The 288,358-nt window shown below is 33.1% G+C and overlaps 18 protein-coding genes and 1 long non-coding RNA gene across 30 annotated transcripts in view; 8 read left to right on the top strand and 11 right to left on the bottom strand.

Annotated features, from left to right (window-relative positions):
* The window catches only part of LOC132702996 (RUS family member 1), a 13,304-nt gene extending 3,663 nt beyond the window's left edge, over positions 1–9,641 (bottom strand). The window contains exons 1-6 of the mRNA XM_060671980.1: positions 9,384–9,641; positions 9,015–9,330; positions 7,506–7,649; positions 4,240–4,404; positions 1,877–2,076; positions 177–430 (exon numbers count right to left, since the gene is read on the bottom strand). Coding sequence (XP_060527963.1) covers positions 177–430; positions 1,877–2,076; positions 4,240–4,404; positions 7,506–7,649; positions 9,015–9,330; positions 9,384–9,447 — 1,143 coding nt within the window. The 5' untranslated portion in view covers positions 9,448–9,641. The remainder of the gene's footprint in view (positions 1–176; positions 431–1,876; positions 2,077–4,239; positions 4,405–7,505; positions 7,650–9,014; positions 9,331–9,383) is intronic.
* A 539-nt stretch (positions 9,642–10,180) lies between these two features.
* On the top strand, positions 10,181–45,561 carry LOC132704058 (calmodulin-lysine N-methyltransferase-like). 2 transcript variants are annotated; one of them, XM_060673710.1, is made up of 7 exons: positions 10,181–10,302; positions 30,667–30,739; positions 38,805–38,909; positions 38,986–39,193; positions 39,255–39,381; positions 41,665–41,829; positions 43,185–45,561. In XM_060673710.1, coding segments are annotated over exons 1-7 (876 nt in total). In that variant the 5' UTR covers positions 10,181–10,300; the 3' UTR covers positions 43,381–45,561. The 2 variants fall into 2 exon arrangements, with proteins under 2 accessions (XP_060529693.1, XP_060529692.1); XM_060673709.1 differs by lacking the exons at positions 30,667–30,739; positions 38,805–38,909; positions 38,986–39,193; ... (1 more) ...; positions 41,665–41,829; positions 43,185–45,561 and adding exons at positions 13,410–13,575; positions 19,821–26,537 and having other exon boundaries at positions 10,192–10,302.
* On the bottom strand, positions 12,369–13,403 carry LOC132704060 (uncharacterized). Its single transcript, XR_009619215.1, has 3 exons — positions 13,135–13,403; positions 12,672–12,841; positions 12,369–12,573 (listed from the first exon to the last, which is right to left on the bottom strand). It is a non-coding gene; the product is annotated as an uncharacterized LOC132704060 (long non-coding RNA).
* A 520-nt stretch (positions 45,562–46,081) lies between the features above and the next one.
* LOC132704059 (eukaryotic translation initiation factor 4E1-like) lies at positions 46,082–47,186 on the bottom strand. Its single transcript, XM_060673711.1, has one exon. It carries the CDS (start codon positions 46,966–46,968, stop codon positions 46,345–46,347), a length of 624 nt encoding a protein of 207 aa, XP_060529694.1. The 5' UTR covers positions 46,969–47,186; the 3' UTR covers positions 46,082–46,344.
* A 5,496-nt stretch (positions 47,187–52,682) lies between these two features.
* LOC132704057 (high affinity cationic amino acid transporter 1) lies at positions 52,683–92,202 on the top strand. 4 transcript variants are annotated; one of them, XM_060673704.1, is made up of 12 exons: positions 52,683–52,893; positions 64,269–64,494; positions 72,898–73,026; positions 74,630–74,785; positions 76,600–76,704; positions 77,026–77,300; positions 79,276–79,513; positions 81,692–81,794; positions 81,859–82,016; positions 84,953–85,116; positions 87,497–87,605; positions 87,820–92,202. In XM_060673704.1, exons 1-12 carry the CDS (start codon positions 52,873–52,875, stop codon positions 87,945–87,947), a joined length of 1,812 nt encoding a protein of 603 aa, XP_060529687.1. In that variant the 5' UTR covers positions 52,683–52,872; the 3' UTR covers positions 87,948–92,202. The 4 variants fall into 4 exon arrangements, with proteins under 4 accessions (XP_060529687.1, XP_060529689.1, XP_060529691.1 ...); XM_060673706.1 differs by lacking the exon at positions 52,683–52,893 and adding an exon at positions 56,936–57,059; XM_060673708.1 differs by lacking the exon at positions 52,683–52,893 and adding an exon at positions 57,096–57,342.
* Positions 92,203–93,501: 1,299 nt separating this feature from the next.
* Positions 93,502–101,078, top strand: LOC132703790 (protein FAM117B-like). 2 transcript variants are annotated; one of them, XM_060673263.1, is made up of 6 exons: positions 93,502–93,842; positions 93,995–94,137; positions 95,384–95,543; positions 95,600–95,753; positions 97,416–97,543; positions 99,314–101,078. In XM_060673263.1, exons 1-6 carry the CDS (start codon positions 93,641–93,643, stop codon positions 99,577–99,579), a joined length of 1,053 nt encoding a protein of 350 aa, XP_060529246.1. In that variant the 5' UTR covers positions 93,502–93,640; the 3' UTR covers positions 99,580–101,078. The 2 variants fall into 2 exon arrangements, with proteins under 2 accessions (XP_060529246.1, XP_060529245.1); XM_060673262.1 differs by having other exon boundaries at positions 99,311–101,066.
* A 346-nt stretch (positions 101,079–101,424) lies between these two features.
* Positions 101,425–102,330, bottom strand: LOC132703313 (large ribosomal subunit protein eL27). The gene is made up of 3 exons (XM_060672485.1): positions 102,267–102,330; positions 101,811–102,035; positions 101,425–101,672 (listed from the first exon to the last, which is right to left on the bottom strand). Exons 2-3 carry the CDS (start codon positions 102,027–102,029, stop codon positions 101,484–101,486), a joined length of 408 nt encoding a protein of 135 aa, XP_060528468.1. The 5' UTR covers positions 102,030–102,035; positions 102,267–102,330; the 3' UTR covers positions 101,425–101,483.
* A 2,662-nt stretch (positions 102,331–104,992) lies between these two features.
* On the bottom strand, positions 104,993–112,204 carry LOC132703254 (uncharacterized). Its single transcript, XM_060672401.1, has 3 exons — positions 112,058–112,204; positions 109,281–109,437; positions 104,993–105,466 (listed from the first exon to the last, which is right to left on the bottom strand). Exons 2-3 carry the CDS (start codon positions 109,422–109,424, stop codon positions 105,323–105,325), a joined length of 288 nt encoding a protein of 95 aa, XP_060528384.1. The 5' UTR covers positions 109,425–109,437; positions 112,058–112,204; the 3' UTR covers positions 104,993–105,322.
* Positions 112,205–116,713: 4,509 nt separating this feature from the next.
* LOC132703403 (protein rhomboid) lies at positions 116,714–132,106 on the top strand. Its single transcript, XM_060672644.1, has 5 exons — positions 116,714–116,846; positions 117,046–117,229; positions 118,847–119,023; positions 122,295–122,438; positions 131,771–132,106. Exons 2-5 carry the CDS (start codon positions 117,059–117,061, stop codon positions 132,104–132,106), a joined length of 828 nt encoding a protein of 275 aa, XP_060528627.1. The 5' UTR covers positions 116,714–116,846; positions 117,046–117,058.
* Positions 122,404–131,521, bottom strand: LOC132703402 (uncharacterized). Of its 2 annotated transcripts, none has more exons than XR_009619073.1 (2): positions 123,233–131,521; positions 122,404–122,511 (listed from the first exon to the last, which is right to left on the bottom strand). XR_009619073.1 is itself a non-coding variant. In XM_060672643.1 (2 exons), exons 1-2 carry the CDS (start codon positions 128,811–128,813, stop codon positions 124,659–124,661), a joined length of 4,098 nt encoding a protein of 1,365 aa, XP_060528626.1. In that variant the 5' UTR covers positions 128,814–131,521; the 3' UTR covers positions 122,523–124,658. The 2 variants fall into 2 exon arrangements, 1 of the variants encoding a protein (XP_060528626.1); XM_060672643.1 differs by lacking the exon at positions 122,404–122,511 and having other exon boundaries at positions 122,523–125,063; positions 125,121–131,521.
* An 8,638-nt stretch (positions 132,107–140,744) lies between the features above and the next one.
* On the top strand, positions 140,745–141,851 carry LOC132704209 (venom serine carboxypeptidase-like). Its single transcript, XM_060674098.1, has 3 exons — positions 140,745–140,909; positions 140,988–141,124; positions 141,182–141,851. Exons 1-3 carry the CDS (start codon positions 140,745–140,747, stop codon positions 141,849–141,851), a joined length of 972 nt encoding a protein of 323 aa, XP_060530081.1.
* Positions 141,852–145,625: 3,774 nt separating this feature from the next.
* LOC132703565 (venom serine carboxypeptidase-like) lies at positions 145,626–151,006 on the top strand. Its single transcript, XM_060672899.1, has 3 exons — positions 145,626–145,703; positions 145,880–146,051; positions 149,509–151,006. The coding sequence occupies exons 2-3, from the start codon at positions 145,992–145,994 to the stop codon at positions 150,847–150,849; spliced, it is 1,401 nt and encodes a 466-aa protein (XP_060528882.1). The 5' UTR covers positions 145,626–145,703; positions 145,880–145,991; the 3' UTR covers positions 150,850–151,006.
* A 5,502-nt stretch (positions 151,007–156,508) lies between these two features.
* On the top strand, positions 156,509–157,590 carry LOC132703736 (uncharacterized). The gene has a single exon (XM_060673175.1). The coding sequence runs from the start codon at positions 156,530–156,532 to the stop codon at positions 157,406–157,408; it is 879 nt and encodes a 292-aa protein (XP_060529158.1). The 5' UTR covers positions 156,509–156,529; the 3' UTR covers positions 157,409–157,590.
* Positions 157,591–158,848: 1,258 nt separating this feature from the next.
* Positions 158,849–172,592, bottom strand: LOC132703838 (facilitated trehalose transporter Tret1-like). Of its 3 annotated transcripts, none has more exons than XR_009619169.1 (5): positions 171,807–172,035; positions 169,092–169,374; positions 162,763–163,205; positions 161,120–161,814; positions 158,849–158,985 (listed from the first exon to the last, which is right to left on the bottom strand). XR_009619169.1 is itself a non-coding variant. In XM_060673342.1 (5 exons), the coding sequence occupies exons 2-5, from the start codon at positions 171,868–171,870 to the stop codon at positions 161,177–161,179; spliced, it is 1,428 nt and encodes a 475-aa protein (XP_060529325.1). In that variant the 5' UTR covers positions 171,871–171,920; positions 172,548–172,592; the 3' UTR covers positions 160,633–161,176. The 3 variants fall into 3 exon arrangements, 1 of the variants encoding a protein (XP_060529325.1); XR_009619170.1 differs by lacking the exon at positions 158,849–158,985 and adding an exon at positions 160,471–160,545; XM_060673342.1 differs by lacking the exon at positions 158,849–158,985 and adding an exon at positions 172,548–172,592 and having other exon boundaries at positions 160,633–161,814; positions 171,807–171,920.
* A 2,622-nt stretch (positions 172,593–175,214) lies between these two features.
* On the bottom strand, positions 175,215–187,229 carry LOC132703075 (ADP-ribosylation factor-binding protein GGA1). Of its 2 annotated transcripts, none has more exons than XM_060672129.1 (7): positions 186,904–187,229; positions 186,283–186,851; positions 183,632–183,854; positions 181,181–181,492; positions 181,009–181,126; positions 179,609–180,116; positions 175,215–176,673 (listed from the first exon to the last, which is right to left on the bottom strand). In XM_060672129.1, exons 1-7 carry the CDS (start codon positions 186,956–186,958, stop codon positions 176,464–176,466), a joined length of 1,995 nt encoding a protein of 664 aa, XP_060528112.1. In that variant the 5' UTR covers positions 186,959–187,229; the 3' UTR covers positions 175,215–176,463. The 2 variants fall into 2 exon arrangements, with proteins under 2 accessions (XP_060528112.1, XP_060528113.1); XM_060672130.1 differs by having other exon boundaries at positions 186,403–186,851.
* A 1,822-nt stretch (positions 187,230–189,051) lies between these two features.
* Positions 189,052–196,343, bottom strand: LOC132703076 (DNA helicase MCM9-like). 2 transcript variants are annotated; one of them, XM_060672131.1, is made up of 9 exons: positions 195,909–196,343; positions 195,472–195,734; positions 194,994–195,327; positions 194,596–194,812; positions 191,911–192,150; positions 191,706–191,852; positions 191,028–191,279; positions 190,561–190,706; positions 189,052–190,482 (listed from the first exon to the last, which is right to left on the bottom strand). In XM_060672131.1, exons 1-9 carry the CDS (start codon positions 196,007–196,009, stop codon positions 190,425–190,427), a joined length of 1,758 nt encoding a protein of 585 aa, XP_060528114.1. In that variant the 5' UTR covers positions 196,010–196,343; the 3' UTR covers positions 189,052–190,424. The 2 variants fall into 2 exon arrangements, with proteins under 2 accessions (XP_060528114.1, XP_060528115.1); XM_060672132.1 differs by having other exon boundaries at positions 189,052–190,468; positions 195,909–196,342.
* A 1,234-nt stretch (positions 196,344–197,577) lies between these two features.
* LOC132704208 (uncharacterized) lies at positions 197,578–222,913 on the bottom strand. The gene is made up of 11 exons (XM_060674097.1): positions 222,813–222,913; positions 220,676–220,866; positions 219,539–219,670; positions 218,623–218,865; positions 217,763–217,945; positions 217,670–217,688; positions 201,442–201,507; positions 201,111–201,385; positions 200,199–200,361; positions 198,522–198,658; positions 197,578–198,442 (listed from the first exon to the last, which is right to left on the bottom strand). The coding sequence occupies exons 1-11, from the start codon at positions 222,871–222,873 to the stop codon at positions 198,170–198,172; spliced, it is 1,743 nt and encodes a 580-aa protein (XP_060530080.1). The 5' UTR covers positions 222,874–222,913; the 3' UTR covers positions 197,578–198,169.
* Positions 222,914–229,679: 6,766 nt separating this feature from the next.
* On the top strand, positions 229,680–231,663 carry LOC132703701 (intraflagellar transport protein 20 homolog). The gene is made up of 3 exons (XM_060673115.1): positions 229,680–229,849; positions 231,088–231,242; positions 231,464–231,663. The coding sequence occupies exons 1-3, from the start codon at positions 229,726–229,728 to the stop codon at positions 231,572–231,574; spliced, it is 390 nt and encodes a 129-aa protein (XP_060529098.1). The 5' UTR covers positions 229,680–229,725; the 3' UTR covers positions 231,575–231,663.
* A 5,672-nt stretch (positions 231,664–237,335) lies between these two features.
* On the bottom strand, positions 237,336–287,103 carry LOC132703286 (elongation of very long chain fatty acids protein 7-like). 2 transcript variants are annotated; one of them, XR_009619049.1, is made up of 8 exons: positions 286,882–287,103; positions 267,111–267,172; positions 256,001–256,191; positions 252,160–252,240; positions 250,693–250,855; positions 244,742–244,878; positions 237,863–238,612; positions 237,336–237,829 (listed from the first exon to the last, which is right to left on the bottom strand). XR_009619049.1 is itself a non-coding variant. In XM_060672441.1 (7 exons), exons 2-7 carry the CDS (start codon positions 267,157–267,159, stop codon positions 238,313–238,315), a joined length of 921 nt encoding a protein of 306 aa, XP_060528424.1. In that variant the 5' UTR covers positions 267,160–267,172; positions 286,882–287,103; the 3' UTR covers positions 237,336–238,312. The 2 variants fall into 2 exon arrangements, 1 of the variants encoding a protein (XP_060528424.1); XM_060672441.1 differs by having other exon boundaries at positions 237,336–238,612.
* Between the last annotated feature and the right edge of the window lie 1,255 nt (positions 287,104–288,358).

The raw sequence follows: 288,358 nt of genomic DNA, 5'->3' as shown, positions 1-288,358 counted from the left end.
AATAACGGCAACGCTGTGCTGGTAGGGTTTGAGGTATACAGACTAATCATATACAATTCCGCAGATATCCTAACCCCCATTCCTTTCTCTCTTTCTTCGCCGGGGTTTCACTCTCTACTAGCCTTCTAGGACTATTAATTCTATGTAACTACCACTTATCAATTGTTTCCACTTACCAAACTCGTAGAATTGTAAATACTCGTCGCTATCGCTAATAGTACTGCGTGAAAATAAGCGGCAATTACGTCCCTGGCATTTTCTCCGTGTTCAAACGACACGTAAATTTTCCTCTTCTCGGAATGCACCAGAAGAAGGTATTTCTCTTGTTCGTAAACTGATAATATTTGTTTCAGCTCGGCGACAGTGTAAAGTTTCAGTGGTTTACTTATAGACTCACCGAGTATTATCTCGAAACCACAAATGCGTTTAACTAAAACACATTTCGATGTATTTTAACAGAAATATTTTTCTTTAGGGTGAAATATGCGAGTGTGGCATTTACTCAGTGTTCTTTGGTGGCGTTAAAATCGCAATACCGGATTATTTTTCTTTCACACAAAGCTTTATACTCTCTTTATTTTTTTTATAATAATTCTTTTTTTTAAAGCAACTTCCACAAGCTCTTTACTGTAATACAAATCTTCTGGAATCTTCCTGCCAATCATCCTGTTGGCTTCTTCAGAGCTTAACTGAAACTGGTTTGCAAAGACCTGAGTTTGGTTTCATGTTCTTTGGGAAATTGTGGTGAAGTGGATTGTGTAGTGATGCAAAAGAAGAGCAGATGTTAGGTGTTTTAATTCTGGGTTCAGTGATTCAGGTTGAGATAGTTTTACTGCTCTGTAAACAAACAAGACAAGCAATGATTTTTGACCCTGATGGTGATGCATTAATGGGTAGTTCTCTGTAAATTGAATGACCCAATGTGAGGTCTGATTTTCAATCAATAACAATATCTAAAAATGAGGGATTATTATTAGTTTCTAATTCAATGGTTAAACGTATGTTAGAGTGTATAGAGTTTAAAAGATTAAGAAAATTTCATAGGAATCATTATAGTTGTTGATTGATTTCTTCTCAAAAGCTTCCATATATTTGCTACAAGTAATAATACAGAACTATACAGAATATTTGTTCATAAATTTGACCATTATTTTTCAGTTAAGGTGAGAAAACTTTGTTCCAGAATTTCGGATTTAAATATACCTGAAATAATGTTGAGAGTTTCAGGAATAAGGATTTTAGAAATGAGAGATTCTAAGTCGAGACTAACTAATATAATGGTTTTTAATTGCTCAATAAAGTGAAATAATTAAAGGATTTTTAAAAGCTAGTTATTTTTCCAGAGAATAGGTTGAATATCCAATTTATAGCTTTTATAGCTTTAATTTCGATTTTTAATCTTTTTTAATTTATTATTTTACCCAACCTGTTTCTGCGTCAACTGTGTCAACTGCATGTATGTATGTCTGCATTTACGTTTAAATTTTAATTATTAGCAATTTTAAATTACTTAAGTATCTATATATTATAATATTAATGTATTAAGATTGTGAATCTTAGGGAGTCCTTAGAAACGAGGAATTTTACAGTCAACTAAGCTAAAAGAACATGAAAGAGTATATTTAGACTACGACAAATAAACTCATTAACAACCAAGCAATCTTAACCGCATCTTTACCTTTCACCAATATGGAAATCACGGCACACAAAGAATCCAGAAGGTTTGTAAATAGTGCTACTGTAGCCTGTAGAAATTCATTAAAAAAAAAAGTAAAATTGGATCTGGCAGCTTTGCAAAAATAAAATGTATGTCATTCTAAAACCTAGATAAACAAATCTCAGTTTACAGAGTGTATTACTAAAAACCAGTCCTTACCTGTTTGGTCGAACCCGTGCAAAATAGCTTCGTTGCTGTTCACTTTACTCGGACTCGGTACAGTTCCGACTGTCAGAAAAGTTTTCAAAACTATCGCTATCCTCTGGTTGTTGAAATTTTTGAAAACAAGCGACTTTACCGCCATGTAGTTTGTATACAAATGCAATATAATTAGCGACAATATCAACAACCATTCAGACCTGAAAAGGTGTTTCGCTCTTAGAGATCTTGTGCCTTTTTCTTTTTTTTACTAATGTAATATATACCCTATATTCGGTAATTGATAAATCAGTGAATTTCGAACCACCCTGGACTCTAATTCTTTTTTTTGTCTTGAACCTGTGTTTAGTTAATAGAAGAAATCTAAAAAATGCACTATGCTCTGTTTCTGAATGCAAAAGAGTTATAAATAATTATTGAACTATGGGCAGTGTTAAAAATAGAGGGACATAGTAAAGAACAAGAAAAGATAGAACCGGCACTCTTTCTCAGAAGAAATCGTAAAAAATGCTTTAAGCAATGAAGCAAAAGAGATCATCAAATAGAAAAAAGAATGTGGGAAGCTGATTTTTTCAACATTTAATGAATGAATTACTGATTATATATTTGTAATATCTATATATTTTTGATGTAATATATACAACGATATTTCGAACTTTTTGTCAATTGAAAACAATATCCTTTTATGAAAATATTTAAAATTTGTCGCAACTGTCATAAAAAACAATAAACAAAAGACGTGGCGTTGACTTGAAGATTTTATTTTTTGTTAATTCTGGCATTAATGTAAAAATACAACTTTGAATACCACGCTTGTTTGGCACACCTTGCATATAAATAGGTATGTAATATTAAATCTTCACATCATGCATTTTGCAATAAACTATTTTTTCTAAAATGTAAAATAAAAAAGTTAGATTGTGGTAACATTTATAATAGATAATCTCTTAGCTTAGTAATTAAAAGGTTTTGTTTTGGATTACGCACTGAAATTTTTTCTTAAAATAGACGAAACACAAAACAATTTAACCGTCTTTGTGCCTCTGTCTAAGCGTTACTAACAGGCAGCTACAGTAGGTCAATTTGGGCACCATATATTCTTTTTGACTGAAGTATCAATAGCACTCATACTCATTAATATCTCTAATAATACTTTAATTTAAATGACAAAATTTGTGTTTCTTCCTTTAATTAAGCTACAATCTAACTACAAACTTCATGTTCTTTACAGAAAATGGGGGCCAAAGGAATAATCTTTTTTTGATTACTTCTTTGAGTTTTTTGGATTGTGTTTAGATGTGATATTACCAAATTTCCAAAAGATATCAAAATATATCGGAGATATTGATAAATATGCATTTAAAAAGGTTCAACATTTTTGCCATTTGTCTCTTGAACTTGAGGGTCACTCGGTGAACTATAAAAGAGCATTTTGATAACGCTTTAAATATCCTTTCTTTAACAAATTTTCACCGGTAGTATACAATTTAATATATATATATATATATATATATATATATATATATATATATATATATATATATATATATATATATATATATATATATATATATATATATATATATATATATATATATATATTCTCACGTATTGATTCACGGATGGAAAAATGTGATGACACTATATTCCGGGATATCATCCGTTCGCTCGTTGAACTCCGACTGGAATCCTGCATCCGACTGGAATCCTGCAAATCTTGCATCCGACTGGAATCCTGCAGACGTTTCGCCAAAATCTCACTTGGCATCTTCAATGCTCGCGTTCCGAAAACACTTCGAACACTGAGTGTTCGAAGTGTTTTCGGAACGCGAGCATTGAAGATGCCAAGTGAGATTTTGGCGAAACGTCTGCAGGATTCCAGTCGGATGCAAGATTTGCAGGATTCCAGTCGGATGCAGGATTCCAGTCGGAGTTCAACGAGCGAACGGATGATATCCCGGAATATAGTGTCATCATATATATATATATATATATATATATATATATATATATATATATATATATATATATATATATATATATATATATATATATATATATATATATATATATATATATATATATATATATATATATATATATATATATATATATATAATATAATATATTCTATTGAAAAAGTTTAGTTTATATATCAACATTTGTTAGTTTTAGAAAAAACTACGCTACTGGATACTACGTCAAAAACTCTATGTACACCAGTTTTCACCTTTTCGAAAAGCTAGCTCATAACCAAACTACAAAGCGTGTTTAGCTTTATTAATATGAATTTCTGTTGACCTACTTTTTGAAACACTATATATAAGTAAAAAGGGTGTGTCAAATTTTACTTATTCACTCACGTGGAATCCGTGAAATAGTTTAGCAGAAATATACTGGCGAAACTGCCGATTAAATTCACAACCGTTTCTTGACTGCCGTCTTTAGCCGATATATCGGCCACATTGTCTTTGATCGCCTGGTGATATGTTATTGAAGCTCTGGTGGCTCCGCCGGCAATCCCCACATAAAAAAGAAAATTATTATTATTATTATTTTAAAGAATCGGTAAAAAAGAAGGTCCCACATTAGCAACACATATTCACAAATTTTCTGGATGCCTCCTGCATCGGTTGTCAATCAATAAAACTTTCTGACGCTTCTTCAGAGCTTAACTGAAACTGGTATGAATTCTACCCTGTACCTGCTTATATTATACTGTTTAAGCGAGGCGGAGCTAAAAGAGCGACATCAACATTGTCTCCGATGAAAGGTTCCCATATTGATAAAAGGTGAAGAGAGTGGCGGTTAAGATTGTTTGATTTTATTGAATTCTATGGATTTTCTTTAGTAAAAGAATTGTCTGCATGTAATAATTTTGGTTTAGTAGAATAAGATTTGATGTCCGGTTTCATGATTGTCATCGGCAAATGCTGATTAGTTTATTTGTCGTAGTCTTAAGGCTCTTTCATATTCTTTTAGCCTAGTTGATATTGTTCGTCCTGTCTCTTCAATGTTTTCCTTGCCACATATACACGGAGTGCTGTAAACTCCTAGTGTATCAAACTGAATTTTGTTATTGATGAATCGAACATATTGAGAGATGTTTGGTTTTAACATTATATTTCCTAAGAACTTTTGATATGTGGTCCACATGAAGTTGCTTTCCTTTACAAAATACATTGAACCACAACCTTCCACTGTGTTCCTGCCTTACATTCAAAACATCACAAACGATATATCAAGGGTTTTTAAGAAACATAATGTTAAAACCACTTCTACAAAAATCTGTCAATATTTTCGATCCATCAAAGACAAAATTCCGTTTGAGACACCAGGAGTTTACAGCATTTCATACAAATGAGACAAACAATAACATTGGAGAGACAGGACGAACATTTTCGAAAATAAATGTTCAGAGTGGCTGGACGCATTTTGTCGAACTTGAAAAGGGCTTTTCTTAGGCCATCAACACAGCTCCGGAGGTTGGCATTTATTTTCTCAAAAAAAATAATTGCGACGATGTCACTTTTGTTTGCCACAAAAGATAGCCAACTAAGGGTCTATCACGCTAGTGAAATCTCATTGCTATATCTCTTTTCAAATTTATAATATCAGTAAAAGAAATAAAAACAAAATAATATCGAGATCTTTGGGATTCAGGGTACCAACGATTATTAAATACTACAATTTATTGTTTAAATGAAAACATTATATTTAAAATGTCAACAACAATACAGATAAAACAGCAAGATCTTTGCAAAACAGTTGCATTTTCAATGTTTTTGAAAGAAACACAAAACATATTATAAGAACTTCTACATATGGAAAAGCCTTTTTTATACAAATAAGACCACCAATACATATTAAAAATATCTGTAATCTTAATATGATCACCATTTTCAAAAATTCGAATTTCGTAAAAACAGATAGGCAATATTCAATCATATTAATTAATATTGATATTTTAATATAATATAATTATAAAATTCTTTTATTTTAACTGTAAATTTATAGATACATTTTGCTAGAAGAAGGAAAATTAGGATTTAACAAGGTATACCGAAAATATTCCTAAAAATGCGATATTATTGCGAGTTTCTATTTCTTTTACTGATAGTATAGGTATAAGAGATATAAGATATATCGAAATGCGGTTTTCACTACCGTTTTAGACTCTTTTTGGGCTATCATTTATTGGAAAATAAATGTTATTTATAGTGATGTCTCCAAACGCTTTCTAGATGCCAAATACGCGCTATGTGGATCAATGTGCTCAGACAGAAGCTTAAAAAGACCCCTTTTCAACAACTCCGAGTTTGACAAAATGCTTTCAGCCATTCTGAAACCTACCACCACATACGCTTAATGACAGAGCAAAAACCATTTATCGAAAAAGTATCTAATTTATGTATATTATGCAATAAATGTGGGCATTTGAGTCATGAGTTTATTTGGCACGAGCGGAGCGAGTGCTTAATAAACGAGCGACAAAAAAAAGTTTTCTACTCCCTCCTGTAAAATACCTAATTTTACACCGAACTAGAGTGCGGGAAGCGTCACTTTACCACGTGAGAGTCTTGTCCCACGGCCTGAACCACTTCGGACATTTCCGGGATATTACCGCACGGTTTGAATTTTGACGGTCATGTCAGTGAATGTATTCGAGTTGTTTTGCAAAAATGTACCCAAAAACTAAGGGTTGTAGAAAAAATATAGTATGCAACACGTTTGGTAAACTTTTTAAGTTATTCGCTCCGCTCATGCCAAATAAACTTGTGACTCAAGTGCCGTTTACCACACTTGTTGCAGAATATACTATTACCAAACCTGTTGCAATTTTTCTACGGCCGTTGGTTACAACACAAATACATTAAGTGACATCGGAATTGACAAACGTCAAAATTCAAGCCGTGTAAAATTATCTCCTAAAACACCCGATTGCTCCCGAGCCCGTGCGGTAATATCCAAGCCGTAGGAAACGAAACTAATATGGAAAAATGTCACTTTCGGCATGCTAGATCGGTAAATAATTAGGTATTTTACAGAAGTTAGCGGCAAATAGTATATTATGCAACAAGTGTGGTAAAAGGCATTTGAGTAAGGAGTTTATTTAGCACGAGCGGAGCGGGTGTTGAATAAACGACCGACTTAAAAAGTTTACCAAACGTGTTGGTGTTGGTTACTGACCGTTGGTTTTTGAGTACATTTTTGCAAAACAACACAAATCCATTCAATGGCAAGACGTCAAACATCAAAATTCGTGCCGTGCGGTAAAATCTCCGAAAACATCCGATTCATCCCAAACCCGGTAATATGTCGGAAATGTTCGAAGTGGCTCGGATCCCTGGGGCAAGTAGTAGTAGTGAGTAGAAAAAGATATTAAATACATATAAACCGACCTGAATGGGATCCTTGAGGGTGTTAATGTTTATTTCTACAATAATGAGATATAGCACTAGCAATGTTAGAGGGATAGATATCATATCAGAGACTTTTAATATGCCACTGACTTTGAGCCAGTCCATATAGTAACCACTCTTGTACTTAAATGTTCATAATTCAAATAAATTTGGTATAAAAATTGAAAAATTATAGGTAAATATTATTGAATACAAACTAACTTACTATAGATTTCATAACTGAAGTTACGCAAAGCACTTCAGTAGAATACTGTTGAAACTGTGGCAAGCATAGTTCGATTAGCATAGCGGCATCATTCAAGATGTCCGCGAAAAATCTCCATTTTTTGCAATTATGGTCGAGCTCGCTTCTGAAATGGTTGAAATGAATGAAAATAATATAGCAACAAAAAAGAAGTCTATTGTAAAAGTAACAAATTAACGTGTAAAGCTTTTTTTGTAAGATTTGTGCGGGAAATTGCGAGAATATAAGAAATCCGCAGCCAAAAAGCCAGCTGCCGAATCACTCTTTTGATGACCGAATGTGTTTTATGTGTGTTCAGTATGATGTAAGACCCCATCATAATTTATTGAGATAATAAAAAAAATAATTTATGAACATAGATAAATTTGAAACCTACTTTATTTAAAATGATGGTAATTCAGTATGCTGATAATAAAGTGTGTGTATTTTTGAATGTTGCAATGAAATTTGTGAATTTTCTTGGAATTCTTAAATAGCAAAATGATTATCACGAGCTACTTGAATTATAAGGTGTTTTTTATCATTTAAAATTAATTATTAAAAAAAAAATGTTTAAATCAGTAATAGTACAATATTATATATTTCTTGATTATACCTGTCATTGAGATGTACGCTTGTCTAATGTTTAATGTGAAGTACTAAGTTTTTTAATGTAATTTATCTTATCTTTAATGTAATTTATCTAAACTCTTAGCAAATGTGTAAGAGAAAACTGCTCCCTATCTGATTCCTAACTGAAAATTTCTTTTAATATGATGGATTTACAAGAGATGAGTTTATACCATGAGATTAATACTACGACTTGCAAAAAAATGAATTATTTACATTGCAGAAAAATGAAAGCAGCAATGTTTATTTTTTGTGAGATACTTTCTATGCCAAAGATAGAAAAATATTTTTTAGGTTACGCGTAAAATTTGAATTTACATTGTAATTAAAAAACTAACAAAATATAATATATAAAAAATAGAATTAAAACCTTTTTTCAGAACGTTGGAGAGTATTAGTGATTTTAAAATTTAATGAGACCTCTGGGATTGGGATTCATTGCATCGTTTTCATATGAGATCCATGTTTGAGTTGCAATTTTATTGTTGATATTGTTTACAAAAAAGTTCGGGATTAAGTGCCTTTATGGACTCATCTGAAAGTTCGACATTCAAGAAAAAGCTTAACGATTCCAGTTCCAATATAAAATAAATTTGTCCGTTGATGGATATAATTCAAGAAATAGCAAATGACAATTATTCTTTTTTTTGTACAAAAATTTGTCTTATAACTTATTGGTTCCTACAGCAAACCCAATTAAAATTATATGTTTTGCTTTTAATAACTCTTCGCCTTCTATAAAACTTCGACTTTCACATTACACTTCTCTTAATTGTTTCAAAATTATGGACAAAAATGTATTCAGTTTTATATAGGTCATCTAAAATTGTTTGAAGAATGTAAATTTTAGCTTGGAGGTTACCCTTTCCACCATGCAAAAACAATTCTTCCTATCATTCCTGCACCTTCTTTCATGATCCACGTTAAGGCCGCTGATAAGGCAGTAGCTTTACTATCACCAACACCAACACCCCTTAACACAGCCCTCATGGTAAACGACCCCGTTATTGTACTACATAATGCTTGTAATGTGTCCCAGGTTTGATATTCTAAATAGTCATCACTCACTGATTGAGGATATCCATATGGGAGAAGAATTTCTCGAAAAAATGTAGTAAAAGAGAAAATGCACTTAAAGAAGTTCTTTTGAGGCTTTACCTCAACAATTTCATTTCCATCTGAAAAGATTTTAAAATGTATTATATAGAACCCCGTAGAAAAAATATCTCACGTTGAGTAAAAGATATTATATCTTGGGTTGAACCATATTGCTCCGTTAGTATTAAATCTACCATCACGAAATATTATTTAAATTACTAAAACTTGTTAAAATCTCATGTCATTTTCTTAGGTTAAGGAAACCATAGCATATTCACATTTAGAATATATGAATAATTACAATGTGATTGATTATTTTTTTTTTGTATAATTGATCAGATTGGCATTAAACTCAAAATTGTGTTTTAGACACAAAAGAGTTTCATTTAAAAGTGTGAAAAAAAAAATAATTCTCAGTTTACCTCGCTATTCTGTGGTTAGGGCAAATCTTCTTCTTTCCTCTTTACAAACAGTTAAGCAAGTCTACTATGGCCATTCACCCATTACCGACATCCGTCGAAGAATTTCTTCTTAAAAAGTTAATATAAAAGCTACTTCCAACATTTATTCTCAGCTTCCAATATAGGACTTTGGCCGATAACAAAAAAAAACGGCCTCCTCCGCGGACCATCCGGACCCATCCGGCCACCACACAGGCGTGAACAGGAAAAACCGAGTGGCCGACGACGATTAAACCTTAAAACACTCACTAGACACTAAAAACACTAAATCCACCCAGTGGAAACCGCTTCCATAATTTTTGGGAACGATTACAAAGGATTCTGTCGGGAGCGAACGGAGGTTACACCGCCGCGTGCAATGCTCAACTGTGGTTAGGGCATTTGATCTTAACAAATTTGGCCACGATTGGATAATTTTTTCTCATGTCATTCTTTGACCAGACACTTCTGGTAACGTTTCTATGGCTAAGTATGAAGTATTGTTGATATTGTACTGTTGATTTTTAAGATAAGTTATTATTTCTTAGTAAAATTTTAGATTTTGTGCAGTTATAAGTTCTCTAGTGGATACGAATCATAAGCTCGTAAAATGTAAGTAAAATGTACTGATATATAGAGTTGCAGTTACAGTTTTTCTTTTCAAAACATTGCTTTGTACTAATGATAAGAGCATCCCATCGTTAACTTCCGTTAATGCGGATTATAGTAAATCCTTAAAAATAATACTTAACATTTACTTAAACTGATAGGTCGAAGTTTATTTTGGTGCTGACAATTTTACAAATTGTAGGTTTTCCAATTGGTTATACAAGTAGACAATATATTATGCAATTTTCATTCATTATTTTTATTTTGTGCAAGTATATGGAACAATATGTGCTATACCCTAGTAACTGGCTTGAAGTTTTTATATCCTGACCATGTATTGCTGGTTTCTAAGCATTTTATCAATTTGTATGGTATGATAATTGTAGTGATAGTTCTATATTGGTTTTTTGTTGCATTCTATATGATCTATAATTTGAATATTGGGTATTCGATCCTTGCAACACTATCATTTATTTATTGCAGGCTATTACTAAAATTGAACCACTCAGACGCTTGCTAGCTTATCCCATGTAATAAAAAACAATTCTTCCGATAATGGTTTCCAACCTCGGTTTATGAATTCTGGCTCCTAACTCTTGATTTTTCGAGACGTATACCGTATTATCTCTGCCCTTATTGGAAGGCTGTGGCTCAGTGGTCAATGGTAGGGATTTGTGCGCTGTAATGTTTGGCAAGAAAATCTTCAAAAAGAAAAACATTTTTTGTCCCAGATATTTCATAAACATGGATGAATGCTAAGGTTAATTGATAATTTTTGTTCAATAAAAATGATCTGTATCTGTTTTTCAAAGAACTGAATACCAGGCTAAGAAGCTTACTGACGTTTTCGCAAACGTAATGCTGGATTTTTCAGTGGACTCCGTCTTATTTAACTTGTTCGATACAACATAACATTAAATCTGTCATCAAAGACTCCCACGTTCCTTGACTCTATGGTCTTCCCAAAATTCACAATATAACGCTACCCTTTCTAACTATCGTTAAGACATGGTGCTTCAAGACTTTTTTGTTTCCTCCCATATACAGGGTGGCCCGAAATTAATGGACCAAACTATAACAACATATTTTAGGTCAAAAATAAGCCCTACTTTTCTATATAAAGATATCTCGAGAAACGCCCCCTAAGGGAGTCACTGTGCCTAAAAGTAATGGGCCAGAAAATCGTTTTTATTATTATTTCCGAAATAGGTTGAGACAACTCTGAAATATTAGCGTTTTAGTCATGGCATGCTGAATCTGATTCTATAATTATAAATGTCAAATTTTTGTTGAAGGTGTAACTTTTGAGGAGCACAGGTAACAAAAACTGCAATAACTTTTTTGTGGGTTTACTTTTAGACTTTTTTACTCTACATTATTTGTTAATTTTTATTTGAAGGCTCAATAGCAGATTATTATTATGAAGAATAAAATAAGAATAACTAGTAAGTTTAATGCATAATTCCGTTTTGAACCGCTAACAATGAAAAATCACTAATTTACATGAAGTTTTCGAACATTTATTCGCCTTAGTCTTCTGGAATATCTACTTCTGTGGCTTAAAGAGAATTATACAGCTTTCTTCACAGATAATAATCTAGTGAGTTTTAATCAGGCGACCGAGCTGGCCAATTTACTAGGCCACCTCGACTTGTTCACTTGTCCACATTATCCTAAAATTCGGCCAAATCATTTGTAAATAAAGGAAATAAAAGGTCCTATTTACGTATTACCTATGATAACTGCGCAAACATTGATAGAAAACCTATGTTGAACAACCCTCGGATTCTCATTACTCCATAAGTACGCGTTCTGAGTGTTAAGAGCTTTATCTCTTGAATTTCTTGCCTCGCCAGGCCATAAAATTTTATCTAAAACATCTTGGTGGTTGAGAATCCACTGGCAAAAACAAACAAAAAACAATTCGAAAAATCTTCGGGTCTTATATTCTGTACTTTTAGATAATGGTAAGGATGTAGTAAGGATTTTCTTCAATTCTATTTAGCGCTACCTACGTAAATAAAATGAAAAAAAAAACTGTTTCAAGGTTTATTTTTCAATTTCTCATGAGTAAATAAGATGCTTAACAATGTATTTTCGAAATCCATGTATCGAAGCTGCTGTGGGAGCTCGAAGTACTTGAGGCACGAATAGAAGGTTTAGTTTTATATGGAGGCTTTTTCTTTTCTGATACTTTTAACGGCGAAAAGTCTTCATTATTTGAGGAACCAGAAGTATTGCGTTTCGCTAATTTAGTATCCAGGTTTTCAAAATCTGGAAGAATAATTATTATCACTAATCTAATTATAAAGAAATAAATATCCACAATGGTGTACTATTAGTCAAACATTTTGTTTATTTTGGCTCCATACCTGAACTTGTGTTCATCGTGGATATAATATCCATTGCTTCTGGAAGGTTGCCTTCCACTCATTCCACTAACTTAGGATCCTAGCAAAATGCAAAATGTTGCTCTTGGACTCTTGATTTTCCCTTTCATCATTGTTTAGCTATATCTCGAGTATGGTTTTAGAAGAATAATCTTCAAATAAATAACAAAATTACGTTATAAAAAACAAAAATCCGTAATTGTTTTTGAGGCTACTAAAATGTAATAAAAATGGGTACGACAATTTTTTTTTTATGGAAATTATATGAAACAGGTATTATAATAACAAAGCCATAAGTGTATTTAAGGCTACAGAATTGAAAATACACAGTCTCAAGTGTTTGGACGTCCTTATTTCTCCAAATGTGTGCTCATAAAATAGGCATAAATATGACTTTGTCTCTCCAAAAGCAAAAGTAAAGAAACTGCATATTTATCTTACTTACGATTTTAATGTCCCTGCAGACAACCACTTTACTCGCGCGCGACACGGCAAGTGACTTCGAATTTTTGTCTTTCCGAAGGTGCGATATACTTTTTTGATATTTTTTATACATTATCATCTCATAATAAACGCGCCACCCCGTACATCTGTGTCTGTGTCAATAATTAATTTGTTATTGATTTAGTGCAGCCCCACTTTTACGTTGTCGTGTTTATTTTAAACGCAGAAAACAAGAACGCGTAAAGTACGTTAACCCAATGTTACTTCGACTTGCAGGCATTGACGCAAAATAATGCGTACTACCTTTTCTATGGACCAATTAGAATTAGATTTGAGTTATGGAATTGAGTTTGGCGGAATCCGACTGTTCGACAGTTCCGCGACGCGTGATAAAAAAAATGTTGCCAGAAGACGTTGGGCGATCTTAGCGAACGCGTTGAAGGTATCCCTTAACAGTTCGTGTCTTAGTTTCCTAGATTAGGGTCGTTTTCCTCTGTACTTTGGAATGCATCGTTATGTTTTGCTCCCACTCGCTCTTCACTGTTCTGGTTTTTAATTTTATTTTAAATATTTTACCTAACGTTTGTTTTATGATATTATTATTGGGATGATGGGGATGGGGTGTATTTTGCTTTGCATGTTTATTGTTAGTTTGGCTTTCTAGATATTTGGAAATGTCTGTTACGTCTACAATTTACCAAAAAAGTTATTTTTGTACGGAAACTTAAAACACTGGAGTGACTGGACTTTTTTTTGCTATTTTAGCAAGGTGTAGAGTAATAAAAAGTCATTAGGTATCCAAAGGGGCCGCAGAGTGACCCGAGTATTGTTGTTTGGTATTGGTTTCATTGCAAAATAGTGTGCGAACGGCGTCCCGGTAGGATACTCACAAGAAGGAGAGAATATTATTTTAATAGAATAAAAATTAAGCATTCCATTGGTAGAATTAGAAGTACCCTTATTTTTTATTAAACATCGGGCAAAAAGTACATTCTGCAAAAATTAAATCATAAAAAATCCTAATTCTTCGTCATCTGAGGTACTCCTCTTAACCTCATAATTAACAGGTCGACGCGAAGGCGTCCATGTTTTAATGTTGGAGAGGGGACCAAATATTTTTTATCAGGTCTGATTTTTAGAAAAGCAAAATGTATTATGTCGTTTTTACAAAGGTTTAAAATTAACTATTTTAAATACGATAAAACTGTGTTACAAATATTAAGAAAATTTCAGTTTTTTTATGGCCCAAGCTACGGTAGTTTTTTACTTTTACTTTTTTAATCTAATTCGTTCTTTGTTAATGAATTTTGGGCTAAACTTTTTTTTTACTTAAAATGTTTTCTAATCTTTTTATGGGTCTCCCATTAAAGGCAACAAAAGACGATATTAAAAATTTGAAATAAAATTATGAAGTAAATCGGCCAGACAAAATGCTGAAAGTTACTGGCTGTTTTTTGCTCTGCAAGGCAAGTGATAAGGGCTGGTATTCGAATATTTAAAAAAATATCCATATCTCCAATCGTGTTATGGGTAACACGATTCTGATTGACCTTGCAACCAGGTAGTTTTTTGACGTAATCGCAAAAAAAAAATTGTGAACATTATATTTCTACGTTTTGACATGCTTAATTGGATTTGCCAACTAACCAAAAGTTTTTTAGGTTCGTAACGCGTCGATTTCTTCTACCCACTGAATGACAATGAGTTTGAATAAGGTGTTTTTAGTGCAACAAAAATTTCAGCTAATTAAACTAATTAAAACGGTATTCAGATAAAGATAAAATTTATTTTCATTTTGATGATAAAAGATGTTATGTTACATGTTACAATGCTTTTTACAAAACTTCTGGATTCGTCCTGCGTCGGATTTTGCTTAGTGGAAATTGCTGACGTTCCGCCAATCATCCTGTTGGCTTCTTCAGAGCTTGACTGAAACTGGCTCGTATTTTACTCTGTACCTACTTATATATTGCTTGAGGGGGGGAGGGCGCTAATGAGGGGTAGAAACACCGTCTCGGATGACTGATTCCCGAATTGGTGACAGGTAAAGACCTGGGTCGCGATTAAGATTGTTAAATAAAATAATAAATAAAAAAAATAAAATTTTATGTTCGGTTTCATGAGTGTGTTCGGCAACAGCTGATGAGTTTATTTGTCTTAGTCGTAAGGCTCTTTCGTGTTCTTTGAGCCTTGTTGATATTTTTCGCCCGGTCTCTCCAATGTATTCTTTGCCACATATGCATGGAATGCTGTAAACTCCTGGCGTCTCAAATGGAATTTTGTCTTTGACGGACCGCAGATGTGGAGAGATTTTTGGACAAGTGGTAAATCTGGTTTTGACGTTATACTGCTTCAGAACTTTTGATATATGGTCAGTGATTTTTTGCATGTAAGGAAGAATCACAGTGGCAAGTGTAGGATTGCTTTCGGCCTCATTGCTATTGGAATGTTGTGGTGAAGTGTATTTTTTGATGGAACGTTTAATATCTTTAATGTGGAAATTATTAGAGAGAAGAGCAGAGGTAAGGTGTTTAAATTCTGTTTTCAGTGACTCGGGCTGAGATAGTTTTACGGCTCTGTAAACAGAGTTGATAACCGATGATTTTTTGACCGGATGATGATGTGACCATGCATTAAGGTATCGGTCTGTGTGCGTAGGTTTTCTGTAAACACAATGACACAATGTTAGGTCTGATTTTCTATTGATAAGAATATCTAAGAAAGGCAGGTTATTATTAGCTTCCAACTCAATGGTAAAACGTATGTTACTTTGTATCGAGTTTAAATGTCAAAGAAAATCTACTTGACCATGAAGCCAAATAACATATCATCGACGTAGCGTCTCCATAATTTTGGTTTTAGATGAAAGGTGTCGAGAGCTTTCTTCTCAAAGGCTTCCATATATATATTCGCGATGACTGGTGAAAGTGAAGAACCCATAGCTCTTCCCGACGTTTGTTCAAAAATTTGACCGCTATAAGAAAAATATGTTCCCGGTAAGCATTTTTCAGTTAAGGTGAAAAGGTTTGGTTCCAGAATCTCGGATTTTAATATATCTGAAATGATGTCGAGAGTTTCAGGAATAGGAACTTTGGTAGAGAGGGAAACTAGTTAGAATATCTTGCTTATCTAATGTAATGCTTTTTAATTGTTCAATGAAGTGAAAGGAATTAAGTACGAAACTGTCAGTTTTCCCTGTAAGAGGTTTTAATAAGGAAGCTTGATATTTAGCTTTAGAATATGTTGGAGAACGGTGCTGACAATAGGTCGAAGGGGTAATCCTGGTTTGTGAATCTTTGGAAGTCCGTAGAGACGAGGAATTTTAGAGTCATGAGGGGTAACAGATTTTTTTCACGGAGTTTGATACAGAAACTCTAGTAGATTTTCTTAGACATTTAAACTCGATACACCCTAACATACATAACATACGTTAGAAAATCAGACCTAACATTGTGTGATTGTGTTTACAGAAAACCTACGCACACAGACCAATACCTTAATGCATGGTCACATCACCATCCGGTCCAAAAACCAGATTTACCACTTGTCCAAAAATCTCTCAACATCTATGTCAAAGACAAAATTCCATTTGAGACGCCAGGAGTTTACAGCATTCTATGCATATGCGGCAAAGAATACATTGGAGAGACCGGACGAAAAATATCAACTAGACTCAAAGAACACTAAAGAGCCTTACAACTAAGACAAATAAACTCATCAGCTGTTGCCGAACACACTCATGAAACCGGGCATAAAATTTTATTTGATAAAACTAAAATTCTTGCATGTAATCAGTTCTTCTACCAACGAAAAATCCGGGAGTCTATAGAAATCTATAAACAACCTAACAATCTTAATCGCGACTCAGGTTTTTACCTGTCACCAATTTGGGAATCAGTCATCCGAGATTTTTTATACCCCTCATTAGCCCCCACCCCCCTCAAGAAATAAATAAGCAGGTACAGAGTAAAATACGAGCCAGTTTCAGTCAAGCTCTGAAGAAGTCAACAGGATGATTGGCGAAACGTCAGCAATTTCGACTAGCAAAAACCGACGCAGGAGGAATCCAGAAGTTTTGTAAAAAGTATTACAGTAGCCTATGGAAGTTTCTTTGAAAAATTTACATGTTACAATGTTTGCATATTTTAGATGGGTTTATGGAGAGCTTAGAATCCTTAGGATTTTGCTTTTGTATGCTGGACGGGATTTCCAAGTTTATTACTCTATACTTTTCCGAAATGGCTCTCAAAGTTTATGGAAAAAATCGGTTTCTAATCAATTACTCAAAATCATTTCGCTGATTTTAATAAAAGGCTCTTTATTTTATGCATATAAAAAAAAGTTCTTGTTCTTTTGTTTAAACTTTGACACTCTGTATCTCCAAAATTAAACAAATTTGACCGCTTGTGTATATAAAAAGTCAAACTTGTTTTTGTATCGCATTTTGAAACACTCTTTATTTAGCTGTGCACTCAAATTCTTTTTATTTTTAATTTTTCTTGTACGAACATTTTAAAAATGTCATAATTGATTACATTAAAATAATTATATTTTAATGTCAATGAACATTGACATTATCAAAAATCATAAAAAAAAACTAAGACAACGAAAAATACACTGGCAGGTTTTTTTTCCGGAAAAATGTCTATTTTTGTCCACCGTTTCGATGCCGTTTTCAAAATAGAAATTTTAACCGGAAGTAAAAGTTATTTTAAATCACCGAATGCTTCTTTGACGTGGTCAGTGTTACCGACGTCACACCCATGTCTTCAACGCTTAGTTTAAATTGAATGAAACATTCACGGTCTTAGTAAAAAGCCAAAACGAACATATAAAATGACAAATCGTCGTGGTCAAATCAATATGGCGTATCTCAAAAAGTTGGTTGACAAAATTACCCGGTAGAGGGTGTTAGTAATCATACAGAATTTATTATATTAATAATTTTAATAATATTTTTAACTTTAATTTAAACATAATTTCTATTTCGAATTTTCAAAATTATGCTTGATTACATATTGCATAACAAATAAGGAAGTAAATAAAATTACACATATTTTTTTAGACGATTTTGTATTAGATTATTAGAACTGTTTCCAGTTTGCCTATTCGACTTTCTTATATATATGAGGAATTTCAATCTTTACTCGGGCCGAAAACATAATGTCTTTGATTCATGTAAATACGTTTTTAAGCAACCATATAATCAGATCAGATTTTGTTCGGACACAAACCGCGAGGTGACACTTTTGCACGATTTGCGTCATTTTATCACCTATGTTTTGTCTGTGTTTATCAAATTATGTTTGTGATATATATTTTGTGAAAATTTGTTTCTTATTTTTCGTTTTTTCTATATATATTCATTAAAAACATAGCTTGAATAAATGATGTTTCTCTGTTCAATAATCAAAATCAAAATCCGATAACAAAAACGAAGAACGAATATATAAATATACCAAATTTTTCAAACTACCGGCCTATTAGAAGTATACAGGGTGATGTAAGAAGGAGGTACTGTAAAATATTTTCAAGTATGCAGTGTTGCCGCGTCTATATAAAGGTGGCAACATCTTGCTTATTACTTGCTTAAAAGATAATTTCGTATATTAATTAAATAATTAATTAAATTTTAATTATACAGAAAAAACAAATTTTCCTGGCAGTTTTTGGATGAGCGCAGGTATCCTTTCCTGGCGTAGTATTTCATACAGGGCGTCATAATATGTTTTGTCCGATAGTTTTAGAAACATGGTTGATTGAGTTTTTTTTTAAATAGCACACCCTATATGTTCTCCGACTTTCGACATCTAGTTTCCCTCTAACTATCTCTTAACGACATTTTTATGTTATTTTTGTTTCTTTTCAAATTTAATAATCAATCAATCAATCAAGACAAGCAAAGCCATATGTATACTTTTATATATTTTACAATACATTTTCTGATGTCCAATTTACCTATAATCCTCTTCAAGAAATATCCGCTAGCGGTTCGGGGAATCCCATTAAAAATAGCGACTATATTTGGTTCCCAGAACGACGCAACGGCGACGTAACGCAAAATATAAATAAATAAATATAAATTTCATAGTATTTTTAAAATTCAATTCCGCAACCCTTAAGTATTATAATTAAAGCGGATGCCGAAAAAGGGCAAAATAGTTGGAAAGATACTAAATAATGGGGAACTAAGCAGGATGTTGCAATGTTTATATAGAAACGGCAACACTGCATACTTAAAAGTATTTTAGAGCCAGGAGAGCACTTTCTCTTAGATCACCCTGTATAATTTAAAACAAACTTGTTTGTCCGTTGATCTAAACGGCCATTCAGTGTGCGGTATATATTTATGTGGAAGTAAATAGTGTATAAAAACGCACCTATAATATATGTATTAAATAAATTTAATTTCGTAAGTACCATTTTTTATAGCATCTATCATGTATCATATTATCATAAAATAGTTAAAGAAAATTTTGTTTGGGCATTCTTATTCTCTTCGTCTAACACTTTCTAAATAGGTCTTAAGTTGCGACAGCATCCGTTGTAAGGCGCTAGCGCTTTAAACGAACTGTAGTGTGTCCCATTTATTTTTGTAGTATGTGGTTAAGATGAAGTCGCTGATTTAATTTCGCCTTGATGCTTCCCCTCACAAATCGTTTTTTTTTCTCTCTCTATTCTCCATAGAAGTCCACGGACGAGACGTCGGTCAGACGCATATCTTCTTTCGCGCTTTTAAGCACTCGACAGCTCACGGCGCCTCAGTACGACAAAGCGCAGGTCTCCAAACGCACCTGGTTCGAATACTCGTTGAAAGTTAACGGACGCGCTTACTCACTTCACGTAGCTCATCGCGACCGCGCTTTCTCCGCCGAAGACCTCATGGGCTTCAACAACACAGGTAACGTGTGCATCTGGCCTTCGGAGGAGGCGCTCAGCTACTACGCTTGCTCCAACCTGAACCTGTTCGACAGTAGACGCGTGTTAGAGTTAGGCGGCGGTCTTTCATGTCTCGCCGGTTTGTACATCGCCAAATATGGCAACCCGAAGGGCGTCCTCGTCACCGACGGTAACAAAACGTCGATAGAAAACGTGCGGGTCATTCTCCAGCATAACGAGTTCGTCTGTCCAACCGACTGCGCCGTTTTAAAATGGGGCGAGCCGCCGTCTCACGCGCACGAACAATACGACATCATCATATCGGCCGATTGTCTGTTTTTCGACGAGGCCAGAGCAGATTTCGTGAATTGTCTGAACGCGTACTTGGCCAGGGACGGGTTGGCTCTAGTGATGGCCCCCCAGAGGGGCTCGACGTTGAATAACTTTATCCGGCAATCGGAGGCAACCGGTTTGCTATGCGACAAGATCGTTAATTATAACCAGGCGATTTGGGACAAGCGCGCGGCACTGATGGAAAACCGAGACTATGTAGACGACGTCCATTACCCGATCTTGATACAAGTGACCAAAGCTTGAAGCTGCCTTAGAGTATTTCGAACGGTAATTTGGACGGTGTCGCGAGATTTTTGGAGTGTATGCGACCGATGGCCCCCGGAGTCGTCTTGGGGTGATTCGCGTGGGACTGTACATATTTATTTTGTAGTGGGTAGTCCGTTTATTGTAGAATGACCTTTACCTCAGAGTCGGTAAAAATATCAAGAATATTTATTGTTTATATTCACTTATACTTTTAAAGTATCACATCGTTATATATATTATATATGTAATCTGTTCTCGCTCAGTTAAAATTGGATAAATGGTTGATTATCCCATCTTCTTTCTCCACACTACGTGCAGTTTGAAAAGAGAACGGATGCGAAAGTTTAAAACAGTTGACAGTAAAAAAAACATAGAAAATGGTCTGGAACCTAGTCTAAAGTAGTCTAAAGAAATAATAAAAATAAGTATTAAAAATCGAAAAAAACATCATATTTCTATATACGAATTGGAAGTCGCACATCTAAAATGTATTATTTTAAATTTGATTTATTGAAATAGTTGAGTGAGTATAGGTTGAACTTACATCCCTCAGATAAAAGATTTGATTTGCATCTAGTTGCTTAATCATGTTTATGTATCTATATATGCCAATAACTGTCAGAAAACTATTTTTGACAAAACCAGGTTTTCAACTATCGCGATAACCCATTCCAAAGATACTGCGTATATAACTTTTTGTAGAAGCAAAATCAGACGAATTACCCTAAGATAAATGTTCATCTCTAGATCTAGATTGAATGAATGCATGGTAAGACATCAGTGTAGTTACTGCTCACATTTTTAACAATTAGTGCATAGCAGTATTTTGCTAAGCTTGCTACCACACTTGGATACGGGGCTTTCATATATTTTAAGTCTAAGAAAGGAAATATACTCTGTTGTATTAATTTTATGCGATTATGTGGAAATGTTAGTCTATACTGTGCAGCTTCCAAACACAACGCATTGTGGTGTTGGCATATTTAAAAAAGCCCATGACTGGAAAGGTACCGATCGAGAATATCAAAAGCCTGTTTTGCATTTACCTATATTTTATCTGCGTCCTCTTCACTATATCATCTGCATACATTACACTACGTTCACCAGTTATGCTACACTTCATTTGTGCACATAATATACAACAGAAGGCCCGGAATAGAACACTGAAATATCTTACGATTTAGACTGTCAAAAACTTTTCTCGAGACACATGGAAAGAGTTTACTTTTTGTCATTAACTGACTGTCGTATGCGGACAAAAGCTTGTTGGCTTCAATTTTAGATTTATCCTTTCCCAACCCATTCTAATTATTCGTAAGCACCGATCGTCATCAAAAATCAAAAATTCTTGTATACTACTTTTATTAAAGCATTCTTTAAAAAATCTTGAAAAATGCCAGGTGCAAATCATTAAAAAGGCTCAGATTTTTTTACTTTTTAAGCACTTTATTACTGTAAACACTTCCTGTGGACATGTTGGTTTTAGATAGACTGGTGCATCACCTAAGAACACTTTTGACGTTAAAAAAGTATAAGTGAATCCAAACAATTTTAGTCAATGTTTTTTTTTTTGATATTTTTACGCGTGATAAGGTGTCAGTTTTGTTTTTTTTTATTACGGGGAATCATACAATTTGAAGGATGTTTGGAAAAAATGAATAATGATTAGATATTTTTTGCCCATTATTGAAAAAATGCCTACCTACTTACAGAGTCCAGCACCAATAGATATGAATTACGCAGAAAATAGCATATGAAAATAAACATATTATTATTAAAATTTTCAAAATTTTCATTTGGTGGATAATGTCAAAACCACTTTGTTCGATAAACCACATACAATTCGGATGGAAGGTTTTTTAAAATTTTTATTAATAGGCATAATCTCAAACTGTCGAATGTCCTTTTTTTTTCGATAGGGGAAAACCGGGTAAGATGACGAGGTTAAGAAAAAACGTATATATTATTGGTTGTTTATTATAAATTCTCACAAAACTTTCTCATAACAAAATCTTAGGAACTCCCTTATCAAAAATTAACAGTATCGTAACATCCAGTAAGCTCAAAATATTTAAAATGTATAGTTTAAAAGAAAAATGCAAATTCGTCTTTCCCAATATGTCGGATAAGTTGGCGAATGAATGAGGATAAGATGACGAATTAACAGAAGTCACAGACAAAGCAATTTATTCCATCAAAATTGGCCACTACGTCTGAATCCATTGATGGCATTACCATGCCTTTTCGTATGAGCGGCGAAATAAGTCAGCAATATCTTTGTCAGTAATTGTTTGCCCTGGATGGTTTATCATGAAACAGTCGCACTCCTGACTAAAACAAGTTTTTAAGGGACCAAAAAATGACACATCGATAGGTTGTAGTTGACGGGTTGTATGTGGGGGAAATCCGACCATTATAATGCCAGATTCCCTTGCAAAATCGATGGATTGAAGAGTAACGTGGCTATGATGATTGTCCACAAAAAGTAAAATGGATGCCTCCGGAGAGCATTTCGCGTGTTGCTTGAAGTGTTTCAGGTATTTTAGAAATATCTCCGAATCCATCCATCTGTTTTTCTGCGCGCGTCCTGATGACCCTGCAGGTGCTCCATGAAGAAGTTCGTTTTTCATGCGGACTCTGCCGAAAACAAAAAAAAGGTGGCGCAGACCGCTTTTGCCACTCTTCTATGTCCATGTGGACTGAAGACTTTGGGAATTTTGGTGGGCACCGTAGAAGCACTAGTTTCATCTGCATTATAAATGCTTTCGGGTTTGAAGTGGTATTTTGTATATAGTTCACTAACGATATCGAAGAAGATGCCGACTGATTAAATCCCATTAATCTTGCCAACAACGTAGATTCTGGTTTTCGCAAGCTTAATTTCCATTTTTTGGTAAATCCAGCAGTCCAATCTTTTCCGGCCATCCCTTTTTCAGTCTTAAAACGATATTTCTCTCAGTTGAAGAAATATAAGTCCAAAGGAACGTTCATTTACAATTTTTATGTAATTATAAAGTTCTCTAGATTGTTCTTCCGAAAAGCTGTCTCTGAATCTTCCACCATGAACAGGTAAATCTTATTTCTTATTGAAATTGAAAACCGTTCCGCTACACTGTTGACAGATTTGCCTTCTAAGACCTCATTGATGACTGCCTCTATATTAACAGACAGAACCAATTACTGTACAAAATTCGTTCATAAAAATACGTTGTAGGTAAGATGACGAATTCGTTGCGCCATCTTACCCGCCACCATCACATAGAATCAAAAAGGTCAAAACTAATTCAAAATCTATTATTTTTGGCAAACAACAAGACAATATTTTGCCTTAAACCTTATGTTCGCTATACAGATTAATTAATATTCAAATACTTACATTGTGATATCATAAAACACTATTTTTAAGGGCACAAAAATTATAACCTGAACTGTTCAAACGGAAAATGTCAAACAACTCGATCTGCAGACTGCAGTGCCAAGGCAAGTATAAAATTTAGTTCTGAAACTTATTCCTAGATGTCCGTATAAGTTTCATGAAGAATTATTTACATTTTAGAATTTATAACGAAAGTCGCTTCGTCATCTTACCCGGTTTTCCCCTACGTTAAAATTTCAACCTTTCGTTGATACGGAATGGATTTTGAATAGGACAGTCGCGGTAAAAGTTTGATATTATTTAGTGTGTCAAATTGTTATGATCATTCTAACCTAGAACGAGTGACGCTTATTGCTCGTTTTTTGAAAAGTGGTTACAATAATTTACAGGTATCATTAATGTTTTTGGTTTTGAAGCTGTTAAAATTAATGCGATATACACAGTGGTTCAAAATGTTATCAACGATTTTCAATGCGCAGGTCAGTTTTTTGGTTGCGAACCGATTTATGTAAATTCACTGGAATGGTTGACAAATAAATTAGCATTTTTGGGGGTTGATGGTTTTCATAATAGGAAGAATACGTTAGTCGGGTATCGATTGTTCTTTATTATTTCCGGCGTTTTTTGTATTTTCAAGTTAATTTGAAAGATTGTACTTGATCAGTGTGTACAGTGCTATAAGTACCCCGACATATTGTTTGCTTAATACTTTGTACAATTTTAGCCAATTCGATACAAAAATACGTAAAGACTGAATGTTAATTACCGATATTTGGTATATAAAAATGAGAAGGGTAGATTTTGCGTTTAAAAGCGAAGACAAACGTCAGTAACTGATATTTTCCTGAAAAAGGCAACAATACATATTTTAAATATTTGCGGTTTTAATCGTTAAAACTATAAATGTCCTACCATTCCTAAATTATTAATAAATTCACTCGAAATAGATGAACAGAAATTGTGAATTATTTTATATTTTTATGCAGAGCAGGTAGAAATGCATAGTTCAGCTGTATAACTCTGTTAAATAATTTTTGTCCGCGTATTTTACTTATATTTATAAAATGTAAGTACTAAAAGCAAAAAACCAGCTGATTTTGGCTTTTCCCAAAAACTTGACAATTTGACTACACGTCTTCAGTGGGACTGTTGTCGAATATTCATTGCAAAAATGATATGCAGAGTTAGAGTCGATAATTTATGAAATACAAGTTTCAAGCCGGTTTTTCCATTAACGGAAAGAATAATTTCAGTATATTTCAGACAGGTATAGAGTAATTGATTACCTAAAAAGAGGCTCTTTCAACATTTTCAATTTTGATAAAATGCATTCAACTCTTCAAAAGTTATTCACATTGATTTCCGAAAACGGTTCAATACTCCTACCACTTTCCCTTAAGTGATGGAGCAAAAACTATTTAAAAAAGAATCGAATTTATCCCAGCTTTACAACGGTGTCTATTGTATTTTTTTTAGTTGAAATGTAAGATTATTTCTAAAAAAGCGGGATTTAAAATTCAAGAATGCGAATATGCCGCCTGTCGGTCATTCTAGATACAGCATTTTCTCTTGTTCGATTTAGTTATAACCGAATAATCTCGATCGTGTCCTTAATTGACCAGCCAGTACATGGTAATAGGCGTTATATTTTTTATTAAATATTATACAAAAAATACACGAAATAGAAATCATAATATTCTTTCTTCGTCGTCTCAGGAACTATCATTTCCTCTTGAGGATCGATCAAGTAATCAAAATTGAATCTCACGTATAGCTAACAGTTAAGCAGAACAGGACTGAATTTCCCATATTATTACTCTATACTTTTCTGACTTAGCTTATAGATGTTCTATTGCGCATTTGCAGTGTTGCCAGTTTCTTAATTTGCCACAAGTTTATAAAAAAATTTATTTAAGCAAATCAAATTGTTGTAATAGTTTCTTAATGAAATTTATTTATGGCTTTTGTCAGATTTGAAAAAATCAAACTTGCTGAATAAATTATTGAAATATGTGCAGAATACAGTTGGCGATGGCTAATTTGAAATTTACTCGCTTAAAGGCGAGAACAGGAAACAAATGCTATACGATTGGGAAAAGTTGTTTCCCTCGTCAAACTAGAAAATTAGTTAATACTAACAATTGCCGAGCAAGTTATCTATGGCCAAAGGTATTTTTATAGTATTTTTTTTAATTTTATTATAATTGTGACTTATAGTTTCCCAATCAAATGTTTATATTGAGCTGTTTTTATAAAACGCGATCGTCATTTTTAAGAATACCATGATATAGCTCTTGATACATAATTTGGCTTTTTTTAGAGCAAGTCGTTTTGTGAATTAGTTTTAAGTTCGAACCCTTATGCACGTCTAGTCTGAATAACCTTATCTGTGATACTCAATACCAATTTTCCCTTATCAAATTAGAAAACCCCTTAGTTGTATACACCCGTAGCAATGTATCTATTATACTCGCTGAAAGATAACAAAAAAAAGTGTTTTTTATCTAAATTATAGTGAGTATGTTGCTACAATTTAAATAAATGTTCAATCCCAGTACAAAATATTTTTTATTTAGCTTTTGGTCCATAATGGAGTGGAATAAAGTTTAATTTTGAAATAATAATGTACAATATTTGAACCTAAAACCACTACCTAACAACAGCAACATCAAAAAGATCTCCTGCATTTCATCTCATTACGTACTCATTAAGTATGTACGACAGAGTGGGTTTGTAGAAGAGAGATACACTGTGATTAATCTGTATGTCTACAATAATTACACAAGAGAAACTATGAACAAGGGTTATGAGGTTCACTCCGGTGTGTATCGATTTCTGCGCGGCATTTGATTGGAGAAATTTGTACAGTTTGGGGTTACTTGTTCCTTGTTCTTGATTCTCCTATTGCTAGTTGGATTACATTGTCTCGTTTGTACTTTTGTTTACTGCAGCGTCTGGTGCTCCCAAAGTTATTTTTGCTGCTTGTAAATGATATAGGGAATAACTTAGATTAGGATTTGGGTCTGTTAAATTACACCCAAATAGGTCTGAATTAATATATTTTGGGCCCGCTAAGTATTGGGCCGCCCAAAACTTGAATATATTTATAAATGGGGTCAAAATTCCAGCTGTTGACGAAGGTAAAACCTTGGGTATCATCTTTGATAATGAACTCAGATTTCGTACACAGCTTTACAAAATTTGCCAAAAGGCTTATATTAATCTCCGCTAGATCTATAAAAGTAAAGATATTCTAAACTCTAGATTTAAAAAATCTCTTTGAAGCACTGGTTTTGAGTCATCTAAATTACTGCAAGTTTGTCTATGGACTGTGCTTGGATGTTTTGACAAAATATAAAATATAAATGACAGACAGTACAGAATTCTTGTATTCGGGTTATTTATAACCTTAAACGAAGTGTAAGTCATAAACTTCACTATTTAAAATGATTAAATATGTCGAGCCGAGAATAATTACATTTTGCTCGATTTCTTCACAAACTACTTAAAACTGGATGCCCCTCATATTTGTTGGAAAAACTGACTGGAAATCCCATTCATTTCCGTGGAACCAGCTTCAATTGTCACTATGAAGTAGAATATTTAATAAAAATTCTCAGATTAGCCAATCACAGAATATACCTCGTTGCGCTTTTAAATTTCTTTTAAAAAAATATCTCTTACGGAAACTACCTTACTTACTTATCATTTTGCTTTTTTGATTTATTGCTTGATTCATATTACCACTGGTCAATAAGTGTCCAGAGGTAGCTTGGTTCACTAAAACTTTTAAGTCCTTTTAAGTCTAAATTGAAGTCTGTGATCTTCAACTAGTCGTAGTCGTAGTCATTGTATATTTAACTGTGTACGTCAAACGTTCTTGGAAGCTTACACAGGGTATTCCGAAGTTAGTGGAACAAACTCTTAACACGTTCAAAATAAGCTCTAGTTGTCTATATAAACATATGTCGAGAAACCTCCCCTAATAGAGCCACAGACCGTAAAAGGAATGGACCTGACAATGATTTTTGATTTATATTTCCGAAAAAGACTAGGAGAAAGTTTTCAAATGAAAATTATTAATGTTTAAATTTGGTCAGGATCGTCACTTTTGAGGGGTATAGGTACCTTTTTGTAGGTTGGCTTTTAGACTTTTGTCTTATAAAATCCGAAAAGGTGTGTTCTGCTGCAAGAAAAAGGTGCAATTGATTAATATCGCTAAAATGGATTGTTTTCGAGGAAAATGGATTTCAAAAATTCACTCTTTAGCATGCCCTTCTTATTTATTCATAAAAAATTGAAAAGTAGGCCTTGAAACCGGATTAATAGGTTTGTTAATTGTGAATTACCATTTGATGACTGACTAGCAGGCTATTTTAAAGATAAATAAAACCATATTGTCCGGTAAGTTCTCAGACATATTTTCATGACGACGAATAAATTACAGTTATATTTTAATTAACACAACTTTTTGCTTCTTGCTTTATCTCTGCATGAAAAGTGGTGGGGATGTTAGAATATTTTCTTAAATAAATGTCCATATCTCCAAAAGTTCTTTACGCATTTTAATATGCTTGGAGGTGTTAAAAAGGGCGTTTCCTAGGCTATCAATAGCGGTGAGTGACGCGATTGTGATTGCCTATTTTGCCAAAAGGTGAATTTTTCTTCTAAATAAATTTTACGGTAAAAAAAGTTAAAATAAAAAAATTCCACTTCGCAAAGTGTTATTACTGTTTTTATCTCGAATTTACCAACTAAAACTCTAATTTTATTATTTCTGTTTATTACTTTTTTTTACGATTCCTTCGAAAAGCATTAAATTACCCCGCAGTAGATGTTATGTTTAGACACGCTTAGTTTTTCACATCTCGTTTGGTAGAAATTATTTATTTATAATGATCAAGGTTGCCATGAACAAACATTTTGTTTTTATCGGATTAAAGGCGTTTATTGCACTATACTTTTTGCACGACCGTTAGTTTTTGGGTACATTTTTGCAAAATAACACGAATACATTTACTGACATGACTGTCAAAATGGACAAATGTCAAAATTTAAGCCGTGCGGTAAAATATCGGAAAACATTCGATTGCTCACTAACCCGTGCGGTAATATAACGAAAATGTCCCAAGTGGCTCGCATTCGTGGGAAACGAACCTGCACTTTCCACATGTTTGATCGGTGTATAATTAGATATTTTACAGAAGGGAGTAGAGAATAGTATATTATGCAACAAGTGCGGTAAACGAGTGACTAAAAAAGTTTACCAAACGTGTTGCGTACTATACTTTTTCTACGACCGTAAGTTTTTGAATACATTTTTGCCAAACAAAACGAATAAGTTCACTGACATAACAATTAGAATTGACAAACGTCAAAATTGAAGCCATGCGGTAATATCAAATGTCAAAATTTAAGCCGTGCGGTAAAATATCGGAAAACATTCGATTGCTCACTAACCCGTGCGGTAATATAACGAAAATGTCCCAAGTGGCTCGCATTCGTGGGAAACGAACCTGCACTTTCCACATGTTTGATCGGTGTATAATTAGATATTTTACAGAAGGGAGTAGAGAATAGTATATTATGCAACAAGTGCGGTAAACGAGTGACTAAAAAAGTTTACCAAACGTGTTGCGTACTATACTTTTTTACGACCGTAAGTTTTTGAATACATTTTTGCCAAACAAAACGAATAAGTTCACTGACATAACAATTAGAATTGACAAACGTCAAAATTGAAGCCATGCGGTAATATCTCCGAAAATGTCCGAAGTGGCTCGGATCCGTGGAACAAGAAACTCACGTGGTAAAGTAACGCTTCCTGCACACTAGATCGGTGAATAATTAGGTATTTTCCAAAATGGAGTAGATTTTTTTTTCGGATTATGTCAGAAAACTCCACTCGGTAACAAGGGAAGCAATCATAATTGCTTCACTTTTAGCATGATTTATAGTCTAGGTAAAGCCTATTTTAACGGTTCAAAAAGTTCATTAAAATGCATTAAACCTTTTTGGAGATATGGACATTTATTTAAAAAAACGGGTACTAACTTTCGTTGCAAAGATAGAACATTCAACATTAAACAAATATCATTTGAAATCGTCTCAGCTTTATAACAGTACTTTAACCATGATTAATATAAGAAATTTTTGTTGAAATCAAATTTTACGGTTCAAGGTAACAAATACGCCCCTTGGTGGTCGTCTCACGAAATTTAAAATAATTTTCAGCACTACTTGGCCGATTTACTTAATTTTTTACCTCGTTGCCTTACTGAGTACATATTTATTTTGTAAATTTAATTTATATTATTATTATTATGAGTATAGTTGATTGCTATTATTATTATAACTGTGGCACTATTAAAATTAAGTATGTAATTTTCCCAGGAATCAAAAATTGAAATAATATACCGGGTGTTCCAGTAAAAATCGAGAAGCTAATTAAACCGGAAGTGAGTAAGACCTAGGAAATGTTTTTGTATAATCTCGGAGAATTCTAAGCTTTTTCTTATATGAAAAACTTTGAACGTACTACCGTGGGAAGTCCCATATACGAAAAAAGCTTAAAAAAATTATTTGCCATTAAAAGGTTTTATGTAGCAATAACCGCGTTAACTTTTGGACTTGTTGATAGTCTTCTGGCGTTGTTCGTTATTTTAGTTTGTTTTCTAGGGCCGATTATTGGAAATCTCAAGAACGGAAATACTGCGACTTTTGCAAATGTTGGATCGCCGATAACAAACCGGTAAGTGTGTAAATATTGCAATTTGCAATTTACAGTTTCCACAAATTAAAAAAAAAACTGTCATATATATATAGCTACCAGACAAAATTGAGAAGGTCCATTCAATATGCGTATATTGCAATTTGTCAAATCGAGGCTCATAGACGGCCATAAAATTGGACCATTGTGGGCCTACCATCTATTTCCAAATTTGTGATCGAGCCACTCTTTGACATCTGCTGCGTCATGCCGAAAATGAACATTTTGGCGATAGTTTTTGAAAGTATTGACTGTGGTTCGGTAATCTAGGCTTTGGATTTCTTGGATTTTTTGGAAATTCCTCTGATACGTGTTCCCCACACATCTCTTCTTAAAATAAAAAAAAAGGAACCACTCTCTACGCCTCTTGGGGGTTTCTTCTGCACATCTTTTCTCATTTGAATATATTTACCTGCATCTTTTGTGAATCGTGCTTTGCATCCTGAAGGTGAAGGTGAGATTTTAAAAGCATTCAACTGAGATGCAAATATTTTGCTTTATTGCCAAACATCTCCTCAGTTTCAATAATATTAGGCTCCTCCTACTGCAGGCAGTTCTTCGATTCCATTTCAGTCAGGGGTAAGTTTTCTTCTTTTTCTTTTTGTCGAACTTTGACCAGTGTTTCAGCAGTAACAGCAAGCAAGTTCCTCTAAATAATATGCACGATCATGTGTGTGCCGGTAAATAGATCTGGGGATCTAGGTGGCCATTTGATTTTTCCCTGTAAGTAATGAAAATTCTTCGGTGATTAAAAAATATTTGAGAAAAAATCCTCATTTTAGGTTAGTTCGTTCAAGAATTTCTTCACAGAATACCATGCGTTTCTCATGATTTGCTGGTAAAATATGCTGCGTGGTCTGTAATTTATAACACTTGTACCCATTTCTCTTTTAAGTAGTCTGCACTGTTCTTGGTTCTATCTCAAGTTCCCGGCAATTTTTAATTTGTTAAAGCACAAACTTTCAACTCTCGACGTTCCCTTTGCTCATTTAAAGGACGTAAAATTGTGCGGGAATTTTGACCCATTTTCAAACAAAAATTCCATTAATTTCTCGGGGCGAACTACCCGAGAAATTTTTGGCAACACGCGGAGGTGGGAGGTGAGACCCAAACAGGTTTTTATTTAATCTCGCGGTACCAGTCTTCATTTCTTGTCACTCTCTAACATTCCATTCTCGGTGTATCTCTGTCACACTTGCCATAAGGCTATAACTGAATATTTTTCGTGACCGGTATGTCAATCAACGCAGAATTTTGAACAAAATAACATCCTCCGTCCGGCACACTGTCGTCCAGCGCTTTTTTGGCTACCAAACATTAAGCTTACCACCTAGAATGGTGCAAACTCAGATTACACGTATTTAGGACCAAATAATTGCTCAAGACATATCAATTTAGTTGGCTTATTACTCCACCATCTCATGTGGATTTTTTTTTTTACTTTAACATCATTTTACCATTAACGCATTTTTATTTTTTAAAAAACGTCACAATTATGAGAGGCGAAATCAATTGAAATATGTGGTAATGGGACAATATTCCGGTTTCAAATTGAAATTTTAATCCTGACGGGCATGTACCCTAAAGTTATCAGTCGTAGAAAAAGTATAGTATGCAACATGTTTGGTAAACTTTTTATTTTTTTAATTTTATTTTATTTATGCTCTGCTCGTGCCCAATAAACTCGTGCTTCAAATGCCTTTTACTGCACTTGTTGCATAGTGCACTATTTCTGTTTTTTTTTTCGTACCCTGTGCAAAAAAACAAACGTCAGGCACTGCGAACCTTAATATGCGAAACCTTTTATAAAGACTGACTTTTTTCTGTATGTCTCACTGTTTAGTCAATTTGTCCTTATGTCTGTGTTTTAAAGAACGTGCGCCAACGACGCCATTAAAAAAAAGTTTCGAGGTAACAGAGTGTTTAACATTTTTAAAAAGTACGGATTTATAAAAATATACTAAATGTTTTTTATGAACATTTATTTGATGATGAAAAAGATCACCATTCTTCTGCATCGCAACCATGTAACCCATTGACAACTCTTGCATTTCTGGACCCAAAAATAATTTCTTCAGCAGTTTTTGAAATACCGACATGAAAACTTTTGGTATTAAAGTGGGGCGCCCCCGCAGGCTTCCAAGCACTTAGGCCACCAGATGAGCCCGTTGCGCCCCCAGACCGTGCTAGAGGGCGTCCAGAATGCCGCCCCTCCTATGGAAGGTCAGCAACTCCTTTAGCCCAATACCATGCACTGAGTCAATCAGGGCCGTTCCGAAGACTCCAAATCTTGCCCATTTCAAAGCAGGGCACTGGGTGAGCAGATGTTACGGGGTCTCCTCCCCTTCCATGCACCACCTGCACTACTCCGGGTCGTCTCCAATGCCTAGCAAGCAAAGATGCATCCTAAGCCGGTGTAGGCCCCTGTTAGTGCTCTGCACTCCCTTCTGGTCAGTCCAAGCAGCTCCCTGGTCCGAGGGAGGGCGGGCCCATTCATCATAAGCCTCGGCTGCCTCATTCCTGGAGCAACCCTCCAGCCCACTATGGCCCGTTCTCTCACCTAGCAGAGCAACGTGACATTCCTCGCCTCGGCCACATTCTTCAGTACGCCTTTGCACTTCTTTATAAACAGGGAGCGAGAAGCGAGAATACTCTCCTGCTTCCGTGGTTGAGCCGAAGCACCTCTCGGGCGGCCATCAATATAGCGAAAATTTCCGCCTGAAACACGGTGCAGTGACCCAGAGGGACCGACAAACTCGATCCCGTTGTCTCGCAGTACCCTCCAGCTCCGGCCAAATCTCCCATTCTGGACACGTCCGTGTACCAGACAAGTCCATCCCTGGAGCCAACTCTGCCCTCTCTCCACTCTTCCTTTGATGGGAAGAGAAAGGTCCATTTGTCAAAGAAGGTCATCTCAGGGATCATGACGTCACTCGGCATGACCATAACACCACAATCCCCGGTCCAGCCCTGTAAAATATCGTACGGAATCCGCTTGAAGGTTCCCTCTCTTCAGAGCTCGCAGCTCGCTAGCCTGTCTAGTCGTCCTGGCCGCCTCCATCGGCACCCAATCCGCAGACCCTCCAGAGCCTCTAGGGTCCTTGTGGGTGCCGTCCTCATGGTGCCCGTTAGGCAGAGGCAAGCCAATCTCTGCAATTTATCAAGAACTAGCCTTGCTCTTGCTCTTTTGGTCCCCCGCCACCGTGCCACTGCCCCATGCGTGAGCATAGGCACCACCATGGTACGGTAGATCCAATGCCCCAGGCCCCAAGTACCCCCTACCGCTCTCCGGCACGCCCACAGAGCTCCAAAGGTCGGCCAGGTCCTTGATGTTATGTGTTCCTGTAAGGTCAACTTGGAGTCCAATCATACCCCCAAGTACTTGACGCTTCCGCTTGCAGAAAGAGGCACCCCATCCATCGAAATGTTGAGGTTACGCTCCACCTTCCTTTTCCTGGTGAAGTGACCATCTCCACCTTGTCAGGATTGAGAGTTAACTTGCTGTCCGGGCACCATTGTGAGAGTCTTGCCAATGCCCCGTTCAGGACCTGTCATTAACACAAGGTCATATGCTTGGGCATAGACCCCGTGTTCTTCCCTCAGAATATGCAATATCTCGTTCACCACTAGGCACCACAGGAAGGGGGACAAAACCTCTCCCTGTGGACAGCCCCGTGATGAGCCGATGGAGACCTGCTCCCCACCCAGTCTTGCCTCAACCCTTCGGTCGGTTAGCAAGGAGCGGATCCATTTTACAATGACCGTCTCCCCTCCAGTATCCTCCACCGCCATGCACATCGAGTACAGGGCCATATTATTGAAGGCCCCTTCGATATCAGGAAACACGCACACCGACAGCCGTTCCGAGCCCAAACCCTCCTCCAACCTGGAAGTCAGATGGTGAAGAGCTGAGCTCACAGACCCGCCGCTTCGGTACGCATGCTGAGGCAAACGAGCCGGTATGACTTCTGGTCCGTGTAGTCGTTCTTCCCTACTTTGGGGATGAACACTACCCTGCTGTGTCTCACAGCTCGGGAACGTATCCCCTCGCAATGGAGGCTCTGAACAGGTCCATCAGCGGGCTGGTTAGGAGACCTCCGTCCCTTTGCAGCAGAGCAGGGAAATACTCAATCTCCGCCCGCTGACTTGAAGGGGCCAAAGATGTCAATAGCTCACTTCAGCCTACTATGGGAAGTGCGTGGTCAGCAACTGTTGTAGTGTGTCCGCTGGTCCCGCTCCACCGCCGGTACTGCGGACCACTCCCAGTCTTCCCGCCGGGTCACTTTTGATTACCCTAAGGAGCCGAGTCGCGTCCGGGGTATTCATTACTTCGTCGCAGTAGCCTCTCCAGGCCCTTCTTTGTGATGCTCGTAGTTCTTTTTTGTACTGTCTACGGACCTCTCTATAGAGATCCCAGTCCGCACCTAGGTCGCTGCTCTTCGCTGTATTGAACAGCATCCTCACCCTCCTCCTGAAACGCTCCAGGGAAGAGCTCCACCAAAGAGTTCCTCTGTATCCGGGCAACTATTCTCGAAAGCCCGTATCGTCGCGGAGCTGACGCGGTCGGCGGCCTCGTCAATCTCCTCCGATGTCCGGTGTTTTCTCGGTATACCCCCTAGGCGCCAAGAGAGCTCCTCCCTATAGAGTCCCCAGTTTGTTGCCCGGGGGTTCCTAAATCTAATGGGTTCCCGCACACCCATTTCCAACACCCTGGTACAGAGTGTCAAGTCTGTAACCGAGCTCCGACCTGTCGCAAAAAACGTGTGTCCTGCCCCTCTGTTGGCTACCTGCAGCCCTGCTGAGGTCCACTAGGTCTGCCCCCCTTCGATTGGTCGCCGCGCTGCCCCACAGAACGTGGTGAGCATTGCTATCGCCAATCAAAAGAAAAAGTTCACCTCCTCACAGTAGGAGGCTAAGCCAATGATCTCCTCCGGAGGACAGCTGCGGTCGCTTGGAAAATACGCAGAGGCGACTACTACTTCCGTCATGCCGTCCCGAGTGGGGAATCTGACCAGAATTATAACCAGGTCCCTGGAAGCCTTGTCCCTTAGGAAAAAGGCCTCCAGGCCCTGGTAACGCCCCCTCAGGAGTCGACACTATGCAGCGTCGATCCTCCCAGAGATAAACCCCTTGGTTTTACAATCCAGGGCTCTTGAATCAGTCCCGCCCTCCGAAATTTTCCTGCATAAGTGAGCCGTTGCGGCCCTGCTGTGTTGCAGGTTAATTTGTACTATCCCCATGAAGGTATTGCTACAGGAATACCATGTGAAAGTCTCGATGCTAGCCTCAGCCCGAATCCGAGCCAAAGGTAGCACTTCCCTCCGCTTCCTGACTGGTGGACCCTGATGGGATCCCCCGGTCCACCTCCTTCCGAGATTCCTCCTCGGTTCTCCCTTCCTCGGCCCTCTGGAGGTTTCCTCCACAGAAACCTCGAGCGCTGCTTTCAGGCCAGGCCCATTAAACTCCTTGGACGAGCCCTCTTCGTGTAAACCTCCCGCGGCTACCTCATCCCCCTGCGGCCTCGGCGCCGCCATATTCATTTTAATCTGGGTCGCCAGGCAGAAGAGAAGTGAGCCCTCACGGGATGGCGTTTGCCGATTTCTCGTCCATGCCCACCACCAACCTTGTGCCCCTTGCGTCCTCCGTCCTCTGGCAGACCCTCCATGCACGGCAATCTAGGCCATTGTGAGCTGCCAGGCAGCGGACTAGTGCCTGGTTCGAGACACCCGCCCCCAGGCCCGGAACCCAGACAGCCGCCCTTCTAAGCCTCAATCCTTCTGGATTGACTTCAACCAGGTTTTCAAGATATACATTCTTCGCGGAGGTTAAGAGACCCTATGAACCGCAGTAGGTCCTCGGAAGACAGTTCCTGCCCTCTGAGACCCACCACCGGTTCAGGTTCCCCCGCCGCCAATTGCGCATAAGACCGAACCCCCCTGTCAGAGCCACCCGTCTTTCCCGGACCCAGCTTTTGCCGGGCCGCGTGTCGTCCGCCGACCCCCGGCAGGTGCCCCAACCTGGGTGGTCTCTCCCATCTTTCTCTTCCGCTTCCCGCCTGCCGTTTCCGGTGTGCCCTCCATTGACGGCACGGCGGGATTCCTGGGCGCCGGAAAAAAAACCCGTCCACGGTTCCGGAACCGTCACCGCGAGTCTCTTCTTCTTCGTCCTCCTTTTTTCTGCCCTACTCCTGTGCCCACCCGCGAGGCGGCACCCGACGCATGGTTTATCAACTGACTAAAAGACAGTTGGCACTGTTATACCCTGTGTAAGCCCTTAGCCACGATACGGCAGCTGGACAGGGTGAGTTGTTCCACGACTGGTTATTTGTTAGCCCTATTGGATTTTTACCTCCACATGCCTCCTTATTCCCAGCCACCCAGGCCGGTGGGAGCCTGGGCTCATCTATCCGGCACCTGAAGACGCGCCTTATGGATAGCTGAACCACAGAGGTTCAGGGCGCTAGCTAGCTACTTTTTTAGTTCAGCAAATGTTATACCACATTTCTGTAGATAAAACATACCATTTTCGAGATAATTGCATTGTAATATTTTATTTCAAATACACACAGTTAATTGAGAATGAGTTAGAGAAGATATGAGAGAGAAGGTTGATATTCATTGATTTAAATATAAGATCTTTTACAATTATTTTAAAACGGAATAAAAAATCATTCAAGTCAACAAATAATAAAAATATGCGTTAGTAAAATATCGCTTATTGTTGCACCTAGTGTACGCCCAAAACAAATTCTGAAAATAAAGGTGACTTTGTATAAGGTTGTCTATTCCGGCAATTTATAGTTTCCACATTTTAACATTTCTCTGTTACAATAATGCTATAATACGGCTCTCAGGCGTTGTTATTAGTCAGTCAAAACGGCCAAACGTTCTAATCTTTTCTTTTTTTTTTTTTTCATTAAAACCCAGAATGTACTCAAAAAATAAAAGATTAGATCTTCATAATAGTTACATTGAAAACAACTCGTTAACCTGGAGAGAATATCCCAGAAAATATCCACAAATAAGAATTCCTGACAATTTTTTTTTTTTTTAAAGGAATCGAAAGTGAATTGAAATATTTTAAAGTATTAGAAGAGGGATTACATTTAAAAGATCCTAACATGTGTAACTATCACATAAGTTTAAAAATAAATAAATAAAATTCATCTCATCTCATACAAGTTGTATATCCCACATTGATTTAGAAGTTGAATTTCGTTAGTAATTCTATTTTTTAGAGCTTCAGCATCATAACCAACTAATAAGAAAGCTTAAGAGCCGTTTTATAGTTTCATTACAATCGAAAAATATTAAATTGTTAAAAATTTTCGAAACTATAAAGTTCCGAAGTAGACATAATACAAACCTACTTAAATTTTTAATGACAAATCGGATAAAATTTTAATATTAGGGTGTTTCCCTTTAAAGATGTTAACTTTTTACGTGTTTTATAATTTAATTTTTTTTGCTTTATTATTGCTCCCCAATATTAGTTTAACAACCAACCAAAATTAAATAATTAAATTTCCCTTATAGAAAAAATTGTTAACTGTTTTAGGTCCTGCAAATGTCATTTTTAGGTATCCATGAAATATATCTAGAATATTCTGAAAAATACCTAAACGCGATGATATACATAATATAGATTTAACATAAGAAAGTTGGTATTTACCTCAGATGGACGTATACAGGGTCTTTTCTAATTGAATGTCAATAATAAGGGGGCTATTGTTGGGTACATTTTAAAAAGAAAACTTTATATGAACATATGTCCTAAAATTTTGAGATACAGGGTGGTAAAGTTTTCAAAAGTAAATATGTTTATATCTGTAATACCACTTTTATTTTTTATTTTAATTTTAATTCAATTTCTTGATTTTTTTAAATCCGATGTACGTTTTTTAAAAAATAAAATCTCTTTGCATGGTTATAACAATATCGTTAATATGACAGTATGCAGAGAATTATTGTCATTATTATATTTTATTGCCATTATTATTTCTCATCTTGCACACCCTTATATTATGTGAAATGTTTTGATTTCGCAGAGTAGAGATTTTCACGAAAACGGTAGAAGGCACAAAGAGAATGTCAAAAAACGCCTCAAGAACATATCGAAAAACAGTGCCAAAGCCCAAAGGGAACTCGACAAGGTACGACAATAACGATTCATTTCAAAAATATATAAGTATTATATTCGAGTGTCTAATTATAAAACAATTTATCCAGCTGGATACCACCCTGAAGACAATGGAAGCCGCCGCACTGGAAGCTTATCGAAAAGATGTCGAGAACAATGCCGACTTAACATCCCTGTCGATTAACAAGAGATTAGAGGAGCAAAATTTGGCAATCGCTAGCACTAGCGCTAGGAAGCAGTGGCAGGAAGCGGTCTCAAAGGACGGACGGTCGTACTATTGGAATGTCATGACAAATGGTATACGAGTTTTAGATCTATATATTTTTCTTGTTTATTTTATTTTCGTTTTTATTTATAGAAACCGTTTGGGAGGCACCCCCCGAGGGATACCTAACTTTGAGGGAACAAAGGGAACAGCAGGATAAACAAACCGCTCTTCAGCTAAAAGCGGTTGATAAACACCAACGGCAAAAAGCACTTTTAAGGTAAACTATAAAATTGCATTTTATTTTCGTCTAATATTTTATTCTAACCACATATAATTTGGATCTTAACAGTAGAGTGATCTATATAACATATATATAAACATGCGCGGCTCCATTTAAATGCTCATATCTATATTTTTATACTTAAAACTTTAATTTCAATTCAATTTAATCATTATTTTTTTTAGGAAGTGTCCGAATTAGTAAATTATATATAAGAAAAAAAAATAAATATTTTTAAACCACTTTATTATGTAATAACATGAAAAGAATCAAATCAAAAAAATCATGAAATAATAATAGACTTTAACGTTAATTAGCAAATAATATATTGCAAGGAATACAAACGGCATATGCAAAATAAATAAGGCACAGCAAATGCAATGATTGATTGATGAATTATAATGTATTTTTTTAAAATTACATTAACTCATTACATCGCATAAAATTCATTATCGCGATTGAACAGCATAACTCTATTAAGTTTTTAGACTTAACTATTACGAAAGCGCAAAACAAATTAGATTTTTCAATATCATAAACCTTCACACACGGACACAGTCATACATAACAGCTCAAATCACCCTTATACACACAAAATGGCTGCATTTAACTCTTTTATACACAGACTTCTTAATACGCCACTCTCAACAGAAATTTACAACCAAGAACTTTAAATATCATTAAAGAAGTTGCACTGAACAACGGCTACAATCCGTCCATTATAGATAAAATTATAAATAAAAAACAAATACAGACAACAGTAAACTCTATTTATCCGAAACCTAATACAGAACACGAACAATCTAAAACAATTACATACATAGGAGAATCTAGTGAAAATGTTTCAAAACATTTGTCAAAATGTGGTTTCAAAATAGCTTTCAAACAACACCATACGAAAATATTTAAAAAACAATAATACGAAATGTCCAAAATTCCAAAAATCAGTGTCTACAGGTTGAAATGGGGATCTTGTCCTAAAATTTATATTGGACAAACAGGTAGATCCTTCAGGAAACGCATTAACGAAAATAAAAGAGGGTTTAAAAACAATGGTCTAGATTCTAATTATGCTACCCACTTAAACACAGAAAAACACGTTTTTGACGACAATTTTGATATTTTGCATACAGCCACAAAAGGTAGAAAATTAAATTTGTTAGAAGCCATGGAGATTAACAAAATGAGACATTCAAATGTATTACTTAACGTTCAATTAGATTTAAATACCTTTCCTTTATTGAACTTAAATTCTCACAACAACAACAGCAGGTAGTTTGTAAATATTATATTTGATAAAGACACGGTGTTGTCCAAACAATTGTCATGTCAAAATATATAATTTCGTGAAAATCTGAACTTTTAGTTCTTATTTATTTTGATAAACCTCACCTCAGTTCAAAAAATTGGGTATTGTTTACTATAAAACCCCACTAAAAAATTGTGTTACATATCTTTTGATGTACTTTTTTTTTTCTTAAAATTTAACATTTTTAGTTAGTTTTCACTTTCACTTTCACTTTGTGTAGTAATTTTACTAACAAAAATAAAAAAAATAAATTAATAACGCAATGAAGTAACCATTTCCATATGTAAATCTGCGATCGATCAAGTAGTCAAAATTCCACATTTTCTATTTTTTAATGACGTAGCTTAAGGTCTTTTATTTTAAATGTCCTGTTGTCGTAAACCTTTTCACTTGCGCCCAACACAGTTACATTTTGTTTTTTTTTTCTATATCTTCTACGGCGTATTTTAAAATTTTTTTTTGGTTAGGCAGTGAAAGCTTGGCAAGCACTAGCACTGTATTGCCACATTTTTGGTACTATATAACTTTGATTAAGATAAAAGATTTTCTTTTGCTCTTTATACATCTCAAGGGGGGTGGGTACATTTGGCATTACTTCGTCATAAAGGAATAATGATGGGCAATATAATAGGTATGATGGTAAGTACTCAAAAATGATAATAGGGTTTTTATGGCTATGCCTATGAGGGACACTGAAGTTTTATTGCTCCACACACATTAGTATATATATTATTGGTCCATAGTCTTGATTTCTGCTGGTGGCATTAAACACAAACATTTAATATGTTTATTTTTCAACACTTGTACAGTGTAGTGTAATTTTCTAAAAATACATTCTCTTTGTTTTCAAGTCACAACTTAAAAATACTGGGCTGCTTCTACTCATTTTACGTAGACGATACAGAAGCTGCATTTAATTTAACGCGAACCTTCCGACTCATAATTTTACATGTTTTGATTTTAATTGGTAGAATGCAAGAAGAAAAGCGCGAAGAGGAAGAAGAGAGGGCGAGGTTGGCCAGAGAAAAGCTGAAGGAAAGAAGAGTGGCGGAGGATTTACCGGAACCGGTGTATGGACCTATCCTAGATCCTGGGAAAAACGATCCCTACGGAAAGTGGCAAACAATCACGCAAAGGTATGCCATCTCAATGCCAAAAATGTCAGTCACACTTGTGTTTTGCTGTTTTTGATTTGATGTCTATGTTGCGGATGTCTGAAGTCCTGATTTGATGTGCCACATATACCGATTATGTCTTTTGACAGGGTCAATCATAATTCACTTGCGTAAATGTGAGAGTCTGAGCCTCGGTAGTAATCTTTTTAATCTGCCAAAATCATATTCGCTGGATCGTTGTTTCTATTCCCTACTAGCTAATTATTCTTGAATTTGACTTGGGCCCTTATTCTTGACTTCAATGGAATAGAAAACCCAAGAGAAAGTAAGCGTGTTTCTACTGGGAGGGAGGAATTCTTATTCTTGAATGTTATTGTATTGAAAACCAGTAGAATTTTATTCCCTGAAAGTTTTCCTACGTTATTTTCAAAGAAGGAACCAATGGACTCAGTCTTTGCTCGTAGAATGTGCATTTTAGAAAGGATAATTATAATTTCTTATTATGGGAGGAAGAATTATCAGCATAAATATATTGTGATATTAAATCTATAATTAAATTATCCATTATTTCCTATGCCGTGTCCCCTCTTGTGTTCTGGTAACTTGGTCTTCATATTAATTTTCAAATTCACCCATACTATTTACAAACCTTATGGATTCCTTCTGAGTCGATTCGTGTTAAATCAAACTTGGTGACGTTTCGCCGATCATCCTCTCCGCTTTTTCAGAGCTTAACTGAAACTGATTTACATTCTACTCTGTACCTTATATACTGATTGGGGATAACTCATTCCCACATTGGTGAAAACTAAAGACCAGAGCCGTGGTTAATAGTATATTATGCAACAACTGCGGTAAACGTCATTTGTATTATTGAGTTTATTTGACACGAGCGGAGCGAGTTTTTAATAAACGAGTGAGTTAAAAAGTTTACCGAACGTGTTGCATACTATACTTTTTCTACGACCGTTAGTTTTTGGTTACATTTTCGCAAAACAACACGAATACATTCACTGACATGACCGTCAGAATTGACAAACATCAAAATTCAAAGCTTGGGAAATATCACCGTAAACATCCGATTGCTCCCAAATCCGTGCGGTAAAGTTCCGAAAATGTCCGAAGTCTCTCGGATTCATGGGAAACGAAACTGGCGTGGTAAAGTGACGCTTCCCGCACGCTAGATCGGTGGGTAATTAGGTATTTTACAGGCGGGAGTAGAAAAAATTGTTTGCTTGTTTAGATATATCTAAAGATTCTCGAATTTTTCTTTGGTAGATATAAGAATTTTAATTTGATGAGTATATTTGTCGTAGTTTTACGGATTATTCATGTTCTTTTAGCCTAGTTGATATTTGTCGTCTTCTTTGTTTCAGTGAACCCGTAGATTTTCAGTTACCGCCCCCTCAAGAGTTCATCGAAATTCCGATAGTTACTGAACCTGAGCCGGTGATACACGAGTTCAAACAAAAGACGATCGAAAGGTTAACGCATGGTGAAACTGTTTTTAAGAAAAGGAAAGTACCGACAGGTGCCAAAAAGAACACGAGACAGAAATTGGACGATGACTAAATCCTTTAAAATATTAACGTAATTAATTTTAAAGAAAGCCAGCGGTGATATTAATTAAACGGTTTGGAGATTCAGAGATTCCATAGTTTTCAATTTAGACAAATATCGCCCTAAGCGTCAAAATAACCCAGGAATTAAGGGTGTTAACGTTTCTGGAATACTAGCATAAAGGAAAATCAACCGTCTGTAACGGGACTTGTAGGAAATCTATAACTCCAGTGTCGATGGAAATGTAAAGGGAGCAGTGAATTTCGCGCTCATCGCGATTCTGGAAAATAGAAAATATTTTATCCAAAACAGTGTTCCACTAAAACTTTTGGATAGGAAAAGGCTTGTTCTTAATTACATTGTCACGCCCCATACTCTGACTTTCTGATTCATTCTGAATATAGAGAAAAAGTTGTTACTTCATGTCCCAACACTTTTATTCAATGAATCCCCAAGAAAGGCTGACATATTAAAAAAAAATTGAGTTACTATAAATAAAATCCGCATCTCTTCGAGTGTTTTGTACTTATTTTTTTCCTTCTTTTTAACAATAATTAGAAAATAAAACCTCAGAAATTTCGAATAACAAAAAAAGCTTTTGAAAAATCAAAACGGAGTATAGTATAAGTTACTTGCCACTATTTTAAACAGTCTATTATTATTATTATTTCACTTTGTAGTAGTTGTGAAATATCATTTATTTAAATTGGTTAGGATATAAAATTAGGCTAGGAAAAAGTAGCGCAAAATAAAAAAAATTTGATTTTTTTTCAAAAGATTTGGGTTTGCTAGCTATGATTTTGTAATGCAAACCTTGGCAATATGGTCAGAATAACAGCTATTGTTCAAGACCTCCGAACAGTTTTCCCAACTATATTCACTGGTATCAAGCTGCTATAAAGTTTGTTTAGTTTGTTGATAATATGCCAACTTCTATTCACAAAATTTTTTTTTACAGCTCTGAATTTTTTTAATGGTAATTGAAAATTGCTGTTTCTATTATAGTTCGAAATGTTAAAAGGTTGGCTGAATTTTTGATAATATTCTTAAGAGAACGGGTTATGGTCATGTGGGGCTGGTGGGGGGAGCGAGGCGCCATGTCGTTAACGGTCAAATGTCAAAACCCGGAAAATAATTATTGCCAGCTGTAATACCAACCCAATTAAGTAAATTTGCCAAAAGTACCACTTCAATTAAAATTGGGAATTAAAAAAAGTCACTCTCACTGCTACTAGTATAAAAATAGGGATTTTAGTCTAGTGAGGATTAAGGAGGTAAAAATACTGCAAGAACCACCCACATCCTTTCTCGTATGGACACTCATCCCACATTAATCTAACGCATCTCTAAGAACTTTATCAGAAATAGCTGTTAGAAAACTCTAAATTCATAATGTTTCCAACTTCTTTTTTGTCTTTAGATTTAAATATGTACTTGTAATAACTTCTGAAAGCTAGGTTAATTAAAAAAATATTATTGGACGTTGACTAAGTAGATGCTATTTTTGTGTTCTTCACCTCGACAAACTAACAGGCTTCTTAAAATTACGCAATACATTTTTTCTTTTTTTTTTTAATTAATCTAGTTCATAGTAATTCACAATTAGTATTTGGCACATTCTAGGATCTTTTACTGGGTAAGTTTGTCACAATCAGAATTTTTAGTTCCATCTAGGTTATTAGATATTTCAATATCAATTTCACTTTTAGTATCACATTCGGAAGTTATATAGGAGTTTGAACTTTCACTTAAATAGATAGTTTATTAAACACTTGCTCCACTCGTACCAAATAAACTCGTGATTCAAATGCCATTTACCACAGTTGTTCTATAACATACTATTTTATTTATTTCTTGCATACTATTTTCTACTCCCTTTTGTAAAATATCTAATCATACACTGCTCTAGTTTGCGGGAAGCGTCACTTTATCTCGCGAGTTTTTTGTCCCACGGATCCGAGCCACTTCGGACATTTACGGGATATAACCGTACGGGTTTAATACAATCTCTTACTGAAGCTGCAGGATCCTCTGTTTTACCTGGTTGCCTGAATTATTAATTTAAGCCCGAATGTAATTACAGAGAAAAACATTAATGTTTTAAAATACGCATACACCACCTCTATTTATTTCTAGACCATGTTAACCTATTCTGCTGTATTTTCAACGTTAAAATAATATAAGTAAATTAAACCGTGTTATTTTATCCCCTTCACTTTATCCTATAAGGATTTTTAGTAACTATCATGGCCGCTTACAGTTCGTCAGTTCCACAGGTCCCAGTTTAGATGTTGGGCAGTATTTTTTCAATAATGCCGAAATTTAACTTTTTTAACACAATTACACTTACAATTAAAATTAAATTTTCCACTTTTACGAAACTAACTAGATTTATATTTTTGCACTGAAACATATACGAAATAATTCGGATTCTCTGAGAGTATAAAATATCAGTAGCAGCTTTGAATGCATATGAAACAAGACTGAAAATCCAACTAAATATACACTTCACGCCGTTTTTGTATCTAGGTAATTTCAATTCTGAGACTGATGCAATGGATCTTGGGAATTTCAGTTTTCCAAAAAACATGAATTAAAAATAACAAAACACAATTAATAGCTGCCAAGAGGTACATAAATATTTATACCTGCCTAGAGGTAGAAAAATATTTAAGATTGACCTGAAAAAAATTAAACACTTATACTTTGCAATTCATTTAATTTGCCTTTAATGGTATGAAAAATGACAACCAATTTACAAATATTATAAAAAGCGTTTTAAATGCTGAAAATGTAATATCGCAAATTAAATTTAAGACATTGTCTAGATATGAAAGATATTTAAACCTAGTGACCTGGACCATAAAACAATTTAAGTTACACATAAAAATATGTGCAATATGAGTCCTACACTATTGAGTATCAATTAATTTTAACTACCGCAGTAAAATAATAAATATAATGACATGTACAACATCAACAGGAATAAGAAATTTTTGAATTTGAACCCGTCTTATCTTTTGTATCTTTATGAGCTTCATAAAAAATTGTATGCAATGTTATGTGCAACCTTTCTTTCAATTTTCTTCCTATTTCAAGGACTGCGGTGCTATTAGCCGCATCGGCGGTCCAAATTCCTATTTTATCTGTTTTGTATCTAATATTCACAACTGCACCACAAATTTCATCGGAATTGTCAAATGCTTCACCAATCAAACAAAGTATGACATCCAACCAATATTTGTCCAGTTCATTGGCTCTCTGCCGTCGATCCAAGCTGATCAACCATCGGCCCCCTTTTTGATTAGCCTCATCTTCCCACATAGGGGTAATCCCTTTTTTAAAAAGTGAATAATCTGTGCCTTGTTTCAATTCGCTGGCTGGTTTTATATGATTGTATAAGCTCCAGAAATCTTCTACCGTTTGAAATGAAGCTATTTCACGTTGATTTAACTCCCACCTTATGGTTTTATCATTTTCAAAGTACCATAAAGTCCAACAGCTGTGCAACGGATGCTTAGGAAAATCCAGCGTTTCTACTTCACCCTCGTTTTTGTAATCAACTTTCTCGTTTTCGGAACTGATTGAATTCGTGGTCATTTTAAAAAAATGGTACAATATTGAACCGCCTTTCTTGTCTATTAATTGAGTGCCAGAATTTATGCCCAACAGCAATATATATAACTCAGTTTACTACACTTTAAATTATTTCTTTTCAATATTATCCAAATGTGATTGTTTAATATTTGTAATTTGTTTCCATATATCGCTTACAGATTGTCACATTTCAAACGGAAAAACCATTTGGCATTTGACAATTTTATCATCCGCATAGTAACGATAGCCGTTTCTTCTTCTTTACATTTTACACGGAAAGTGGGGCACATAGTCCAGATACACACGTCCATTGCAATTAGATTTTATTAGGTTAAGGACCAACTCCATACCCTATCACATTTTATACAACATAATGTTTATTCAAATGTTTAATTGTAATCAAAAAAATAAATACGACTTTCGCATTTTATGTAGCAATCATAGTAGCTTATTGTCTTTAACTAATGCCCATATTAATTTATGATCTGTAAACATAATATATAACCTGATGGTCCTCCTCATGTCGGTCGCCTCAATGACCATCGACCGACGTCACTTGGCGACCCAGTTTCCTAAGCGCCTTAATAGGGTCTTATTTCAACTGTTTGTTATACATAAGGCGTTATTATTGTCTGTTGTCTTGTTGAAATTCTGGTATATACAAGAGAAATATAACTAAATGGATATCTTATATAGAAGATTTAGTTGAAGTTCTTTAACTGTAGACAAAAAAAAGATAGTTAATACTTCAACAGAGAAGATAATAGAAGCCATCAAGAACACAAAAACAGGCAAGTCACCAGGGCGACACCAAATACCCTCAGAATTATTGCTAGATCTTTTTGTAATAACATATATAAAACCGTGCTTTCGCTGTTTGGGAACTTCGATCGAGTAACGCGTGGTGCCTTTAGATCGATGCAAGATATTTTATGCTCTAACCAACTACACATTAAAAATACAAAGCTACTCAGATACTATGTTTTCTTGGTATTGTTTTATGAGGCAGCGACGTGCACTCTGCTGAAGAAGCACTGAGAAGAGTGCATCAGAGGCATTCGAGATGTGGACGTACCCCCAAATGTGTCTCATCTGCTGAGTGGACACATTTAACAACATACAAGAAACTCTGAATTATGTAATTGTAAACTCTTCGGATAGGTTTTGAGGTCACAATTGCCGTCTGTGTTAAATGGGATAATGCCTAGTGTCGAACAAAATCATAACTCTTATTGCAAAACTGCCTAAGAGTTTTTACATATTGCTATACAATAACAATATTTATTAACTCCGGAAATTAGAAACACTTGATATTTAGAAGGTCATGTTTTTTATAACTGCTTGAGAGCCTTGCCTTTTTAGAATACAATTAAAATTACATTTTCCGTATTATTTATTTACGAAACTAACTAGATTTATATTTTTGTACCAAAACATAAACGAAATAATTACGGATTCTTTGAGAGTTTAAAATATCAGTGGTGATATTTTAATTCATATTAAATATGACTGAGAATCCAACTAAATATACACTTCGCGACTTTTTTTTTATCTAGGCAATTTAAATTCCGAGACTAATACAATGGATCTTGCGATGAATTTGCAATTGATTCTTTGATCAAGTTTCGGGTTTGTCATTTAGCCCAATAAAGGATCGAGTTGGGCCGCTGTCGTTTTTAGAGTTTCTCCTCATTTTAGATTTTTTTTTTTGCATTGACTTCTACTGCAAATAGTTTTTTTTTTTGTTGGCTTTCATAACTCATTAAGTTATGGAAGCATCCACAACATACTATATTGGTATTTTATCTGTATTGCGTCTCTATCTTTTATGGCCAGGGCGTTGCATTAAAACTTTTCGATCCATTATGCCCACGCGTCTTTACCAACTCCGAAAGAAGCGCACTGTACCTTTGAGGAGGAGTACAGTACCCATTTTATGAGAAGTTTAGATATTTCCTCTGGCTCAATGAATTGAGCTCCTAGTACTCTTAAATGGTTAAATTAATTACAGTTTCCTCCTCTTCTAAACATGGCCTGCATGTACTGTCATCGTCCATAGATAGAAAGCCTACTTTTGGTCCTGCGAGCTAGAGTCCCAGAATTAGAACCCAAACTAATTAAAACATACCCCGCCAATTAATCTTTAAATTATTAATTTAAATGCATTTTTTTGACTCCAACTGAAAGGACGCCTGATTGCGTTTCAAAAGATAGTTTAAATTGTATATACAAGGTGGCCCAAGGGAAACATGTATTCAAACTGAAACAATTTACTTTTCAAATGAAGTGGGTGCCAATATCAAAACGTAATCTTAATATGTCACACGTATTAACGTTCGCCAACGGCCATCTTCTCGTCTTCTGCTGCTGGCCCCCTCTTGTTACTTTTTGGTACCCTGTCGCTCACTCTAGCGGGACCGTACATATCTACTTCAATGAGGCGCTCTGGTCGACGACTAATACCGTGTGTGCCGCATCTATTGACGCTTGTACAATTTAATTAGTTAGAACTGGCTCGAACAAATTAGCCACGATTCAACGAAATATGGTGCCTTTGAAGGAGATCCGCTGTTTGCTTGTGTTTACTTTAACCAATTAGTTTCGTCGTTTAGAGAGAGAAATTAGTTACAACGTTTAGCAACAGATGGCAGTTGCTTAAACAAATTAGATGCGTGGTATATCAAGAGATGACGCTCCAGAGAAATCAACCAGGAGATTTAAAAGTTTTAATATAGTAAAGAATGCAATAATATATGTCTTGCTTGAGGTGCAAGTCGGCGACGGGACCAGTATTCCAGGCATAGTCCTAGACCTTCCATACAAGGCCCAACTGAACACAGCAATGAGTACAGTTCCAGCTAACGCCCAGGAGAAAAAAGTGAAACCACAACATCATCGTACAAAACACACAACTTACGGGCAGGTACGATAATAATCGGAGTCCTGCATACCACCCGCTGACATACTTATGGACTAGAATTAGAGTTTTTAATAAGATAATGGCATAAAAGCAATTGTTATTTTTGGTTTCTTATTTCTGAAAATTGCATTGGCAGTCGACGTGTAAAAAGCTCGTGGACAGACAGATTAGGTACGAACCGCGAGTGGATGTTTTTCCAGTGAATGTGATTCTTCTCTATTGTATTTTAACTAATACACCGGTGCAACAAAATCAACCTCGTATTTTACTACACCTCTGTTCAGCATTTTTTATCTCGACTATTTCAACTAATTTGAATATACAGATGACCATTCGGGGATGTTCTGTATTTTTTTTTCTTTTTTTAAAACTAATTTTTATCGTTCTTTTGGATCATGTAATTTTTGCTCTTGAAACTTATTGACGATCTGTCAGCGGCCTTGTTGGTTGTTGAATGTCGCAAGTGATTGGTTCAAAACGAGATTTTAAATCTCGCGCATACGCAATTTTTTTTTTTCATAATTGCTTTATATGTTAATGCATTATTGGTATAGGCAGGTCCTCTATGTCTCTAGCAGCTATATGGTTGAATTAAAAACTGCTGTATTATCGGCAGGCAGGGCCTCTCTATCTCTATTATACTTATTTAAAATTTTTCTGTTTTTCTTTAGATCTCCTTTTTTATTTGGATAATAGGGGGCCGTAAAATTAATATTTTCTTTAAATTTTAATTCATTTAATTTTTCATAGTTTCGTAGAGGCAATACCCAAGCTCCATTAGGTGCAGAATCTAACAACCTTAGCAGACGCTAACACCTATCTATCATCATTATCTACAATCGCCGGTCTGAGAGGAAGTCGTAAATTCATGTACGAGTAGCTATTGAAGATCATTTATCGATATCGCAAAATTTTGTATACTTAACATAAACCTCGCGTCTCAAATAAAACAAAAACAAAAAATCTGTGCCTTTAATTATTCTTGACGATGCATTACACACAATTGCTTCTTGATTATATTAAATAATTTCGTAGCATACAAGAGAAATTAAATTCGCCAAAAACTATGGATCCCAAAGTAAACCAAATCTTTCTTAAAGACAAAGACACCATAAGGTCTTGTTTGTCGATTTTTAGGAACATTTTTTATCGTCAATAACACTGCAATGAACAAAGGAATATGAGAGTCATAATACTGAGATACTGATATTTTAAAATTGAAATCACAAATACCCCAACAAACAACATACATTACAGGCTCGTTTGATTTTAATCTTTTTAATTTTAATTTTAAACCAAAACGTTCTAAAAAGGTCATGCTCGGATGTAATTCCGGTTGATCAAAAGTGCCGCCGTTATATTCTACAGGGTGTTCCAAATTTCGGGAAAAAAACTTAGTCTCATTGTTGCACCCCGAATATGCTCAAATTCAAATCTGAATAAAAATTTCCGATAGCATTGGTACTGCGGAATTAAAAAAAAAAAACATGAAAATCAAACTAGACGTCCACGACGAAGCCAACTTTGAAATTGAATTTAGTTTTTAGTTGCCGGTGATTGAATAAGTTATTAAGCATCTTGAAATGCAAATAGGTGAATGCAGGGCTGTCTTAACAATATTAATATTCACATATTGATCTAATTCTACTTTAAATGCTCTTTCTTCTATGTAATTATCACTGCTTTCGTTTAAAATGCTAGGGAGTAATAAAATGTAAACTTGCAAAGACAGGGATCATTAAATAGGGTGGGCAATTGGGTCACATTAAATTGCATACAGAGAGATGAGTTTTGTTAATGAAAGTAATGAGACAGCGGCGTTTAGCTTAATTTATTAGAATATTAAATGTAAAAGTAATTAAACATGATTATAATTATCGAGATAGGCAGATATATACAATATTATTTTTTCAAAGAAACTTCCACAGGTTACTGCAATACTTTTTGTAAAACTTCTGGATTCCTCCTGCGTCGGTTTTTGCTGAATCGAACTTGCTGATGTTTCGCCGATCATCCTGTTGGCATCTCCAAAGCTTGATTGAAAATTGCTCGCATTTTACTCTGTACCTGCTTATATATTATTTGAGGGTGGCGGAGCTAAATGAGGGGCATAAACACCGTCTCGAATGACAGATTCCCATATTGCTGACAGGTAGAGACCTGAGTCGCGGTTAAGATTGTTAGGTCGTTTATAGATTTCTATAGACTCTCAGATTTTTCGTTGGTAGAAGAATTGATTACATACAAGAAAAAATAAAATGTTATGTCCGGTTTGGTGATTGTGTTCGGCAACAGCGGATGAGTTTATTTGTCTTTTCGTATTCTTTGACCCTAGTTGATATTTTTATAGAGTACAGAGTAAAATGCGGGCCAGTTTCAGTCAAGCTGTGAAGAAGCCAACAGGATGATTGGCAAAAGGTCAATCAAGTTCACTCAGTCCGACGCAGTAGGAATCCAGAAGTTTTGTAAAAAGTAAGAAGTATTTAACTCAGATGAACACCCTGTATACACATAAAACCTAAAGGAAACTCTGCAACCTTTCTATTTCACTTTTTTTTCCTATCGTTTGTAGTTTCAGAGAAAAAATGTTATCCCATAATAAATGGGCATCCTCTGGACAGACCGCCTCGCAATCCAGTACTGAAATTTACAACGCGTGACAAGCAGCTTTATCCTTCCACCGGATTTTTGCACGTTACCTAATAACCAGTACAAACAATATTCAATGTCAAAAAAGGCGGTCAATCACCAAAAGAGGGGGATCCCAATATCTGCTTTTGAAACCAATAATTTAATTATTGTTAGCTACGGTATAGGTTTTGCAGAAAGACCACTCGATTCATTAAACCGTCATTAAATTCCGTAACGACATTTAATAATAATAATTAACGTTCTCTGCATTACTGCGAAGGATTTGAAAAATCTACGCGGTCTTATTGATATGTGAAAGTGTGGTGTTTCTAAGGAATTGAACGCTCGCTTGCAAAATGTTGTTTGGAATTTTACAGGTATCTATACTTGACTTAACGGTATAACCGTCAGATTATACCACGTAGATTATTGAGATTATTGCGAATTTGGTGGCATCTATAAACTAAAAAGATATTTGGACAAGGATTTCTGAAGATGAAGGTTTGTCTTGTTCGCCACGGTTTCGCTTTTGCTTGTGTTTACTAAATTGTATAGTATACCTTATTGTCAACAATAATTTAATCATGGGTTAAATACAAGACAGGGGCTAGTCAGGTAGATGTCGACCAGGTGTCAGTTATCGGCGGTAGTGTTTAATAACCTGTTTTACCCTGCGTTTCGAAAAACGTTCTTACGAGTGTATCAGTAATTTTGCCCTTATGTAGCGTCGAAATCACTTGTCACTGATTACGAAACAAATGATGAAAAATAAAAAAAAAAAGAAGGAAAAACTAGCAACTCTCAGTCTTGCCGTTTGGACAATATTGAACAACAGATGAAAAGAGAGAAAATATTCCTTTTAATTTATTCACCTCTGTTATTACCCATTCTTACAATTGTACGTACCTTCCAAATTTAAAACAAAAATTTTTAGTGAAGGACCCTGTTTTGATGTAGTGCCGCACCTACATGAAACCCAAAATGTCCTTCCTTTCTTTCTTGCTAAATATATAAACTTTCATCAACCCATACAACATTTTAAAAGAAATTGGGGCTCTGATTAATCTGTTGCGTTTTTACTAAGAGAAAGTAGTGGGGAGAGTTCAGAAATTTTTGGATCATTGAATAATAACTTCAGAAACTTGTAGTAGTTGAAATAGGGCTCTTTTTAACTTATCAACGCTACGCCGAGATTGATTTAGATTGCTTATATCACATCATTATAAATAAAATTTATTTTCTCAAAAAAATTAAATGCTACCATATCACCTTTATTGCAACAAAAAGTAGTATCAGTAAAAAAAATAAAAACTCCCGATAATGCCGTTTTTTTCAGTAGATATACCTGTCACTATTAAATTCAAAATTTCGTTCTCTTAACAAAATATATGTAAATTTTACTGTTAAAATACAAAAATTATATTTAAAATGTCAATTATAATTAACACTCATTCAATATGATTGAATATTGCCCAGCTGCTTACACCGAATTCAAAATTTTTAAAATCCGAGTGTGTTTCGGAAAACAACATCGAAAAAAAAAAAATAACGGTCTCGTTTAAGGGTCAATCATATTAAGATTAAGACTTTATAAAATTTATTTTGGTCGTTTTATTTGTAAAAAATGCCTTTCCACCTGCAGAAGTGTTTGTTATGTTTCATGTTTATTTCCAAAACAAAGCAACTGTTTCTGGTAGAATCTATGCAGTGGAATATACTACATTAAAATGCATCTGTGTAATTGTTTTTCATTATTGTAATAATATTGAATTGCAATATTCAATCATATGATTATTAATTAGTAGATTTATATACATTTTGCTATCATTATTGAGTTTTTTAATTGTTGTTTCAGGTTACGATTGTTTTCAACTATATTTTTAATATACTGATTATAAAATAAGGAATAATGTTTCCATCTAACCAATTTTTCGAGATTGTTCCATATCCCTATAACACCAATGAAAAGAAAACACACTACATGATTTCTTAAAATACGGTTATCTCAATTTTCAGAGAAGCAAAAGATGCCGCAAACAGAATTTTTATAGCCCTTTTGATATTTGAGTTTTTGGAAGCTTTGTATTTTGAGAAATCCCTCGTATCTCAGCTATTCTAGACCTTATTAGAGAAGTAAAAAATGGGTTTGTTGCTGTATTTTAAGCAGAATTCTTAATTTGTTTTTTTAATGAATCGCCTTGTATAATACGCCTTTTTGAATAATACCATTGTTAAGAGCATCTCAAAAATATAAAACCAACTATGGCTGTTTTTAATATTATGCCTAATATTTAAGTTATAAAAAATATATATTCTTTTCTAAGTTGGCCAGGGCAGGTTATAAATATTTAATTTGGTAATTTTTATTTTATGCCTCTAATATAATAAAACTAATCATTATTGACAGAAAAAAACTTCGTTTTAATTATACAAAAGAAAAATCTTAAAATGATGGCTTATAGAACTGGATCATAAGTATTACTCAAATTGTTCCTCATTATGCCTTATTAAGTTTCACACATGTTTCTTATGAGTCTTCTTGGATTTAAAAGAAAAAATAGCGCTGCTCGTAGCTCTCTAAGGGCTATTTCAATGGCATTTCTCAAATGTGTTATTGTGTGGTACCGCATGGTACATATTTTATTTTATACGTCCATTTGTTCCAATCCAGTGGCTAGGAAAATTAATATTAAAATAAGCATTTCAGATGAAATTTATATGGCTTGAATTTGATTTTTTAAGATCGTTTTTAACTTGTGATTTGGATTGAATGAAGTCAACACATTAATTTTTCAATCTCATTCTTTTCTTTGTTGTAATTGTTAGGCCGGGGTTTACAAGATGATCCGTGCTGAATTAAATTAGATTTTAATCTGAAAAGAATTCTTTTATCCGGCTGTCTTTGTATATCTATAAGTAATAGATCATTATAAATAGTTTTGGTTAGTTACAATAGACTTCTAAAGTTTCATCCCCATTTTCGTTACACTGAATATAAGAAACTACCATGCCGTATTTTTCAAAATTTTCAAATTTAACATTACCTGTTATACCTGCCTTTGACTTTTTAATTGAAATTAAAAATTAAAAAAACGTAAACGGCAGTTTTCAGAAATGCAAAAATCTCTGAATATGACAGGACTGTGTTATTTTGTTTTTAAAATAACCCATCATAGCCAACTAACAAAAACGAATAATTTTTACCAAAACTTGAATATTAGGATTAATATCAAAAATAATCATAAAGTTTTACATATTTCTCAGATGTCCTTGACAAACTCAATCGTATTATCCGAAAATATACAGGGTGACCCATTTATAAAATATAAGTTTGGTTTATTTCTCGAAAAGGATTGAGGATAGAAACATATTGAGTATGGCACTGAATTCTGTTAAAACCGCCAAAAACCCCACTTTTTACTTTTCCAAAAACACCCTGGATCTCAAAAATGAAAAGGGCTTTGCAAAGTCTAAACACACCAGTAATTCGAAGAAAAGTTAACTTTTTTTTATTTCAAAAAAGAAACAGAACCATGCCGCATCTTATAGAAAAGAGAATGGCAACAAATATACGTATCTAGGTGTAGATTTAGAAAAGATCTATGACAGTGTTGCCATGCCAAAATTTATCGAAATATTGAGAGTTTACTAAATTCAGCATAGGTTAGATGTATTTCTACTATTTACAAATAAAAAACGGTATGCTATATATCATATGCTTAAGACACACACACACATGTAAAATGTGTAATGACATGGATATTGAAATAGATAACGATTACCTCTTTCACTTGCGTCTTAGTGGTTGACCAGGTGATTATTGCAAATTATGCAGACGATTTTTCATACATGTTAAGAGAAGAACTGGAGAAGGACAAAAAATGAATTCTAAAAATTAATCTCAGGAAGGAATGTTTTAGCTAACTAATGAATTTAAATATCTCTTCTCGTACTTCACACGGGGCGGAAAACGTGACAGATCCTATCTTGCCAATCGTTATCTGTAAGACCCCTTTTTTCCATTGTGTTTTGGGGTTCCTGTTTCAGTGGTCTTTGTATCTTTCTTTAGCATAAAAAAATATGTTTTGCTACTTACTAGGATCGCACAAAATGTCAATGAAATATGCAACACTGGTTTGACAATAATGATGTTTTTCTTTGTTAGAATTTCAATATCCTGTAGAGCGACGTAGAATGTGCCATAAAGAATGAATTTTGGAACACTCCGAATTATTCGTCTGATATCAGTTTCGCGACAAAAAAGAACTTTTCGCATGTTTTGGTCGATCAGACTGTTTCAGTTTTTCCGCACAATTGTGTGATAATTATTGTGATAGCAGAATGGAATTGCTAGTTAACATAAGTCACCTAACGATAAGCTTTCGGGCATGTCTAAACAGAATTAAATGCGTGTCCGACACACGTTTTGCCACTCCATAAGCGAGCACTCAGCCGCGACATTCCAAACTTTTCGTTACTGCAGATTTCCGAACAAACATGATATTTTTGTTTTCAAAGAATTGTAAAGCATGAACGACCACAGGTTAGTACGTTTTACAATTTTTTTACATCGTCGTCGTCTAAGCATTTTGTGGCTGCGAATTGCTCTACTATAATAAAACTCTAGATACACCGGGTGACACAAGGAAGTTTGAATACTATAACTTTTAAACGGCTCGACGCAGCGCTTTGAAATTTATGTGCCTTAATATAGAACAAACCAACAATTTTTCACAAAGCAGTTTCAGTCAAGCTCTCAAGTAGTGAACAGGATAATTAGGGAATGTCAGCAAGTTCGATTCATCAACAACCGACGCAGGAGGGAGGTAAAAAGTAATATTAAACATCTTAGAAACGTTTATAAATCTTATGTAGGTGTCTTATGGCAATTATTGCTCTTACAATAAAACGTAAGTAGATTTTGCAATACTTATAATTTTATAAGTTTAAAGTATTACAAATTTCAAATTTCAATTATGCATTGATAATTCCACTTTCAATTGTTTATTTATTTGTGCTTGAAAGAAGTGTACTCAGTTAATCTATATCTGGATAATGTTTAGAATTAAACAAATCACGCCTTTTCAAATTGTTGGGTAAACAGCACCGTCTTCGACCGAAATTCTAAGCCCCCAATTTCGCAATAGCTGTAAAATATTTATTATGGATTTTACGGAGTAAGATATAAAGCCGCAAGAGGAAACATTTTAGATGCAATATTATAAAATTTAAAGTGGTTTTTCAAAAATTCGGTTTCAAAATGTTGCAAAGAAATTGGACGATTTTGAAAACTATCTGAGCCTCACTAGGGTGCTATTTGTTTTGCGAAAAATTTGTTAGTGCAAACATTAATGCTATATTTTATAAAAAAACTAAGAAAATTTTCGTTTCGAATTTTTCTCATTGCGCTTCCAATAGGCGAGATCAAGCGAACTTATCTGTCAGTGAAGTTCAATCTAAACTTTACGATCTGCATTTTCTGAATATTTGGAGGAGGATACACAATATTTAAAGGAACCAAATTTGATTAGTTTTAGTACATAGGGAAGGGAAGAAAGCGGAAAATAATGTTTTCACTTTTTATCTTACAAGTATTGCCATTATTAAAACACACTTTCTTCATTTTTGAATTCATTCAATTGAATTACACTACCCCTATCATGATTGCTAACTTAATTTAATGAAAAATGGGATAAAATATATATTTTTTTATTTAGAAACTTTTTGTCTCTTACATTTTTTTAATAATACCGTTTCGAAATAAAAAATAATTAAATTAAAAGTAAAAAAACAGTAGCGGGCTACTCACATTTCTTAAGACGTTTCTTATTATTGTTTTATTTGATATTGCTCAATTAGCTTGAATAGAAAATACCACTAATAAAACAATTGTTATTTAATAATTAATTTTTTCCGGCGTGCAAACCGAAATTCTTTGGAAATTTGCCGTCTTTATACGCATGCGTATCCTGAAAGTAGATTTTTTTTATCACAGCTTGTTTACCAGGCTTCAACACTGCCTGAATGAATATGGAATTTTTGAAAAAAGCAGTTTTGAAATCGAAGAATTTGTGTTAAATATTATTGAAGAGCAATCGGAGACAAGTATCAGACAAATGGCCGCAGAATTAAATACTTCGAATTAATATTAAAGGTTCTACGCATAACGCTAGAGCGATCATTACGAATTTAGGATGATTTTTTCTCAGTGGTTTCGCCCATATGGTGACCCTATTACTGTAAAAATTGATATGCCGCAGGCGACATTGATATTTTTTTAGAGAAGGTAATGACTTTCCGCGCATGTCTCTACATTTCACGCACTAACTAACACTTTGCGATTATGATTTATGATTTCCACACCCTTAACTTCGTTTTTCCAGAATCTTTAACTTATTTTAAGCAAATACTGCATACAAACTTATTCACTTATTCGCAAGGTCATCGGTGAAAAAAAAAACATTTTGAAATCTCGCGCATGCGCATGTCGAATGGACCTACTCAAAACTGCTTTTATAGTTGCCTTATAACTTTCTGTATTATAGTCATAGGCAGGCGCTCTATATCTCTAGTATCTACATGTATGGTTTTGCCCAAGATATTTGGTTTGAGCAGCATATTTATCAAATTCAATCCTCCAAAACAATTATTTCTACGTTTTTTTTGGCATATCTATTCGGTTAATAATACCATACTGCATTATTAAATATTTGCAAGAAAAAAAAATCATAATGCTAAACGAGATACATTGAGATGGTCGGTATTAAGAATTAGGTAGGTATTTAGTTTTGAATCATCTCATTATACCTCCAATAGATGATTTAATCTTTACTGATGCTAATTACAACGTCAAATTAAAAAATGAGTTTGCTCAACACTTTGCTTATTTTAACCTACAGTGTGCAATATCGTTCCTGCTTGACCTCTTGCCTTGGCTAAAATTTTAAAAAAATGAGCCGAATTAATTAATATACAGGGTGGTTTAGAACTGATTTTATAAAATTGTTGAGAGTTACATTTATTTAAAAAGACACCGAAAAAGGTTATGAAAAAAACTGTAGAGTACTGCATTAAAACAAATTCAACTAAAGTTGAATTGCTAATTTGAATTTTGAATTAATATTAAACAATTAAAATATATAATGGGCATACATATAGATGGTATTTAATTTTTTTTAGATTTAATTAGAAGACATGCTTCTCCATTAGATTTCATAAAGAGCTATGCCGACATTTCTGGGCAATAAGACCTTTTATTTAAAAAAACATTGCGCCTTGTATATAGAAGTAAACTCATCAATAAGGTAATAACCACCATAAACCGTATATAGGTAAATAGGTTATTTACCCAAATAGCTCTCTTAAAAAAAAATCTGTGTTAGATATTTTATGATATAATTTGTTTCTTTAATTTTACCAATTTTGGAATTTCCGACTTTTACCCTGTATGATATCGGCAAAAAAAATAGAAAGAAACTTTTTTAAAACGAAATGTAACACTATAATCTTTATTACGAGAAAATAACTTTTTTTTTGTCTAATGCACAGCGTAGCAGATAGAGCGACAAGTGGATAGAAAAATCTTGGGTACTTTAAAGACTGTGCTTTCCATTTAGAGTAGAATGAAGATATTTACTTGTAGTGAAATAGGGAAATGAGAATGCAGAGAAATGTAAAATTTAAGTAAATTGTCTGAAAGGAAACACCGCCAGGTATTTTCTTTTTTCATTTTTTTTTTATAAAAGGTATACTCAACTTGCAGACGTACCATTAAACGAGACGTTTGCTGAAACTTTGGAAAAATCGGTAGCTGTATTTCTAACTTTTTGACACTCACCCGTTTCGGAAAATTTTCATTTATTTGTAACGGCCTATAATATTCAGTCAAACCGCGTCAAACTCAGTTGAATCAAATCAAATTGCCGTTATCACCTTTCAAATCTCGATCCAAATAAATTTATATCACCGCAATTTAGCGATACACGTCAGGTATACATATCTATAAAACAATTGTTTGGAGCGTTTCTCACGTTTTAATCTTTTTTTTTGAACGATTTCGTTTGTCAGCGAAGTGAAACAAATTTTTTACGTTATGTTCTGATGGTTGCCGGCCGCTTTCGCGTATTTCAGTGATCCTGTGACCGTAAAACATTTCCTTTATTAAGTACGAAAGTAAGTCTCTCGTTATATTATTAAATTTTATACTATTATGTGGATTTTTCTTATATAAATGTCACCTTAGGATACGGAAAAATCTGTTAACTGCTTAAATCTACCAAAATTGGTGGCTTTTGCTAAGAGAGATTTTACGTACAATGATTTAAATTATTTAAAATTAATAATTTCGGTAAAAATACGCCCGGATTTTTGAAACAAAATCTTTATTTAACTAATATGTTCTCTAAACGATAAATTTAATCTCCACGTTTCGAATGCGCGCACAACCGTCTTCAGGGTACACCGACGGTTCCGAAATTCGCCCTTTTCGATTATCGAAGGAAATATGGTGGCGCTTGAACTTGGCACATAAAATAACAAGTCGCAAAAATAGTTATCAACTTTTACCACCGTCGTTCGGCATTATCTCTTATCGTAAAGGCCGATATTATAAAGGATTTTTTGAACGCGCTTATCCTTCCAATGTATTAAACTTTGCATTATATATATATATATATATATATATATATATATATATATATATATATATATATATATATATATATATATATATATATATATATATATATATATATATATATATATATATATATATATATATATACTTAAGAAATGGTTCTTGGGTTTTTTTGGTCCTTTTTTAGTGAAATTAAAATAAGTTTCCGTTACTTGTGAAACATTTTATTTTTTGTGACGTTTCGGCCTTCAAGACCTTCTTCAGACATTTAATTTTAACCTACAAAAATGTGTTTTTAAATAAAATTATTTATAGCATTGTTTTCCTGGTCATAATTAAAACATAGATAAAAATTTGTATAGGGGTCAGCATTGAAATGATTAAAAATTACTAGTGCAAGTCAATAGAACAAACAAAGTGATTAAAAATTGTATAAAAATAGATGCACAACAATAAAACATACATAATTTTTTATATTACGATTACATACATACCTTAAGCCAAAAATCAACGGTTCACTATAGTTGTTTGGTAATTTACAGTTTTACAACATTCACAACAGACATATTGAATATGTAAATCGACAAGCCACATTGATAAGACGACGAACCAAAACAATAATGCGAAGCCTGGATGTACGTTTGTTCACAGTAGGACAACGGAGTTTTTTTTTCTAAAGCTTTTTTTTTTGTTTGTGTGAGATTCACGGGTTAATGTGTCTCTTTATTTAATTAAGTTGTGATAAATTTTGCTGAGATTTTTAGATCTTAGAGTTTATGGCGTTTGGATTTTTTTGGATCTCAATCATTTCATAAAATTCCCGTCTTTTTGTGTGCCTTTCTGAGCGTAAAATTTTCACACTTTGAAAGTCAAACGAGTGCTGATTCTCCCTGGAATGGCTCGAAAGAGCAGTGTTATTTTTTTTGTCATATTTATGGCTGTTTAAGCGACTTTTTAAGTATTGACTATATATATATATATATATATATATATATATATATATATATATATATATATATACATACAGATTCTCTCCTCGCCACTTCTCTTGGCGACGCAGCTGGATTTACGTTGACGTATCCCACAACATTTCTTCATTTATAATAAAATTATCCAGTTTTCTAAAGAAAGAATGTGCAGGAAGCCGACGTCCCGGATAGAGGGCTGCATATAATGCACGGCCCTGTCGAGAGTTTTCTTGTGCATTTCCCGTATATCTCCATTTGTAAATTATTGATTATTGTTTTCCATGATAATCTAAATCGATCGTCCTGTGAGCTTATTTTTTAACGGATTTTAAATATTTGCAAAAACAGTACCGGTTTTAAAAGTTTTTGTTCCCACTAGAGTGTTCTTTGAAAAAACTAGGTTATCCTAAAAAATAATTGTTCATTACATTAAATGCTATTTCCCGTTAGACAAGTAAAGAAATGAAAAATATCAAAGTAAAAAGTATTTATGATGGTCACAGCCTCCTAGATACAATTTTCAAAAAATAAATAAAAATTTAAAAAAAAAAAACAAAAAAAAATCAATAGATCAAGTAAATAAAAACTTATCGAAGTAAACAACAAAAACAAACAAAACATGAGAACAGATAAATTTAATAAAAAAATCTGCTATTTTCATTTGTAAAATTTAGTCAACATGTGTTTTTAAGCATGTTATCAGCTTTCCACATTTGCAATATATTTGAATCCTATATTCGACAGATAAATAAAAAATAAACAATTAAATAAAGTAAATAAAAATTTATCGACAAGTAAGAATAATATGGAAGTAGATAAATTGTATTAAATATTATCATTTAAGTAAATCTACTATTAACAATACAGCTTCATTTGTGAACTTCAGACTTCATGTTCCGAGCAGTCAGATGAACTATAGTGATTGGAGTTCAGATAAATTCTACAGTTCTACATTTTTTTTAGCATGTTATCAGCTTCCCACATTCTTCTATTTCTTCTATTCCAATCACGTATTAGGCGCACGTACTTCATTTTTCACAATTCACTGGCTTTATTCCCTTCACTTTTAGAGTGGTGTTATGATTTGTGCACTGTGAATTTCGTTTTAGAACGATTTCGTCTACAACAAATTTCCTATAAAATTTATCATCTACAGTAGCAGCATAACTTTCTGCAATTGCTTCTTACTTAAAGTCAGACAATAAATGATGTCACGTGGGCGCTTTTTCAGATTTTATTAAGTATTAGCTGGCATTATCCGTAATTATAAAACACCCAGTAGGAATAAGACCCAGCATTTGTTGGAAGTATATTTCAGAAACATTACCATTCACCTTTTTATGATTTTCTCCAGTCAGTTTTGATTAAAGTGATAAGTCGTCACTCATAAATCCATTTTTACTACCAATGTCAGTCAGTTATTAATCTTTGAATTTTCCTGAGGGTGCTTTTATGCCATGCGTTATGGCGTATATCCTTCATTTACCCAAATTTTCCTGTTTCTTTTCGAAAACTATCTAACTGGTCTTCAATATCGTCATCGCCAGCAGATAATTTCGTCTCTCTCTATTAAAAACGATTTTCTGTTTGAATTTTTTGGTAACGAAAATTCATTTCCTTCAAAGTTTCCTCCAATTTATTTTTGCCCATTTTTTGTAGCTTTTCATCTTCATTTATTACATTTTCTTTACTTCCCGTACTTCTCTTTATGTATTGTATATTGTTCTCCAGTGATTCCAGTCATATTCGAACATATGTCAACTATTTTTGCAATTCCGAATGTTGAGTTGCGCAGTTTTATCAATCCGTTTCTCAGCAACAAATTCATAAACACTAGCTATTTTCAAAAACGTACTTTGCCAGCAATTGCCAGAAACTAACTAATGTTCAAGACTAAGCCACAGGTGGGTCAATTACCGTCCGGTAGGTCCATCGATCTGCCACTTTTGGGCCCACGACAATCACCGTGGGTACAATATTTCTCCTACGGTTAAGGTCACAAAGGTTATTTTTTGCCATGAACGTTATTAATATTTAGTAACGTGGTTAATATTCTTGGGGCCTTGGGCTTAGTTACCCTTGAATGGTTTACAGAGAAATTTTTATCCAAGAGATGATATTTAATACTTACTTATACTCTATTTTGCAGATGGGCAGGAACATATTCAAAGTCCTTACGAGACGAAAAACCGATTCAGATGAATCTACCAGCGAGATGGCGCGATGTTTAAATCTCGTAGATCTCGTCGGTCTGGGTGTGGGTTCTACTTTGGGATTAGGAGTGTACGTTTTGGCTGGATCGGTGGCGAAGACGGTCGCAGGCCCCGCAGTGTGCTTGTCGTTCTTGGTTGCGGCTGTCGCCTCAGCAGTTGCAGGTAAAGACAGACTAAAGGAAAAAATCTGGCTAGTGCGTAGAGAATGCCTGTTTAATGTTTTAGAAAAATATAGTATATCAAATCCTGATACGACCGAAATCAATTTTCAAGATTTACCGCATACAAAAAAGGATTTTTTTATCTGAAAATCTTTTAGCATATCTTGTAAATTCATATTATTCCTATTAATTAACAGAAAAAGCCATACTTAACGAATCAACCTCTAGCCAGGGCTGTTAACAAGGGAGTACCCCAATATAATATTTTAGCTCCAATTTTACACACATTATTACAGTTTTGGGTATTTTCCACGTTTATACCCGTGCCACTCAACTGTATTCTTCTTTTTCTGAGAAATGCCTTAACGAAGCAAGCAACAGTATTAATTCTGATTTGAATAGATTTTACAATTCTGAATATAGCAACGGAAAAAACAAAATACTTGATTCAAATAAGTTAAGCTCAATTTGAGCATAAGTAAGCTTTGCATATATTCCAGACTATGTCGGCTTCAAATAAAAATATAAATTGAATATATTGATTGAATTTAAATGAGCATAATTTTATATTGAATTTTTGCTAGTTTTAAATTAGTTAGATGTATACTTTTGCTTTAAATCAAACATTATGTCAATTGCATCCAACAATTTATAACTGTTCTGCTTGATCTTATTCCAGTTTTATATTGAGATGGTGGCAATTTTACCATAAAAATCGAGATATTTTTAAAGATCATTTTTCTATAATTTTGTTTAGACCATTCTACCAATTAAAAACTTTAATTCTGGGAGATAGGCATGCAAAAAATATAAATAGCTTTTCGGCATATCTTTTTACTAAAACGTGATATTTATTGATCAATGATTTTTGATAAGATAGTTAAGAAATACTTTTAACAATGTGTTTTTTTAGAGGTGTTGCTAAAGATACATTAATAATTATGACAAAAATTAAATTCTACCATTGTTAAAGACCAGTGATAAATAACACATTTCATTATTTCTATTACTATATACAGGAAAATTTTGTGATTCAGAATGCAGATTTAATCTATTTTAAAACCACTTCTGGACGAATACAAAAAATTATTTACCAACTTTTTCTTTTAATCTGGAAAATCGAAGGAGGGTAGGCTTTAGAAAAGATTTTTAGGACCTTGCAATTTGTATAGGCAATTTTTCATATTTTAAATCTTCTGCTTGTATTTGGTTTTCTGCTTCTCCTTATAGTAAATCTTACAAGAAAAGGATAATGAAGTTTAACCCTTAAGCTGAACAAATGTTTAAGAAGCACATGAACATGTTAATTGCACTTAATCTAAACAAAGTTATTGCACAGATTCTTTCCTAGCCTTGAATTTATTAAAAGTATAAACAAAAGCAACTATTTGAATTGTGTGTCATGACATTTTTTGGTCTGTATCTAGTTTTGTAAAAATAGGAGGGATTTTGGTACTGTATCCAAAAACCCATATACATTTCAAACAAATAATATTTTAAAAGCATTTTCAGATTGAGGATGTCAAACTTATTATTATTTATATTTTCTAACAACTATATTCTCAAATTGACAGTATGTTACGTTTTGTCTTTATTATTTAAATAATAGGTTTTTTCCTAAAATTATATATCATATATCAGCATCAACAGGAAACACTTTCCAAATAAAGAGACTATTTACTACAATGAAAAATGTATCTTAAAAAAATCATATCAATATACAAATAATCTACAATTAAGAATTCCTATTTTTTATGTGGTGATACTTGCAAATGACAATCAAATTGATAATTAAAAATGATAAATTTCTCTATGAAGAATTCCATTTTGACTTTTTATAGCTGTTACAAACGTTAGGTCTTCCCCTAGATTCTTGGCTAAAATCTAGAGAGCACGTTACAATCAAGTGAAAGGTTGCATACAGACATCTAAAATTAATTTATGGAAGTCCTCACTGTCTCTCACAAGATACTAAACTGCTTCTTTGCGAGACTCCAATGCCGTCACAGTTTAATCATTGTAACAGCATATTCATACCTTGCCTAGATAATATAGAGAAGTATCGTTTTCAAAAAGATCAAAACTCCTGTCTTGGTGTGGTATGTGGATATAGACGGAGAACTCATATTTCGCCAGGGCTGAGTAAGGCTGGTTAGTTTAACTCTGTACAACAAAATTATATTTTACAAATTGAATCTGCGTCTGCTTAATAAATTTAATGAGCAAAACGCATGCTAAGATTTCATTTTACTTTTTACCTAATTAAATCCATACTTTCTTGCCCCTAATTCTCTAGCACCCCCACTCTAAGCTGTGTTTGTTCCTCTGAATGTCGGGCTGTGACAAAACCTGCCTGTGCCAGATGTCTTTCTTGGCCTTTCCCTACCAAATTTAATACGGGAAACAATTTTGAAAATATTATTCTTAAAATTGGTCAAAGCAATAATATAATAATAATAATTTATTATAATTATTATTAGCATTAGTTAATAAAAACTATTCAATTGATGAAGACTAACCAATTTTATTAATTATTAAATTATTTAAGTAGTAAATAAATAATAAAATAATAAGAATTTTTTCTCGTTGCTAACAGGTTGACTTTTAGGCACGCTATGATGGCGGTACAGGGTATTCAAAAGAACATTTTTAATTTAATAAAACAAGAAAATATACATATTGTGAAAAAAAAAGATTAAAAAGTGTTTTTCACGAATGACACGATTTTTCATCAACTTTGTGCATACTTTTGATCTAAACTCGTTTACGTTAGAACTTCTGTGAATTGATCTCTAAATATGCCTAAATATGGTATATCTCTTACTGGAGTACTTAATAACTGTACTTAAAGTGCTACACCTAAACGAAATATGATCTATTTGCAATAAGTTTTAAGTGACGTCAGGGATACTAATTTAAATTTCCAAGATGAGGCCGTCTGGATTTCTGCAAAATCAGACGGCTTCATGTCATTTTTCTCTCCTTCTTTTCGGCAATTACAATCGTTGATGCCACTTTAAACTTATCGCATATCTAAAAAATGCTATGCAGTGTGGCAATAACAACAACGATAACAATTAACTGGGTCTAGGACTACTCAACGCATTCTATTAGGCAATTCCAATTGCATCCAGCCCATATCTATATATAAATATGTTTTTTTACTCCCGCCTGTAAAATACCTAATTACACACCGATCTAGCGTGCGGAAAGCGTTGCTTTACACGACAGTTTCGTTTCCCACGGATCCGAGCCACTTCGGACATTTCCGCGATTTTACCGCACGGGTTTGGAAGCAATCGGATGTTTTCGGAGATATTTTCCACGCCTTGAATTTTGACGTTTGTCAATTCAGACGGCCATGCCAGTAAATGTTCATTTTCTAGAACTCAATTTATTACGATCAAAAGATCCAAGAAATCAATTCAAGAATCAATTGGAGACCTCCCGGGACAGCACGAGATTTCACAATTTTAATTTAGTTAAAGCAAAATCAGCCTCCGTGCTCTCAACAAAACCATGTAACCTATTGTAAAAGAATGTTTTTTTTTAATATTTAAAACTTTGTATACTGACTATATTAATATTTCTAAACGAGTTAAGGGTCGAAGGGTTGCTTACTCTTGAAAATTAGAATTATAGCTAGTTTTCGGCAGTTACTAAAGTTCGTTCCTGGAACTGGCAAGTGTTTCAAAATTTGTTGCTAAAAAACGGATTAGAAAAACTGCATTTTCTAAAAACAAGAAAAACTCAACATTTGGAGTTACAAAAATAGTTGTACTGATTCAAATATGACTGAAGTTGGACAGCTCAGAATATACTGACTTGTATACAAGAATAAACGCGGCCCCATCGGGTCGCCAAATAGACTACCAACAATAATAAACTCGTTTTACTTTAAAAAAAAATTCCAAACTTGCACAAAATGATGTCTGAAACTGATACATTGAAAAAAGGAGCAAGTGCGTCGAACACGGGATTGAAATAGAAAAAAGGATATGAGAAACTGATAAAACATGCTAAAAAACACTAAAATTGAAATTAATAGTAATTTTTAAAAAATAATAATACTTAATACAATTTATTTACTTTCATATTAATCTTACTTCTCTCTTATTTAATTAATTTAATTGATATCGCAATGATCGGCAAATTAAGCAAAGTAATTGGGATTGAAATAGAAACAATGTAGAGCTTCTACTTCGTCGAGATTCGACTATAGCTCCACTATGTTGATGAAAATGAAATGACAATGAAAGCAGCAGACATTTTTAACATAATAAGATTTATTACAATATTTTTTTCATATTTTGCTTACTTCTATATAAGTTTTTATTTGCTGGATCTATAGATATGTATTTATGATTCCAAAAAAACTACCCGTTGTAACGCCCCTGTTGCATTAGTTGCATTCACCAAACTCGTCCTTATATAGTATCAATATTAGTGTGACCCTAATTTAGGAACAATTCGAGGTCTTAAGAACTGAAATACGGAAATTTTAAAAATTATGTTTGCAATTAACTGAACTTTACGATATAACCTTTAAGTTGTCCACCTTTTTTGATATTCCCTATTATAGTACATTTATATTTTATTATCCTCTGGCATGAAGAAACGAAATATAGGACCTTGTCTACCCCGTTCGAACGACAGAAATGGGATCTCAAGTTTGATGTTTCGTTCCAGATGTTTCATGTTTTCGTTCTTGATCCCGACTTTCCGAGAATTTATATAGATCCTTTTTTGATAAGCTGGTTATTCACGTGATAAAATTTTTAATCCTTGTCAGAATACCATTAAGATAATAATATGACTACAAGTGCTTCAGTGGTGCAATCTATGATAAGTCTATAACTTGTAACAAAGGTTCCGTTTAAGATTAAAATTTTACTTAGGAGAAAAAAATTCGTAGATGTTATGTATCTTTAGAGTAGTGGAAAAGCCTATAAGTTCTTCATTGGTTATGGAGGTCTCATATCTCAAAATTTAACGTTCAGATTTAATTTTTCCGCTAACCAGATCAGATTCGAATAGATACGGGCCTGATCCAGACCTGTTCAGACGTAATCGAACTTGATCGAGGCCTGATCGAGGTCTATTCAAACTCGACCAAGATCTGTTCGTACATGTTCCTACGATGTGTACATTCAGCACACTCATAGCAACTTGTTTCGACGTTACATTAATTAAATAACAAAAAAAAAGGAAGAGAAAGGAAATATTTGTGAAGCACCTACATCTAGAGAAAAAGCAAATTGTAAACAATGACATCTCTAAAAATAAGCTGCAGAGTAATAGATTACACCACATACTGCAGCAAAGTCAGCAACAAGAGGGAAAAATCCGATCGAATCCTGTTCAAATTTGATCGTCACCTGTTCCGAATCTGTTCGAGCCAGTTCTATGCTTAGCGCAAAATTGAAATCTGAACGTTAGATCATGAGATTTCAAACCTCCGCTTTCAGAGGGCTTTCCCACTACTCAGGCCCTGTGATGCTATTTTGAAGCTCTTCACGTAAGTACGAAGAAAACCAACAAAACATTATATTGATCGTTTTCCGGAGATCACTTAATTTTTAAATTCTACTAAAAAATGTTCAGGTTTCTCGGTGCCTACTTTTCTGTTACTTTGCAACAAAGGCTACCCGCTTTCTGCTAATTTTCTTTTTAAGTTTTTTCGTGGAATTGTTTAGACTTTCCTTTAAAGATGAAGCATAAACTTTTGAAGTTATGGACAGATGATTTAATTTTCTTAATGGCCCACCCGGCAATATTTGCTTTAGTGCCTCTAATGTCATTTTGAATTTAAATATATTGCAATTTTTTTTAATAAAATAATTTAATTTAAAATTTGAAAGTAAGAAAACTATACATTGCGAAACATAACAGTCAAATGTTGGGGATTTGTTATTGCCAAACCAGAAAGATTTTTTTTGAACAGGGGATGAGCTATACGGAGTATAGAAAAGATGATAAGTATTATTAACAAAGGCGGACATACCATAAAGTTCAGACAAATTGCAAATTACGCATACGAGAAGGACGAGTTTGGTAGTTTATTAGTATAATAAATATAATAATAATCATACATTAATTGAGGTATTAATTATTGTAAGATCAAGTAAATAACAACTTATATTAGAAGTAAGAATAATGAAGATTTATATAAATTATTATTATTATTATTATTTAAAAAATCTACTTTAAAATACAACATTTGTAAATTTTAGTCATCGTGTCCCCAGTCGACGAACTATAGTTGTTGGAGTCCAAAGAATTGCTAAGGGACTCTACAGTGTTTTCTAGCATGCTATCAGCTTCCAACATTCTGTATTCTCCTTCAACCACATGTTCGAAGCACTTGCAACGCTCATTTTAAAATTTCTGGTGTCTCTTTTCTTTCTATATTAAGTGATATTTCTGTTTTGAGTTTTTTCCCAACGATAATTCATTTCATTTAAAGTTTTCGACAACTTCTTACCCATGGGTAGAATGAAATCATATGTCATTTCAGACATTATTTCGTCCATGGTATGTATAAGGTTGTTCGGAAAGTCATTTCGTTTTTTCCCGTCAGAGGACTTAATTACGTTTATTCGAAACCAACTTCACACTTAAGCCGCATAACCATTATATGTCTTGAGATCTGATATTGCAAGGCTTGTGTGTGAAAAAGTTCTATTAATTCTACGCAGTAGTTTTTGGTTGGTGCCCTTTTAAATATGGAGAGCAATAAGCAGCATTTTCGTCATATTTTACTTTTTTACTTCAGAAAAGGTAAAAATGCTGTCCAAGCGAGAAAAAAATTGACGGATGTGTATCGAGAAGGCGTGTTAACAGTACGCCAGTGCCAGAACTGGTTTGCAAAATTTCGATCCGGCAATTTTGATGTCGAAGATGCACCACGGTCTGGAAGGCCGGTCGAAGCTGACAAAGATGCGATAAAGGCATTAGTTGATGCAAATCGGCGAATAACCACACGAGAGATCGGTGAGAGATTAAATTTGCCGAATTCGACTGTCTATGGCCATTTGAAAGGCGTGGGCTTAACCTCGAAGCTCGGGTGGGATGTGTGGGTGCCCCCTGTCCTTACGGAGCGAAATTTGTGTCGTCGCGTTGACGTGTGTGATTCGCTCCTCAAACGTCAAGAAAATGATCCATTTTTGAAGCGGATTATTACTGGGGACGAAAAATGGGTTGTATTAAACGCAAGAGGTCATGGAGCAGAAAAGATGAACCGGCTCAAAGCGTGTCAAAAGCCAACATTCACCAAAAAAAGGTGATGCTCTCCGTTTGGTGGGATGTCAAAGGAATCGTTTTTGTTTGAGCTTTTGCCGGACAATACAACGATCAATTCAGAAGTCTATTGTCATCAACTGGACAAATTGAATGATTCACTTAAAGAGAAGAGGCCCGAATTAATCAACAGGAAGGGTGTAGTGTTCCACCAGGATAATGCGAGACCTCACACAAGTTTGGTCACTCGCCAAAAACTTTTACAGCTTGAATGGGACGTACTGCAACGTCCACCATATTCTCCAGATCTGGCGCCTTCCGACTACTATTTGTTCCGGTCCCTGCAAAATTTTTTGGATGGCAAAACCTTTACCTCAAATGAAGATGTCAAAAACCACCTGAACCAGTTTTTTGCCAGCAAGGACCAAAACTTTTATGAGAGGGGAATTATGTTACTGCCAGAAAGATGGCAAAAGGTGTTGGACCAGAATGGCCAATATATAATTTAATAAAATATTTATTCATTATACGAAAACTGTCTTTCATGTTCCCCAAAAAAAACGAAATGACTTTCCGAACAACCCAATATTTCTTTTTTTTACGAATCCGTTTCTCTGCAACAAATTCAGACACACTAGCCATTTTTATGAACGAACTTTACCAACAACTTGCCCAGGTACGTCTAGATGCCCATGATAATTATATATCGTAAATTTTACAGTTCAATAATTATTTACACCTCTTTCGCATTAGGAAATAGAGCATTGGTTCAGATAGAAAAACGGAACCCCTTGCCCATTCTAGAACCAAATGGAAACTGTTTGGGTTTTTTCAAACGCGGTTCTCCCACGAGTAGTATTAATTAAAAAGTGTTTTAATATAAAATAAATAATAAAATTTCATGTTCTTTCTTAAAGTTGATTACAATATAACACCGTATGACAAGTCCATTTTTAAGTTTTGAGGAATTTCACATCTTTTATAACTAATGTGAGCTGTTTTTTTTCTTCATTTATGATTTATGATTTCGATCAATTAGTTCATATGATGTCATTATATAAAATTCTTGTTTTTCTAAAGAACGGATCCCTTCCTTAAGAGAATTTGCCCTTTTTATTAGATAAATCTTCTAACATCAAGACGTTATTTTTTTTTGTTGCTGCAGGATTATGTTACGCAGAATTTGCATCCAGAGTTCCGAAAGCAGGATCGGCTTATGTTTATAGTTACGTAACTGTAGGAGAATTCGCTGCTTTTGTCATAGGATGGAACCTTATCTTGGAATACGTGATAGGTGAGTTTTATTTCGCTTTCAAACCATGTTCTTCGAGCGTGCGCTACAAGAATGTAACATTATAATATACTGGGTGAGAAAAATATAGGTGTTCCAAGGCCAATGGACATTTATTTAAAATTTAGTAATTTGCTCCGTCGATGTCACTTATGCAAGGTGATTCATAAAAGAGGTAAGTCTCTAACTTGGAGATACTAAACAAATAAAAATATAATGCATCATACAAATGTCTCACGTTCAATTAATACAAAATCAGACCTAACAGAATTAAAACACTTTGTTCTGCTCTTTTGTAATGTACACATTAGAGATATTAAGTGTTCCATCACCAAAATTCCGTTTGAGGCACCAGGAGTTTATGGCATTCCATGCATATGCGGCAAAAAATACATTGGAGAACCGACGAAGACAACTAGGATGAAAGAACGTGAAAGAGCCTTAAGGCTACGACAAATGAACTCATCAGCAGTTGCCGAACACAATCATGATATTGGACAACAAATCTTATTCGACCAAACTAACTCACACAACCAAATAATTAAAACCAAAAGTCACCGCGGGTCAGGTCCTTTACCTTTCATCCATATGTGAAACAATCATCCGAGCAAAGCTCCAACCCCGTGAATCAGTATATAGCAACCAGTACCAGTTTCAGTTAAGCTCATGATGCTAACAGGATAATTGGCGAAACGTCAGAAAGTTCGATCTAGCAGCAACCGACGCAGGAAGAATCCGGAATATTTGTAAATGGTAGAGTGTATTGTAGAATATATTGAGGTAGGTGGTGGACAATTCCAACATTTGATTTGAAGTTCTTTATCGCTATTACCGAAATTGTTATTGTTAAAAACATTTTTTTCGTTGCTCCCCATACTTTTTCATTTTTTATGTATCAATAAAAATCAGAAGAAATAGCATGTCATGTCAAAAAACCTAAAACTGCCAATTTTTATTATTATCATTTAAAATTTTTCTGAATTAGTGATTAAAATTATTAATGGCTTTGCATCTCCAACACCAGCGACGTTAAGCTCAATCATAAAACTTTGGTTTCTAGTATCTCCAGTTTAGGGATTACCCATTCTGTATTAATCACTCTGTATACGCATTTCGCCTTTACTTTTGCATATTTGAATATTATTTAATATGTTAAAAATGCCAAAAACTAGTTTTTGTAATATGGAATACGGGAATATTACAAAGTGATAAGCAAGAAAAAATATAGATTTTTTTTTGGGTCCTTTCGTTTTCTTGTGGTTAGAAGTAAATAGGTGTTCAAAAATTAAAAATTAAAAAAGGTTTGGGACAAATTTATCTAAACCATTCTTCTTAAGGAACAACATCTTATCCTTAAACACCCTGTTTTTCTTGGCTTAAAATAAATATTAGTAGCTGTCTTTCGCCGAAGCTAGAATCTGTACCATTTTCGATGCTTCATAAAAAAAGTTGTAAGTTTCATTTACAATTAAATAAAATAATTTCGGTAAACTGCCATTTTATTCGCAAAATAACTGCTTGTAACAACACACAGTTGTTGGGACTCATAATTAGTTCTTTTGTTACAGGACATAACAGTTTAAATATTATATTATTTTGGTTTTAGGTACCGCCAGCGTTGCCAGAGGATTAAGTAATTACATCGATGCCCTGGCCGGTAACCATATTAGACTAGGGTTGCGCGATTTTGCACCGATGGACATAAATTTCTTGTCTCAATATCCAGACTTTTTAGCCTTTGCATTTGTGATATTAATTACCGGTAAGAAAATCGTTAAATATTCTGTTGTTTGTACTGTTCGAAGTCGACGTAAAAGAGTTTCGAAAGTAACGCCATAAAAATAATGCAATGTGTGAATTGGCAAACAGCACTTTCCAAACTAAATTTATGTATCTGAGGTAAAAAGAGCAGTCGTTTTAAGCGGAATTTAAATTTATGCAAATAACTATTTAATTTATGCCAAAAATAAAATATAAATATTCAATAATGTATAATTAACACAAAAAAATTCGTATATGCCTTAGGTAGGTAGGTAACATGGAACTTTTAGTTTTGGAACTTTTTGAGACGCGGATATGCAGGGTGGGTCTAAAAGGTGGGTCAATGACAGATTCTTTGTGTGTTACTTTTGTTTAACAATATTTAATTTTCGCGTCCGGTTTCTGTAATACATGACGACATCGGACTTTAATTAAAAAATAAAATTTTCATTTAAAAATCTCCCAGTTGTTCACATATTTTGCTGACACTAGCAATGGCATAATAGCGGATGTCCTGTACCCTATTACCTCCACAAATTTTCATGGTCTTAGAACTTATTTTTAAATTTGATAACAATTGTAACAAGTGTAGTTATAAAGCATAGAAAGGTTATTTCAAAACAAATGCGAAAAATTTAAAATAAAGCCTAGTTTATTATTTTGACGTTCAGACTATAAATATGGCGAAAAAATAATAGATAGAACAATAAAAATATTGCGGAACTATTACTGTTATAAAATCCAATATTCCCCAATCATTCTTCTTAACTACTTATGCAATGACATAAATTTTTATTTTATTTTATGTTTTATGTCGAAACTTTTGTATCCTGCATTTTTTTCATAATACGTATAACGCATAACTAAAAAAATTATTATTTAAAAAAACCTAGTGGGCAGCGCTCTTTTTAAGGCGTTTCTTATTGCTTTATTTGACATTACTCAGTTAGATTTAATTAATTTAATTAATTTAATTTAATCTTCTAATCATTTAATTGTACAATAATAATAGGTTTAATTCAATAATAGTGAAGTCCACTAATGCAGAAATAGTAGATTTGCATTTTATATACGATCGTGCAAAGCGAAAAAGTTTTGATAGTCTTTATACTTTCCGAAATGTTGATATATTATTTTTAAAATTTAATTGTAAAGAAGATAATTGATAAATATTGGTACAAAAAACGACTGTTCCGTAGCACTTAACTAAATTATTTTTCTAAAATGGGTAGTTTTGAAACACAAATCGAACAAATCGATAGATATGTTTAGATATGCAAATACAGCTTTTGACTTAAAAGTGAAAATATGCTAGGAACGGCATGAAATATGTTTACAATTTCAAAAAATGTATTATTATACACGGTATTCTATTAAAAATGGATAAATTGTTGTTTGTCCGACAAGGGAATAAGTGAAACAAGTTTTATCTTTAGATTTTTTTGCCATTGTTTATATGTTTTGAAATAAGGTGTCATCTCAACATAAACGGCACACCAAGAGTACAATATCTCAAAAACAATTCTCATCAAAAATTTTCTGCTGGTATGCCGATTTTATTAACAAAATGAACATAAAAGGTCTAACCTAACAAGATAATTATACGTAGCAACCATAACAACCATAAAAAACTGTGAAATTTTTAAAAATGAAAAAAAAAATTCTGTACTTTAGAAGCCAGGCTATTATACCCTTACACACTACACACAACACACAAACACTAATACAAACGTCTGCAAACCAGACAATTAATTTCATTTAATGTCTTCAAGATAGGTGATTTTAACTAAAAATAACTTCTGTATCTTGTTTCAGCTTTACTGTCATTTGGCGTAAAGGAGTCGTCACTATTGAACAATATATTTACTGTGCTTAACTTGTTGACCGTCTGCATAGTACTGGTATCAGGATCGATTAAAGGTAAGTTGTTTATAAATGTCTTACTAATGTTTTTGTTATTTAAATCACAAATTAATTAAAATGGCTGCTATATTTAAAAAGCGTAGGGTAGGGTTCTGTCACTCCTGATTTTATTGCTTTTTATATACATGATCTACAGCTTCAGCTACAAGTTCAGATAACGAAGACCTCTATATCGGCCGAAATCTAATTTTGTTGTACAGATATGGTGGTATCGCAATAGAATATCAGGATAAAACATTATCAAAGCTAATGAAAAACTGACTACAATCAGAATTAGGGGGGACAACGGGAGGTTATATTGAATTTGTTTTGTCGCAGCTACTACCAAATATTGGAACATACCGTCAAGTAAGGTTCCAATAGGATACGGAACAGGCGGCTTCTTCCCTTATGGCATAAGCGGTGTGATGGCGGGGGCAGCGAAATGCTTTTACGGTTTTGTCGGCTTCGACGCGGTCGCTACGACCGGTGAAGAGGCGAAGAACCCGCAAAGAAACATACCGCTAGCGATTATGATCTCGTTATTGATCATTTTCGCCGCATATTTCGGCGTTTCGACGGTTTTGACCATGATGTCGCCGTATTTCGATCAGGTAATAATATTATTTAATAAATTAGTGCTACATGAAAAGCCCTATCCAGAGTAATGTTCACCATTTCGATAAGCTAACGCATAATCGAGCTACCAAACGGTGTCTGAAAATTTCGAAAATCACCGTGTACCTAAAACTCTGGTTATTCCCGGTGTCCCAGTAAGGACAATATAGAAAAAACGAGTTTCTGAAATGGCGAACCACGGGACGTAATTGTTATCTGCAACTTTAAAATACGGTTTCTACTAATATTAACCACGGTTATTATAAAGCTAAGATACATCATAACTTAACCTAAAATATGAATAAAAGAACTTGAGGCCCAAAAAAAAGTCCCGAATTTACCAAACAAAAACTGCATAATGAGTTGGAGCATTTGATATTTGGCGTTTCGTCCGAAATAATTTAATTTCCTTCTTTTGACGTTGTACGTGATCTCAATTATTTTGCTTAGTCGATTTAAAACTTAGTTTCGGACTCTAATCATTTAGTTCCAATTATCAAAATTGCCTGAAGACAAATTTGGTTTTTATCTGATCAAACTGGATTCATCTTCCATGTCGTTATTTAATGCTTGTCAACCTCTCTCGATTGGTTTCAGTTTTAATTACTTAAAGTTTGTAAAAATATTTATTGCCTTAAAAATGACTTGCTTAGAGTCGCTGTAATCCAGTGCTTAAAAGAAATCAAAGTGTTACGAACGAACAAAAATACTAATTATTTCAATACACATTTTACAATTTAAGTAATTCAATAATTAAAAAAACTGTTTAGTATTTGACAATGTATTAGTTTCGGTTATTTCACTAAATCTAATTATTAATGAGAAAATTGTTGATAATAACAAATTAATTCAAAATGGGTAAATCAAAACGTAGTAATGCCAGGGTACTGTATTTTGTGGGAACCAAAGGTATTGTAAGAAAGTTATATTTAAAATATTGTAAGTTGTCATTTTGATAGGTTTTAACCTCATTTATATTTCTATTCTATAATTGCCAAAAGTTAATAGATAAAATCCCGGCACCTTTGTATCTAACTCTTCATTTTTACCCGGTTATTAATTTTGTGCTATTGATTTGTATTGTCATAGTAAATAAACAATTTTTGAAATGGAGGAAAAATTGATATGCTGCTGATATACGGCGCATGTAGAAGTTTCTAACCAGCTCATATAGAGGATAGAAAAAAACACACTTTTTTTTTTATTCACGGGAGAACTGTTGAAAATGTTTTATTATGGTAAACAATACCTCTTAATGTATCGTAATTTTTTGAAATAGCACCATCGTCAGATCAAACGCTTCTTAAATCAATCACTTAACGATTTGAAAATCTAATAATAAATAAAAATAATAATAATAACTTAAAAAAAATAAGGGACATATATAAACACCCCATATAATGCGTAAGAAAAAATTTCAAGGCCGTATCTGACTTCTCTCCATTAAAAATAAACGCAACATGTTTCCAATTCTACTTGAAGAAGAATTGAAAGTCTCTGCGGTCTATTAAGCGAAATATCATTCTCAGGATTCTAGAAATACACTTAAACATCTAAGTGACATATATAAACACCCTATAATAAAAATGCACCATGTTTCTGGTAATGTCTCTATGGTTTATCAATTTTCTCTTTGTTAAGGGGAACTATTATAATATATATAAACACCCCGTATAATGCATAAGAGAAACATCGAAAGCAATATCTGACATCTCTCCATTAAACATAAATGCAACATGTTTTGAATACCATTATAAGAAGAACCTGAAATTTTTATGGTCTATTAAGAGAAACATAATCTCCAGGATTCTAGAAATACGCTTAGACATTTAAGTGGCGTATATAAACAGCCAGTATAATGCGCAAGACAAAAATTCTTAAGCCATTGAAAATAAATGCAACATGTTTCGAATACCATTTGAAGAAGAATTTAAAATCTATATGACCTATTAAGAGAAATCATATTTTCAGGACTCAGATGCACCCTTTCCCTATGTATTCGACAAGGTAGGATGGCCAATAATCAAGTGGATAGTAACCAGCGGCGCCGTATTCGCACTTTGTACGAGTATGCTGGGCGCCATGTTTCCGTTGCCACGAGTCATTTACGCCATGGCCCAGGATGGGATCATTTTCAAACCTTTGGCTAAAGTTAACGCGGGCACCAAAACCCCCATAATCGCCACCACATTATCCGGACTTCTTTCAGGTAATTTTAGAGATCTCATTTAAAACTAATACAATACATGTTATACATTTGAGTTAATGGAAACTCTTCTGTGCTTATTACGGGATATTTTTAGGATAATTTATTTTTTATTTTTTAAATAACCTATGGCCATTTCTTCGTTTAAAATAAAAGTTTTCTTTTCTAATTTGATTACCCCACTGAATTAGAAAACAAAAGCAACCAAAGATTCATTAAATAAATAAGCAGAAAAAAATATGAAAATATATATAGTTCTGGAAACAAGTTAAATACAGGGTGTTATCTGAGACTGGTACACATAATTATGCACGATATTATGATAATACATAAACAGGAAAATGCCTAGGTGGTTTTAAAATCATTCATAATGGAACTATGGAAATGCTACGTTGATATTACTTTTGTTACTTGGTGATCATCCCATTGAGATTTTCTTAATCATTCAAACTCTATACGCCTTACCCTTAAATTAGAAAGCAATACTAATATCCCATTCTTAGATATTCTTATTAATAGAAAATCAGATCTATCATTGGGTCATTCAGTTTATAAAAAACCTATGCACACAGACCCTAATGCATTGTAACATCGCTATCCATCTCAAAAATCATCTATTATCAACTCCCTTGTTTACGGAGCAGTGAAACTATCTCAACCCTAATCTCTGAACCTATAATTAAAACACCTAACGTCAGCTCTTACCTCAAATAATTTCCATATTAGAGCTATAAAGCGTTCCATTACAAAATACACTTCACCAGAATCTCCCTGTCAGTTCGAACTGAACAGTCCGCCTGGAGACCAGTCGCCTGAACGTGTATATATTCTTTTTACCCAAAGCAACTACTAAGCCGAAAAGTGCAAACGCGTCGTAGTCGGTAGAGGCCACGATGATGATTGAGACTAATATATCATATTCGCCTGAACGTGAGGAGAGTGGTCAGTCCATCAGGCCGCCGGTCTGCAGGCGGACTGTTCAGTTCGAATTGACAGGCCCGCCGGATCGGCTTAAGTAAATGAGTCCAAAAGCAACCCCACACCTGCCAATATGGTCCTCACATTCAAAACCTTTCTATATAGGAATATACTGTTAAGATAAGATTTATCATCTGTGCAAAAATCTCTTAACATCTTCGATCTGTCAAATACAAAATTGGAGACACCAGGAATTTACGACATATGCGGTAAAGAATACATTGAAGAAACAAACCGACAAATATTAACTAAAAGAACAGGAGCCTTAAACAAATAAACTAATCGGCATTTGCCGAATATAATCTGAACCGCGAGTCAGGTGTTTATCTTTCACCTTCAAACCCTCAAACAGTATATAAGTAACTGCAGAGTAGAATGCAAACCAGTTTCAGTTAATCTCCGAAGAAACCAAGAGTAAGAAGCAGGAGGAAGCCAGAATATTTGTAAACAGTATTATGGTTGCATGTCGAAGTTTCTTCGAGAAATTAACAAGCTCGTTTTCTCTATATTTTTTGAACGGTTTCTGTTTTTTTTTCTCGAAAAGAAAAATAGAAAAATATACAATGCTACCTTTTCTAGGCCTAATATGAAAAATTGTGAATTATGTAAAAATTAATATACCATAGCTTTATCTATAGCGACAACCGCGAAATTCAAAAAATTTTTTTTTGTTAATAATAATAATAATAATAATAATAATAATGACCGCAAACATGTAAATGTTTGCGGTCTAATTTTGAACCTTCTGAATGAAAGTAGACAACAACAATAACAAAAACGTGAATTTAATCCTCATTGTTAATATTTTGCCAAATATGAGGATCAATCAAAGAAGAGAAATCACAAAAATATGTATGGTCAAAGTTAGTTAAGCCGAAGATGCAATGCAATGCAATGTATAGGTATAGGTTCATTATAAACCAAGATTTTCACACAGAATCTCAAAATGTAATAATATAAGGGGTATGCCATTCGAAAAAAATTTTTTTTAAAAGTATACTTGATATTTGCCTTGACCACAAAAATTGAAAAGCTTTTCTAAATTACATTCAATAAACTTTTAATGAACGGGATGAACGGGTTGGTTGAGAATATACAGACTGATCTAAAATCATTGGTAACTTTGTTATGACGACTTTATATCTCTGCTCATGTTAAAAATGATGTAAGTGTTCTAATGTGAGCTGCTTTTTTCGAATGTAGGATTTATGGCACTGATTTTTGATTTGGACCAATTAATCGACATGATGTCAATCGGCACCCTCATGGCTTATACCATTGTAGCGATAAGCGTTATAATATTAAGGTAAGACATTTTATCATTTTAACTAGTGCTTGGCATTGAGTGTTTCGTGGAACTTCACTTTTAGATACCAAGTGGACGAAGATAAGCCCCATTTACAGCAACACGAATCCTCCAAACATTCCAACGTCTACAATGGCTTCATAGAGATATTCAATCTGAACAACAACAAAGAAGCTAGTACGAGGACATCAAGAATAACAAATTGGAGTATAATTATCTACAGTAAGTGTACGGGTGGTTCATTGTAAGTTGACCCACGACCCCATCTCATAAACGGAGAGCCACAAGAGCTACAAAAAAAATGTTTAACGCTAAAGTTCGATCTTATTTTAAATGCCACAACATCGGTTCGGTTTCGGTTTTCGGTGAATAAATTTCCCGGCACGAAATACAGGGAAAAATGGCTTTTAGTTATTATGCTATATAATTAGTAATTTGTGTCTAGTTTCTGGGATACTGGTCGCCAAAGTTTGAAAAAAAACCTTAACTGATAACTAAGAACTGATATTATTATTATTATTATTACAAAGAATAAAGTGCAGAGGAGAACCTATTATGCACATTGATAGTTAGTAACATAATACATGTAATAAATATTTAGTTATTGCTGTGAAGCAATACACTGTCCAAGCTACGTTTAAATACAGACAAGTTCGGCGCACACACAACATCTGGGGGTAAACTGTTCCAATAATCGAAAGTCCTGTTACTTATAAAATGCATGCGATGTGAAGCCCTGAATTGTTCCTCTCTTATATTAAATGGATGACTACGTAGGCGTTCATCATTGCTTAAAACCACAAGGGGCACGTCAGATGGAAATTGGTCATGCGCAAACCTATACATTTGAATGAGATCCCCTCGCAGCCGAAGCTGAGTTAATGTTGGCAGACCAAGTATTTTAAGACGATCATCGTAAGGTGTATGTCCAAGCTGAAGTGGCCAGAGCGTAGCGGCTCATTGCACTCTTTCCAGAACATCACAGTCACGCAATAGCCATGGGTTCCAGACTGGGGAAGCAAATTCCAGGATGGGGCGAATGTAAGTGGTGAAAAGCCTGCAAGCGATGCGAGGACTAGGATTTTTAAGTCTTTTTTAACAAAAATAACGCGCAGTTTGCTTTCTTTGCAATATTTGATACATGTATAGACCGCGCAAGATCATTAGTTACTGTCACACCTAGGTCCATTTGAAAATCCACACTTGACACAAAGTTTCCATTGATATAATAATTCAAACCGGGATTGTTCTTGCCAACATGCAGCACAGAACACTTTTGAGCATTCAGCGGCAATAGCCAAGTTGAACACCACTTGGAACTAGTATTCAAGTCTCTCTGAAATACGTCCGCATGTGTTAAAGGATTTTCAAATAATTTAGTGTCATCAGTATAAGCCCACATGAGAATAAATGCGGGTCCCAGCACCGATCCGTGGGGAACACCACGAGGCACGTTTTGTGGCAGTTACCAATTCGAACTTTGAACGACCGATGGCTTAAGAACGCCGCTATCTACTCTAGCAGTTTACCTCTCACTCCAACCTTTTCAAGTTTGAATAACAAGCGTCGATGTGGCACTTTGTCGAGGTAAATAATATCCACCGGATCACCTGAGTCAAGAGATGATATCCAGTGATTCAAGCATGTCAATGTATTTGATATGACAGATCTGCCGGGAACAAAACCATGCTCCGATGTAGGTATAATATCGCAGTCGATCAAAAACGGTAACAGCTGATTTACTATAAGGCGTTCCAGAACCTTACATATAATACACATTAGGCTGGTAGGGTGGTAATTTGAAACATCGAGCTTATCACCCTTCTATAAATCGGTGTTACATTTGCGGATAACCAGTGGGTTGGGAGTGTGGCAGACTCCAAATATTTTCTCAAAATAATATAAATAGGCTATGCAAGCATAGGGGCCCACGCTTTTAAGATTTTACTGGAAATTCCATGAGGTCCGGGAGCGGAATATTCTTTTAACTCAGAAAGAGTTTTTTTCACGTCCTCTTCGTCAAAAGTCTTCTAATAAATCTGAATTTATAGGACCCTCATAGTGAGACGGTAGATTAGCTGGCTCATCAGCAAAGACACTAGCAAAATATGAAGCAAATTCATTTGAAATGAAGTCCTGACAGAGACGATACGTGTTGTCTGACATAAGAATAAAACGCTTTGGGCCGATTGAGGAGGTCATTTTCGAATGCTGACTTCGCCTCTCTAATCTCCAAGGATAAACTATTAGAAACTCTTCTGTGCAAAGCATAATCGGAAGTAGAGCCAGAAGCCTTAAATCTACGCCACAGAGGTCTCTTATGTTTTATTTGTTTGAACAGATGTCCAGTTAACCAAGCTTTCTCAGAATTGAACTTAACAAAATGAGTTTTGCAGCTTGTGCCTATGTAATAATCCATACTAGACAGAAAATATGTCCACGCATCATTAACGTCGCTATCGGGAAAGTTCCATGTATGGTGGGAAAGGTCTGCAGCTAATCTTGCATAATTTGTCTTGTATAACATTTTGCGATTATTGACCTGCTTGGGATAACATAAGGCTTGAATACAAAACTCAATCACGACATGATCAGATTTGCCAATTGGGGAATCAATATATCCAGTATAACCACGAAAAATTGAGCGTGACCCATGTACAACAGTCCACCATCCGATCAAACAAATGGAAAGGGCTACAAAAAATATTTAATACAAGACCGTTCTGATATTTACTTTTTATATATCCAGTTCAATAATTTTTGAAATCTGAATGGCATTTTTTTATAATAGTAAAGTATTAAAATATTTCTGTTTTGTTTTTTATAGCCTCTAAAAGATGGAAACATTTTGTTCAAATAGCGCACTGATACAAGACGATTCAGTAGTAATTAAGTTGAATAGAAAAAAATATATACATTTGCCAAAGTGTTTTTCGTTTTCGATAATGACTGGTGATCAAAAAATTGAACATTTTTTCGACAATTTTAATCTTGTGGTTTGATAGAATAGAACCGAGATGATGCATTTAAAATGTGAAAAATAGTACTTCCTTTTCTAGCACCGAAAAATGTTGCAACAATTAAATAATAAAACATGGTAAAACAACGTTGCATCAGGTAGTTGAGTGAATTATGAACTATTTTTAATTTGATTACAGGTATTTTCACGGCGTTATTGGCCGCTATCATCATAAATGCGACCGAACCAATTTTTACGGAACCGTTCTATTTCGTGGGATTCGTTGTCAGTTTAGGTGCTTTGTTCATACTATTAGCCGTTATTGCGAGACAACCTGCAGTCGACCCCCAGCTATCATTTAAGGTAAGTTTTTATCAACTGTCTCAATTTTTCACCGTGTATTGTTTAGGATGACAGTTTAGGACAATAATTGTCAATGCTAACTCGTCAATTTAACTTTAGGATTATTACTACTGAAGAACACATTGGATATGATATATACACAGGGTGGCCACTTTTCAACCATTAAAAATACCGCGTAGGCTAAATTGAATAATTAGGAATGAATTAAAAAGAATTATTGTTGGGTTCAAAATGAGTTTTTTTTGGAATTCACTTGTCTTGTCCACAGGTTATACGAATTTTGAACGACTACTATAAAAAATAACATTACAACGTGTACTTTTAGAATTGTTATAAAAAATTAAGCTAATTCTATAATTAGTTCTCCTAGTCTCAAAAACAACTAATAATAGGACGAGATAGGCATTACACGGTCCTAGGAATTTGAAAGAAAAAATTATTGAGTAAATAGACCAAGAGGAGATACTGGAATTTTTTTTTTGAATTTCTGAAATTATTTTCGAGTTTATGAAATGGCCATCAGGGGCGTAATTGCTATCTGGAATTTTAAAACTCGGTTTCTAAAAAAAATGTTAATCATGTTTATTGTTGTTTCCTGTATCCATGCTATAACAGTTTCAGAGGGTATTTTAATATTTTCTTAATCTAAATTACCAATAAATGAACTTAATGCTAACAAAGTTGCATTTTGGTAAAAATTTACACTGGACGGGTTGTTATTAATATTTAATTATCTCGAAAAAAATGGTATTATTTATATTTAACTTTTTTGGCAATGCCTTCGACATCAAATTACTCCGCGGCTGACATTTTTATGCATGAGTATGCTTAACTGTTTTCAAATATTGAGTATTACCACTTATTTTTCCATTAAAAAGATTTAAGTAGTAAAATGTGGGAAACCATTTAAAAAATGGATAACATACCTTGTTGGACAGAAATGATTCATCCGTAATTATCAAGATGAAAATAAATTTTGCTTTTATCTGACCAAACGCTACGCATCTTTCATGTCGTTATTATTTTAGTTTAAATTTGTTAAATATTTATTGTATTAAAATTATTATTTAAATTCATCATAATCTAGACCCTAGAAGAAATCGACGGATCAAAAACGAAGAAAAATATGGATTTCAATTCACATTTTACTAATTAAATAATTCAATTTAATAAAAATTTCTTAGTCTTCAAGAATTAATTGGTTTTGGTTAGACGACGGTTAAACCCAATTATTCAAATCGTAGAAATGTCAGATCCAGAGTAATTTAATGTCTTTCGACTGTTTTGCAGAAAAGTTATTATATAATAACATTTTATTTTGGTAAATTAGTGACAATTAGACATCGATAATAATCTGTGAAGTGGAAAATTTTCCCAAAATCCAATTTTTTTGCGTGTTAGTAAACTTCATTTGACTCATGGGTTTATTTGACATGAGCGGTGCGAGTTTTTAATAAAGGACTGAGTTAAAAAGTTTACCGAACGTCTTGCGTACTATACTTTTTCTACGACCGTTAGTTTTTGGGTATATTTTCGCAAAACAACACCAATACATTCACTGACATGACCGTAAGAATTGACAAACGTCAAAATTCAAAGCATGGATATATTATCTCCGAAAACATCCGATTGCTCCCAAATCCGTGCGGTAAAATCCCGGAAATGCCCGAAGTGGCCCGGATGAAACTGACATGTAAAGTGACGCTTCCCGCACGCTAGATCGGTGTGTATTGTATCGGTGTAGGTATTTTACAGACGAGAGTAGAAAAATTCTTTTATTCATATTTTATGGATAAAAATATTGTGATTCGATTTTCACTGGGTTGTTGGGCCCTTGTTTGACTATCTAATGACAAAAACTCATATAGTTAGATTTACTCTTTTTTCAGAAAATTATTTTTTGCGTCATTATATCAGAAAACTGCACTGATGCAAGGTAAGTTAAGCCAACCACAATCGCGTCACTCACTAGGAAAAGCCCTTTTTACCAACTCTAAGTCGACTAAAATGCATTAAACTTTTTTGGGAGATATGGAAATTTATTTAAGAATATGTTCAACCACCACCACTTTCCTTGCAGAGATAGAGCAAACATCACTAAATAAAAAAATATATTTTTTTCAGCTTTTACAGCAGAACCCGAGTTTTAAAATTCAAAATAACAATGACACCCCCTGCTGATTATTTCAGCAACCCGAAAATAATTTCCAGCATTTTTTCGGGTCCGATTTACTTAATAAAATTTTTTGTAATATATGAGAAAAAACGATTAAGGGTTATTTATTAAGTTTGTTATGAAGTGGCTCAAATTCGGCCACTTAATAATATTTGGTATAGAAACCCATAGAATGTTTATTTTAAAGTTTTAATTATTTTTTAGGTTCCCCTGGTTCCACTCATTCCCTGTTTAAGTGTGTTTTTCAATTTATATCTCATGTTAGAATTGGACTTGCATACCTGGATAAGGTTCATCGCGTGGCTAGTGATAGGTAAGAATATTAATAAATTAACGACTATGAAAATTTTGTTTAAACAACTTAAAGGTATAATATTATTTTATTAACCCCCTCTTTTTCCGAAACAAAGGAGTGATAGGTTTATCGTTTTTTATAAAACCCGAAAAATATTAGACTTTTTAAGGCTTTCGGACTTTTTGGTCACTGTTTCACAACTGACGACAAACTAACTTCACTTAAATTCCAGGACTGCTCATCTATTTCTTCTATGGAATACAAAATAGCGAAGAAGGAAAAAAACTTCGTCAACCGAACAAATTGCAGAGCTTGGACCCGGAAAAAGCTGCAATGCGAAAGGAAGACACTAAACTCTAAAAAACGTATACATAATCCTATGCATATATTTTTTTTTACTACCTAAATATCGATTTCTATAGTTTCATTTCACCAATTTTTTTATTGCAACCATATGCCTCTAGTTTATTCGATTATTGAAAATATTGTTTTAATCTCGCTTTTACTAACCTTACGATATTGTCCACTCTTAAGCGTCGCCCTGGTGATGGATGTTTTGCCTGTTCACATCGCCACTCTTTGGTACCTCGTAATTATCGTTTTATCTGAAAATTTTTGTATTTAACAAATTGAACTCCAAACAATACAACGTCAGTAATTGCGATTATTGTGAAATAATAATTTAACACACTTTTCAAAACAAGAATTAGGAAAGGATCGCGGCCGCCAGACTCTCGCTCGCGAGGTAGATCTCTGTGGATTTCACATACCTGGTGTCCCAGTAAGAACGACTAGATACGGTATTATAGGGCTATACACATGCAGGCAAGTCCGTGCGCAAGTGCGAAACCAATTGCGGCCACACACTATTCAGGTAAACCTCGAGGTTCACCAGTTGGTGGGGCCTGCTGCTGTGCGAAAAATGAAGTTGGCCTTCGCAGTTGCTCTAAAAATTAGACACAATCTGATTCGCTTCGAGCCGCGCTTGGAACTGAACGCGCCGTGAATTTTGACACATACACATTCGCACTTACTCGCGTGTCTCGACCTGTACAGGCAAGTCTTAACACTTGCCTGCATGTGTATAGGCCGCTTTAGGGAAACGGAAGATCCTAAAAGTTTGGACAACAAAATAATATTTACAAATGTACTGGATTCATTCTACGTCGGTTGTTCATAAACTGAACTCGCTTTGCATTCTACTGTATACCTGCTTATGTATATGTTACGGCTAATACGAGAAATTAGTACCAATGCAGCTGGTTCGTAACTTATCCCGTTAGAACGCGAATTATACAATTTGGTTAGTTTTCGTTAGTTAGTTTCATTTGCATTTTTCGCGATTTAGCTGGATAATTTACGAGTATATTAAGCAAGCAATTTCACATTCATCATAGTCGTGCATACTCATAATATACAAAAATTTAAAACCACCAAATAATACTCAAACATTTATGTACAAACAGCCTATGTACCAACAAATTCCATTTTTTGTAAACAAAATAACAAAACTGCAAATAACGTAAAACTGAGGCAATTTGAAATCCAAAGAACTTAATAAAAAATGTGAAATATCACTAACTAGGTATACTTCCTAATTAATGAATGAAAACATGCAGAACACAAATTATTATTAGGCTGGAAAGGCACTTAGAATTACATAATAGATCTTTGCCTTTTTTTTGTTTGACGTTTGACATTTTTTTGTAAAAAATTGAGTTTTGCAATTAGGTTTTTGATATCTCTGTTCCCCCCAAACTGACTGCTTTTTGGCAATTTCTCTTAATGATTTTTTTTCACACGTATTTTTTACCAATAGTGCCGTTTTCATTACCTAAGTCATAATATCCATTGTCATTATCAGCGTGTACAACCGTCATTAATGCATTATTAAAGTCACACGGACCTCTATCTAAATCTGGAATAGACACTCTGACAGGATCATTTACGTAGCGAGATGGGAATTTTTCATTTGATATATGCTTGATCTTTTCTGATTGTTTTTCAAAACATTTTTTAGCTACTTGTTTATTTTCCAAAATACTGAACTGCTTTATACAAATATCACAATTCTTACTATCTAAAGTCTGATGAAGGCACACACGATGTCAAAAAACTCGCTTGTAGCATTTCCATCTTCCCTTACTTCAACGTTTTCTTCAGCAGTACCAGTATTATTCTGCACGTTCTTTCCTTCGTGAACTTCAATTACTTGTATATTTTTATTTGTCTGGATCGTTTCGCTAATATCTTAAGAGTTTTCCTTCAGTATAATTTCAACTTTATTCTTCTCATCAATGTCCATTTCTTCAACATGAGCTGTTATATTTTTATTTAGTTCAATGTTATTTCAATGCAAGGTATTTTGTTTGCTAGTGTCTTTTACTATATCCAACAGCTCTTCTTCGGTAATAATTCCTTCAATAGGCTCTTTAGGCAGTTTGGAATCTTTAAATCTACACCAAACATTGCTTTATATGGTCAACGCTTTATCCCGTCATGATACGCACGATTTTTCATCACCTGAACAAATTTTAGACCATTTGACCAGTTATTTGTATTATTATCTTGCAACCATGTCCCAAGATTTTTTTCCATATCTTGGTTGCACCTTTCTACGCTTCCCTGTGACTGATGACTGTGACGCGATTACAAAACTCACGTCCATTGGCAGAATGAAGGATCATCATTGCTGCGTCTACTTCATCGGCTGTTTTTCCCCTTTACCATAGATTCTTGTTTCATAAGGCATGACGTGAATAAACTAGGATAAATTGACACAGTTTTTTGGGTAATATTTTTGTACGTTTTTTTTTAAGTTCCTGAATCACTCTATTACAAACAGCATGTCCAATAGCTAAGTGAGTTTCATGAATAATATTAAAAAAAAAATCTTCATTTGCCACAAAATATTTAAAGTCTTGTTCGTTTGGTTTTTATTGGGGTAATTAATTTATCAATATGCAGTATTAGCACTTTTTGTAACTGCAATTTAAAAAAAATGATTAAAACGCGTTGTAAAGTTGTTTACTCTATCAGTATTAACAGTCATGTTGACAGAGGATGCAGTGCTAAAACAATAAACATTCTATATGGTCGCTATTGGATAATTCGCGTGTTATCGCTGGATAATACGCGAAATCAAGCCAGAATCGGGCTTTAACGTTGGCATCTGACAAATGCGCGTTTTAGTCAGATAATTCGCGAATTCACTGCTTTCTCGTATTAGCCGTAACATATATACTGTTTGAGGAGGCAAAGTTAAAGGAGGTACTTGAACAATGTCTCTGAAGACTGATTCCCATACTGGCGAAAGATAAAGACCTGAGTCGCGGTTAAGATTGGTTATTTAATGGTTGCTATAGATTCTGGGATTTTTCTTTGGTAGAAGAATTCAAGAAAGATTAATTTTTTAACTGTTCTGGGTAGGTTTTTTACGTAGCATTCAGCGAAGTAGTCAGTTTTGTTCTGAAAATTGCAAATTTTGACATTTAAACTAAAATTGCGTTTTTATAATGGAACACCCTGTATACCATTTAATAATTTTATTAGGCTTATTATTAACTTCTCAAAAATTTGAAATTTAATTTCAATTCTCCAGCATATATTTTTAAATTGATCTTCTCTTATGAATAGGCCATGAAAAATACAGATATTCTTTAAATATATTACATTTACATTTATTACAAAAAGTCTTACAAAACAAACTTTCAAACTAGTGTCTGTAGATAATAAGTCCTTGCTATATCAAATCCCTTATAATTGTCACATTTTGGGTTAATATAAGCTATATGGCAGGAGCGAAAGATGACAGAAATTAAAATAATAAATAGGAAATTATATTAGGAACACAGACACCGTCCTTTTCATGACCTACTCATAAAATGGCCTAAGAAAATCATTAAAAACATACGTGTTTCGTTTAAAAAAACAAAAGTTTAGTTTATATATCAAAATTCGGGAGTTTAAGAAGAAAACTGACTACGCCACTGGATCATAGGTAAAACAATCCTATTCAGACCAGTTTCCACCTTTTCAATAAGTTAACGCATAACCGAACGACAAATGGTGTCTAAAAATCACCCTGTATCAGTTCATTCATTATTTATTGATAAAGGAAATACGCCGTAATGCTAAATGTGACATACTGTACAAAGGAATACATCAGAGCATTCATAAGATAATGATAACATTTAACAAAAACTAATACCCTAAAACCGTTTAAAAAATAAGAAATAAAAAGGATAATTTGTATTTCCGGCAACTAATTATTTATTCGTAATAGTTACTAATTCATTGGGTTATGGAAAGCGAGTTGCAAAATTACTGCTTGTATTTAGAACGTTCGTGAATCCAGTGTTGTAATTTGTAAAAAAAATTAACAAACTTTTTCTTTTTTTTTTGAAGAAGTAAATACCTAAATAAAAAATGTTTGATGGTTCAGTTTCTCAAGAAGAGAAGGTTAAACACAATATATGAGATCTATTCCGCGAAAGTGATTATTCGGTCACCGTATGGCATTTACTAATAATATGGTACTTGAAAATTCTTTTCCTAGTTTTATTGAAACTGGTAATCTGTGATAATATGTGTTAAATAAAATATTTTTATACAATGTTTGGTTTTTATTGAAATAACAATATACGATACGCATTCGGTGAATTAAGCTGATAGTATAGTAAGATGATAATAAGAATTAGTTTTTCTTTGATTTTTTTACCAAGCATGCCTCTAATTTTACACACTAACCTGCACTCTGAGTAGTTTTTTTATCTAAACACACACTAAACTAGTTTTTCCAAAACATTTAACGAGATCTGGGTATATTTTGGGAAAATACTGCCGTAAAAATGGTTTATATGTTGATTGAGAAAACAAGTTTTCAAATAACCGCGCATGTCTAAATGGAGCGGCCTCGATATTTTTTCAACGCCGCTTCAAAAATTCCAGCATAGCCAGGACCTCTGGTATATCTGCCTTTATACAAAAAACCTGTGAAATAACTTTGTTAAATGCTTCTTAAACATTGTTTTCTGAAACTTGTGATATCCTAATAAAATAATATGACCTTGTCCATGTGACAGAAAGAAAGAAGATTGCACACCACTTTACAAATCGATAAAGCAACACAGGTATACACTAGTAATATACTCTAAATATATGTAGCGGTGGCAAATTAAGAACACTGCCCTTTTTCGAAAAATAGTTCTCATTAAAAAACTTACAACTGAAGCGGCGAAGAGAAAATGCTAGAAATTATTATTAAGGTTCCTATTTGCATTCTTGAATTTTCAATCTCATTTTTTGAGAAATCTTATGCTTACATGTTATATCATTTTTACTCTACCTTTTAAGGGAAAGTGGTGAATTAAGCTGAAAGTATAGTAATACGAATTAATTTTTGTTTTTTTTACCCAGCGTGCTTCTAAATTTCACACACTAATCTGTACTCTGATTCGTTTTCTTTCTAAACGGCAATCTCAACACCCACTAAACCAGTTTTTCCAAAATTTTTAAAGAGATCCGTCCATATTTACGAAAAATACTGCCGTATAAATGTTATATCTGTCGAACTGAACCGTCAGCGGCCATTTTGATTATAGAATGCCGCTAGATCTTATTGGTTGATTGAGAAAACAAGTTTTCAAATAACCGCACATGCGTAAATTCAGCGGCCTCGATATTTTTCAACGTCGCTTCAAAAGTTCCAGCATAGCCAGGACCTCTGGCATATCTGGCTTTATACAAAAACCTGTCAAATAATTTTGGTAAATGCTTCTTAAACATGGTTTTCTGAAACTTTTTATCGCCTAACAAAATAATATGACATTGTTCATGTGACAGAATAAACGAAGATTAAGCCCATCTTTCATAGTCCGTGATTTTTTATTTCTAATTCTTGAACAATACGCGGACTGATCTGTGCCTAATTGTTTATTGTATGATTTACGTAAAGAATCCGGATTTAAAAAATAAATACTTATTTTAGACTTCTATAAAATGTGTAGAAATATTAAAAATGCGTGAGTGTAATTTTATGAAAAACCGCAAAAATGTCTACACAGCACACTTACAAAACACCGAATAAACATGGTCCCATGAAAGCTATTATTCCTATTACGGACGTCTTAAAACCGAGTAGTGGATTCAAAGATGGAATAAGTTGTACCAATTCGCCCCCTTTGCCGTGGAAAGCAGGACCATCGTCCTACAATGCTTCAGGACAAAGAAGTCCCGGATCAGCTTGTTACAAAGGTATCATTGTTTTATGTTATATAGCTGGATGCTTTTGGATTCTTGCATTCTCTTTTATTTAGAAATATTACACAATAATGTTCTTTTTGCAGACGCCACGTTATCACATCTCCGTAAAAGCCTATTGTAGGAAATTCTTTTATGTATTTTAGGTAAATCGAAATGCTATGATAATGGTTTAAGTGACTCTATAAGAAGGACTGCATCTTTAGACACCATATATTTAAAAGGTCAGTGGCCTAGGGACAACTTCTATTGGCACACTGGCACTTTACAAATTGATAAAGCAACACAGGTATATACTAATAATATATTCTAAATATATGTAGTGGTGGCCAATTAAAATGCTAGAAATTATTATTAAGGTTCTGAAATAGTGGTGGCCTCATGCCATGCAAAGCTGGGTAAATTTCTTTTTTTTTTGTTATATCATTTTTGCTCTATCTTTTAAGGGAAAGTGGTGGGAGGGTTCAAACATTTTCAGATAGAAATGTCAATAACTTGAGAATTTCTGGGCACTTTTTTTTAAACTTGGAGTTATTAAAAAAGTTCTTTTTAGACTATCAACCCTGCCCTGAGCAAATTGATTTAGGTATCTTGTATGACCACCACCACCACCACCATTAAATGAAACAATATCACTCACTTATTGCAACAAAATATAGCCAAATAAGAGTCACACACGCTAGTGAAAACAGTATTTCAATATTTTTTTCCTAACTTATAATACTGGAAAGGAAATAAAATCTCATCTTTAATCTTAAAATCTTAATTTTCATTTCTTTAACAAAATATTTATAAATTTACTATTCAAATATAAAAATTATATTTGAAATGCCGATATTAACTATTACTCATTCAATATTATTGAATATTGCCCATCTTTCAAAATGCTTTTGCTTTGGAAAACAAAATAGCAAAAATTATAATAGCGGTGTTTGAGTGTCAATCATAGGAAGATCGCAGTTATTTATTTTTATATTTTGATGGTCCTGTTTGTAAAAAAGTGCCTTTGCTACTTGTTGAAGTGATATGTTTCTTTTTTATTTTCAAAAAATTGAAAACCTAACTGTCTCTGTTAGAATTTGTGCATTCTGCATTAAAACACAAAGATCTTACTGTTTTATCTGTACTATTGTTTATCGCTTTGTAATATATTCTATTGCAATATTTCAATCATATCAGAATTAATTATTATTTATATTTTAAATATAATGTTGGCGTTTTAACTCTATATCTATATATATTTAACGAAAGGAACGAATATTAGTATTTAATAATGGTAGGTACTCTGAGAATATCCCTAATGATGGTGACATTATTTTGTTTTTATAGCGGCTTTTATTATAGGTTAGGAGAAAATATCCAAATGAAGTTTTCACTGGTGTGTTAGCATTGTCCCTTGGCCTCTTTAGAAATAAATTTCTTCACACTAAGCCTGTAAGACAATTACTTTTCAAAATAGGGCCTAGTGCCATTTTTAATTGGGCACCCATGTATGTACAGTAATATCTAATACAATGGGAATTTATTTGTTTAAGACTGACGAAAATGAATGGTCCGATAAAAGGAAAGTGCATAACATATCGGACTTGGAGGCCAAAATTCATGTCAGGTCGAAAATATGGGGAAACAAAGAAACCAATAGACATATCTCTCCTAGCGAAAACATGTTACACTCCAGTTCCCAAACTCTAACTTGTAGGTGCAACTCCTCTTTTGATGCTTTTTTACATTAAATTAACATTTTACTCCAGCTTGTATTTTGTCACCTACACCAGAAGGAAGTTCAGTATTATTACCATTAAGACCTTTACCGAAATCCTCAATACGTAACTCGGTTGAAGGTTTAAATCAGGAAATTGAAAGGATAGTTTTAAAGACTGGCTGTGGATCACATCAGGACGACAGGCAAGTACCATGTTATTATTATGACATTTTATTGTCCACTACTGCAATAATATGGTAAACAGAAGAATGTATATATATTTTTTTATAAATATGTCAAATAATTTGTCAACTTCAAGTCTAAATACATTGTTATTGAAGAAACTTAAGTTAATTTTAGGGACATCGAAATCGCAATACTTTTAAAGGTCACACCATAATATACAAATAGCATGTTTTGTTTGTCTTGCCAATTACTTAGACTATTTACTTTAAATATTTCCAAAAGTCTTTTGTGAGATCATTATATCGCGCAACAAATATGACGCAAAAATAGTGTTTATTTTTTATCTTAAAAACGAAAATAGAAAGAACAATAAGGTATTACAGAAGTATTAATTACTACAATAATAATAAAATTTCCTGTCTTACAAATTCAGATTCATTTACACACCTATAAACTATAACTATTCGACTATATTTTCTTCAGTGAATTAATAGTAAAAGCACATAATACAATATATTCACTGTAAGAAAATAGTTAAACTGGTTATCTGTGAGCAACTAAGACAAAAAAACGTCAAGATCATTACAAAAGCGAATAAATACTTTCATTAACTGATCGACAGGACCTTTGATTAAAAAAATGTTTTTTTGGGGTTACTAGATGAAATACAGGGGTTGTCGTTACAGTCCTTGAAGGTACACGAAAATTCATTAGACTCAGCAACGCAGGGCAGTCCCCTAGTGGGCTGCATAGTTTGTGCAAAAACTGAAATGAAAGGTACCTCCTACCTTATAAAAACACACTTTCTGATTTTTTTTAAATAACCTAATTAAATTAGACCATCCCTATTACTTGACTAAATTAACTAAATTTAAGGCAAAACTTAGGCAATAATATTGCAGGCATTTTTAACACTATAAAATTGTATTTTTTTTTGCCTTTGATGTCTTACTTATTATTTGTGTTTGTATTTGAGTTACTCTTAAATAATATGTTTTTTAAGAAGGTTTAGTTTCAGAAATGTTTATTATTAAGGTGTTTTAAAATGTAATTCTTTAGAACTTTTGATAGCCACCAACTAAAATATTTTTTTTTCGACGCGCAATGCTTTATATCTTATTTTTTTATTTGGAAGCCGCCTATTGAAATTTAACTTTTCTCATGTCATTGCATAATTTTTTCCTAAAATTTAATTAAAAAGAATGATTGAGGTCGTCTAATTCTATCCCCTCTACTAATTTTTATAACATTAGAAAATATGCAGTGTGTTTTTATAATATCAATACTACGTAATATTTTATTTTCTATATATTTTCGGGTGTACAAATCGTAAAAATCTTTTTCATGCCTTTTTGATCAAGGCAATACAATTCAGTGTCGAACAAGGGTTTCTATGCTAAAGCTTTTTGAATTTCTTATTAAGAAGCCAAGGGACTTGTATGCTTTACTCGCGGTATTAATAAAGTGTTTTTTTAAATTCATGTTTGATTCGAAATATACACCCAAATCCATTTATAAATAAAAGAGTTGTTGACTTTCACATTTTCTGTTTGAACTTCCTAAAGTCTCAGAATCAAGTAAAGTGGCTTGATTGTATATCGCCCCTTTGATAAAGTAAAATAATGTGTTTTCTACAATCGAGTGAAATACGGATTTGTATTTATCCCCTAAAATGATAGGTTTGATATAAGGCAGGCAACACCCGAAGGCCATAAAGCACCATTGTCAGAGTTGTTGAGGAGTAACAGAACTCATTCGGTAAACACACAAACTCCGCAGGGACTGGGAAGTTCCAGTAACTCTTCAGGTAAGAAGCGGTCGTTGGAAGCGTCTATACTAAGTACATTTTGGTGAATCTTACATTTTAAATGCTTAGCATATGTTTCAATTCTGTCTTGCTGACTTTTTTAAAAGAAGAATTAGTGAAATACGTTGTTTTTATTGTTTTGTGAAAAGAGAAAATATGTATTTAATGATTGTATGTGGTGACATCAGTTTAGGGTTGGAAATGCAGATTCATGCAATTTTCAGGAAAAAAAATTTCTCACGTAATAATTTTCACAAAACATTAAAATCCATCACATTAAAAAATTCAAGAAATGTTAAACCATTTATTTATCTAACAATTCCTAACTTAAAAATATTTGTGTGTGTGCGGGCGGGCGCGTGTAATTGTAATCTTGAATTTTACAACTAAAAAATTTCATAGTTAAAGCTAGAAAGGAAAGGAAAAAGATAGTGGTGTTAAAACTTTTTTGAAAGATAAATGTCAATAACTTCAGAATGGCCGAACAAAGTTGAAGTCGTTGAAAAGGGCTACCCTCGCTGTCCTAAGCAGATGGATTTTTATTGCTTTTATGGTCGCTAGAGGGCGTTTTGCAACATCACTACAAATAAAATTTATTTTCCCAGGAAAAAGCAACGATATCACTTTTATTGCCACATAAACGTAGCCAAATATGTAATATTTAAAATCAAAATAAAATGTTATCTGTATTAATTACTTTTTTTACAATATCTTCCAAGGGCAACAAATTATTCCCATACTTGACATTTTGACATAGTCAGCCGTTTTTAAATGTTTAGTATTAGCACTTTTCGTTAAAAATTTTGTTTCATCACTAACTCGGTCTCTAATTAATTATTAACTATTGACGCATTTCAGTAGTAACATTTGGAAACCATTTAATAGATAAATTAATTAATTAATTAATAAAAGATCTCTTGATCGAAATAATTCATTTGATATTAATAAGATCGCGATGAATATTCTTGAATATTGTTATCTGATCAAACACTACTCATCATTCATGTCATTAGTCGATGCTTGGCAAAATTTCTTGATTGCTTACCGTGCATTAAAATTGTCTTATTTAGACTTATCTTAATTCAGTGCCTAGAAGAAATCGACGCGTTAGGAATGAAGAATAATACTGATTATTTCAATACACATTTTACTACTTAAATCAATCATTAAAATTGGTTAGTCTTCAACAATTTATTAGTTTTGGTTAGTTGACTGAATCTAACCATTAATGAAAAAAACTAGTGATAAATTAATTGACAACGGGCAAGGATATCAAAACGTGTCCTTCAAAGGTATTTAAAAAAAAAGATAAAAAAAATCTTTTGATTTTAAATATCACTTGGTATCCTAAATAATAAATTAGCGTTTAATTTGGCAATTTCGGGAAAATTAGTCATAAATAACAACCCGTAAAGTGGTAATTTTTCTCAAAATCCAACTTTTTTGAGGGTTAAGTACTTTTAATAATATCGGTTAGGATAAATGATTTAAAGTCATCGTTGCATTTTTTTTTCAGAAATGTTTTTTTGCAATTATTCCAGAAAGTTCCGCGTGCATCACGTATCACACATAGTAAAGTCTGCAAGTTTATTAAAACGTGTTTGGAGAAACATAGTTTTAAAATTTAAGATAACAGTTGCGCCCCCTGGCAACCATTTAAAAAACTTGAAAATAATTTCCAGCATTTTATCTTGCCTGATTTACTTTTTCTCTAATATTTGTCACCAAAAAAATAGCTTTTGTCATTATAGCTAATGATGTTTTCAGAAGGAAGTCAAGGATCTAGCCCGGACGGTGAGACAACCAGATTCGGCACGTCTCCACAGATTAATAAATTTTTAGCGCGCGAGCCACCCGACGGTTGTGAAAAGGTTCTTCTTAAGTCCGTCGAAGGGAAAAAGTGTATTCAGTTAGCGCTCACCCCTCCCCCGAGCACTTTTAAACTTAGACCCAGTTTAGGATCAGCTTTTCACACACTCAAGCCCAAATTAAGTCCTGGACTAGAACAGGCGTCTCCCGAAGAAGATTGCGACTGAAATCCTGTGTTGCCGTATCTTTTATTTGTAATTACAAATGTTTGATGAAATTTTCCTACCGACTTTATTTGGTTACTTATTACTTTATACATTACTACTTATACATGTGGCTCAAAAACATTTTGTTTGGTTTTAACTTTGTCCTGCTATACATTTTTAGTGGAGAAAACTAAAACAAAATAACTTTTGCAATGGTAGAAAATATAGGAACCAAGACATTTATAAAAAAGTTTATGAAGAAATGTTTAAAAACGTAAAAAACACAATAGTGGACCACCAGATAAAAACAAATGAAAAATTGTATAAGCATTTATGTACAACGCTCTTATGGGCTCCAGATTGGTTCCCCACAACTCAATATGAAGCAATTTGTAAATGGCAGTTTTCTTTTCCACTGGCGTGGGTTCAACTACTCAGTTTTCATTCCAATATTTTCAAACCAATTTTCATCTGTGTACTCAGTATTCCTTGGTTTTACCCAATATCTTTTCTTTTTTTCTACCTTGTTTTCTGCATTCTATAGGCCTAGCATAGATAACACAGTTTTATGCAATTTTATTTGCCCATCAGAAGCATATGAGTGACATGTATACGTAGTAAATGTTTCGGTGATGGTTGACGGTATTAACGTTCAAGATTTGATGCAATAATAACTAAAAACGATTGTTATGTACATTTTTGTACGTCGCGAAGAAAAAAGTGCCTTTATTATCAACAAATGTCTTTGGACTAGAGAAATTGTGTTTGGTGTAAAGCAAATATACATTACCTAAAGGTATACTCGAAATTTATTAATAAATAACCGGCGGAATAGTGTCATATATTTCTACGTTTCTGATCCACTTATTTACTTATTTGGATCTTTCTATCTCGAACACTAACTCTGGTAAAGACTTAGGGTCTATAACTAAAGTGGCAAAGAGAAATTGCAGGAAATTAAGTTTGTCTGATGTCCACTAGGGGCGCGATTGCATTCTTGAATTCTAAACCCAGTTTTTCGAGAAATAATCCTTTATTGCAGATAACTATGGACGAGATAAATTCGGTTCTTTTTTGTGGAATGGTTTTTGCTCTACCTCTCGAGGGAAAGTGGTTGGAGGTGTCCCAGAGCATTTTTAACAGATAAAAATGCGTATTTTTAAGAGGTACAGTGTGCAACGTTTTTAAAAAAAATTTTGGTATGTAAAATTGGCACTCTATATCTCGAAAACGAAACAATTTAGGAAACGCGCTTATGTGCAAAAAGATACTGGATAATAAATATACACTCAAAATCTTTATACTGGAGTTGTTGGTTCTCTCGAAGGCGGACACAGTTTTGAAGATTTTCCATTACAATTTCAAAAGACTAAAAGTTCTGCAACTAAAATTGTGTTAGAATTCAGGTTCAACATTTTACAAAATATATTAGTATTAGCAGTAGCTGTATTAATTACATCTTACAATAAAAAGAAATAGCTTACCACAAAATTTAATACATATGTTATCTATAATTTAATTTTTCTTAGAGTTTGGTTACTTTATCGTTGTTTTGATTTGATGTTTTGTTTAAAATACTAGATATAAAGTACAATACGAAGAAATTTAAATTTTTAATTACTTACCTTCCTTGTACAAACTTGCAGAGTTGTCACATAAAATTAAAATTCCAAAAATTTGGAAGTCTCTACAATCATTCCATTCACACTTTACTGGTCAGGGAAGTGAAATTGTGGTTAAATCTTAATCCCACGTCCGATTCAAAAATGTCAGATATAAATTAATTTGACATGTTCATTCAAAAAATGGTATACACGGCCATTCTAGGCAAACCCAGATAATTTGGCGCATAAAAAACATAACGAATAGCAGTTCCAAGTTTATTAAATTAAACAAAAATATCTCTTAGCCCAGCAAAACTTAACTCAAAACCTTAATTTTTGGAAGAACCATTTGTTCTTACCCTGCTTGTACCTTTCTTCAAATTTAACGCGGGTCTGGAAGCGGATCTTTTTCCGTTTCATGGGATCTTTGAGATCTTTTGGAGCCGCTTTTAGGTCTGTCAGGTCAGTCACTGAATAACGGGTGGGCATAAGATGATTGTAATTAAGGGTCTGAAAATAAAATGCATTAGAGGAAAGATCATTTGCAGCATGAATTTGAGAAAAATCTAAAACTTAGAAAGTGTGACTGTTAGTTCAACAAATACTTCTTTAATATGTTGTGACAAGGGGCAAAATTAAAATGCTTACTTTGACAAAAGGCTTGATTTTTGATCTCTTATGCATTTTGGCCTTTCCCATACGCTTATGGATTTTTCTGGGATACCTATCGATGCCTGCCACTAAGGCATGCCCATAGGGTTTGTCTCCTGTGCCTTCGTCATAGGTTTTTACTACTATGGCCTTTCTTCCCGCGTATCTGCCCCCAAGGACTAATACGACTTTACCTGGTTTCATAATTTTACCCATGTTGTGCTAAAATGATTAACGGAACGGTACTGAATTTCTAAATTAACAAAATTGTTTTCTCCTAAACATAACCCCAAATTAAATCGAAATAGCAGGTTAACTCTCTAGAATAACGAAGTTTGGGGAAAATATTTGTCCTAAATTTAGCAAAATTATTTATTACAAAAATACAAAAAGTATATTGTGAAAAAAGATTAATATTTTCCAGGATGATTAAAGATTTGAAAATAAACATACTTCCTTTACGTTTCCCACTAAAAAGAGATATCGAATAATTTTAAATGTTTGTTCATAGAGGGCTCTCTGGCCATAGTTAAATAATTAAGTTTTATTTCTTTAATCCATGCCAAAGACTAACCACAGATGAATTCAGTTCCGAATTTGTTTTCGAGCAGGGAATTTATCAGGAAAATCTGGAGTACTTGCAGTTTTTGGGGACGGAAAAATCTGTCGGTGCCGGTGTCGGTTCATTATTAACAATAAGTAAGATTGCCTTAGGCCTCAACTATTGGATGCATAAGACGCATAGCGACAACAAATGAACTTTTGTTAGGAAATAAAAACACTTAGTGTTTTTACATTCATTTAATTCCATAAAAAAATTATTTGGTTAGTGTTTGTTATAGAATTGGTATTGTGCATTCTCAATATTAGGCCGCCAATAGTCGTTATTAATACTAATATGTGTCTTAACTGCTATCAACAGCAAAGTGCCAATTCCAACCTTAAAATTAGAAATAGGTTAAGAATTACTTACAAAACTGCAATTAATAGTTTAAGCTGAAAGCCCCAGTCTAAATTTATTTGATCGTTGGGCAACCACCCGTACATATTATTCAGTTATATTCTGTGATGGGGGACTGAGCATGGCTCGGTTGGTAAGGTCTTAGAGCTGCCAACTGGAGTGGCTGAAGATCGTGGGTTCGATTCCAACTATACCAATTAGTTGATTAACGCAATAAATAAATACAAAAATGTCTGGGATATTTGCTAATTCTTAAAAGCACAAGCACAATCAACTAAAAAGGTTTACCGTGACCTCACGTATCCTCATCGAAACAAATTTCATGCGATGTTTGTAATGCATTAAATTTTCCTTAAATGGTAAATCTCTATTACGGAACAATGTAACTGATATATCAAATCTTTGGATTGAGATAAATAATACAATGTTGGACAGTCGCTAACGAAGTTTTAAAATAAAAAAGACCGTTATATAGTGAAGTAATTTCTTCATTAGTTATTTCGGTTCTCAATAATAGATTCAAGTATTTTTAGGGGAGACACTCTGAATATATTGGCCTGATTTTGTCGTGTCGAAACATATTTTTAATTTGAAAAGATGTATCTATGTTGCTTACATATAAAATTAGGGTTAATAGGTTATGATGAAACCATATTTAAACAGCATAAACCCATTGTTTATTGAGTAAAGGAAAACGACAATATGGATATTAATACTCGCGTAACTGATATCTTCTTCACCGGTACGCTTTAGACTGCTCTGGACTAAGTTGGAGACAAAAAATATTTTTTAGAAAATTCTGCAAAGAACTTCTATTGTGAAAATAATTATCTCCCTTTCTAAAAGTATCATACATACCTGTTTTGAACCGTTTTGGGGTTAAAAGAAAGAAACTAGAATAATACAATTTAAGCAAATATCACTATTTAGTAGAAAGCCATGGCGATATGTTTTGACGAATGAATTGGAAGTATTTATTAAGGAATTTGATGGTAATTGGATGTGGCGAATTCATATTCCAACAACGATTTATTAATATAACAAACCAAGTGGGGGTTTCTGTAAAATAAAAGTGCGAGTTGCTTGTTCTTGTAATCTTATTGCACTTCAACTTGAATATAAAAAAAGTTAATACATTTTTGTTTGAATATGAATTCGCCTTTTCAAAATAACATATATTAGTGAAATAAATTCTTTGATAAATACTGTGTAGTTGAACGACCGAACTAAATCGTCATGCCTTACTACTAAAAATTGCATTATTCTACTTTTTTGCTTTTACCTGCAAAACGATTCAAAACCAGCATGGTATGTTATACTTTTAGATCAAGAATAAATCGTTCTTTTTAGTGCACCTATAAAAAACGGTAAAAGTCACGCTCAATTTACACTGTGCATAATTTACCGAAAATGTTTGAAATATAGTTTATTTCCATCTGTGCTTTTCCAAGAAATTGGCTGTAAAGGCTGTATAATATGTTGAAAGTCTAAGTCAAACAAACAATTCTTGTCTATAAGATTATTGACATTTTTGACAGGTTTTTTAATAAGGTGTCGCCCCATAATAGACGAGTCACCCGGTCCAGGCAGTAAATACCTGCAGTGAAAAAACTTTCTAGAATAGCCACCACAGGGGACGTAATCGGATTCTAGAATTTTCGTATTCGGGTATTCGTTGAAGAGTGTTATTGGTAAATTGGGCATCACAAACGCATAATAATTTATTGTAAAATACATATTATTATTAAATAATGATCAAGTTTCAGAGCAGCGTTGGTGACTTAAAAAGAGATACAGCAAAAACCATGTATCTAAAAACACTCGAAATTAAAGTTTAAAAAGGTATTCATTCTAGTGATTCGTAATATAAGAATATTTCTCAAAAAAATGAATTTACAATGACTTTTTGTCTTGGCCGCTTTAGTCAGAAGTTTTTCCGACCCAAATCTTTACAATTACTTTCCGAGATAGGGCCAAGTGGCCACCCGGTACGTCTTATAACGGAAAACCTTAATCGCAAAGAAAGCGAAAGCCGAAGATTTTGCAACCTTGACATGTTTTCTTTTATACATATATGTTTAAGTCGGTTTTAGGTTTGTCAACTTTCACTATACATTGTACCCGAATATGGCGGATTCGTGCGAAAAGAAATGTCGTAGTCGTGACCAAAATATATGTAACCGCTTTCATTTTAATTCGCGGAAACAAGGTTTGCCCTTAAATAACGACAAGTAATTTTTACGTTTCATTTATTTATTGTCACGGCAAGAGGTACAAAAATATAAACATTGTATTTTACAATAATCTGAGTTTGGCACTCTTTCCGGGAAGAACTTCTACAGCGCAGAAAAAAGCGATACAGGCATCGTAAAATGCAAAAGAAAGTATAATACAGCATAGAATAGACGACTAAGCAGCTAAACGCGATACCAGAGACGCGCAACAATTAAAAATTACATCACTATATGTCAAAGACAATCGATTATCTTCGGAAGACTAGAAAACTTTGCGCAGAGAATCGCTCGATCGTGAAACGCGAGAGACGGTCCTAATTTTTGCCGACTTGGTCGATTTGACCTTGCAAATTGTTGACCACCTCCGGTGGAAATTGGTCTCCCAAAATTTCGAAAAGGTTGATTTTTTGGTCGCCCGGTATGCTTTCGTAGGCTCCAATTTCGATGCCCTCTTGAACCTGCAAAAGACATCATAAATCAAGCTTTTGGGGCGATATAGTTGTCAAGAACGCAGATCTACTGTGAGACATCTTATAAATTTAAAACTAAAATCAATAGAATCAAAACTAAGTCAATTATCCTTATCTAAGGACTAGTCGATCTAACTGCGGTCTTACCATTTTAAAAAATATATAAATTGAATTAAGTTACTGTTAAATCAGTTACTACATGACCTCAAGAATTCAATTGGATACGAATAGAAATCTTGGATTCTTAATTAAAAATGCAAAAAAAAAAATCTGGAAGAACTCACAAAATTCTTTAATTAAATATAAGTAAATGATTGGAACATTTCAAAAGAAATGCCTTAAATTTGCCAACTATATTCTAAAAGGAGAATCTGCTTTATCGATAACTTAGAACGTTACTCAGTTATTGACATTAAGTTCGATATACCTTAAGTGACCCAAAGTAAACATATTATGAAGGCTACAGGACGTTTACCGCCAAAAGCACACCTAGAACTATCCAGTTGAAATCCCCAGTCCTGACAATGGTTACATAATACTTACTTAGCAATAACATAATATATTTGAAATACACTATAGATTAAAATTATAAAAACCAGTGCCGTCCCGGGAGGAACCTGAACGAACAGTCAGAGAAATGTATGCCACTGACATTTTTTACGTCTTTTTGACTCTTGAGTTGGTTTCGTATTTGCTAATCATGACAATTAATTTTCCGTGAAATTTTAGCTGTTGAATTTACATCCGTAATTTGAAAATAAAATATTCTTAGATTTTAAGTTCTTCCGTAAGAACTTTTTGACAAATTTGATTCGCAACGGTACTATTGAGCAATAAACAGAGCGATTCATGTCATGCGCCCAGTAATAAGTTTCAAAGAACTAAAAAAGAAGAGTTCTTTCAAATTTATTGCAAAATTATTACACAATTTATTCTGGAACGGTACCGTTAATTGAAAGATTTTCTGCATCTCTTTCTGAAGGAGTAACTTGTTAGGCGTATTGCAAGCAGTTGTAGTTAGATTTTAAGTTAGTTTTTAATTTGAACTAGTAAATAAAGGACTCTTTTGGTGATTGTGTAGTAGTTACAGATAATATAGACTATCATTCACGACCCATAGAGACTCCAATTTCATATTGGAGATAATAAAAAATTATATAGTAATGTATACAAAATTTATCATTGCAAACTAAGTCTAATAATAATAATAATAATAATAATAATAATCTTGTTGAATTTATACTTCTTCACTTAATCCACAATTGCGGTACATTAATTATATGTTGTGTTAGGAGGTAATAACTTAGTAAGAGTTAACAGTTAAGTCTCTAAAATATACAAGCTAAAAAGGAAAGAAATTGTTACGGTAAGATTTAAAAAAGTTTAAATTTTCACGCCTTATACCGTAAAATTTAAGTTGGTATATAAGAAACGTATGGCCAACATAATCACAAGTTTTTCAAAAGTACAACAAGGTCACAGAGGAAATAACTTTAATATCACTAGCTTCCAAAATCGCGACAGTTACTTTCAACCTACAAAACTTTATGTTTATCAAAACATGATACAATTCTTTACTTTACCAAAGCCTGAAAGTTTTTGCAAAATACAATTAGGACAGTAATAGGTCGAAGATTGTCTGCAGAATGGGAGTTATTTTCGCAGATGTTATTACAAATAAGATATCAGAAGACCGAGAAAAAGATATTATAACAGTAGTGCCTAAAACCTGAAGTAAATGTATTGCGGTTGTAGACCCCACTTCGGTTTAGCTGAAATCAGTTTTCTTTTCTGGGAAATTTATTTTTCGAGACTTAAAATTGACTAGTATAAGTCTCTATGGAAATTTTTGCTAAGTTATGGGATCACTTACGTAACATATTTACGCAAATATAAATAGCCTAGATCTGGCGATCGTAGTGTTTAAGCTGAAAAGGAAATCTCTATTATTACGTTAAATTTATTGCACGTATTAAATTCTATTGTTTTCAGCTCGCTGCTTTAATATTACATAAATACAGTGAGTCAAAGTGAAACTCATACACCAGTAAATAAACAAAACCGTTATATATTTTTTTATTGAGTAGGTAGTACAAAAGTTGATTTAAATGTTTTGATTCGCATAAACATAATTAAGAAAACAATATTGTTAATAAAAAATAAATCGCATTCTAAAATAGATATTTTATATTTTCATATCTTTTTAATACTTCTTTGACTTTTAAGACGCATTTCAGTGTTAATGTAAGTAAGTATAACTTTCTTTAGATTGACGATGTTGGATATTGCGCATTCCGATAGCTTTTTCCAAATATTTTCAATAGCATTGATATCGAGCGACTGGAATGGTGTTTTCATTGTTTCTGGATATAGATAAAGAAGCCGTAACATGTGCCTTGTGCCTCAGGTATGTTAGTAAAGTAGTTTTAAGTTCTGCTTTAATATGTTCAGGTACATTTCTTAGTTTCACAATCTGGTGTCCAATAGACCAAATTTACCGTCAACCAGATTTTAAACATTACAGTTTTCATACTCTGATTTTGATATTTCTGCTCAAATGGTAAATAGTTCATGTTATTAGATCCAATCTACCTTATAAGTTGTGTTTTTCTTTTTCATATTGTTCTAGTCTTCCCATATTTTATGCTTTTTTTATTAAATTCGATTTTTTTACCTTTTAAAAAAATCAATCAAAAAAAAAATCAGAAATTATGAAAAAAAATTGCCGTGTGCTGCAAGTAAGAAAGTAATGTTAATTTTTAGTTGCAGATGGGCAAATAGTCGATTTCTGAAAAAATGTTGACTCTAACTAATGTACACTTAGGTTAGGAGATAAGGAAACTGATAATATTTATCGATGGACCTTCGTCAACCCTGTACTGTACATCGATTAAGTTTTTGTTCAAAAAGGAAAATCCAGATCTTTTTCGTAGTACATAAAAAGAAATAAATGAAAAAATTAAAAACTTGCTCCCCATAAAAACATAAACTAAAGAAGGATACATGTGTCCAATTCGAGTTGAAATGAATGAAATGGAAGCGAAAGAAATTCAACAAAGTGTGGAGTCACACCCAAAGAAACGAACACATCAGCGGGTAAGTTAAAAGGTTCTAAGTGAATTATAGTAGATACCTAGTGTATTTGTTATTCGTAATTGGAAATTAAATTACTTGAAACTTTTCCTAGCGTTTTTTTGTATTTATCTTGATCCGACTAATTAGTACTTTAAAACTCCACAAAAAATATTTAACTCGAAGAATTTTAAATAGTCAACTAGTGATTGTGATTAAAGCGATATTTTTGTTATTTTCAATATAATAATTCTATAGATGCAATGTTTCGTTTTCAGAATACACTCTGGGTTTTAATGGAAAAAATTAAATATTAAATCAACGACCTAGAACTCGTGTTAAACTGACATGTAAATATATTATTACGTGTTTTATAATTTAATATTTGTACTTTATTTTTTGCTAATGAAAACTCGTTTATGGGAAAAATTATGAGTTATTTTAGGGCTTGCAAACATCATTTTTGAGAAAAAATTAAAGATTTGTCGGAAACGATTAGGCTTAGGTATATGACATTATACTCTTCAATTTAAAATGAGGCTGGTATTTACCCCAGATGAATGGAACGCCCTGTATATATGAAAATTAAAAAGTGAAAACCGAAATGTATCTAAGCAACTTCGATTTTAATTTCTGAGTTAGGGGGGTAGGTAACCTTATCTCGACGCCCTGTTACTTGAGAATTTCATGAAATAAAATTGAAGTATATTATTTGTATTCGGATACATACCTTTTGGATTTGCGCATCCTTGGGAATCAAGAAAGTGTTCTGAGCTTGCCTAATTGCCTCGTTCGTATAAGCTCCGCCTTCTTTCTGAGGAAACGCCGCTGCCACTGCGATAACCGTCAACGTTGTAAATATTGCCCACTTCATTCTTATTGTGCACCTATATTCAAAACAGGCACGAATTAATTATACAGTCACTTTCCCGTCAAATTATTTTAACACGATGCGATTATGCAACGCATAATATTTAGTCAATTCTCACAATTAGTTTGCCTACAAAGCAGTTGAAAATTTAAGCGGATAAATTAAAAAACTTAATTTTAACCTAATCAAGCAGTATGGTAGTTCATAAAGTAGTATGGTAGTCATAATACGTCGCGGGTGCTGATCCTTAAGGGTGTGGTTCCTTAGATGATTTTAACATCAGCAAAATTTTTTAAAAAACTATAAATGATCGACTTGCATTATGCATGGTAATTGGAAAATCGTAGTTAAGACAGATTCTTATTATTATATTATTATCTATATTAGGCACACAAATGAACTCTGTAGTATAACTTGAATGTACTGATAAAACACAGGCTTTTGATGCTCTCGATCTGTACTTATGTCTGTACAATGCCTTGTGTTTGGCAACCGTATAGTCCAGTCCCTAATATTTTCATATAATGGCATAGAAATGAACACTTAATTTGTACTTAATATATCCGAAAAGTGGTGGTCGGCTTAGCTAAATATTGCTATGCATTGAATGTGAGCAGCAGCGCTTAGACTTAAATATGGAATTCTCTTTTGGGGCACTTCTTCTGATTTTGGCAAAATTTTGCTTCTACAAAAAAGTGTAATATCTTTGAAATCAGCTATCGCGATAGATGTAGGACTGCTTTTATGGAAAATAATTATCTGATACTTGTTAACATGTATATGTACTGAATTCTTTTTGTATTTAAGCAGAGAGGTCTGTTTATTGACTCATAAACATAAACATGACTATACAATCTATAATAGTTTTGCAGAAATTGTTCACACGATTGAGAAAGAAGCGAAAAGCACACCTATATTTTGCAAAAGGCATTTCATTCAATGAATGAAAAAATCTTTAGCGATAACAGTAAATAAAAATTAACATGTTTCATGTATTGCTTCTAATATATAAGTACGTATGTGTATATGTATTTGTATATACAGATGACCATTTGGAGATGTTTTACATTTTTTTATTTTTTAAAGATTTATTTCTATTGTTAGTTTAGACTACTTTAGACTATGTTCTATGTCACTGGGCTGTGTTTTTGTTTTGTTAACTGTCATTATTTGGAGGAAATGAACTATTATCTATCTATCTATCTATCTATCAATGTAGGTGCGCTATAGCTTTGGTAGAGACCCACAATGCATAGAAACAATATTCACATGGGTAAATTAATGTTAAATTACGATTTCAAAATACCTAAATGAGGAAACATCTTTGTTTTATGTATATAAAAAATAAAGCGATTGAGGACCCACATTAATATAACTTTTTTCTTAAAATTGTTTAAGAAATCACACGCTTATATATAAATTTTTTAAAAAGTTAATTAATTTTGCTTAATAACTTTCTCTCTAGTCTGCGGATTAACTGTAAATTTAGCTCATTATCGTTGTTATTTTGTATTATACAAATCAGAAACTTCTCCGTTCAGGTTCTTACGTTGCAAGCAATTTCAACTACTGTGATATGATATATTGCCATATCCACAGAAAGTACAGAAATCCTATCCTCGTTCTGCTTATCGGATTAAAAAACACCAAATTATATCTTATTCTCAGAAAAGGATTACTATAGAGCAAAGAAGGCAATTTCACTTTATAATGTTCTTTCGCACGCATAACAACCAATTGTCCACCGCATTTAGCAAATAAAATAATCTACAGCACTGACATTCATAACGTATGTATGTTTCAGGGAAGTTTCACCTGCTGAATGTATCGCCTATATAAAAACATCCCTCTTTAGTACAACACGTTTAAATTAAGTGAGTTTAGAAACTTCTTTCTAATGAAATGCTGTTCAGTGGTTCCGGATTCATCAATAAGAGTTGGGTTATCCTTGCTTTGACTGATTCCAATATTGTATTGTAATTATATATTACTTATTAAAGAAAATTCATTAAAAAATTGTTTTTGATAATTTTATTTTATTTTTGATTAAAAAAAAAACATATGAACTAGAATCAGCTCTTAAATTTTTTGCTTATCGCTTCCGGACACCCTCTATAGTTAATTCGTGAAACATTCCATAAGTCTACAACGTTGTTTTAATGAATTTTTCAATCCTATTCATTTCAATAATTGAAAAACTCAAAACTCATAATAAGCTGTTTATTACTACACAAATTAATAAATGCTATATTAAGAGCTTTAGGTAACGCGTCTAGCTATATCCAACCCCCCCTGTTTAAATAATCAATTATGAATGCTCTTTTGTATATCTTCGTTATTTGTGTTTATTTTAAATTATATTTAAAATTGGGATACAAGTTCAGCGAAAGACTACATCGATATAATATTATTTTTCTAATATTATTATCATATTTAAAAAAAAAATGTTTTTGATTTTTCGTATTATACATTTGCACAGTGTCGTTTTGTTATTACTCTTACTATATCATTATTATTCGGTCACCAAATTACAAAGCGTTTGTTTGCTGATATTTAGAGTGCCCATAATTACCACAAAGAAGATGATGCGCGTTGTCGACGGGTCGCTTTCACTATTAACTACAAAAAAAACTTACCTTCAACGAGGCCAATAAAACAAAGACACAACACGAAGCAATTCCGCCAGTGAATTTCAATCTGCATCTTATATAAGATCGGTTACATCTCCTACTCAAGCGTCGGTCAACTTTCCCCCTAGTTTTTCACAGAAACCCATCTCGAAACGTGGACCCATGTGACCTGAATGCGCGGATCTTCAGTTTTAAATACTTTTAAAAACAATTTTTTCGCGATAGGAGTAAAATGCAACACTCGCGTCATAACATGTCCGTCCGCAAATTTGTTACAACTGGTAATATAATAATAAATCCGTTTCTCAGAGACGCTAGCCATTTTAAGAACGAACTTTGCCAACAATTGCCGGAAAGTCACTATAATTCTAATTTCAACGTACGTCAATCTGCCACTCTCGAGACCATCATCATGGGTACAATACTACGCCTATGGAACACGGTTAATACCATTCAATTTTACAGTTCAATAATGATTTATAACCATATAGCATTAAGAAACAGCATAGGCGTTTCGCTCCTGGCTCTCTTTTCCCTCTTGCCGCCATGTAGACGGAATTTTGGGCAAAGGCAAAAACTGCTTCAAACGCTATTTAAAAAAAATGTTCTTTAGATATAACTAACTTTTTGTTGATACTTTGAGTTAATAAACGTCTTCTTCTTCTTATTATTATTATTAATTAACAGAGCTGTCGTTACATGTTATATTTTTTTTTGTGCGGGAGGGAAATTACTTTGATTTAACTGCACACAAAGGAAAACATTGTTAGACAAAAATTGTTTTAAGTTATTTTTTGGATTTTTTGATAGGCAGATATTAACTTCTCTGGGTGATTGTTTAAAATATTTATGATTATGTAAATTTTTGCTATCGAAAGGTAACATTCAGATACTTTAAGAAATGTCTAATATCAAATTTCAACTCAAATCTTTTATTCGTACCGATAAATACGTTGTTAATAAATTTAGTATTAGAAAGTTACGTTTATCATAATTATTATAAAACCTTAAAATAGAGTAGTAGTGGTGGACTGCGATATAAAGCTTTATTCTCAACAATGTCATCGACTTCGACATGCTTTCGTCTGAGATTCGGCTATTTTGATTGAAATCATTACTATGTGAAGGGAAGGTAATGTCGATTTAGACGCATTCGTCATTCGAAAAGAAGAGAATGAAGAGCTACGGCGGAAATATTTAAATAATTATTTAAAGTGAAATGGTTGTTTTACAGTCAAAGGCAAATGCAAGTCGGTATGGTGTGTCTCAAAGTATATTGTCTTGGGTTTTGACGGACCGTCCGCCAAAAACTAATTACGACCTTCATACCTATTTTTAAATATAAAATGAAACATATCTAAAGCAATACATAACGGCATTTGATTAATTTGAAATCGCTCAGTTAGTTTGATTACAAAATACGATGGATTTATTCAAGAAAATTATTACCTAATAATTCCATTCTTCAATAATAAGAGATTTAATTCATGTACGCATTTTATGTACGAGCGTACAAACCGAAATTCGTAGATCTCCTCATCGCAGCTTGTTTATCAGGCTTCCTCAGGGGCGATACGAATCTGGAAGTTTCGAAAAAAGGCTTACATGGTGAAGTTCGAACACCCGGAGACAAGTACCAGAAAAATTGAAGCAGAATTAAATACGGATGCATCAAGGAATGTAGGATATTAAAAAAACAACAGTTATATATATATATATATATATATATATATATATATATATATATATATATATATATATATATATATATATATATATATATATATATATATATATATATATATATATATATATAGTGCCTTGTAATGTTATAAGAAATAATCCAGGAATATTCCAGCGTATTGGGGACTCAATGATGTGGAGATATAGTATGTCGCCAGCCAGTCATTTCCAAAACTTACAATAAAATCTGTATTTTTGTTTTTTCTGAGGGTGTTGTTTATTTGTTGTGTTTATATTTGGGTTCAATCAATATTTCTTTTCAGTTTCAGAAATGTTAATAATTAAATTATTTTTTAAATATTAATTAATAAGGTAATTGATAAATGTCGGTATAAAATACAACTATTTGACAGGACCCAGTGAAATTATATTTAATTTTTTTATTTGGAAATTGTACGTTTAATGGAAAAATTGCTGGAAACAAAAAAGTTTCTAATAAATCTGTCTATTAAAATATTTTATTTTCACTGTCATTTAATTTTTAATTAATTAAAGTAAGTGTGTTTTTATAATAGTAATACTTCCCTAATATTTTATTGTTCTATCTATTTTCGTGTTTAAGATTCAATTTAAGTATGAATCTTTAAAATCAACAGTGTATAAGAAAAAAAACACAAAATTAATGTTTTAGAAGGGTTTTTAAACCGAAGAGCATATTGTCAAGAAATTAATGTTGGGTATTTTCAACATCTAATACAATAATTTCTTTGACAAGTCCTGTTTCTATAAATTTTCTATCAATTTTACTCGCTGCGGATCTTGTAATGGGTCTTTCTGGATATTTTGCGTTAAACAAATTACAAACTCTTCTTAAGTTCTCGTTTTGTCTTTATATGCGCCATATACACTTTCTTTACTGAATTGATGGAAATGTAGTGGTGACAATTTAAGAACTTTACTTGTTTATTTCAAAATTTGTGCATTTTATTCTTTTGCTTGCTTGACGAAGAATTCGAAAATGGAGTTAAAAAATGGTGCTTTATTTAAAAAAAAAGGAAATTGGTGTGGCCATCAACTTTTTGATATTTTATATTTACTACAAGAATGCACAAGAAAAAAATATGATGGACATGACTATTCGTCTTATCCACCTATTGTTTTGGTCTACCTTTTTTTTCTTTTTGTTGGCAATGTTGGCATCCACTTCATTATTTGTTTGGGAATCCGTTCTTTGATCATTCTTTCAACGTGCTGATTTTAGCTGTCGTTCTTGTATTTGTTCTAAACTTACTTAGAAAGTTAATAACTCTAATGTAAGCGTTTTCATAATTTTTGGGAAAAACTAAGAGCAAGCGTCTTCTTTAGTATAAACAACTCAGAAATTATACAAAACACGCCATAATACGAGAAAAATTAGCTTATTTTAATTACATTTTAAATAAAAAAGATAACGAATTTTGGAAAAGTGCCAGTCATCTTAACTTAATTAAAAACAAGACTAAAAAATTGGCAGAAAATTTGTTAAACGCTCATCAACTTAATAAATATTACCGACTCAGTCTAGCAAGAGAGTATCCAGTATTACAATTACAATTAGAATTACAGTCAGAAAAGATGCCGGAGTTTAATTTTTGACTCTGTGACATAAGTGATGTAAAAAAATATATTAACGAAATTAAAACTAATGATATGGGTGATAATTAAATCTCTGTACGAGATTTGAAGTTATTCTTGCCATTTAATATAGATCATTTGATGAATATAGGAAATAGCTGCGTTTCCCAATATTGGGAATTGGTCTATAATTAAGCCATTGGCAAAGTTTCAGATTCAAAGAAGGATATCAGACCAATTAGTATTCTCCTTGCGTTTTAGAAAATTGTCGAAAAACATATGTTCGACCAAATTTACCATCTTGTTACTTCAAACAACAAATTTCAAAGTAATCAATCTCGCTTTCGTCGATGTTATAGCGCATCTACACATTTAAAAAAAATCAAGCATAACCGCGATACAAATGACAATACACTTCTCGTCCTCCTGGACTTTAGCAAAGCGTTAGTCGTGCGCCATCCTTTACTGCTAGTCAAACTTTAGATTTTCATCTAGTGTAATCAAAATTTATGAGAATCACATACAATATCGCGGCTAATAAAATTGAGAGGTCAAATTACATTAGAGTGCCCGCGGGTATAAATCAAGGCTCTATTCTAGGTCCCTTATTATTTTCAATTTACATCCCACATATGAGTGAATGCATTCAGACAGCTCAATGAAAGCAATACGCTGGCCACTACCCACTTCTCATGTCATTCAATATTGGCACTCTCCATATTTCGCAAAATCACAAGTTTTGTTTGTTGAGGACAAAAACTAATGAGGTGTTCATCAAGACCAATTTAAACATAAAAATTCAAAATATGCTTGTTCAACAAACAGCAAAGTGTTATGGCGTAAAATAAATGTATCGTTCTTTTGATATATTGAACTTACAAGTGTCTTCTTCAGAACAACTGGAAAAATTGCCTCCCTGAAGACATTAAAAATGCCACAATCGGTGTTTGCAAATCCATAACGTTATTTTAATATGTCTAATGTGGTAATTATTTGAGAGAGGAGCAGGTGTTGGACGTTTTATTTCTGGGTACAGGGATTCGGGTTGAGCTGGTTTTAGGGCTTTGTAAACAACAGAGTTCATAACGATGACTTTTGGGTCGGTTTATTATCTGAACTGAATGACTCAATCTTATGTCTTTCCAACATTCGGCAACATTTTAGATCTCTTAAATCTTAAAAAAGAATCATGTTTATCCCACAAAACGCACATCCCATAAACATTACGCTAAACTGGGTATATTACGGTCTTGTGCCAATTATTTCTATTCTCTAATGGCGTGTTAATTTTATCACTCACACACGGCTCAATGAATGTAGGAGTATCAATTATTGTAACGGGACACGGATGTAGTTTTTAGTCGTCAGCCGATAGCGTTTCAAAAAATACGTTTCCATAGTTTGGTGACGGTGCTATATGCACGTAGATGCTTTCTCTATTTTAGTTGGAGCAAGAACATTAAGTACAATACGACCACATTTAGTTTTGTTTGTTTGTGTTAGTTTATTATTATTAATTTTAAATAGTACCTACGTAATGAGATAACTTATCAGAAATCACAAAATAATTTCGTCCAAGAACTTCCAAAATGAATAATATTCCTTTTCATATTATGACTGATAAGTTTTTATTCTTTTTTTAACCGAATTCGTATATGTAAGTTTAAAAATACTCAATTAAATTTTTGTAATTATAGTTTAACTTGTAACATGAACAAAGAAGTACTATTGAATTGTGAATATAGTTTGAACACGACCCAAATATTTGGTGCTCTGTGTTCCAAAAAGTGTTTGACGAAAAGGTCTGCAGAGAAAAAAACTACAAAATGGTACAACCTTGAAAACATTCCACTAGCAATTGTAAACGTTAGTATTATTCAGGTAAGCTCATAGTATAAGAATAAAAATAAATATATAATATAATCCTTTTTGTCGTATTTCTCACTCTTATAAAGGACATGATCTATTGTGGGACGGCTCATATATTTGTATTGGTTTCATATCGTTTTGGTTAGTTTTAATCTTCTAAATAGGCTATGTTGTCATTTATGATCGCTGACCATCTTACCTGATATACAGGCTGTTACCTAACTTCTCTGACAAAAGGACATTCCAAAAAATTTTAAACCACATTTAAGTTTAAAAATTAGTTGAGAATTCTCCTTCTTCCTTTGGTCTCATTCCTTTATAAGAGGGAAAAAGAACATAGTTATAGTAGCATATAGTAAGTATATTTTAGCCAGGAAGAGGAGTTTGCCAACCTTTCAGTTGTGCCATAGGGAGATCTCCGTGACTACATGAATTCGGATGATTCTGAAGGCTAACTTGATGATAATGAATCAAATGATAAAATATTTTTCGGTAGATTCAGTAGTGGTTGTGGTTAACGCAAGCTATCATTCACGATGACTTCAACTTCATCTTAGAGAAAACAAGAAACCATAGACTGGTTTAAAATGATCTCGTCTTTATGACGTATTCTAACTTGTCAATTCAAATATTCATGAAATAGACGAACCATTCTTTTGAATTCTTTATTATCCCTATCAGTTCGTGTTGTATGCTGGGTTGAGTTTGAACCCTATCAATAAAAGTGAATCTCATCAAGAAATCTTAGCATAGATTAGAACCTCAGAAATTTTGTAAAAATATTCAATAACAGCCATATTTAAATTATCGAATGAACGAAATGTTGATTCGTTGAACGCTGCTTATTTCTGGGATAAATAATTCTAAATAATAAATAATAATAATTTATTAAAAATAATGGCAGTTTGATTAATGTGAAATGAACGCGAAAACGTCTCCTTGTAAAAAGGATCCAAAAATTTTTCATTATTTCTGAAATGGTTTAAAACATTTAAATGAAATTTAGACCACAAATATAGTCGATTGAAAGTTACTCCTGATAAAATGTACAGTATTTTACGTAATTTTCCCATAGTTGTTTCTCAAACAAATCATTATTCCCTGTGATAGTTCGATTTTCACATATGAAAATTACTTAAATAACTGTAAAACCAGTTTTTTTTTACTTTGAACAAAATGCTAACTAACTAACTGAACTAAAAATATCCCAATTGGTATTGCTATTAAAGAGGGCGCCCCCGCGGGCGTCCATGCACTTAGGCCACCCGATGGGCCGGTTGTGCCCCCAGATCGCTCTAGAGGGCGTCCAGAATGCCGCCCCTCCAATAGAAGCTCAGAAACTCCTTTAGCCCAATACCGTGCATTGAGTGCGGAGTGTGGATCAGGCCCGTTCCGAAGAGAAAATATAGTTTTGTCCACAAAACTAAAAATATCCTCATTAAAAAGTTTGTGAGCGAAATAAGTGGCACTTCTTTAGCGATTCTCGTCTACTTCTTACTATTTTAATTAGCCTAAAAATTATTTGAGCGTTTTTTGAAACGCCCTGTCTATGTAACACCTATATACATATTAGTGCTTATACAAATATCTCTTATTTTCGTGCGTAAAACAGGTCTAACCTCATTGCAGATATTTTTTCACGTTTATTCGACGAAGAAAATTACCAAAGTCTTAATATATGATCCCAACCGCCCCTACGAAGCATGGAGATTTATGACGTACATGCTCATCCACGATGATTGGTCACACCTCACCTTAAATATCGTCATCCAGTGCATATTTGCAAGTTTACTGGAAAAACGGCAAGTAAGTCATATTCGTGGACATATATTTTTTTAATTTACAATATACGGTCTTACAATAAACCAAAATACAAACGGAATAGTGTTACAGTTGCTATACATAGTATCTGTTTTACCTAACATATAAAAGGAAATTTTAATATATAATGTATTAGGGTGGCCCGTTTAAAAGGGGCCTATACCTTATCTCGAAACCTACGGGGGTTACAAAGAAAATTTTAATACAAAAGTAATCAATATGATCTTTTTTTTAAATTACCTAATCACTTTTTTATATACAGGATGGTAACACAACACATTACATTTTATTGCATTTTTGGATAATCCTATCAAAGAAAAATTCAACGATATATATGAGTATAGACCTGTGATGCACCGTTTCGAACTTATTAGCGATCATCTTCAGAATTCGGGTTGCTTATTAACTTTTTCAACTTTTTTCCATCTATTATTTTTACGAAAATAATGCTTTTCTTTAGGCAATGAACAAATTTAAAATATTTTCTTAAAATTCGCAGTGTTCCCACGTTTCGCTAAATAATACTTTTCTCAGTTTATTTTAATAAGACACCCTGTATATTATTGCATTGGAAATTAAAAACGGGGTATAAGATTTAAATTATTAAGATCTGAATATGGGAATTAGCTCCTTATCAACTTGTTCACAACCGCTTTAGAGCATTGTTAAGAAGTCATATTAAAAACAGAATATTAAGCTTTTCACAATGTTGCCAAATTTCGCAAATTACTTATTTCTAAGTTTAAATGTCTACTAACTACTAATGTATTTTACTTACAAGTAAAATTAATTAAATTAGTTTTACAATATGTCCACCGTTTTGAAGATTTTGAAGAATACAAGTAATATATGCTATTTCTAAATGGTATGTGGCATTTGAGACGTAATTCGTTTTATTCAGATAGTGTATTGCCGCGCAAACTCGTTGCTGCACTTTCAAAACTGTTGACGGTTTATCTTTGTAAAGCAAATATTTCAATGTGCTCCACAAGAAAAGCTCCATCGGGGTCAAATCTGGGACTCCTCATTGGCCAGAAGATTTGAAATTGAAATTTTCGTTTATAAAACGAATGATTGCAGCACTTCGATGGTAAAGAGCGCCATCTTGCTGTCAAATTAAAATTGGATGCTCTTTTTGGTGAATATTATTATGTATAAGTTGCCGAATTTCATTGTTTAATAAGTTTAAGTATCGTACGGATGTTGAATTTTGTTGGTTAAACATGGGTCCTAAAATCCTAAATCTCCAGATTGCTCACCAGACTTTCATGGATCTTCGCCCCTGCTTGTTTAGTTCACAACACATTTTTTATTTTCTGAACTCCAATAATGCGTATTTTTTCTATTAAATAACTTCTAAATAAATAAAACTAAATTCATCGGTCTAAATTATATTTTGAAATATGTTATCTAAAAAATTGCTATCTGTTAATTTTTAAGCATGTTTGAAGTGTGGTTCGTCTTATATCTACATCTGTGGCGGCAAGGATGGTGGAGGTCTTTGGAGTATTTTCAAAATACAGAAAGAATATCTAGCTGCATATTTTCATCCAAAACCGTTCGGCTCCTACTTTTTTTCATTAAAACCCTGGCATTTGTTCGAAACTGCTGATATATTTTGGCAAATATTTTGGCTCTATATTGTCTGAGAGCAATAGCCGAGACTGTTGTTATAATAGGTCACCTTTTTCCTCCTTCGTATACATTATACAAAATAAACTCAACAAAAATCCAACTTAATAAAATAAACCACAACAGAGAACTACTATTGTTTTCAAAGCTACTGCGATGATTATGTCAAAGAGGTCAAAATTAATATCATCAATTTTGTGTTTACGTCTTTCAACAGGCAGGTTTCTAAATATTTTTTAAAGACCTGTGGTCTATATTATTAAGAATATTAATTTTTTTTTTAAGTTTTTTTCCCCGAATTCTGAAGATTATCGTTAATAAATTCGAAACGGTGCATCACAGATCCATACTCATATATATCGTTGAATTTATCTTTGAAAGGACTATCCAAAAATACAATAAAATATAGGGTGTTCTATTTAAAAAAATGTAACTTTGTTAAGTAAAGGTTATTTTAATAAAAACAACTTTTGAATTTAAATTTTTTTTGTAGCCCCCGTAGGTTTGAGATCAACACTTAATACATTTTTGCTACAAGGTGTATGGCTTCTTCTAGAGTGTCACTCTGTTTGAGTCTAATGTCTGTCTCAATGTCTTCTTTCCATATTCTAGACCACTAGAACACCGTAGCACGAGAACCAATACAAACTGCCCATAAGCAGGTTACGCTTCTACACTAATTGTCTGAACCAACCAATTGTTATTAAATCACATTTAATTTCATAAAAGTTAGTTCATCAAAATTATCGAACAAACATGTTTTGAGGTATGAGCGGTATAAATGACGTGATAGAGAAAAAATATGGCGCTTTTTGGAAAGAGGGCCCCCAAAAAATATACAAATAAGCAAACAGCTTTCAAACATCAAAATCACTGCAGACCTGTGTTATTAATATTTTATTTAAAAATATCTTTTTTTAAATTTGTATTTAGTGTTTATGCTAGCTTATAAAAAAATTGTTTTATATATATTTCTAAATAATAAACAATGGTATATCTGTATATCTGATCCAACTTTTTTTATCGTGAATTTATTTTCTCAACAAACAGTTCATTTTATAACGAATGACTTGGTCGTAAAATGAATAATACAGATTTGTTTTGCCCTAGGGGATCCCGTTCGCAGACACACTGTATGTATACATCTACAAAATGTCTGGAATGAAGCATAAAAAAATACAGGAAAATATAGTACTAAGTACCCAAAAGGTCTAAACAAATTCGTGCTAACACGCTTTACATGGGTACTATATTAATATTGAAGAGATTGTTGCATATGTTAAGTGTAATGCAAAGTCTTGAATGACATTTCGAAGGAAGAGTGTTTGCGGTACGATTTCGCCGACATTGTGAAAAAAATTGAGGTTACTGTTAAAGCTAAGAACTTGTAACTTTGAAAATGGTCAAATAAACTACAGTTTATTTTCCTAGACGAGCTCATCTATCGCTTTCAGCTAATCGGGCACGTGAGAAATATCAATTCGCTAGAAAAAAATACCGAATTTATTGTCACAAACTACTTAGTTTATAACGCTTATCTCTAAAAAATTAAAAATATTATTGTTAAAACACTATTTTATTTTACGAATTAAGTGAACAGACTTTAATTTCGAATATGTTCTAGGGGGCAGTACGGATACTTGCTTTGTACATTTTGGGAGGTATCACAGGTGTTCTAGGAGCAGCGTGTCTTCATCCCCATTTGGTTATCGGGGCGTCAGCTGGAGGGTATTCGTTATTGTGTTCAAATTTGGCTGACATTATGTTGGTAAGAGTGGTATAACATATACCAGATGTCACACTAAGGGGAACGAGGTACGATATTAGGGACATGGGCGGTCCTACAAATTTGAAAAAAAAAAGTCAATCGGCAAAGAGAAAAGGCTAGAAATTATTTTCGAGTTTTTGAGAAAACAACACTTTAAACTTTAAAGCTCCGGTTCTACAAAAAATTCTAACGTTAACCATAGTTGCAGTGAGTAAGCAAGGTGAGAAAAATTAAAATAGTTTTTATCCAATCCTCTTTAATCTATTTCTGTAAGCACAGTGGTGAGGGCGTAATTATTATCTTGAAGATAAATTTCGGTTTCTACAAAAATTTCTAATGTTAACCATACTTACAGAGTGCTATTTTAAAGATGCACTGTTTGAAAGGACAGCTTTGGGGGGGGGGTTAGAACATTTTCTTAAATAAATGTCTATACCTCTAAAAAGGATTAACGCATTTTAGTAAACTTTTAGTCGTTAAAAAGTTTTTAATGTAGCTTTAAGAAACGTGATTGCGTTCGTTTACCTTCTCAGAAGTGGGGCTTTTTGGCACACTCACAAAAAAAAATTGTCAAATAAGATTCCAATAACCCAAAATATGAATAAAAGAATTTACACTCACAAAAAATGGATTTTGGCAGTGTAAGAGACTCAATGTTTCCTAGACTTCCTTTTAGAAGCCACGTGTGGAATAATAGTATACAAGTTCATCGAAATAAATTCTTAATTTAAAATTTGATCACAAACAAAACAAAACTACGGATAAACCCTCGAATTATAAAATAAACGGCCTACCTTATGTGCACTCTAGTGTAAGACCCCCGAGGCCTCTCGGATTTTCTTTTTCCACACCATGTCCATTGCAGCAATGTAGTGGGGGTTACCAATCGCAAACACGCGAAAACTATGCGCGGTAATTCGGCCAAACAAAACCCGAGGGCTCATATTATCGCGGTGAAATGACACGCGTTTTTTACCATAAAGTATATAAAAAATTAAATTAAAATAAAAATTGATAAATGTATTCGATTAACCCCGAATCATAAAGAAATCAATATAGAAAACCCAGGTAATGAATTAATATTTAGTGTCAGTATACAAAATAAATAACCAAAACTGAACATACCGCCCACCAAATACAACGGTATTTCAAAAAACAACAAAAAAAAGAAAATAAGCAAAATATGCTAATATTAAAGTTTATCAATTGTGATTAATTGGCCGGCAGAGGACATACCTTAATAACCGGTCGTTTGATTAAACCGTTTTGGGTTCTGACAGTGACTACTCGTGGAACACCGTCAGCACCAGGGTGAATGGAATCAATCCGTCCCAGTCTCCACTGGAGGGGAGGTAAATTATCCTCCTTCAGTACAACTAGAGTACCCGGCGTGATAAGAGTGGTATCTTTATCCCATTTAGCTCTCTGTTGTAAAGAATGAAGATATTCCATATGCCATCTTTTCCAAAATGATTGATGCATTTTGGTCAGTAACTGCCACCTATCAAGTCTATTCATAGGAACACAAGTGAGGTCGTGATCGGGAATAGCTTATAAAGGAGCTAAGGAGAGAAAATGACCTGGTGTTAAACTGGATAGATCGTTGGGATCACTACTCATAGCGCAAAGTGGTCTAGAGTTGAGTACGGCCTCAACTTGAGTGAGAAATGTGTAAAATTCTTCATAGGTAAGTAATTGTTCCCCTATGATTTTAGTAATGTGGGTTTTGACGCTTTTAATGCCAGCTTCGTGTAACCCACCAAAGTGAGGCGCTGAAGGAGGGAAAAATTGCCACTCGATCAATTCATCAGCGGCTGCTTTAGCCATGCAATCTGCTAAGTATCGAGCTGCACCAACGTAGTTGGTACCGTTATCACTGTGCAGTTTGGAGCATCTACCACGTCGACTGATGAAGCGACGCAATGACGCAAGAAAGGCAGAAGTGGATAGGTCTGATACCAGTTCCAAATGCAGGCACTTTGTAGAACAACACACAAAGAGAGATAGATAAGCCTTTTGAGTACGGCAACCTCTATGTCTTGACATCAGTATCTGAAAAGGGCCACCGAAATCCAAAGAAGTACATTGAAAGGGCTTGGCTTGGGTAATGCGGAAACTAGGCAAATCGCCCATTTTTGGTTCTATTACCTGAGGATGTGTTCGAAAGCAGCGGAAACACTTATGGACAATACGTTTTATAGCTCCTTTAGCACCCAAAATTCAAAACCGTTGAGATATAAAATAGCGCAAGGCCTGCTGTCCACAGTGAAGGTATCTTTTATGAAAATCCTCTATTATAAGATCAGTCAACCTATGTTTGTTGGGAAGCAAAACGGGATGCTTCTGATCGTAATCAAGTTGAGAGTGAGTAAGGCGTCCGCCTACCCTGAGAAGTCCTTGTTCATCGATGAAAGGAGCAAGCTTTCTTAACGGCTTGGAACAAACACTCTTGTTCGAAAGATTGGAAATGTCTTCATAAAAGGCTTCTGCTTGTACTTGCTTCACAATGCGGAGAAGACTCTGAAATAACTCGTACTCCGTGAAAGGACCCTTTTTAACCACTGAAACCACTTTAAAACGAATGCCAAGAAAACGACGCCAATAAGTAATAAGGCGAAGTATTTTCTGTAAGCATGAATACCTATTCAAAATATCACCAACAGGATTATAGCCTTTTATTACCGTGAGAATGGTCGCTCTTTCTTCTGGTAGTGGTTCGTCCAATTCACCAAGTTCGTGTTTGGGCCACTCTTCGGAGGGACGCGACAACCAAGCTGGTCCCGCCCACCATAAGGGACAGTCAACTAAATCAGACGGAAGGACAGGGCGACTCGCAAGGTCAGCTGGATTGTCTTCTGATTTGATGTGAAACCAACGTTCAGGTGCTACATTGTCTTGAATCTGACTCACCCTGTTTGAGACGAAAGTGCGCCAACGACAGGGCGGTGACCTTATCCAACCTAGGACTATAGTCGAGTCAGACCAAGCATAAATATTTTGTACGTCGGGAATGTTGTAGACATTTAAGGCATATTTAAGCAATTTGGAAGCCATTAATGCAGCACTTAATTCCAATTTAGGAAGACTCAATCTCTTCAATGGAGATACTTTACTCTTAGCATAGAGGAGATAAGTAGAAATTTGGCCATCTGGAGACACGAGGCGAGAATAGATACAACTTCCATAACCTAGCTCTGAAGCATCCCCAAAAGCATGGAATTCTAAATTAACATACTTTGAAATAAAACAATAACGGGGTATGTGTAATGCTGACAGACTTGGCAATTCATTTTTGTAGTCGGTCCACCTTTGGGCAATATCTGCGGGCACTTCACTGTCCCAGTCGATACCTCTCGCCCATAAAGATTGCATTAGCTGCTTAACTAATAGAGTTATGGGACAAAGTAATCCAATTGGATCAAAAATTCTGGAGATTTCAGAAAGTATAGATCTCTTAGTACATGCCGAGTTGAGAAATTGTATGTCGTATGAGAAGATATCCTTCTCTGGAGACCATCTGAGACCCAAAACCTTCAAGTAAGGATCGGATTTAGTGTCCAGTGCGAGAGGTTTCTGTAGAATATCTGAAGGTATAGTAGCTAAGAAATCAACACAATTGCTAGACCATTTTCTAAGGAAAAAACAACCCTCATCCAATAGAGCAATAAGTTGTTGTTTGATATCCACAGCATCCTCTAAAGATTTACAAGATACACATATATCATCAACATACACTTGGGACGCTAAAATTGCTGCGGCCCTAGGAAATCTATCTCTACCCTCGGTGGCTAATTGTAAAAGACATCTCAGAGCAAGGAAAGGAGCTGAATTTAATCCGTAGGTTACGGTTTTTAGGCGAAAATCTTGAACAGGTTCTCGAGGGGAGAATCTCCATAAAATACGTTGGTAGTCTTGGTGGCTGTCATTAACAAGTATTTGTCGATACATCATTTTGATATCGGCAGTAAATGCTACAGGAAACCTTCGAAAACTTAACAGAATACTTACAATTTCATTTTGTAGTTTGGGACCAATCAACAAAGTGTCATTCAACGATCGATCCCGCGGATTGCAAGATGCGTCAAAGACTACGCGCAATGCAGTAGTCGTACTATTCGAATTAGTAACCCCATGGTGAGGGATGTAGAAGTGGCGCTGGGCAACGTCAGAGACAGGAGCAGACACGGGTTCCATATGATCCAGCTCTAAGTATTCCTTCATAAATTTGGAATATATCTCAAATAATGGAGGATCCTTAAGAAGACGGCGCTCTAAGCTATAAAACCTTTTTAGGGCTATGGAGCGTGAGTCAGAAAATAATGGCTCACCACTGGAAAACGGTAGAGTAACGATAAAACGTCCTTCAGGAGTTCGAGAATGAGTCTCGTTAAAAGAAATTTCAGCGGGATCGTCAAGGGTTAATGAAGACTTGCTACTTGGAACTTCCTCCATTTCCCAAAACATTTGAATAGTTTTATTAATATCCCGGTTTTCTTCCAATAATGTGCAACAGGAATATGAGGACTTGCTTTTTATACGATCAATTTTACCCATCATTACCCAGCCAAATAATGTATTGAATGCGACAGGTTCCAACTCTTTACCGCACACCTTCTCAGGCAACAAAATTAAAGGGAATAACTCGCACCCGATGAGAGCATCTATAGGTCCAGGAGTATTGTAGGTGTCATCAGAAACGACTAAATTCTCCAAATGTGACCAGTTCTCGCGACTGAAAGATACAGAAGGCATGTATGAGCAAATCTGCGGTAAAACGATACATTCTATGGGAAAAGAAGGTGTGTTCTTACCCACCGGGCGGACCGTACAACAAGTAACACCATTCGACGATACAGATGTCATATTACCTAACCCATTAATTGGAATGTTCAAACGAGAGCGGGAAAGTCCTAATTTCTTAAAGCATCTTTCGGATATAAAATTGCCTTGGCTTCCACTGTCCAGTAGTACTCTAACTGTGTGGGAATAACCTTGGCTGTCCAGAAAGTCCACTTTTGCAGTCGCAAGGAGTGTAAATGCACTATTAGAATTTATGGAAGTGGTGCCACAATGTGGTTGATCTACGGAAGAGTCATTAACACTGGGCAAAACATCGTCATTAGGTGGACTACGTTCATTACCATGTGCCGACTCGAAATGTAGTAAAGAATGATGGCGTTTCGTACAAGAAGAACAGGTCTTATTAGAACTGCATTTCGAAAATTTGTGAAACGAACTCAAACAATTCACACACAAACGGTTGCGTTTAACTAGTAAATAGCGCTCATGAGGAGTCTTACTTAAAAAGACGGAGCAGCTTATAATGGAATGCTGGGTCCTACAGATACCACAATTCAATGTAGGAACGTTATTAGAAGGAGTATTAGTAAAAAATGCTTTGGAGTGATCACCATTATTCCTAGAACCTGACTTATGTTGACGGTTACTGGCAAAAGACTTACTATTATAAATGGTTCCGGCAATTTTTGATTTATTTTCTTCCTGAGTATAGGTCAACGTATCTAAAACCTTACACCTGTTATTCAGAAATAATTTCAACTGCGCAAAAGTGGGTATATCAAATTTTGCGTGCTCCATTTCAAATCGCTGTAAGGTATCAGAATCGATTTTCATTAAGAGTAAATTAAAAAGCAAAAAATCCCATTCCGCAGTAGGAAAGTTCAATAATTTTAATGCCTCCACATTTTCACAAAACTTATCCACAACATTACGCAGTGCTTGATTCGATGGATTTGAAATTTTGGAAATGTTCATTATTTCATTGAAGTAATGAGTCGATAAAATCCGTTTATTGTCGTATCTTTTTATTAAAGTATCGTAGGCTACTGCGTAATTGTCATCAGTTATAGGAATATTTCTCAATAAACTGAGCGGTTCTCCGGTTACGAGAGAAGCGGAAAAGTTCATATTATGCACCGAACTCCTGTATAAATCAAAAAATGTCGGCCACTGTTTTAAATTGCCTGAGAAAACAGGTATATCTAAACGGGGAAGATTAAAATTTAGGTAAGGCGGCAAATTATGGCTCTGGCCTGGTGGCGAAGGTGGTACCATCATGGATATTTCAGATTTTATACAAAGTTCACTATAAATGCTTTTAATTGAAAAGTATTGATCATCAACTTCCGCTCGAATTAGCTCCTGCTGCTCAAGCATTACATCCGTTACTCTTTTATCAGAAATTATGTCCAAATGCAACCTATCAAACTCATTATATGTTGATTCTAACGCCGAATATCGTATTTTAAAATCATTAATTTTAGCTGGGTTCTGTGTAGCAGCAGTAGCTAAATCGTAGATTTCTTTCAATCTTCGTATAAAAACGCTTCTTCTATTTACTTTTGAATCTGCCATGGTTTAAAAATATTTTTAGAAATTTTCTATATCATAAAAAAATGGCAAGAAAGAAGAAATTAAATTCAATTATATTAAAATATGCGAACAACCTCGTAAAATCCACCAAAACCACGATTGATAACAAAAAACAATCAAAATATCGTACACAAAATCAAGACCGCAAAAAACTCTAAACGATTTAAATTCTTTACCTGTTTTCCGATACTTCGTCAAATTTATTCAAGGTCGTCTTATTTAAACGCCTTTATAGTGAATGAAATCAAAATTATTTTTACCAATTTAGTATTAGAAAATGAATTTAGAAAAGACAAAATAATTTTATTTTTGAATTACTGATTCTTTAAAAATCCGGGCTCGAAGACCATATGTAAGAAACTCAATGTTTCCTAGACTTCCTTTTAGAAGCCGCGTGTGGAATAATAGTATACAAGTTCATCGAAATAAATTCTTAATTTAAAATTTGATCACAAACAAAACAAAACTACGGATAAACCCTCGAATTATAAAATAAACGGCCTACCTTATGTGCACTCTAGTGTAAGACCCCCGAGGCCTCTCGGATTTTCTTTTTCCAGACCATGTCCATTGCAGCAATGTAGTGGGGGTTACCAATCGCAAACACGCGAAAACTATGCGCGGTAATTCGGCCAAACAAAACCCGAGGGCTCATATTATCGCGGTGAAATGACACGCGTTTTTTACCATAAAGTATATAAAAAATTAAATTAAAATAAAAATTGATAAATGTATTCGATTAACCCCGAATCATAAAGAAATCAATATAGAAAACCCAGGTAATGAATTAATATTTAGTGTCAGTATACAAAATAAATAACCAAAACTGAACAGGCAGGACTGTCCACTTTATGGGTTGTTTATTAATGTCGAATTTTATAGAATTTACCAAATAAAATGCTAATTCATTATTTAAGGTACCAAATGATATTTAATATCTAAATAAAATATTTTTATTTATGCTTATCAGTTTCTTTCCAATGCTTACGAAGGGCACGAAATTACACCATAGCCGACATTTTTATATTTTGATTTGCTTAGCTGATTTAAAATAGTAGTATCCCTTATTTTTCTATTAAAAATTACGTTTAATTACTAACTAATTAATTTTTGGAGACTAACTAACTTTAATAACTATTGACGTATTTAAGTAGTAAAATGTGGAAAACCATTTAAAAAATGAAGTATATCTTTTAACAGAACTAATGCATATCTTAGTATCAATACTGCCACGAAAACAAATTTTGTTTTTATCCAATCAAACGCTTCAATCATGTCGTTATTGAATAAAGCTAATAATTAATGATTCAATAAATGATAATACTAAATATTTGAAAACGGATAAGAATGTCGAAATATAGAACCAGTAACTTGATGCCCTTCGATATTGTAAAAAAAGTAAATAAGGGTGAATAACATTTCCTTTCTATTTTAAATATCAATGGGCATCCTAAATTATCAATGAGCATTTTATTTGGTAAATCTGGATAGATTGATATTAATAACAACATTTTTAATGAGCGTCAAGTTCTTTTATTCCAATTTTAGGTTTTTTATATATTTTTTAGATTATGAAAGAAAACTGCACCTCGTATCAATATAAGCAATCGCCATCGCGACACTCAGACCACATTAATAGGCTAGGAAGCGCCCTTTAATGATTTAAATTTTATTAAAACACGTTAAGCCTTTCTCAACACTTATTTATGAAAATTTTCCAACAGCCCCCACCACTTTCCTTGCTGAGATAGCTTACTTGCTCAGGTTTAAAATATTACTCAGTTAAAGTATAGTTAATATTAGAAATATTTGTAAAAATCGAATTCTAAAATTCAAGATTACAATTACTACCCCCGGTGAACATTTCAGGATCTCTTTTCTTGAGCTTTTTTTATTAGCCGATTTACTTTACCTCGTTGCCCTTACTGAGACAGCCGGTATATTCTTAGATTTGTCTTTTTATAAATCACTTGACAAATTTGAAAAATATTTCGATAAGAATATATTTTCGGTATTATATATGTATACGACATAGATACTATAAATCATAATCTGAAAACTGATTTTATAAAATAATGTTAGTGATTACAGATCGAATTTTTTAGCACCGCAAAGTTGGTTAGTCAGAACTAATACTAAATTTAGATTTTTCGCTCTTAAAAAACACTATTTGCGTTGAATTATTTTGGTTTACAGTATCACCTGAGCTTATAGCTTATGGTAAGTTATGGGACTACCCGCATGAATCAATTTTATCAGTTTATAACCGAGTAGTCAATTCAAACTTCAAAAGCGATTTCTTCTTTGGTTCTTTTAAGGTACTTATCTTCAAACGCTGACGATCTGTAACTTTCCATAGCCACATTTAATAGTATAACGCAACAAGTTTGATAAACTCCACATTAGTCTTAGCATGGGCGAAGGAACTATTTAATGAACGATTAACTGAAAAAGTGTATCAACGTGTTGCACACTATACTTTTTCTACTGCCACTTGCAGGCAGGGAATACATTTATCTTCTTGGGCTAGAAAAAGACATAGAAATAGACTTTTTTAAATCAGAATTCGACGCAAAAATACCAACTCGGCATCTGAGTGGAATTCAGAATTCCATCGTCAAATTATTTGATGTCATTTCAGTAACAGTCTGTATACTTCCAAACACAATTTTATCCTCAATGAAACTTCCACAGGCTACTGTAAAGCTTTTTACAAAACTTCTGGATTCCTCCTGCGTCGGTTTTTGTTTGATCGAAATTGCTGACGTTTCGCCAATCATCCTGTTGGCTTCTTTAGAGCTTGAAACTGACAGTTTCAGTCAAGCTCTGAAGAAGTCAACAGGATGATTGGCGAAACGTCAACAATTTCGACTAAGCAAAAACCGACGCAGGAGGAATCCAGAAGTTTTGTAAAAAGCAATTTTATCCTCCTTTTTTAGAATTACGAGACAATCAGTTACAAATACCATCAGGTCGTTTCCGTAGCAACTATATTAATTTTTGATGTCATTTACGACGTGGTCCACGCATGTTTCAGAAGAGAACCCCAAGTGTCTTGGCAGGCCCATTTTGTTGGGGGATTAGCGGGGATATTTTTGGGATTCGTTTTCTTCAAATGTCATACTAACAATTCGCTTACGATACATAAACATCTGTTCTGGACTAGCATACTTTTGTATTGTGCGATGGTAATATCGTTTATTGTGATAACTATACACATTGGCAAATGTACTCCGACCAACGTTATAAGGTCTAAATATATTTATTTTTGTTAAAAAGATTGTTTTATTTCAAATAAACTTCCCATCAAAGTTATTACACCACTGAAAACTGAATACATATTTTTTTAATCTATTTAAATTTAAGTTTTAGTCACGTGGAAAGTGTTAAAAGAAAAACCAGTTTTATACTCAATATTTGTCACATTCAGTGGGAATTCCCGTCAACATTCATAGGTGTCTGTCATAGTCATATGCATAAGCTATCATTACTTAGATTTTTTTTTTATTAACGCCTTTATATGGCAGGCCGTTTTACTTTTTAATAGAAACAAAAATTATACAACATAATAATTGAACCTTTTTAATGTTACTGTTTAGCATGTTATGATAAATAGCATTTTTAATTTGATTTGTTTTGATGAAACATATTGGGCAATGTTTATTATACAAATCGGATATATATTTTCATAGCTGGATATGCATGATTCTTGAACTTCTGGGGAAAGTTGCATCTAAACGTCTGAAGAAAATGAGTGAAGAATACTAATGTTTACAAAGATTTTAAATACAGCACATAACATATTTCTTTATGAATAATGTTTTACTGCTTAATACAAAAATTTTGTGCCACAATTAATATAAAAAAATATCTCATTAAAGTTAACTGGATTTATTGTTTAATTGATACATAATTTGTGGGACAGAATTATTTGTGACAATGAAATATTAAAACTAACCAAAACTTCTGCATCTTGGAAGAAAAAATTAACATTTCATTAAACAATCAAATTTATGGAACATTTTAATTCTTGAAACATAAAATAAATAAGCAAATTAATTGATCATCTTAAATATCTGCAACATCATTCATTCATTCATTCATTTTAATTGTCAAATAACAAAAATGGATTGCAAGATATTTTCGATAATAAATGTTTGTTAAACATTTCCATAACTAAACTTAAAGAATTGTCATTTGTATTATTGATAAATTAAAATGTTTGAATTTAAATTTATCAATAAACATTTTAATTGGGCGCTTCATATTACGGCGGTTTATCAAAATTATGTGAAAGTAACGATTCCACCGCTGTTTGGAACTCGTCTTCGTTTTTTGGCAGCTCCTTGTTGGCATACATCTGATAAATTACACAGGTCTACAGTGAAAGCTGTTTGCTTATTTGTATATTTTTGGGGGCCCTTTTTCCAAAAAACGCCATATTTTTGCTTATAATGTAATTTTTTATAGCGCTCTATATCTTAAAAATGTTATTTTAATTATATAAATACCTATGACATGAATATGTTTGTATATTAGTTTTCTCTGCAAAGCAACAGAGTTGGCGCAGAAGCGTCAATACAGCGGTGTAACCTGCTTATGCGCTGTTTGGTTGTTTTGATCGTCGTGCTACTGTGTTCGCGGTTGTTGTCTTCGAAGTTGCGAATATCTAGTGTTCTAGAACTTATACACACACAAAGAAGACACTGTGTGAACAATCCAAATAACTTTTGTTGTCTGTGGTAGTTATGACGTAGTAAAATAAAGGCAAGCTATAACTTCTTTTGTGAAAAATGTGTACTTGGTGTAAAAATTGGCGACGAAGACAAGTCCTGGGCTTCGTAAACCATTTGTTCCATTTGCGTTGAAGCATTAAGAAACTGGTAAAAAGGTAGGAAGAAATGTTTAAGCTTTGGTGTTTCTATAGTATGGCGAGAGCCTAGGAACCACAGTAATGATTGTTATTTTTGTTCGTGTAATGTTCAAGGATTCAACAAAAAAATAAGAAACAAAATGTGTATTCCAATCTTGACTCTGTTATTCGACCAGTTCCTCACGGACCAGATGTACCGATACCTACCGCCCCAGAGAACTAGAAAACGTCATATCGTCAGAATCAGAGGAATCAATTCGGACCCAGATGTCTCAAATTTCACACCAAATTTCAGAAACCCCGAAGTGTTTAACCAGAGCCAATTAAATGATTCAATTGGAGATTTGCACCTTCCATGTGCATCATATCAAATTAACCAAAACACAATGACCAACATCGAGAAAAAAATATGTTACAACGCATTCATCGTCTATGTTGTAATATGAGTTTGAAAGTGCGTTTACCGTTTTCGCACATGAACCATTTTCCTGAAACTCTTGGAGCAGTTAGTGGGGAACAGGGAGAGAGGTTTCACCAGGACATTAAGGAAATGGAACGGCGATACTAAGGCAGGTGGAGCATAACCATGATGGCGGGCAACTACATACTAAATACACAGCCGAATGTCCCGACAACGCAGCTTTCTGACAAAAATTTCACTGAAAAAAGTCTGAGTAAGGTTTTTTTACTTTTTTTGAAACTGGGATTCCACCTTGTTACTGAATCAAAAATAAATTATTTTAGAACTATCGTTTTTCCTTTAATGTTTGGAAAAAACCTTACGTGATACAAATAATTGCGTAGAATTTTTGAAACCAGCTTACCAAAATTATATGAAATCAGTTTTCAAAATAAACACATCTTTCAAAAAGTTTAATTTTTTAGATTTGTGTTATTTTTACCTCCAAGTAAGTGTTGATACCCTAAATAATTTTGCTAGTTCTGTAAGTTAGTGAAATAGTTATTGCATACAATCTGTGAGAATTTAAGGTAAATATAAACAAATCTTTGACTTACGAAAAGGTTTATTTACTGTTTTAAGATATGTCATTTAGTCGTCAGCGCTAGTTACTTTCATTAGCAGCGACTTTCGAGGATGACAATGATTCTACAAGGAAAATAAAGGCCCAATGTCATTATTTAACTTCAATGGGTCTTGTTAGAGCAGCTACCTTAGCTTAAATACTGCGTCATTAGATTGTCAACACTAAATCAGAGGATATTCAACTAAACCAACAGGCTCTTGTTTACATTAAAATATCGGATATAATATTTGAGGAGCAACCAATATACAGCGCCCAATTCAAATGTTCACTGATGAATGAATTATAATTCAAACATTTAATGCATAAAACATAGTAATAACAATGATTGACAAACCCTTTCATTTGAAAAATATCATTGATAAAAATTTTTGTTATTTCACTAATAAAATAAGTTAAAATATGTTACAAATATTTAAGTTGGTCAATTAAATTGTTTCACGAAATAAAATGTTTCGCGAGTCCCGTCGGCGTTCCATATCCTTACCTGAGTTATAAAATGAAATTCGAAATTTAATGTAACGTCGATCAAGCACAAGTTAGATGTCTGGATTAAAGTATGGGTCGTCGATGTCAGTCGGTTATAAGGAGTATTTGAGCAAACAACCGACAATTCAAATTAGTGATTAATTCGGACTGATCGAACATTGCGAAAATTTAACACCGCAGATGTAAGAAAATTATTGTGATAACAAAAATAAATCGATGAATTTGGCATTGGTAGGACACGTAAGATTTAAAGAATCTCAAGTAGATGCTGTTGCGTGATGGATCTCTTATCTTCACTCACTTCATATGTAGTTAGTCAACACGAGGCTGGCTTGATTTTGGAGGTTGACCGAACCGAGCAAACGAAAAATTGTAATTTTAAATATTATTGTTATTGATAAATAAACGCAAGATCGCAATAAGGCAATTTGTGATAGCGGTATGCAGAAACTTAATCGAATGTTTCCTAATTCTTCATAAATAAACAATTACCCGACAAAAAAATTAGACGTTGTGGGACCGGTTACATTGGGTTTTAGCTCTCCTCTATCAATCTGACAGCTGGGTCCCAAATTAAAAATAAATAACGATCTCATACTTTTTTGATCTGAGCCCGTACATTTATTCCGAAAATAGAATTGAATTCTGCATTTGCTGCAATCTGTTTCCATTCAGCAGCTAGCAAGTCACCACTGATAAATCCATTTTTGCTACCCTTGTGAGTAATTATTAATCTTTTACCTTCTCCTTTTCTTCCAGTGAACCATCCTTCCATGAAGCTTTGCTGCACGCGCTTCACATTTTTATCCTGCCATGTCTTACCAACCTTCATTTACCCAAATTTCGTCCAGTTAATAAATTAATAAATTTCTGTTTTCCCTTTGCCAGTATTTTTTTTTTATTAAAAACACTTTACTGTTTTGAGTTTTTTCATAACATAAATGATTTCCTTCAAAGTTCTCCATAATTTCTTGTTACTCAAGGTGGAATGTAAGCATTTCTTTATTTAAGTAAGTAAGTAAGAGTGAATTTTATCTTCATTCATTACAATTTTTTTCGGTGATCCAATGGGGCCGCGTTTATCTTCGGTGACAAGTCGGTATATTGTTGACTCCATATTTTTGAAATCCAGTCATATTCGAATATATTTCCATCACTAAGTTTAAACAGTTTAATAATAATTTATAGCTCCCTCGCATTAAGGTATAGTTTAGAAATTATAGATAATGGCACAAAGATTACTATGACTTTCGCTATTGGAAGGTGCCTGGGTAAACAATATGGCCCTATTTTTAAAAGAAACCTCTATAGGCTACTGTAATACTTTTCACAAAACTTCTGGATTCCTCCTGCATTGGTTTTTGCTGAATCAAACTTGCTGACGTTTCGCCAATCATCCTGTTGGCTTCTTCGGACCTTAACTGAAGCAATTTCAGTCTGAACAAGCTAACAAGATGATTGACGAAACGACAGGTAGAGACCTGAGTCGCGGTTAACATTAGGTTGTTTATAGATTTCTATGGGCTCTCGGATTTTTCGTTGGTAGAAGAATTGATTGCATTCAAGAATTTTAGTTTTATCGAATAAAATTTTATGTCCCGTTGCGTGATTGTGTTCGGCAACACCTGATGAGTTTATTTGTCTTAGTCTTAAGGCTCTTTCATGTTTCAATGTAAAAGCAGGTACAGGGTAAAATGCGAGCAAGATTCAATCAAGCTCTGAAGAAGCCAAATGTTGATATTTTTCGCCCGGTCTCTTCAATGTATTGCCGCATATGCATTGAATGTTGTAAACTCCTGCCATCTCAAATGGAATTTTGTCTTTGGCATATCGAAGATGTTGAGGGATTTTTGGACAAGTGGTAAATTTGCTTTTGACGTTATATTTCCTTAGAACTTTTGATATGAGGTCAGTGGTGTTTTGAATGTAAGGAAGGACAACAGTGTGGAATTGCTTTCGGATGGTTGTGGTGAAGGGTATTTTGTGATGTAATACTTAATATCTTTAATGTGGAAATTATTAGAGAGAAGAGCAGAGCTACGGTCTTTTAATTTTTTAATTCTGGATTCAGTGACTCGGGCTCGACCTATTGTCAGCACCATTAGTTCTCCAACAGATTCTCTAGCAAAATATCTAGCTGCTTTATTAAAACCCTTTACAAGGAAAACTCATAGTTTCGTACTTAATTCGGTTCACTTCATTGAACAATTAACAAGCATTACATTAGATACACAAGATATTATGGTTAGTTTCGGCGTAGAATCCCTCTCTACGAACGTCCCTATTCCAGAAATTCTCAACATCATTTCAGATATATTAAACTCTGAGAATTTGGAAACAAACGTTCTCACCTTAATTGAAAAATGTTTGTCTGGAACATATTTTTCTCAGCCAACAGGATGATTGACGAAACGTTGCCAAGTTTGATTCGACAAAAACCGACGTAGGAGAAATCCAGAAGTTTTGTGAAAAATATGGCCCTATGGCGGGAAAGTTTGGACGCCCCCGCTTTGATTCATGCCGATTTTGCAATATTGTACCTTGTATTTAGCGAGGGGCTTTTAACTTTCATTTAGAAGCTGCAACACTGTACGCTAGCCTGGGTCACTCTCGAAAATATTATTTTAGAGCGATAAGGCACCACAGTTGGCAGTGTATAATTTAAAGTATAAATGGTTCGTCCGACATTTCTAATAGGACGTCGAACACACGATATATCAAGTAAAATCAACTTTTACCGAATTCCTAAGGTTTATCAATGAGACAAATTATTTTACATCGGAGAAGGAAGAAAGACGCTAAGTTTTCCATCTTTTATTAGTTAGAAAAGGGACCAAAATGGAATTCGGAACTTATAGAATGTACACGTTTATGTCAACGTGATACAGTTTTTCTCTAATTCTCATTCTCAAAGATTTGCCTCTTTTAATTATTTGTTCTATAAGGCTTGAAACTTCAACTTGACAAATTGCATTCAATAACAGTTTTTCAGTTCATTCTGCCTAGAGGTTATATTCCAAATTCACAAATAACTACAAATTATCAATTCATATAATAAAATCAAAACATCCGGATCTCAATGCTTCTTTCGATAATACAAGTATTTCAGTATACTTGCCTGAATTGTAGAGTAGGGATTTATCTGTAGTGTTGAAAACAAACAATACACTGAAACAATTTCTTTTCTAGATCTGGTGATCCTCGTGTGAGCGAACCCCCGTAACATTTTGTAAATAATTATTTTTAGAAACCTTGACTCCGGAATGTGTTGCATCTCCAGAATTTTATGAAACTAGAGATTATATTTTTGTCTTGCCATATTTTTAGGAAAATATAACCTTTATTAATCCACCTCTGATCAAGATAAAATATTTTCTTCTGCTCTATTCGATACTGCTTTATATTTCTCAATCATTTTAGGATTCAGGAAACAATTTTATCGGTTTCCAGTAAAATTGCTTTACTTTACTTTACTTTTCCCAGGCAATATTTTTTTTTACCCGACTACGTGCAAACTTGGTATTTCCATCTGAATGAAAAAAAGCAACAATTTATACTGTCACTGATCCAATTCCTTCTAATCTTAGCACAATTAGTATTCTACCAACTATATCAAAAATACTTGACAATAGAGATATACAGCTTCAACGTGGGGCACAAAACTGCATTCTATCATAGCACAATCGGGATTTAGAGTAGCGCACAGTTGCAACGTTTTGCAATGTGTTAACTGTCGGAGATAGAGGCAGAATTACTGAATTGTTGGAATACAGTAAGACTTTTGAAACGATCAATCACGAAATGTTAATTTCCATTTTAAATTTTGTTGACCTGGAGCACATAAACTTTGTGCTATGGTTACCTTAGGAAGAGATCGCTGTTACTTACGATGAAAGAATTTGGGGATTTTTAAAAATAACGATTAGATGCACTTTTATAACAATACTTAAGTCAAAAACGTCAGTATACCTATGTGATAAAATAACTTTCCTTTCCTTATGCTCACTCTCCGTTAAACGCAGCTGTTCGAGGGATATTTGTAATAATAATAAATATAATCTAAAATAAAATAAATATAATCTAAAGTTAGTAAGCTTAAATACAAAAGCATTGTCCGAGTGGCCAACTAAGAAAGACACCCGGGCCTATCTCCAAAAGTAATTGTTCTTAAAGTCTAGGTGTGAAAAAACTAATGACTTCTTAAATCTTCTTCTTCCGTTTTAAAGTTGGGATAAATTCGATTCTTGTGAGATGTATCCAAACAATTTCGAGAGTGTTGATTACTTCAGAAGGCTGAACGAAACTTTAAATTATCAATAAAAGACAGAACAGAGCAAACATACTTGTAAAGCCGTTAAAGCTAGTATGTGTAAATTACTCTGCGATTAAAGTGGCATTCATTCCCTTTTTCTCCACCACAAAGAATAATGACGGGCACTACATCAGATAAGATGGTACGCAGTGAAAAATGACGATTTGGTAGTTTTAGGCAATATTTTTTCCCGAATTTATTAAGGTTTTTTGTGATAATCACTAGACAGTACTACTATAATTGTATAATTAGATAAATAAACCATGTTTTATGGCTTCGTAGTAAATAAGGAACAGGCATAATGTTTTTTTAAACTACTGCAAATTCTCTAGATACTAGAGAATAACTAACTGTAATACTGTAATAAATTATTTGATGGAATATGGATTGAATTTAGTTTGACTTAAAATTTAAATCGCAACTATCTCAAAAATTATTCTAAATTGGAATTTTGTTTTAGTTTTATTTTCCAGTGTACTTTTGGTAAAAGCGAAAATTTGTTTTTTTACTTTTATGAAATGATTTTAAATAAAAAATAATCTATTTGACAATTTTTGATTAAAACATGCTATTTTCTTATTTAAATTGACTGAGGAAAAATTATATATGAATATAATGAAATTTTTGAACGCTATTATCTACAAAACTATTAGCGTTGTCAAAAAACGAGAGAGAGATTTCGTTTTTATATGACCAAATATTGAATTTATTTTTTTACAGACTTTGACTAGAAATTTCATTGACATCGGATATATAGTATATTCCATTTTCCATTCATTGCATTCATTTTTTTCGTTTGAGCCGTTACCAAAATATGATATAGGTATGTTCTCAATTTACTTGGCAGACTTTTTTTAAGGGCATTGTATTTTGGCAGTGCCAGTACCTATAAGTTGAAAATCTCTTTCAAAAATTCATCGGCTATACTCTTATTTTAGACGTTTTTAGACATAACATTGTTCAAAAATTCTTTCTCAATATAATAAGTCTGTACTTCAACTCTAACTTGTATCTCTAGAACACGTGGCATGAATGTGTGGTATTTAATATAATAGTTTGCCTACACTTCTTTATTTTCAACTCGGATGTTAATTTAACTGGCTTTTATATACTGGGCGATCCCCTGATATATATTTCATAGTCATAGTACTCCGCATTTTCGAATCGTATTTTGCTTTCCCAGGACTGCGAGAGGCATGGTCAATTACGTACTATTCGGGCTGTTGATAGTTGTCCCACGGACGGTGTGTGACGCCTCTGACCGCTTTCCTTTTAACTCCCATGATAAAAACAACCAAACTGAAGAGGCTCGCGCTGCTGCCGTGATATCACACGCATGGTTCCAAAACGTCACCAGCTACGTGGGATACTTCACCCTCGACGAGATATCCACTTCCATTTTGTATTCCTGATATTTCCCGCCGGAACGGAACGTGCAGCCCTTATCGTCAGACACGCGTCCCTTGATCCTGTACCTTCAAGGTGGTCCCGGAGTTCCTTCGGTAAGGAGCGCGTTCCAAGAAAACGGACCGTTCATCGAAGACGAAGACTTGAATATGTCGTTGAGGAAATTCAGGTTGACTAGGAATCACTAGGTGCTGTACATCGACAATCCTGTAGGCGTCGGATACAGTTTTACCAACGGCGAGTACGCGCAGAACCAAACTATCATCGCCCAACACGTCTATGAGGCTCTCACGCAGTGCTTTGATCTGTTTTCCGAGCTCGAGGACAGAGCATTCTACGTGGCGGGCGTCTCCTACGGAGGAAAATACACCGTATCTCTCGCGAGTTACATCGACGAGCAGAACAAGATCGCCGCGCGGAAAATTAACCTGCATGCCCTGATCGTAGAGAGCGGCTTCGTGGACCCGGTGCACCAGGTCAATTATCGTGACTACCATTACCAACTGGGTTTAGTGGAAAAGCAAACGAGAGAGATGCTCAAAAAGATCGAGACCGCAATCATAACGGACATAAATAATGGCGACTATCAGCACGCAATGGACAACTACGCAAGACTGATAGTGCCTTACAAAGGTCCAAGGCTGTTCGAAAACCTCACAGGTTTCGATAACGACCTCGACTATCTTGAAGCAGTGGCACCCAGACCGCATTACAGAGACCTCGTGACGCAAGTTGACTTCCGGTCGGCGATGCACGTAGGCAACACGACATTCAACGCGGTTGCTATCGACGTATTTATGAACTTGTTACTGGATTATTCGCAAAACGTTGCACCCCAAATAGCGAAGCTTTTGGATAAGTACAGTGTTTTTCATTGGACAGAACGATGGTGGTAACTTCCTGACAGAATTGAATTTCACACAGGCTCCAACTCACAAAATTGATTTTGCTAATCCTGCAGTTTGCCGCACAGTGTTGCCAAAAAATTATACAAATCAGCAAAGTTGTGGTTATATAAAACTATTAGTTACTGTACTCTGGCAATTTTTTATTTAATAATTTACCGTAAGTACATCAGGAAAAGGGTAGCAGGCTATCAGCAGAAATTCTACTGCGACACACAAAAAGGAAGCTGAATTCACATAATAATGAATGCCATTGGGACCTAACCATGTGTGCTATAAAGTTTTGGGGAGAATTAATACTCCACAGTCCGTTAAGTCGGACCTCTTTATGAAATACATCTCATTGTTTTCGGCACACAATTGTCGCTTTCCTTTTTAGCTAGAGCACCATTTTTCAAGTGTGTATCTGTGATTTGAAAATTTTCTTTTCTTAAATTGAACTGAGGTGGCTTTTACTTGATGAAAATCCATTTAACCAAATAAATAATAACTAAGAGTTCAGATTTTCACGAAATTATATATTTTCACATGACAATTGTTTCGACAACACCTTGTTTTTATCAAATGTAATATTTACAAACTACCTGCTACTATATATACCGAAAAATGACAATAAAACCTTAATTAATGTTGTGAGAATTTAAGTTCAATAAAGGAGAGGTATTTAAATCTAATTGATCATTAAGCAATACATTTGCATGTCTCATTTTGTTAATCTCCATGGGTCCCAATAAATTTAATTTTCTACTTTTTGTGGCTGTATGTAAAATATCAAAATTGTCGTCAAAAATGTATTTTTCTGTGTGTAGCATAATTAGAATCTATCTGTTTTTAAACGCTCTTATATGTTCGTTCTTAAAGGATCTACCTGTTTGTCCAATATAAATTTTAGGACAAGATCCGCATTTCAACTTGTAGACACCTGATTTTTGAGATTTTGGACATTGCGTTTTATTGCTTTTTAAAAAAATTTCTATTGTGTTTTAGTTCTGAAAGCTATTTTTAAACCACATTTTGATAAATGTTTTAAAACTTTTTCACTGGGTTCTCCTATGTATGTAACTGTTTTAAATTGTTCGTGTTCTGTATTAGGTTATAATTCTATTTATAATTCTATTTAGAAAGATAAACTCAAACCATACTTTTTTTGCTCAGCTGAGTATCAAATTCATCAAATGGGATAAATTTGCGATTGGCGGAGATGCTGACGACAAATTTGGTAAAATGGAGTCTTTTCTTCCAGTTATTGGTTTCCAGAGAAATTTTTGGAGAAAATAAATCTTAAAAGCTCACCGGGGAGTACAATTTTTTCTTTTTCAATATCACAGGATCCAGATATCTATGCCAGTCATCTTTGCACCGAGTGGCGTTATGTATCTGGGTCTCAGAGAATCAATAAATTTTAATGCATTTTAAAGAGAGTAATTTTCACGATGGATATTGAAAAGAAGGAGTAAATCTCTTATTTGAACCTGCACATCGTCCAAGTGAACGATATGAGTTAACGTACTTTTTTTTTATTCCTCGATTTTTTTAAAAATTATTTCTTACAAGTTGATTTTATTAAACATGCTGGTTGGTTTTATCGTTTGTTTGTTGTATGTTCTAATTCGCTGCAAAAGTTTCAATATCTATCACACGAATAAGTCTATCAATAGTCAAAATGGTAAACATGAAAATAATTACGTATAAGTGCTTTCATTTGGTATTATTTAATCACTACAATAACCGTTGAAAAGATTAAATATGGCAAAGACGAAATGTAAGGTTTTTTCTGTCTAAACAGAAACTTAACACATTTTTTATTTAATTTAATTCCATATATGCAGTATATGCAGGGCCTTTATAGACCTACCAGCTACAAATATGGGTTTGTTGTAGAAAATCTCAAGTGGCCTTCGTTGCTATGGTGTTATCATGAACCACTTCATATGAATTTAGTCAACACGAGGATAGCACGAATTTCAGATAATTATTTTATAATTTTTATACGGTTGTGGAATTTTATAGATACTAGTTTATACGTTTCTGACATATATTCAATTTTATGTCAAAAGTGACGTTTGAAGTTCTAAATAAATCAAACAATTTTCCCCAATGAAAGGTTTCCTTACAATTTAGTGGTCTGTTTTGATATTTTAAAAGTAAATAATTAAGGGTGATCAAAAATAACATTAAAATTATTTTATTTTTAAATTTTTATCCTTTTATCACATTAAGCATTTCAAACAAGGGTGACTTTGTATAAGGTTGCTGTCGACAAAGCTCTTCGCCACCAAGACTCAATATTCGGAGTTTGCAAAAATAGTTGATATGTGAAATAGACATAACTGGAGTTGGATAGTCAACAAAATAAAGACTTGCATGAGGATAAACGCGGCCCCATGGTGTAAGTGCGTCGATGATGTGATTGAAATATAAGAATATAGGGAGAAATTATGGAATTTGACACACAAGCAAACCCAAAGTTATAAAACGGCTCTAACAAAAATTGTTTCATTACATTTTTAAATTTAAGGTGTACTAATTACTGGATATTTTTTGGAAGTATATTAAAACAACGTCAATTTTATGATTCTGAGAAGACGTCAACCTGGAAACAGACAGAGCGACAACTCTTGTCCTCCTAGTGTTATAGTCATGCAGATCAACATTTTTGGCATATCCATGTAAATCGTGTAAATGTTAATCCGGTAAAGAAATGGGAAATTGGTTTATGTAAATGAACAACAGAATCCCGAAAACCGACCCTTGTGGAATACCACGCCGCATTGGCAAACATAGTCTCGCTTGTTTTGCTATTCCATTCAAAAAATTGAAAACGACCAGCTTCGTAGGGATCCTGATAACATACTATAAACCACTGTAGAGCGCCTTAATATTTCTCTGCGCAACAACGCGTGTAGTTCATCTGACTACTCGAAATGACTAAAATTAACAAAGTTGTATTGTAAATAGTACATTTTCAAAATACGTTATTCTTCTTTATTTAAATGAATAATTAACATCTCTGTCCATCTCCATTCCGGATATTTTTTAGCAAACAATGAATAAAACGTTTTGATTCGTTTAGAAATTAAATAAATTTAAATAACTTATCCGTTAATATTTTAGTTGCCGGGTATGATTTTCAAGATAGGTAGACATGGAACGCATTTTACAGTGGAAAAACGTTTAATTACCAATAGTTTTGGTTTGCTCAAACTAATAGTTTGAAAACCACAACTCTTTTAAATGGACAACCTTTGGAGAATGTCGGATGTTTTTTCTATGCTAAAGATCGCTTTGAAAACATTATTTTTTTGGTTTCTTGATTTGATTTGATTCATTTGTACGTTTTATTTTTAAAATATGCAATGAATGGAATCAAAGTGGTTTAAATATTCATTGCGTTACTCTGTAGTACTTTGCATAACAAATGAGATTGCATTAGTCCACACCTTGGCGAAACAGACTTTACCTTTCCTCTCCTAACCGTACGAGATGTACAGGTTAGAATTTTGTGCATTATCCATAATCAACTATCAGCTAACCAAAATTATCCATTTGAAGTTCCAAAGTGGGGGTCGATTTCACCCGCATATTTCTAAGAAATATTTTACAATTGTGACACCTTCTACCAAAATTTGTATATCTAAAAAACGAGTACAGAAGCGTTTCGAGATAAATTACTTTTGTTAATTAAATCACATTCGAGTGCTCGAGTCCTCAACAAATTGCAACTATAAAGTGGCAAAAAGAGATATTGTAACAAAGTTGAGGTTGCGATAAGCGAGATTAGTAGTATATAAAGATCCACGGTTGCCATTTGGTTTGGCTATAGTAGCAAATAAACTTGAGGCGGTAAGTAGACACATTTAATCAACATATCACTTCGATGACGCTAAAGGTTGAACTGATTGAAATTGGTTGTGATAAAATTGTATAAAGTCCAAAAATTGTGGTAGCATTTGCGGAATATTTGGCCAATTTGACATTAACAATATAAAAAAATTAATAAAAGTCTTTGTTTTCCAAAGCATTTAATAGCACTACAGTATACCAGATGTGACGAGACGCTTCAATCAGTCCTATGTACAACCAAATAAAGTATATTTCTGAAAGGTGCAGGCCAATAAAACTTCATTAAGTATGCAAAGGGACCACAGAGAGATCCAACGAATACTTAAGAGACCAGGTGCTACAACCCGGGTAACAGAATAAAAATTTTTTTGTACATACTATTAGGTATTATTAATTTTTATTTTACTTAAAAAAAAAAAATATCTCCTCTTGACGGATCAACGGTCCGACCGCACAAGTAGTCAATATTCTACAATTTCTCCTGTGATACTCATAACATGCTGTACCGCTTTTCTCTAGTTTTTTAATGTTACTCCCTCAATAGCTTGATCAAACTGTAGCTTATGGGCTTAAATTTTGAACGTGGTACTTGGTGGTCCTTCATTCATATGGTTTTAGCACATTAAATGGCTGTTCTCGACGAAGTGGTCTGAGATCTGCATTTCAAATTGACGAATTTAAGTGTTAACTTAGAAAAAAAAATGCAGCTGAGTGAAATATGATCTTTGATGAGGTAACACCGAAATTCATCAATTTGAAATGCAGGCCTCAGACAACTTCATCGAGAACAGCTATAAAACGTTATATATTTAGTTTCTCAATCCTACAAAATTATGAGACAGCTGCGGACAGCTTAAATAGCGTAAAGTTGAGATAAATTGCAATGATAGTTTTCGGTTTTTAAGTTTTTAAGACCTACACAGCTAGAATCGTTCCGAGTGGACAACTTAAAGGTTATATCGTAAAGTTCGGATTTTCTTGAGTGGTAGCTGGCGTTATTCATGACTATAGTAGACCCATAAAATCTAGGATTTGCTGGAAGTAGTCTGTAAAAACATCAGCATTCATGTCTTTCAGTCCGTTTCAATTTCTCATTTTAAGTAAAACAAGTGTATTATTCTGTTGATGGCAGCCGTATCATCCCCATTTATTCCAGTTTCTTTTTTCCTGTACTTCGCTTTGGTGATTTCACGGGACTGTGTACCCTCGTGCACAAGTCGGTATATTGTTGACGGTTCCACTATGGTAATATTCGAACACATTTCAACTATTTTTGCAACTCCCAATGTTAAGTTTTGCTGGCGAAGAGCTTTGAACACACTGAGAACGATAATTTGCTCATTTTCAAGAATGAAGTGCCGGAAAGTAACTATCATTTTAAACAATAAGGCACCTGCCACTCACGGGAACTTCGACAATCATCATATTGATGTAAGCTTAAGAATATCAAACTTAATAATGGGAACTTGGTTAAATTTGCCTCAATGTAAATGTTGAATTTCATGCAAACAACATTAACGAATTATGTTCAAAGTTATAATCAAGTAGCGTATCCTTATAGATAAGAGTAAAATTTGCTAATCGCGATACAAAATCTCGACTGAAATGAAAGAAATTAAAACGTTAAATGTTTATATATGCTGTGTTAGAGTTTATTAAAGATTGTTTATTTATTCCAAGTGTGTCGAATTAATCGGTGCTGCGGTGGTTTTAGCTACAAAGCCACTATATAAGTGGGTTCTCACATATTTGAACAAACCGATGAGAAAAAAAATAATTATTAATATTACTTTTATACTTCTAGTAACTTATTCTCTTGTAGTTACTTACGTTAAGTTAAGTTAAGTTAAGTTACGTACTTTGCTTAGAATTTAATTATTTGGGTTTTTTTTAGGAAAGATACTAAACAATATTTATTTATTATGTATGTATTTATGTTTAAATCTAAAATAAAATTACAATTTATTTTGATTACCTACTTAAATTAGTTAAAATTATTTACATAATATATCAGTATCACTATGGCTATCATCGCCTGTTCTAATTATATTTGTTCTATATTATTTACAATATGGATATACGATTGTTCTGCTTTTTGTACATGTTTAACAGAATTTGCCCAACGTTGTGGAGGGATGTTAAAAACTTCGGTTTCTATAAGTTTGAGGAGTTAACACGGGGAAAAACATTGTTACGACGAAGGGCAGATTTCATGGGATGTTCCATGGGATTAAATATACAGTGGTAAGGTGGAAGCCTTAAAACTGTATGCCCTAGATTTTTTGCATAATTATCACAGACGTATTCCTTTTGTAGGTTCAAGCTTTGTAGAACCTCAATTAATTTCTTTCTGGTATAATCTTCGTGAAAATAAATGTTATTATACATGTAGTTTTGGATTGTTGCTTTTGTGTCACATGAGGAAGGGGTTTTAGTCCATTGTCTGCTGTGATAACTTGCATTGTCCATTACAATTACGCTGTTAGGAGGAATGTTTGGAACTAGTTTGTTTTTAAACCAACTTCCAAATAAATCAGCGGTGGTGTCTTCATAGTAATCCAGAGAAGAATCTTTAATATTTTTCGCAGACAGAGAAAGTCCATTTAGAATCCAACCATCTTTAGAGCCAGCATGCAAAATAGTTATTCTTTCACCTCTTTTTGATGGCGCGTTTGTTTTACACTTATCAGTTGAGTCAACCCAACCCTTTTTCGGGATATCATAAGTGTCGAACTAGGTTTCATCCAAGTAAATAATTGACCTTTGTTATTATCTGTAAATCCTACTTTTTTCTAGACATTCCAGTCGCCATTTCCGAATTCTAAAAGATTCCATGAAAACTTGCCTTTTGTCAATTTTTTTAAATCTAAAACCCATGTGTTGAATACACTTCCATAAGGTAGTTCTGCCACATTTAACACCGGTTTCATCTTTTTCAAGCCTTCTAATTAAGATATCTAATGTAGGCGCGCTTTGTTCCTCATATAACTGGTAAATTTTACGCCGTATTAAATCTTTATCACTTTCATCTACACTCGAGAAAATGTCAGTATAGCTTCTTTTTTTCCTCGCTGAAATTGGATTATTCACAATTTTCCACACAGTTGATGTTGGAATTTTCGTCAATGTGGTCGTTTCTTCTAAAGATACTTGGTTGCTGCATCACGTTCAATGAGAGTCAAATAAACATTGTTTATAACTTCCTTAGTCTCAATAGAATAGTGTTTTCTACATTTGGGCGGGAGCATCTCCTGAGATACATTAGACTCGCACATATTTTGCATAATTCGCACATGATTCGACACATGCTGTATTACACACGAAATAAGAATGGTTACTAATAAACTTTAACTAAGTAGTATACCAAACCAAAGAATATTAATCACATTTAGGTATAAAATTATTTTCTATTACGGACCACAATTTTACCTGAATTTAAATGACCACCCTTGAATAATCCCATTCAAAAGCAATTGGTCACTTTCTTATATCTATTAACAGACCATACCTGTGAAATTCTTCTAGGAGTGCATTATTTCAGGAAATAATAAATAAAACTGGACTAAAAGCTATCAGAATGTCTTCCACTCAAGCAATAATTATTCCACCAATGTCAGGGTCCTTTTCTGATTTAAGCTCTTTGATTATAAACTGCACTTCTTTTTTAGGATCAGGCAGGTATACAGTTGGTTTTTGTCTAATAGATTTCTAACTTTCCGGATTGTTAATTTTCTCTGCTGATTCTTAGCCCTTAATAGTCCATAACATTTTCGAAGTAAGCTTAACATTGTATTATCTTTTTCAGTCCAGAAGAGCGGAAGCTATGGCCAATTACGTACTATTCGGTCTGTTGCTCGTCTTCGGACGTGCGGCGTGTGACGCTGGCAATCCTCTCTTCCTAACTCCCCTGATAAAAAACAATCAAACGCAACAGGCTCGCACTGCGGCCGCGGTGTCTCACGCGTCCTTCCAAAACGTCACCAGCTACGCGGGGTACTTCACCGTCGACGAGACGTTCAACTCTAACTTATTCTTCTGGTTCTTCCCATCCAAGAAAAACGTCACCAACGACCCCGTCATCCTGTACCTCCAAGGCGGTCCGGGACTTCCTTCGATAAGGAGTTTATTTGAGGAAAACGGACCCTTTACGGTAGACGAAAACTTAAATATCTCGCTGAGGAAATTCACGTGGAACAGGAACCACTCAGTGCTGTACATTGACAACCCCGTGGGTGTTGGGTATAGTTTTACTAACGGCGGGTACGCGCAGAACCAGACCATCATCGCCCAACACCTCTACGAAGCTCTCACGCAATTCTTCACAGTGTTTCCAGAGTTCAGCAGTAGAGCTTTCTACGTATCCGGAGTCTCTTACGGAGGCAAATACTCCGTCTCCCTTGCGAGCTACATCGACGCACAGAACGAGATCAACTCTCAGAAAATTAACCTTCAGGGCGTGATCGTTGAGAGCGGTTTCGTGGACCCGGTGCACCAGGCCAATTACAGCGATTACCTCTACCAGCTGGGTCTCATCGATAAGCAGACAAGGAACTTGTTCAAAGATATCGAGACCACGATCATAACTGACATCAACAATGGCAACTATCAGGACGCGATGGACAACTACGCGAAGATCATAGTGCCTTACAAAGGTCCGACTCTGTTCCGCAACCTCACTGGTTTCGATAACGGCTTGAACTATCTCGAAGCGGTGGCGCCACCGTCGTACTATCGCAATTTCGTGACGCAAGATGACGTCCGCTCAGCGCTGCATGTAGGCAACACGAATTTCACCGCTGTCGGTTTCAACGTGTTTTTGAACTTGTTGCTGGATTACCCGAAAAGCGTGGCACCCCAAATAGTGCAGCTGTTGACTAAGTACAGGATGGTGTTTTACAACGGGCAGACGGACGTTGTGGGTGGTAATTTCCTGACACAGTTGAATTTCCCACAGGCTGCAGAGTATAACGATGCCCCTAGGATAGTATGGCATTTTAAGGGCGACGTGGCTGGCTACGCCAAACAAGCGGGTAACCTGACGGAGGTTTTGGTACGCAACGCAGGACACTGGGTCGCTAGGTATCAGCCCGAGTGGGCTTACAATTTGGTGCTCAAATTTACCAGAAATAGGACGACGTTTAATTAAAATGGAAATTGCTAAGCGATAACTAATTTCTGTACGATTTAACAATGATGAATAGTTAAAAGCAAACGTACAATTTAAGTGACATATTATAACAACGGTATAATAACGTAAATTTTGGTTACAAAATAAACCAATATGTAAATAAAATTTCTACAAATGGCAACATAGCTTTTACTATTTTACGCACTCTCAGCGGCGCACGTTGGGATAAAAGCGGGAAAAATATCGCATTTGCACATTTGATATGGTCATTAACCTTTTAGTTTCTATGTTAAAATTTATTGGGGTAAGTGACACTCCACAGAATCTACCATAATTTTTCTTGCCTGATCGATCTCAGGACAAGCTTATTAGTGAATCGTGTTCAATCGACATTAAATCCGGTGTACCTCAAGGTCGCATCCTGGGATCCCTGTTGTACACTATTTATACTTGTCAATTTTATCGGTCAGTTAAAAGTCTTAAATATTATCTGTATACCCACCAAACCACTTTATACATGCCTTTTGATGACAGTAACTAACTTTTATAATTACTTAAAATTGATCACTCAAAGTCATTTGTTGAAGTTCATGGAAATGATATTCAGGTTGAAAAGATAAAAGATTTTTAATAAAAGTTAATGACTTGGCATTGTCCATGGTGCATTAAAATTTCTTTTTGTACTCCCGTTTGTAAAATACCTAATTACACACAAATCTAGCATGCGGGAAACGTCACTTTATCACGTCAGTTTCGTTTTCCACTGATCCGAGTCACTTCGGACATTTCCGGGATATCATTCTTCTGGTTCTTCCCATCCAAGAAAAACGTCACCAACGACCCCGTCATCCTGTACCTCCAAGGCGGTCCGGGACTTCTTTCGATAAGGAGTTTATTTGAGGAAAACGGACCCTTTACGGTAACTTAAATATCTCGCTGAGGAAATTCACGGCTTTGGGAGCAATCTAGTGTTTTCGGAGATATTTCCCACGCCTTGAATTTTGACGTTTGTCAATTCTGACGGTCATGTCAGTAAATGTATTCTTGTTTTGCGAAAATGCACCCAAAAACTAACACTTCGTACATTTCCGGGATTTTACCGCACGGTTTCAATTTTTCACATTTGGTAAACTTTTTAAGTCACTCGTTTATTAAACACTCGTGACTCAAATGCGGTTAACCAAAATTGTGGCATAATAGACTAGAGTCCCACAGACATTGCTTATCACGGAAAATAAAAACACTAATCTGTAACTGCTTGGCTTTATCTCAGTTAAATCACTGCTACGCAGTGTTTAGCGCTTGTCATGGGTAATAGACGTATATAAAACCTTCAATACTCATGCCTAAAGTTTATTTATTGGATGCGAGGTCATCACCATATTTCCAATTACTCACAGGATGGAGTAATATGCATAAGAAGTTTAAGTTACACATGGTTACTTGTTATTACACCGTCATTAGAAAGAAGTGCCCTCCATATCTAAACTTAATTTTCAGTTTCATGTAGGCTGTACCCACGTATATTTAGGTTCGTCCCGGTGTTGATAGAACCCATTCATTATATTGATATCATTTTGTTCACACAGCGTTGTTAGTAGTTCCATTATAATTTTGTGTGTAGTAGTAGTATTTCCCACCTTTATCTCGTAGTTCAAGGAATTTGCCCTTTGAATTCACTAGGGTGCCGTCGCACAGTGCACCGAGCCTAACCCAAAAAAAACAAGTTTTGACAAGTTCAAAATCAAAGTGGGCATTGATAAGGTAAATGATTATTTTACCATGACGACCAATTTCCACACTCTCGCGATTACCCGTCACTTTATCGTTTCGACAGTGATTAATATTTCACTTGATTATTGTCAATTGCGGAAGTTGAATTGCAAATCACTCACTAACTCCTCATCAAGCTCTTGCTCTGTACCTAGATCTAGATCTGTTTGAAAACAAATACAAAGTGTTAAGGTCTGTGGTAAATGCGGTCCATCCGGACTGCTTTCTAAGCTTATATAAGTTGAAGCAAACCAAAGCTGCTCTCCAATCTTCATCAGTTACAATTACTCAAACCTCAGCTGAAGTGAGCCTATAAGAACTTCTGCAACCAACTGCAAAATCTTTCTCATTTTGAAAATAACGACAGCCGATTCAAACTGATATGTAAAATCACAGATATTTCTAGCACTGATCTAGTCCTTGATAGCATTACTGCTTTTAATATTAGTAAATCTAGACACCGTAACAGACGCGTAGGTCAATACAAGGCTATCGTCGATATTTTACTCTAGGCCTATTAAATTTAAGTTTCAAAAAGAAAATGTACAGCTCGTGCGCGAAGAGGAAAAGTCAATAAATGAGAAAATAACCTATCTGCAAAGTAGTCATATTACAACGGAAATTGTCCAACAATATTGTTATTTACAATGACGGAGGGCAGTGCGATGGCAATGCGTGATTTGTGGTGCTACTCCTAAGGAGATGAACTCAAAAAACGTGTTGAATAGAGTGTCTAATCCCGAAAACTATTGCTTCGGTTTGTCCATCATACATACATACATCAAGATTCTTTTCTAATCCTGATCTCAGCTCAGAGGTTACAGGAATTGAAAAGAATCTTATTGTGAACTTTCCCATCATATTAACAGTGTAGTCAAACGGTGCCACTAGATGTAGAACAATTTAAGAAATTTTTAACAAAAGAGCTATACGAATGGTACTACATGCCTAGTAGTGTCCATAAGGTGCTTGTTCTCTGCCAATTGGACAATTGTCAATTGTCATTGACATAAGGAGTTGAGCAAAAATAGATTATCTAACACCCGTAAATGCACAAGGGTAGATACGAACAAATATCTTATGAATATATTGTTATTGACTTCTAAACCTCTGATATATATCATATATTAAGAAAAAAAAACAACAGAAGGATTGAATGAAGATGGTGAAGTTGAAAATTATATAAAGTGGTGAAACCTTCAACCAAGTACAGTGTAAATTAAGATTAAGAATGATTAAATTTCGCTGAAGAATTTTCCGATTCAAAATATTTTCAATTTTGAATGTGTTAATTTTTCAAAGAAATTTCCATATCTACAAAACTTCTGGGTTCCTCCTGCGTCGGTTGTTGTTGAATCGAACTTGCTGACATTTCGCCAATCATCCTGTTAGCTTGTTCAGACTGAAATTGTTTCAGTTAAGCTCCGAAGAAGACAACAGCATAATTGACGAAACGTCAGCAAGTTCGATTCAACAACAACCGATGCAAGAGGAATCCAAAAGTTTCGTAAATAGTAGAATTTGTTAGTTAATTAAATTAAAATCTATTACAATTAAAATTGTAAAAAATAATTAAAATTAATTGTGATTAAAATTTTAACTTTGACGCAATGTATCTTGATCTGAGGTGGCTTTTACTTGATGAAAATCCATTTATCAAAATAAATAAGAACTAAAAGTTTAGATTTTCACGAAATTATATACTTTGACATGACAATTGTTTTGACAACACCGTGTCTTTATCCAATGTGATATTTACAAACTACCTGCTACTATATATCCCGAAAGATGACCATAAAACCTTAATTAATGTTTTTGTGAGAGTTCAATAAAGGAGAGGTATTTAAATCTCATTGATCGTTAAGCAATACATTTGAATGTCTCATTTTGTTAATCTCAATGGCTTCCAATTGTCGTCATACATACAACACCCATACACACATACAAATGTGTTTTTCTGTGTTTAAGTATGTAGCATAATTAGAATCTAGACTATTGTTTTTAATCGCTCTTTTATGTTCGTTAATGCGTTTCTTAAAGGATCTACCTGTTTGTCCAATATAAAGTTTAGGACATTTCAACCTGTAGACACCTGATTTTTCGGATTTTGGACATTTCGTTTTATTGTTTTTTAAATATTTGACAAATGTTTTGAAACTTTTTCACTAGGTTCTCCTACGTATGTAATTGTTTTAAATTGTTCGTGTTTTATATTAGGTTTCGGATAAATAGAGTTTACTGTTGTCTGCAATTGTTTTTTCTTTATAATTTTATCTATAATGGACAGATTGTAGCCGTTGTTCAGTGCAATTTGTTTAATGATATTAAGTTCTTTGTTGTAATTTTCTGTTGAGAGTGGCGTATTAAGAAGTCTGTGTAAAAAAGAGTAAAATGCCACAACGGCTACAATCCGTCCATTATAGATAAAATTATAAATAAAAAACAAATACAGACAACAGTAAACTCTATTTATCCGAAACCTAAACAGAACACAAATAAAAGTTTCAAAACATTTGTCAAAATGTGGTTTAAAAATAGCTTTCAGAACTAACAACACAATAGGAAAATATTTAAAAAACGATAAAACGAAATGTCCAAAAGCCGAAAAACCAGGTGTCTACAGGTTGAAATGTGGATCTTGTCCTAAAATTTATATTGGACCAGCAGGTAGATCCTTCAAGAAACGCATTAACGAACATAAAAGAGCGTTTAAAAACAATAGTCTAGATTCTAATTATGCTACACACTTAAACACAGAAAAAAACATTTTTAACGACACTTTTGATATTTTACTTACAGCCACAAAAAGTAGAAAATTAAATTTACTGTAATCCATGGTGATTAACAAAATGAGACATTCAAATGTATTGCTTAACGATCAATGAGATTTAAATACCTCTCCTTTATTGAACTTAAACTCTCACAACAACATTAATTAAGGTGTTATGGTCATGTTTCGGTATATATAGTAGCATGTAGTTTGTAACTATTACATTTGTTAAAGACACGGTGTCGGTGTTGTCGAAACAATTGTCATGTTAAAATATATAATTTCGTGAAAATCTGAACCTTTAGTTCTTATTTATTTTGTAATGTATTCTTCTTATTATCGGTTTTGATACTAAGGTATGTGTAGCTAAATCGCAATATTTTGCGCTATACTATACCTGGTTAATCAGTGTCCCATCAGCTACATTATCTATAATATGCCGTCGATTTTGATTTTTTTCTAAGATTTAAGAACACACCCTGTATACTAGTTTGTAAATTTTATATAAACATATGCGCTCCTAGGTCAACGCAACTAAAATTTATTCAATAATATTGGGTTTTCTGCACTTAAACGATGTTATGATTTTTGTCCCATTTTGTATATATCTACCTAAAAAGCACTGTGCGTCGTTGTAAAATATAAATATTCTATATTATATCCTTAAGGATTAATAATTCGTTTACTTCCTTGTGCTCTCCGATCTTTCGTTACTTCGCTATTCTTTCCGATCCTTGTCCTTTATTCTTCGCCTCTGTGATTTCTGAGATTACTTCATTTATTTTTCAATTGGTGCCTGAATATTCTATGTACCATAGATAATTTTCCTTTTTCTTTAGGTCGTCTTTGCTTTTTCCATCCGGATCCGAGGCTTTGGTTGTGTTTTTTAGCATCTGAATTTGTTATAGGTGATAGGGAGCTGCTAGAGCTACTTAATCTACCTTCTAGAGATCACATCACACTATCACCGTTAATTATCCTGTCACTAAAGTTATTTTCTTATTTTCCGTCAAGGTACTCAAAATTCAGTTGATCTCAACTGTAGAAAATCGTTGTAGCAGTTTATTAAAATTTGTGAACGTGATGTCAAGCTGTCAAAAATTATGAATATACTTAAATGACGCGTGGTTGACACTAGACAATGTAAACAAACGTATGTTTGCGTTGAGAGAAATTCTTCGTGGACAAACGGCCATGGACACCGACGAACAGCAAACGGAAAAGCGCGCTGTAGAAGAAAAAGGCACCGCGTTCGCAATCAACAAAGTTCACGTGAGGTCGGGGAAATCATTTTTCGACGGCTGCGAGCGTTGGCAAAAATGTTTCACTTCGCTGCCTATAATTTCGGACAAACCGGCCAAATACATGCCGATGCCGTACACTTTCAGGTTACCCCCAGGTCCCAAATCCTCACGCGTCGACACCATCAGTGCCAGAAACATCCCGTTCCATTTATGGCTGGACCACACGATAGCAGTCGTGTGGATGCTTTTTTCCGAACAGGAATACGATTGTCCTTTAGGAGCGGCCCAGCTTCAATGGGCTTTAGCTTTCCTAAAATCGATTTTCTCGAAGAACGGCGACAGGCCGAAGGACGTGGAACTGTGTGTCGAAAAAATAGAGTCCAAGTTGATTGATGAATACGCGATGTTGTGTTCCGAACTGTCGAAAATGAACAAAATCGAGAAGATTCGCGTCGTGCCCCGTACGACGGTCGTCAAAAAGTTCGCGTTTTCGAAGAACTACGCGGATCTAGCCTCGAAATTGGGTGCGAAAATGGCGGTACGCGTGTCGTCGACGCGGTCGATCGAGGAAGAGTTGGAGAAACTGAAAATGGCTGCTGACGCGGAGCATTTGGAAATGCTCGATTCCGTGTCGAAGGAGAGGGCGATCGACATATTAAAGTGTTGGCACAAGGAGCAGACGTCGAAAGTGAAGGACGAGATACAGAAACTGAAGTATATAGAGGAAAAACTAAACGAAGGAAATCAGATTGAGTGGGATACGGAAATGTTACGTTATCAGGATGAATGAGTTTGGTTATATCATTAAATCGTATAATAAATTATATAGGTCGTAGAGTTTGCTAAACTCAAGGGGATATAATAATTTCTGCATTTGTTCTTTGTTTTGTTCCTTAATGCTACAGACTTATGCATCGTTATTGAAATGTAAAACTTAATCCTAATCGTATTCAACGTGCCTTAAAATTACAATTATAGTTACTTTTCAGCAGTTGTTGGAAATGTTCGTTCTTAAAAATGGCTAATGTTTCTGAATTCGTTGCGGATGAACTGATTAATTAGACTTCGCTTTCTAAAAATGAAAAAAAATATTATTCTCAATGTGGTCACGGCTCTTCGAAACCTAAAGTCAACGTACGGAGTTGCAAAAATAGTGGAACAATGTGACTGGAGTTGGACAGCCATAAGTCAGCATTATGCACGAGGATAAACGCTCCCCCATCAGGTTAGCAAAGAGAAGTACAGTAAATAATAAATGATAATGAAAAAACTGCCACCAGAAGAATAATACATTCGCTTTATTTAAAAAAAGAAATACCTTCTTTGGAGAAAATGTCTAAAATGAAAAATGATGACTTCATTTCATCTAGGTAAGTAGAAAATACGGAAAACTTTGAAAGGCAATGACTTTTCGTTACGAAAAGAACCAAAATTGAAAATCACTTTTAATAGAGAACGATCAAATTATCTATTGGCCGTCGATATTTGAGAGCAGTTAGGGAAAATATCTAGTATCTGGACGAAACTTGAGTAAATGTAGGATATACCGTTGGTAAATCAACAAAAAATACACATGTGTTCTTGGGAAAAAATACATCATTCATTGGCTTATTTAAAATAAGAAGCCATTCCAGAAAGGTACGTGGAATGAGAAAGAAGGTACTGGCGATTGTATATTTTAATAACCCTCTTTGTACCAACTTTGTTGTCTACAAAATTGCTTCAGCGACATTGAAAAGGGATAGTGGGAAACTGATAAAACTATAAAAAACACTTTGGAGTGCCTGATTATTTCCCTGGCTTCCAACGACTATGTTTCATCTGACCTCTCGAAAAATGCTGACTAAAATTTAGTTGATGGTTGATTTTTTCAACTAATAATATTTACTACAATTTACCTATTTTCGTATTATCCTTACTGCTATATATGTTTTTATTTACTTAATCTTAGAATAATTGATGTCTCGTCCACCGCTATAATTATGATCATGATTATTATTATCATGTTTATTATCTAATAAACAACCTTTAGTAAGGCTGCTGACCCATTATCTTCACTCACCAACCTAGTTGAGGTGCGAGAAAAACTAAAGTACGGAATTTATTTAAGGATCCCTTGCATTGAAATTTACATTTTATTACTTTCTCGCATTAAAATACAAAATTTATCTATTTCGCCTTACAGATATTGAAATGTAATAATTATGTTATGTAAACAACAAATATCACAGTAATCTTTGTCCATTTTCTCAAATCGGATTCTCCAGGTTCAGTGTCACGGTCTTCATTTCATTCAACTTGAAAATCGAGTCAATCAGCAAGGCACTTTTTCTTGGAAGTTGAAGGTGTGAAGTGAAATCAAAGGGCCTGTAGATACATTAGAGGTTATTCTATAGGTTTTTCTTAACAAATTTAATTTATCTAATTGACAGCACCTAGCAGTGGTACAAATTTTGGGCATAAAAGATGGTTCCACTAACAACTTGTTTGTCTTAATAAACAGCAAATCTTGACGATTTTCGATGAATAGATTAGATTTAATAGTTTTTTTTTTGTTTTAAAGAACCAATCTACACATCAGTGAAATACTTTACTCCTAAATTCATAATAAAATTACGGTAAGTCGGTTTCTGCAAGCAAGTCAAATAATAACCTGCTCTATGTTACTGATAAACAATTTTTGCATTGCCAGTGGAGAAAATCTTAAGAATTTTCTACTTTTTGGTTATTAAAACACCAAATAACATCAGTTTATCGGTACGATACAAAACTCACATTTATAAGAAAACAAGTATAATTTAAAATAATTTTCTTGTAGAAACGCGCGTACACGAAATTAAGGATATATAAAAACCAGAGGGTGTGTTTACAACCCATTGTATACCGATATGTGGCTGAATTTGCTTGCGATGTTTACAGAGAAAAAAAAATTATTAAGTCCAAATATTTAAATATTCAATATCATAAATAAAATACCTTAATTCAGAGCGTCCATATCAAGAATATTTCTTGAACAACCTGTATAACTAGCACAACGATGTGACTTATGATATAATAGATAAAAGCGCTTTCAAAAGCAGCATTTTCACACAAGTCAACAAAAAAAATCGCATAAAAGCTGATTCAATAACACGGGAAAAAAATCATATAAATCATCGATTTCATTAAGGGAATAAAAAGTTTAGTGATCCCAGATTTTCCAATCCTATTTCAAAATTCCTCTAAAAAGCCTATGTCAATTAATTATATTTATAGGATAAATTATAGATTTGGACCACTAAATAAAACCAGGGCTGTGTGAATCTCTAGTGCTGATGCCACACAAATTTTGTGACGATGGGTTAATATCTAAGATTCTGCGTGACAGTTTTTCAAAATTTCTATTAATAAATTGTGAATTTATTTATACGAAAAAATAAAAATTAGAAGCGACGTCCCTGCTTTTAAAATTCCGTATAAAGCTTTGTACGCTTTAATGTTTTCACAAAGCGGAATATTAAGCAAAAATTATTTGGATATTTTTTAATTTAATTTATTCTTTTCTTTTTTCACATTGTATAGCAGTTTCAAGAGCAACCCGCAAGGTGATTTTACATAATTTAGCTCTTTCTCTCGCTTGGGTTAGGTGCCAAGAACAAGTCAGTGATTCGCATAAACGCAGTTTACAATATGAAGGTCTAATAATTCTCTTTATATGACAACATTGTTCAAACACGCAATATACTCTGGTGATGCTGTATGTCTTTAAAGTAGTAAAGGCATCGTCAACACAATTCAATAATTCATCTTTATTTTGTAGAGACCTAGCAAGAGTACACAAGCTTTTCTATAAAGCCACGGGCTGCAAAATCGAAAGGCTGGATGGCCAGAGTTGCTCACTCTTTTGAAGTAGTAAATCATGTAAACCTTGGTCAAAATCGATGCTTACTAGAAAGAAATTTGTGTAGAAATAAACTTTTGAAATTTTAGCGTTTTAGTCATTTTGTATCAGAGGCGTAATTTTTGAGGGGTAAAGATAACAAAAACCGCAATAACTTTTTGTAGGTTTACTTCCAGACTTTTTTCTTCAGTCTGACTGTTAAGATGTTCTTGGTTTACATTGTCTCTAAAGTTTTTTTTTAAGTATGGAGCATTTTTTTAACAGAAAATTAGCCGATATTCATTTTATTTAAGGTCATTGCAACGTAAGACGCGTGCCGCTATACGGCAAAAGGAACACGACTTCTACAAAGACGACAACCACATTGGAGAATATTTTCTAACATACATAGAAATCTAGCAAAAAGTGGCTCGTTTAGTCGATCGCAAGGAAAGCCTATGGAAAATTGTCATTATAAACAGGATTGAGGAAAATCCTCACAAATAGAATTAAGATCTCACACAGATATTACCAAACTCCTATATAGATAAATAAAAGAATATCGCAAATAAGCAGCTGATAATTTTCATAACGCTTTATTTCTCAAGGTGCATTTCTCATTCGAGAAAACTCCAAACGAACCTTTCAGGAGCCGGACGGGGTATTTCGTACCCGGATCACCTAAACAACCTTCGTGCCTCAGGGGTGGTTGATGTCGCGCATCGCATGTCCTTCGACTTTTCCTTTGACCTTCTCGTTCTTCAGCATCGACTGAATCTCGTCCAAAGTCTTGCCTTTTGTCTCGGGAATACAGCAGCACGAGTACAACAGCACGAGAAAGGCGCTAGCGGTGAAAACGTAAAAGGGGATATGCATACCGTATTTCGACAGCAACTGATATATCTGCAGCGATATAATACCGCCGAGGACGAACATTACGTCGGCGACGGTCATGCCTATCGCTTTCATCGGAGCCGGAAAGATCTCGGCTGTTAGTACGATTGGTACCAAGCCCAACCCATATTTGAATACTCCCGCGTATACCAAAACGGATACAATGGGTATCCAGCTGATGAAAGCTACGTCGACTCCCAAGTATTGCAAGTGAAAATAGACTGCTAGAGATAGCAGGCAGAACATCGTCAAGAGGGTGGACGCGATCAATATTGCCTTCCGACCGAACCTGTCGATAGTGAAGCTTGCGCAGAGTGATGCTCCGAACATGATAACGGCAAATACTATGGCGGTTAGATTGTTGTCCAAGTAAACCGACCCAGCTTTGTTCAGTATTGGATGTAGGTTCATGTACATCACGCTCAGGCACGACATGTGTTGACCTGCAAAAATATTAAACTTGAAATAGAGCAAAAGGAAAGTGACTGTCTTTAAATTCGTTTGCGCAATCACTAGTGTCTTGAAGCTGAAAATTTAATTGCGAATTGACGTTTATTTTATAATCTCTCAAAAATATGTAGAGTGGTAAAACATCATTAAATATACAAAGGGACTACAGTGAACCAACGAATATTTAAGGTCTTTTGCAAAATTCATTCATTTTATCGAGTCCAGATAGTACCACCGAAGTTTTGCTTACATTATTATCAATTCACCGGTACTGAAAATGGTTTGCCAAATGCGTCCAGCGAAATATTAAATTATAAGAGTCTTGTTCTTTATCTGAGGAACTGTCATCTCCTCTTTGATCGATCAAGTAGTCAAGATTCGTTCTCCTCTACTGCTACTATAGGTACTATAGAATATTGAAATAATAAATAAATAATGTAGGAAAATTATCCAGAATTGGGGCACATAACATTTCCATTTACTGATAATAAAGAATTATTGGATCATCTTTATGTTAATGTGAATTTAGCAATTTATTTTCTAATCTATTAATTCTGTGAACACTACAGCAAATACCGGAGCGTTACCATAAACATATTTTAATTATTCTGTCAATATATAGGGGAAATAATCCTTTACTGATAATGGCGGACATATCAGCAGGGCAAAAACCCGAATATTTTTTAAAGGAAAACAGCTAATTATAGCGATTATCAACCTCGCCGTTTCTATATTTTACAATAATTTTCGAGCGTCTATTTTGTGGAAATAATTGCAATACGATATGAAAGTCGATTGTCATATTTGAAAATATATATAATAAATATTATAACAGAATTTAAACAACAGATATGTGACTCGAGGGAATGTCCCATTTTATTACTCTACACCTTTGTGAAATAGCCTTTAAGATATAAACTTCTAACCGAGCATTTTCTCACCGGCATTTAAAACGGTCATGATCGTAATCGCCTTCCTGTTGCTGGGTACCAGAATCAAATCTTGTGGCCGTCCTTTTTCCATTTTCTGCCTCTCGATCGCTTGAGAAATATCTTTAATCTCTCTATCTATGTCGGACCGAGGTGATCGTAACCTCGCCAGCGATTCCTTCGCTTCAGCATCTCTTCCCTTGTATAGTAAATAATACGGACTTTCCGGCATGAAAGTAAAGACCAACAGTTGGATCGCCGAGACAACTACTCCGGCGATGGGTATCGCATAGAAGGGCGCGAATGGACCCAAAGTGTAGACCAGCAACAAACCTGCCAGCATCATGAGATATATGATTGAAGAAAGGAGACCGCGAATTTTTGAGTCTGCTATTTCCGCAATGTACATGGGTGCCGCTACGAAAGACATGTCCCCGGCCATGCCGGAAAAGAATCTGCAATTTAACGTAAATAAGGATTCAGAATTAATTTAGTGTATTTGAAAATCTAGAATTTGCGCCATATTTCGCATATGAAGTATATTTATTAAGATATTAAATGCCATTACCAGAGGGATATACCCCATTATCTGGAAATGAATAAGCAGAAGGTTGAAAACCAGAACCATCACAACATCCATAAGGGAGGAAGTCGCTAGATTTAGACTAGCAAGGGTGAACGCAACTGGCTCTGAAAGCACACGCAGAGGCCGTCATAGTTAAGGGTAAATTTGAAGAAACTGTATCAAACAGGTTTTTTTTCTTTCTTTATTCAAATTTAAAATTTTTAGCACGAAAGGACCAAAATTTTATGATATTAATTTTATAAGAATGATATTAATTTTAAAATTATTTTAACAGAAAATTGCGCAAGATATAGAATGTATAAATAACAAATGTTATTTTTTAGTTAAACTTATAATTTTTAGTTTAACTATCATTTTAGTAGTAATGGTGCGATAGTGGATGTAATGGTACGTTTCTCAGCCGAGGCAAGTTTCTATTGATCGGTCAATTTTAAAATTTATATTTATTTATTTATATTGTACATTACGTTACGAAATCGAATCTATATTATTATTGGGATCCATGAATCCCTAAGTCCGGTATTCGGATATTTATAGGTAATATAGGTAAATTGGACATCATTAACGCATAATAATTTATTATACAATACATATTATTATTAAATAATTATAGATAACACTCTACAATTGCTAGATGTTATTTAAAACACTAGGTGTGGAACGTGGGTTCAAGCATTTATAGAATGGTGATGATTGTCTATGGATCTATAGCTTGGAGGCACAAGGGTCAACAAAAATTGGCCGAGGCCAAAATCGACAGACTACAGAGATAGGCGTGTATAGTGATTGCAGAAGGATTTATTTCAACGTCCATCGCGTCCTACAGACTATATCAGGAGGCCCTAGGCAGACGTGTGTTATGGAGGGCACAAAATTGCTTGAAACGATACTGAACCATAGCATTCTGAAGCTGCCATCAGACATAACGCCTATCGCAACTATATAGGCCCGACTTGTAATAAATTATGTTTTGTTTTCGTTCCGCTTCAACTCAAAATTTAGTGGTAAAGAGTGACAGTTAATTGCTAGGTAGTAATTATAAACAACTTTATATACATTGTATTATTGACTGCTAATTAAATAGTGAGTCTCGTCATTTATTTTCATCATAAATCAACGATATCAACTGCATATTATCGCTGTTTATCTGTGAACGATAAAGCTGTTGCAAAAAAGAGGGTCTACTATAATACACAGCGGCCTGGATACATGCTGCAGCATAAAAATGACTTATAACTAACGAACACGTCACGGATACCAATGTTCTGGAAAGGCTGTAAGTTAACGCTTTAAGATAACTTACTGATACCATCATGGCACGTATATTACCAAAACACACAAGATCTCAGGACGAAAACCAATAGCTTCTACCAAAATACACTACAAAATAATTATAACGTAATCTGCTTCACTGAAACTTGGTTAAACAACATTGTGTTAACAAGCGAACTCCCAACGAATCGAATAATATTAACAGGATATTGGATTTAATTCGCTACAACAGAGATACTGTAACAACTTTACACGAGTCGGTTTGTGGTTGCCGAAAATGCCAACCACAAAGATATAGAATTCCTCTGGTCTGTGTTTTGCGTTAAGCTTCTTAATCCCCCAAATAAAAGAATATGTAATTTTAATAAAGTTAATTTTGACGATATAAATACCTACCTATCAGAAATAGACTGGAATCGAACTCTGACAGGTGATTACGTGGATAAATCAATTTTACAATATAATAGACAGAATCGTTGAACAAAATGTACTATTTCGCGAGATTAAGTCTAATTTTCGTTTCTATTTTAGTTTTAAAACAATATCAGTAATAGAAGAAAATAAAAAAATTCATTAAAATTATAAAATATATCGCGACCAAGCTACGTATCAAAACAAATGATCAGAAACGACTATAGTAAATATATTGCAAGCATACAGACCAACATTCTCGAAAACTAAAAAAAAAATTATTGGAAGTAAAAGAAAAAACAATGTCTCAATTCCCTACACAGTAAAGCACAATCAAACTTGCAAAGGGCGGCAAAAAGGTTACCGACGCGTTTGCACATTCTTTTAAAAGTGTGTTGAAATTAAACGATAATAAAAGGAAAAAAAAACGAGTTTTCGTGTAATAAAATCATAATCATAAAATCATCAAGTATGTCAAAACTTAAATGTAGACAAATGTCCAGGACCGGATGGCATTCCACCGGTTTTTACCGCTTGATATTATATTTAACAAGTCACTTGCGTCTGGCACATTCCAGGGACTTTGGAACGTAAGTGAAATTACTACAATTTTTAAAAGCGGTGATATAGAGGATGTTAAGAACTACAGGCCTATAAGCAGGTTGTGTACCTTTGGCAAAATCTTAAAGAAACTCATGTATGACAGTATTTTTCCCGGTATAAAAACTTAAATTTAAAACTTACTTACAACTTGAAAATATACACTATGACTGTCTAAATCTCCAAGAAGACTTTCTGCGCTTGGAACAATACTGTCAAAGTAATCATCTTTTCCTGAATCCAGCCAAATGTTTTAGCACACAACAAAATGTAAAAAAAATAAACTCAATATACAATATTAATAACGCCAACTTAGAGCGAATGGTGGATATCTAGCTGTAACGCTGGACGAAAAGTGAACTTTTTGAGACTCGAATAAAACGACCGGTTTCATAAAAAGAAACTCAATAGATTTCAAAAACCCCAAATCTCTTCTTGCACTGTACTATGCGTTTGTTCATAGTAAAGTTTCGTTCGCTTCAGTCATTTGGAATCCTATTTACAACATTCGCATCACGCGTTTGGAACGAGTACAAAACATATTTTTAAAATATCTTGCATATAAAACTAACACTAACGTTGAAAACCACAACTACAACCACATTAGATCAAAATTTAACATTCTAACTCTCCAAAACAAAAGAACGCATTTTTAAACGATCAAGTTGACTTTCCTTAGCTCTTAGATTAACCTACGAACACCAAGGCAGAACGCAAGAGACAGGACTCTATTTGATGTCGACCACTACCGAACCAACATAACTGCTTTCTTGATGTCGATATTTTTATTACTTGGTTTTAAATGCAGGGTGAAAAAATATTTTCTAGGACATAATACGACATCGAACACAATAAATAAAATGTAAACTTGTAATAGTCTTTATATTATTATATCACTTTGCATCATGTTCGCTTTGTACTGATGAGTGCTAAAATTTCGATTTATTTGTAAACCTATCTTCCTACTTTTCCTACTTTTTCAACTTTGTACTGTAATAAATAAAATAAATAAACAAATATAAAACAGTTTGCAAGAATTTAAACAACATAAAATTGAACGTCCAATCTATAAAAAAAATCTAGAAATAAACGACCGGAGAATTCAGTACTTGAACCTACCAATGAGAACCTACTATTGAAAAAAAGGGGATTCAGGAAAAATAAAATAGGCCCTGGGTTTTGCAGTATTAGAAGAGAAAAGGGAACAATTACAAAAGATAATAATAGAACTGATTCGGAAACAGGGAATTATAATATTTATAATAAAATTTAAAATAAAATTATAATAATATAAACAATTTGTATAGAGTTGGGAAAAAAACAAGGAAAAATTAATGACCCATTATAGTCAAATTTGTTAGATACTCTGTGAAGCACAAAGTTTTAAAATATTAATAACAGTAAACTAAAAGGAACTGGAATTAGCATAACTAAAGACTTGACACCAGAGCAACAACAAAATGAAATGATTGTATACAAAATCTACAAATTTGCCAAACTAAAAAAATAGAAGCACAAATCTGTAAAAGTAACGATAGCTTTGGGGTCCGAGAACTAAAAGGAGCCAATGAAGAATCACTTACAAATACATGCTTTCAGATATATTTCTGAACTAAATGTAGGTCGGTTTGAGTTCATTTTTTCCAGATATTGATTGGGCTAAAGTTTTTAAAATAAATGAAATTAATGAAATGGTCAACTTTTATAATAGTAATTTGAACCTAGTTTTTGATATTTGTGCGCCTTTAGAAACCATTCATGTTATAAAACCTCCAGTCCCGTGGCTCATCAATCTGATTAGAGAAAATATGCTTATAAGAGATAGAGGTTATACTAAGTTTAAGCTTACTAGACACACTGCTTGTTAGGATTTTTACAAAAATCTTTAAAACTACTTCAAGCGTGAGAAAAAAGCATTTATGGATTTTGTGTGAAAAAGAAATGCACAGAGGCCATGTGGAAATAACGCTTTACCACGTCGCCTGGTCAGTTTTCAACAAATTAACCATAGCTTTATTTCTACGCCTAGTGTTTTTAAAACTGCAGCTTAGCTAGAGTGTTCGTTATGTAACTTTCTTTTTTAATGGAACATATATCACTTCTTATTCATTATTTGTTTCCAAATTTTCAAAAATGTATAGATGTGTAAAAATAATTCGAAAAACAACGCTACAATTTAAATTTTTGCGAATATGATGTTTTTTGAACAGTAACCTATGACTTGAACAGTGACATATCATACTAAAACAAGCATTGTTAGTTATCATGGCAAACTGCTTTTCGAATTTTTTGTATTATCACGGCTCATGATATATTTGAAAAAAAACATTAAATACACCGAGTGTCCTAGTAACAACAACGAGATACGGTGTTAAGGAAACGGAAGGTCCTAGAAATAAAAAAAAAAAAAGTTAATCGATCAAGAGAAAATGCTAGCAATTATTTTCGAGCTTCTGAAAGGGCCGTGCGTAATTGCTATCTTGCATTTTAACAACTCGGTTTCTGCAAAAAAAATATATTTATGTTGTTCGTTTGTGAATTTCAATATTTTTTAAAAATAAATGTTCTTCAAGAAGACCTAACGCATTTTAATAAACTTGGAGTCTTTATAAAGGCTGTGGGTGGCCCTATAAGTAGCGTAATTACAAATTGTTTGCTTTGCCACGAGGCATAATAATATAATATATTTAATATTTATATATTATAATATTTAACATATCAATGGTCGATACCTTTGAAGAGCACCAAATTATCCCGTAGTAGACATTACTACGTTTTGACGAACTTAGCCGATTTAGTTTTGCCACTTATTTTTATAATTAAAAATTAGTTTTAATAATTCCCTCGGCACTAATGAGTTGTTTGAATGGTTGAGTTGGCGACGAAATCATTTTATTGACTTCTATTGAGGCATTTAAGTATTAAACTGTGGAAAACCATTTACAAAATTAGTATCACATCTTTTTTGATAGAAATAATTCATTTCTAATTATCATGATTGGTTGTCTACCGTTTATACCAATTCAAATTTGTTAAATATTTTTTGCATACAAATTGTCTCGTCGCAATCTAGTGCCTAGAAGAAACCGTGCTAGGAAAAAAGAAAAATACTGATAATTTTAAAACACATTTTACTACAAAATAATTTAATAATTAATGAAGTTGGTCTTGAACAATTGATTAGTAAAGTGGAAAATTTTCCCAAAATGCAATTTTTTTTTGAGCATTAACTACTTTTATTTTATTTTTTATGAAAATACGTTAAGTCTTTTTGGAGATTTGATTAAGAATATATTCGAACACCCACCAAAATACTTTAATTTTTTCAGCCTTAAGATGACTATGGTTAACGTTAGAAATTTTTGTAGAAACCGAGTTTTAAATTTCAGAAAACCTTGCCTCATCGCCCTTACTGGGACATCCTGTACAAACGCTGTTGCAGTTCTGCTAAGCAAAGGTTAGCATTTCGTACCTTGCTACAAAAACATATTCGATTCTGTCGGCGAGACCTATAGTGATCCAGTTTAAAAGTACTACAACGGCGGCTAAGAGTAGAGACTTTTTTCTCCCGATTTTATCTACACAGTAGATGGTAATAGGCAGCCCGCAGAAAGCCCCTATAAGCGAAATGGTTTCCAGCCATTCTCCTTGTTTATGCGTAGTGTGTATGTGCGAGTTGTTTTCGTCTAACAGATAAGGGACCATCGGCGATGTCCAACCAAAAGACATTCCGTCTGAACATGCCACGAGCGTTCCTAAAAAAGATGTGTGCAAACATTTTTTCCAAGCGTATAATAACTTGTAGGTGGGCTTTACAAAAAAATTTAACAGTAATATTAATTGTAATGTCATTTTCAACAATGCGCCTTTTAACCAATTTTGGATTGTGATACTCGCCTGTATGATAACATAAGAATCGTTATTCCAAAATTCATATTCATATTAAGAATTTTATCACTTATAATAGGTTTCCACATTTGCCCATTCAATTATACCATTTTAGAAAATTGAAAACATTTTCTCAAATCTGACGCTCTGCATATTATTGTATGCTTCTCCTTTAAGATTAGTTGGGGAAACTAAGTTTGTAAAGAAAATTTACCGGTCTACTATCCTTGTATATCATTTTTCTTGTGTTACCTGATTTAGAGTGTTTGAAAGAGGAGGAAAAATATGATATACAACAGCGAGTAAGACCCGAGCTAATACAGGGTTTTTTTAATCGAATGTGCGTTTTAAAAAGAAAACTTCATATGAACATATGTCCTAAACATCTTAACTTTTGAGATACAGAGTGGTAAAATTTTCAAAAATAAAATATATTTTTTTAATATGTGTTATACCACTTCATATATTTTAATGAAATTTGGCACACATATACTATGTATCAAGAAGCATTATTTAATGCACCCCAATTTTATAAAAATACACCAGTGGGGGGCGTACGGAATATCAGCTGTCTATTTTGGCAAACATTGATGGGATGCCACTAATTTCTCTTAGAATAAAAAATATTCATACCAATCATTTCTAAAGAACTTTGTCTTTAAGTCCCCAAATTTAAATAGTTTGAACTTTTCTTAAAAGTTTGGTTTACCGCACCCCCTTTAACACTGAAGGATCGTATACTTCAAAGAGTGCGCGGCAATATGAGGAAAAGTACTGAACCGTGCATGCTTCAAGATAGAGAACACTTTCAACAATTTATCTAGTTCCTATGTTCTACTTTCTTTCAAAAAGGTTGTTATTAATTTATTAACAGGCGATTTTGTTAAAAATTATTAAAAGTAGGTAGTGTTTTTTTTTTTAAATAAGAGTCGTTTCTTATTTATCTTGTTGACAGATTGTTATGTTGTTTCATCCGAAAATTGTAAAAGTAAAAAGACACTTACTAAAAACTAGATATTATCTTTTAGACAGATATTTTATTTTTCACAAAAAAGGTTCTCGATTTAACGAGTGCAGTGACGACCTAATTAACTAAAATACTATTTGTTCATAGACAGTCAGTGCCACCCCACTGATTTCTTTAAAAAATAATGACATTTGCATTCATTTATGAGCAGATTTGATGTCTTAACTTCTTTTTAGTCCGTCGAACGGGTTTGCACATAAAAATTAAAAACTAATTTCTCTGCTCGCTGTGATATTGACGACATTGTTATGACCATGCAGAAAAGAGGTTTTTATCAAGAAATTAAATTTCTTTAGAAATGATTGATTGAATATACTGAGTGTTATATTTTAAAAATATATTTAAAACAATGCATTTTGATAGATTTTCAACCCATGTGTTCTATTCTAAAATTACAAAAAGATAATAGATAAAAACCGTACATCTTTTGTACTTAAAATTTTGTACAGGTTTCTAGTAGTAGAGTAGAATAAGTATGGTGTATAATATAAACAAATTCCTTTCTTTTTATGAGTATCTTATCGAACAAAGCTGAGGTTTCAGTTATGACAATTCACTACAACGAAGTCCAACAATGATTTGATAGTAAATATATTTGAAATTAATCCGATCAGCGGTTTTAAAACCACGTGTAGCGTCACGCATCCGAAAAAACCAACCCGGTTTTATCCGGGAAACTAGGTCCGTATAATAATACACATTAACTTTGGGCAAAAACTATATTGATGAAAACACAAAAAAAACGCCGGAAAAAAGCAATATATCACTCCTCCACAAAATCTGATGCATGCCTACTTGTAAATCAGTATAGCTACTAGAAATGTACAGGCCCTATCTATGCCGATAATGCAGGAACTTATGAAACTACCATGAACAAAAATTTTGAGAAGGTCCATATGCGCATACGCCAGATTTAAAATGTTGTTTTCTACCAATGACCTTGCGGCATTCAACAACCAACATGGCCGCTGACAGATTGTTAATAAGTTTGGATTCGGCATTTTTGCAAAGTGCAGGATAGTGAGTGAAATGTATAGGCATGTGCGGAAATATCAATGTCGCAATAGGGCCACTATATTATCCAATAAGGATTAGCGTAAAACACATCGAAAACTTCAAACTTCCCTTCGAACAACTCGGCAGCAAAATTCCTTATTGAAATCTAAAAATAAAACCCACTTTTGCACATATCGGCTCGGCTGAAACCGCAGGAAGGGATAAAAAAACGGCGGATTTCTTACCGTGCGTCTCCAACACCACGCGCAAACTTACCGGTTATGGAAGCCAATACCTGCGAAGATCTTCCGCGCAGGAATCTCCTGTGGTCTTCGTGCATATTCGACTAACTGAATATCGTTAAGCGAGCGCGAATAAGTACATCGAGTCCTGGACATAACCAAAACTTCTACAGAGCGACCGGCGAAAAGGTTATCAGAGTCGGATTTACACAATGTTTTCTCTTGGCGTGTGGAAATTGTTTTTAACGTAATAATTCGTTTACAATGTTTTTCGAAACAAAGCTGAAATAAACCTCGGCTAATAAAATTTTAATCCTATGCAAATACCAATTGAGCCAAGGCCGCGAAAGAAAACATTTATCTGACATGTGCATATCCTGCATATCATATGATGCAAATCCATTTTTTTGTCATGTTTATAGTTATTGCTCAGTGTTCGATAATGTTTCGCGATACGCTGCGAGACCGCGTATGATTTTTTTCGATATACGGGATGTCCGACAGAATAAAGCTTTTATATCACAAATCCTTTTTGATGACATGATTCTAAAAAGTATCATTTATTCTAGGTATATGTTAGCGGAAAAAAAAATGGAATCAATACACTGTATAAAACCTGTATAAATAGAAATACTGTTTTTTTTATAGATGGTTTAAATAATATTAGGAAATATGTGAAATAAAAACTATAAAAGAATTAATTACATTATATTTTACTTTAATATACAGGAGCGTTCAAATATAAAAATGTATCAGAAACGTAACAAACACTTACTTGAAAAAAACTATGTTTTTCTCAACGCACACTTAAGTTATCAGTGTTCGTAAAAAGTACCAGAACGCTTAAATATTTCGAAAACTGCCAAAGCTGGAAAATTATTCCATCGTTTATTTGCTAATATATGTGACGAATCTTTGACCTATTCCGGTTGACTGCAATGTTGTAATTGACTGCATTGTTTTAATTGACCATAATGTAAATCTCCAAAAATATTTTCTGACAAACCGTCCACTGTAATCTGGTGGCAATAAGTGATACTATAAACTATAATGGAAATATTTGTTGAATAAATGTCGTATCAAACGGTAGTCGTTGAGGATATACAGGGTGTTGTTGAAATGAAACTCTTAACTTTTTTAATCCAGCAAAGATATTAAATACAAAATACTATACCCAGTTTCTGAATAAGAAATGTAAATTTGCAATGACAGGGTGGATAACTGATAAGTTATATAAGCACCAATATGTATACCATAGAAAGGCGAGTTTGTAAATAAAAGTAATGTGACTGCAGTGTTACTACAGGTAGTGTATTAGAACAATAAATACAATAACAATTATAGATGATTATAAAAATAAAGATGGGCAGAAAATTTAAATATTAATTATATTAAGATCGAGTAAATAAATACGTATAGAGAAATACGAATCATATGAAATAGATCGAGTTAAATATTATTATAAAAAAAACTATTTACAATAGAATTTAATTTGTAAATTTTAGCCATCATGTACCGAATAGTCAGATGAACTGTAGTCATTCGAGTCCATTGAAATAAAAAGGGGCTCTACAACGTTTTCTGCTCTGTCCTCAAATATCGTCGCCGCCAGCAGTTCAATAAATAACAAATATAGCATGGCGCTTTCAAATGTGACAAATCCGAATTCGGTAGTACTTCAAACTTAATTGCTAGATGGCGCTTTCTTACTTAATGATGAATTTTTTTAATAATTCACTATCTAATGTAATGATATAGCGAGAGGGCTTGACAATGGTGTCGGGGTTTGGTCTTGCTGTATTTTACCAAGGCCTTTGGCAAGATAATTCACCAATTTATATTATAGATTTTACATTTTTTAACCTGTCGTGTTACACAGGGTAGTATTTAAAATATGTTTTTGACACTGCAACAGCAACAAAAGCGAGCTTTTTTTTCTATTAAAAAAATACGGAAATTTTTACTCCCCAGGTCTATTGGTCGTAATTGATAGAAATGGGGAAAATCGGCAAGACTATCTTATCTTACTACTAAATATCATTTCATTGCTATTTTTGGATTTCAAGAATACAAAGAAATTTTCAGGAAATCTAATAGTGCCTATCCGGTACAGATGCTGGCGACTGGTACGGCTATTCTAACTTTATTTGCTGCGGCACGAAACAGTTCAGTAGTGATTAAGACAAACCTAACATTTTCAAGCCAAGAGTTTCTCTCTATGCCTGTCCAACCATTGCTTCACCTTCTTGTGTAGATAATCTATTCTAACTTTATTGGCTGCGGCACGAAACAGTTCAGTAGTGATTAAGACAAACCTAACATTTTCAAGCCAAGAGTTTCTCTCTATGCCTGTCCAACCACTGCTTCACCTTCTTGTGTAGATAATCAATTCCCTCCCATAACTACCTGAACCACTGATCCTTTGCTTGTCTGCTTGCACGTTTTATAGCCTAATACTTTGCTGTTAATAGTTTATCTTGCCTTTATTCTTTATTACTGTTTTTTCCACCATATTCAATATTTCCTCTGTTCATTGCTTCCTTTTCACCCTTTTTCTACTATATGAGTTGTTCATTTCCTGCCGTCTTTTAAGGTCTTTGGAATTTTACTGTTTATATATTCTTGGGATTCTTACTTTGTTTGTTCGTTCCTTAGTTGTCGTAAGTCGTGGATTGTTTAGTAGAATTAACCTCTTTTCGTTCACAGTAGCAATTAGAGGAATGTGATCGGACTTAATATCTACTTCTAGATATGTTTCAACATTGAACTGAGGTGGCTTTTACTTGATGAAAATCCAATGTGAACATTTGATAAAGACACGGTGTTGTCGAAACAACTGTCATGTCATAATATATAATTTCGTGAAAATCTGAACTTTTAGTTCTTATTTATTTTGATGTTTCAACATGTTTTTGTATTTCTATATTCTCCAGAGATTTACCTCAAAGAAAGTGTTAGCCACTACCATTTCTTATTCCATTGCGAAAGTATTCAATCAATCTCCTCGTTCAATTTGTATGCCCAATCCAAACAGGCCAACCATATCACCATACTTATGCCTACCAATCTTTGCATTGAAATCACCCGTTACTATTATGTTCTTGTTGAGGAAACTTTTTGGAATGCTGGTGGTGATAGAACTCCTCTATTACTTCTTCAGACTTGTCTGCCGTGGGAGCGTAGACTTGAATAATATTTAAGTTGACAGGAGAATATATTTATTTATTCTCTCTGGTAGTGCTTTTAGCATTTGGATTAGCTATACTCATACTGCAATCTCCTCATCGCCCTGTTTGGGGGGGTTTTTTTGTTTGTCTTTTTTTCGAAATTAATATTATCAATTAATTAAAATTATATACTTACATCTCGATATATGACTTGGGAGGCACAGCCGAGTGTGTCGTTCACATGGGGAATAAAATGAAACAACACACTATTCCTTTAGTATTCATACAATTAATGGTAAAAGGGAACGATATATTTCACAATATAAAAAAACAGAAAACTCGTGAATAAATTAACATAATAATTAAGAGATTTGTAAAGTAAAATCACATTTAATAAATATCACATAACGATAACTTCATATTTTGTACAATTCGAGGTACAATCACACAAAGCGTTTGAATTGTTTGAGATACTCCGACTTCGCAATGATAATAATGTGATTTGATTCATGTTGATGGACAAATATCTGCTGTCAAGTTGGAATGGGGATAGTATGATCACCAATCTATCGAACTCGAACAGAAGTACTCCGTGTTTAAAGTCCCATAGAGAATCATATGATGGAAAAAAACATTTATTTTCAACAAAACTATACTTAAAACATTAAAATCATTTTTAATTAAAACAGTATAATATAAGTAATGAGTTCGATAGATGTCTGATCTCTATATATATAAATATATATATATAGTTTGGACCAAATAAACTTTTAATCTTGACTGACGCAGCTTTCATTTTCTACAAAGAGTCTTGGAGTGTCAAGAGACGGAGTAAGGCGAACCTCAAAAATGTTCAATACTCCGACACACATCAATTTAAAAAATGGTAACAGTCACATGCCTAAATAAAGAGGCAAATATGATTCGGCTTCTAGTTAGATGCAGTAAGTAAAAACAAGTATTTAGTATTAGCATGATTAGTAGCAGTATTATAGAATAATTTACTATTTAGAAAATTTTGTGGTTGCATATTAGCTGCATTTAACACATGAAACGTCAATGCGATAAAAATTTAGTTGGTCCAAACTATATCAGTAAGGTTTTAAATTTAACAATTAAACAATTAAATTTTTCGAATCACATAATTTAGTAAATCTTTTTACGTATGACTTGTTTTGTATGATTTATATAAATCGCTTAAGGAAAAAAAAAACGCTACCTACTTAATGAAATATTTTAGTCATTCTTTAGTGGTTAGTTAACTGTTTCTTTGGTATATAAATAATGAACATGTTCTTATTCACAAATAAATACCTTAAATGCAAGCTATTATTACTTATAGCAGAATATTAGCGAAATTTATGAGACCATGCATTGCAATGCCTTTATTTATTAAACGAAGAGGAGATCAAATAAACAAACAAAACTGTAAAATAATAACACAACTATATAGCCTTAACGTCAACCCGCGGTACGCTGGCAGGTGGTCCTATAAATTTCACTACCAAACGTTTATCGTACTATTTAATCGCTCTCGTCGGTGGGCAAATCAACTTCACCCATCTCGGTAATACTGTCATCATCTGCGACGTAAGTCAAAACGAACTTCAAATTAACGGGAATATTTTCCGGATTTGCAACCAGCATTATCTGCGTAATCGCCGCGGGAGGCAGAAATGGATTGAACGCTGGAAGTTCTCTGGAAGATGGTTGCTGGAGTTTTAATTTGCAACCCTAGATCCAATACACCATATATTAACTTCTTATTTTATCCATACAACAATATGTATATCGATTTGTCATCGGTTTGTTAAATAAGATTTATAATGCAACAAAATGTTTGTTTATTATACAGGGGAGTCCGTAATGAATGCGTCAAAAAGCAATCTCGGTATAAGCTCGGGAAAATAACGTAACGCTAATTAATGAGATACAAGGCGTTAATGTCAGGTCATTTTTTGCTAGTATCGGTTTTTCTCAAGATTATGATAGAGTGATGCTATTGTAAAAGCGTACTTTGGTCTTAGATCTCCGCATAGAAATATAAATACCATAAACTTAATGAGAATAATTTCGAATATTGTTTTAGAAACTTAAACCTAAATAAGTTCAAACCATAAAAATTCCATTCCATTATTATTATTGCTGTTAGTGTTGATGTTTAAGTCAAAAAGCTGTACTGCATTTATTTCGATATTTTTTTTTATTAAATGTGACACAAGTTTTTGCAAGTTTCTGACATGGGAATACACGGGTTACTCTCATTGAGTGATATTTGAATAACGCATATTTTTATTACTTGTTATTGGTCATTAGCCCTGTAGCATATTAACCACTTGAAGTTATTTTTAATTATTCCGTTCGAAAATAACAGTAACATATCTTTCATTTAGATGAAGGAATGTCAAGGCTAATGTCAATGTGAATGTCTTCATTTCGAATCCACAGCTCCTAATTAATTGTTTTTGATTCGAAAATGTGTTTAATCTAAATAAATGTGGTATATCTCTTTTACTTACAAATCTTCTCTCGTAATAGTTAATTCCACATCTCCAAAAACCCACGAATCTAAGTTTTCATAGTGATATATCAAAAACTATAAAGAAATCACAAGTTCGCGAATTAAACCCTGTATCTCTTTAAAGAGCGCTGGTTTATTAAGGCAATAAGCGTTAATAAGATCTAAGCAAATTTTATGTAAATCTTTTTTCAAATTTAAATATAATAGTAAATGTAAATTAACCACCGTAATTATTTTTTTACATTATAATGAAATAAAATAAGACTTATATTTTTGTAAATGTTGATAAAACTGAAATATTTCAAAAATCACCTATATATTTAATTTTTGTTGGAAAATCCAATAGAATAAAATTCGTGATTTAGTTACATAGGGGATGGCACGAAATATATTTTTTTGGTAACGATATTCACTAAAAATAATTCAGCACGTAACGCCCCCGACCATATTTAGACAAAATTAGTATTAGATGTATTATCTTTACTTTAAAACTTTTGAAGTTAAATAAAAAAATCGAAAACTAAACTGACACTTTTGGAATAAGGAAAAAAGTATCCAAACTTTTCAAAATCATGAGGATATTTGTTTTTGCGAATTATGGCACCGTTTCCATAATTATAATGTTTTTTTAAACGGTATTTGGTCATTTAAAAAAAAATCTGTTTGTTCAGAATCATAGTGTTTAATTTTCAAAAAATTTAAAATAACAGCTGGAAATAATTATGAACACTTTGATTAAGTAGTTCTTGCAGGAAAGCAGAAGATTATGTCAAAATTATTAAATCACGAGTTTAAACGATTAAAAAAAAAATTCAAGTAATATAAATTTCATCTCGGTAAAAACATTTTATTATTAATTTATTATTAAGGCCTGTTTGGTTTTAATATTTCACGTTTTATAATGGAAAAAAATAATTGTATGGAATATCAGTCTTACTGCAAATAAATATTTAGAAATTAATGAAAAAATCGTCGATCGAAAAAGAAGACGATGGAGCAACAAGAAGGAGCTCCCGCTCATAATGCGCTAATTTCATGTATTTTGTATATCTTTACGTGCTGATACCTTCAAAATAAAATATATGGCGTTCAGTAGCAAACAATGACAAATTGAACTGCCATTGAAACAGCTTGTAGAGAGATACAAGCACTGGAACAATGCATACTTCACAGTTTTGAAACCATTAAATCCCGCAATAGCCATTGTCATATCACACCGTTTGAAAAATATACTGCGTCATTTTTCTCATCTAGATGTAACAAATGCCACAGTTTTGGTTTTCAAGATACAGAACATCAGTCCTAAATACTTTTCAATTCTAATAAAATTAACTCCTATGTTTTGATTCCCGCTTAAAAAAAATTAATTTCACATTTAATTTAAAGAATGATATTAAAAGTTTTGGTCTTTTGAAAAAGATTTATCACCTCACGTTCGTTGTTAAACTTGGAAATTTCGGCCTGCAGGACAGGCTTCTAGGGCCTTTAAAAAATTAATTGCAAGATGTTGCTGTGAACAACATAAGATTGGTTTCTGTGCATGTTACGTCTGGCGTTCCACACTTTGGTCCCTTGCAATTTGTATGATATAGGAATTTGTTTCTGGACTCTCATTGCACACTGATGACTTTAAGATTTCTACTGTCGTTAGTTCGCCTTTAATCATAACAAATTTAAAACAGATTTTCTGAGTATCCCATTCTGTATCGGACTCAACTTAAATGTTAAGAAGTGTGGCTATATAGTTTTTTCTAAACTGAGCCTTTCAAGAAATCCAAATGTGAATTTAAAATTAAACAATAAATATGCAATTGAAACGTGTTGATATTGTTGAAAATTTAGGGGTTATTCCGGATTCTAAACTGTTGTTCGAGTCCCATGTAGGATTTATTTTGCGAACTACTCAGGGCTTTAAGAACCCAACTTCCCTAATTACTTTATATTGCAGCATGGTAAGAAGTACTCTGGAGTATTCATTAATAGGATATTTTCTTTGCTTATAAGATAGCAAATAACCTTATTGATACAGAGTTTTGTGTGAGCTATATTCTCTTTTGAAATAGAACAGACTAACTTTAAGTGCAGAAAATTGTCCAAAAGCCTTTTCGCATAAGAAAAGTAAAGGGTCCTTTGATCTTTTGCACTCACCTTCGGAACGACGGCTTGAAAAATGTACCCGGACAATGGCACATCCTTTTTGCTTATCGTACTGAGGACGTAAACCGAAACGCCCGACCTAGGCCGATCCTTCGCCAGATGAATTAAAATAGTAACTCCGTTCTTCTCCTCCATCGCTGTGATGGACTTTTTTGAGCTGGGTTTAATCTCCTCCAATCTTATAGACACGTCGTTCAACTTTAAGCTGTCGATCTTGAGGTCGGTTTTATCGTTTTTTTCAGCACTAATGCCTTGTTTTAAATCGTTACCAATACCAGATGTACATTTGGAAATGTCTTCCGATATATCTACCAAACAGTCGTCCGTGACGTCAGCATTACTCTCTGTAGAATTGGGCGCCTCTGTTAGCAATTTGGTATTACTTTCATTTTGACACTTTTCTAACAAATAATTGAGATCTAATTGGAAAGATTCGTCGGTTTGGGATCGCGAATGGTCGTTAGTCTTGTAAAGGTTCATAGGTATCTTCCCTTGGTGCCTGAAAACCGCGTTATAATTAAATTTGCAACACTTCTTACTTACAGTCGATGACGTATGAACAGAATGGATAGCGCTAACGGGCATCAAAAATCAATGACAATAAACAGTCTACAATCTAGGCTGCCAGTTTAATATAAGTCAACATGAAATACGGACATTTATAAACATTTTTTCTCTTATGTTGGTAACAGGGAATTTTTTAATTCCGAAATATAATGGAGAAACTTTAAGAGCAAATTCAGCAGATAAACATAACTTTTTTTCACTCTCACGAGCTATATACAATATTCTATTCAAAAAAGTTGCTCAGGTCAGTGTAGGGGGTTTATTCATGATATGGCTTGCATATAAAAGATTGAAAATAATACGTGTCTCTTCGGGGGCATCCAGTCTGAACCTTTTACCCTCTTATCTGGTGCCCTTCAGCAATCCCATCTGGAACCTTTATTATTTGTTATATACAGTATGTCCACAAATAGGCAAATAAACTAAAAATTGAAAAATCCGCAAAAAAGATTTTGCTTACTTTAAAAATACGGTTCGCAATACATAACGTTTGTTTTTTTATACAGACTACGAAAATAATACAAAAACATAAAATTTGCTAAAGACTAAAGTGGTCTTTTTCATCGCTTAAAAACACAACGTTCAATATAAATGTTGCTTCAAATTTGAAAATATATCATATTGCAGATTTTCAAGCAAAAATTCAAAATTTCGACTCAAAACTAAAATATTTCAAAGTCTCATTCCATTTGATTGCACCTTTCGTAATTGTGTCAAAATAAGAAAAAAATGCAACAGACAATATTTATAATACAAAATAATGTTAAAGTTTCTCCATTATAATTCGGACCGCCGGTATGCCAGTAGTAATAATGCCTACCTACCTAAAGCTTGAAGACTGTAAATTTTCTTTCGATAAGTGCTCGCTTAAAACGTCTAGCTCCTCAAGCGCCTTAAATTTATTATTCCTGTTACCGTTTTGCTCCATGGGAAACGATTTATCTAAACAAAACGCAACGCTATTGTCGCATTTTCAAAATTTTGAAAACATCTTACCAGACACTGAGACAGAAATGGGTTTTAAAATGTCCCTACTGTTGACCTTGTCTTGTCCTTCAAACAGATCGCACAAAACGTCGATAGATTTGACGTAAATTTGATCACACACAGAAATGTTAGGCGAGCAGTGCTTTTGGGGCTCACTGTTATCCATTTTGATCAGAGAAATGTCACTAGAAGACGGATCGGATTCTGAAAATGGTGTTGCCACGTTCGATTGAGAAAAACTAGCCGGTTCGTTTAGGAGAATGATTCTATGGTACTTCGATAGAGTATCGGTTACTTCGTCGCTCGTTTTTGATATTGAATCTGTAAATAAAACGCGTCATACAAACTCAAAAAGGGTATACAAAACTGTGGACTATCTTCAGAGGTCCGTTTACGAAAAAGTCAACAAGATTCTATCTGCTGTCGCTGCATTGTTACAGAGATTTACTCAAGACTTATAACTAAAGCGGAAAAAGAGAAAATGTTGGAAATTATTTTTAATTTTCTAGAATGGCAGCCAGGGGGCGTAATCGCATTCTTCAATTTTACATCCCTTTTTTTGAGAAATCATCTTATATTACAGATAACTAAAATGAACACCGTTTTAAATCAGAAATGGCTGAATGATTGAACGCATTTTGTTAAACTTGGAGTCGTTGAGAAGGCAGACGGAAGTAATGTCGCCAGCTTTGGGAATTTCCAGGATTAAATGCATGACATTTAAGTACAATATATTACAATAATTAAAAGCAATAACACAGATAAAAAACACTGCGTTTTAATGCAGGAGACTCAATCGCATAGAATTTATACGTATCAGAGAGATATGGACAGTTAATAATAACAAACTACTGTTAGATTTGTATGAAAAGTACAAAAAAAAATGGGTACAGTTCAAGTAAAAGGTATAAAACAAAAGTGAACTATGGTAATATATATACAACACAATATTAATGGGAAAAGAGATTGCGATTTTGGTTGTCTACAATGCTACATCAGATAGTGAAAGGGTGAGAGGTGTAAATAGTGTATAGTGCAGATAAAAATGAATTTTTAGATTATTCACCTTTGAATTATACAGGGTGCACCAATTCTTCGGTATCGACACTAACTTTGAAATTTTAAATGGAACACCCTATATTTTATTGGGATTTTCGATTTAGTGATAAAAACACAGACAATTTTAATCCGGCCTATTTGATTTCCGCACTGTTTACAAAATTTAAGGTTACGTTAATTGTGATTGAATTCAACGTATTAAGAAGATCCAGCGAAATAGATATTAGGTTAACTAGTAATATTTGGAAAAGGGAATATATACACACACATTTGATTAATTTTCGTAATTTTCGCTTGTAGAATTATTCCGGGTGTCTTTTTTTATTCGTATACTACCAGCATTGGCGGAAATGGAGTATATATATAAAACAAATTGTAAAATTCCAACGTTTAAAATATTATGCGGCGTATTTATGTATTTTATTATTTTTATTTATATATTATTCGTCCTTTAAATCTTACTAGATGTAAAATAAAAGGTTTTCTTAAATTATTTGCAATATATTTTTGTCTTAAACATTTTTAATTTAGTTTTTTTTAGGAATGAAAACTGTTTGTTACATTGTTTTTAAATATGTTGGGATTTGCAAATATCGAAACTAATACATTAAAACCTTGTGTATATATTCCTTTTGCAAATATTACTAGCGCGAGCTTTTCTTAATATGCTAATTTTTAATTCAAAAACGTAATAAAATATTGGGTATCAGATATAAAATTCAATTTTAACTTCTTTGTGAGAATATAGAATCCGGAGTTTATAGGACCCCTAAATTTTAAATAGAGTAATATAAAATGAAAGTAAAGTTTTCCAAAGAAACTTCCACAGGCTACGGTAGTACTATTTACAAATTCCTGCTGCGTCATTTGTTAATCTTCTGTTAAGCTCTGAAGAAGTCAACAGGATGATTAGCGAAACGTTAACATGTTTGACTCAACAAAAAACCGACGCAGGAGAAATCCAGAAGTTTTGTAAAAAGTATGAGCAAAACTTTTCAAAAATCTTGAGGAGTTTCATAAATATTTAATTTGTTCCATTAAGAAAAAACTTTTGTAATACGTTTTTTTGAGACACCCTGTATAAGCCTTCAAATTTTCATTTCAACTTTTATTTTCTAAAATCTGTAGTTACGGCTGTAGACGGATGGCGAAACATAAATGACATAATAAATTTAGTACTCCCCGTATATAGAATCACAAGAAATAATTATACATTTTTGGAACATAATTGATGTCTCAAAAATGGAAATAAGTAGATATAAAATATTTCAAAAATTTAACTTTTATTTGCTAGTTTAGGTTTTTGTGTGCTGCAGTGAAAATGGAGCAATAGTAAAGGAAAATTTAAGCACACACACACGCGCACATATCGAGAATACGTAATTTATAAAAAATCCTTACCAAACAAATCAGATGGACATTGATTATTATGGCAGGCGATGGCTGTTAGATTAGGTCTTAATCTGACGAGATTATCATAGAGCTCCTTCATCAGGTCTAACTCACTAGTGGTGGTAATACCTTTTTTGTACGAGCCCAACATTTCGTTGAGTAATTTCAGATTATTTTGGACCGATTCCAATTCCGATATCGCCCTGCTTTTTAAATCGGATAATTTTTCTTCCTGTAAGTCAACTTTTTTATATTAGTGTTATATAAAGCTTTATTTTTATACTTACCAGACTAGGCCCAAAAATCGACAATTTTGTTTTATGAAAATTATATCGATAAAATCATTCAAAATGACGAAAAAAATATCGTGAAATTTTGAGCCTTTAATATCAATGCCCTTAATGTTATTTTAAATTTAAATTTCTTTGTCCTGGTCTAATTATTGTTTCCTAACAGGAGAGTTATAAATAATTATTGAACTGTGAAACTTACTCGACTTAGCCGCATTCCATAGGCGTACCAGTGCACCTGATGATTGAACGTGCACCTGATGATTGAACAGATTAGCTAATTAGAGTTATAATTACTCTCCGGCAATTGTTGCCAAAGCTTTTCCTTGAAAATAGCTAGTGTTTCTGAAGTTGTTGGAAAAAAATAACATCATTTATTGGCTTACTTTAAATAGGGCGCAAATTCAGAAAGATATGTTGTAAAACCCCCTTTTTTACTGGGAATTGTGAATTTTATTAAACCTATTTGTATGAAATTTGTCATCAACGAAATCGCTTTAATACGAAATATTACGATAGTTCGCGTTGTGTCATATAATTATGAATTATACCCAACTGAACTGTTATGGGCGCAAGTAAAAGCGTTTATAGCAAGGTATAACACCACTTTTCGCGTCGAACATATAATTAAAATAACATGCTAGAAAACACTGTAGGGACCCTTATTATTTATCTGGACTCCAACAACTATAGTTCATCTCATTCCTCAGAACATGATAACTAAAATTTAAATATGAAGTTGTATTGTAAATTGTAGACAATAATGATATTTATTGCAATTTATTTTAATTTCAAATTACTTTCGTTCACCAAACTCTTCTTTCTATTATATGCAAATCGGTGTGATCCTAGTTTAGAAACAATTTGAGGTATGTAGCTCAATTAAGAACTAAAATACGGAATTTAATAATCCTCAACATTCCACATTTACATTTTATTACTCTCGCGCATTAAGAAACGAAATATATTTTTGTTGAAAATTGAATTTTCTATAAAAAAAAATCATCGGACGACCCGTTTCCAAGAAATTAAGCTTTACAGGTAAATACATTTTTCATTTTGGAATTTTTTAAGTGACACACACATCTACTGATTTTTAAAAGAAATTAATGCTCTACAACAAAGGTGTGTTAATATATTTGTTAGTTATAACTTCCTAAGCACTATGACGAGTGAATGAAAACACTTTGTCGTTTTCTAACATCTTAACCCTAATATCTATTGCATGGTCTATTGCAATTGCATACTGTAAGTCATTGTTTATTAGACATAAAATAATGACATATTCGCAAGGGGTTGAATTCTGATAGGTATGACACATGGAGTTCAAATAATCTACGCATTCCGAAATACATTTATCAAACATCAAAACAAATTTATCCCAACATAAAATTTATATAACACAAGGGCTATCAGATGTAAGTGATTTTTTTAAAGATCATCACTTGTTGAGAGGCTTTGTGCATTGATTGTTATTTAATGTTTGTTCTGTGATATATACATATGAATCTATATTATGTGATGTATACATTTGATGGGTTAACTTTTTTTTTATTCCAGTATGACTTGCTACAATGTTATTGTAAAGTAGTCAATAAACTATCTAAAACAAGTTACAAATAGATATGAATTTGTCTATATTAGTAAATATAACATATTAATATACTAATGAGTAAAATATTGTAAATAAATAATTTTCAATAGAAAAACAACATTGACATTTTTAAAATTATTTTGGTGATTTTATTGATGACATAAATTTAGATGATATAGATTAGAAATTTAAATCAATGAGTGGAAAAAATTCGGTGACTGAGGAAAAAGACGAGGATCTCATTTCTTTAATTTCAATCGTGAATAATATATCAAAAATAACTTTTTTTTTTTACTTTTTTGTACAGCCCTTTAAAAAATCAATATTATTATTTTTTAAATATTGAGTTGTTGGTTAATTACAAAATTAGAAAATGAACAAACTTTATTAATATTAAGACTTGATTCCTTAAAAACTGCTGAGCATGAGAATTCATTGATCCGCGTTTTTTTTTTATAGAAAATTTAATTTCCTGCAAAATATATTCAGATAACTATTTTCACTTCAATTGTTTGGCTGTTTCGATGGAATAATGAGGTCAAGACAAAAAAATTAAAAATAAAAATGATAAGACCTCTTCTCAATAAAATTTAGTGCTTAAACTTTCAGGATATTTTTGTCCGTTATTCTAAGTGCTTGCTTTTAGTCCAATCTAATGCTTACAATTAAGCAACATTGGCAGGATTGGAGACAAAAAACGTGAAAATAAAATTAAAAAACATGGCTACATAAAGATGCTTTAAACAAAAAAAAGTAGAAAATTGACTCAAAATTACCTCCTTTACCATACTTTTAATAAGCCAGTTAGCCGCCTGGATATCTTCAGGATCTTTACTTTGTAACAACTTCCTTAAAATATTTGACTTTTCCTCATCATGGAAAACAGATCCACTTACTTTTTTCTTCTCATATAATAAAGCTTCTTGAGGAATGTTTGGATTGGGAATATCTTTGACAACACCCTGCTTCTTCAACATATCAAAAGCTTCCTTAATTTTCACCTCTTTCGGATAATCCAAAGTCCATATATAGAGCAGTTCAAGTATTCTCACTTTAACCGATAAGGGCGTTTTGGATCCTAAATATTTTGGAGATACAAGCTTGATCATTTCGTTTAAAAATCGGAATTTCCCTACTTCGTTTTGAAACGGAGTGCCACATTTCGACATACACAAATCCAATACATTCAAAGTGAACAATACTTCTGCTTCATTTCCAATTGGAAGCCTACTAGCAAAAACTTTTACCCCGATCTGTGTCCCGTCCTTTTCTTTATTAACAAGCGCGCAAAATGCGTCTACTGCTGCACTATCGATAACTGTATTATTAGGATTCGTGGCTCGTACTAAAATGAGAAAGAAGTAATACTGAATCACAGTTTCTCTCCAAGCACCTACAAAGCAATGCTTCCAAACTAATCTGAGTAACTTGGCTTGAAGTCATTGTATTCATCAACCTGATTTCCGATAGAAATGTAGCTAGTTGGTATTTCTCATGTATATTCGATCGAATTTTATTTACAAAATCCTAACCCACTGCATAGCAATATTCCGATATCACCCCTGCTCTGTGCGGGTCACAGAATACTGTTCTTTTTCATTCTATTAGCCCTATAATTAAAGCTTTATAAGAATAAGGTTAACGATTTTGGTGACAGGCCGACACAAACTATGATTTGATATCAAAAACAATTAATCCCTAGTTCCAACTTGGACTTTGACCGACTTAAAAAGAAACGGCTACCCCTCAATTTCGCCGCAGACCATCTGAGACGCCTCCAACCGGCGTGAATAATGAAAATGAAAGTTCCGAGCAATACAAACCTGCGTTGCTGACTTTCTTATTGAATTCTAAATCGAGATAAACAATTACATTAGGTATCCAAAATCGTCGTTTGTTTATTTTTACAGTAATGTTCTGCCTATATATAAATTTGCAAGTTATTATAAATGAGAAGTGAAAAATACTTTTTTTAGATGACTTCAAGAAACTCTTATTTTTACTCAACATTTCTTTGGTTATCTTGGATTGCATTTGCATTGCTTGTTCCAGCTTACGCTTTTAAATTATTCAGATAACTATTTAATAATTTAAACAACAAATGCGGCATCAATAAATTATAAACAAAGTTTTATTCTTTATTTCTAAATTTAATTTAATTGGGTTAATATTTTTGAACAAATCACACCTATTCACAGGTTTATTATTTGGAGAATCGCTTTCATTGTTTCATTCCAAGTCCCACCTTGCAGTTCTCAAGCAGAACCGTCCTTCACGTCAGAGTTTTTTCTATTGAGCAAACATTTTTGGGAAAAATTCTGTACCACCTTATCGTCTAATTCGAAATTCATGATTTCTGTCAAAATATTTAAATTCGAATTTTTCAATCGACCGATTTGCGACACGCTTTCCGAACTGTATGAGTGGTTAGCCACAAAAGAAGAGGCGGGATAACTTTCTTCGTCTGGCCGAATGATTCTATTCGTTGTGGAATGTGGGGGTAAAGAAGAACGTTCTTTATCAGCTGATTTATTATCCGCGCCGCATTTAATATCTGTGATTTCGCTATAGGATTTCTTTTCCATATTTAATTTAGTTATTTCTCCATTGTTGCCACAGTCTTCTTTTAATCTTGTTATCATACGTTCATTTCTTTCTTTTGGCGACTTGTCATATTGTGACCCACTTACAATGCTTTTAGCGACACTGGAAGTTTTATGTGCTATGGTACTATTTTGGCTTATTACTTTACCTGTCTTGCGGATTTTCGTAATGAATTCTAAATTGAGATCGACATTAAATTTGCAAAAATCGTCATTGACACTCGGCAACTGCATCAAGTCCCCGAGCGAGGATGAATTTAATTTGGATTTTTTATTAAATTTGCTAGCACCCTCGACTCCTAACCCAGCATTGGTACGCTTAAAACTACCGTAACCACTTTCATCGGTGCACGTACTGATTTTACCCTCTGCAAATAGAAAAGTCGAGGCATTGCCGCTAGAGGCAGCACTAGCCGATTCATTTCTTTGCATCGAGCAGTTGCTTTTGGTTTGAATGCTAGTACTTGGTACTGATGCAGCAGTTTTAAAATCGAAAATAGAAGTATCGATACTTTCTAAACTACGCAGATACTGCTTTCTCAAATTTGAAATTACTGGCTTTGCAGATGCGTCAGAGACTTGCCGACCATCAGTTGCATTATTACTAACAGATTTATTCTGATTAATTTTCGTGGAATTTTTAAAATAAGAACTTTGTATCAACTTGTCTGTGTCTTCGTTCGAGCAATTGTCAGCGCTTCCCTGTCCCACACGCTTTTCTAGCATATCGAGTATATTTAATTTTCTTAAAATTGTTTCCGATAATTGGTGGTAGGTTTGGGGATTTTCGTAAAGCAAATCGACGATACTTTTTAAATTTAAAAGCGACGACGTATCATCTAGAGCGCCGTCTACCAGAGTAACAGCAAAAATTGCGTCTAAAATTTCAACTCGGTCGTGAAACATAAGCTTCGCGTGACCCTGAGATAACCTAAAATTTAAAAATTTATACTGAGTGTATGTAGTATGTATATAGGTATGGTATTAGAGAAACCTAGAGTCCTAGGAATTTAAAAAAAAAATAAATAGCCACCACGGAGCGTAACTGTTAATATTAACCATGCTTAAACTGAGTGCTTTGTAGATAAATGGTATCCACCCGCATAATAATTATTAAATACATTTTAATTTTTAATTGAATAAAACTTCAAACCTACCACAAGTTAACATCATTTAAATCTATGTGCCGACTTAAAATTTCAATGCCCAAATCGTAAAGGGCAGAGCAGAAAAATATGTTGGAGATTAGGGATATTTCATCTGACCATAATCCAGTAGTTGCCAGTCTAAATATTAAAATGAAAAAACAAACACCTGTGATCATGAAACCATCTTTAAACATGATCTTCCTAAACGATAACAAACCACGACAGGAACTTAAAAACAAAATCAATGAGAATTTGAAAGTCATCATCAGCCAAAGAGAGATAGTTCCTCCAAGTAACAGAGATTTTGATACAAACAACAAATGGCGGAAGCTTTTAAATCTGTTTTAACTGATGCAAGTAAGACAACTTTGGCAACGAAAAGCCGATCCCAAAAATAAGAATCAATGATTCCTGAGATTCGTCAACTGATGGAAACCCGACGAGGACTTAAGAATGACAAAAAATCATACAAGGATATTCAAAAAATTTATTCCTAAGCAAATAGATAAGGTAAAGAGGAATGGCATAAAAATAAATGCAAGGAAATAGTATTACTACAGGTTAAACATGACGTTTCAATTAGTATGCAAGGTAAAGCTCAAGACTTGGAAAACGTCGAATACATCCTCTAAAAACATTGAAATGTGGGAAATCTTTAGGCACTGATGAATTACCAGTTAAAATCCTGTTTAATATGATATACAAATCTTACCAGATGATAATAATAAGTCTTATGAGCCATACTCTCAAATAGTTCCTAAAAATTATCCATAACTGTTTGGTTTTCGCTGTTTTTGCACAAGCGAAGCATTATTGTCTCTTCTCACAGGATAAAACATGACCACCTTATCACACTTAGACAGCAAAGATATTAGAATTATTGCTAATTTACATACCAATCAAATTTTAAAGAGAGAAAGGGGAGTCGGACAACACTGTATTGTTAGCAAGTACTCTTCAAGATTTACAAGCACTACTACATAAAATAAAAAAAATGACTGGATGGACTGATACTAAAAGGGAAAAGGGATAGAGCAAATACCACTAAACAAAAATAATTTAAATTTTAAAAAAGTTTACGCTTTAACCATGGTATTAATTTTTTTTGTAGAAACCGGGTTTTAATCGAAACCCGAAAATAATTTCTAGCACTTTCTCTTTGCCGGGTTACTTAAAAAAAAATATTTTTAATTTATAGGATCGCCCGTTTCCTGAAAAGCATTCCCTATTAATTAATTAGAAATGCACTAGTTGCCCGACTACTACTAACTTTTTTTTTTAACAACCATTAAAAAGTCTTTACCTTACGAGACTTTCCAAGAGTCTAACAGTGCTTCTGGATTTGTTTCTACAAGTCATTCTCCTTTGAAGTTGGTAATATGCGCCCAAAATAGTTTCCGCATCTTTACTTAACTGAGGATTAAGCTTTTTTATCAGCACGTAGTAAGCCTGAAAATGTATCACCAAATCTTTGCAAAATTCAATTAAATCAATAAAATTCTTTTCACAATTATTACAACATTTATTCCAGAATGTTACCAACATAATTGATTTATTTTAACTGATTAACTGCCCGATTTCCTTTACCACTTTCTGATGTAGTAATAGAAGTTAGCTAATAAACTAGTTTTTAAGTTAATTACAACTTGTTGTGTAATCAGATTGTATATTGTAAATTGTGAATTAACCACGCTCGATAGTCTCAATATAAAAAAAGTAGATTAAAAGAAATTTAGATTTTTTAATTTGTACCAGCAGAAATACGCGTACCCGTAGTTTTTCCACGTTCCAAATTTTATAGTCCACATTCTTTGTCAAACCATTAAGCGTAAAGTCAGCCAATTTCAAATCACTTTCTTCCCTAACGGAATCCTTTAATAATAAAATAAGGTCAAATCTGCTTAATAACGGACTGGACATTGCGATGTTTACGCATAAAGGCTGAGATAAGTCCACGTTGCCTTTCGGATTGCAAGCCGCTAAAACCGAACATCTCGTGTTCAGCTTGCATACAATCCCGGCCTGCAATTTAAAAAATTCCACCATTTTGTTATTGGTATAAACTGTTTTAGTTTTAAACAAATATATTTCGTCATATTATCATAAAATAGTCAAAAATTGTGTTAATACCATGTTCAGAATAGTGAAACAAGTTTAATGCTTCAGTTCCAGCGAAAAAATAAAAAAAACATTTGTTGTAGTCTACTTTATGTTAAGAATGTCAAAAACTTAATAATTTTAATCTATGTCCAGAAAGTTCCAAGGAATTCTATACTGTGTTAATATACGCGGTGTTCTATTAAACATATCAAAATTGTTACTTGTCCACGAAAATACAAATACCGTCAATGCATATAAATATAATACTTTTAAAGTAAAACTTTTGTGCACAAATCAATAATGGAACGTCCAGTATAATCAATCCATCATTTTTCAAACGCTTCATACCTTTGCCACGCTGATGGTCTGCTGCTCCATGGCTTCGTGAATACTGGTTCTATCGTGCTCTTTCATAGAATTAAACTCATCTATACAACAAATACCACCGTCCGACATAACGAGTGCTCCAGCTTCCAAGATCCATTCACCATTTTCCTTAAAACAGAAAATAGCTGTTTCCGGCATTTGATAATAGGTACCGTGAATCCCCAACCATGAGGGCTGCAACCGTTAAACCAGCTGCAGTCGACCCAACTCCGGTCGTTAATATCGATCTGGGTATTATTTTTGAAGCAAATCTGAGCAATTGTGATTTTCCAGTGCCTGGATCTCCGACCAAAAGTAAGTGCGATTCGCTCCTGGTAGTAACACCGGTAGTTGTGTACCTTTCAGTTTGGGAGCCTCCGGCTAGTACTACGGCCAGTGCCAGTTTGACAGTATGTAGTCCATAGAGCTGAAGAATTAACTCAATTTACCATACAGAAACTACTATGCCGTGTTTCTTTAGTTTTATAGTTAGTTTCCGGTGGATTGTGAAAAACGGAGTTAGTGTGTCAAATATGTGATTAAATAAAAGAAAGGATATGGGAAGCTGATAATATGCTAGAAAACGCCCTAGAGGCCCTTATTATTTCTCTGGATTCCAATCACTACAGTTCATCCGACTACTAGCAACATGATGATTGAAATTTATAAATTAAGGTGTATTGTAAATAGTTGATTTATAGAATAATATTTATCTAATTTTCATATTATTCTTATTTATATATGTTTCACTTGATCTTAGAGTAATTATAATCATGTAGAATAATATATAATTGTAATATAATATTGTAATTTATCTTAACTTAACAATATAACGATAAGACGATAAGGTTTTTCACTCTGTATAACGACCACTGGTCAATGATCAACATAAATCAAACTAAGAAAAATTAATGAGAATTATTTTTGATGGAAAAATATATATTAAATGTTTGAGCCCTAAATTTAATTGGGAAGAGGTCTATCATTTTTATCTTATTTTTATCCTGATCTAATTATTGGGTCAAAACAGACAGACGACTGAGGTAAAAATATCTATGTGAATATATTCTTGTAGTAAATTGAATTCTCTAAAAAAAAGCTCTGGTTCAAAGTAAGTTTTAATCAAACGAGCCCTTTATAAGAAATCAAGCCTTACACACTAATAAATTATTTGATTTAACTGTTTCATTTTGGAATGATCTACAATTTTTTTATATGGTTATTCACAATTGAACCTGACCAGAAAATGAAATCGTTGTTTTTTTCCGTTATTCGGCCAATTCTTTTCACTCAATGGGTCAAATTAGCATTCTACATAATTGAAAATGATTATGCGATCAATTCAACCACTAAAAGTACTCTTATTATTTATTTTCAATCTTTTACAGATTGGTATAATAATATATTTGTTAATATAGACACCCTTGTCCTTTCTATTTTTAGAACAGTGAATAATGGAAAATTACTTAGGTGGGGATGAGTTAGGAAAAACGAAAAATTTCAAGGTCATTTTTGCTCGGTCGACGTTTTCAAAAGATAGAGTGTCTTCAGTTGTCATAGCGGTTAATAAGTTAAGAACAAGAACAGCCGATCAAACAGATCGGCAAGGGCGAAAATTCATAAAGTTATAATACAGAGAAAGACTGGGTGAAAACGAAACAAAAAAGACATCCGAAATAAAAAGGTTAATTCAAAAAACTTATTAATGTTCATGGCTTAATTTCTTGGAAACGGTTCCGCTGACGAAAAATTTTAATCAAAGCTTTTTTTAAAAAACTCGTTTGACTGTTTCGACGTAATAATGAGATCAGGTCACGATAATTGAAAATACAAATGATACACCTATAATATTAAGGATTCAAACTTTCACGGAATTTTTTTTCTTCATTCTGAATACTTTTGTCAATATATTTTTCATAAAAAATAGTCGATATTTTTAGCACAGTTTACTTTAACAAAGTACTAGCCTGGCGTCTTTATAGCTAAAACCAGTATTTGGTTAGTTTATCAATTCAATTACTGAATTACTGAACAAACCTTTATTTTTTCCAAGAAAACTCAAATATTACGTATTCTATATTTTTGAAGTGGTAATTTGAACGATCCAAAAATATACGGGGTGTTCCATATAAAAATCGATTTTTCAGTAGACGACTAATAACTATTAAAAGCATCATATTCAAGTCGTCAGATTATAGAAAAACAAAACTTAACAAAAAAGTCATAGCGATTTTCTAAAAATGCACATTTCCGAAAAACACGCTATAACTCTAGAACTGGAACAGATATCCATGTGTGATTATTTCCACTATGATTTTTTTATATCAAACTGCAGATACCTACATTGGTGTTCCTCTATCTCCATTTTCTTTTAGAAAATTCGTCCAGCCAATTTAAATAAATAAAATAAATAAAAAGTTTTTTTCATAATTTGCTTGCTTTGCTAAAGCGTTTATCTTAAAAATAGAAAATTTTAGAGATTTTTTATGATATCTTCAGCAGTTTTTGAGTTATGATGTTTTTGTTAAATTGGCATTTTTTGTAGCACCCCTGAAGAAACATTTATTCGAAAGTGCGCACTACTGACAACCAAACCCTCACATTTGTACCAAACCAAATTACGGTTAACCCAGTCGAAAGCCTTGAAAACGTCAGTGTATATGATATATGATCATAAAATCCAAAAATGCCGTAATACAAAGAGTCCATTTGGGTCAAGCTGTATAGAACAAAAGCAAGTAGGACTTCATACATCCCAAAAGAAAAACGTTTTGAAAGTCTTGTATACCAAATTGTTATATGTTAACAATAACTTGTTTTGTTAAAAATTTATTAAACTTCAATTAAAAAGACTCTGTATATATAAATTTACCTGTGGTGAAATGGAATTTAAAATAATGTTTCTTCCTAGTAGCGGTTCACTCTTATAAGTCTCCCAAAAATTTCTAAAAAATATTTTCAGTTCCTCAGAAACACATAATGATGTATCATTTTGGTTGTTGACCTGTACATGATTTGCTTTGAAAATGATGTCAACTTCGATTTTTGATCCTTTGGAAAATTCGCCCCACCTCCTTTTCACTATCCCACTAAAAGCATTTGACATGTGAAAGTGTTGAAATCAGTGTCAAAATTATCAAGAAAATCTCTGTCCCTACTTATATAACAGTTCCAGTTTTTTATGTAGGCGAACTGCCAAATGAGAAGTTTGGCAACTCATGTATTAATAAATAAAAAATAATTCATTTGGGTCATAAAAATATGACTTACGTTATTGTTACATTCTCTCCTGGTTTGCAAATATTAACCAAGTCGTTGTCTAAAGTAACAATTATAGTATTAGGCATATTTCGAAGGCTAACTTTGGAAAGATCTTCTTGAATCTTAATTTCTTGATAGTCCTTGCAATTTGTGGAATCTAATTCGCCAAAATTGACTAAACTTTTTCCCGAACACCCTTCGGGATTAGTGCACTTTTTTGGTTGCTTAATCATATTTCGTTTCTCTAGCAGGGCTTCCACTATCACCACATATTTACATTTGGTGCAAATATATGACCTTTGATACTCTAATAGCTTTCTAGACCATATCTTAACGACCGTACCTAAACAAAAAGGTGAGTGTAACAAAACTACAAGTATTAGATAAATGGCAAATAAATTTTAATTGAAAGTTAATGTTAATTCATAAACAAACAGTAGAATTTTAATATTGAATTTGGTTTTATTGTTAATAATTTAATAAATACCTGAAATTTGCAGAAACTGGTCAACATCATCGCTCCTTGGAAACCGCACTCGATTAACATGAGGCCATGGAGGTAAACTATGTATTCTGCATGTTACTTTGACTTTGAATTTATAATTATGTTCATGTTCACTTTCATTTCTTTCATTTATTAGCTTATGCTGGACAACAAATACTGCTTCACTCCATCTTTTAAAAGAATCCTCAGGATCACTTAACAGAGTATTGCCAAGGTTTGGTTTTGCTTCAAATAACTCAATAAAGCTGTGGAAAAATGCAAATTAGTCAAGAGAACTTCTCTTTCAAGAACAAATCGTATCTCCCTAAAGAAAAAAGCTAAAAAGCTAGCGTGTTTAAAAGTGCTACTGAATTTTAACTAAGAACAATGGTGTTTTCCTATTGTCTATTAGTATCATTATTAAGTGAAGTAAACATTACTTCATGTTAATAGAAAAATATTTTTCTGTTTCCTCGTCTCTCAGGATTTGAAGAATATCTTCTTTAAGACCAGACATGAGATAATCTACATAAGCCTCCATTCCTGCTCCTTTTTTAATTCACATAACCTATAACAACAAACACATAAAGCACAATTAACAGAACACAAAAAAGTGTAGAACACTTCTACTTTCTTCTTCTTTTACTTTCTAATTTTTGTTAATTTATTTAATTTTTCTGGGGTTACTCGCCTATTGTTGACAATTGAGTCCATAGAAAAGTGCCAATAAACACACATAAAAAAAATTGAACTCTGAACCGGTACTGGATATTTTACAATTATATTGGCCCACCCTGTACAGGATGGGCGAGATAGTTCAAAAGAATTAATGTAGAAAAATTATTTTTTTAGATGAAATTTAAAGTTAGATAGAAGCTCATTTCAGAGCTACCGATTATTTGAAAAGAAATGTATACAGGGTGTGCGCAAGAAATAATTTTATTAAAAATATGGTTTAGCAGAGTTTTGCTTTTATAAGTTGGGCTTTAATTACGTTGGCAAGATTTCAGTTTTTCTATAGTTCAGATGTAGAATTTAGTATATTATGCAACAAGTGCGGTAAACGGCATTTGACTCACGAATTTATTTGACTCGAGCGGGCCCATCAGAGCGAGTGTTTAATAAACGAGTGACTTAAAAAGTTCACTGCATACTATACTTTTTTTACGGCAGTTAGTTTTTGGGTACATTTTCGCAAAACAACACGAATAAATTCACTGATATGACCGCCATAATTGACAAACGTCACAATTTGAGGCGTGGGAAATATCTCCGAAAACATCCGATTGTTTCCAACCCAGTGCGCAAATGTCCGAAGTGGCTCGGATCCGTGGGAAACGAAACTGATGTGGTAAAGTGACCCTTCCCGCACGCTAGATCGGTGTATAATTAGGTATTTTACAGACGGGATTAGAAAATATTCTACTACAGGCGGGAGTAGAAAAAATCATATATCTATTGGATTATAGAGCGGCTCTACTATGGTATAAACTGATGCACCGCAGGCGCAATATTTCACCCACTAACCTGCACTTTGTGCCATTTTCTTCCTAAACATCGATTTCTACACACGTAACTCGTTTTCCGAGAACATTTAACCAGATCTAGGCATATTTTGCGGTAAAAATACCGTATCCAATCTTATTGACGATCTGTCAGCGGTCATGTTGGTTGTTAAACGTCACAACGAAATTTTGAATATTGCGCATGCGCATGTTGAAATTTTTTTTTCATAGTTGTTTCAAACTTGTTTCATAAGTCTCTGTATTATCAGCACAGACAGGGCCCCTATATCTCTATTACAGTATCTATGAGGATAGTAGCCCCTTTACGGTAAAAATTGATGGGCTGCAAGCGGCATTGATATTTTTGTAGAGGAGAGAATGATTTTCCGCGTATGCCTCTCCATTTTACCCACTAACCCGCATTTGTCTGATTTTCTTTCTAAACAGCGATATCTACACACTTAACCCTTTTTGTCCGAAGATTTATTGGAATCTAGTCATATTTTGAGAAAATATTGCCTTAAAAATGCTGCTTTCAAACTTATTGAAGATCTTTCAAAGAGCTACCAATATGGTTGAAAGCAAGGTCATTAATTTAAAGCGAGATTTTAACTTGCGCATGTTATATTTAAATGGTCACTCTCAAAACATTTCTCATAGCTGCTTTATAAGTTCCTCTATTACCGGTAGTAGTTTTATGTGTAAAACAGTTGAAAAAATTGGAACATCCTCATTTTCTAAAATGAAATTTATAATTAGGTTATAATAAAAATACATGAACAAACACTATATAAAATAATGTGTGTTTATTTTTTTCTCCTTTTTCGCCGGGCTTGATAGAATCGAAAGGGATAGATTTTTCGGCTCCAGTGTCGTTTTTTACGAGAGACGTAATTGGGAAGCTGAAGTTAATTGTATACATCTCAAGGGGGTGGGGAGTCAAAAAATCCTCTGGTAATGAAATATATGAACGAAAACTAAAGTTATCTGTCGGATAATGTACTTGCATATAAATCCTAGCAACAATGTGTAAAAATTATGTTCATCGAACAAAACTATCTGCTTAACTTTTAATTTCACTTTTGCGCGAATCACATGTCATAATTACAACGCTAACTACAAATGTTTAAACAGCGTTACTTTATGTACAGTATTTTACAACCTGGCAGAGTTTAAAGCGTGTCATACATGTTGTCTTAGCTAAATTTGACTTTCGACGCATCTGTCGCTTTATAGGACGCCGTTCCGCTACAGGATGCCCCTTCCGCGTTCTCCATTATTTGCGAAACACTTGTTCCAGAATTCGATTGTTGTGGGTTCGGTTTCCGATACGCTTTTCTGTAGAAATCGGTAAACAGGTACAGAAAAATGACCACGTTCGTCAAAAAGAAAAATGTCAATGCTCTAGGCAGCTTGCAATCCATAGCAATGATGAACGTCAAGTAGGCCAACATGATGCAGAATTGCGTCTGAAAAGGTTAGTAGTAGCACCAGTTATTTTTGTTTTTCAGGCCAAGTCTTAATTTATTTTTCAGAAAATCGCCTTACCAACTGGATCCAAGTCATGTATTTTTTCCACCAAAGGTATTTTTGATAATTGGGTCCCAGGGCAGCTAGGAAGTAGTAAAAGTACATAACGACGTGAACCAATGAGTTTAGGAAACCTATTACAACGCCCTGTTCTCCTGCAACAAATAAACTAAGTTTATCTCGTGCATCCAACGCCATTTTGGATTGAAAACTATTTGTTGAATTGGCCCTTTTTGTTAATGCGTTCAATGTTTTTCAATTATATTCACATTTCCTGCCCATAATATATTAAATACAGCGTGTCTACAGGATTTTGTGGGCCCATGAAATGCAAAATGTTTTGAAATATACAGGTATCCAAAAAAAGGGCGTATCACTTTATTTTTTATATCCTTAATTACTAGAGACATTACATTTCCTATATCACAATCTGCGGTTTTTGGAAAATTTTGAAAAATTAAAAAGTACCAACGTTGTAATTTTAAAATTGTTTACACCCTGTATCAAGCTACTCATAAAAAAGCTAACTTCTGAAAGGTTAAAGTTAACTCTAGATAAAAGTTGTATTACAACTAAATCACTATAATATTCATTTTCCTCATTTCCGGTAACCGGTTTTTGTCATTCTGACTTTTTATAAGACACCACTACTTGTGCTATGGACAACCTGTAACAACTTTTCCTCTAAACGCTTGTTAGGATGAAGTCTGTTTCGATACATTTGGGCGTTACTTTTGACGCTAATAAACAGTTTTCTTGGCACTCACCGTTTACCAAAATCATATCAATTCGTTCTTCCTGAAGGTAGGTTCGCATTATAGCTAAATATGGTGTAACAATATTTTGCAATGATAATGACTTTAAACAATGATAATGGTTTGATTAACAAGAAATGTCACCGTCAATTTTTTTTTCAAAATAAGAATTTACGCTATTTAGGTCAAACCCTACTGTTATTGAAAAAATAATAAAAAGCAGGGGAGTAGGTAACCCTAATCGTTTACCCTAATCGTTTTAATGAGAATCTAATACTGCGTCAATACAGACCAGTAAATACGGGATGTTCCATTTAACTTTAAGAAGTTTTTTAATAAAATGTGTTCTCAAACTTTGAGGAAAACTTTTATATGGTAGTTAACTTTAATCTTTCAGCTAAACAGTAAATTTTATTATGAGCAGCTCGTTTCATGTTGCAGGATGTAAACAATTTTTAAATTACGGAGTATATTTTTTAATTTCTCAAAATTTCTCAAAAATCTTCAGGTTTAGCAAATATAACAGTAACTTACCTTTATTTAGTCTATAGCAACCAAAGATATAAAACATACAGGCTGTTCCATCAACATAATATAGGTCTAAGATCTACCATTTTTTTGGGTTACCCTGAATATTTCAAAATAATTTAGAAATATGGGCCCACATAATACTGTGATAAAAGTATTTCCCCAACTCTTTTAAAAACCAAGGCGAATGTGGTGGGTAACCCTGCATATCGGTTGCCAGCAAGAAAACTATCTTACAGAAATACAACCGTCAATCAAATCGCTCCTGCTTTATTTTTATAATTTAGAATTATGAAATATATTACATAACATATCTCCAAAAGTAATTGTCAAAAAGATTTAGGGAGAAAACATTTATAGCTAAAGCGGCCAAGAGACAACGCTGGCAATTATTTTTAAATTTCGTACTTACCAGGCAAAAACTTTAAATACGCCCATGAAAAGAACATAGTAATTGCATGATGATACACGTGCAGAAATGTCACTTGAGACTGTTTCTTTCTCAGAACAAAGAAGACCGTGTCCAGAAGTTCCACAATCTTTGAGAAGAAATACCACCAAGCTCCTCTAGCTAGCTACAAAAAGGAGAAATTAGTAAAACTTAATAATTCGCTATAAGAGATTTCTTTTGTTAATCAAGTAATATTATGTGTAGTTACAAAAATTAGGCAAACAATTTTTCTTTTTTTTATTTTAAACTTTTTTGGAAAATAATGTGTATCTTTTGGAAATGGTCAGACAAGCTTGAATTCTTTTTCAATTTTGTGCAATAAATTTATCTATTTTACACTCATACAATTTTGTTTGTCTTCATTGGTTGAAATAACCGGTTAGAATTTTGAAATTGTAAAATTTTAAAATTCAAAAGTTCCGTCGTTTCCGATCAAACTTCGAGTGCGTCCGTCCTCTTCATGGTATAGAAAAATTGCACGTTTGGCCTATATTAAGCGGCTCGAATTTCAAGACGCCGAATTTGCATTTATTATAATATAAATTACTCCTTGTTACAGGGTGTCCAAAATAAATTTCCTTACCCCTCCACTCAAATTACGAACGATAAGAAAAAAACTCGATTACAAAAGTTGCATAGTTTCATCTAGATATTTTAATTTTTCATATTTCCAGGATGTTTCGTTCATCTCTCTCTTATTTTAAATAGAACACGTTCTATATTATTTGGATTCCTCGAGACATTTCATTTGAGAAATTGAGAAATAAGTTAACAAAATTACAAAACTTAATGTAAATGATCCACATTTCCCCCATCATCATCAACCAGAACAATTCAAGTCATCTCAGTTTCATCAAAAAAATCAAGACTTACGGCCTGTTGAAATTCCTTGTTAGGCGAAGGGTTTTTGCAAGTGTGATTTAGTAGGTGAGGAATAGCATTTTTTACGTGCAAAGCGTGGCTACACAACCACACACTGAAGAGCACTTGGTACGCGTTGTATACCACCATGGCGCGTTTCAAATCCCAAGCCTTTCTATTTTTCATCAACTTAGGTCCTAATATTAATACGAAATAGAGGTAGGCGACTAGTATGGTGACGACTGGCGCCGGCGATTGCATGAAAAGCCACGAATTCACCAACGGATCTGGAATAAGCGGTATTGAATTTCCTCTACAGTATTCATTCGTATACTATACGAACCGTTTTTAATTTCTAGAAGTTCATGGTAATTGTCCACTACCGAGTGCATTAGAGACGCCATCTGTTCTGCAAAGGAAATACTTTTGTTAACAAAATACAACTGAACAAAAGGATCTAAGACACATATTATTAAAAATCATAGAGAGGCACATAATTGCGACAGATCACTAATTTTGTGAATTGAGTGAATATTGTTCTAAATTGCCCATCGGAGTTCCAAGTGGAGTCCCTCAAGATTCCTCAGAAAACTCTGTATACGCAGACGATTCAAAAAAAAAAGAATTTAAGTCTACTCGAGATTATAGTGGGATACACGAAGATATGAATAGATTTTTTACTACTGATGGTTGCAATATCATTAAGAAAGAATCAGTAAAACATGTTATACAATACAATAAATACAATTACAATTACACAAAGATCAATGAATTTTTACTAAGAATGGGTAAGGGCTTCACCAATATTAAATCAAAGTTTCTTCTGTGTAATTAGGCTAAATATGACGCTAGAATTTATCAGAGCAGTAAATTAATAGGTTCAACAGATCACGACGTTACTTATTTATCATTTCAATTTAATATTCTATAAACTTATGAATCTCAATAGTCGCCAAGTTTTGCTTATATGGTCTATTCATAGATATAAGAAAGTGACCCAAGTTCTATTGTAATTTACCGACAAATAGATGGAGCAGCAATGGGATCATCTCTCTCACCTGTGATTGCCAACCTCTTCATGATTTACTTCGAAAAGAAAGCAATAGAGAAGGCAAATCTGAAGCCAAAACTATGGACAAGATACGTTGATGACGTATTTGTTGTATGGCCTTTTGGCAAGGAGGAGCTTTTGAAATTCCTAGATCATCTGAATTCCATTCACCCAAGGATTCAATTTACAATAGAACTTGAAGAGGATAACAGCCTGCCCTTTTTAGATGTGCACATCCCAAGGACCGAAGATGGACACTTGGAACACACTGTCTATAGAAAACCAACACACACTAATAGATATCTGAACGCTAAATCTCATCACCACCCATCACAGATACAGGCAGTGGCAAATACATTAATTGCTCGGTCCTTCAGGCTCACAAACGAGAGGAACAGAGATAAAGAACTGAAGAAAATTAGTACCTGTCTTCGACAAAACGGATACCAAAGGCGCACCATCAGCAAGGCAATCAGTAAACAACAACAGCCGCAGCAGAGAGTGCAGGACGAGACCCAACGAAGATCGATCGCTGTCCTGCCATACATCAATATATATATATATATATATATATATATATATATATATATATATATATATATATATATATATATATATATATATATATATATATATATATATATATTGCAAATAATATAGAACAAATAATAATTAGAACAGCTGATGATAGCGATAGTGATTCTGATATATTATGTGAATAATTTTAAGTAATTTAAGTAGGTAATAAAAATAATTTGTAATTTTATTTTAGATGAAAAAATAAATATATGCATAAATAGATAAATATTGATTAGTATCTTTTCTAACAAAACCCCAAATAATTAAATTCTAAGCAAAGTGCGGACCTTTTCGGTCATATTTCATTCTTACAGCTTGCCCACGTCTTTCCTTAATTGGTATCAGTCAGTCACTTTCTTATATCTATGAACAGACTTTATCTGTTTTGTATATAACCTAATGAATGACAAAGTTAAGTCGCCGTTCTGTGTTAGTTTTCTGTGTTTTATTGCAGTATTGCAAAAAAAAGATTGACGAATTTTTATAACAGAAAAGAGTCCTGAATTCGAAATTACCTAAAAAATTCTCGTTGTGTAAAACGTTATAATGACGTTTTTTGTCAACACAATGGCAATTGTGATATTTTCCAGTTAAGTTTAAATCGTTTTAAGAATCGCTTAAGAAAATACATATAGTTTTATTTATGTAAAGGAACGTATCAAGAAGGGAGGAAGGAAGTGATGAGAATGTTGTTTTTGTTTCTGTATTTTTTTTTGGTTCGGATTTTTGCTCTTGTAATCAGCTGTAAACTAATTATAACTTTTGCACTGTCTTGTAATAATAAAATTAATTTTGTTTGAAATTTTTAATTTCGACATAAACGAACTGTGGCAAAATTTCGAATTTGACTACCAATGCCTAACGGCGATGCTTTCTACAAATCGACTAACGGAACATGTCTTGTTCTTTAAAATGATTTTTACGATGGCTTCCTCCAAAGCAAGTGCCGTTTGACCCAGAAACAATGTAATTAAGGATTTCATCTGTACAACTTAGCGCCCGCGTCCGATTGCATTATGATTTCAAGTAAAAAGAAGACGCAGATTAACTGACACACATTTTACTAATTGTGTAGGAAGACATTTCATATTGATAGTACAGTATTATGTTAAGTATTAGGTATTTTTGTTTTTTGCATATCGAATCCAATCAAATTTTTGTTGGTGTCAACATACACAACCAAAATTATAAACAGTATAATCAATAGCAGATACCTACATTACCCCTTATAATCAACATTCTGTGCTTCTAGCGGAAAATGAAGACAATTTTCTTAATAAATTCAAAACGAGAGGAGAAAAAGAGCGATTAAAACGCAAAGCATGGTGGTGTCTCAAGATCCTATTACATTCAATCGTGCTCTTAATAAAATTGCATACAGGGTGTACCGAAATTAGTAGGTCAAATTATAAGCACATTCTACGTCCAAAATATGCCCTAGTTTTCTAAATAAATATATGTCGAGAAGCCTACCCTAACGGAGCCAGAGAGTCCCTAAAAGGAATGATCCTGAACGATTTTCATTGTTTTTTAGTGATTATATTTAATTACTATTCCCGAAACAGGTTGAGAGAAAGTTTTGAAATTTTAATGTTTTAGTAATTTTGGCATGCTGATTTGAAAATCATAAATGTCAAATTTTGATCTGTGGCGTAATTTTTGAGGGATACAGGCAACTAAAACTGTAATAACCTTTTTGTGGGTTGACTTTTAGACATTTTTCTTATAAAATCGGAAAATTTGTGTCCTGATTTCAAAAATTGAAAAGTAGGCGTTGAAACAAAATTGATAAGATTGTTATTTTGTCGTCAGTTTGACATTTATGGTTTTATGTGTTCCATTATCTCTGAAGTTTTTTTTAACTTGGTTTTTTATAAGCATGGAGCGTTTTTCGGAAACAGAATTAGCAGATATTCTTAGGGGCAAGGAAGGTCTATGGGATACTGATTTTAAGGGAGAGCCAAGCAGAATTGAGGAAAACATTTTTCTATAAATTATTATTAAAACAAAAAGTGTTGTCGTTATGCATGTTCTACATTCTTACCATTATCTAAAAGTACAGAATTTAAGACCCCAAGACTTTGCAAATCTTTTACAATTTTGCCAGTGGATTCTCAAGCATCAAGATATTTTGGACCAAATTGTAAGGTCAACATTTTCAAAATATCTAGCTTTTAATACTCACAACGGCCATTTTTATAGTAGTGAGAACCCAAATATTTTTGAAATCCATTTTCCTCGAAAACAGACCATCCTACCTATATCAATCAAGATACCGTTTTCTTGTAAGAGGACACAAATTTTGCGATTTAATAAGAAAAAAGTGTAAATCTCAATCCACAAAAAAGTTATTACATTTATTGTTACCTGTACCGCCGCTGACCAAAATTTTGACATTTATAATTTTAACATAAGGTTCAAAATATCAAAATTACAAAAATGCTAAAATTTCCAAACTTTCTCTGAACCTGCTCCAAAAATATTAATAAAACCAATTTCGGGTCCATCCTTATAAGGCATGTGGCCGACTTAGCGGAGTTTCTCGACATATATTTATATAGAAAATTAGAGCTTATTTCCAGGTAAAATTATTCAAAAATTATTATTATTGAAATCATATTGTTATATTTTTTTCTACTCCCGTCTGCAAAATACCTAATTACGCACCGATCTAGCGTGCGGGGAGCGTCGCTTTACCATGTCAGTTTCGTTTCTCACGAATCTGAACCACTTCGGACATTTCCAGGATTTAACCGCACGGGTTTGGGAGCAATCGGATGTTTTCGGAGATATTTCCCACGCTTTGAATTTTGACGTTTGTCAATTCTGACAGTCATGTCAGTGAATGTATTCGTGTTTTGCGAAAATAATCCAAAAACTAACGGTCGTAGAAAAAGTATAGTATGCAACATGTTCGGTAAATTTTTAAGTCACTCGTTTATTAAATACTCGAATCGCGCGTGTCAAATAAACTTGTGAGTCAAATGCCGTTTACTGCACTTGTTGCATAATGTACTATAAAAAAGTCGATAACAACAAAAGCAAGAAACATTTTAAACATATAAATATCTGAACTTGTTTATTTTTTGCTTTTCTCTTATCATTTTCCCAACGCGTGTGTTTGACTCCAAATACATTCAGCAAACACTTAACATTACACTTAAACAATGTTTTGTTATGCGTTAATTTGGCCCACGTGTTTACATCGGTTAATTATTGGTGTATGAATATTTGTTCCCTGTAAACATCCGCGCTAAGCTTATGTCTTCAAGGATCGCCACGTTTTTGACGTTTCAACCAAATTCAATAAATTTTATTTTTCGTTTCCTTTATTACGTTTGTATTATTCCTCGGTCTCGCAAAAGTAAATGATGGCCATTGACGAATAACAAATTTATCAGAATTGTTAACAGATATTTAACTGTCGACCGATACTCTTCAATGACAGCTTAAGCTAGCAAGTTCGATGCATCTACAACCGACCCAAAATAAATTTCAATAGAAGTGTTTATTAGAAACTTTGTCTCTGCATTTTTTTCGTAAAACTTTCAGTTTCCAAATAAAAAAATAAAATGTAAAGCATTACTGGTCAAATAAGAAATGATTTTAGAAAAACTATTTTGTTAGTTTCTCTCAAATAGTAGTATTTTGTAAAAACATCTTATAAACAATTGTATTTTAAAAATTATTTATTAATAAACATTTCATGAGTTAATTGCAAAAACATTTTATTTAAACAATGTAACATTAAAACACTACAAATAAGGAAGATACATAAGGCAAAATACAATGTTTACGATATAACACATCCGTTAAGCCTACGCATCATTGAATCCGTAATAACATGGATTTCTTAGTTTTTTGATATCATGTATGGGGCTAGTGTGGTGTAATTAATCATTTAATCCCAAAAATTTAAAGTTAATGATTAGATTATAATTTTAATTTTAATCAAAATTAGTAGAGTTTTGTAGTCAAATTAACCGAGCAATGTCAAATAAAACAATAATAAGAAACGCCTTAAGAAGTGACAGCAGCAGACTACACTTATTTTATCTACTAAATTTTTTATTACTTTAGATTTTATTTGTTTATTTGGAATGTTGACTATCATGAAAAAATTGTAGAAGACAAAAGTTTCGAAATAAAACATAAAATAAAAGTAATACATTTTTCATTCCATAAGTTTTCCGTACTTTTAGTTAAAAAGATCGATAGGGGTAGTCTAATTCAGTCTCCTACAGAATGTGTGTGTTTTTATAATAATTATATAATACTTTCAAAATATTTTATTGTTATATCTGTTTTGGTTTTTAACATGAAAATTGAAATTATCATTTTTCCGCCATATTTGTATCGTACCTAATGGTTGAGTCTTGACCTCATTTATATATAACAAACTACCCTCTATTTTAAACAATAAATCAGCCCATTAAGCTTTTCGCATTTGTTTTGAAACATGAAATACCAAAAATGTGTCAAGTTAAAAATATAACCAGTGCTAGCCAAGGCCTGTCAACTGTTATTATTTTATTATTATTTTAATAATTATTATTTAATTTAATATGATTTAACGCTGGAAAACTACGTCTGTTTTTGTTTTGTAATCGGGCCGCGGCTCAAGCGTTTAAAATTTCATTCTCGTAATTGTGATGTGATATTTTTAACAATTTCTTCGGCTACATGTTCAACCGGAAACAATCGACTTTATTTTATTATTAATTATGCGCAATTGCGGTTAATCGGACTAATACAGGGTGTTTCGCAATTCCTCGCAACGATTTTAACGGGCAAATTTATGAATCAAGAATAAGTGCTGTGTAAAGCTCGGCATGCGTATTCGTTGACTTAGAGGTTTTTATATAATTAAACTAACTTCAGTATCGCCCGAGAAAGTGATCTAATAGCTAATATGAGGTTAAATCATACTACGCTACTGGTTTTTTGACGATTTAATACCTTTTTAAAATCAGTAATCAAAAATAAAACTCTTTCGTCATAATTTTTTTCTTGTTCATTTTTCATTACACCGCTGATCGGTTTATTATGGAATGGAATTATTATTATATGAAATTATACCCTATCTCAGAATACAATAAATTATGGCTGTTTAGATTCACTTCTACTTTTAAAATATAATATTTATATACAAACATGGCGTTTGTATTGTCGTGGGCAAGTAACAACTGTCTGATTTGAAATAGAACGCCCTGTATAATAAGGTCTTTTAAATTTTGAATTATATTATTATCTCTAATGGCGACACAAGCAATGTAATCTAAAATGCTTAGGAAAATGTTGATAGTCTGAACAGAGCCCTTTTCAACGCCAAGTTTGACAAAATGTCCTCCCACTATCCCATTACGGATAGAGCAAATACCATTTAACGAGAAAGAATCGAATTTATCTCCGAGTTACGCAGATCATTTCTGAGAAAACGGGATTTATAGTTTGAAAAATCCAATTATGGCCTCCTAGAAAATAAAATTTCCAGCATTTCCTCTTTGTCGTTTTAGTCATAAGTTTTTCCACTCAAGACTTACTTACTTAACAGTACCCTTGTTATTTACTTTATAAAACTTCTGGATTCCTCTTGGGTCGTTTTTTTTTGAGTCGAACTAGCCAACGTTTCGTCAGTCATCTTGTTGGCTTCTTCATAGTTTGACTGAAACTATCAACAGGATGATTGGCGAAACGTTAACTAGTTCGACTCAACAAAAAACAACGCATTAGGAATCCAGAAGTTTAATACTCTCAAGAAATGTAGCAGAGACAGAGAAAGTTTAATATCAAAGTTTTATAGTTTGTTTGGATATTTAAAAAATTTTGTTTATTTTTTAATTGTTAGTAAAAAAATAAACTTTTAATTTTGCTGATAAATATGCTTTTAAAATCATGGTATTGATTTTTGAAGCACCCTAACTAACCAAAACTATTTAACAAAAATATGTAACTTAGTTTATCAGTAATTTAGTGAAAACTCTTTTTTTTAACGGTTTGTGCGAACGTAGCGAATAATAAAACGAACATTACCTTAAGAAATTCGCGAGACTCCAAATTCGCAACCACTAATTTGTCGACGCACCAATAATCTTTCTTTGCGCAAAATAAACCGCGAAATATACAGCGACGACTGAGCGGTACCAGCAGCGACCAGAAGACGTCGACTCGAAATAATGGTACTTGATATTCGATGACTGCGAACCAGGAAGGAATTTGTGTGTTACTAGGTTGGTGGTAGGTACCTTTCTTTTTGACGCGTATGGTTGCCGGGCACCTCTTTTATGTCGGTTCATCAGTTTCCTTTGTCGATACTAACAAAATATGTATTTAAATGTTGATAGTTTCGCGGAAGTACTGCCAGGCAATTTATTGACCTTTTTCTTTGTCCTTATTTACTAATATCAACATCTATCTGCTTTCTGCTAGTTTCGCTGTAACTGAGAGACAACTATATACCTTTGTGGATCAAAGTAATTCGTTACATGATCGCATAAAATTTACTAGACGGAACATAAAAATTCTTTAAACTTTCTAGACTTAACTATAACTAAAGAATAAATCATCCGTACACATATATTTCTTTATCTGTTTAATAGTGTGCGTGTGGTCTAACCTAATATTGATATACATTCTTATTCAAATAAAAGGTCTTTTGGGCAAAGAGGATATACTGAAATAAATTTCATTTATGGTTCTTGCAATGAAAATGATCTACGCGCTGCAATATATATATATATATATATATATATATATATATATATATATATATATATATATATATATATATATATATATATATATATATATATATATATATATATATAATCAGATAAATATTTACAAGGAAAAATACGTGGAGCTCCAATTCGTATGGAAAGGCCAAGCACGTGTAGGTAATATTAGCTAGGGCCTCCTGATTTAGAAAACATTCTCTTTACTTTTTAGGAAGTATTAAATATTAAATAAGGTTAACTTAATATTTTGAAGAAATTATATTTTTGTACTCTCTTCTACAAAATACCACGGATTCGAAATAATCCAAATCCAAATAATCTGGTGGCTCCAACCCGTACGGTAATATTCCGGAAATGTTCGAAGGGGCTCGGATACGTAGGATGAGATCTCCAAGAGACAATAAACTTACGCAGTAAAATGACGGTGCCCGAACGCTAGGTCGATGTATAATTATGTATTGTACGGAAGGGAGTAGAAAATTATAACAAACCAAAACTCGAATAGAAGGAGCCGAATCTGTATAATCTGTACTTTCTATCCCATGAATGTTAACATTGGCAATAATAAATAAATTAAGATATAGCAAATTTGTTTTTACTTAGAAATGTGTTAAAAACTGTTATTTTTTCCAAAACGATTACAAATAACTAATTTCCACATTCATTTTCATCAAATGTGAAATTGATAAAATCAATGTATTAAACAGAGCAAGCAGTCTTACCGAATTTTTGAAAAAATGTAAAATTACGCATCACATCTGATTAATAGAACTAATTCCCGATCGCGAACTAACACTTTATAAGTTATGCACGTAATATATATAATTAGTTTTATTAATACAAAAACGGAAAATGTACCCAAATTACCCAAAAAAAATACCTCGATGTGATGTTTGGCATTTTGCAATTAAACGAACGCAATTGCTTTTTTTCTCATTTTTTTGATGAACGCATAATACAGTTTGCTAATCTGTAGCGTAGTAGCTTAAAAAATTATATATATATATATATATATATATATATATATATATATATATATATATATATATATATATATATATATATATATATATATATATATATATATATAACCAGTCTCTGATACCCGTACTGTTGCTGAGGAAGCCGTACCTTCTCGTAGCAGGTGACGTCAAGATTTGAACTTGATTCTTTCAATTCGTCTTGACACGGTGACCCGCATTGGGCCGAAAACCTATGTGTGTCAGTTTCATTTTTTCAGTGGGCAACCGTTTCGATTGAAAACATACGTATTGTTTAATCAGAGATTGAGAATCACTTGGACCATTCACGCATATCAGATGATCGATGGTCCTTAACCATACCTTTGAAAATATTAATAATCGAAGAAAAAATAATTTATTTTTCGAATGACATCCCCTAAATAATTATTAATTTCTAATCTTTTTTCTAACGAACTATTTGTTTTTCAATATTTTTTTATTTACTGGGCTAGGTATCGTTATCTTATTACTTTTTTTGAATTTTGAATCTCTTAATGTATAAATCTCTTCATTAAGTGCCTTTTATTCAGATTTTAATCTTCGCGTTGTATAAAATACTTTTATGCTGTTTACAAATCTTACAGTACACATCTTACAGTAGCCTGTGAAAGTTTCTTTAAAAAACTTTGCTTTCACTTTTACTTTAAAATTTAGGGGTATTTTTTGACAATAATCTTCGCTCTAAAGGCCCCTTTAATCCAAAAATCGTTCTATAAACTCCGGATTCTCTACTCTAACGAAGAAGTTAAATTTGACTGATTTTTTAATCGTTTGGCCTGAATTACTTCAAATAGACAAAATCTTCAGCGTCTTCGTAAGTTTCATTATATTTCTGAGAGCCTTCAACGGTGGCTGACTTTAGATGAACAGTTTAGTTTTAGTTTTAATTAATGAAATAATCACTCTCCAAAGGTCAATGTACTTGTTTAAGAAATTTTAAGCGCAGTTCAGATATTCATTCTGTTATTACTCGCCTCGAGGAACTGTTCTCTGTTACCAAGCATAATCCAACCCAAATCACACGTTGCTTAGCCATAACGCGATTAAAGTTTACAATAAACTCCCAAAGAGAGCGCCAAATATATCTATCTAATGGTATAACAAAGATAATAAAGCATGGCGAATGCTAAACAGTTAATGTTAGTTTGCATTTTTTTTTGTTGTGAAATAATTTTACTTTTCAAAATTAATTGAAAGGTAAACATCTCAAAATTTATAATGTGGGCCCCATACAACATTTTTAAGGCCTCTTGCTTCTTTATACTTTTTTATAAATACATAATAATAAAAACTTGCAAGGAGCTTTCTTTTAAATACTAGTACCATCGGCTTTGCACTAGGTCAAACCTTTTAAATTCTAAAGCCATTCAGTGAATCACATTATTATATTAAATATTACCTCATATTATATATAGACAATTTAAAAAATTAAAATGAATTTTCCGACCCATGTTTCATATGAACAAATTTTCTTATTTTTTCATTTTCATAAATTCTTAAATTATTCGAAATGTTATTTTAGGACACCCGGTGTAGGTGTAAATTGATTACTGCAAATAAAGGTGATCAAAAATTAAACCTCGTAATATAGGACGGTCTATTTCAGCTAACTTCTGCTTTTGTTTTTATTAATTCATTCATTTTTATTCAGTTTTATACCTTTACTGTTCCTTAATCTGATTTTAAAAAATTTCTCATAAGAACAGAACTACGCCTTACTTGCAAGATATTGCTTTTCAGGTTAGGTATTTTGCTTCTTATTGGAAATTTTTTATTTCGAATTTGGAATTAAAAGTATCAAATATTTCAAGAGTTAAAGTTAGTATAAGGGGGTTGTAAATTTTTTGAAATAAAATAGTACCGTGCTGGTTTAGTGCAAGATTCATGTTATTTTTGGATCCGTTTTAATTTTCTACGAATTTCTACTGTTTAATATTCTTTTCTAACATAACTCTCTCTTTCCTTACTAATTTTTCATAAATTTTTCGAATTGCGATTTTCGTGCAATTGCAGTTGCACTAATTAGAATTTAAGGTTTAATGGCTAATTTTTTTTGGACGCCAGCTGAATTATGATTTTTCTAAACTGGCTTCTACCAGCATCTGCTTAATTTAAAGGTATTTATACAATCTATTTTGACTATTGTTTTGGTTATAACATAGCTTGTTTTTTAGAACGCCAGTTGTAATATGCTTTTGCTAAACTTGCTGCTTAATTTAAAGGTATTTATACAATTTATTTTTACTATTGTTTTTATTTTTATTAATTCGTTCATTGTAATTCAGTTTTGTGTCTTTATTCTGCCTTAATTGGATTTTAAAAGATTTATTTCACAAAAGAACCGAATCACACCTTACTTGCAATGTCAGAAAGAGATGGTTTTGATATTTTGTCTCTTGAATTTGGAATTAACAGTAATCCATATTTTACAAGTTAAAATTATTATAAGAGATTCACAATTTTGGAGAATTTTTGGGTAATGACCTTCTTCTTAGGTTAAAAATCAAGGCTAATAGGCAAATTTGGGAGACGAGTTCTGGGGAATTTGATTGTGTCCAAATTGCCGGGAAATTTAAGTTGCTAAATTTGCATAATTGATTTGTTTTAGATTGAGGGAAAACTGTTTTTCTACTCGTTTATTTTATGAAATGCCCGTTGCGGTCTTTAAAGAATGTTGGTCAATAAAAATATAATTTGAAAAAATTGACTTTTGTTAATTCGTGACTAATAACATAACCCTTCACCTATGCGAAAGTTTACTATAATTGTCTTCCTCGACAAAGAATATAACTATTTGCAGGAAATATTAATATACATTTTTGAACGTAAAGCATCTTCAGTGATTTTGCGTATTTAATAACAATAATAATAATTGGAAATATATTTGCTCAATAAAAAAAAGAGTGCATTATAAAATGTGAATATTACAATGTTTTGTACTTAATGATCGCATATTTGTATTTCAGAGAGAAAAAATATTTATAGTGAGAGACTGAGGCACTACCAAAAAGTACTATTGATAAATACGAAACAACACGGTACGAAAAAGATCGTTTGAAGGTTCTATTCAAATCAATACGCAGTTAATCATTACATACAGAATTATAGTTATTATCATTAATTATTTCAATAAGCATTTTCTTTTCAAAATCTACGTTTTTTCTTTAACTAAATAATTCACTGTAAAAAATTTCCCGAATCCTTCATATAGGCAGGCTCCTTTCAAATTCTCTTCTTTAATGAATCCTCTACTTATCAAATATTCATACACATTTTTGACAATTTTACCACTAGGTATGAAGGTTGCAATTACCTTTTGGTAGAGATTTAAGGCCAAAGCGATATAGTTTGAGAACGTAATCTTTAATTTCGATCCTTAATTCTCAAATATTTATCTAATAATTATCCGAAGTTCTTACAGTATTTTTAAATAAATCTTTTTGATTTAATTTAAAAGCAATATTGTCAAGTATGTCTTGCCCCCTTATTTCAGAACTAAACAAAATAGCTGCCAATTAATCTTTTGACGTATTCAGATGGGTATTTCCGATAGGTCAAAGGGATGTCAAACAGATGTAACGTAGCAGGGAAATTGTGATCTATAAATTGTAAACTATAGGTGGCCTAAGTTCCAACACATTTTCTTCCATCACTACTCTTGTTTCCTCCTTAATATGAAGGAGTTAACCCTGAAGCACTGCTACCCAAGCCACCAAAATGCAAAATCGATAATAAAAATAAAAATCCAGCAAGATTGATAAATGTGAAATATTTTCAATACAAAATGCGACAACGATATTATGTCCATTGTGGTGAATCATTTCTAATTAAATACTACGGTAGTGTAAGCACAAATAAACAAATTTTACTGGTAACTTTTATATTTCTAACGTTTTGATGAATTGGCGAGAAATGGGATTGCGGTGCGATTTTGGTTCGACGGTTTATGTCAAAGTTGTTTGTTGACTTTTCGACATGTATGTAGATGCACCAGCAATTTCGTAAATATGTTCAAGCAGCAGATGAAGTAGAGAAGAGGACAAATAGACTATGTGGAAAAAGTCATTCCATAAAATTATTCACAATTACAGAAAAAATAATGTGAAAATTTGAACCCCAAATATTGATGGGAGGTTTATTCATTTGTTTTTTTTTTAATTTCTTTTATTCTGATCTCATTATTGTGTCAAAACAGCCAAACAATTGAGGTAAAAATATTTGATTATATTTTTGTAGGAAAATGTATTTCCCCGAATTGTGTAAGTAACAAACAACCCAATATAGGAAAAAAAAATATTTTAATTCTCAACAAAAAAGCTTTATTAATAATTTTTTATAAAGGTATTTTTTAAAAAGTTATTTTCCACTAAACTTCAATAAAAATGAAATCCTTGCTTTTTTCGTCATTCAGTCACCCTTTCCTCTCAATTGATCAAGAAATCACTAAAAATAAATTCAAAAATAATAATTTCCTTGTTTTACTATTGAAAATTATTTTTATACTTATAGGGCATAGAGTTTTTGTTATGTTATGTTATAAATAGATACAAATTCGTTTAATAAATATATTTATACTAATCTGTAGAATATAGTAAATAAATAATTTGCAATAGGAAAACAATATAATTGTTATTTTTAAAATTACTTTACTTTTCTCGAAGTTCATTCCTGAAAAACGATTTTTATATATATTACATATAATTTTAAATAAATTATATATATATATATATATATATATATATATATATATATATATATATATATATATATATATATATATATATATATATATATATATATATATATATATATATATATATATATATATATATATATATATAATATTAGGTATTAATAAAAACAAATAATATTTGCTTATTTTTAATAACATAACTCTGTACAATATAAAAGTAACTTAAAATAAACAGCGAAAGCATTTTATTATTACTCTACAAGAGTAAACTCTGAGTATACAGTACTACGGGGTAGGCGTAAACCAAAACAACTGGTTCCGGCAATTAATAGATTTTAGTCTTCATCTTGTCGAAAGTGGAGAAAATGGAAATTTCGAAAAAATTAAGCTAAATGATAAAGTAATAAATAAATAGACTTTGCTCATAGATCGCTGCAAAGAATGGTAAGTATTAAAAGCGCTGAAAACAAAGTCTTTGGTAGAATAATAAAAAAAACGAATTTTTTGTCAAACATTGACTTGGAAGCGGTAGGCTTTACATGTTTTGATTAGTTCATAGATTTATAAATTTAACAATAATCATCAACAGCAAAAAATACTAGAAACGTTTTGCAACGCTGGGCACACAACGTACCGGGTGGGCCGTTTATTGAGAGAAGACGCCTTACCTCAGAACCTGTAAAAAATATGAACAAAACTTAAAAATAAAAAAATGATGTCCGCAAATTCCCACCATGATTTTTTGTTGTCGAGGATATTGCCTTCGAGAATGAAAAAAATGATATTCATTGTCTTGGCACCAATACCGACAGTTTTGAACATTTGGTTCGTTTTTGAGCGTGAATGTACATTCTATCAGTGAAACAAATATTTTTTTAAAAATTCCTATCATTATTTGCTTTTTCCCTCATTTCAAAACACAATGCTATTCTTCTTTCTTTATCGCCTTCGCACCTTTAGCCTTAGTTAAAGCGAGTCTAATAACCTATAATGATCACAATCAAAAATATTGTTACTGTCACGAATTTTCGTGTTGTCATTGTCAAAATGTATTTTACTGGTCTTTGATTTATTACCTAAACTATAAAAATTTTCGGTTTTTGCCATCATATTTAATTGAATTACTAAAAATGGCCTTATTTAAATTTATTCAAACTCGGCACATAAGTTAATCGTACCGACTCCTTCAAAAAATTTGGCTACCTAAAAATTTCATGGGATTTCCTATGGTCTGCTCGGCAATGCATCACCAGGTATAAAAATCTAGTAGTAGCGTTTTTTATTTATATTTATAATATTTCTTTTTATTATTTATATATAGTGTTATTTTAAAACTAAATAAATATATGCCATCTATTTTCATTCCTTTCGGGCGTTCTCGAAGGCTATTTGTATATTTTCTCTACATATGTACCTAAAGCAGCCCCCAGAGAATTCACTCCCTTAATTTTTATATTGTCGAATTCGGTTTTGTCATTTGTGTTCGCATCTGCAGTAAATTATTTTGTAAATTACTTTCAAAAACGCTTTTAATGAGCGACCCATTATGCTGATGTTCTTTGTTTTCTTAGCGATTCTTTTCGGCCTCATAAATACGGTTAAAACGCACACATATGGTTTTATTAATAACTAATTTCACTACTTCTGCGTCTTGACTTGGGGTTTTGTTGTTGATAAATATTTTTAGCGCATATGACATTTCTGATTCCAGTATTGGGGCCCAGATGCTCCATCATCTCAAGGATTAAATTAAGTTAAAAAATTAAGTGGAAATCGTTATGTTTGGCAGATGCTTCACATTGCACAGAGAGCTATGAGTTGTTCGTTTTTCCAAATTGTGGTGCAATCAATTTCACCATGTTTTTGTTTATTTTTATTCTCCTTTCTTCTAGTTTCTCTCCGGTTAAAGATTTCGGTAGTCTTCTATTCTTTGTTAGTTGGTTTTGTATCCTCTCCTAATACATTTTCTGTAACTTGTGGTAAATTGGTATGTAACTGATCCATTGTTCGTTTGCAGTTTCTGTTGTGTTGTTACAGAGATACTATCCATGAGGGGTTTGCTTATTCTGGTTTTTAGTTTTTTTGGATTCTCCTATCTTTGACAGCAGCAATATTATATTTTTTCATGATTAGAGGATGATGGTGTGAACCATTGTCAGGATTGATTTGTTGTTTGTTGTTGAGAAATTCATCGCAACCCATAATAAACGGGCCACCCGGTATAATACACAATGTTCATTATAATTGAAGAGTACAGGAAAAAACCAGGTATGTTCATTTAAATCATAAATTAAAAAGGGCCGCTTTAGAAATTAAAAAGTCTTACTGTAGCGGTTTTATTTTTCTCGAAAATATTACATGCATTTGTAACAAGTGATCGTAGTGGCATGAGTGTTGCAAATCAGTTAGGAGCAGGCATAATAAATAAGAGTGCTGAAAATAGACTAAAATTAACGAGTCTTCTTTACGTCGTATTTATGTGGAAATACCTTGTTTTTCCCATGAACTCTTAAATTTTAGTTAGGTGGTGGTTTACACATGCAACTTACTGATCGATTTGTACTCTCCACAGGTGTGGGTTAGTTGTATTTTTCGCCTTTAAAAGTCCTTCGTGGTCGGATGTAGCTCTTGTAGTAGAAATCCGCAAACAAAGCAATCATGAAAAAGTTTTGCGGAACGAAGAAGTAGGCGACGATTTTTGGAAATTTGCAGTCTTTCATGAACAGCGTCTGACCGTATATAAACAGGAGGAAAATAAACTGAATCTAAAAAGAATTTTTAATTTTTCCTTTTTAAGAAATTTTTCCCTACGCCTTACGCTGATTATATGAGCGTATTATTCGATTGATTTATAAACAACAACTCGAAAGTATCAGGCTGTCCGGAATAAGGTTCCCTACCGTCTTAACTCAAAAACGACGAACGACAAGAAAAAACTTAAATGGAAATACAGAATAGACCCCCCTTGTATATCGTTGTAAATATATTTCATGTATAATGTCCTAAGTCTAACCGTTTTCGGTAAATCTTGAATTTTATGTCAAAAATGTCGTTTGGAGGCACTATAATAATTAACAATTTTTCCTGTACTGCCAAATATTGAGTGGATATTACTAAATGTAAATTATTACCGGATGAGCAATAATTAAGAACAGAAATTAAATTACAAAAAACCTAAAAACTCAATTTTTCAAATAGAATCCCCTATTTTCACAAATTTATCCGATTTTGTATGAACATTTGAACAAGGTTGTCGTCTATTGTTATGATTAAATTTATAAATAATATAAATAAATATTTATAGTTTTCGAAATAATTGTCAATTTAACATTTTCCTACTATAATGATGTTATGTATATATACGGCTGTTTTATTATTAGATTATCAAAATATTGGTATAATATGTCAATGTAATATAATTCGTTAAGCTGCCAGTACTTACCAATTGTATTTGAGTGACGAATTTCTTGATCCACAAAACGTGTTTGTATTTTTCGTCGTATGCAGATAAGAGATAATAAAGATACATGACTGTGTGAACGATCGCGTTCACGAACCCCAAAAAGACCGAATGGCCGCCGCCAACGAATTTAAATCCCAGCCAAATCGTGAGGGCCATCCCAGAGTGATGGTACGTGTGCAGAAAAGTGACTTGCCTCGAGTTTTTCTTTAAAACAAAAAATACCTGAAACGAACGAAAATAGTTATTTTTTAATAGCGAACGATCCAAACATTTTCAATAGTTCGTTTGATTTATTAGTAGGTCGGGTCAATTTTATTGAAAAAAAAAAACGGTAATACCAAAAATTAAGTGGTCTGGTGAATTTTGGTTGCCAATTTTGAATTAGATATACTATATACTATAGATATATTAGATAAATTAGTAGCTATAACAGCACATACACAGAGGTACAGATAACAAAAGCTGCAATAATTTTTGTGTAGACTGACTTTTGGAGTTTTGTAAAGCTAAGATACTTTTTTAATATTGAAGTTTATAGGACTTTAAAGTATTAAAAATCTTATAAGGATTACGTTTTAATTACTTTAACTGGTTTTCAGTAGCCTAGCTACGTAGAATTGATTTTGAGAATATTAACTATGTATTTATGTATAAATTTTCCACTAGCACATATTATTGTGATTCTAAATTCTAAACTCACCAAAGTCACTGGCCTTTTTCGGATATATTATAAAGTTAAATTGATTGATTTTGTGTATTATTTTGCATACAGTTCAAATAAAAAAGTCATATAATTGAGTAGCTTACTTTTTAATTATGTAAATTACGGAAACACATTACTAAATAATGAGATCATTTTAAGAAATCTGTCAGTTGATCTAACTTTAATACTCACAGTGTCTAAAAGATCTGCTACTTTGGTTAAGAAGTAAAGGTAAACCATATTCAATATAAATCTACTTCTCGGGTTGTCATCGTAGTCGATCGGTTCACATCGCCAATCGATTGTTTTTATTAATCTAAATCCCTGAAAAAAAATCCAGTCATATTTACTATACTTATGCAGACGACGGTTTCAATGGTTACGCATCCAAAAATTAATATTAATACCATTCGAATACTGTTTGATGATAATGATGAAACTGATGTTGATGATTTTTCCAATAACAATATTAATACGTGTTCAATGTTTAATCAAAGAAGCTTTGCTAAAATTTTTTTTTCTTTGACCTTTGACCTTGAGAATGTTGAGCATAAGTTAGTTATCTTTTTCTGCAGTTTCCACTTGTCTTTTCCAGCTTCCAAGTCTCGCAGAACTCTGTTTAGATGAATATACGTTCATAAGATTAGAGCCATGTCCACCGGAGCTCAACGATGTGTAACGTTGTAACGTAGTGGTGATCAGATGAGAACCTGAGGATGTGGATTTACAATAGGTATATTGAAGTCCCAAGGTGGTGCCGTTTCACCAATTTCTCCGGAAATTATTTCGGCCATCTTCGTCTTTTCGTTTGCCAGGGCTAGGTTTTCAAGTAGTTTCATATAAATGTTGGCAACTAACAAACAGGGCGAGAATCTTCTCGGCAGTCCATCGTCTTACCAAATGCTTTTAAAACATTATCTATTATCATATCAGTATCATATAAATTTTTAAAGTGGAGTCGAAAAATAATCTTGTCAACTATTGACAAATAATTAGATAACACCCTGCATATCACTTCAAAAATTAAACGTACATTCGCTTAAAACCCTTCAATATGCTGTCAAATGCAATCTTCTTGGTCTGTTGTTGAAATTATTGTTGGGTAATATCGATAGTTTTGTTTCTTCAAGGATTTATTTTATGTTCCATTTAGTCATACTATGACTTGCACAGTCCATTGAGTCGTTTGCAAAGACAATTTTGGTACCTATGATTTTGAAGTTTCTGGTAGTGTAACAAATATAAAAAATAGGCTATTCTAGTAATACTAATAAACAAATAAATTCAAAACTACTTTTGGAGCAAATAATATTAATTAACGGAACTTACTTCAAATACGATATATCCGTTAACAATCACTTGGAAAACGTTGAACACAATTATTGCGGTTTTTAAGTCGTACGGCGGCCTCTTTTCCATAAATTTCGGACCCCAGTTGAAAACAAACTGGTACCATAAGGCGACTATGGTCAGTATACCCAGAGGTGATCCTCCCAAGAAGTACTCGTTGCTCCTCTGATCTGGGAAGAATTTGAATGCAAAAAAACTTCAAAATCGCATATGCAAGGTGTAGAAATTTGCGCTGATATATGAGGCGCATGATGAGAATCGTATATTACGCAACAAGTGCGGTAAACGGCATTTGAGTCACGAGCGGAGCAAGTGTTTAATAAACGAGTACATTTTTGAAAAACAACACGAATACATTTACTGACATGACCGTTAGAATTGACAAACGTCAAAATTCAAGCCATGCGGTAAAATCACCAAAACATCCGCTTGCTCCCAAATCTATGTGGGGTCCGTGGGACAAGAATCTCACGTAGTAAAGTGACGTTCCTTTCTGTCACAGTCTCCGAGATAGAGACATTTGTCTTTTTATTAGGTACCGAGTGGCCAATTAAAAAGGGCACTCGCCTCTATTTCAAAAAGTAATTGGCACAAAGAGTTGGGGTAAAAAAGCTTATGACTTAAGAGCAAAAACTGAAAGTTATTTTTAAATGTCTAGAATGCATTGTAAAGCTGGAATAAATTCAATTGTTTTAAATATAAACACTAAGGAAAAGTGGCGCGGATGTCCGAATATTTTCGAACATGAATATTAATACCCTCAAAATGAGTGGACGGATTTTGTGAAACTTGGAGTGGTTGACCATCAATGCTGCCTTTAGAGGATTGAATCAGAGTGCCTGTATCGCCACTAGAGAGATTTTCCGTAATAGATTTAATTTTTTCTATAAGATTTAAGTTTACGTTTTTAAACAATTTGCATATATAAGATATATTTCAAAACGATTGTGAAAAGTTTAAGGGGACGAATCCAAGGTAAGTTCTGCATATATATATTTTTTTTAATGAAGGGAATTGAGTTGAATTTATTAGATAAAAAAATTGTGGGCTGCTTCTTAAGGTATTTTTTATTATTGGACATTACTCAATTAGTTTGAATACAAAATCAAATTCAAAAATGTATTATCTTATAGTTTAATTGTTTAACAGTAAAGGCTTAAATTCAATAATCGTGAATTACACTAATACAGAAATATGCATTTTATGTACTGGTAAGCAAACTAAAGAATTTTTAAAATGAGATTGATTAGAAGATAATTGATAAATACAAAATACAACTGTTTGACAGCACCCAACTAAATTACATTCTTCAAATTGTCTTTTTAGAATTGCAATGTTTTACATTTAATTTTTTTTATCTTTTTAATCTTTTAGAAATTGAGTTTTTTATACGCCTTCTAAAAATAGTGTAATGTAATATTTTAGTTCTTTAAATTTCTAAAATATGTTTGATCAAGGACATACCTAACATTCAATTTTTTTAAAACAATTTTTATAGTAAAGAAAAAAATGTCAAAACCTAAGTTTATTTAAAATATTTTATTTAGACAATTATACATCCTTCAGCATTGACAGAATATAGGTCGAGCGTATAAATACTCCATGAGCTTCGCATTTTCCAGCGATTTTCAGCGGTCACCCTGCAGAAAACTCAAAAATTTTTTAACTATGTGATGAGACGTGACGATGCGATGGAGAAGCTCATAATCCATGGTAAAGTAGAGGGGAAAAGATAAGGAGGGCGTTATTCCAGGAGATGGATGGATCAAATTGAGCAGATGCCACAGAACATTTCACGAGTTGGTTCGGACGACCCCAGATACAGAAACTTGGAAAAGTTGAATCAATGATATCGTCGCAGAATTAACCACTACATTTCCACTAGGGAACTAAGAAGAGAGAGACATTTTTTACTAAAAATTAATATAATGCATAAAAAGATCTACCAGATTACGTTTTCATCATCTAATTACCATACAGGGTGTTTAAAATACAAAAGGTAACTGAAATGGACAAATTTGAAAAAAATTAACACACTACAATTTTTTTTTACGTAGTGCATTTCATGCTGCCACCTTTTAATCGATATTGAAACAAATTCTCGGTAAAGACGTACCAGCAACCTCGTTGAATAACCAAAAATAGCCTTCATACAGTTGTTTAAGCACCAGCGCCATATTTACTAAACACAAAAAAAACGAAATGAAAAAAAATGCTTTCCCGTTGCGCAGTAACTTCTAATACTGGAAGTGGCCGTTGTAAAATTATTTTTGGAATTAAATTAAAATTTGATTACAATGGGGTTCAATCGTATTCAAGAATCCGAGGACGAACTTTGATCTGTTTTTTCGACTGGAATTTAAATTCCCGTAAAGTTGAAATTCGTATTACTCGTCGACGTCGTTGTAAGAACGTGGGATTTCAATTTACAAAATTGATTTAATTTATTCGGCGGTAACGACCGAATGAACCGAGTTTTAATTTTAAAATCCATTCAAATCATATCTGAGACATTTTGACATACGACGATTTCGAGTCAATTTCAATATTTTTACGTATTTTTGATACAAAATGTCTTTTCTACGAAAGCGTTGAAAGATTACCGAAAAAATATAGATTTTTGTATAATTGGGCATTTTTTTCAGAATAAGAAAGAATTTCTGGAAAACAAGTCAAATTTTTTTTTATAAGTTTCTCGCAAGGGACATTGCGAACCATATATGCATGGTGATTCAAAAAAATGAGTAATCTTTAAACCAGAGGTACTAAATACCAAAATATCATGATCATGAAAAACACCCCGTTCAATATATAAATTTATTCTAAATCTTTTCATTAATTATATTATAATAATAACAATAATGAGTTTTAGGTTTTACTATGTATTAATTATGAATTTGATGTTGCCCTTAGAGGGCATTAGTTTTACCCTATTATTTAGATAAATTGAATTACATTTTTTATTTACTACGATTTTTCATTTTTTTAGACCGTCTATGTTGGTTTTTGAAGGATTTGTTCAAGTTCAAGGTATGTTTTCTGACTTACCTTTATAAATATTTAAGAGATGTGGTAGGATAAAAAATAAATTTAACAATAACCAATTTTGAATATAGTAATAAACATTCAAATCAAATTTTGGCATTTCACAATATTTTGGCGTCTAGTACCTCCAGTTTAGAGATTGTCATTCTTTATGTATATCTGATGTTTCGATTCGTAATGTCTCTTACTTACGACTTAGGTCTTGTTCGAAAAAAATCAACTTTTCCTGATCAACAACGTTGGAAGAACAAAGAAATAAAAACAACAAGCAAACAACAAATCTTGTACAAAGAGCTACAAATTCAGTTTAAACATGGGAATAAAAACCAAGAGCAGTAGATTCGCTTATATGAGACACGAGATCCTTAGAACAAACACCACAAACAAAATTAACATTCAGTCAATTCAGATAGTTAGCAACAACACTACGCTAGGAAAGTGACGAAGGATCTAAAAAAATGCTTAGTTAAATACTTAAGTCACCAAAACGATACCAAGCACATGGACTACTTAAAAATGGTACTACGAAACCAAAAACAAAAACATTCCTTAAAGAATTATTCACCAGATATATAAATGGTGAAAAGATTCGAAATTCTCTGTGGGATAGCTTCGAAATTACAGAAGGCTTGAGACACAGATGTTGCCTTTCCCTCACATTTTAACAAATATAAATCATGAACGAGAAGATTCGTTCATTTCATAGATGATCAAGATTTAAAATTCATGACGCGAAGATTGTTGAAAGATTATCTTACACTTATCAGTAATAAAAACAAAAAATCAATATCATCAAGTTAATAGCACAAAACCGATGCTATTGAATTGGAGCACCAAGAAACCATAGATGCCTGTAGAGAACATACCTACCTAGAAACAAAAATCTTTAAAGAAGAAGGAATAGAAAAAGAAATCGAACATCGAATCATGAAGGGAAAACAAGTGATTGTCCATTTGAATTTCATTCTCTGGTCATATCTCTTACATATCTCGCTAACGGAAACACCTTCTATACAACTCTGTTTTGTTTAGTAGAATTCTATACATGAGCTTGAAACTTGGCAGCGCAATACACCATTAAGCACTCACACCAAGCTACAACTGTCGTCTATATCAGAGAAAATAGTGTTAGCGGTTGTCTGTTAGTTATCTGGATATTATCATAAAATATGTGCGCTTGTGCCTTCTTTATCAAATTACATTCAAATTCAATATTTCTGGAGGTTAACCAGATGATAATTTCTTGTTTTTTCCAATATGAAGGTGTAATCTTCGCTTCAGAGCTTGCGTTATCTATAATTGCTCTGAATCAGCAGCAAGATCAGCAAAATAGACTTCAAAAACATCCGAATACATATACTAGTGATAATCTCCTGTGTGACATTTTTAAAAATTCGAAAACGTTTGCTCCTTTAGAAAAAAACGTTTATACTAGGAAACGCGAATAGCCCAGATTTTAACGACACGAACGACGAGGAAAGATCAACGTACGGCATATGAAACGTCAGGGTTATTCGATAAAAATTGACGTCAAATACCTTATTAATGATGTATAGCACGCTCGCGACAGGAAACTGGAGTTTGATATGTAAACCTGGACGTTCGCCGTCGGCTCGGACGCATCAATCAGAAACAATACATTCGTCATATTTTTTGTTCGTAAGTTGGTATGGTACAGCCGAATAGGGTTACTTTTCTCGATATTGCGGTCAATGCAATTTTAAAGAATCGAGATCGGATCCCTATTTCACACTTCCTCTTGATTTTGATATATATTTTTTAATTCTACAGAGTCAAAAATTTCTACATGGCTTATGCGGAAACAGATTTGAGTTTACTGATATTGACACTATAGAACAACACTACGATGTTGCTCGTCTTGTAGTCCGAATTGAGGATGGTCAAAGTCAACCTCATGTGTCCAATACCGTTCGTATATCTGGAACGACAGTCCAGAAGGTCAGATGGAACCGATATATAGAAACGGGAAATTTAAAACAGGCCAGTGGGTTTCAAAAAGTCTAAGCAAATTAATCGTAAAAACGGGAAATAGAGAAAATATTTTATAGACTTTTTTGTTAATGACGTTACAACGTTTTTAGGTGGTTTGCTTAGTACCCGTAATTTCCATGTGACTGTCTATATTATCTATTAAATTGTACATAAAATTCTTATATACTTACAGAGACCAAATTGAAATTAAAGGCAGTTAATTTTTCGACAGGCTACTGTAATACTGTTTACAAATCTTCTGGATTTCTCCTGTGTCGCTTGTTGACGTTTCACCATTTATAATGCTAGCTTGTTCAAAGCTTAACTTAAACTGGCAGTTCTTTTTCTACCAGGCCGAAATAAAATAAACTACTTATGAGCCCGTGTTAGTTGTCATATGAAATTTTTTCTATACCTGAGCTTTTGTACTTTGAATTGGTTTTCCCAGCACCCTTGAGAGTCGACTCGTTTTTTATTCCTTTATTGAACTATAACTGCAAAATAACTGCAACTTTCACGAAGCTACATCTCTTTCCACATCCCTTTTTACGCATACGGAATATGAGGTAAAGAACTCAAGTAGAAGGTGGCACTTCAATCAAACCTACTGGCATTAGAATTTTGTTAGTTTTTCTCCTCCTTCATTCAGTTCTTCCTCGCCATGAATTAATCTGATAAAAATGTACCGGGATGATTGTTGTGTTAATCCAGCAAACGTGGATGATAGTCTAGACAAAATGATTGCGTCACTCCATTGACCAACTAACTTAGAAAACAAAATGAACCAACAGTGAATTTCTCCCCAGCTATGGCAAATAATGAAGGAGTGGTTTGTAATTCTTTAAAACTGTCGAATTTTGTAAGTTCTTGGAAAGTATACGCCCTTTCCTTAATATTTCCTTAAGCATGTTTGAAAAAGCGAATGTCTTTGTCCGAAAATAAAGTGCGGAACAACAGCAGCGGGTTTCTCATAATTGTTGCAGCGCGCTGCTAGAGTGAAAATTGCTGCTGATTTTGATGTGTTTATAAGATGAAACGCCCTTTATTGGCTAATTAGCGTGTAACTGGACAAAAGGACCGCATTTTTATTTATTTTTTCAAAGAAACTTCCATCTGTTCTCCAACTGTTTTCAAATCTTCTCAATTCCACCTGAGTCGGTTGCTGATGAATCGAACTTGCTGAATTTTCGTCAATTATACTGTTAGCTTCTTCAGAGCTTAACTGAAACTGATTAGCGAATACTCTGCATTTGCTTATAGATCGTTTGAGGGGAATGGAGCTAACGGAGGGACATGATAACCGATTCCACATTGGTGACCTGAGTCGCGGTTAAGTTTGGTTGTTTAGAGTTTTCTATGGATTCTCGAATTTTCCTTTCATTTGATTCATTTGATGTCCGGTTTCATAATACTGATGGGTTTATTTGTCGTAGATTTAAGGGTCTTTGTGTTTATCGACTAGGTACCTAAACATGATTATGTGACTAGGTATAAAACAAGCCTTTGATCTTGGAGATCCAACTTTACCTACATTCAAAGAAATGTCAACACTATTTCATAATTAATGCAATCTAAAAATAATTATGCTTTGAACTGCATCATGGCCGCCTAGGTCTCCTACTGCTGTACCAAACTCCTGTACTGAATGTGGAAGACCGAAAGTACATTATACTTCAGTCATGCGCTTGTAATTAGTTGTAATTAGTCAGGTTATTTAAAAAAAATCCGCTATTTCCAACACAACTTCTTTTGTAAATTTAAGTCATCATGTTCCCAGTAGTCATATGAACTATAGTCGTTGGAATTCAGAGTGATAATAAATTGATTTGCAGGGTTTTCTAGCATTTTTATCTATTTCAATCACACATTCGATTTACTTGCTCCATTTTTTACAATCCCATGTCTTTATGGCCTCTTACAAGAGGTTTTTAATGCATATAATTAATGAAAGTGATATTATGTCTTGCTACAAATGCTTTTACTTGCGTTCATACCAATTCTATAGGATTTAATTCACAGTGATATTTTTGAAACTACAAATGTTGAGTTTTGGTGGTCAAGAGCTTTCTTAGAACAGATTGAGAATAATAACTTTATCATTTTAATAAAGCGCAATTCCGAAACACTAGCAATTTTTGAAAACAAAGTTTGGCAACAAGGTAACTATATTTTAAACTTTAAATACAATCATGATAGGTACAATATTGCTACCAATAAGTGTTACAGTTCAATAAGGATTTATAACTCTCTGGCATTAACAAACAGAGTATGATTTCATACAAAAAAATTAAAGAATGAAATAAATTGTATTATTTGTTGAAGTAGAATTATTTTTTAACAAGTGCCATTGTAAAAAAATGTTTATAGTTGTTCTTACTTATGAAGTAAACAAGAATTGTGAATATAAAATTGTTTAAATGAATTAATGGATTTGTTAAAATTGGAAGAAATACAAAAAAGAAAATTAAACTAACAATCAAATTAATTCCCGATTATGCTAAATATATCGGGAACTGAGCCTCATAGCAATTTCTACTCAGTGTACATTTTTCACGTAAAAATGACACAAAAATTTATTTGATTTTTTTACTAATTTATACAAAAAAGTGACGTTTCAAAAGAATAAAGAGACATGTAAGTCGCCCCTTCTACAGGTTAGAGCCATACTAAAATAAAATTCAAATTTCGGGTGTCAAAAGACAAAAGCAAATACGAATTTATATCAAAATATGAACTTTACGTCCAATAATATTTAGAAAAAACAAATGCTCGGGCACATTTATTTATATTTAATATAAACTCAAAAGACAATTTCGTTCAACAAGTCAACTAGATTATGCGCGTATTATTATCGATCATTACAACTCGTTTGTCCATCTGTTAGCAAACGAGCCAACTAGCAGCCCGCCAAACCGATGAATAAAGGAGATCTATAATAAAAAATAGGCTTAAACGAACCTTAATTCTGCAGAAGTCCCTTCGCTATTCGTTTCTGATTTGGTCTGGATTATGGTAGAAATTTGATAGCGATGCGTCTCACTAAATTGCGGCTTAATCTCGGAAAGTATCGGCCGTGTTGTTCACGGAATATAACAATAATTTTTTGTACTCCCGTTTGTAAAATACCTAATTACGACCCGATCTAGCTTGCGGGAAGCGTCATTTTACCACGTCAGTTTCGTTTCCCACTAATCCGAGCCGCTTCGGATATTTCGGGGATGTTACCGCACGGGTTTGGGAGCAATCGGAAGTTTTCGGAGATATTTCCCACGCTTTGAATTTTGACGTTTGTCAATTCTAACAGTCATGTCAGTGAATGTATTCGTGTTGTTTTGCGAAAATATACCCAAAAACTAACGGTCGTAGAAAAAGTTATAGTGCGCAAGACGTTCGGTAAACTTTTTAACTCACTCGTGTCAAATAAACTTGTGAGTCAAATGCCGTTTACAGCATTTTTTGCATAATATACTATTAATAAAGGCCGCGAGAGATTGGACCTAACTTAACGATAAAGTTCCTAAAACGGCCACTAGAGAGCGCAACTTCTAAATGGGATTTTTATAAAATTCTGGATAGGGGAGAGCCATTAGAAGTAACTGCATCATAATGTTCAGCATATTACGTTTTTTTTTTCTTTTAAATCATCGGAATCGAACAAGCTGCGTCTCGCCTCGAAGGATATTCCTTCTCTATAATCTCCCTTATTAAAATAGTAATATATATTCGACATTAGATTTTAGGAGACGTTGTCTTAGAACCGAATGAACGTTTTTGGTCATAGTTTATTTTTTTAACTGTTTTTTTTTGTAACCGTTAGTTGATTTCAAAAATTAATCATTTTTAAAATTTATTGGTTAAGCATTAATTTTAATAAAGGATGTGAGCTACTGACCCTGCATAATTCTCCCAGTTTTCAAAGTCGATTGCACACGAATGCGCACCCGGAAAGCAGAGGACGTTTCTATGGTGACGAAACATTCAAAACAATCGTGATGGCGAACCTTCTGGGTACGGGCATATTTTTCAACGAAGTAAACGACAAAATATGCATCTTGGATCCCGAGACGTATAAACTCGCGAACGATTTGAAAGAGGAATGTCAAATTTACATTGAAAGTAAGTCACACATTGCTTATTAAGCACTCTATAGTAAAAAAAGTAAGATCTACACTGGCCAAAATATTTCGCAATTTTGACATTTAAAGGGATGCTTCCCAAAACTCGTTGAAGCTTTAAACTGTCTTACTTTTTATAACCAATCCCGAAAAGTAAAACCAAAAAAATTGCCCATCAATTTTGGTTATTAAAAAAGACAGGAGTAAAATTTGTAATAACTTTGGGGCTGAAGTACTTTGTTATAAAATTATTTTATACAAATTTAATTTTATTCAAATTTAACAGAATATACCGGTTGGTGCACAGTGAATGATAACTGTATAAGATTGTCCATTCCGGAAATTTATAGTTTCCTAAATAACCTATAATTCAACAGTTTCCTATTATAATAATGGCATCATAGGGCTCTTAAATTTTACCCATGCAATGAAGAATTGGAAAAACAGAATTAGGAACGAAATTCAATTTCGAAATGGAAGTGGTGCTGCAGAGAATTCAGGTACAAAATTTGAACTAATATACACCACTCGTATCGCTAAGATGGGGGTAATGTCTTTTTCTCTCTTAATTTAAGTTTTGGTCCCCTTCCATAAGAAAACCACCCAAAATAAAATATTTAAGGCTCCGTATAGGAAAAACTTACTGCTGTTGGGACCGGCAAACGTTATTTTCGATTTGTCGAGAAGGGTTAGACTTAGGTATAGGATATTATTATTATGTTACTATATATTTGAGTTTCGCAGGGAATCCAAAATTGTAAAAATATTCAGGCCGTTCTATTTAAAATAAGAAAGCTGGTATTTACCCCAGATATATTTGTATGTATCTATGAAAGATTAAAATAAAAAATCTAGATGAAACTGCACTTTTCATTTTAACATTTTTTTATCATCGTTCGTAGTTTTGGGGGGGGGTGGGGAGTATTTGTGAGTGTTCCGCGTCTGGCAAAGAAATGATATGAAACACTAAGTTGTCCTAGAAAAATACATTGAATGATATTTGCCACAGAACAAGCAAGAAAAAGTTGCATTTATAATTTTTTTGTTTTAAAAATTTTAATGAAAAATGCGGTTCGTAATCAAAATTGGCGGCCTCGGAATTTCCGTGTGCAATAACAACAATAAAAAAAAATTGGTTAACCAAATGGCAACAAATTCGGAAGAAAAATTTAAACATTGGAGTGTCGCAATGTCTAGTTGGGCAGTAAAGCTTGGGGATTCCTTACGTGTTCCTTGTAGAAATTGACGAATTTCGACGAATCGCTACAAAATTTATTTCGCTAGAAGAGGAGTTGGGCTCAAAAATTGAAAAACAAAAACTGAAAGCCCTCAGGGCCAGAAACTTGCTACAGAGCATGAAAAAACAGCGGGACAACAGCCATCAGCAAGTACAGGTAATGTTGCGAAAATGCGAAAAAAACTAACCAAACCTACCCAATACTTTTCTGGGCTTTTCGGTGATCGTCTATTGCCTTTATTTTTGCCTGATTACACACAACGTCTTATACTTATAGAGGTGTAATTAAATAAAAACAAAGGTACAGGACAAGTTCAAGGAAAACCCTGAAAACTTTGACAAATTATCGTTTTAAATATTTATAAAATTCAATTTTAGGCTGTGATCGCAGAGACATCGATGACACTGGAAAGGCTCAAAGCGGGCCTTGCTTCATTGGAAAAAGCTGAAATGGAACAAATCGGCGTTATTAACCAATTAACTAATTAATTTTTTATAGTTTGTATATCATTTGTATATTTCTATAAATCGTTGATTTTTGTTATTTTGAAATTTTATAAATAAAGTTTTGGACGTTGTGAAGTTTTTTATAAGTACAGGGTGTTTGTTAATATTTTGTATTATACGTGCAGCCAAATCTTGAAGAACTAAAAACAAAAACCTTAAAACCTGAATATAGGGTAAATGATTATTATACGCCAACTTTAAATAAATTTATTTAGAACAATGTAAGTTATGTGATTTTGATAGATTTGCAAGTCATCTTTTTTTATTCTATAATTACCAATAGATAATAAATAAAAAACAGTACATTTTTCAAGATTTTTCTGTAAGTATGTTGCAACATAAACAAACACGCGAACTTTAATCTGAATTTTAATACCACTATCTATAATATCACCTATTTTTAAGCACTGCTTTAATAAGTACTTGAAAAGCGTAATTTATGCACCACCCGGCCACAGTGGTGATCGAGATCAAAAGTTCGGATTTAGTTTGGCCACTCACCGAGAGATGACGCGCGGTTTGGATTTACACTATACAGAGTATACCCAATTGGGCGTAAACACTTGATATATTGTAACGCGAAAAAACTAAATTTATGTATACAGGATGTCCCATAAGTCTGGGAAATTAAAGTTGTATTAAGAGGAAATGAAGAGGCTGGTGAGAAAGTTATATGATAAAGTCTCTTTAGAAAAGAGAAGACGTGGTGGAGCAGGAAGTAGGTCAAAGGACGTTCTAGCTTAAACAGGGTATGCCTGTTAAAAATAATAAGAAGAGATATTAATGTTTTGAAACTTCTTCACTAATTTTGAGAATCCCTGTATCACGCTTATAACTTCCCAGTTTTATTACTATTTCTGCTTAAAATCGCAATTCGTGTAGGTATAAAGATTAAGTGAGAATTTCTAAACTAATTAACTAGGATTCGGTTCGCTTTTATTTTACTTATTGACGAAAGCTGCTTTCGGACAGACTAAAAGTTCTAAAAGTCGTTTTGGTTGGGTGTAGGATATTTCAAAAGTCTGCGACCCCCACTATAATTAATTTTTATTACAAAACAGTAGTCCAAACAAATAACAAAATTATTTCCGAAAATCGTTTGGCATCGACCAGTACATAGGTAACCATCGATAAGAAAATATATGAAAAATAGTATTATACACAAAATTCTTCGTAAAAAGCTGATTCTGATAGCGTAAACTATTATTATTTTTTATTAATAGCTTCCTAAACTAACATCAAAATATAAATAACACCATTAAATTTGAGCAAATATATAAAAAGTTTAAGATTGCTTAGCCCGGCAAGATTCACTAGTTTTACTTTTTATTACAAACAAACTGGCAAGTAAATTTGAAAAAAATGTATAAGCAAAAAATATAATACGGTCTCGATAGAACCTATCTTTAAAACAACTTCTGCAAGCGTCATCATTTATTAAAAAAATAAATTTAAAGAATAAGTCCAATTCGCTAAATATTTTTTGAAAATATAGGTAGGTAAGTGTCAATAAAATATTAAACAGAATGTTTCTCTTTCTCTTGCGTCGGGTACAGTTGTTTCCCTAAACATATTGCTGGCTTCTTCGGAGCGTTATCTGTAGTTGCAGTTGTAGTGTTTCCCGTATATGTTGATTTTACGGCTTATTTTACTTTTTCATGAAACGAAAGATGGCACAAATACAAATGCCATAGCTACCTTGGATTTTTAGAAAAGGTAAAAATTGATCTGGATGACGTCGTTACATAGGATCCAGTGGCGCAGTCAGAGAGTCAGAACAATATATATGTATTTTGAGAATTTTATTAGGTTTGTTATGAGTTATTTCAAATAAAGAGCGTGGGCCATTTAAAAAGATGTCTACTTTAGCAGTCAGAGTCCTGACATTTCGCAATGATTACTTTAATTTTTACCTTCGCCTTCCTTCTGATATGGCTCTTATTAACCCAAAATGTGACAATTATTATAGGTGCATATTTCATATTGCCGCACTCACGATCTTATTTTGACAGGTAAGTTTTTGTAATAAATTACATATTTTATTTTAAAAAAATCTGTATTTTCCGTGGCCTATTCAACACAAAAATTAAAAATAAATATATAGTGTGTCCAATAAAAGAATGGGATAGACTGGGGATCTTGAAAATTATAGGAGATACAGGGTCGGTTAAATTAGGAAATAATTTTTTGAGTAACTTAAATCTGTCGGTAAAATGATTCCGGCGTGAGTGGTTTCTAACAAATTCTCAAAAAAATTAAAAATCGGATTTTCTATTTTTGTCTAATTCACTATAGATATGCGATATCTGCCTTTTGGCTTACTATACAAAAATCAAATTTTGCTTTTGTGACCCGAAGATTAATGATAAATGCACTATGTGATACATAATCTAAAATATTTTTTTAGGCTCTATCTATTAATGAAAATATTCAATCTTACACCCATAAGAAAATTTTCAAAAATGGTTTCTCTGGTTTCCCTTTATGTCACCTCATTCTTTTTAAAATAGTGTTTTAATAGTATACTAATCCCAAGAACTTATTTGTAGACCCGTTCACTCTGGAATAATTTTGCTGAAAAAGATTTTCTCATAACATTCTTTAAAAGTTTGCTAAATTAACCGACTCTGTATCTCCTATGGTTTTCGATATCGCCATCCTTGTACTCGTACACACTGTATATGCTTTTTATTTGAAATATCTCTTAAGTATTACATATTCCTTGGAAGCTAATAACAGACATAATAAAATTGTTGAAAGGCATACAGGTGGTCCCATTAACACTCTGTAAATACTTCACTAGGTCATACACGAAAACTCTCTCCAGACCAGCTTTTACGTTTTCGATCAGTTTACACATAATCGAGGTACAAACGTTGTCTAAAAATGAAAAGCATTCAACATCATACTGTTTGTGGCACTGTTAATTAAAAAAAAAAGTCCTGGATCACTAAAGGCGTAACACGTTGTCCTTGGGACGCCCTATATATACCTATAAATTTACTCGGAAGTTCCAGTGCATACAAATGTTAATGTTGAATATTATTATACAGAGTGTTTTAGAATTCAGTACGAAGATTTTAAGGTTATATTTATCAGTCAAGAATATCCGTTTTGTCATATAATCTTGTGTCTTAACTTGCTTTATTTTAGAGATACAGATGTTTATAGAAAGAATCGTTTTTTTACATGTTTTTTAATTTATTACTCAGAAAGCGGACTTTAACAAAACTTGACACACTGATCGGTCGTTAAAAGAGTCCTTACTTCGCCTTAATTAAAACAAAATTATTCATTCCCGTAGCGTGGCAGGGGGAGATCTAATTGATATTTATAGAAAAAAAAAACATGGTACGCCGCTGATTTGTTGAAGACTTAATTTAAAAATGAAGCTTTTTGTTTCCTTTGTTTTTTACTCTGGTGTTTCTAGCTTCGAATTCAAAGTAAAAATTAAAAACCCCCAATCCTGGACTTTTATTAATTGCTGACGAACTATAAAAATTATTTGGGATTTGGATGATTTCTATTTAAACGGAACTAGGCATAAAAAAATAAAAAAAGGTTTATTTGGATTGCTTGATCTAAAAAATTACAGCAGCTTTTATACCACTTTGTCGGATGTCATTGGCACAAATGGTTTTATTTTATTTACACAAATAAAGGCCCTTATGACGATAAATGAGACTTGACCAACTTTGTCAAAATCTGTTAAAATGTTAAAATACCTGATTTTTTTCTATTTCTATAAAATATGCAAAATATGTACATCGAAAGCTAACAAAGTTGAAACTCGCATTTATATAAAAAATACATTTATTTGTGGTTGATAAATATCCCCTTAAAATGTTTGTATTGAATTTTCAAAACGCCATGTATAAAAAAATGCTTGAAAATTCAGCTTTAACTTCTTACTTCATACAGTTCATACCTCATTAATGCAACAATCAAATTAATCAATTAAACAGAAAAAAACAAGATATTTTTTTAAAACTTAGTTAGCTATTTTTAATTTTAATTCCAAAACGAGCCGAAACCGATAGCAAACAAACTTCACAATAAAATTAACAACTTTTAAAAATCAATCGACATCAAAGCGATAAACATGAAAATTTGAGCAAATAATTTCTCTCAGACGCAAATTAGGAAACTGAAGGTTCGGTTCGAATTGAACTCGGTACAATACTGGCTCCTCGATTGTTCCTAAAACTATTTGAACTACCGGAAATGAACATCCCATGCTTAACGCTAAAGCATTTTTTTGGTACAATCCGATTCACTTTCTTTGACATCATTCTATTATCCTACAAGGTGTCCGAAAATGGTGAGCAAAAAATCTAAGGACTGATTCATATAACATTGGTTCGAAATCTCGAAAATAACAGGTGTATAAGTTTAACAATTTTTAAGTTATTTATTTATTTATTTTTTAAGATACATATTTTGAAACACTCAGTGGGTTTCTTCCTCTTTTCTGACTTTAATCATGATTGCTAATTTTATTCTTTTGTATTGCGTTGTATTGGAAGAAACCATGCTGGCAATTGATATTATTGAGTTTACAAAAAACATATAGTATCCATCCACTTTATGCGATTGGTTCCTCGTCGTTGGCTGTTATTTTTATTTTTCCTTTTCTATTTTCAACCACATTTTGGTTTTCTTGTTTATATGCTGTAATGAAGTTTAAACGTGATAAAAAAAACGTTGGTCAAAAATGAGATGTTTAACTTATTGTCCTAAAACAGATCATTTAAATTCCTTGCATGCGTATTTATTACGTATTACTTTTCGCCCCTTGCTAATACTAAAGGGTAAAACTGTTCGTAAATTTTGAAAATATACTCAAACATTTTTCTTTAGTTTTTTACAAATCTTAAAACTCACAATTAAAAAATCTTTAAAACATAATAACTAATAACTCATTATATCTCAATAAAACTCACCGTTTCGAAGAAAATCGCAATTTTTATTTTGATATAAAAAGGGGGTATCTTTTAAAGACTTTTGAACATCTTCAGCATTTAAAATTTGAAAAAACCTTGAACGAACAACTACTTATTGAATATAACCTAGTAACAAGCTTTTTCATACAGAAAGCCGCTATATTTTTGAGGTTAAAGTATGTTCAAGCGAGTGATAGCATTCCGGTACTGAGTTTGGGTCCCGGATCGATTTTTTTTTATTTTAAACTTTTTAAACTGTTGTTAAAGCTTCCAAACTGGTGTTCCCGAGTTTCATTGAAACTGCTTTAAATATTATGTTGAAAATTAATTTTCTATTTTACCAGTTTCGTCGGTGTAAGGATGACGCTGAATCTTTTTATCCAAAAAAAAGGTATATTACAAACAAAGCGATTGCGGACTTACATTCGTATGTTTTTGCTGAACTTTATTCAAGGAATCCCACCTTCAAGGATCAACTCACAAGAAATCTTGTTCTGCGTTTTTTGTTTTGTGTTTATAGACACTGTACAATCTACAGGGTGAGTTTTTTAATGTTTACTCGGAAACTATATCAGATAGGATACATTTTTAATTTATTGCCAGCTGACATTAGATATTTAAAAAAAAAACGATTTTAGGCAATTTAATGTGTGTAAATATTAATTATAATATGATGAATACAAAGGTTTTAGGAAATTTTATTCTTAATTGACAAATAGTTTTTCTCACACATATCATTTTTGACATATGAAAAAACATTTGTTTTTTTTATTGGAAACCCTATTAAACTTATTTAAAAAAAATTGATAATTTATTTAGTTTTTAGAAAAGATTTTTAAAAATTCTTACGTTATTGTGACTGAATTAGTTGTCTTTTTTAAAGATCGCCCATCAATATTATTAAAAACCTCATTTACAGCAGCCTGATTTTTTTTCTTGTTTCTTTGTAAACCTTGTCTTCTACTAACCACAAAAAAAAAGATTAAAATCTTAAGATCGGGAGAATCGCACAACACCACACCAAACAAAAACTTGATTTGTGGTATATAACCATAAATGTTGTTTATTATAAATCGAAAATCTTAATCGTCCAGGAGCATATTCTGAACCCACTTATTATCATGCAGCCGGTTGGCAAAGATAACCGACAGCTATTCTTTCTTTTGCCACCATACTAGATGAACAACATTAAGCTTAAATACGAATCAGGAAAATAAATCTTCAACGCTCATAAAAACTTTATTTTTCAAAATAACCCTATCATGTGCTATGTCCTTCAAATCGTGACAAAAATCTCTATTTAATAAAGATATGTATTAAAAAAGACCTAAAGTTTCATTTGTCTATCAAACTTGACAAGCGCGAGGAAAAATATTTTTGTATAATTTTATTAAAAATAAAATTTTCTACAACTCTTGTATTTATTTGAAATATGTATTGACTGTCAAATCTTGTGAAAATAATAATAATTTTGAGTGGAGTTTAAAAAATTTCACTTTTTTGCCCGTTTAAACTTTTTCCTATCTGCTACAGTGTGGGAGATCCCTGCAGTAAACATAAAAAATCTCACCCTGCATCATATATTTAAATAGGTTTTATAACAGTAAGGTTTTAAAACTTACTTATTGATTTTAATTCATCACCATTTTTGTTTGAGTTCTCGAAAAAATGCTATAGAAACTCGATCGAATAAAATCAGCAATTAAATTTTTTGACCATCATTTCCGGACACCCCGCATAAATATTTTTTACATTAATCCTGACTAACCTAAAACTATTAATACATTTTGGACTTCGTGTTATGGTGTTTGCCGTTGGCGACGCCGTTTGACGTTTTTGAGTCGGTGTGGCCATTCCTTACGGCTCCGTTGTCCATTTTCCCGTTTGGTGTGACAACGTCTGCCTCCACTACGGTCTTTTGAGGTTTGTTCTTGATGTATGCGGTGACGTAGAACGCACCGAATAGGTACAGGAAGTACCCGGCCTGAATCGAGAGCAGCACGTTGAACACTTTCGGATAGTCGCATTTTCTGAACAGAACTTGGAAGTTGTGAACGAAGACTATTGCAAATTGTACCTGAAAAATGCGATCGATCTTAGTTTACTTTGATAAATAGACATTTGTAGCGTATGTCGCAAAGAATAACGTTTTGGCATTTATCTACAATTATCAAACTATCCTGCCGACGGTAATAAACCACTTGACCAGAGGGTATTGCATGACAGAGCATCGGAGACTGACTTTTACGGAATAAAGATTAAATATTTTGAAAAGAAATTTTCACAGACTTGTGTAATACTATTTTTCTACTCCTCTCTGTAAAATACCTAATTACTCGCCGATTTAGCGTGCGGGAAGCGTCACTTTACCACGTCAGTTTCGTTACCACGAACCTGAACCACTTCGGATATTTGCGGGATTTTACCGCACGGATTTGAGAGCAATCGGAGATTTCCTACGCTTTGAATTTTGATGTTTGTCATTTCTGACGGTCATGTCAGTGAATGTATTTGTGTTGTTTTGCGAAAATGTACCCAAAAACTAACGGTCGTAGAAAAAGTATAGTATGCAACACGTTCGATAAACTTTTTAACTCACTCGTTTATTAAACACTCGCTCCGCTCGTGTCAAATGAACTCGTGAGTCAAATGCCGTTTGCCGCACTTGTTGCATAGTATACTATTTTCTATTCCCTTCTGTAAAATACTTAATTATACACCGATCTAGCGTGCGTAAAAGTGTCATTTTACCACTTCAGTTTGGTTTCCCACTGATCCCAGCCACTTCGGACATTTCCGGGATATCACCGCAGGGGTTTGGGAGCAATCGGATGTTTTCGGAGATATTACCCTACGGCTTGAATTTTGACGTTTCACAATTCTGATATTCATGTTCATGTTCGAAAAATGTACTCAAAAACTAAAAGTCGTAAAAAAGGATAGTATGCAACACATTTGGTAAACTTCTTAAGTCACTCGTTTATTATTATTATTTATAAACTCAAATGTCTACCATACTTGTTGCATAATCTACTATTACAAATCTTCTTCCTCCTTCGCCGGTTGTTCATGAATCGAACTTGTTAAGCTCTGAAGAAGCCAACAGAATGATTAGCGAAACGTCAGCAAGTTAAGTATTAGAATATGTTTATTTAGGTATAAAACACATTAGTACTAATAGTAAGTAGTAACACTAAATGTTTACAAATTATCAATAATTACCTAAATTAGCACGTTTTTATTCAGAGTTCTGTTTGGCTCTCAGAGTCGCTAGGTTATTTTGTATGCGAATGCATTTTTTAAAATGTGCACCACTACATTTTTCCAGCTCTCAACAGGTATATTATTAATAAATTCTTAATTAAATTTATTACACTCGGGCTTGGATAGGCTTAGAAACATTTTTATTTTCAACTCGGCAAAGATCAGCAAACTAACTAAACAAACTAACTAATAAACTAACCTACGCTTAAATCGTGTTGTTCTGTGCTATAATATTGTTGATAGATGCAAGGCGATTATGTTGTGAAAATTTAAAATACATTTTGGTCCGAGTATTGAACCTTGTGGAATACGCTTCACAACCCGTTTCGAAGATGAGCGATCAAAGCCCACATCCTCAAACTGGAACCTCCCTGTCAGATAGTCTTCAACAAGCCCGATTGCACCTGCTGCAAATCCAGGTGACAGTAGTTTTGCATATAATAGGGCATAATCAAGTGTATTAAAGGCTTTATTGTAATCAAATGAAACTAGTGTTGAAGTATTGCCCTGTTGCCGGCTTTGATTTTATCATCCAGTACTTTTCGCAAAACCACATTGAAAGCTAGACTGGAATACGAGAAATAAATTGTTATCGTTAGGATAGGCAACTATTTGACTATACATTATTTTTTCAAAAACCGCAAGAGGAAACGCAACAACTTGTTGGGTTCAAATCTGTTGGTTCTTTCAGTTTGACGCCCTTTGACAGATATACATTGAATTTGATTTTGTGGAATAGAGAATGTGCAATTTCAATATCGGTAGCCGATTGAAATGGGAAAGATTTTTTTTTATTTTTCCTTTGCTCGTTTCAAAAGCTTTGTAGTCATCGCATTAATAATCGATTTTATAAAAAAAATTGTTACTTGCTTCAGGTTTCTTCACGCCACTAAGAATAGAAATCATAGCTTTCTGTTTATTATACATGTCATTAAGCGCCAGTCATCATCCCCGTGAGCTGCTATGTTTTGGATACCAAGTCAATGTAAGCCTCTTTTCGCACACTGCTTAGGTAAATAATTTTTTTTATTGCTCTATACGTTTCCCAAACCTCCAGGATTTTTGTTTTTTTATATTTGAACAACCACGAAAATTACGTTCACAGTAAATAAGCTTTTGTTGAGACAAAATCGACTATATTTTACTTTAATTGTCTTATCTAAATGGGGATCTTGTTCCGGTGTTTCAAGAAATTAAATTATTTAATATGTAACAGATCCCTCGAACTTAAAAAGCGGAAAGCTAATATTGCTAAGTCTAGGGAACCTATTGATCTTCAAGTAAAGGTAGGTACATTGTTTCTATTAAAGAAAACAAAAAGTATGGGTTATTTTGGACATCTACTCAGATAGAAGAAGCTATAAGTGCAAATATAGAAAAAGTAAGAAGATATGTCATAACATTATAACCCTTTACCATTGTCGCTGAGGTTACACCCTCTTGCTCTTGCACATTAATATTACTGTATATTGTAGGTTTTAGACCATCGTGCACCACAACTTTTTATAAAGAATATTTCTTTTAATAAGCAAAACACAAGTTGCCTTTATTTTGCCGAAATTGTAAAATTATTGTAGCTACGCAAAGAAACCGAGGTGAACATAGGAAATTTGATTTTGCCAAAACGTTATTAAAGTAGTTAAATATTATTGTTGGCAAGTTGCTCCTTCCTTATAATGTAAATTATTTTACATTGCTTCAAATAAATATTTCACTTTTGTTACTTCAACGAAAATTTCTCGCAAATAAATAATAATTGTACTTAGTATACCCCTTTTCTTGCAATAAGTAAAGTAGAATTTTAATAAGACAAACGTATTTCTTGTAATAGGTAATAGTGTGAGATTATTCTGGCAAATAGAATAGAACTAATTCTTTTTCTCTGTGTAGGTAAGTTTCTGGTTTAATGAATCCTCCACTTAATTAAACATTCATACACATTTTTTACAATTTTTTTTTCTTTTAATGATTAGAGATTAAATATTTTTCATTACATTTTTGAAATGCAAAAGTGATTCAACACTCCGACTGATATCAGCCAACACGTGGTTGACATTATTTGTTGGGTTTATCCAGTAATAATCATTTAGCTATTAGTGGTCCTAACACGAAAAAAATTGATGCGTCGCAGGCGGCAATGATATTTTCGTAGATGATCTTGCGTACATGCCTCTACATTTCAACCGCTAAAATGCATTTTACATCATTTTCTTTCCAAACAGCGATTTCAACACATTTAAGAAATTTTTTCAGAACATTTGACGAGATTTAGGTATTTTTTGAGAAAATACTGCTGAAAAAATGCCGCATCAGAACTTATTAACGATCTGTCGTGCAAGCACATAATGTTTTATGAGTTCCTGAATTATCAGTATAGACAAGACCTAGTAGGCCCATAAATATATGAAACTATCGTTTGAGACACAGCAAAACCGTGTTGATAAATGAAAGAAAGGCACAGATTAATTGCAAAGTCAAGAGAACGTTACAGATTCTGAGATGACAAAGAACATTATGATTTTCTATTATTTAATTTATGCATAGGGTATTTTTTTATCATTTGAAAATTGATCCAAGTTCCGCACTCGATAATATGAAAGAATTTAATCAATTTTCCAGAACTGGATGGCAAATTTACATAGCGTTCATAAGCAAATACATTATTGAAATATGGAACTTTCAAAACAGATGCACATTTAACAGGGATAATTTCCATTCAAATCAGGCGGGTCGGTGACCTCAAGATTATTCATATATATTTAACACCTTATTCAAGGAATTGAAAAGTATCGAAAAAATTAATAATCAGCATAAGGCGATACGCATTGATCCTCTACTAAATACCGAATTCGGTTGAACTCATTCGCAGTGCTAAAAGTCGATGACTTGCTAGTAAAAAGTCGTCAGGTGCAAATACTTGCACAGGTATGTTTGAATGGGTGTCCTCTTTTATTTGTGCAAATTTTTAGTTTTTTTTTATGTTACACCTCATAATTCTTTTTTGGGTCTTGAAAACGTTGATCTATATGAAATCTGAGACTAGATACAAACAAAAAAAAACACAAGAAAACAATTTCTTTAAACCAAGCCTTATTGGAAGACGAAAATGTCTACTAAATGAAAAAGTTTAAACTCATTTACAATTGTAACATTGTTTTGATGAAAAAAGAATTGAAGCTCTTAAGGGGTCAAAACTCAAAAATAACAAAATTACGGGATCTCAAATATTTTGCAACGGATTTTCCTTGTTTGATGTAAAATTCTTAATGCCAAATGGCCTTAGTTGCTCACGACCTTAAAGAAAATGTATACAAACTTTTGTCATTAAAGTTTTCACATATTTTAAAAGCTTACAATAAAGGCCATTAAAACATACTTCCTTCTTAGACCCTTTTATCTTGCCACGTAATGAACCATTCCCGAATAATTTTTGTGTATCTTTAATACTAAAAACACACAAATCTTCTTCTTCTTCTAACTTTGTCAACTACTAGCTATTCAGCAAAATTTAAAACTAAAACGTGTCTTGATAATTGAAACTTTCAAAGGCTTTTTATAACCCTTTAATTGCAAACTTTTAAAATTGGCTGTAGACAAGAAATTCAGTTGTTCTTGAGTTTTCGAACAAATGCTTTTAGTATTAATTGGTCTAGTAGAATCAGCCCTTGAATTTTGTGCTCATCATATCGAAAGAAACTGATTTACATTTAAGCTATTATCTTGATTCGGGTTTAAAGGCCGTCGTCGGTTGGAATTACTTCCTAACGTTTCGCTAGCACGAGTGGCGAGCTTCTTCAGAGGTCCTTCCATCTCCGATGTTGGACGTAGACTGACGAAGTAATTCCAACCGACGACGGCCTTTAAACCCGAATCAAGATAATAGCTTATCAAAGGGCCGCGAAAGCCTTAACCAATTGATTCACATTTGTCATAAAAAAAAATCTTGCTAAGGACAACATAACATAAGAAAGATTAAGAAAACACAGTAGTTAGGATCATGGCTCCATAAAATATTGGAGCAGTGTCATGAAGTAAAAGCTCGCATAGAAAATCATTTATAAAAATCAAAAAATTTCTTTGCATTGAGGATAAGACTGCTTCGATGTTACGTTTTTGCAACATTACCTTACGAGTCAGAAGCATACTCAGGACACTTAAAAAGGCAGATATGGACAGGATCGGAACTTTCGAAAGATAGTGTTATAGACGAATGGTCAGACACACTAATAAGTGAAGTGCATAAATTTTACAAAACTGCTACGAAGAACTCAGAAACAGAAAGAAATATTTAACACTTAAAGAAAAAAATTAGAACACTTTGGCCACGTAATCACAGGACCTAAATATGCGATGCTAAAGAAAGATCATGGGTGGAAGGAATCAAGGAAGGCAAAGAAGTCTCGTGGCTCAAAAATTTAAGCGACTAGTGTGGAATGACATGAAACTAGCTATTCACAGGATCAAGAGCGTGGTTTTTTCATCAATTTTTATAGTTTTTTTATATAATTTTGGGACCAAAAGCTACAAAAAATAAATGTTCACATATTATACGTGTTTTTAATTTCAAGATTTTTATTTTTTCTTGTGAAAACGAGGCAAGATACGCAAATAACTCGAGAGTCAAAGAGATTGTACATTTAGTGTCTTATTGAAAGTAAATAACAACTTTTTTTAAGTCAGTGGCGTACATCTCTTTGTCAATATTACATTTAACAGATTGTAAAAAAATCACCTCTCTTTTAGTAGAATTGTAGCGTAGAAGACAAGACAAAAAAAAATAAATTAAAGTGTTGAAAAATCGACCTAAAATTTTTTCCAAAAGTAACAAAAGCCATTACAATATAAAAAGGAAATTAAAAAATTACCGTCACCTTTTAAAAAATTAATTATTAATCTATTTTCCGTACGTAAAGTTGCGTACGTGGAAAAAAGTAGAACTCACCAGCTGAAGTTTCGTGACGTGTCTTTTCCACCACAGATATTTCCGCACCTCCGGTCCAAACGAGGAAAGGAAGTAATACGTATACATGATCACGTGGATGAAGGAGTTGATGAGACCCAGCAGCGACCCATGGCCACCTAAATTTAAGAAATCAAAATATATTTAAAAGCGGCTAGTATACAAATTAGTTATAATAAATTGATCCTTTAAACGTGTTACTTTATGTCAAAAACTAAAAATAAATTTAAAAATTTGTGTATGGCATTTTTTTCACAAAAACTATAATTTCGTTTATTTCAATTTAAACATAAACATTTAAATAAAATTATTTTTAAATTTAAAATTTTATATATTTAGGTGATGTGATGTGATTCTATTATAACCAAATAAATATAACATAATAATATATATATAATAAAGACATGATTTTCCAGAGTTACACATTTTCTTCTTCCACTTTCGGCTTCTGTAGTTCTGAGTCGTATTTATTATTGGGTGTTTTCCTGTCAAACCAAGGAATTAGTACATCTTTAGAATTCTTTCATTTATTATTTTCCAGTTTTGTGTGCAATTTTTTAGTGTTTTCTCTAATTTCTTTGTTAACTCCACCATATAAATGAATATACACTTTACTTCCTTAACCGGGAGTTCTACGACATTGATACCTAATTTTGAGACTTCATTAATAACTTGAACTTGTTTGGTTCTTAATTCCCAAATGGTCCACACGGGAAAGCTTAAATGGTTATTTTTAGCGAAAATAGTTTTTTACAAGAGCAGGGTTGCTGGAGGAACAGATATTTTTTTGTAAAAGTTCTCTGGAGCCCCCACATCATCCTATTACTCTTCAAGTATTTCAAAAAATTCACTGTTAGAAACCACAAGAAATTGAACATATGGGTGGGTATTTTGGGCAATCACATTCTCATACCTCCGTGAACTTAAATGGTTCTTTGTCCTTGTATCTCAAGAATTTAGTGGCATTGAAATAGTCTTTCAGTTGAGTAGCCAACCCGTTCACCAGGCCTTCCGCCTTTAGATTTTTTTATGGGGCTGTCTAAAAGTCAAATTTTATGATCCTGAACGTGACGATCTGAAGTTTTGAATAACATAAGAGGAGATATTAACAAATATTGAAAAAAGCAGTTACTGTTAAACTGTTACAGAAGATAGTTATGTTGCTGGTGAGCAATAATTTAATTTAATTGTTTATGTTTAAATTTAAAATAAACAAAGAAACTTTTGGAAAATCTTTCACACGTTTCCCTATTTCAAGTTTTAAACTTACTTTAGATTTTAAAAGAAACGACTTTAAGCATTTTTTTTTTAGCATGATAAGTTTTAACAAACTTAAAAATTACCATATGCAATTTTAAAATTTTAAAGAGTGTTGTATAGAGAATCAAAATACCTTTCGGAGTATTCCAACCCCCCTTGCCGCCGAAATATGTTGGGGTTATGTCAAATTTTTGACGTTAGGTTAATATGACATAACTGCTACTTCTAACATCCGCAAAAAAGACCCTAGTAAAAATAATTTGCACTGGAACTCGAAATCCCTCATCGTTCAAAACTTAGAAAGGGAGGGGTGTATTTACGTCAGCACGGTATATTTTTCATGCGCATATTAAACAAACGCGTGAGGGAAACTTTTCAATATCCACACGGACTCGAAAATGTGTCGCATACATTTCTTTGTATTTATTCACTGACGTATCACAGACGGTTTTACGTCCGCATTGGAATTTTTTAAATATTTGCAAAAGTCAAAATAACATTTTAAATTTAAATGCACTTTTGACGACAAACTTATCCCAGAGAAAGCGTAAGCTGCAATCGGAAAACATTATACGCAATTGTATTATTTTTATAATTAAATTCCGTATAAGGATTTGAGATCTAATTAACAAAATAAAAGAATAAATGTATATATATACAGTATCACCACTAAAGTCTGAATTATATGGAAACATTTTTTATTAATTGCTATGTTTATTGCATTGCCGATTTTTATTGAAAAATCCGATTTTCACTGAAATCTGATCCAAATTAACAAGGAACGGCAACTATTGCAATTATAATAAATTAACTAAAGTTCATAACGTTAAAACTAACCAAAAACATGCATTTGAACATTTTTTTTTAATGGAGTGGGGAAACATTTTATTGAAAATCGAAATGTAGAAACCTGAAAATAAAACAATTTTTCTAATAAAATTATGAGATATTTTCATAAATAAAATAAATTATTCATATCTTTTATAAAAGTTGTCAAGTTTGACAACTAAAGGTTTTCGAGAATTTCCTAAATCCCGAAGATCAAAATTAAAAAATTGTTTCCATATGGCGTGAACTGGTAGTAACACTGCATATGCCAGAACTATCGTCAAGATCAAAATATGTCAAGCTAATGTCAGTTGTAAGAATTATGCCGATTATTTTAAAATCTATCATCTTAAGCAAATGTTAAATACTATACAGATTATCCTCTTTGAAAGTAAAGTTATAACTAGTTTTACTGTGGAATCCATTTATCGAAATAAATCTAGATTTTAACCTATGGGAACAATTATGTGAGTCACTGTTTCATTCATCGTCCCCTGCCTGGTTCTAATTATGTTTTCGAGGTCTGCCGTTGCGTCTTCGTCCCGATGGTGATTGGTCCCTCCTTACTTTGCGATTCTTTCTGCGGATATTCGGTCAATGTGTTCGTTCCCTTCTATTTTTCTGTTGAGCACCCAATCGCTGATGTTTTCAATTTTACATGTTCGTCTTATATCCTCAGTCCTTTCCCCATCTATTAGTGTTTTGCCTGCTATTCGGCAAATTACTTTCATTTCTGTGGACTCCAGCATTCTTTTGGTCTAAGATATTTTGTTGCTTTAGTTGTTTGACTTCTTAACTTATTGGAATTTTAGATGTTTGTTTTCTCGGTTGTGAATCTCATGTTTAATTGTTCTGCTGTCGTCTTCATTTTCTGCCACTAGGACGGCATCGTCGGCGTAACATATTATTTTTATCTCTATATTTCCCATTTTGTACCCTTTATGTTTTAAAACATGTTTAATTATTTTATCCATTATAATATTAAATAAAAGTGAACTTAAAGAATCTGTTTGTCTTATTCAGGTGTTTACTGATATTTGTTCGATGAGTTCGCCACTTTGTTTTCGGATTAAATATTTTCAATTGTCTTGACAACATCCTATGGTATTTGTCTGTAGTAAAGAAGATGGGTAATGTGATCTATGTATTCGATCGAAGGTTTTTTTAGATCGATGAAACCTATGTAGGCTGGTCTGTTATATTCGATGGCTTTTTTAGCTATTTGCCTTAGGATGAATACAGTGTCTGTGTAAAATCTTCCAGATCTGAATCCTTGTTGTTCTTCTGCCAATGTAATATGCGTATTGATTTTATTCGTCATAATTTTAGTTGCTAACAACTTAACAACTAATAACAAACTAACGGTATTTTCCAGAGTTTCAGTAATAAATTATCATAAATTTGTATGTATATTTGAATAAATAGTAGTTCAGTAGAGTAGCTATTAAAAGTTAGAATGCGCAACTATTAAGCTTTCTAGTTAGTTGCGCTTGTTGTAAAATGCTGTTACTAGATATATTGTTTTTTTTTTTTAATAAAAGCTATTTAATATTGTTATTATTATATGCGATGTTAGTAAACTGTAATCAAAATTTGAGCCTTCTGTGTAAATAATATGGAAAATAAATATAAAAATTGATTTAGTTTTCTCAATCAAAAATTCAACGATATCACTTTTATGGCAACATAAGTGCCATATAAGTGTTTGAAATGCTAATGGAAACCATATTTCGATATATCTTTTCTAACCCTTCCTAAGAATATCAGAACAAAAATTAAAAACACAATAAAGTCGCAGTCTTTGGGAATTATTTACTTAATTACTAGTCTTCTAGCACTATATGTAAATTTATTGTTAAAAAGACGTAAAATCCTGAAATATTGCAATATATACTACAATAATGAAAAACAACAACACAGATAAAGCATTGATATTAATTATTAGGATTAAGGAATTTTTTAACAAAATACACTATTCTACCTTTATTTATACCTTTAATATTTTGTTTTCAAAAGCATATGTGGATTTTAAAAATTTCAAATTTTGTGTGGACAAATGGGAGATATCATGCAATGAGTATTAATTACACAGGTCTACAAAATTAAATTTTTTGACAAATATTTTTATTTTGAAAACTGATTTTATATAATGTTGGTGGGCTGATTTTAAAAATTTATTTGTATCACGTTAGGTTTTTTTCAAATATTAATGAAAACAAAAGATATTTCTAAGATATTTTTTTTATCCAGTAAGAAAGTGGAACCCTAATTTAAAAATAAGTAAAAACAAATTATTCAGACTTTTTTGAGTGAAATTTTCGCCTTTTTCTCAGAAAGCTGCATTGTCCGGACGCTCGACTGTGTGTTTTTAAGGGCATATCCCGTTTTAACATCCAGCAGTAGCCCGCTACCATCGTTAGGCTGCATCTGCCTTAGTTTCGCCGTTCTATTTCCTTAATGTACTGGTGAAACCTCTCACCGTATTGTTCGCTAACTGCTCCAAGATTTTCAGGGAAATAGTTCAAGTGTGAAAACAGAAAATGCACTTTCAAACTCATATTACAACCTAGACGATAAAAGTGTTGTAACATATTTTGAACAATACTTTCGTGGTTTTCGTTTTGGCATCAGATTTGGTTGGAAATTTCTCGCACAAATAATTGAAACACTGCTGTTTTTTGTCTAGGGCTTTAACAAACTGCTTCATCAAATCAAGTTTGATATAAAGGGGAGGCAGTAAAACTGTTTTCGGGTCAACTAATACATTATTACTACCAGACTTGTTCAAGAGGGCCATTCTATTTGAGTCCAATATGTATCTCTTGCCGGATTATCCCACTCACAAATAAGGTATGGAAATTTTGTTAACCCCTTATTATAATACTTTAACTTCACCACAAAGCATCCACTGTTCTTGGTAGTTTATTTTCTTGAAAAGAACTCCTAAATTTTCATACGTTTCTTTTAAATATATCGAATGTACTAATACCTAACATGGAACAAACATATTCATGTGTGGTATGTAGGTATGTATATTAATAAAGTAACATTTTTAAGATATAGAGCGCTATAAAAAAAAAGACTTTCGAGAGAAAAAATATGGCGTTTTTTGGAAGAAGGGTGCTCAAAAATATACAAATAAGCAAACATCTTTCAAACATCAAAATCGCTGTAGACCTATGTTATTATTGACATTTTAAATATAATTTTTGAATTTTAACAGTTAATTTATATATATTTTGCTAAAACAACGAAAATTAGGATTTAATAATGGCAGGCATAATACAATTTTCCCAACGATACGACAATATTTCGAATTTGTATTGCTTTTATTGATGTTATATGTGAGGAAAAATAAATCGAAATGTCACTAGAATGTTAGTTTATGAAAGTTTTCGAGGTAGGACGGAGTGTCCTTAATTGGCCACCCAGTACAGTATGTCCGATTTTAAATGGTTTTGCGGCATATCTTTATTATCGGCTTTCGTGAACCAAAGCTACTTGTCCATAAAATGAAAGGTGATATAAACATGAAAATCATAGCTGTCTTGGATTTGTAAATACAGTGTAATTTTGGAAGTTTTGCATTTTTAGACATCCTTCGTATCTCATAACAAGCCTAATACAATTAAAAAAATACATACAGGGTGTTTCATAAAAAAACCACAAGTTGAATTTGTATACCAAATCTTACAAGACGTGCCAAAAATTAAATTTAAATAAAAGTATATTTCATAGCATCATTTCTCTTTCTCTGAAGCCACAACTAAAAAAAATATATATATCCAAATTGAGTCAGCAAGTACTCTTCACAAAAATTATTCGGTATGATGCATTGATCTTACCAGGTAAGAAAGTAACTCCCACATAAGCGGCTACCGGCATGAGCGTGTGATGATACAAATGCAGATAGGTCACTTGGTTGTACTTTTTCCTCAATATGAAGAACACCGTATCCAACAGTTCGACCAATTTGTTCATGTAGTATATCCACACCGCCCTCCTCATCTAAAATCGTAGCGATCGATTGAATTGTTGCACTATAAAATCTAACATACTGCCGTTCAAAGTGTAAATAAGTACCGCTGTTCCTTTAGGTCGAATTGAGACACGAAATAAAAAGTTGCAATATGACTAAAAAATCAGATTTAAATGAAATTTTAGTATATTATAGTGCTAATTAATGTTAGAAAAAAACTGGAGCAAATGAAGACATGGAAAGCTGATATTTTTGAATACTATTTCCAGCAAATTTATCCCTCCTGAGTCTATTTTAGTCATGGCTACTACTAAAGAAAATAATAAAATCCAAAAAATATCCACACCTATTTAGGAAATCATTTCTTGGCTTACTTTAAATAAGAAGCAATTTTAGAAAGATATGCTGAAAAAAAGAGATAATGGAGAATGTCAGTTTCAGTAAACCTTTAAGTAAAAGTGTTTTTGAGTGAAATAGAAGACAAAATGTGGGAACCTAATTATTCTACTATTATTTCCCTAGACTATTATTTTTTACTTAATAATATTTACTTACTTCTAGATAAGTTTTTATTTACTTCATATTAGAATAATTAATATCTCAATTATCTACTGGTCTCTGTAATCTTGTCCTTCAATTGTGTATAGGTATAGGTAGGAGTTGTGTAAGTATTAAAAACTGATAAACGGAATTCATCGAAAACTGTCATTACAATTTATCTGAACTTTACGACATAATATTTAAGTTGTTCACCCTGATTAATGATTCGTGTCATTGCAATTTTACTCTGTCGCATAATATACTTTAGAAAATGTTTCATTTTGGAACTACAGACCGCCAAAGTTTAATTTTTTTTGTGTAATATTAATTGCGATTTTATTTTTCGTTTTTCATCCCATTTTTATTTAATGTCCATCTGTTTAATGTTGTAAAAAATCAGTTTGTATTGATTAAAAAACGTTATTTTACAAACTTTTTACCTTAAAAACACTTGAGAAATCACCCTTAAAATGTCGGACACCTCGTATTTCCTTTAGTCTCGTAATTAATCAGAAATATATATTTATCGCCTAAAGCATTTTGATCAAATCTCAAGAGAAGAAAAAAGTTATAGAAAATATTAAAAAATAATTGCATTTGCTTTTCAAGTAACCCGTATAACACACTATATCGCATTATCTCGAAAACATACCTCATTGGATGTCGAGGAATGGACTTTTGTCTAGTACAACCTTAAGAAACAGCTTATCGTACATTTATACCATTTGAAAAACGTCAACATATTTTAATATAATAATTATGTTAACGGGTGAGAATATAATAAATTACTGACCCTAACTGCATGTGGTGCGTCTGTATAATCTACAGGTTCACAGGCAAAGCTGTAGGTCGTACCCCAACCGCATTTGAGGCCCTGTAACATAAATCAAATCCTACATATACATATTCCACGTGTAGATTTTTTTTTCATATGAGGCTAAATGGTAAATGGAATGGCAAACAATGGTATGGTAAGCAAACTACTTTGAATTAATGAGTGCTTCATTAATATTCAGAAAATTTATAATTATTACTGGCCATCCTGCAAAACCTTTGTGGTCATTATAAGCCTATTGCGAAAAGTGTATTATTTTAGACTTTTTAAGTCCGTTACAAATAAATAGATTTCGTTTTCATTTTTCATCTCTTATGGCAATTACAATTACAGCAGAAAACAGCGTCACTGAAGAAATCAAAACTAAAATCCAGTCTGCAACTGGCTGTCTGATTTCACTTATGATGTCGAAAACTCCAAGGACTTCAAAATCCAAAGTATATAAGACCATAGGCACAACCATAAGAATACATGGAAACGAAAGGTGGAAGATAACAAATCAAATAAATAAACTTAGACGCTTCGAATGCTTTAATCCAATTCTAATCCAATTGATTAGAATGGACAGGACAACGAAAGGCTCGTAAAACTGGTATGGGAGGAGATCCAACGGGCAAACGACCATTTACAAATCTTCTGGATTCGTCCTGCCGGTTATTGATTAATAGAATTTGCTGACATTTGGTCCATCATCCTGTTGACTTCTTCAAAGCTTAATTAAAACTGGTTTGCATTCTACTCCGCACCTGCTAATACTGTTTGATGGAGGCGGAGCAAAACAAGGGACATGAACATTGTCTCTGATGATGATTCCCATGTGGGCGAAAGATCTGAGTCGGGGGTAAGATGGTTTGGTTGTTGGTTGGAGATTTCTAAAGATTCTCGGATTTTTCTTTGGAAGAATAATGTCCGATGTCATGATTGTGTTAGGCAACTGCTGATGAGTTGTCGTCGTCTTACGGCTCTTTCATGTTTATTTAGCCTAGTTGATATTTTTCGTACGTCTCTTCATTATTCTTTCCAACAGATCGAAACATCCGTTTGAGTCAGCAATAATATACGTACGATGAATTCAGAACATTTGTAAATAGTATTACAGTAGCCTGAGGAAGTTTCTTTAAAAAATTTGGAAAAATACGACTCGGATGTTCCCGAAACTGTTGTATTGACAAGAGCAGGCCTCCAAACAACGAACGCCTTTTTTGATTAAGAGTTGATAGAAGACTTTACTTTACTGTCGACTATTTTTCCCGAATGTCTGGAGTTGGAAAATTCGCCGTTTTTAAATGATTGAGGGAGAGGAAAAGAGTAGGTCAAGTGGAACCTTCCAAGAAAACCCGAGGCAGATCAGTAAAAACCTAAAAAAATTGTTTGTTAGCGACGAAAATACTTGAGTAGTAAAGAAGCAGTACCGAGGAGAGCAGAAGAAAGTATTATGCTTTCGTTAGAAGAATGGAGGTTATATACTAATAAATATATAGCAAGAGAGGTTTTCATGGAAGACCTATCTACTGCCCAAAATATGGACGCAAGTGAAATGGTTTGTATTAAGACACAACACAACATTCACAAGTTTAAGCTACTGTTTGAGACAACCATTCAGTAGCACCAGAAACCAAGCGAAAAGTATGCCCTTACACAAGAGGGATCTCGGCTAGTAGTGTTCTTCAGATGTCGAAGAATATTATCGTCTTTTTTTTCTCTCTTCAATTTGCCTGTTTTTCTTCGTCCCCTATATCTATTCAGCTCTTAAGTTGTCGCTCCATCTTTTCGAGGATGCTCTACACTTTTACCTATCGGTGATTTGTCACGTGTTATTCACATTGCACATTTCTGTTGTCTCTACCATCCGCTTATTTTTAGTTGTATCACGTCGTGTTTGTGCTACATATGTCATAATTGGTCTAGTCATTGTTTTATAGATTCTGGAATTCGTTTCTACTCTGATATGTTTGTTTTGCAAATAGTACGATTTAGGTATGCTGTTCCCTAGCTGCTTTGATAGTATGATCGCATACCTCTGCTTCAACGTCACTATAACCGGAGATTTCTGATATTTAAATTTCATGTACTGTTGAATAATTTTTTCGTCGACAAGTTTACATCGGTTCCGTAACGCTGAAGTGGTTATACATTTCGTCTTGGAAGCAGATATAATCATGTGAAGTTAATTGATGGTAATAGTCTAGTACTGCGCCTCATCTGCATAACACATTTTAATCTCGCGATCGTTCATTCTGTATACTTGCCATCTGCGTACTTCCCTTCTTAACTCATCTATGGCAATATTGAAAAGAAGCGTACTTAGGGAGACACCTTGTTTAATACACCAGTCTACTGGTATTAATTCTCTATAGTCTCGGTTGAATTTGGCTTGAATTTGATTAGCCGAGTATATGTTTTCGATAGTTTTCGTTATTCCTTATTTCTCTTATGACAAAAATCGCATTGGTGGATCACCTGGCTGATCTAAATACTTGCTGTTCATCGAACAATGTGCTAAAGTTATTAATTTTATTTGTTATGTTTTGCGTTGCTAATTTTTAGGTTGTATTAAGTAAATTTATTCCTCTATAGTTCGTTGGAAGTTTTTTAAAACATAAGAATCGTAGTACTGATTCGCCATTCATCCGGAATGTTCTGATGGAAATGAATAGTAGGGTCCATAATGTTATGTACCAGGTGGCCAATTAAGAAAGACGCTCGGAAACTAATTGGTGTAATGGGTCGAATAATTTGCACAATGCTGAAAATTATTTTTAAGTTTCGGAAATGGTCGCTAGAGCGTGTAATTGCATTTTTCAATTTTAAATCAAGTTTTTTCAGCAATAATCTCATATTACAGATAGTTGAAATGGTTACTGTTGTAAAGCTGGAATACATTGCATTCATTTTCGTTAAATGGTATTTGCTTTATCTCTTAAGAAAAATTGGTGGAGATTTTCTGAAATAAATGTCAATATTTTTTTTTTGGTAAAAACTAAGACCATCAATTCTTTCCGAACGGATTGATTTCGATTACTTGTGTTACCGCGATAGAGCGTTAAGCGACATCACTACAAACAAAAATTAAATGCTAACCTACAATATCAGTAAAAGAAGTAAAAACGTTGCCATCTCTGTGAATATTTTGAAGATACTTTCCATTGTTGAGATTCGTTCTTTAAGGAAAATATATATAACTTTATTGTTGAAATACAAATATTAAATTTAAAATGTCAACTTTCATGATGTTGACGTCAGTTGTCTGTAATATAAGACAATTTCTCAAAAAGCGGGATTTAAAATTAAGGAATGGGATTGCGCCTCCTGACGGCCATTCTACAAACTTAAAAATAATTTCCAGCATTTTCTCTTAGCCCCTTTAGTTAAAAGGTTTTACCCCAAGCTTTTACGACAATTACTTTTCGAATAGGGCACTCTGCCCTATTTCGAAAAGTAATTGTCTTAGTGGCCCACCTGAGACATATTTTTTTATGAGTGTCCTACCGGGACGCTTTTGACACACCATTTTCAATGTTGGCGATTGAATCGATGAGCAAAACCTATAAATTGATCCAAACGCGAGTGGCACATCCAGCACTTGACGAAAAAAAAATGTATTGAAACCGATGCCTTTCAATAATTAAGTGTTTCTTGGGTCGCTCTGTCGTCCTCTTGCATACCTAATGGGGTTTTATTAATCTACAATTTTCTTAAATAGCCTTTAATAGTCCGAATTATAAACGAATTTAAATATTTACTTAAGTAATGAATCAAAATGATTCTGAATCAACTGAAGCTTAAAAGGCTCACTTACCTCTCGAACCAAATAAGCGCTTATGCAAATTTGAGCTAAGTTGTAGAATCGTATCGTCCTTTTAAGTTGAAAAGGCTTCCTGTTATTCATAAGTCTCGGTCCGAGTTTTGTACAAAAATACACGTAGAAGCCCAAAATTAAAACTAATTGTCCTAAGTTGCCTACCAACAGCCAGTCTTTTGTTCGAGGATCTGCAATAAAAAAATTATCATTCAAAAATGCACACAAATAAGAATTCCACATAATTTGATCCGTTCATAAACTGAATTTTGCTAGCACGACCAATATATGCAATTTCTATTTGAAAAAAATAGCTAATTAGAATTTGGTCACAAAATTTACACCATTTGTGGTTAGCGCTCAATTTTTCCATATTTCGGGAAATTCCATCTTCAGGTTATTTAATCCGAATTATCACAAAAACGAAAACAGATAGGGCGACACCGCAAGGCAGCAATTTGGAATTTTTTTTAAAACATTACATAGGAAATTTCCCGCTATCAATTTCTACAGTTCTACCTTCGGTTGATGTACCAATATTAATTATAATAAAATAAGCCTAATTAGAATTCGATATCAACAGGAAAGTACCAATACGGTTACTGTTCTAACCGATACATTCCACAGTCGATGTTACCGGCAATGTACAAAAACCATCAATATGGGCTGTTGATTATGTTGTTTTAGACAATCTGTAAAATATCTGAAAAAAACTGTTTTGGAAAAATTAAATTCCATATGCAGTTAATGTGCCTCTATCATGATGATGAAGGATGAAAGAGAAAACAGCATTAATTTTGCTGAGAGAGCAATTCGCGGAGAAAAACAAAGACTAGAAAGCATTAAATGTTTGACTGTAATCAATTATTGCCAAGTTGTACTTTCATCTCTCTCTTAACATTCTATCAACTCGATTCGACAAATGAATAACAGAAACTAACCGAAACTAACCAAATACAACAAATACAAAGCAAATGTTTCTTGAGTTGACTTGATGGAGTGATACAAGACAGACGATAGTACAACTTTGTAACCATGGATTCCAGCTAAACATTTGACGCCTTCTCTAATACTTCCGATTAAAATAGATTAAAATAGATTATTCCGTTTTACTTTGAAATTGTGTCTTCAGTGCAAAACAGTACATCTTTCACCAACCAAAATTAATCATTAGATCGGAATTTTTTTCCCACTTTACTTGCCAGTGTGGTAGATTAATTAATTTAAGTGCAAATATTGAGAGCCACCAATACTCATATAGGACAATTTAAATCTGCCTAACTTTTGCATTTCATTAAACTAATTATAAACCTTTTATGTCAGCTTTCTTTTCATTTCGCTGTTTGACCTTGCCTTACATCTGTTTGCATTGCTCACCCACAGCGCTTTTATTGCTAAGTTCTTCTCAATACAATGGAACCGTCACTCCCCAATTTGCTGTATTAAGTTAATCATAATTTCAACAATGCAATAATCAATAATATGATTGAAAACATGATATTAGATACATTATGAATTGAGAGTGATAAGATAATAGGTTCACTTTTTGGATATTCTTCACGAAAAGGTAGTCAGTCTAGTTGCCCTTTTTATTTTCAGCGGTACCGCAGTACACCGAAAATACGAATTTAACGATTTTCTCTTTTTTATTTCGATACGGACGATTCAAGTGTAGGATTGTGTGCAATCTTTGACTCAAAATTTTAATGTTGGCCTAAGAAATGCATTAGGAAATTACAACAGCGGCGTAGTTACGAAAGTAACCTTCGACGCAAGGACAGGTGACTGCTTACAAGCTTACGATACGATGTTTTTTTTTCTCGCAACCGGTTCCCATCCGAAGATAGAAAAATTTAATACTTGTAAATTGAAGCAAACGTTTTAGTATATTTACCCGAGTTAACCGGCGCAGTCGGTAGGATCTACAATGAAATACGAGATTTCGTACTTGTTATTAAAATGTAAATTGTTATCATAATTTTTACACAAACAGCTACTATTTCGACGTTTTTGAATTTAAAATGCCAGAACGTCTTTACATATGGGATTGTTATAACATTTTTAAACATTTCTAAAAAGTTACCATATAGAAAAACTAATGGAGAGTAATCGAAAATAATTAATGTTAAATAAAAAAATTTCATATAAATATAGTAATTAGTATCAGGGGTTTGAAAAAATGTTCCTACTAAGAAGCTGTACAAATCTTGAAAGCAGTGATATATTTTTTAAAAGAAACTTCCACAGGCTACTCTAATACTTTTTACAAAACTTCTGGATTCCTCATTCGTCGGTTTTTGCTGAGTGGAACTTTAAACTGTTTAAAGAATATTTGACTCGAAAACTAAAGAAAGTATTAATAAACTGTTTTTGAATAAAAATATGTGATTTTTTGCGACGTTACTTTAAATTAAAACATTTAATAATATTGCGATAGTTTGCTTAATTCTACGAAATAGGAAAAAGTGAACCATCATTCGGTCCTTGTTAAAACACCCTAGGAATTCGATTTCTATACAGGAACGGTAACCACGTAAATACTTTATTGTTAATTTGCTTTAGTGAATTTCTAATTTCTCTAATGCTAATCAACTTAATGTCTTTTAACATTAAAAGTACATTTGTCGCAAATATGCAACAAAACTTGGCCATGAGGTGATCACCAAAGATCCGAAAGAAGGAGTACAGGCATATAAGGTATGGGCCAATTTCCATGAGATTTATTGGTTTAGGATATTACAACTTACTAGGGTATCATGACTAAAGTCTAGATCATATGGGAACATTTATTATAAATAAGTTTAACCAAATAAACCAATTTACGAAAGTTTTGTTGTCTTGTTTTTAAAAATTGACGTTTTATTATAAAAAAAATATTAAGAAATCAGAATTTAAAAAATTGAAAAACGATGTTTCTTTATCAGTTTTCTTCAAATGTACCGATAAAAAAAACAATTTAATTTTTCGCACGTTTTTCCAACATAAAATATTTAAATGCAGCTTACAGAAATCAGAAATCGTCAAAAAAGCCAAATACAGTATAGTTGATTTTATTAAAATTCAAAAAGATAACTTCATTTTTTTTTATTGCAATTAGTTCTTGAGATACAACATAAACCTGTTTTTTTTTTTATGGAACATGCTGTTAAATAGTACAAGCAATGATTTTACTTACTGGAGGGGATTTTGATGGTGTAAAAAATATATGATAATGTTTTTAATAACTATTCTCATTATGTCAGTAAAAAACTTATAACAGGTAACAAAATTACCTGCAACCCACAAAAAACAAAACCAAATAAATATCGACTTCAAAATTACGAAACCAACAGGAAATTGTTTACATCTGAATTTTAGTTTGCTGAAAACGCCATATTTTCTGGCAATGGTGCGCCTGAAAGCTTACCGAAGAGCATTTGTTAGTTCCCCTAAATTATTAGTTGGGTAACGACGTATTTGATATTGCCTCAAAGAAAAAAATCGCAAACTCCTACTTTGTACAAATAGAGTATTCACTAAGCCACGAATTTGATGACGCGCAAAATTGTTCTTGATTTTAATTATGACATCTGCTTATGTCGCGCATCCTATTGCCATTTTTAAAAATTTATAATCAAAATCTTATCGGACATTACCTTAAAGACAATTTTATAAAGAACAAAAATAAATAAAACATAATTATAATTTCTTTATACCTCTGATTTGAACTAGATAGGATGACTGATTGCCACGTTAATGATATGCCGGAAGCTGTACATTTCCATATTTTAATTTGGATTTTGTACAGACAGTAGTTTTCCATTCAAATTCAAATTTAATTATTAATTAATAATATTCGTTAATGTTGGAAGATTTTAAAGTGACTATCGGTGAGTGAGTGCCATTAACAACATCTAATGCTTCAATTTTCGGAAATTTTAAAAATTACCTAATCATGATATTGGTATTCTAAAATATAGTGGATATACAAGGCAGTTCGTAAAAATGTAACTTAGAGTCAGGAAAAATCTAGAAAACACTGGAATTTGCATTTTGTTTTATTGCAGTATAAACGGTTCCAATAAGGCAGCACCAAAACAGTAGCGTCTATATTTGGAATCTAAAAAAACTTAAGCTCTACGCCTATGTATTACGCGTATTTCCAGAACTAAAAATTTATTGATTACACTATCGATTGTTAACTGAAATGAATATGACTCGGATAACAGAGAGTAAGCGGCCCTGCCATTTGAGCACTGTGAAATTATAAGTGTCCTTTCTTAATACCCGTTTATGAGAAAATCAACTTCCCACGCACGTCGAAATGTTAAACCTCAAATTAAACAAAAACGTGTGCAATTGCTAGCCAGTCAAATCCCCACATTAAAAAATTCAAAAGAAAATGGATCTTCTCGAGATATTTAATAAATCGTGTCGATGATTTTGGGAAGTTTAAAACGATATTTATACATAAGGCGTACCAGAAGAGTCAAATTGTAATTGGCAAATGTCATTAATACATAATTACGATAATGACAAGATGAAAATTGAAAAAAAAAGATAGAATTAAAAGATAATTAATTTGTTAATTTACCGGTTTCAGACGGTACCGTCGACGTCATTCTCAATTAGCATATTAATAATATTTATTATTTATTTATTTAAAAACGAATTTCAAAATATTGATATTTTTCAACGTTTGTGGCGTCGCTTTTAAACAGTGAAACGTGAAACTCATAGCTGCTATAAGTTTAATTCCATTTGGAACTTAAAAAAAAAAACATTAAAAAATGGACTTTGATGTACGATTTAGCATTTTCCAACAGATATACTCGTATAGGCCTTTCGCTCCTACGATCAATTTCGAGGATTATAGTAGTAACCTAATGTATGCAATAAATGTAGTTGTATATATATAATAGAGATGTGCAGGTGGTGCATGGAAGGGGAGGAGACCCCGTATCATGTGGTCACCAAGTGTCCTGCTTTGGAGTGGGCAAGATTTGGAGTCTTCAGAATGGCCCTGATCGATCTGGGCTCAGTGTTGGGCTAAAGGAGTTGCTGACCTTCTATAGGAGGGGCGGTATTCTGGACGCCCTCTAGCGCGGTCTGGGGACACAACAGGCCCATCTGGTGGCCTAAGTGCCCGCGGGAGACTTTAATACCAATACCAATAGAGATGAAAAATATCGTTCTGAGAATCGTTCAATCATTTAGCTGAGAGTAACAATTTAGTGATAGTAATAAATAAAACAAAGTTAAAAAATTATAGATGATGCAAAACCTCGCACTCTCGTATCTGGATGCTGGAGAAACAACCTTAAAAGGCCTAAAAACTATTTCGAAAACTTTTATTTTGAGTTCCACTACTGGATAAAAGAATCTTCTAAGTTCTAAGTTTTTTGCCATCTGTTTTGCATTCTCCCAGCGCTTCTGTTACTTATGCAAAGTGCTATTTTTTATTTTTGGGCCATTTATTTAAATTCCGGGGTGCAATATGGTCGGCCAGCAACCACTTCAACTATGCTATGCGTTTACTATTAGTTGTTTTTTTTTGTAAGTTCATACATCTGTACTAGATTAAATCGCATTCCAAAATCAAATTATATTCCAGGATCAAAAATATTGGGCCGTAAATAAGTGGCCCGTACTAAATATCTTGTTGATAAAAGTAATTTGAAGCTAATTAAATTCAAAAAAAAAAACTAAAACGCCAATGACAGTATTATACAATAATATTATGTCGTACTTCTACACAGGTCCTGGCTGCTTTGAAGCCATGAGGCAACTATGAAAAAAATTTTAAGAACTTCTATTCCACATGCGTCTGCGCGAGATTTAAAATCTCGTTTTTAACCATTGAGGTTGTGGCATTCAACAAACATCGTTGCCACTGACAGATAGTCAATATGTTTGGATGCGGCATTTTTAAGCCAGTATTTTCTTAAAATATGCCTAGATCTCGTTAAACGTTCTGGGAACACGAGTTAAGGGTGTGGAAATCGTTTAGAAAGAAAATAGCGCAAAGTGAAAGTTAGGGGGTGAAATGCGAGAAAAACAATCCCTTCTTTATGAAAATATCAATGCCGCCTGTAGCCCATCAATGTTTACCCTAATAGGGCTACTATATTATCTAATAACTGGGACCACCACATTCGTACTGAAATATTAATTACCTGTTACACAATAGCACAACTAGTTTTATTGCATTCGAGAAGCCAAAACCAATTATCTGTGAAAGCACTGTAGTTGCTTGTGATATTGAACTATTGTGCATCCTATTCGGTTTTCAACCCTAATAGTTACTCTTTTTGTTCGTAGGACTTTCAGTCGCTGTCTTGGAATGTGTCAACCTCGGTAACATTTGCCAACATAAGCGAATTTCTTTTGAAATCCACATCGACTGTGTTCTGTTTCTGTGCAGTTTCTTGGTAGGTCTCCAGTCCAAGTTGTCTAGTATCGATGGCAGCTTTACCTTAGTCTAGCATGGATGGGATCGCTAGACTGTTTTTTAAATTCCTTTTGTGTTGTCTAGTTGTTCGCAACTGCACTCTCTTCTTTCAGCGGATTTCGAGAAGACGAACTTTCGCTTGGAATATGCTGGGATGTGTACCAATGAGTACCTTTGGTTATTATATTAATATATATATATATATATATATATATATATATATATATATATATATATATATATATATATATATATATATATATATATATATATATATATATATATATATATATATATATATATATATATATATATATATATATATATATATATATATATATATATATATATATATATATATATATATATATATATATATATATATATAAGTTGTAATGTAACATGTTGAACAAACACCAGGGGAAATTTTCAATGACGCTATTTCCAAAACGTGACTATTACAAGCTGGCCAATGACATATCAAATAAAGGTTGGTTTACAATAAAGACATGCACATTAGGTTTCACACATTCAAAACAAAGTATGTAGGTATACCATTATGTTTTTCTTAGCATCAAAGTCATACTCGGTTCTTAGGACTTCCTTGTGGTTCAAGCAACAAGAAAGCTTCAAGGAACGACTAAAAAATAAAAATTAAAAAATAATTAATGATTATAATAAAAATACGGCTACAAAAATTGCTAAAAAGAAACATTATTTAAAATAAACATTATTTTTTAAAATAAGTTAAAAGTTCAAACAACCCTCCATTAAAAGTTAAACAATATCACATTGCTTAGATTTTATTGTAAAATTCATTTTTCCAGTGACCCCACAGACCTGGATGGCCAAAGGATTCGGCGCCTTGGGCCAATAATATTCCCATTAAAAGCATTTCCCTACCATACGTTAACCAGATCTCCTGACGTACGCGAACAACTTCTTCTAGTGCGCGTTCTATTTGATTTTGTAATAAGTCCAAATAGGTTTCTGTCGTGAGGTTAGATTTCATAAGAAATGGGCCAATAATATTCCAAATTCCCACCATAGCACTTATTTTTTGATTATATTGGCTTCGAGTATTAACAAAACGATATTCAGTGTCTTAGCTCCAATACCATAGTTTTCAAGATTTAGTTCGTTGAGTGTGAGTGTACATTAATCAGGAAAACAAATATTTTTTTAAAAATCCCTCCCATTATAAAATATTTGTGTTTTTCTAATTTGCGCAACACTGTGGTTTGATGTTTATTTACAGCTTGTCCAAGAATCGTCGTACTATAATGTTCAAATTCTATTACGGTACCTTTGGACTCGAATTAGGTAATAATACGTTTATTTGTTGAAATCGAAGGTATGTCTTAGCAGGAAAATAAACTGAAAACATTTCAGACACTGCCCTTAATTATGGTTACTTGTTCTTCAATTGGATAACGCATATTTAGCTTTAAATAAAGCGCATTTAATGACCTATAACACAAATAAAAATATTGTTACTGTCACGAATTTTCGTGTTGTCATTGTCAAAATGTATTTTACTGGTGTTTGATTTATTACCTAAACTATAAAAATTTTCGGTTTTTGCCATCATATTTAATTCAATAAATGAAGATTGGCTTATAAAAATTTATTAAAATTCAGCATATGGGTAAATCATAAAATTAATCAAAAAGTTATAGTACAACTTTCTATACTATTCCTCCTGCGTGGGTTCTTGCTGAGTCGAACTCGCTAGTGTTTATGCTCAAAGAACATGAAAGAACCTTAAGTCTAAAACAAATAAACTTATCAGCAGTTTTAGAACAAAATCACGAAATCAGACATTTTATTCGATAAAACTAAAATTCTTGAATATAATCAATTCTTCTACCAACGAAAAATCTGAAAGTCTATAGAAATCTATAAACAACCTAACAATCTTAACCGAGACTCAGGCCTGTCACCAATATGGGAATCAGTCATCCGAGATGGTGTTTATGTCCCTCATTTAGCTCCGCTCCCCTCAATAGTATATAATATATAAGCAGGTACTTAGCTCTGAAGAAGCCAACAGAATGATTGTCAAACGTTAGCAAGTTGCACTCAGCAAAAACCGATGCACGAGGAATCCTTTTTTGTAAAAAGTAAAGCATAGTTTAGTATTTTGCGGAGAGGCGAAAGAGTGCGGTGAAGATTATATTAAAGAACTTCAAAAAGGAGACAAGTGCTGAGGCGAGATGAGGGTTTGTCACGAACGAAACTTATTCAATGTCTGAACTAAATTTAATAAGTGTTTGACGTGATAGAAAGATAAAAAAATACAACACAACTGATACTTTTGATGAAAAGTACCAAATTACAATTAAAAGTTAATAAATAGTTATTTGCGAAACTAGTGCAACATGTAAGAGAAAAAAACAAAATACAAGATGTGTAATAAAATTCATTCAAACCGATTAAAACAGCATCCCGATGATATTGTTACACCCGAAATGGTATTTGTAATTGTGATTTTTTTTATGCGAGCTTCTTATTGCTTCTCTTGTTGATGTTGCTGTGTTTTGTTGATAGGAAGCACTTGACGACGCGTCGACCTTGTGACGAAATTCCGCCGCTCTGTCTGCAATCGTGAATTGCCAGCAAACCAACATTTTGTTTCTAAAAGGTTGATATAATGTTTGTTTACAGATCAAGTCTCCTATATTTGACTCCCTAATTTCTATAATTATCTCGGAACCTGTAAAAAGTATCAAAACAACATGAAGGCAAAAGTAGTTTGAATTTACTTGTACTTTTGAACATTTATTTATGTATAGGATGTCCGAAATAATATTTCCTAACCCCTAACTCAGGAACTACGGACAACAGACACAAAAAATTAAACATAATTTCATATAAATTTGTTTAGTTCTAAATTTTTCTTATATTCCGTTCATCTTTCTTATTTTAAATGGATGGGTATGTTTTTATTCCAATTTTGAATTGCTCTTAAAATTCTAAGTTTTGTCATTTAATATGTCCTGTACCCAAATTCAACTCTTTTCCTAGGAATGACAAAAAATAATTGATGATGATTTAATCATTAAACTAGAATTTGATCTATGAACAATAATTGAATGATTTTAAATAACTGGTAAACTTAAATAACAAAAAAAAACAAAGAAAACAGATACTTATGTTTATAAATTATCAAACTGATATTCTTCTACTTGACAATATCCTAAGGGGTCTGTAAATTCCTGTAGGGTGTTTTGGAGAGCAGTCGATGTTATAGCTCGAACCTTATCTGCTCTTCTAAGTCAGTCAAGATGTTTTTTTTTGTACACTTTTATTTAAGTTTGATTATATTTTCAAATCTATTACTTTTTCAAGTAGGCAACCTTATACAAAGTCATTTCTTTTTAAAAAGCTAAATACTAAACTAAATTTCACCCATTAACCTAACCTTTGCACCACTTCCTTTTTAAATAGGGATATCCACGCACTGAATTCATTTTTGCAAGAAGATTTAACGGGGTCTGGATATATTTTGATAAAATACTGCAGCATGTTTACTTTCTATAAGGAAATCAACCCTATTAAAAAAATCACTTTTGCCTTTTGCTTGCAAAATGAGAGGAAAACGTCTAAATCGATAACTCTTTTGGGGTTACTTCGAATATATCTAAACTTATAAAATATAGCTTTGAATTAATCGCAATTTTTAAAAAATGTCCCCTCTACACGCGAAACACCCATTATTAGTAAATTACTAGAAAATAATTTCATGTTATTGACCATATTTATAAAAATGTTCGACCGACAGCATCTTTAAGGCTTATTATTGCAGTGGAAAAACTAAAGTCACTAGATTGAAATGCGAGGTAGGTAATTAGAGTTGCGCATTTTCAACTTTGTTCCAGTAATCTATTTAATTGGCTTAAATCAGAAAATACATCCTTTTTAATTGCTAATTGGGGTACTGGTGAAGGTTGAACTTATTAAATGAAGCGTGTGGCAAATATTCATTGTGGAATTTATTTTTGAGGATGATTATTGCCGCATTTCTTAATAATAAACAGATATGCACTATTTTGCACTATATGCACTATGTGCACTTACAATTTCCATATCTTAAAACTTTAATGGAAGACTTATACAATCATTTTTCCAAAATAGTGTTAACTAGGGGAGATATAGTTCTTTGCCGCACTAATGCGCCACCCTGTGTGTTTGCTACTGTATTAGTTAGTTAGTAATTAATTTGTTACGGTATACAGCATACAGTATACAGTCATGAGCGCACTATTTATAATGACAATGTGTCGTTTCTATTTTGAGAAGACCCCGTACCGAAGTGAAAACAATTTGCCTTGTAACTTGGTTCGCAGCAACTCTACGCAAATTACTCATTAAATCGTCACATTTTTACCTCAGGTGGCGCATGATAAAGAAATGCCGTTAGCATTGAAAGCAACCTTTGGCCTCGAATTGGTATTTTGCGACATAAATAATGAGGCGACATTTAAGTTGTTTGTAAACAAAAAAAACGGGCTTCGGGATAACGTATATGGGTCACACAAACCCGTTTCTATTTATAAATTTACAAAAGATAAAACAAAATTATTTTAGAATGTCGAAGTCGGCTGTATTGATCAATCTCGAAGAATTTCAAATTTCCCATCTTTAACAGTACAAAACAAAACCAACCAATAATCTTACCTTGATACTTCAGCATGAGGTCGTCGTACATTCGGATTAGTGTGGTCATTGTCGCGGTTTATCTGAAACAAAATTTGTTGATTGTTGGTGGTTGGTCCGTTATTTAAAAACAACTCATTCATTAACTACAATCACTAATAATCAATAAATAATTAATTTGAAAATTTTGAATGTAGAATAATTACTCTGGTAAACTAGTAAACTACTAGTAAACTGTAGACTGGTAAATAAGTTAACCAAAGATATTGCTGCGGGATACGGACCTAGGGGTGCTCCAAACCAAAGCAATATCATTTTGGGATCTGTGACTATGGAAGAGGTGTTGAGGATAATATTTGAGGGTTCGAAAAAGAATGCTGCTGCAAAAGATGGTGGTATTATCACTTGGTTGATCTTATGCTATAGTTAAGTCAATTATTACAGTGTGGTTGCGTTGCTTCCTGTTTTTTAAAGGTTTTTCAGAAAGTATTTCATATAAGACTTCTTGACGAGTTTCTTCAAGATTCAATAAGACTTTCGTAGGGAAAGGTCTACACTGAGGACGCAATACTAGGTACAGTTAACTATTTGGTCAGATTGTTAATTACAGTCGTGCTTTCGATTTGGTGACTCGTGACCATCTTATGAGAAAGTTTAATCATTATAGATTTGAAGATCCTTCCTTCGGTCCTTGGCTTAGTTCTTACCTCGGTGGAAGGCTACAGAGGGTGAAGCTGAATTTGGAAAACGATGAATGCTACTCACACATGCTCACCGTAAGTTCTGTGGCAGAGAATAATCCAGCTAGCATCCTAACACCAGTGGGCTTAGTGTGATTGTGAAGGAGTACATTCACTCTACAAACCGTTACAATATTGCTAATAATTTTACTCTAAATTTGTCAAAGACTAAGCGTGTGATTATTTGCCATTCGTCCCACTGACATACCATTATGGTGCGTCCTGAGGGGAGCAAACTGCCTGATTGGGTAAAATTTGCATTTGAACTCTCAATCTTGATCGATCTTGGTATCCTAACAGTTGCTATTTGGTTTGCTAAAGCCTGTGTTGTGTTTTAAGAACATTCAAATATGTTTTGATGTTGGTGTCAGGGATCATGATTATCGTGCAACAAAAGCTCTTATGTGCCTATTATAGTTTTTAACCACCTTACTAGTCACGTGAAGGCAGTTAAGAGGTTTCTTTAAAAAAATTCAAATACCTATTGCTTAATTCCAGTTTTTATTCCTTAAAATATTTTTTTCATTATGATGTACCTATATTGTTTTGTCCTTGTTGACTTTTTTCCTTTCATATTTTATGAAATTTAAATTTTCTTTAAGGCTTTTTAGGATGATGGTTTAGTGATTTGTGGCGAACCAAATTATTCGGCACATTTGCTTCCGATATTGAAGCAAAAGTCGCTCCTTTATTAAACAAAACATTTTTTTTAAAACGTCGGGTCTGCAATTAGCAGGTTACGATATAAAACGGCGAATTCAAGTCTGCTCGGAAGGTCAACGGGTAATAAATTCTGAAGGAGCTTGAAATGGTATTGCCGAACTTTTCCTTCTTGGAATATTCGCCGAAACATTTATTTAGATGTCCAACCACTCCATCTCAAAATAGCTTGAAGTTAATCATAAAATACGTCATAACTGTTGTCGGTGTCAAATTTAGAGTACAGGATGATATCAGCGGTACTTTAACAGTTGGTAGTTCTTTTGATCAAATCTTAGATTTGTTGGATTGTTGGGTCCAATCAAAAAATCAAATCAAAAAGTTAAACAATCACAAATAGCAATAGCAATAGAATTTTTTTTAACAACTAAAACTGTATTATAGACAAAAAATATTTGAACATAAAACTTCTTAAAAAATTGCATGATAAATACTAGACAATTCAATTATCAGAATATATCAATATGGCTTACTACCAAAACTCTTTTCTTTCGTTTCTGAGTCTTTTAACTCTATAACGGTCCAAAATAGGTGTGTTATTCCATTTGATGAAGAATGAACTATTCTTAATGTGTATAATTTTGCAAACACCCTGTAACCGATATTGTAAATGTCATGCTGTAATATAACATATCAACCTATTGAAAAACTGTCAACAAAATTTTATCTAAAGTAGTAGTTCCCCAAGTTTTTCAAAAAAATATTTTTAGCTCCCAAATAGTGCAAGATAGCTTCAATTTATGTTGCATAGAAAGTTTCGGAGTTTTTCATAGAATCCAAAGATGTAATAATACATAAAATATTTTGAAAATTGATATCATAGCCTACTATGGTCGCAGCCCAATTTTTAAATGCCTACCTTTTTCTATTTCTATTTCTATTCTGTATTTATAGCATAGTATAGTATTTGAAGTGATGTCGCAAAATGACTTCCAGCGGCGGTACAGGCAACCTAAATAAATCCTCTCGGGCAGCGTTGATGGCGTAAGAAGAACGCTTTGCAACAATTAAAAACCTATATACTGGTAGATCTTTATAAATGCCGTAACAAAGGTAAAGATTTACATCAGCTCAGATCATCATCAGCTGTCTGCAACAGTTAAACTAAAATTGCAAAGAGAAATGTACTAAACGAGGAGGAGGTACGGAAAAAGGTGCAGAACCTTTTGAAAAATAAAATAGCTTCAACAAAATGATTGACGAGACGTCAGCAAATCCAGGAGTTTTGTAAATAGTAAATCAAAAACCAACCAACAAAAGAATAAATTGAAAGACAAATGATATATTGGACATGATGGATGATATGTTGTAAAATACAGATACATACACAAAGAAATAAGGAAAAACATTCGAAAAGGTAAAAACAAATGGCTGGAGACCAGTGTGCGGAAAAGCTGCAGTCGAAGAGATAAAGAATGGAAAAGCAGCAGCATCCAACTTTTTAAATTTATGGAAGAAGGGCAACTAAACTGACTCAAATATTCAACAATTCGACCACCAAATTACTCATGTTGGTTCCCTGTGAGCGTTGCAGAGACGTTAATTGTGTATGTTTTGTTGAAGGCTTTCGATAGGGTTAAGTATGACGAGCTGTTGAACATTCTTACGAGTACTGGAGTCGATGGAAAGTATCTCCGCATTGTATACAAACTCTACTGCAATCAGTCAACTACAAAAATAGATGAGGTAACAGAGAAAATTAGCATAGAGAGAGGCGTGCGTCAGAGGTGCGTACTCTAACCACTTCTAGTTAATGTTTACTCTCAATATAATAAACTAGAATATCGCGACAGGAAAACTTAAGGAAATAGTTTTTCTTAACTAACTACACAACTTTTAAGAATCACTGTAAATAAGCCCAGAATAGCTATGCAAACATTCGCAACGAATAGGCACCGGAAGAAGAAGTTTGAAAAAGTGCGTTTAGTCATTCTGAAATTTCGACTGTTCTACGAAAAACAATTTCATTTATATCAACTTTAAAAAGGTGTTAGCTATCTGTTATACAATTCTAGAAATTTAAACATAATTTTCAGCATTTTTTATTGGCCGCTTTAGTCAAAAGTTTTTTCGCCTCAGTTACTTCTCGAGAAAGGGCCAAGTGTTCGAACTGGCCACCTGGTACGTCAAATGAAAAGTCGGGCGTGTTCTTTCGCACTAAATAATACGTAAAAATCGCACAAAGCTCGACAACAATCTAATCTTGTACCCAATATATCAGAAGAACGGGTAATTGTAAGGTTGTAAAATAAAAAAAAATGCAAAGTCTGCTCGCAGTGAGCGAAAGTACACTACACACGCCATTGAGAAGTTACATAATTTACTCGGCGTATCGGACATCCACGTATAACTAGTTTCGTTGTGAAAATAAAATGTCTAAATATTGCAACATCAGTTTTGATTTAAAAATTAATGAACGGCTCCGAAGGTATTTATTTCTTTTACGAATTTCTCTTTGGGTTTTGCAATAATAAACGGTTCCACCATTTTACTATTTACCTCCGTTTAATCGCGCAAATTTACTTGCCAAATCGCCGACGAAGCCTTTTTGCAAAATTCATTTTGAAATAGGTCCGGCGACACTAACTTTTTAAGAGTCAATTAGGAAGTTCCCATATTTTTCAGATTTTATAATTATTAATAATATAGCTATCTTATTGATAACAATAAAAAAATCCCAATATAAAAGGACGAGCTTCAGTATCTATAAAAATTCAAATCAAAATTAAGGGGGAGATCCCTTGTTTAAAAGAAAGGGTAGTTTGTTATATAAACGTTGGGTCAAAAGCCAACCATTGCGGAGATATCGGACTATAAATATGGAAAAATAAGGATTTCATTTTTTTTCTTAAAAATGAATGCAATAGGAATAGCAATAGCAATAACTAAATTTAAGGAAAAACTTATGCATTGACAAGAAAAAATACATTTTTTATTTTATGATTTAATTAGAAACTTTTGTTTCCGTTTGTAATGTTCACAATGTAAAGCAAACCTAAATTAATTTAATAAAAAAATTTTTTTCGAAAATTTACTTTTTAACTTGGAAAAAAAATCGTACATCGAAATTTATTTTTTCAGTGTTATTGCGTAGGTTTTTCTTTTTTTTTTTCGTTAAAAAAATTAATTTAAAAAAAGTTTTAAAAAATTATGAAATATGCAAAGAGTGTATTTTTATAATAGCAATATTTAACCGTTCTACCTATATTCGTTTTTAAAATGAGAAATTAAAACATTATCTAGTTAAAAAAAATACTTAAAAAAACGTTTTAAAAAATTAAGAAATATGCAAAGAGTGTGTTTTTATAACAGCAATATTTAATCGTTCCATGTATATACGTTTTTAAAATGAAAAATAAAAACATGATTTTTAGCCATATTTGTAGCGAGATATCTCCATAATGCCATTCTAGAAACTTAAAAATAATATCCAGCATTCTATCTTGCAGTTTTAGTTACAATTTTTTTCGCCACCAGTTAGTTAACAGTGATGTATTCTAAAGGACATTGCCACGAACTTTATCAAGATAGTTGAACATTGGTTCAATAAGAATAAATTATACTATGATAGTATATTATGCAAGAAGTCTGGTAAACGGCATTTGAGTCACGAGTTTATTTGACACTAACGGAGGGAGTGTTTAACAAACGAGTGACTTATAAACTTTACTAAACGTGTTGCATACTATGGATTTTATACGACCGTTAGTTTTTGGGCACATTTTTAAAAAACGACACGAATACATTCACTGAGATGACCGTCAGAATTGACAAACGTCAAAATTCAAGGCATGGGAAATAACTCCGAAAACATCCGATTGCTCCCAAACTCGTGCGGTAATATACCGGAAATGTGCGAAGGGGCTCGGAAACTCAAGTGACACTTCCCGCACGCTAGATCGGTGTATAATTAAAAGATATAAACGTCAATGACTATGAGGTATCAAAATAAATAAGAACAAAAAATTCAGATTTTCACGAAATTATATATTTTTACATGACAATTCTTTCGACAACACCGTGTGTCTTTATCAAATGTAATATTTACAAACCAGCTGCTACTATATACACCGAAAAATGACCATAAAACCTTAATTAATGTCGTTGTGAGAATTTAAGTTCAATAAAGGAGAAGTATTTAAATCTAATTGATCATTAAGCAATTTATTTGAATGTTTCTTTTTGTTAATCCAATGGCTTCCAATAAATTTAATTTTCAACTTTTTGTTGCTTTATGTAAAATATCAAAATTAAGTTTATATTAAATTAAGTGTGTAGCATAATTAGAATCTAGACTATTTTTTTTAAACGATCTTTTATGTTCGTTAATGCGTTTCTTGAAGGATCTACCTGTTTCTCCAATACAATAGGACAAGATCCGCATTTCAACCTGTAGACACCTGATTGTTGAGATTTTGGACATTTCGTCATATTGTTTTTTAAAAATTTTCCTATTGTGTTGTTAGGTCTGAAAGTTATTTTTGAATCACATTTTGACAAATGTTTTGAAACTTTTTCACTAGGTTCTAGTATGTATGTAATTGTTTTAAATTGTTCTTGTTCTGTATTAGGTTTTGGATAAATAGAGTTTACTCTTGCCTGGATTTGTTTTTTATTTATAATTTTATTTATAATGAAAGTATTGTAGCCGTTGTTCAGTGCAATTTGTTTAATGATACTAAGTTCTTTGTTGTAATTTTCTGTTTAGAGTGGCGTATTAAGAAGTCTGTATATAAAAAAGTGAAATGCAGCCATTTTGTGTGTATAAGGGTGTGTGAAGGTTTATGATAAATGGAAAAATATAATTTGTTTTGCGTTTTCATAATAGTTAAGTCTAAATAATTAATAGAGTTATCCTGTTCAATCTCGATAGTGAATTTTATACGATTATGTAATGAGTTAATGTAATTGAAAAAAGAATTCAATTGTCTGTCCGTTACAACAAAGCAAGCAAAGACATCATCCACGTATCTATACCACCATAGAAAACTTTTACTTAAAGACACGGTGTTGTCGAAACTATTGTTATGTCAAAATATATAATTTCGTGAAAATCTGAACTTTTAGTTCTTATTTACTTTGATAAATGGATTTTCATCAAGTAAAAGCCACCTCAGTTCAACTATGAGATATAAATAAAAAATAAAAACCAATTCTTGGGAATGTTTCTGAAGAATACGTTGACTTTGGATTCCCAAATTTGTGTATGTATGGAATGCCGCTGGATTGAAGACATCGAGAAAGTGTTTATAGTACAAAAGCGTGCAATCAGAAGACTTTTAGTTTTAAAAAGTAGACAAGCGAGGAAAGTTTAAAGAGTTTAAAATATTAAGAGTTTCGGCAGTGTTCAGGAGCGTGGAATGTTCTTTTTACTTCCATTGAGTCCCACACTGCTTATCTCACACAGACACTGAGGTTTAGTTTTATTCATCATCGATCGACATCGACATCGTTTTTAACAGTCGAGATGGAACCTAAGGATGAAAGATATTGCTATTTCTAACACTATTTAATGTATGTCATGTATGTCCCTTATATAAAAATATATTATTATTATGAGTATTATTATTATTATTATTATTATTATTATTATTATTATTATTATTACTTTTCATAGGGTGTAGGGTGTCGTTTTGCAGTTAAGTATTGTATAAGAAAATGTACTCGCAGGGATATATCTTCTATTATACATCTTCAACCAGTGGTCGAGTTTAAAATATTGATGCTTTCTTATTCCATAAACTTATCGAAGCTAAGAGTTGTTCAACTTTGTAATTCATCGAACATCGCCCGTGAGATCATATCACGCATCGCCCTATGAGAAAAATGATTACATCACGGCGTTTTATGATTACTATAATTAAGTAGTAACCGCAGGAAAACTAAAAAGAAAATTTGACAAATGCTGACACAAAGTTTTCTTTGTTATTTTTATCAAAATTGTTCTTGTTAGATATTGGTTTTTTATTGCTCGTCATGCTTTTTCATTTTTTAACAATTTATTAAAAAAAAAACAATGGGAAAGTACACCTTTTTTAAATGCACATAAATTAAAAGCCGAGTTAGACGGTTTAAACAACTTATAAAAAAAAACAGATTTTCATCATGTTTCGAACCATGACTTGGCAAATAAAATGGTAAAACTAGCATCCTCTAATAACAACGATAACATAAGTTTCCAATTAATGAGAAAGTCCAGCATAAATTTTAAACTTTGAACCCCCTGCATCTCCGAAGCATGTTGAACTCAATCATAATATTTTGGTGTCTGTAATCTTCAGTTTAGCGATTGGTTTTTCTTACTGAATCACCCTGTTTAATTTGGACTAAACAATAAGAACAATAAAAATTCTTAATCACCATATAACATGGATAGGGAAAATATAATAATTTCCCAAAACGCAATAAAAGAACACCAATATTACGATTCCAAAGGTTCGAAAAAAAATTAAATAAAAAACATCAAGGATAATTTCAACGATCGTTATCTGTAAAACAATTAATATAATTAATGACGTCCTGAAATAAGATAGCGCTTACATATCAGACGACAATTTCTCAAAACTGTTGAGTTGATATGTGCGGTTGTTTTAATTATGGAAATTAACGAGGTCAATTCAAATTTAGTTTTACAATTCAAAGTTTCAAAATTGAGGGTTAATGATGTTCGTACATATTTACATTGTTTACTTTTGTATAATTTGTCGGCACAAATATTCTTCATTTAAAAAATTAGCAATAATAGTTCATATATTATTTATGTTTATATTATATATGTTTCGCTGACATTTATTAAAATATCCTGATGGCTTCTTTAGAGCGCTGTCTAAAACTCAGTCTACTGAGTGAATGCGGAGGTTCTATTGCATTAAAGAATAGCAAAGTCCAAATGGAAGAGACATAGAAAACTGTCTGAAATGGGCGTTTGATGATTTCGATAGACTTCAATCTTTCCTAGATGCTTGATGCAAGTGTTTGAGACTCATCGAATATAATCTGGTGTCTTGTTTCCTGTTGGTGTATTCTGCGGTGTTCGTTGATATTTTTCGACCTGTTTGTCAGATTTATTCTTTGCCAAAGATGGAAGGCACACCATAAACACCTTCTTGAGAGAAATTTTATCTTTTAGCAGACTTATGGAAATGTATATCTTAACAATGCAATATGTTTGAGAGAAGAACTGATATTTATTCCAAGAACTTTTGACTGAGACAATGGTATTCCTCTGAAAACTAAGGAATTAATAGGAACATCTCGAAAGGTAAGGGAAGAGATTATTTTCTAATTTGATGATGAAATTCAGAAAGGATGGAGTTTCACAGTCTGTGGAAGTGAAAAAAGTATTATTACAGGTAAATTGTATTCTAGCCGGAGTATGCTCCGAGTAGGAAAAATAGGTTCCAGAAAAGCCAAACCATTCTTAGAGAATTTTGGAAGCTATTTAGTGGCTCACCTAAACACCCAACAGAAAGGTATTGGTATTCTTTCTACCAGAAACAAGTCATATTTTTTAAATTTCCATGGTTCACATTGTTTCAATTTTTCTAATTTAACCGCCAAGGGTTTATGAACTATGTCAGGAAGGTGTAGAAAAATAAAATGGAAAATTCCGTCCATTTGATTTATATCATAAATATGATGCTAATAAATAGGCTTTGTTGTCATTTAAGAGAGCTTGGCTAGAATCACTGTATTCTATTAATAACTAGAAAACTTTTATGGACCACACTTTAAAAAATATGGATTCGGCCTGGAAAAAGCACAAGGGTACAGCAGTTTTATTGGCAAGGGATCAAATTGCATCATTACTCTACTTGTTTCTAAAGTAGAGTATAACACTAAATGTTATGGTCGGATTTGGTGCCTCATTAACGCTTCGCAAATTCGCGTATTACATAAAATCAACACTGAAAATGATATCATTATGATAGTTTTTAATCAGATAACTGTAAATATACGGATATGTAAATAGCTGTGAATTTATTCCCTCGGTGAACCGCTTGCGATTTACAAGTCACTCGGCAACATACAACAAATTGATCTTTTCCGCTGTAATTATTGATTTAACTCGACGACAATGCTTAAGGTTGATTTTTTGTTATTCGCCTTACCTTTCTCTTTGCTTAATAGAGTTAAGCCAGGGTGTTAATGAAAATCGATTAGATATTTACCTAAGGGAGTGATAGTGCTCTTCTTCTTTATTGTATTAGGATTTCAACAGTCAATTATTATCAATTTTTACTTATATTTCCAAAACGTTAAAAGATATTCAATTCCAATTAAAAAAAGATAATTCTATTCTAAACATAAAGATTTAAGAGATATAAAATATAAAGATAGATCAAGCTTCTTATATTTTAAAAAATACCCGCTCCCTCACATCACGTTCGAATGTTCCAAAAATTGTTTTATCGAAAAATTTCTTTGATAATCTCTTGTGGCTAACGCGATATTTTTGTTGTTATCAATATAACAATTATAAAGGTCCAATCTTTCATTTTCTGAATACATTTATAATTTTAATTTAAAAAAAAAATCATTTGAATTAAATCAAATAATAAATCAATGAAAGAGAACTCGTGTCAAAATGACTTGTAAATAAATTGTGGGGTTTCGATTTGAAAAATTGAAATTTTAACTTTTCTACAATTTAACGTTTGAACTTCAGACAATAGATAAAAAAAAATCTTTAGATGCGGTTAAGGCTTTGGACAAAGCAATTAAATTCAACTTAACGACTGCTTGCCAAATAATTGTAAAGATGTGTCTGGCGATTTTAAAATACTAATTTGAGAGTAACGAGTCGTTGTTAAATCTCTAGAAACCAATTTGGTCGCGGAAAACGAAATCGACAATTATTAGAGCATATGAATCACGGCACTTTTATAATCGTAGAAAAATATATTACATACTTTCACCCTGACTCCGATTTAGAATATTAATATTAAAAATAATGATAGTAATAATAAAACAACATTTTAATTTAAGGATAATACAACATTTCACTTAGAACGACGAAGATAAAAAGTAATCAACTCGAGATTTTCAATAATGCGTAGTTGTAGAGAGAAAATTACGCATTTTCCATATTTATAAAAAGGTATATATATGACCAATTTACTTGAAATAGTAAGTCAAACACCAAAAACTTTACTGGTTTGTCAATGTTTGATTTTTTTTATTTTAAAACGTTTTTATAGGGCTTTGTGCGAAATAACCTCCCAATTGAATACTCAAAAACCTACATCGCATACTAATCAAAATTTTAAATATAAAAATATAACTATAATTAATAATAATTAATTAAAAAACGGATTACTTCCAAGTACTAACTAACGCTAAAGAAGAAATAGAAAAGAATAGATGATCACAAATTAGCATGCCCAATTTTATGTGAGCAATTTTAATAGTTAAGTAATAATTTAAAAAAAAAAAACATTTTTTCAAAAAATTCTGGAAAAAAGTAGTGCTCGTTATCCCTGATCCCGTAAACATATCCTAATTCTGAATATGAAATTTCAATTGCACAATGATAAATAATTACTTACTATTTCTAGGTATAAATATTTCATTGCGATTTTGTTATACTTTTACGTTTATTTATTGTCATTACTTTTGTATACAGTGCTGCTGTTGTCTATTTTTTAAAATTCAGTACTAATTTGTCACGTGAACAATTGTTGTTTTGTTAAATATTGATTCTGGAATCATCGTTATGTGATGGAATATGGTTTGTCACACATGATACTGTATCCAAAGGATTATGGGATTATCCCGGAAGGTGTAGAACAATAGATCCGTCTAATAAATGAAAAAGAGTAACAATGTTACATGCAGGGTCAGAAAAAAACTTATGCATCAACTACCATGAAACAACAGAACTTTTAAACAATTAGCTTCGTCTTGTAGCTAACGTTTCTCAGAATAGCGTTATAGTAATGAACAATGCAAGATTAGAATTATATGGGTGGTTTAATTTAGACCTCTCAACTAGATTTTTAAAAAATAAAAATATGCAGGAAGTGTGCTTTTTTAATGGCAACACTTCCGTAATATTTTATTGTCCTGTTTTTGTTCATAAGATAAAGATATTTTTTGGCGATTATGTATGGTTGACTTTTAACTCAACGCTTATATAAAAAACTATCCTTTATTTTAAATAAGGAATCTTCTCTATGATCGCACTAGTACAGCTAGTTTTCTCGTATTCAATTATTCAAAACCATTTAGCTGGGAAACGACTATAAGTAACAAATGATTTTTTCTCTTATCCCCTCAAGAATCTGTATATTTTTCTATTTTCGATTTGCTATATCAATACGTAAAAGTAAAAATTTCCAGACAATCACGTTGTTAGAGAAACATTTTCATGACTATTTAAATTCTCAGGTTATTATTATAAACGCATTTTAAATAACGAACGAATTATGAGTAGTAAGGCAACAATCGAAGGTCTCGCACAGATTTCTAAATATTATCCCGGCTTTAAGGCGAGCATATAAATTTGCAATTTAGCTAATGGAAAAACGTAATTGTTTTATTGCAATACGCGGAAATAAGTATTAGGCTTCTCATTCGATCCTTCTGCGACAGCGAGAATTGTGGTTTTTTTCCACTCCCAAAAAATTTCCTTGGAAATCAAAACTTCTATTCTTGAAACGATTTTGATAACCAACTTTTTAACCCACTCAATAGCGATTTTTTTCTTCTAAAAGAGATAATTCGTGTTAAGAAAATTTAACTTAAATAATTTTTTGCATGATTTTTGAAAATATTTAGAAATTAAAAAGAAAGTATTTTGAACTGTATTACACTTGATGAAACACGTTACATAAGAACACAAAGTTGTTCATATTTTCACGAGAAATGTATTTTTTCAAAAAAATAGGTATTCGCTTCAAAAATGATGACTTAACTTATGCGAGAAAACAAAAACCTTAAAAAATGGTTTATTTTTAATGAACACTAACAAAACAGTTATGCTCACGATGCGAAGTTGAATATTACATTTGCTGCTATGAAAATCAGTTTTTTAAAGCCATCTTGCATTTTTGCATCTTGCTCAATCCTTGACTTGATCAAGAATTGATAGATGACTCATAGAAGATGATGATGATGAGATGGTTAGATCATTTTTTTCGGTATGTTGAGTATTGAGTGAACGTGCAAAATTATCAACTAAACTTTACTGTAATGGTCTTGGGTAAAATTTATTTCTTTACTCTCACTTAGTGCGTGCTGTGTGTGACAAAATATACTTTACTTAGAATCGAAAAAAAAAACGCAAAAATATGACATTTATTAAACATTTTTACGTTTAACGTACAAAGTTGTTTAAAGTCCATAAGACAACATGAAGTCCTCATATTTTATAATATATCGTCTTAAGATTAATGTGAAATATTTAATATATAATAAAAATAAAATATATAAAATGTGTAATATTTATTTCTTGTTTAACAATTTCCCGGAAAATTAAAAAAAATGTATGAGTGACTTTTTCTCTCTATTTCATTATTATCATAAAAATATCTCTTAAAATAAATATCGTATAAGTGATTTCTTTTCTTTTTACCAATCCTCTTTGTTGTTTTTTTTTTAATATATAATGTTTTATTATGTTAGTGGTTCAAAAATGTGAAATTACCAAAAATTGTTCTGTCATAAATCAAATAGAGCTTTTTTTATAACCTGTCTAACTAACAAAAACGAATATATTTTTTTCAAAACTGAAATATTGGGCTCAATACTAAAACAACCATAGAGTTATATATAGTTTTCTTTATTTTTCTTAAATAATTGAAGATGGAAAATAATCTGCGTAGGCCACTCTGTAAAAAAAAATGACAACAAACTCACTCAAAGCTTCCAAAAATATCTCAATATGCTACGAAAATTATTATTATTAATCCTTATTACTATTAATTCTATTAATTTTAATATTGTTGATTAAACCAATTCACTATACAGTCGATGTAACTTGCAGTAGAGTTTTTTCCGTTTTTTTTTTTAAACTTATTGAATAATACTTGCGAACAAAATTATGGTATTAACTTGAAAAAAATAAACTATGTTAATTTACAGAGAAAATATTAACACTGCTCGACTAAAGGAAAAAAGTAATGGGAATTTTTCTGGATATTCGAAAAGCTTCGACACTACGGCACAGTTTATTCTGCGTTGGTATCGGCAAACTCAAGTGAGCGAATCGCCGGTGGTGGAATTTGGGGTGTCGCAAGGTGCAATAGCAATAGGTGCAATAGCGTTATGTCCTTGCTTGGTAGAAAGGGTTCGCTGATGATTCAGGTTGGGCTTCTGTAAAAGCCTTGTAAAAGGCTTTGTGTGTAATTAAAAAATGGCTTGATAAGCTGAAAATATCAACTTTTTCATTATCTATGAGGTATTTACAAAGAGTTTCTGCTTTAATAATACTTGGAAATTCATTTCGATGAAGCATTTACTTGGAAGAACTATACTAAATACATCACATGTAAGATACGAAAATTCATATGCAAATTTTATGTGCTACCAATTAAAACTCTTAAAAAAGTGTACGGCGTGGTCAGAGTAAGGTGAGCTACTATCCGATCTGCGAAATGATAAGTTCCGCAAAAAAAGTATAACAAAACAGCTTTTTTTCTAAAACTTCTTAAATATATTATACAAAATGGTACCCAAGACAAATACAGATATATATCCAACACGAAATATAGAGACCATTGTCACTCGCTATTACAGTTTTAGAAATTGTTTTAGAAATTCAAAACTCAAAATATCTATCAGATAATCGCGCGAAAAATTCTCTTGACCTAAGCTTATATAATCTAACCTCCTTATGAGGCTTCATTTTTAAATAAGTTTTTTTTTCTCTAAAGGAATACAAACAAAAGGTAAAACCTATTTTGATAGTGACCGCACTCTGTGAATGTGTATCACAATTTAAAATAAAAAAATGCACCTAAATACTTTATACAAATGACAATCATTTACTTATCCAAGTCAATACGATAAATTTTTGTATTAAACTTTTTTTTGTAGATCTTATCATTTCTCAAATCGGATGGTGGGTCTTCTTACATGAACCACGCTGTAGTTGTGTAGAAAGCAATTTGCTAAATATTAATGAAGAATATATAAAGCCTGTAATTAGAACCATGCTAAAAACTAATGACTAAAGAATGGGCATGATGACATAAATGCCAAGAATGCAGCTCTTAATCATTTGGCCTTAAGCGACCCCAGGCAGACTATTTGACAAAAAATGTTGTCTACAGGGTAAGGAAAAAGATTTTTAACCCTTTATCACAGAGCCTAAAATCCAAACCCCATTGGATGAATAGTTAATAGTAATTTTAGAATTAGCTGTCTGATATAAATTACGATAAATATCAAAAAAGTTTTCGTTATTGTCCTATTTATATATTAGATAATTTTTTCGTATTTCATACTTCACTGTCATTGTTATCATTTAAAGAGGCAGTGGCGCACGGCCAATAATCTTTTAACCAAATTGAGTCGATCCACGTTATATTTAATTTCTTAATGCAAGAAAGTAATAAAATGTAAACTTGCAATGACAGTTTTTCAAAATATCATATTTTAGTTTTTAAGGCTACACATCTCGAATCGTAGACTAGTTTGGGAATGAAAGTAATATGACAATGGCACTACAGGTAGTTTATTAAATAATTATTAAACATGATTATAATCAAACAAATAAAAACTTGTATGCCATATGTAACTTAAATCTGTTAGGCATGTTAACTATTATCGTACCCCATTGTTACCCTTAAATATGAGTTTAGAAGTTTTTGTACACGCTTTTTAACCGCTGAGTCAAGCCAAGCGGTAAAGATTGCACATTCGTGGTTTAACTGAGATAGCAATCAAAGAGTTATAGAGAGGTTTTTGCTTGCTCGTAATAAGCAATTGTGTGTTGGATTAAATTAGTTTGAATGCACAATAGGCTTTCCTAAGCTCATAGGTTAACATATTCTCCAAATATAAGTTTATAGTCTAGAGGGAGGCCCAGGCTTTTACACTAATCAGAAAATTTCTGTGGCAAGTCATTAAATTTTATTAAAAATTCTTTTTTTACCGTTTCGACCTGACTATCATTTACAAAAACTACAGACGACCTTGGTGTTCACTGGTACAATTATAAAAGTTTGTTATATCGGAATTAATACATTCATTAATTCGTTTATTGTTACTGTCATAAAACGACGTATACACAAATTGGTATCATCGGTGATATTTAAGATATTTGCTTGACCGATGAAATTGAAAAGAAAAAATAATGTACAGTCGTGGTTTTTTATATTTCAATCACATGTTCGATTTTTCACAATTAAGAGAGTTCCTGTTTTGAGTTTTTTCGTAACGCAAATTCATTCTTTTTTTATTACATGACGAGAGCGCATTTACCGTCGTGTGTAAGCTGGTATATTATTGCCTGTCATATTTGAACACATTTCAACTATTTTCGCAACCTGCAATTTCTCATATTTAGAAAACGCAATTTTACTATTCAGTTTCTCAGCAACAGCAAACGAACAAGAACGAACTTTACCCACAACTGCAGGCTACTAAGTATTGGTCATTTTGCAAAGAATTATTTTCATTCTGATTAATTATTTTTAAATTTCAATACAATTGCCAATAAAAGCTGGAAATATGTTTCGAAACTTTTATTATTCTTTGGAAAAATATTTTACAAAAACGTGATTTATTGTTTTTAGTAGATTATAGCGTAGCTTTGAGCAGCTAAGATATCTTGCCATCTTCTTGGGCCAGAATCAATCAATTTTTGTAGGGTTTCTTTAGGAATTTGCGACGAATCTGACTGAATGATACTAAGAGTTACTGTTGATTTTTAACATTGAATGCATTCGAATACGTCGATCCAAGATCTGGCGATTTAAGTCATGGGTGAGCAAAAGCCGGCCCGCGGGCCGGATCCGGCCCTTTTGCTAATTTTATCCGGCCTGTTGAAAAATTCCGCACCCAAATTTTTTTAAACTCTTTTATGAGATTTTGTTGACATCAACATTATTAGTGTGCGTACTGTATATATAATAGGCGTAATAAAATGGGCGGTCGGCTGACTACACTAGTGTGGACGATGTCGCGAGCCTGAAACAATCCTTGCGCGATTCTCATGCGGGTCGCTCGCGACGATCGCTCTCAGGGCGGTTTTTTCGTCGAACACAAAGGAGATCGCGCTATGTTCGAAATGCATGTGTGGACGGCATATGCTGCACTCCTCTCACTTTTCGAGGGACGACAGGTCGCACCACGCGTATTGTTAATTTTGATTTAGCACTGATCGCATACTCTTTTTTGTTCGAGTCTAATATTAGTTTGCAAATATAAAATTGAAAAAGTGGAATTTTTGTAAGTAAAATTTTAAAACATTGGTTTTATTTTATTGTATTAATTAAATTATTTATTTGTAGACCTTTGTAAAATGAGTCAATCTAAAAAAAGAAAAGTTGATTTGGAATGCAAAAACTTCAATGAAGCTTGGACGGTAAAATATCTTTTTACAAACATTAATAAGAAAGCAATTTGTTTAGTTTGTCAGGAAACAATTGCTGTTTTCAAAGAATACAATTTAAACAGGCACTTTACAACAAAACATCCAAAATATGCATCACTTTCTTTAAAAGAACTTCAAACTGTAGTAGAAAACTTAGCAAAAAACTTGAATAAGCAACAAAATATTTTTACCAAACAAAGTAATATAGAGAAATCTACCACAAAAGCAAGTTATGTTGTCGCACACAAAATTGCTAAGTTCTGTAAGCCGTTTTCTGAAGCAGAATTTGTTAAACAATGCATGGTACAAGTGTCGGAGATATGTTGTCCTGAAAAGAAACATATTTTTGAAAATGTAAGCCTTTCGAGAAGAACAATAGTACGACGGATTGAAAATATTTCAGGAAACTTACTTGACCAGCTAAGAACAAAAATTGCTGATTTTACCTATTGTTCTCTGGCTTTAGATGAGTCCTGCGATATTACTGATACAAGTCAATTATTAATATTTATTCGCGGCATTAACAAGAAATGTGAAATTAGCGAGGAACTTCTTAGTGTGCATCCAATGAAAGATACAACTACTAGTGAAGACTTCTTTCTCGCTGTTGAAGAGTGTTTAGTTAAAGTAAGTTTAACTTGCAATAAAATAGTAAGCGTCACTACGGATGGTTGTCCTAGTTTAACAGGGAAAAATGTAGGTTTACTTAAACGAATTCGCGACAAAGTAAAAGAGTTACAACCAGAACACGATATATTATTTTTGCACTGCATTATTCATCAAGAAGTGCTATGCAGAAAAGTTTTGAAATTGAATCACATCGTTACTGTTGTGACCAAAGTTGTGAATTTTATCCGAGGACGTGCCGTAAATCATCGACAGTTTGTTGAATTTTTGAAAGAAATTGAAAGTGACTTCTATGAAATTCCTTATTACACTGAAGTGAGATGGCTTAGCATTGGTAAAGTTTTGGACAGATTTCAATATTTGCTTGATGAAATAGTATCCTTTTTGTCGATAAAAGAAAAACTACATGATTTTCCTGAATTGCAAAATAAGGCTTGGCTAAATGATTTCTCGTTTTCAGTAGATATCGCAAAATATTTGAATGAACTAAATATAAATCTACAAGGGAAAAACCAATTCCCTTTCAATATGCACTCAAACGTCAAAGCATTTATGACAAAACTCAATTTATTTGCTGAAAACTTTAATAATAAATTATTAAATCATTTCCCCTAATTGCAAGCACGGCGAGAATCATTGAAAAATACAGATTTTTTAAATATAGTGCAATAACACAAGACCTGCATTCTGAATTCCAAAGAAGATTTCAAGATTTCAAAGCTATTGAAAAACCTTTATCATTAATTAGCCAACCTTTCAATTTCGATGTGCAAGAAGCTCCTGTTGAAATTCAACTAGAACTAACAATCAAATAATTTACTAAAAGAAAATTTTCACTCAAACGAATTGAGTGCTTTCTATGGCGCTTTGAATAACGAACATTTCAAACATTTTTTGAACTATGTTCAAAAATACCTTGTTTTATTTGGTTCGACATATATTTGTGAAGGAACTTTTTCTTTAATGGTTTCCGTTTCCACGAAAAATAAATATCGATCACAAATTGCTGACGAAAATCTACACTCGGTATTAAGGATTGCTACAAGTGATTTGGAACCCAATTTTGAAGAAATGATGTCAGATGAACATTCGAAATTTCACGTTTCGCATTAACTTTAAATATTTATTTTAACGTTTGATGTTTTTCTTTTCTTTTTTGAATTCTACTTACTATTATATCTACGAAATGCAATATAAATGTTAAATTGTAATAACTATGTGTCAATATAAAATAATTTGTATCGTTAAGACATAAATAAGTAACAAAATAAAATCTTTCATTGACTGTTTTATCTAATAGCTATTTATTTATAACAATATTTCTTTAAAAATTACGTGACATATTTTATTCAAATTGAAATGATACTTAGTGTTTTTGTCAAAAAAAAAAAAATTGGGCAGGGAAAAAACTCCATCCAAAACATCCGCTTGTGCAAAGCATACGCGGTATAGTCCTCCGGCCCGGGAGACATTTTGAAAATTTCATTTTGGCCCGCGCTTTAAAGTATTTGCCCACCCCTGACTTAAGTACAGTCATATTTTTTCTCTAAACCTTTCCTTCACTGACTTGGATGCGTGTTTCGGATCACTGTTTAGTTGAAATCGTCATTGCAACGACATCTCTGTGTGTGCAATTGGTACAATTGTATTTTCGAGTATCTCTTTGTATTGAAATCATTCATTGTACCTCGTACTTGAATGATTCCCACCTTTGTGTTTCGCGGTAATAATTGGGCCTTCCTAAATACTGTTTTCCATTAGAACCAAACTGGAAAAATTTGCTTTCGTCAGTCCAAACACCCAAATTTAATCTGTGTCTTGAGTTAGACAGATGAGCTCTGGAAAACTCTATTCGGGCCTTTCTATTCCTTGACAGAACCGGTTTTTTTACCAGCGACCCTTCCACGAAAAGAAAAAGTTTTAATAATTTTTTGTCCATTTGCCTAACCCTCGAGACCCCTGAGAATCATCATGGGATAAGGTTAAGTTTAACAGTTCCGTAATTATTTAAGAAACTGCAGATGATTTAGTATTCGTAAATCTTAGAAATAATTTTACTATTTGTTTGTAATCTTATAATAATGATAATAATAATCATAGCTATGATTTAAAAGAGTTTAGGTAGAATGAATACAAACGCATGTAGAAGTCAGAAACGACTCACCAACACAACGACAACAATCCAACAAGTTCAAGCCGAAACGATGCAGAAAACTGAAGATAAAAAATGTACAATTCGAACTAAAACCAAAACGAGACAATCACCAAGCCGTTACTCAACGAGAATACCACGACAGCGCGTTGAAAGTGAATCAATCTGTGTATCGGTGAGCTGGTAAACGTAACGCATGCCACCAGATCAAGAATCGAGAAAAGACTAGCACTATCAACGATTCGCGAAGGTAAATATAAACAACGTCCGGGCGAAACGCACAAATTATTGTTGTAATTATGGAAATTCGAATATGGAGGTGGGGTATGGCCGTACGAACGAGGTATGCACCGCACCAAGAACATCCAACTTTGGGCGATATCGTCGCACCGTAGGCAAATGTTTCGATTTAGCATCAAAATTTTGTAAAATCCGAATATTCTAAATTCACGAATTTTATATGATTAATAATTGGAGGTCAACGATCAAATATATCACGTGGATCACAAGGAGTACCACAGGGAAGCCCCCTCCCCCAATATAGGTTCTTTATTATTTTTTACTTATAAATCCAATATACAGGGTTATTCACGCTATACGGTGTTCTTAAAAAAATTCAATTTCGAGATGTGTAAAGTCCTACCATGGCAATTTTCCGATTTCTTAGGTCTTCGCATGGGGTAGTATATACTATTTTTTTAGATATCCTCAGATATACAATAATCCAAAGGATTTAAATAAAAACATCGAGGAGGCCAATAATAAAGCCCACCTCTATCCAGCACACGATTTAAAAACCTTCACACATTTAGCTGGAATTTTCTGGAGCACCATGATGTATGCTATTCAAAACAGGTACCTTTTGTCCATAGGATGTCTACATTCTGTTATTGAAATTCCTCCCTTAAGAAACTAGCTTCATACAAAAAGAGAATATTTAAACCAAAAAAATATCCTCGGTTCGAAATCCCTGGTAAAAGAGGTTGAACCATCGGTACGTGTAATAACAGGTCTTTTAATAATCTGCACAGTGTTTTAGTTTTGGTTGATTCGACTAAATAAAACAAATAAAGCACTAATAAGAAAGCCTTAAGAAGTGACACTAGCCCATTAGATTTTTTTATCTAATGAATTTTTTTTTCTCGTTATGCATTATTAGATTTGATTTTTTTATTGTTCGAAGTGTTTTCGGAGCGCGAGCATTGAAGATACAAAGTGAGATTTTGGCGAAACGTCTGCAGGATTCCAATTTCCAATTATATATATATATATATATATATATATATATATATATATATATATATATATATATATATATATATATATATATATAGAGAGAGAGAGAGAGAGAGAGAGAGAGAGAGAGAGAGAGAGAGAGAGAACTTACACAACGTACATCTTTCAACCTATACAAGCAGAGGGTTGACATTGTTGATTTGAAAATCATTGTTTGTTTGTTATGAATGTAAACATGGCGTTCGATGGACAG

This window comes from Cylas formicarius, unplaced genomic scaffold (assembly GCF_029955315.1).
Source record: "Cylas formicarius isolate icCylForm1 unplaced genomic scaffold, icCylForm1.1 PGA_scaffold_6__28_contigs__length_40554024, whole genome shotgun sequence".
NCBI lineage: Eukaryota > Metazoa > Arthropoda > Insecta > Coleoptera > Brentidae > Cylas > Cylas formicarius.
Note: the sequence above shows the minus strand (reverse complement) of the source record. Positions and strands in the feature narration are given on the sequence as shown.

Coding starts and splice junctions, on each gene's coding strand:
- LOC132704209 (XM_060674098.1), top strand. CDS start 140,745: ATGGTCAATTACGTACTATTCGGGCTGTTGATAGTTGTCCCACGGACG. Junction 140,910..140,987: donor TCCAAAACGTCACCAGCTAC/GTGGGATACTTC, acceptor CGGAACGTGCAG/CCCTTATCGTCAGACACGCG. Junction 141,125..141,181: donor ATGTCGTTGAGGAAATTCAG/GTTGACTAGGAA, acceptor CGTCGGATACAG/TTTTACCAACGGCGAGTACG.
- LOC132704057 (XM_060673704.1), top strand. CDS start 52,873: ATGTTGTTTGGAATTTTACAG. Junction 73,027..74,629: donor TATCTTGGAATACGTGATAG/GTGAGTTTTATT, acceptor TTTTGGTTTTAG/GTACCGCCAGCGTTGCCAGA. Junction 82,017..84,952: donor TTGGAGTATAATTATCTACA/GTAAGTGTACGG, acceptor ATTTGATTACAG/GTATTTTCACGGCGTTATTG.
- LOC132703313 (XM_060672485.1), bottom strand. CDS start 102,029: ATGGGTAAAATTATGAAACCAGGTAAAGTCGTATTAGTCCTTGGGGGC. Junction 101,673..101,810: donor AAATCAAGCCTTTTGTCAAA/GTAAGCATTTTA, acceptor TTTTATTTTCAG/ACCCTTAATTACAATCATCT.
- LOC132703286 (XM_060672441.1), bottom strand. CDS start 267,159: ATGACCACACTAATCCGAATGTACGACGACCTCATGCTGAAGTATCAA. Junction 244,879..250,692: donor GGGAGTTACTTTCTTACCTG/GTAAGATCAATG, acceptor TCTTAAATTTAG/GTGGCCATGGGTCGCTGCTG. Junction 238,613..244,741: donor ACGTCACGAAACTTCAGCTG/GTGAGTTCTACT, acceptor CGCATTTTTCAG/GTACAATTTGCAATAGTCTT.
- LOC132704058 (XM_060673709.1), top strand. CDS start 13,426: ATGCGTACTACCTTTTCTATGGACCAATTAGAATTAGATTTGAGTTAT. Junction 13,576..19,820: donor TCTTAGCGAACGCGTTGAAG/GTATCCCTTAAC, acceptor TATTCTCCATAG/AAGTCCACGGACGAGACGTC.
- LOC132703736 (XM_060673175.1), top strand. CDS start 156,530: ATGTTTGCGTTGAGAGAAATTCTTCGTGGACAAACGGCCATGGACACC.
- LOC132703402 (XM_060672643.1), bottom strand. CDS start 128,813: ATGGCAGATTCAAAAGTAAATAGAAGAAGCGTTTTTATACGAAGATTG. Junction 125,064..125,120: donor AAAGAGCGACCATTCTCACG/GTAATAAAAGGC, acceptor TCATGCTTACAG/AAAATACTTCGCCTTATTAC.
- LOC132703254 (XM_060672401.1), bottom strand. CDS start 109,424: ATGAAGTGGGCAATATTTACAACGTTGACGGTTATCGCAGTGGCAGCG. Junction 105,467..109,280: donor AGGATGCGCAAATCCAAAAG/GTATGTATCCGA, acceptor TGTCTTTTGCAG/GTTCAAGAGGGCATCGAAAT.
- LOC132703076 (XM_060672131.1), bottom strand. CDS start 196,009: ATGGAGGCTTATGTAGATTATCTCATGTCTGGTCTTAAAGAAGATATT. Junction 191,280..191,705: donor AGACCATCAGCGTGGCAAAG/GTATGAAGCGTT, acceptor TTTAAATTGCAG/GCCGGGATTGTATGCAAGCT. Junction 190,707..191,027: donor GGAACGTGGAAAAACTACGG/GTACGCGTATTT, acceptor ATACATTTTCAG/GCTTACTACGTGCTGATAAA.
- LOC132703838 (XM_060673342.1), bottom strand. CDS start 171,870: ATGCACGAAGACCACAGGAGATTCCTGCGCGGAAGATCTTCGCAGGTA. Junction 169,375..171,806: donor GGTATTGGCTTCCATAACCG/GTAAGTTTGCGC, acceptor CATCTTTTTTAG/GAACGCTCGTGGCATGTTCA. Junction 161,815..162,762: donor CATGACCGTTTTAAATGCCG/GTGAGAAAATGC, acceptor ATATTTTTGCAG/GTCAACACATGTCGTGCCTG.
- LOC132703701 (XM_060673115.1), top strand. CDS start 229,726: ATGGCGAACCTTCTGGGTACGGGCATATTTTTCAACGAAGTAAACGAC. Junction 229,850..231,087: donor ATGTCAAATTTACATTGAAA/GTAAGTCACACA, acceptor TGTTCCTTGTAG/AAATTGACGAATTTCGACGA. Junction 231,243..231,463: donor ACAGCCATCAGCAAGTACAG/GTAATGTTGCGA, acceptor ATTCAATTTTAG/GCTGTGATCGCAGAGACATC.
- LOC132703075 (XM_060672129.1), bottom strand. CDS start 186,958: ATGAATACAATGACTTCAAGCCAAGTTACTCAGATTAGTTTGGAAGCA. Junction 181,127..181,180: donor CATTTCTGTCTCAGTGTCTG/GTAAGATGTTTT, acceptor CGTTTTGTTTAG/ATAAATCGTTTCCCATGGAG. Junction 176,674..179,608: donor TTCAAGCCGTCGTTCCGAAG/GTGAGTGCAAAA, acceptor TATTGGATCTAG/GGTTGCAAATTAAAACTCCA.
- LOC132704059 (XM_060673711.1), bottom strand. CDS start 46,968: ATGACCACGAATTCAATCAGTTCCGAAAACGAGAAAGTTGATTACAAA.
- LOC132703565 (XM_060672899.1), top strand. CDS start 145,992: ATGCAAAGGGACCACAGAGAGATCCAACGAATACTTAAGAGACCAGGT. Junction 146,052..149,508: donor GACCAGGTGCTACAACCCGG/GTAACAGAATAA, acceptor TATCTTTTTCAG/TCCAGAAGAGCGGAAGCTAT.
- LOC132704208 (XM_060674097.1), bottom strand. CDS start 222,873: ATGGCGCTGGTGCTTAAACAACTGTATGAAGGCTATTTTTGGTTATTC. Junction 201,386..201,441: donor ACTTCTAGAAATTAAAAACG/GTTCGTATAGTA, acceptor CGCTTATTCCAG/ATCCGTTGGTGAATTCGTGG. Junction 198,443..198,521: donor ACATGACTTGGATCCAGTTG/GTAAGGCGATTT, acceptor TAACCTTTTCAG/ACGCAATTCTGCATCATGTT.
- LOC132703790 (XM_060673262.1), top strand. CDS start 93,641: ATGTCTACACAGCACACTTACAAAACACCGAATAAACATGGTCCCATG. Junction 95,754..97,415: donor GGATCACATCAGGACGACAG/GCAAGTACCATG, acceptor CTAAAATGATAG/GTTTGATATAAGGCAGGCAA. Junction 97,544..99,310: donor AAGTTCCAGTAACTCTTCAG/GTAAGAAGCGGT, acceptor TGATGTTTTCAG/AAGGAAGTCAAGGATCTAGC.
- LOC132703403 (XM_060672644.1), top strand. CDS start 117,059: ATGAACAAAGAAGTACTATTGAATTGTGAATATAGTTTGAACACGACC. Junction 117,230..118,846: donor TAAACGTTAGTATTATTCAG/GTAAGCTCATAG, acceptor ACCTCATTGCAG/ATATTTTTTCACGTTTATTC. Junction 122,439..131,770: donor ATTTGGCTGACATTATGTTG/GTAAGAGTGGTA, acceptor CTCCTTTTTTAG/AATTACGAGACAATCAGTTA.